Raw genomic sequence first — 273,104 nt, 5'->3', positions numbered from 1 at the left:
ATACTATGAGTAATCTTTTGGTGGACATCATAATATTTTGAAATGGTGAACAACTAGTTTCAAATAAAACAAAGGATGGGGGGTGCCTGGATGGCTTAGTTGGTTAAGTGTCTGACTCTTGGTTTTGGCTCAGGTCATGGTCTCTGAGTCGTGGGATCAAGCCCACTGTTGGGCTCCAAGCTCAGAGGGGAATTTGCTTGTGATTCTCTCTCTCCCTCTCCATTTGCCCATCCCAGTCCCCCATATGCTCTCTTTCTCTCTCTCTCTCAAATAAGTAAATAAATCTTTAAAAAGGGGTAATCTTCTTTGATATACACAGGATTGTACAAACTCCATTATATAAAAATTGTATAAACAAACATTGTATTTATAAGTAATATAGGTTTTAATTCTGGGCTTAGAAAATTATAAGTGTATTTGTAATCTACATGAATGGCATTCAAAATTTGTAAGGCATTCAAAATTTGTACAAGGTACAGGGAAATTCTTCACAATTGGAACTATGATTTGTAGGACATCTAGTATTTCTGTACCCTGGCATTAAATGCCAGTGTCACTTGCAGAATTTTCTAAAATGTCCCTGATAGGGTGTTGTCACTTTTGGGGATTATGGTTCTATAATTTTCTCTCCTGTTTCTCCACCAGTCTTATCCCATTTTATTTGTATAGTCCAGGCATTCTTTATTTCCTGTACAGTTATGCATATATAATATTTAACATGAGTACATTTTCTGAAATTTCAATGACATCTTGGGAGGAAAGGGAGGCAGAAGTGTCCTTCATCCTACTGTCTTGAATTGAAAGTCTTCATCTGTTTTCTGTTCTCCCCTTGATCTTCCCTCTCTCCACCATCTGCCCAAGCCTCAAACGTGCTCGAGTCTTTTCCATGTTAAAAAAACTGGCATGGATTTTGTACTCGCCTCTGCCTACATTTCTATTTTTATACTTTCTTAAAAGGAACAAACTTCTTGAAAAGGTAGATTATGTTTACCATCTCTGTCTTTTCTATTTTCTCTTCAAAACTTCTCTTTTTTACTATCAGTTTTGCCCTCCATACAGCTATCCTGCAAAGAACAGCCAAAGTCATCTTTTGAGGATGTAAATCAGATCATTACTTCCCCTTTTCATTGTACACTGAACTCTGATTATGCTTAGAATGAAATTCCTACTCCATGTTTTGTCCTGATGAGTCAGCCCTGGCCTAACTCTCCAACTTCAGCTCATGTCATTCTACTTGTTTCCCTCGGCACCAGTCACAGCCGACTTCTGTCACTTCCTAGAGCTTACCAAGCCTTTTCCCTACCTAGGTGCTGTTTTGACTTTCTTCCTGAAATGCTCTGTCCTTGGTCCTTTGCGTGGCTGTTCCATTCTACAGGTCTCATCTGAAATGTCATTTCCTTGGAGGTATCTTTCCTAATAATCCCATCTAATTCTTTTTTTTTTTTTAAGATTTTATTTATTTATTTGAGAGAGAGTGAGAGGGAGAGAGCATGAGCAGTGAGAGGGAGAACCAGACTCCCCTGCTATCAAGGGCTCTTAGGTCTCTGCTGGTGTTAGGTTTGATACTCAGCAATGGAAGTAACCAAATCACTGTAGTGGAAGGGTCTCCATTCTTTTGGGCACCTGCATAGCCTCCATCATTGCTACTGTAACTACTCTGTTCATGGCCCATTGTGGAAGCTCTGGAAGGCAGAAGACAGAGATTGGCTGCTATCTACTGGATGTATCATCCTATCTACTTAGTTGTTTAGACTCCTGACTAAGGAATGATCTTTTATGGGTGTGGACTTGAGACACAAAGAACTGCACAGTTTGTATGCACTCTCATAGTTTGTGCCACAAACTTCTCCCTCAGATCATTTTGTCTCCAATTTTTCAACCTTGCTTCCTCCGGGCCCTGACCAACCGGCTAAATTATTTGCTGCTGCTTAGGGGGTGTGTATATCTTTATATCCAACCACTTTTCCTTACATACTCAATTAATGACCAGAAATACTGCCAGAGCTTTGCCCACCAGGAGGATTTCTCCTCACCACTCTCTGTCATGGTTACTCCTATTTGAGCTTGTCATGCAGCAACAGTTCATTTTGGTTTACAACAACATATTGAGCTGACAAACCAAGAAGCACGCTCAGGCTTTTTTCCTTCTCCTCTGTCCACTAGGAGTAGGGGACCCCATATTAGGCCAGAGGTGTGAGCTGAGAGAGAGGCATCAGAACAAAGGTGACATGTGTTATCTGTATGTGTAACCCACTTATGCCTATAGGTATGTTAGGCCATGATTTTTAATGTTTCATTTCCACCATTCGGTGGATACTGTAGTGCCTGCCTGTGAGTTGGAACTTCTGATGACATTCAGCCTTTGATAGGTGTCTCTCATTGCATAGTCGCTTGATATGCCATGGTAAAAAAAACTCAGTGGTAATTAGGCCAAGAAAATACCAACAACTTCCTCCTTAATGGTATTCCCTAACTTCCCAATACTTCCCTGAAGCTCTCCCTCATCGTTGCAACCTTCCCTTTAAAAATTAGCATCCCCAACCTGCCCCTTCCTGCCCCCAATGCTTCTAGTGTGATGATGACACCTCTGCTCAACACTCCTGTGCCTTTTTGTGCTAATTCTGTCAGAGTGTTCCATGTATTATACTATAGTGGTTGATTTGCTTCTCTGTAAAGCTCATGCATTTTGAATACCTTATATTTTTATTATTGGGAATTGTAGGAGTTCTTAATATATTCTGGATGCAGTTGCTTTTCATGTATATTGTTGCACGTATAGCCCGGTCTGTGGCTTGCCATTTCATTTTCTTAATGTGGTCTTAGATGACCAGACATGTTTATTTTGATGAAATCTAATTTGTCATTCTTTAATGGTTATTGCTCCTATATCCTGCTTAAGAAATCACTAACTATTTCTTAATCATAAAGATATTCTCCTATATTTGGTTCTAGCAATATATAGTTTTAGCTTTGCATTTGAGTCTGTGATATATTTTGAATTAATTTTTTTTTGAATGTGGTTTGAGTTAGAGATTGAGGTTGAGTTATTCCAGCATCAACTGTTGAGAAAATTTTTCTCCCTTCAGTGGATTTCTTTGGTTTCTTTATCAAAAATCAAATAGCTACATGCGTGAGTCCATTTCTGGCCTCCCTACTCCGTTTCAACAAAAGAGTTGATATTATTTTTTTTTACTAGTACTACAATGTCCTAATCAATATAACTTTATACTAAATCTTGAGATCAGTTTTATACTTCTTTGTTAAGGTGTGGCTATTTTAGGTTCTGTGTACTTTTACATGAAAACTTTAGGATCAAATTGCCAATTTCTATTTTTAAAAAAGGTTAATGAGATTATAATTGATATTTGTCAAATCTTAGATCAGTATAGTCTCTCAATTCATGAACATGTTATATATCTCCATTTATTAGATCTTCTCTAATTTTTCTCATTGTTTTGCAGTTTTTATTATGGAGGTCTTGCACATCTTTGGTTAAATGTATTTATAAATATTTAATGTTCTTGATGTTATTATCTATCAAATTTCTAAAAATAATTTTCCTTTTTTTGCTGTTAATAGAAATATAATTGATTTTTGTTTATTGACCTCATAATCTGCAATTTTATTAACCTAGTTTATTAATTTTAGTCACTGATTTGTACATTCTTTAGGATTTTCTGCATGTCTTCAGGGAACAAATATATTCTTATTTTTTCTTTTTTGATTTTGTTTTTATTCCTTTTTCTTGCCTTATTCCACTGGCTGCCACCTCCAGAAGGCTGAAGTAGAATGAATAGGCATCTTTACTTCATTCTTGATATTAAAGAGAAAGCATTCATTATTTCCCCGTTAGGTATTGTGTTACCTGTAGTTATTTTATAGATATCATTTATCAGATCGAGGAAGTCCTTTTCTATTGCTAGGTTTCTGAGAGTTTTTTCATAAATAAATGTTAGATTTTTTTCAAATGATTTTTCTACATGTACTGAAATTATTGTTTTTCTTCCTTTATTTTTTTTAATTTGGTGAATTGCATTGACTGATTTTTTTTTTTTTAAGATTTTATTTATTCGACAGAGATAGAGACAGCCAGTGAGAGAGGGAACACAAGCAGGGGGAGTGGGAGAGGAAGAAGCAGGCTCATAGCGGAAGAGCCTGATGTGGGGCTCGATCCCACAACGCCGGGATCACGCCCTGAGCTGAAGGCAGACGCTTAACCGCTGTGCCACCCAGGCGCCCCATGCATTGACTGATTTTTTAGTATTTATTTAACCTTTTATTCCTGAGAAAATCCTACTTGGTTAAGATATTCATTTTTTTTTCCTTAAATACATGGCTGGATTTGATTTCCTAATATTTTGTTAATTTTAGGATTCCTAATATTTTGTTAATATTAATATGTATATATGTTCATGAATGTTTTATAATGGCTAGATTTGATTTCCTAATTTGTTAATATTAGGGTTCCTAATATTTTATTAATATTTCTGTATATTTTAGAGTGGAACGAGGGGCAGAGGGAGAGAGAATCTTAAGCAGGCTCCATGCCTATTTGATGTGGGGCTTGATCTCACAACCCTGAGATCATGACCGAGCCAAAATCAAGAGTTGGTCACTTAACCAACTGAGCCACCCAGGTGCCCCCTAATACTTTATTAATGTATATATTCATGAGGAACATTGATCTGTAATTTTCTTTTTTTTTAATAGTGTGTCTGGTTTTGGTAGCAGCATCATGCTGAGCTAGTGATATATATTGGGAAGTCATTCCTCCTTTTCTGTTTTCTTAAAGAGTCTTTGTAACATTGATACTATTTTTTCCTTAGATAAATTTGATAAAATTTCCTGTGAATCCATCTGGGCTTGGAATTTTCTTTGTGTGAAGATTTTTGATAACAAATACAATTTCTTTAATAGATTCAGGGCCATTTAAACTTTCTTTTTGTGTCCATTTTGCTAATTATATATGTCAAGAAATTTGTTCATCTTATCTAAATTGTTTATTATAATTTTGGCACAAAATTGGTTTACAGTATTCTTGGATTTTCCTTTTAGTGTCTGAAGATTTTAGTGATGTTCCCATTTTCGTTTTTTGTTTTTGTTTTTTGTTTAAGATTTTATTTATTTATTAGAGAAAGAGACAGAGGGGGAGAGAGAGCATGAGCCAAGGGGCAGAGGGAGAGGGAGAAGCAGGCTCCCCACTGAGCAGGGAGCCTGATGCAGGGCTCAATCCCAGGACCCTGGGATCATGACCTGAGCTGAAGGCAGATGCTTAACCTGACTGAGCCACCTGGGTGCCCCATCCTTCTTTGTATTACTAATTTGTGACTTCTCTCTTGTTGATTTATTTACTGAGAGGTTTGTTAATTTTGTTGATGTTTTCAAAGACCCAGCTTTCCTTTGTTATTTTCTCTATTGTTTGTCTGGTTTTTGAAAAGTTTTATTGATTTCCTCTCTTTATTATTTCTTTCTGTTGGAGTTTCTTTACTCTTTTTTCCCCACTACCTTATTAGATTGGAAACTTACATCAAGACCTTTCTTCTTTTCTGTTACAAATATTTAAAATTTCTTTCTAAGCACTGCTTTAGCTGCACACCACAAGTTTGCATCTATTGTTTTTTTCTTTACTACTTAATTAGAAATATATTGTAATATCTCTTGTGATTTTTCTTTGACAATGAATTATTTAGAAGTGTGTTGTTTTAATTTATACTTTTTTTCTAGGTATGTTATTGTTATTGTATCTAATGTAATTCCATTGTGGGCAGAAAAAATATTTCTGTATAATTTCAGTTATTTAAAAATACTAGGACTTACGGGGTGCCTGGGTGGCTTAGTCAGTTAAATGTCTTGGTTTCAGCTTAGATCATGATCTCAGGATAATGGGATCAAGCCCCACATTGGGCAGTGTGCTCAACAGAGTCTGCTTGAGATTCTTTCCCCTCTCCTTCCTCTCTGTCCCCCACCCCACTTCTGTGCATACACACTCTCTTTCTCTAAAATAAATAAATAAATATAATCTTTGAAAAAATATTAGGATTTTTTTTTGTGGCCCAGTATAACATGTTTTGGTGAATGTACCATCTTTTTTTTTTTTTTTTTTAAAGTATGCTCCATTCCAAGTGTGGTGCCCAATGTGGGGCTTGAACTCGTGACCCTGAGGTTAAGACTTGAGCTGAGATCAAGAGTCTGACTGAGCCATCCAGGTGCCCCACGTACCATGTATTCTTGAAAAGAGTATATATATTCTCCAGTTCTTGGATTATGTGTTCTGGAAGTGTCATTAAGTCAAATGGTTGATAGCTAACATTTTTTTTAAAGAATATGCTAATATTTGGTTTCATCATAAAGATTTAGAATGTAATATTTTGGGGCACCTAGTTAGCTCAGTCAGTAGAGCATGTGACTCTTGATCTCGTGGTTGTAAGTTCAAGCCTCATGTTGGGTATAAAGATTACTTAAAAAAAATAAAAATCTTAAAAAAAAGAATGTAGTATTTTAGTTTTGTTATTTTAGAAATAATAGGTATGCATCAGCGTTTTTATATATATTGTATATAACACATGTATGTTATATACATTAACATATACAATTTTATTTGTTATGATGGATGTTTAAGGGCTCCCAGGAATAAGAGAAGGGAGGGGAAGTTTTATCAATAGCCTTTTTGCTCTCTAGCCACCTATCCTTAAATTCTAGGAAGCAGTTTAGACTTTAAAACTCAATAGGAGTTTCATTTACAGCTCAGCAGAACAGCCAGTTCAACTGAGGTACTAGGCTTCTTGTTATTTGTTTTATGTTAAATATCCCCAATCAGGTAATATATATAGCTTTTTAAAATTACAAATTAAATGGATTCCAGTTTTAGCAAATCTCAATCAAAATACAGAATTTCTCCTATCCTACTCCCCAGAAGCAACTGTTATTTTATTCTTAAGAATTCTGGTGTAGGGGCACTTGGCTGGCTCAGTTGGGAAAGCATGCAAATCTTGATCTCAGGGTTGTGAGTTCAAGCCCCACATTGGGCATAGAGCTTACCTAAAAAAAAAAAAAAAAGAAAAAAAAAGAAAAGAAATTCTGGGGTATATTTGTTCAATTTTTTTTTTTTTTTAAGATTTTATTTATTTATTTGACAGGGATAGAGACAGCCAGTGAGAGAGGGAACACAAGCAGGGGGAGTAGGAGAGGAAGAAGCAGGCTCATAGCGGAGGAGCCTGATGTGGGGCTTGATCCCACAACGCCGGGATCACGCCCTGAGCTGAAGGCAGACGCTTAACCGCTGTGCCACCCAGGCGCCCCTATTTGTTCAATTTTTATTTATAGGGTTTTTTTCAGTTGGTTTGTTTTAACAGTGTTTAAAGGTGTAAGCAATGTTCTCATTGATGCAGAAAAGTAAGGCTTCTGTAATTGACAATCTAGATTACTTCACTTAAAAATGGCAATTTTGATCTGCTGATTAAAGACTTATATTCTTTAAGGATGAGACACATTACCTGCAACATTACGTTTTATTTATTTATTGATAGTAATCCACATTAGCTTCCCAATTGTGATAAAATATATTCATCCCCTTGCTACTTTTATCCTCTTTTGAATTTGGACAGTGAATGAATTGGAAGGTAAGAAGTGAAATTGATGAGTACTCTAAGTAGTATGTCCCTGCTTAAATATAGAAGACACTTGATTTAAGTCCAAGTTTTGACCTCTGACATATACTTGTGAACTGATATTTAAGGATTGAAGCCTAGACCTTATCTAGAATTCAGAGCAAAACAGTTGGGCCTCATTTGGTTTGATCCTATATCCCTTTGTTCTTCAACTAACAAAATTAACAACCACTAAATGATGATTTCAAAATAAAATACTTATTTTCCGCACCATAGGAGACTCTGCATATTTTGATTTTCCTGAACTTTCAGTGAGAACTGCTTTAATTCTCCATCTTCAACACAATACTAACATTGGCGTTCAGAGTTTTTTAGATGCTTACCACTAGATTGGAAATTATTCTTGGGAAAGCATTATCCATGTTTTCTGGTAGTTTCAGGAGAAGGCCTGAATGATCAACAGTCCTTTTCTAACTTCTTAATCATACATTCCTGGGGAATGGGAGTCTAGGTTGTGCTTTCATTGGGGCAAGAATCTGATATTCTCAGACTTTATGCGTATATTATACAAAGCATGGACAGAAACAAAACATTTTTTAAGGAGTTAATTAACATTAATGATTCCTATTGTTTTGTCTTCGTATTTAATTTTAATTCTCAAAATGACTTAATTCAATAATTTTCCATCTTTTTTATGGAACCTATTATAGGTAGGCTTAGAAAAGGAAATAAATTTAATAGTAGTAAATGGATTTTCACTCTTCTGCTTTGATATACTGCAACTTAAATACTGTGATACAAATAATTATTAATATAGCATATGTAAACCAATAAGAAAATAAAAATATGTATTTGCTTAATATATATACATATTCATACCAAAATATGGAAGAACTACTCATAACTATACTTTCTCACTTCTGTAACTGGTTACATGATGATAGCTGGTATTTATGACTACCTTCTTCCACTACCTAATCCATGTTCCCTTTGCCCACAACAGGTGCTTCAGCTGGTCAAGAAATTTTGCCAGGTGGGAAGTATTAGTTTCCTAGGGCTACTATAACAAAATATCACAGACTTAGTGACTTAAATCAAGAGGAGTTTATTCTCTACAGTTCTGGAGGAAAAAGTCTGAAACCAAAGCACCTGCAGGTTTGGTTCCTTCTGAAGGCCCTGCAGTGAAAACCATTCTGTACCTTTCTCTTAGCTTCTAGTATTGCTAGCATTCTTGGCTTTCCTTGGTTTATAGATGCATCACTCCAGTCTTTGCCTCCATATTCACATGGTAGTTTTCCTCTCTCTGTGTGTTTCCTCTGTGTCTGTTTCCAAATTTCTCTCTCCTTAAAAGGACAATACTCATTGGATTAGGGCCCACTCTAATCCAGATTGACCTCATCTTAACTTGATTATATGTGCAAAGACCCTATTTCAAAATAACATCATGTTCACAGGTACTGGGAGTTAGGGCTTAGCGTGTCTTTTTGAAGAACACAAGTCAGTGTACAACATGGGGTAACCCAAACCTTTATCCGTGAAGGGCTTGGATTATTAGAAACCTGTCTTGAGTTATTACAGTTTTCCACTGACTTTAATCACATGACATGGTAGCATTAAGAGATACTCTTAAGGGATCTCCTATATTCCAGACATGCTCTTTATTACTTCTGTTGTGTAGTAGCAGTCCAGTTTTTCCTTTGTAATCAGGATCAGTTGCAGCACCCAGCACAATAAATTTCTTCTTTGTCATTTGATTCAGAGGCATTAGGAACCCAAAGTGGAAGAATAGCAGTCTTAATTTCTAGGTCAATGGAATAATTGTGTCTTTCCTGGTAGAAGTATTCGTCCCTTTGGATCTAAGACCTCTAGACAAACAGAACACAAGGCTGCCACAATAGGAAGCAGAAGTTTTGCTAGGGGATCACTAGGGGTAATAGTTATTGGAGCTATTCTCTTTCCACTGCTTCAATTCTGAATTTGTAAATCTTCTTTATGGGAGATATGGGAGAATAGTACCATATATTGGACGCTGATTCAGAGCACATACAGCTTCCTGCAGAACCTTGCCCTAGACTTGCAAGGTATTGTTACCTAGTTGGTGCTGTAGCTGAAGTTTCAAAAGACCATGTAATCATTTTATTGAACCAACTGCCTCAGAATGATGGAGAACAGAGTAAGCCAATGAATTCCATGAGTATGGGTTTATTGCTACACTTCATTTGCTTCAGAGTGATTTCCTTGATCAGAAGCAATGCTGTGTCAAATACCAGAATGGTGGATGAGGAATTCTGTAGGTCCAAGGTTGGTAATTTTGGGAAAAGCCTTATATGCAGGGAATGTAAATCTATATCCAGAGTGTCTATTCCAGTGAGTGCAGAGAATTTGCACTTCCATGATGGAAGCAGTGTAATCAGGGAACAGTGCCATATCAGAGACACAGTGTTGGTCTCTCCTCTTGGAAGATAGGGCATTTAGCAGTGTATATAGCCAAGTGGCTGTGGTTAGTAGAAGTCCATGTTGCTGAGTTTATATATAACCTCCATCTCTGTCAGCATGGCTGCTTTGTTAATGACCTCATTGGGCCATGACAGAAGTAGCAAAAGAAAGAGGCTGACTGAGATCCACAAAATAGGTCATTCTATCTACTTGATTTTTAAAATCCTCCTCTGCTGAGATCACCTATTGGTGAACATTCACATGAAACACAAATATCTTCATGTTTTTTCATTTGCAGAGGCCTGGCCAGACGCCTTTTCCACAGACCTCCAATTTTCTAATCATAGTCCTTTTAATTCCCTGGCTATCCAGCCAAAACCTTATTATAGATTTGTACCTCTGGCCGTTTTTCTTTCTAAGCATAATGAACAACCAGGTGCACTGCTCAGAATTTTGCCAAATGGGAGAATTTCCCTTCACCACTATCCTTCAAGAATGTTTCAGAAAGGGGCTACAGCTGTTCACTTTCAGGTGGTGCCTGCTTATTGTGCAGGACCATTTCTAAACCAAACCTGATTTCTGTCTTCCTCGGCCAACTGGTTGTAGGGAATGTCCCATGTGGTCATTGTTGCAGGCCGGCAGGCAGAAGTAATTGTTACAGGAGTAGGGGCTTTTGTAGTGGCTATTTCAGCCACTTTTTAATGCATTTTACTTGTACCTTCAGGTTCTTTTGTAGCTTAATCTAGTATATACCACTTCAATTTGATGGAGTGCTGCTGTGCATGCTCAAGTTTGTGGCTTTATGGGTCAGCTAGTTCATGATGGGAAACTCAAGTTGTATGGTAACTTGGTGGCTCATAGTTAAGTACTTAATCTTTAGTAAGATGTAGCAAACCTTTCTTCCAAAATATTAAGGTTCTGTGCTGTGATTTACCGATAGGGGCCCGCCGAAGGCTTTAAATGGTGTCTGTATCTCCCGCTGACATTTCAAGTGCCATCAGATCTACTGGACCGTATGGTCTCAGTGTTAGAGCAGCTTGCATAGCAGCTTGGACATGTTTCAGAGCCTTTTCTTATTCTGGACCCCAGTCAGCAGCTTTTCAGATCACCTGATAAATGAGCCAGTGTAGCACACATAAATGAAGAGTATGTGACCTCCCAAATCCAAAGAGGCTCAGTAGGCATTGTGCCTCTTTTTGGGTTGTAGCAGGGGCTAGATGCTACAACTTACCTTTCGTCTTAGAAAGGACCACTTAATAGTCCCTGCATCTCTGGACACACAGAAATTTCACTGAGATGGAAAGTCCCTAGATTTTTGTTGGATTTGTCTTCCACTCTTGACATGCAAATGGCTTATCAATATGTCAAATAGTTTCTGCTTCTTACTCATTAGGTCCAATCTGCGTAATAGCATCAACATAATGGGCCAGTATGAAGTCTTGTAGAAGAGAAAGGTGATCAAATTGCCTAGGGAGTAAATTATGGCATAGACCTGGAGGGTTGATATACCTCGGAGGTAGGACAGTGAAGGAGTATTGCTGGCTTTGCCAGCTGAAAACAAACCGCTTTTGGTGGTCTTTATTAACAGGATTGAGAAAAAAAAAATCAGTTGCCAGATCAATAGGCTCATATAAGTTTCCAAAGGATGTATTAGTTTGTTTAAGTAGTGAAGCCCCATCTGGAACAGCAGCTACATTCAAAGTCACCATGCAGATAAACTTATAAGGCAATATCAGTCTTCAAAATCCATCTCTTTTCTCTATAGGCAAAAGAGTCAAGCTGAATGGGAATGTGATGAAAATCACCACCCTGTGCCTTTCAAGTCTTTGATGTTGGCACTCATCTCTGCAGTCTCTGTAGGAATGTGGTATTGTTTTTGGTTTACTATTTTTCTAAGTGTGGGCATGTTTAGTGACTTCATAATAGCCTTCATTCCACAGGTCAGGGAACCAGTGAAGGTTATTCTGCCAGTTGCTGAGTCTGTTCCAAGTTGCATCCTGAAACTGGTGAAACTTACGTAGATCAATTTAGAATGTAGTAGACTGCCCATCTTTTTTAGGAACACCATGATCAGCTAACTATGTCATAGGTTTCTGTGAGTAAGACTATTCAGATTACTGCTTTGATCCACTGTCTTATTTCGGTACCCGTGACTACCTTGTCTGTGGTGATTAGATGCTGCCAGTAAGTCCCTGCCACCCAGGGTACAATTCTCCTCATTCCATTTAAGGATTCTAGTTCCAGAAAGCATTTTCCATTGTAATTTCTGACCTACAGAGAAGAATAACAGCAGCTATTCAAAATAGCTGGGGCTCCCCTCATAATTCTGTTTCTCTGGTGGGGTGAAAGTTGTGTCCTCTGCATCCTCATGGGAGGGTGAGCAGATCTTATGTGATAAATCAGCTCTAACATTCTAATATCTCGAAGTCTTTGGATACCTAGAGTCAGTCATATGTGTGATTGGAGTTTCAGAAGCAGAAGATAGAGGCAGTATTAGGGTAAGCAATATTTAAAAAGATAATGACTGAAAGTTTTTTTGAATTAATGGAAGACATGAATATTTGAATTCAAGATGCTTAGTCAATCTCACATTAAATACACACACACACACACACACACACACACACAGTAAGGCACATGACTGTGCAACTGCAGCAAAATATAAAGTTTTTCAAAGAATCAGAAAACAGTTACCTATAAAGGAATAAAAGTTAGACTGTTAGTTGACCCAACAGCAGCAATAGAAGCAAAAGATAATGAAGTAATGTCTTTTAAGTAATGAAACAAAGTAAAAGTCAGTTATTGGCAGATAGTGTACTCAGAAAAAGTCCAATTTGAGAAGATGAGATAATATAGATATTTTCACACACACAGTAACTGAGTTAATGAGCATCACCCCCTCATTAAAGGTATTTGTATAGGTTGTAATTCAGAGGGAAGTAAATGGTCCCAAAGGAATGTCAGAGATGTAGAAGAAAAGCAAATGGAAATTTTAGATGTGTTGATAGAAGGGTATTGTCCTGAATTTTAGGAATGAGGGAGGAGAAAGATTACAATTTTTCTTTATAATTTTGATAAGTATAAAAAATCATTAGTCCATTATCATATTCAGCATGTAAGCCATATATAGGATACATGAAACTAAAAATTCAAGGAGGCCCTGAATATTATTCTGTGATGGATGAAACAATTTGATTATTAATCTTTCCTATTTTGTCATTTTACTTTCTTGGAGGCCTGTGTATGGGTCAGTTTTGAGCAACTCTTTTGAAGTGTTGTTATTTCTTTACTGTGACATAGCAAATAATAAAAACAATAAGCATTTGGAAATGAAAAACCTACGTGTTTTTCTGTCTGTTGATCCATCTGCAACCATCTGCATACCTACCTATCTGTATGGCTTTATTCTATTTCTTTATATTCTGCCTTGCTCCAAAATTTTTGGTGTAAGGAATACATCATTGGGAAGAGCTAATTTGGTGAACATGAGTCAAATTCATGTAAAATATTGTGTTTCTGAGATTTGAAAATAACATAAAAAATTCTTTTAGGATAGTTGTGTATTTCCTCCCAATTTAATTTTATATTTGTTTTCAGAAATCTTCTTTGGAAAGATGCCTGATTTGGGTTTTATTCCAGTGATGTCTGCTATAGTTACGTTTATCAGAGACATGATGATTTGCCTTTTCTTAAGAGAGAGAGTTAACAAAGTGCCGAATTCAGTGCTGTAAACTCTAAACTTGTGGGATGAATGTATCATCAGAATGTGTATTATATCATATCTGGATATAGCAAATTAGATACAATAATGTGACTATAATATATAATATATTGAAGTGAATATAATATCTAATCAATATGACTTGAACAGTATCAGGTAAAAGTCTGTATAGTTTTAAACTTATAATAAAAATTTATATAAAAATATATTAAAAAACATAATAAAAAATAAAATAAAACTATATATAGTTTCATAAATAATACTGATGGAACTGTTAGAGAAATGGGTTAGAATTAATAGAGTTAATAATATATATATGTATTATGTACATACATACATCTTTTGTGATGATCCAATTTTTACTTCACTGGTTATACAAAAGGAATGTGGTGGACTTTGAACTGGCTTGCTCTCAGACCCCTTAGTGATGACTATGATAATGACTATGACTGTGTTGTTTTCATGGTGAGTTGTGTGACCATATTAAAATTGAGCTTTAATGAATTGCCTTTTCAGCTCTTCAATGGACAGTGAAAAAGTAGTATATTACAAATAAAAATTATATTTTGAATGAGATTAGTATATATATATATATATATATAATAGAAGTACTTCAGAAAGTATACAATCTGAAAAAAATCACACTGTATTGCCTAATGTGTATGTGCAAGTATGTATGCATGAAGATCTATCTATTATTTCAAATAGAGAGGTATTCATCTTATTAGGAAGTACACATACATGGTATTTCTACTAAAAATAACAGATGTTGTTATAAGCAGGAAAGATAATTTATGCTTTTAGGAGTCTGTCTATTCCCAGAAGTAAGTATGTTGATACAACCATAGCTTTCCTAGAGATTTCAGCTCTTTTCATGCTACACAGTTATCTAGTTGATTGGGTGCTGATAAATATCAGCATAGTTCTGCCCACAGAAACTCAGTAATGAGGAGGGACTTACACTGCAAAAAGAGAAGCCCATGAAGCCTTTAAAAATGGGCCTTTAGAAAATAGATTAGGGAATATTTTCTTTTTTGTTTATTCTTTATCTCCAACCCCATATTTATTCCCAACTTTCTCAGGACTGATACAACCTCTTTTCAGAAAAATCTAGAAATATATACAGTAAGTATGCCGATTAAATATATAAATACCTACTTATATAACTAGCTATCAAGATTTTGTAGGATGTGTTTCCAAAATGGTTTGATTTGTGGTCATATAGATATAGGTACAGAAAAAAACACAACAACTCTAGTTCATTTGTTATCTTTTGTTTGTAAAATGTGTTCATTAGGTCTAGAGGGAGTTTAATCTTGCTTGCTGGGATTTTCTGTGCCATTTGAATTTCTACATGGTGAAAGATAATTGCTAGTAGCTTCTCTTAGCTGTAAGCTCCTAAACCTTTGGCTGTGTCCGGGGTAGTGGTTTTTCTTTTTGGGAATACTGGTAGTCAGAATATTCTAGATCAGGGGTTGACAAACTTTTTCTAAGGGCAAGGTAGTTTTAGTATTTTGGCTTTGGAAGCCAAGAGACAAAATTGAGACCATGATATAGGTACTTACAGAACCATTTAAGATGTAACCATTTAAAAATGTATAAAACATGCTTAGCTGGGAAGCCAAAGAGGGGGAAAAAACTCCCCAAAATAAGTGTTTTTGAAATCTGACCTGTGGGTCTTCGTTTATTGATCTCTGTTCTAAATGGATAAATTATTTTGATTCTGCCCCTACCTGCCTCTTCTCCTGCCAAATGATAGAGGCAATGTCCATATATTATTTTTTTTCCCTCATTAAATTTTGTTTTAATGGATCTCAAAATTCTGTGACAGATTTTTGGTCAAGTTGTTGCCATTAAAAAGTGCTGATTTTAAAAACTAATAAAACGGCCACAAACACACACACAAAAACCAAATGGTCCACAAAACATTCTCCTTTCCTTCTGAAAGATTTCACCATGCAGTGTTAACCGCTAACCAGTCTTTTACTATTAAACTTAAATGGCCAATTGACACAAATTGTTCTGAGACTGTTCTTCCACCACTCGTAAGCCTGGGGTGGCAGGTATTGGGGATAATATTTAGCCTTCTGAGCTTTCTGGGCAGACTCGGTGACCTTGCCAGTTCTAGCTGCCTTCTTGTCCACTGCTTTGATGACACCCACAGCAACCGTCTGTCTCATATCATGAACAGCGAAACAGCCCAGAGGAAGATTGTCAGAGAAGCTGTCAACACACATAAGCTTGCCAGGAACCATATCAATGATGGCAGCATCACCAGATTTCAAGAACATGGGACCATCTTCCAGCTTTTTTTCAGAATGATGATCTGTCTTTTCCTTCAGCTCAGCAAACTTGCATGTCCTGGTATTCTTGGAGTGGGACTTTAGCAGAGCAGACCTCTCCCTTCCTTAGATTAAGAATTATTTTATAGCATGTTATAATCTGACTTCATTAGCAAAGGTAGACTAGGTTACTATTCTGGAGTTATAATAATAATGATATAATAATAATAAAAATAATAAAAATGCATGGGTGATTTGGTGTGGGGTAGTAAAGACATTATATCCATATATAGTAATGATTTTAAGTACTTTTTATATTTGAAGTCTTCCTAGTTCAGAAAAATCTAGAGACTCGCACATTCATGATTTTGTGAAAAAAATCAGACTTGTGAACAATTTTATAGGAAATTATTAGAATCAGTCTCTTCAAAAATTATTTTAACTCAAACTACCCAGTGAGAAGAGGATTCCAGTAGAGCTAACTGAAATATTACAGGTAGTTTCTATGTATTTTACCTAATTTTTTTACGTTGTTTTGCTTTCCTTAACCTAATGTATGTTTGTCTCCTTGGAGCTTTTTTCCTTGCTTTTCTTTCTTATGTTACTTAGAAATGAATTTTTATTTCACTTATTTGACATTAGAAATTCTAAGAAAATTATATGGAATTTAGTATTTTATCCTCTTTCTGATAATAAAAGATATATTTATCTGATGAAGAATCTAAGGCATGAGAGCATTAGGAGCATGGATTTAGAAATGTTGAAGGACACCTGGGTGGTCAGTCTGCTAAGCGTCTGCCTTTGGCTCCGGTCATGATCCCAGGGTCCTGGGATACAGTCCCACATTGGGCTCCTTGCTCAGTGGGGAGCCTGCTTCTCCCTCTGCCTGCTGCTCCCCCTGCTTATTCTCTCTCTCTCCCTCTCTCTTTCTCTGACAAATAAATAAATAAAGATCTTTAAATTAAAAAAAAATTGAAATGCAGAATTTTGGGGCACCTGGGTGGCTCAGTCGGTTAAGTGCCTGCCTTTGGCTCAGGTCATGATCTCAGGGTACTGGGATTGAGCCCCACATCAGGCTCCCTGCTCAGCAGAGAGTCTGCTTTCCCCTCTCCCTCTGCCTGCCACTTCCCTGCTTCTGCTCTGTCTCTTCCTCTGTCAAATAAATAAACAAAAAATCTAAAAAAGTTGATAAGAAATGTTGAATTTAAGTTAAAAGAAACATTTATTAGTTTATTTCAATGAAAGTTTTTTTACATATAGTTGGTAAAAATTGGTCTAATAAACTCATCAGCTTTGTTATTTTGCATGAATTTTGAAAAGTGTCTAAACATTTATAAATTATGCCATTAATCTATTGGGGATTTGTTTGGATTGAAGATAAGAGCAGTTTCCTTTCTGTAAGGATGGATCTCCTCTATACCAATTTTCTTCCTTTTTAAGGGAATATTTTTTCTATCCTCTACCCAGGGCTATACTTGTGAACATACATAAATCCCTGTAATTAAAAAAATTTTGAAAAATATCATGTAAAAAAGGATCAGGTAATGTAACTATGTTTATAACTGAACAAATCGTTAATTTTGTGACATTGCTTGTGAGGATACCACTTGGCGATCATTCATTGACAGGATTTCATTAGGCTTCAGTACATCTTTCCTGGCCTCATGGTTGGGAATTAAAGAAAGATGTTTGTTTCATTAAAACTCCCTTTTGAGGTCGGCAATGCTAAATATTTTAGAGAGCACATACCAAACTGATGACTAAAAGCATTCATCACAGCTGCCTTACCAAATTTGAGTGGGTATAGAAATATTTTGGGGAATGAAAAATAAAGTCTTCAGAGAAAAATCCCCCAAATATGAAAATATTTTCCCTTCCTACCAATTTCAGGAAATTCTTAATGGAGAATTAGACTTTTCTTTTTCCTTACCAGACCTGAAACTAACAGATTAGACTGAGAGCAAAAAGACTCCAAGGAAATGCATGTCATTCAGAGGATTTTTGCAAAAGGTTTTCCAGATAACATAGGAAAGCCATCCACCAATTACCCTAAAAGGTTCTTGGCACTGCTATGAGGTCTGTCTCCTAGAACTGTTTCAGAGGTCCATCAGCCGTCTCCCCAGAACACCTGATTTTTTGGCTATAGAGGCTCTACCTCATCCCACAGGTCTCACCTCTTCCTGGCTGAGGGTGGCCAGATGGGACACTCTGGGGCAGAGTTCAGGCTTTTCTTTAAGCCCAAGGACCAGAGGGGAAACAATGTCAGAAGTCACCCCCATCTGCAGCCATCTGTAGAGGCCTTGCTTAGCTTTCCCCTACCCCCAAGGCTGGCTCCTGACACATGGTTTGAGGGCCCAGGCCACCACGCGTCCACTCCTTCTCATGTGAGGCACAGTGTGCACTGTGATTCAGGCAAAATGGGAATTAAATGTTAGATCCAACTTTTGGGGAGATGGGTTAAATTAAAACTCCGAGTATGTGGGTCCTCCATTGCCTATTGGGATCTTCTTTCTTTCATTCTTTCTTTCTCTCTCTCTCTCTTTCTTTCTTTCTTTCTCCCCCCCCCCCCCGTCTCCTTCTCTTTTTCTTTTGGAATGTTGCGTGAAACCATTTTTTTTTTAAGTATTTAAATTCCAGTTAGTTAACCTACAATGCATTATCAGTTCCAGGTGTACAGTATAGTGATTCAGCATTCCATACATCACTTGGTGCTCATCACAAGTGCACTCCGTAATCCCCATCACCTATTTAATCCATCCCCACCACCCACCTCCCTTCTAGTAACCATCAGTTTGTTCTCTGTAGTTAAGAGTCTGTTTCTTGTTTTTCCTCTTTCTCTTTTTTCCCCCTTTGCTTGTTTGTTTTGTTTCTTAAATTTCACATCTAGTGAGGGATTTCTGTTTCTTAAATAAGAAATTTTATCCCCCCTCTTTGTCTGGTTTCTGATTAGAGCCGTTGGTATTCAGTCTCCATCACCGGGAGATGAAGGGCTCAAAAAGCTTTCTTGGGGTGGGGGGAAGAGTGAATAAATTAATTAATAAATCCATAAGAAGTTTCCCTATGGTCAAGCTCATTGACATTTCTCTTCTTCATTTTATTATATTTAGTCCTTTGTCAATAATCTATACCACTCAGAAATCTAGAAAAATTTCTGTGAGAGACACTATTTACTTTAATAGTGAAGTTTAAGTAGGTCTGCATAGCACAAAGACTTCAGTTTTAAGAAAAGTGCATTGGAAATATACCAATTCAAGAATAGGGTGTTAGTCAAAATCATCAGTAAATACTTGAGAACTACTATTATCATTAATGAAATATCATCTTGGAATAATTCTACTTCTTTCATGTTATGTTCCTTTTCTTACTGAGCAGGATGCTGAACCTGACAAAATCATCAGAAAGGAAAAGAAAAAGGTCAATTTTCAAAGATCAGAAAGAATAACAATGGTATGATCTGCTATTTTCTGTTGAGAAGGAGTTAAAAGAAAATTTAAACTCTGGAATAAAGAACCTGGAAGATTTTTAAAAAATCATGTAAAAGTAACTCATTAAAATTCCAAGTTGAAATGGTAGGGTTCATTGCCTCCTTTAAAGCATCGGAGGGACATTGCTGAGGTAAAGATGTGATTCTATATTCTATGGGTAAAGAATAATGATAAAAAACATTAATGACTCAGTATAGCTTAGAGAATACAGTCAATACATAATTTTGTATGGTGACAGATGGTAAGTGCACTTTCTGTGGTGAGCATTTTATAATGTATATAAATGTCAAATCACTATATTATACACCTGTAAACCAATATAATATTATAGGTCAACTATGCTTCAGTTAAAAATTAAAAGACTTCTGGGGAAGATGGCGGAGTAGGAGGACCCTAAGCTCATTTTGCTTCATGGATACAACTAGAACACACCCACACCAATGTAAATAACCCAGAAAATGACCTGGAGAACAGCCTTTCCACAGCTAAATTTAGAAAACAGTCCACATCGAAGAGGATAGGGGATGATGGAGGTGTGGTCAGGAGACAAACTGATGTGCAGGACTTTTGGCAGAAGGGAAGGATACTGTGGGCACAGAGAGAAGAGAGGAGCAGATCCCATACCAGGCATCCCAGACGTGGGGAACTCACACTGGGAAGACAGATCTCTATTAACATTTGGGTTTAGAACCAAAAGGCCTTGATTTTGTAAGTTCTTACAATCAGCAAGGCTTAACAGCTGAAATTTTAAAATTCAGAGGGCTCAACTATGGGAGAGCTGGAGGGAGAGAGGAAACAGTCTCTATCCTTGAAGAGATAGCACAACAAACAGCCCCACTGAGATACAGCATAGAAGCAGCAGTTTGAAAAACACCTAGGGTGTATGGATAGAGATTTGTTTACTAATCTGAGAGCTGTGCTGGAGAGGCAGGGATCTTTGGGAGACTTTCCTAATAACAAAAGAGCTGGAAGGCACCATTTCCTTTACCTGCCTACCAGCCTACATACATGGACACCTGCGGGAACCAGTGTAGCAGGAACACTCTCCACCTAGCTTGTCCACAGCATGCTCCACCTCTGCACACTTCTGTGGATCTGCGACCTCCACCCCAGCTGGCCTTGGCAGTTTTCCTGGGCAGCTGCAGCTCCTCTTCTGTAGTGGACCTTGTTGGCTTTTGTGCTTAGCCCCCATATTCTCCTCCAGACTCACCCCATCCATTGGCAGGAGTTTTCTAAAGCTGTTGCAGGTCCCCTCCTGCAGCAGACCAATGCAAACCTTGCTAACAATGCGTGCCTGCCCCTGTGTTCTCTTGCAGACCTGCCTTCGGTGGAAGTCAATCCAAAGTGGCAACATGAGCCTAGCAGTGTATTAGCAGTTCAGCAGGCCAGTACCAGTCCACAGTAACTCCTGTCCTGGGGAGAGGGTAAGATAACCACACATACCAGTCAGCTCCAGCAGTGGGCTGGGGGCAGACATCTGGTCTGACTGCAGGCCCTGTCCACCAATGAAAGCTTCTACGAGGACAACACAGGGAGAGCACCCTGCAGTTCACTGCTCCTGCAGCCCTGCAGCTCTTGCAAATGCCTGGTTTGACTCAACTCAAGCCCAAGGCAGCCCCAGATTGGCCCACTAACAGCACAGGGACCAAACCCTGCCACAGCAGGCAAAGAGAGCCATTGCAGATAACTGGGCTGAAGGCAAATGTGGCAAATATGGTTTAGTCACAACAATCGGGTGCACGCAATACTCATAGGAGATGCTCATGAAGTACCATGTTCTGATGAACAGGGAACATTGCACTACAAGACCTCTTCTTCATAAGGCCACTTCTTTTAAGAGCAGGAGGTGAGCTAACTTTCCTAACATGGAAACAGACACAGAGAGCTAATCAAAATGAAAAGACAGAAGACTATGTCTCAAATGAAAGACAGGACAAATCACAGCAAGAGAGCTAAATGAAATGGAGATAAATACTATGCCTGGTAGAGAATTTACAGTAATGGTCATAAAGATACTGGACTTGAGAAAAGAGTGGAAGACTTCAGTGAGATACTCAACAAAGAGAACTCATGAAAAAGAACCAGTTAGAGATGAAGAACTGAATAACTAAAATTAAAAATACTCTAGAGGGAATAAATAGTAGACTAGAGGAAGAAGAAGAAGAATGGGTCAGTGAGGACAGGGTATTAGAAAACATCAATCTGAAAGGGGAGAGAAAAACAGAATAATTAAAAATGGAAGTAGATAAGGGAACTCAACAACACCATCAAGTGTAATAACATTCACATTATAGGGATCCCAGAAGGAGGAGAGAAGGGGAGGGGGCAGAAAACGTATTTGAAGATATAATAGCTGAAAATTTCCTGAATCTGAGGAAGAAAACAGAAATCCAGATCCAGGAGGCACAGAGAGTACCCACCAAAAACCCCAAGGAGGTCTACACCAAGACACATAGTAATTAAAATGGCAAAAGGTAATATTAAGGGAGAATTTTAAATGCAGAAAGAGAAAAGAAAACAGTTACATATAAGGGGGAACTCCAGAAGGTGATCAGTGGATTTTTCAGCAGAAACTTTGTAGGCCAGAAGAGAGTGGCATGATATATTTGAAGTGCTGAAAGGAAAAAAAAAAACCTGCACCCAAGAATATTCTATTTAGCAAGGCTATCATTCAGAATAGAAGGGATAAAGCTAAAGGAGTTCGTGATCAGCCTTACAAGAAATGTTGAAGGGGCTGTTTGAGTGGAAAGGAAATACCATAAGAAGGAGTAAGAAAAGTAGGAAGCACAGAAGCAGTAAGTATGTCTATAAAAATCAGTCAAGGAATTCATAAAATAAAAGATTGTAAATTGTGACACCATGTACCTAAAACATGGTGGGAGGAGAATAGTAAAAATTTAATGCTTTTAGAGTGGGTTCAAGCATAAGTGACCATCAACTTAATATAGACCTCTATATGCATAAAATGTCAAATATAAACATAATAGTAACCACAATTCAAAAACCAGTAATAGATATGCCAAAAAAAAAAAAAAAATCCAAGTATATCATTTAAAGAAAGCCAGCAAAGTGAGAGAAGAGAGCAAGAGAAGAAAGGAACAGATAAGAACCACAGAAACAACCATAAAACAAGTAAAAAAGGCAAGAAGTACATATCAGTAATTACTTTGAATGTAAATGGACTAAACAATCAGGACCACAGGGTGATGGAATAGAAAAAAGCAAGACTCATCTATGTGCTGCCTACAAGAGACTCATTTTAGACTCAAAGACACATACAGATTGAAAGTGAAAGGATGGGAAAGCATTTATTATGCAAATGAAAGTGCATAGAAAGTGGGGGTAGCAATACTTGTATCAGACAAAATAGACTTTAAAACAAAGCGACAAGGGCATTATACAATCATAAAGGGAATGATCTAACAAGAAGATAATAATGATTGTAAATATTTATGCACCCACCATGGGAGCACCCAAATACACAAAGCAGCTAATAACAAACAGAGGATTAATTGAAAGAATTACAAGAACAGTAGGGGACTTTTAACATCCCATTTACATCAATGGACAGATCATCTGAACAGGTAATCAAGAAGGAAACAGTGGCTTTGAATGACACATTGGACCACGTGGATCTAACAGGTATGTTTGGAACATTCCATCCTAAAACAGCAGAAAACACATTCTTTTCAAGTACACATGGAACATTCTCCAAAAGAGATCACATTTTAGGCTACAAAGCAAGTCTCAAGAAATTCAAAAAGATCTACCTCATACCATGTTTTTTTTCTGATCACAATGCTATGAAACTAGAAATCAATCACAAGAAAAAATCTGGGAAGAACACAAACACATGGAGGTTACATAACGTGCTACTAAACAATTAATGGGCTAGCCAAGAAATCAAAGAGGAAATTAAAAAATACGTGGAGACAAATGAAAATGAGAACACAATGGACCAAAATCTTTGGGATGCAGCAAAAGTGGTTCTTAAGAGGGAAATTTATAGCAATACAGGCCTACCTTAAGAAGCAAGAAAAATCTCTAATAAACAACCTAACCTTACACATACAGGAGCTAGAAAAAGAAGAACAAAGAACAAAACTAGTAGAAGGAAGGGAATAATGAAGATTAGAGCAGAAATAAAGAGAAACTAAAAAAACACAACAAATCAAGGAAACAGGAACTTTCTCTGAAAAGATCAACAAAATTGATAAACATTTAGCCAGATTCATGAGAGAGAGAGATAGAGAGGACTCAAATACAAAATCAGAAATGAAAGAGGAGAAATAACAATTGACACCACAGAAATACAAAGGATATGAGAGAATATTATGACAAATTGTATGCCAACAAATTGGATAACCTAGAAGAAATGGAAAAATTCCTAGAAACATGTAACTTCCCAAAACCGATCAGGAAGAAATAGAAAATTTGAACAGACCAATTACCATCAATGAATTTGAATTAGTAATCAAAAAATTCAGAACAAGTAGAAGTCCAGGACCAGACAGCTTCACAGGTGAATTCTATCAAATACTTGGAAAAAAGTTAATGTCTATTTTTCTCAAACTATTCCAGAAACTAGAAGGGGAAGGAAAGTTTCCAAATTCATTCCATGAAGCCAGCATTACCCTGAAACCAAAAGCAGATAAAGACACTACAGAAAAAGGGATGCACAGGCCAGTATCTCTGATGAATATAGATGCAAAGATCTTCAACAGAATATTAGCAAACTGAATCCAACGATAGATTAAAAAAATAATTCACTGTGAATAGGTGGGCTTTATTCTTGGGATGCAAGGGTATTCAGTATTCACAAACCAATTAACATGATCCATCACATCAACAAGAGAAAGGATAAACACCATATGATCATTTCAATAGATGGAGAAAAAGCATTTGACAAAGTGCAACATCAAATCATGATAAAAACCCTCACCAAAGTAGGTTTAGAGGGAATATACCTCAACATAATAAAGACCAAATATGAAAAACCCATAGCTAACATCATACTCAGTGGTGAAAAACTGAGAACTTTTCCCCTAAGATAGGAATAAGACAAGGATGTCCACTTTCACCTCTTTTATTCAACATAGTACTGGAAATCTTAGCCACAGCAATCAGACAAGAAAAAGAAATAAAATGCAGGGTGCCTGGGTGGCTCAGTTGGTTAAGTGTCTGCCTTCAGCTCAGGTCATGATCCCAGGGTCCTGGAATTGAGCCCTTCATTGAGCTGCTTGCTCAGCAGGGAGCCTGCTTCTCCCTCTCTCTCTGCCTGCCACACCCCTGCTTGTGCTCTCTCTCTTTCTCAAATAAATAAATAAATAAATAAATAAATAAATAAATAAAAATCTTTTAAAAAATGCATCCAAATTGGTAAGGAAGAAGTGAAATTTTGACTATTTGCAGATTACCTGATCTATATATAGAAAACCCTAAGGACTCTGCCAAAAAAATAGTGGAACTGATGAATGAATTCAGTAAGGTCACAGGATTCAAAATCAATGTACAGAAATGTGTTGCATTTCTATACACTAATAATGAAGTAGCAGAAAGAGAAATTAACAGTTCCATTTACAGTTGCACCAAAAATAATAAAATAAGTAGGAATAAACTTAAGGAGATGAAGGAACATATCATGTGAAAACTATAAAACAGTGATGAAAGAAATTGAAGATTCCATAAGCAAATGGAAAGGTATTCCATGCTTCTCGATTGGGAATACAAATGTTAAAATATCCATACTACCCAAAGCACTCTACAGATTTAATGCAATCGATATCAAAATACCAACAGCATTTTTCACAGAACTAGAACAGAGTTGCATGGAACCACAAAAGACCCCAAATAGTCAAAGCAATCTTGAAAACGAACAAAACTGGAGGTATCCCAGTCTCCTATTTCAAATTGGCACAAAAATAGCACAGAATAATGGAACAGAATAGAGAGCCCAGAAATAATGCCATGATTATATGGCCAATTGATCTTTGACAAAGTAAAAATGACTATGCAATGGGAAGAAGACAGTGTCTTCAACAAATGGTTTTGGGAAAACTGGACAGCTATATGCAAAAGAATGAAATTGGACCACTTTTTTACACCATATACAAAAATAAACTGAAAATAATTAAAGACATAAATGGAAGATTTGAATCTATAAAAATCCTAGGAGAGAGCATAGGCAGTATTTTCTCTGACTTTGGCTGTAGCAGTTTTTTTCTAGATACATCTCCTGAGGCAAGGGAAACAAAAGCAAAAATAAACTGAGACTACATCAAAATAAAAAGCTTCTGCATAACAAAGGAAATAAACTAAAAGACAAGCTACTGAATGGGAGAAGGTATTTGCAAATGGCATATCCGATAAAAGGTTAGTATCCAAAATATGTAAGGAACTTATAAAAGTCAACACCCCTAAATCCCAAATAATCCAATTGAGAAATGGGCAGAAGACATGACTGGGCATTTTTCCAAAGAAGACACAAAAGACCAACAGACACATGAAAAGATGCTCAACATCACTCATTGTCAGGGAAATGCAAATCAAAACTATAATGGGATATCACCTCATACCTGTTAGAATGGCTAAAATCAAAAACACAAGAAAAGTGTTGGTGAGGATGTGAAGAAAAGGGAACACTCATGCACTGTTGGTGGGAGTGTGAATTGGTGCAGTCACTGTGGAAAACAGTACGGACGTTTCTCAAAAAATTAGAATTACCATATGATTCAGGTATCCCATTAGTGGGTTTTTACTCAAGGAAAACAAAAACATTAATCTGAAAAGATCTGTGCACCCTATGTTTACTGCAGCATTATTTATAATAGCCAAATTATGGGAGCAACCCAAGTGTCCATAGATGAATGGATAAAGAAGATGTAGTATATACACAATGGAATATTACTCAGCCATAAAAAGAATGAGATCTTACCATTTGCAACAACATGGTTGGATGTAGAGGGTATAACGCTAAGTAAAATAGAGAAAGACAAATACCGTATGATTTCAATCATGTAGAATTTAAGTAACAAAGGAACAAAGAAAAAACAGACAAAATGAAAAACAGACTCTTAAATAGAGAGAACACATTGATGGTTACCAGAGGAGAGGTACATAGGTGGAAGGGTGAAATAGGTGAAGGAGATTAAGAGTACATTTACTGTGATGAGTACTGACCAATGCAGAGAATTGTTGAATCACTATATCGTGCACCTGAAAATAATATAACACCATAAGTTAATTATATTGAAATTAAAATTTAAATAAGATAAAATCACAAAACAAAATGCAAAGTCTGACTCCCAAAGGGAAAAGTTTTTAAAAATGACAAGTATATTTACTGAATGCAAGGTTATGTTAAAACCTTCACATTATCTGATTTTATTCTTGGTACTAACCTCTAAGATATTATTATCCCTGTTTTGCAGATGAGAAGTAGAATTCACAGAGGTTAAGGGGGGGGGTCTCAACAGGAAAAAAATGGCACATTCAAAAAGAAATTGAAGAAAGTGTGAGAAAAGGAGTCTTTCAAAGTCATGGACAGAATTCAGGGGATCATCAAAGCAGGTGAGGTGCAGCAATGGCAACAGGGTGCATTAATGAATGGAAGTCATGACCACCGGGGAGATGTGAAATTTGCTGTTGAGAGGTGATTCTCCATGTATTTCTTATTGTTCTGCATGCCTTGAGAGCAAAAGCACCGACAGCTTTTGTTCTAAATTATGATTTTAAAAATGCTGTACAGTGAACAGCCTTGGGGAATAGAAGCTTTGTCTTCTAGAGTAAAGACCAGGTTTGTTTACTCTCCAGTGTAATAAAGATAATGTCTTCCTTCAGGGCAAAGGGGCAGGTTTTCCTGCAGCCCATTATAAAAGACTTGAGTTTTTTTTTTTTTTAAAGATTTTATTTATTTATTCGACAGGATAGAGACAGCCAGCTAGAGAGGGAACACAAGCAGGGGGAGTGGGAGAGGAAGAAGCAGGCTCATAGTGGAGGAGCCTGATGTGGGGCTCGATCCCATAATGCCAGGATCACGCCCTGAGCTGAAGGCAGACGCTTAACCACTGTGCCACCCAGGCGCCCCGAGACTTGTTTTTTAAGTTGAAGTTTCCTTAGTTGTGACATAAACCCACTCTGTGTACAGCGTGTACCTGGATCCTGTATCTCCCTTGTGGAGCATGGTCCCAGGGAATTAACACACATGGTGTTTATGCTATTCTAGTTATAGTGTGAATAATAAAGTCCTTTGTTTCTCACCTGAGCATCTCATGTTTTTTTCCAGCATCCATGAAGCTAAGTCAGAGTAAATGGTTAGCTTGCAGATAGGATGAGATCTCAGCCCTTTTATGGTTCTTGACAGGAATAAAGAAAGGGAGTGGTTTTCAGAATACTTTGAGAGCTATCGCTGCTGGGCAGTAGATGTCCAATAGCAACCATTTACAAACTATGGTCTAGCAGAGAAAGAATTAGGTAGAAATGGGTCCTGCCTGCTTAGCCTTCTAAGTGCTCCTTAAAGTTTCTGTGGCTCCCCATGATTACTTTGTCAATGTCTCCAATGAGTAGTAGAGTCATTTTGTGAAATATGTATGAGAAGTGTTATGTGCATACTATTTTCAGGTATTATTTACTCATGTGACTCAGATAGTCTGTGCTTTTATTCTTTATTTTCCTGAAGATTGAACATGAAAGTGACAGCTAAGGGAAAAATTAGAGAAAAGTGGGACTGAATAGAGATGTAATTTTTTTTTAAACATTTTTTTAAAGATTTTTTATTTATTTATTTGACAGAGATAGAGACAGCCAGCGAGAGAGGGAACACAAGCAGGGGGAGTGGGAGAGGAAGAAGCAGGCCCATAGCGGAGGAGCCTGACGTGGGGCTCGATCCCACAACGCCGGGATCACGCCCTGAGCCGAAGGCAGACGCTTAACCGCTGTGCCACCCAGGCGCCCCTAGAGATGTAATTTTGATACTAGATGAAATTACCACATGTCATTACATTTCCAAACTGACAATTCTACTTAATCATCCTGTCTTGAGTAGTTCCTACTCAGATTCCTTTTGCAAGGATGCATGTAGGGCCACATGACTCTTCTTGGTATTCACCCTCCTATCTCATTATTTTGTTACCCAACAAAGCCAGTCCCTCAGCCCATATGTACCATGCTCATTTCCATCTTTAAGCCTTAACTTATGTATTTTTACTTATCCATAATGTTATATCAGGAATTGCCATTGACTGCTACTAACAAAGAGATGACAATGGCTTTAAAAAGAGATTTTTTTTCTCTGTTAAGGAAGTCCGGAGATAGGGAGTTTATTGCTGCTGTGGCTACTCTTTTGTACCATGAGGGACATAGCTCCTCTATCATGCTCCACTGTATGTGGTGTGTGGCTTATATTCTTAAGGTTATTTCATTGGCTGCTGATGCTCCAGCCATCATGGTCATATTAAGAAGAGGAAAAAAAGGTAAATATATACCATTTCAGTTGTATTTCCTCCCTTTAAGGAGGATTCTTAGAAATTCCACCAACTTCTGCTTATGTCTCAATGGCCAAACTTGTTACAAAGCCATGCATACCCACAGGGTTGTTAGTAAATACAGGCTCTTAGTTGGGCACATTGCACTGTCCTTTAATACAGGCAGTGATAAGGAAGAATGGGCTAATGGATATGGAGGTGGCAATTATCAATCTCCTCTACATATACCTTCTTCCTTGTCTTAATTTAAATTCTCTTTATCCTCCAAATTCAGTTTATGGTCCATCTTTTCATGAAGGCTTCTCAACTCCAGTTGTGTAACCCTAATGCATCTATCTCCTGTTGGACTCTTAATTATAAATTTATTTCGTAATTGTCCAGGTCAAGAGCATTCTTTGTTTCACCCACCAGACTGAAAGTCCCTGGACGTAGGAACTGTTTTAAATGCCTTTGTACCTTCTTAAAGCATACATCTACCTTCTGCATAAGCAGATGTTCAGGAATATTTGTTGAATAAAGAGGGCATTATAACAGCCCTGACCTTATATTAAATGCTTAGTAGTTGGATAGAAATAAAGAGGATGGGAACATGAAAGTTCGTATAGAATGATTGGGATGTGGTGAGTTTCTATCTTAGCCCTCCATGATTCAGAATTTCTGCTGATTGTTTCATAAATGCAAATACCATATATGGCCAAGAATAGACCTTGGAAAATGTTGCTTCTGTTTTGATCAGATAACTAAAGTCATAGGATTTTTTCTATGCGTGTAGAAAAGAAGATAGGCATATTATGTTATCTTCTTGTAGAAACTTGTTCAGAGCTGAGTGTAAGTGATTCTTATTTCTGCTATGAATTACAGAGTTTGTTCCTTTTTTTTTTTGCCTACATTTACAAAGCTATTTCAGAGTTATTTAAGATGATGGGGAAGTGTAGATAGATGGAATATTAATTTTACTTAATCATTAGCTTTTTTTTTTTTAAGTAGGCTTCCTGCTAGGCCTGAACTCACCACCCTGAGATCAAGACCTGAGCTGAGATCAAGATTTGGATGCTTAATGGGCTGACCCACCTGCACCCCAAGTTCGTTTGTTTGTTTTTTAATGCTCTATAACCTCTGATAAAGGCAAGCAAAATTGAATTTAATTAGATTAAGTTAATTGGTTGACTAGATTATTGACATGTGATAAAGCAATTATTTCTGATGCTCTTTATAACAATTTATTGTTTCTTTAACAAGGCAAAATTTCAAAAGGTTAACTGTAGCTGTTCAAATGGCAAAAAGGATCTATTAGCTCCTGGAGAAATACCCAGAGATTTTAGAAGAGGAAGATAATCAATTTATAGCCAAAGCCTTAAGAATTTAGGTTTTAATGGTTTGGCAGACCTTTAGTTCCAACCCTGAGGGTAAATGTAATGTCTCATTACTTTAAAATTTTTTTTTTTAAAGATTTTATTTATTTACTTGACAGAGAGAGACAGCCAGCGAGAGAGGGAACACAAGCAGGGGGAGTGGGAGAGGAAGAAGCAGGCTCCTAGCAGAGAAGCCTGATGTGGGGCTCGATCCCAGAATGCCGGGATCACGCACTGAGCTGAAGGCAGATGCTTAGTGACTGCACCACCCAGGCGCCCCTCATTACTTTTAATTTTTAATCAATTTTAATGTAGTAGAAAAATTAATTGGTGTTAATGAAGTGTCTCAGGTAGAGTTATCAACTGAACATATTTACTGATTCTAATAATATAACAGATTTGAGACTATTTATTGGTAACCTAGTTACCAAAATTTGAAGTATATTAGAATTAGAAAATTGCTATGGACACTTTCTGGAAGCACAGATTAAATATCAAATGATTTCCAGATGACACTTTGAAGCTTCTTAGTAACAATATCTGGCACCATATCTATAAATTGTAGTGAGAGCTAAGAATAGTCTTTAATAGGCTACTAGCCTCCAAATCCAGGATGTACTTTGTTTTCAACATTAATATCTGCCTTTTTATTTATCCCAAAATGATGTTTTAGGTGATAAAACTCATCTTGCTTAAATATTACACTGTTTAACAGCATGGCAAAAATGCCTTATGCTTGGATGTGCTCAGTAAATATTTATTAAATGTTTTTTCAATTTTATGTTTAAGATGATTTCAGATAAAACTCTATATTAAAATCATAGCATATAACAAGAGATGATAAGAAAAAGAATAAATGTTGAAGTGAAAATGGACCAGCTTAGTTTCCACTATGATACATGGGCCATTACTTGATATGAGATGAGAGAAAAGACCCAGATTCTAAGATCCAGGATTTTATTTCTGACTTGTGACAAGTAATGGCAACAATCATTATATTTTTCAAATTAATTTGGTTTTGCAGCTTCTTTTTGCTGAATCTTTACATGTTGTATTTACATAAAATTTTTAATTTTGCATAATGTCATTTGAAACTGTTTCATCAAAAAGGTCAACTACAAGCTTGTGGAATGTGACCTTTCTTTTTCTTTTCTTTTTTTTTTCTAAAGATTTTATTTATTTATTTGAGAGAAAGTGAGTGAGAGAGAGCATGAGCTGGGGAGGGATGGGCAGTGGGAGAGGGAGAAGCAGACTCCCCACTGAGCAGGGAGTCTGATGTGGGGTTCAATCCCAAGACCCTGGGATCATGACTGAGCCGAAGGCAGACGCTTAACTGACTGAGCTACCCAGATGCCTCGTTGACTTTTCATCTGATATATAAATCATCACTGCCTCCCTCAGATTTGATGGAGCCCTGATACAATTCCAGATCAAGCTGGTGTCCTATCCCCACATTCACTTCCCCCTGCTCACATGTGCCTGTCATCTCTGCTGAAAAAGCCTACCATGAAAGCTGTTTGTAACCGAGATCACTAATGCATGCTTTGAGCCAGTCAACCAGGTGGTGAAATGTGACTCTCGCCATGGTAAATACATGGCTTGCTGCCTGTTGTACTGTCGCGATGTGGTTCCCAAAGATGTCATTGCTGCCATTGCTACCATCAAAACCAAGTACAGCATTCAGTTTATGGACTGGTACCCCACTAGCTTCAAAGTTGGCATTAATTACCAGCCTCCCACTGTGGTATCTGGTGGAGACCTGGCCAAAGTACAGCAAGCTGAGTGCATGCTGAACACCACCTCAGCCATTGCTGAGGCCTGGGCTCACCTGGACCATAAGTTTGACCTGTATATCCCAGGTGTGCCTTTTTTCACTTGTATGTGGGTAAGGGAATGGAGGAAGAGTTTTCTGAGACCTGGGAGGACATGGCTATCCTTGAGAAGGACTATGAGGAGGTTGGTGTGGATTCTGTTGAAGAGCACAAAGAAGGAGAGGAGTAGTAATTACTATTTCTTTCAGCCTTGCAGCATGTCACACTCAGAACTTGAGTTTTAACACTAGCTAACAGACATTAAAGCTTTCTGGTTAGATTGTCTTCATCACACATGAGTGGGGAGAGGGGCAAAGGGAGAAGGTTAGAGAGAGAGAATCCTCAAGCAGACTCCCAGCTGAGTGTGGAGCTTGACGTGGGGCTTGATCCCAGGACCCTGAGATCATGACCGAGGCATGAGCCAAATCAAGAGTTGGCCACTTAAATCACTGAGCCACCCAGTCACCCCTAGATTGTCTTCACTTTTAACTGTGATCATGTCTTACTTTTCCATGTGTACGTGTAAGATTTTTCCATAATTTTCTCAAAGTAAAGGCTTTAAGGAAAAAAAAAAAACCAACTGTGGGTACTTTGATTGAGTCACATAGACATCTTTGAGTTGCATTAGCCTGGAGGAGCTTCCAAATATTGCCTATGATAACAGAAAAACTTGTATGTCAGTGTATATATGTACAGGGAAATTTGGTGGTCTAAACTAGGAGTTCATATCTAGGTTCCAAAAACACTGTCTATCACTGGATAAGAAAGACAATTCTGATTGTGCATTCTTTGCTCTTTGATTGCTAGTAATACAAACAATCACCATCCAATTTAGGCATTTTTTTGAAAGTTAACTTTTTCTAAAGTGATCAGTAAATTTTGTCTGGGATTTTTGTAGAAGAGTTGTGGGAAAATGGGCCAAAACATTTAAACTGAAGAGAAAGGTGTATAGAATCCATAGACAGTTGTATTCTGGACTCCCACTATCTTAGTTGTTCTTAAACAAATCTATTTAAAATTGAAAAATATTAACAGGTGAGAATAAAATATATCTATGTAGGAAGTCAGAACCTGATTTGCTGTTTTTCCAAAAGCAGGAGAGTAATAATATTCTTCATTATTCCTACATAAATTATAATTCTTCTAATCAGTTCACTGTAGCATGTCTCTGGAAGGGGACCTGAGCAAAGAGTGTGGATAGGTAGGTATGTTTTCCCATCTCCTGCCTATTGTACAGCAGGCACATAGTATTAAGATTCTTTGACTAGTCATCATCATTTTGATGTGATACAAGCATGGGTCCTAGTGGTGAATGTCTGTGAGACATTCTCGCATGTCCTGAAAGGTAGTAGATGGTTTTCACCTGTGTCCAAAGAATGTAACTAGAGAATGATGAATCATTGACTTTTTTCCTTCTTGGCCTTTTTATTTTCATCATCAGGAGAAGATATATTGATATCTAGCTAAATGTGAAGCTAGTCTGATGAGGCATTACTAACTTCTTAGAATTCAATTTTATAAAACTTTTTCTGTACTTATGAAATACCAAATAATTAGAAAACTAAAAAGGATGTTTCACTCAGCCTTACTTTCCATTTTGCAGAAAGAAAATCTTCCCTCCAGGCCAAAATGTAAAACAAAATTTCTTTTCTGAAGTAATGACTTCAGTCAGTAATCAGGCATTCTCGTGAATCATTCCTCTGAATGTTTACCATACCTAATCTTGAGAGATTCAAAGTTCTGGATGTAGCATAATGCTCTTCACTCTCTTGACAAAAGATGGTGCTCTGAATCCTGCAGTGAGCTCCCTGATGTTGTGGGTAGTAATGAGTCAGCAGTGATTGCTGCCCAAGGTCTTTAGGCAAAACCTATGCTTCCTACTACTGCATGGAGAAAGTGCTGAAAGAGAGCAATGAAGGGATGGTTGTGTTTGTTGCATCAGAAAAGGTAGTGCTCAAATGACTTGAATTTTCTTTCATTCTTGAATCCTTTAAAAATAATTCACATGGCCATGTGGTAGATTTAGTTCACTTTACTTTTTAAGTTGCATTTTCTCCTTTCAGTTTCAAAGGCTATAATATCACTTTCCTTAGAACTAGGAATAAGAAAAAGTCCTTCAGATTTTGATGTCTGCTCTCAGATTAGGTTTTATGCTTAGATTCAAAGAAGCATCTGCCTTTACTGACTCACACCTTCTCTTTATGCTTGATCGTGTGGGAAGTTTTTTCTGATGTGTGGGGACCTTTTCCTGGATTTTCCTTTGGATGAAGCTGTGTTTATGTCGGCTGTTCACTAAATGTTATCACTTAAGCCTGTTTATTTAGTCAAGTAACTCAAATATAGCTATTTAATACTGAGGGATAGAAAGGGGTTAAACTTTCTAGGCTCATTGAACAATACACTGGCAGACCAAGTCTATTGTCCTTTGAGGTTTTTATGTCTGTTCTCTCTTAAGTGACTAATGGGTCTTTTTTCTTGTCAGTCAGACCCTTGGTTAAGTGGCAGCACTGTTGAGAATCATTTTACCAAAATGTTAACCATGTGGCAGAGCTCTATGTGGTATTTTCACAATAGATTGCCATTATAACACCCTAAACTGTCAGGTGTGACATATTAATGAATTTATAATTAAATTATATAATAGTACTTATATATATCTCTTTTACTGGGAATCTACAGAGTCACAAATCCTTCTGGAAATAATTTCATTAAATTTATAAGAAATGTAATTGTTAAAGGGAAAAGTTAAGGTTGTTCTACTCTAAGGAGTGAGAACTAGGATCAATATTCCCTAAGGACACTTACATTATGACTTGAAATTTCAAGTGATAGGTTATTATATTGCATCCTAATTTGTAAAGGGATTCAAGTAGATTTAACAAACCCAAAACATTATAAAATAACTACCCAAGTTCTTTTTTCCATTCAAAATTCTTGTTCTTATAAATAATATTTAAGAATATTCATAGTGTTGCATGGTGCACTGGGTGTTATACGCAACTAATGAATCATCGGACTTTACATCAAAAACCAGGGATGTACTGTATGGTGACTAACATAATATAATAAAAAAATATTATAAAAAAAGAATACTCATAATAAACTTGTCTTAAAAATATCTGTGTTTCTGTTGTTAGGTAAATCATAGAGTTTTTTTTCCCCTTACTGAACTTACAGGTAAACAATTAAGACTAAGCAAAATGTAAAGCAACCATTATAGAGCATAAGCTTTTCCAGTTTCATTAATCTAAATGCTCATCAATAGAAGGACTTAAATTACAAATATCGAAGATATACTGTGATCTGAATGAAACTTCCCTCAACAGCAATATTCTATCTTAATTATCAGTAAGTACATATAGTGGGACATAAACTTGTAGTTTTTAGTTTCTTATTACTGTGCCTGACAAAATAAATGCCCAGTAAAGTTAGCTACATTAATTGTTCATATTTTTAGGTACTTATTATGGTGCCTGCACGCTTTGAAATTCTGCTTCTTACTCTTCATTGCTAAAAATGGGTGAAAACAATTAGATATGATGAGATAGGTTCAGGGTTATGTCTCTGTGTTGATGTCCTAGTGTTCATATGGCCAGTAATTTCTAATTTGAAAAATGTGGGGCTCTATGATTTTGACTATCTAGTAACTATCTGGTATAACACTAACTGTCGTGTGGTGTCATCCAGTGTACCAACAGAAAACAGATTGCATATTCAAATTGCATACTATTTAGAGAAGTGTTTTTATAGAGGCTGTTTACAAAGGTTTATGTGAGGAAAACCATGAGGGAAATGTGGTAATCTAGAAATAGTACCAGCCCCTCACTGTTACTATTATCTGTAGGAATAAAGAGAGGAGGAAGCAGTATGGAACTCAGAAAGAGAGAGGGTTTGTAAATAAATATGGCCTCTTTGGGAAGAGCTATGACCTTTATGGGGGAACATAACAGCCAAGGTTGACTTCCTAGGGAGGGAGACAATAGAATAAAGACCTTGACCTATTTTATGTCCTTCCCATTTCTTGCCTGGGCTTTCCAGTGGCCAAACCCAATAGAAGCCAAAGAGTGAGTGAGGTCAGTTGAGCCAATGCCCAAAATTAGACTCCTTGGTCAGAGAGCAAAATGGAGAGTGGTGTAGATCTGGTGGGACATAGCAATATTATTACCAACATGAATTGAAGGAGATGAAATAGAATGCAAGAATTTCTTTGTTCAAACAATTTCAACTTTAAAGAGAACAAGATGACAAACCTATAGTTAGTCTACCTTTTCTTTGTGTGAAATTAGGAGCAGGCTAACATGCTGTTGTTCTGCTTTTTTGACCCGTAAATCCTCTATTTATTTTTTATTCACTGGGCTGTGTTATGTCTTGGTGACCTTGAACATTCCCATTCTAAATGGAAACAAAACAAGACAAAACCCTTGATCTTCACAATCTGGAAGCTTGAATTGTGGTCTCGTTTTAAAATGCATAAGCACAATTATGTTAAAACTTGGGCAACTCTGCAAGTTTCATTTTTTAATTGGATTGTTTTTTCATTTTTGGTATTGAGCTATTTAAAGTCTTCATGTATTTTGGGTATTAACCCCTTACTGGATATATCATTTGAAAATATCTTCTTCCATTCAGTAGGTTACCTTTTTGTTTTGTTGATGATTTCCTTTGCTAAAGCTTTTTATTTTGGTAGAGTCCCAGGAGTTTATTTTTGCTTTTGTTTTCCTTGCCTTAGGAGACATATCCAGACAAATGTTGCTATGACTGATGTTCAAGAGGCACTAGTCAAGATATGGAAACAATCTAAATGTCCATCATTAGATGAATGGATAAAGATGTGGTATAGATATCTATAGATATCAATATCAAGATATAGATATTGATATAGATATCTATATCAATATATAGATATCTATATCTATCCAATAAAATGTTACTCAGCCATAAAAAAAAAAATGAGATCTTGCCATTTGCGACAACATGGATGGACCTAGAGGGTATTATGCTAAGTGAAATAAGTCAGACAGAGAAAGATAAATACCTTATGATTTTACTTATATGTGGAATCTAAAAAACAAGCAAAACAAATAAAACAAAACAAAACAGAAACAGATTCATAAATACAGAGAACAAACTGGTGGTTGCCAGAGGGGAGAGGGGGTAGGAAGATGGGTGAAATAATGGAGTGGGATTAAGAGATACAAACTTCCACTTATAAAATTAGGTCATGGGGATGAAAAGTACAGCATAGAGAATATAGTCAGTAATATTTTAATAATGTCATATGGTGACAGATGAAAACTGTACTTATTGTGGTGAACATTGTGTGTACTGTATAGAATTATCAAACCATGTACACAGGAAACTAATATTGTATGTCAACTATACTTCAATAATAAACATTTTTTAAAAAGAAAAAAACTTGGGTAACTCATTTTTTATGATTTATACATGTGTAAACTTGCCTACAGGAAGGCTTTGCAAATTAATGTCTATTTTAGAAAGTTCAGAGAAATTGCTACCTGATAAAAAAAAATAAAAGGTTAACATTTGGTAAAGTGGTGTATTACCTAACCAGATCAAAGTCAGAAAGGATAAAAAAATATACTGGCCTATTTATTTATTTATTTATTTATTTATTTATTTATTTGTCTCTGGTAGTAAATACTTCCAATTGAGAGTCCCAAGTGTCTTAATTTATTTTGTGTCAAATTTTGAGCCTCTTCTCTAAGTCTTAATTTGTATTATTTGGTGAAAAGTAATTGATCCACTCAACAAATATGAATTGGGTGCCTGCTGTTTGTTAGGCATTCTGCTTTTTCCTTGGTATACCAGTAATGACCTTCTGATTTAGGGAAAGAGTAAACCAGGAAACACACCAATGAAAATGTAAGTAGACATTGTGATGAGAACTATGAAGAAGATTAGTCTGTGTGACCATAATAACGGCAGAATGAGAGGTAAGGACGGTGTGGTGTGGGTGCTCAGGAAAGGTGTTTCTGAGGGAGTGACCATCATCTGAGCTTTGTAGGATAAGTAGGAATGGTCAGGAAGAGAGATGGGTGAGGATTTAAGTGGAGGGAGAGTAGTATATGGGAAGGCCCTGAGGTGGGACAGGTATATTCAAGGAATGGAAACAAGGTCAGTATGTCCAGAGCAGAATGAACAAGAGAACAGAGTAGGCTGAAGTGAACTTGGAGACGTGGGCAGGGGCCAGATCATGCAGGGTGATACACTTCGAGATAAGTGGTTTACAGTTTGCTCTAAGTGCTTAAACAGACATTGCAGAACTTTAATTAGTGACATGGCCTGATTTGACTTAGGGTAAAAATCCTCTATGACTACAATATGAAGTGTATAGAGAAAGAGTGGAACCAAAGAAAACAATCGGGAGGCTATTGTAGAAATCCAGGTGGTGGTAGATTGAATGCCAATAGGAATGGAGAGGAAGACATGGCTTCAAAATTGGCTTCAGAATTGGAATTTATATGAATTAATGGCATATTAGTTGTGGAGATTGAAGAAGAGTTAAGTATCAGTGGTCTGTATTGCCTGAATCACCATTCACTTTATTTAGGCTTGATCAACTATATGAAACTGCATGACTATTTTATGCTTCTGTGTTTTTTCCATTTACTATTTGCAAATCAGCTTTTCAACTGATAGATTTTTTTTTTCTTTACTAGGTTCATAATTCTTGCCAGAGAGATTGGAGGAAAATTTGGGGAGCATTTCTTTATCATGATCCAGTGTTCCTTTGTTTTTTTCAGCTACCATAAGAAACACTAAGCTTCTCACTAAGTAAGTGTAGGTTTCATTTTGGACAGAATAGTTATTATATATTGAATGAATTGTATACTACCTACATGGTCTGAAGTGTTTAAGGTTATTTCTATAACATTTATATCTTTCAGGTAAATTTGCCTTATCTTTGAAACTTCAGAGACTATAACTTCTCTAAATTTTTTTTTGAACATATATTTCTTGGAAGACAGAAGAAAGACCTCTTCCCCAAAAGAAAATCAAGGTCTCCCACAGCCAGGTAGGAAACCGTGTAGGAAAATATCCAAAAATTCTCAAGTGTCATCTGAAGTGATACTGTTTTCATTTTTCTTTGTCCTTATCCAAGAAGTAAAGCCACAGGAAATAACTGGATACAGCCATTGACCTTGAGGTTTCTTAACATTGTTCCACCCCCTAGATGGTCATCATAAGAACAACAAAGCCATATTATTTGGATATCGAGTATTGTTTTGTACCAGACTTGGCTTTTCAACAACCACGATAATAGCAACAATGACAACAAACACTTACATAGTGTTTCCTATATGGCAGATATATTAATTCCCTTAATTCTTAACAACCTTATGAAGAAGGTACTGTTATTGTCCTCCATTTTAAAATGAAGAAATGAGGCATAGAGAGGTTAAGGGACTTGCCCAGAATCCATGGCTATGAAGTGATGGTGCTAGGATTCAAACTCCTACAGTTTAAATCCTAAACCCATGTGCTTAAGGATAAATTTTTAGACCTGAGGAATTATTTTTGCTTAAAATATCTAAATTATTGGTAACTGGCTCCAATTTTTGCTTACATAATCTGCATATTTATTATTTAAGGTGGCTATAATCAGTATAACAGTATTGGAAACAGGCAGATAAAATTATGAAAAAAAATTCATTTCTGAAATAAAGTCTGACCTATGTCTCAGATTTCTTAGACTACTTGCACATAAATCAGTCATGAAGTTAGACTTGGTAAGCTTAATATAGAAGAAGTATAGAGGTTTTTATATTTTCCTTTAAAGTTATCTATATTCCAATCATCATGTATCCATTAATTTGGATATTCTTTCTCTTCAGTACTCTATAAAGAGAGAGACAATGATTTAGAGAAGCACCTGTGTTCTGTAAAACATGATGTTTATTTTGATCGTTTTCACTTAATGTGCTGCACTAAATATTTTAAGGATAAAGCCATATTTGCCTATTAGAGGAATTTAATTAATGTATATCACAACTGAAAAGTGGTTCAATTAATCTTCATAGAATTCAGCGTATTTTTTTTTCTGCAAGTACACAAAATTTCCATTTTATTGTAGTTTTCTAGCACACTAGCTCAAATACATTTCTCTACAACTACTCCAGCATAACTCCTCTGGAATTATTTCAGTCATCCTTAACATGTGACTCTGCCAAATACTTTGAATCTAAAATAAACATATAAAATTTTAATTATTAATTTTTAGATGAATGGGGTAAGAAAGGCATCAGGTGATGGTTGGGACTGTTAATTTCCAACAAGCAACTCTGTTGAAGTGTTTCTTCTGATACAGTAGTTATAAATTAGAATTTTCAAAAAACAAGGGCAGAACAAAAAGTACAATAAAACTTCTGCAGCTTAAGCCTCCCATAGCCCTAAACCTCTGAGAGAAGCAAGGCAAAGCACCTTTCCTGCAATTTAAGTGGGTTTCCAGTATTTTCATGTAGTTGAGCGTTCAGAGATAGACACTCACGACATATCATTAAATATCATCTTGGCTCTGGTTGTATTAATTATGCCGGAATTGATACCCATCCAAGTCCAAAGGTGGAAGAACACATAAACTGGTATGGTAATGGGCAGGAGCAGACTGTAAAAGCACAGGCTGGTTGTGCTAGTGCAGTCCTGTGGAAGAAATTTTTCTTCCACAGTCCTGCTAGAGAGACCAACGGAATAAGGACAGTCAACGTAGGAAGAGACAGAAACATTGTTCTCCCCCACTTATTACCTGCCACTCTGACTTTTAAAAAGGTACGTGGTATTAAGAAAATTTAGTTGTGTTGCTGTTTTTAATTATGATCTAGTGCTGCTCCATTTCTTCTTCTTATTTTGATGTGTCATCCTAGCTGCCTGCGGTAGCATATTAGGAATCCCATCAATAATTGGATAGGCTATTCCCAGCTCTTCATTAATCAATTCATTTGTCGATGCTTCATATCTGAGCGGCATCTTGGAGAGCGGGCACACCAGGAACTCGAGCAGCGCCAGGTCGAAGGCGCGGGGCGGGTCCCCGGTCCTCTCGCTCTTGTCCGCGGGCCGCCGTGACCCCGACGCGTGCAGGCACCTCCGGGCGACCGCGAAAGGCGGTACGCGTGGACCCCGCAGCGCTGAGGCGAGCCAGCAGCATGCTCCAGTCGGCAAGGTCCGGCAGGCCGCAACCGCACCGCACGGAGCCTTCGGCCCGCCTGGGCGGCTTCAGCGGATCCCCGCGCAGCCAGCGCCGCCGCCTGCCAGACCCCGCCCCCGGTGCTGCGGAAACGCCTTTTTTTTTTTTTTTTTTTTTTTACAACAGATAATCTTAACCTTGGGTCAATGGACATGAAGATGGCAATCATTCATGCTAAGCATGGATGCTAAACATTCATGCGAGATTGTAATTCTCCCTAACAATCTTAAGTGTATACTTTTTTGTAGATTGCATTAGAATCTCAATGTTATCTGTGACGTTCAAAGTTTAGTAACTACCACTAGAGAGAAAGTAATGGAGAATTCTAATTTGGGTTCTTTGATTAGCTAATTATTATGTTTTTCCTAGACATTTGTCTTTACCTATCTTGCTTGTTCCTTGCACCTGTTTCTGTCTTCAGCTTCTCTGTGACTAACAGTGCAGCTACAACTGTATGGGCACCCCTTGTTCATGTCAGAAACTGATCACTATCAAATGGTCTAAATAAGGAAGAGACACCTCTTACTAACATGAAAATCTTGACATAACTTTTTTTCATGCTTGATTGATAAGCTGGAAGCTTTAAGACATCCTAGTTGGGACACCTCTCAAAGGTACAAAGACGATAGCCAATGGCTGGTCTTTTCATTATGCTATGTTCAAGATTCTACTGTTCCATTCATCTTCCTAAAATATAGTTCTCATCCTCTCCCTCTTCTATTCAAAAGCTTTCAATGTGTTTTTATTGGAAACAAGTACATTTCATACTTCTTAGCTTGGCATTCAAGGTCTTCTCTAGTCTAGGTTCACTTTCCTCACCTGGAAGACCTCATGGTATATATTGTACTTAGAATGCTTCACCCCAGATTCTAAACTATAGATTTACTGATCTTATTCATCTTTCATGTCTCTGCTAATGAGGGAACTTATTCAGAAGTCTTTCTATGATCTCTCTTTCTGGAAGTAATCCTTTCTCTTGATATATAACTCACCTGTATTTTAAAAAACAACACCAAGGATGGTCAGCCTGCTGTTACAATTTTTTGTTTTTTCCATATCTTTTTTTAAAAAAATTAGATTCCAGACTTTCTGATGAAGAATTTTGTGCTTTTTCACCTCTGGATTATCTTACAGCTAGCTCATAGTGCCTTAGATCTAGAAGCTGCTCAGCATGTATTTGTGGAATAACAATGACCAATATATGTTGAGCATTTAACTCTGTGGACAGTACTTGCTAAGAATTTATATTGCTCTTTTTATTTTCATAACATCTTGGTAATAAATGTACTATGATTATCCTCAATTTATAGACGAGGAAAGAGAGGGAGAGAGAGGTTACATAGCCTAAGAACTCATGGTTAGTAATTGTCTGGCTCAGATATAAATTCAGATGGTTTGATTTCAAGGCTTAAAGATTTTAGCAGTAGCGTTTCACTGAAACATTTGTAGATTGAATGCCTGAGTGAGTGGCTGAATGGAAATGACTTCATAGACTCAAGCTGTGATAATCAAGGGAATGTAAAACCTAGCTGAAGTGATTCTATCTCATGGAAGTTTTCAAGTAGAATTTTATTATGTAACTTTTCATGTGCTTACACTGACTCAAACTAAATGCTATAATACACATTCTTGCCCTTCATGCCTCTCTCCATACCTGACTCCAAACCTAGAGAATAGATACAGGATGAAGAGACATAGTTTTTAAAACTTTCTAATCATTTTCTGACATTTTCAACATAGAATTCCCAGTCACTTTCTAACTGCATAGTATTTTATAATTTTTTTTTTTTATGGTTTACTATGCTTAGGGAGGTTCCAGACAGGTTATATTTTTGTTGTTGATGCTGTTGTTGTAAACCAGGATTCTTGCCCAACATGGGGCTTGAACTCACAACTTTGAGATCAAGAGTCATAAGCTCTACTAATTGAGCCAGCCAGCTGCCCCCTAGAGAGGTTATCTTTAACCAGCTGTGAGTACAGTGGCTAGGAGTACTTGGCAAGAATATCATTTTGGGTTACATGCCTTCTTGTATTCTCAGTAGCTATTAATGGAGTAACTGGAAAGCAACATAACCCCTACAGTGTCCTCTGACCCTGTATGACTTCTGCAAGGCTGTACTTCTTTTTTTTTATAATAATTTTTTATTATGTCAGTCACCATACAGTACATCCATAGTTTTTTATGTAAAGTTCCATGATTCATTACTTGCGTATAACACCCAGTGCACCATGCAGTACGTGCCCTCCTTAATACCCATCACCGGCCTATCCCACCTATCCCATTCCCCCACCCCCCTCCCCTCTGAAGCCCTCAGTTTGTTTCCCAGAGTCCATAGTCTCTGATGGTTCATTCCCCCTTCTGTTTACCCCCCCTTTCTTCTTCCCTTTCTTCTCCTACCGATCTTCTTACTTCTTATGTTCCATAAATGAGTGAAACCATATGATAATTGTCTTTCTCTGCTTGACTTATTTCGCTTAGCATTACCTCCTCCAGTCCCGTGCAAGGCTGTACTTCTTAAATCTTCTTAAATCTTCATGCATATCTGGGGATAGATATAAAGACTTAGGCCTTTTAAAGTTTTTAGACAACTATGGTTAAGTTTCTGAGCTGTGCATTTACATTAGACTTTTTTTGTGCTCCAAGGGTAGCAATAATAACAGCAAGCTGATCTATCCAATAGAGCAATTTCTTTCTGTTCTAGTATAGCATACATCAGATGAAATTGAAATGGCTCAATCATGACAGGAAGGAGATTAGGTTGAGGCAACAAGAGAAGAATTAAAGGGAGCTCTCTAACCTTGGTCCTCTGTTACTCTTCCGTGGAGATGATTTCTCGTGGAGATGACTTGAATAGGATCAGTGAGCTATCTTCATCTGGCTGTGGTGAGGGATGGCATTAAGTCCATACATTGCTCGTTCCTGGGCAAAAAGAAGAGCTGAATGGTCTTCACTGTGATGCTTCTTGGCTCCCTGAAAGTTGTTAGCACCAGGTGGTCCTAGAAAGAACTCCTGTCAGTCTCTTTCCACTGAGATCAGGGAATTGTTTACCAGCGCCTATAGCTTTTGACTCATTATCTTATTTTTGGAAAGTAAAACGAGAGCACTGTGTATAAAGCAATTGTGTTTATGAATGAAGATGTAGTAGAAATTAGTGATCTTTTATATATCATTGTTCTGTATCACCTTATATATCATCTAGTTTGGTTTAAAGTAGAACAGCTAATAAACAGAGAACAACTGTGTTGGATACTCTTTTAGTGATAGTGTTGATAAACTGAAAAAGAGGATCCATGAGTTGATAACCAGTCACCTTTACAAATGGGATACCAAAAGCATTAAAGAGATTTGGGAAGGGGGGAGTTTTTATTTTTTAAAACTGACTTAATGTTATTTAATGCTCTATGTATGTGTCATGTTAAATCCTCTCATGTACTTCTATGTTACATGTGCCACAGTTTGGGAATAACTTTTATATCTGTCAGTTAGCAAAGATTTATTGAGTAATAACTATGTGAAAACTGTGTGGGAAAATCAGAGTTAGAAGACATGATTGCTGCCTTCAAAGAGCTTACCCTCTAGCTCGGAATATGTGGCACGCACATGGGAGAAGATGTCTCACAGCCTAAGGTTGTCCGTGATAAGTAGCACACGCACCCCTAGCACAGTGCTCAACCCTGGCACAGAAACAGGAAATGGAAGGCATAATAACAGTAATATTTGTGCAATACTGAGTGAGGACACATCAACACATTACTTTGGCCCTACTACAGAATTGAATTTAGTGCCCTTTTCTTTGGCTTTTGTTCATGCATGGATAGAGAGAAACAGATGAAAAAGAGCCCTAGGAAAATCGTCACACTGTCCATGTAAGGATTTGGCCAGAGGCTTTATTCGTCATATTCACATAGTGCTTTTTTGAGTCCACCGAGAGGTTCTTATGTGGTTTTAGTACTGAAATAACTGTTTATCTCATAGACCTTGTGAAATGTGTGTGTTAACTGATGAGGTTTTCTTTCCGCATGTGGCTGCTAGGAATCTTTGAGTACAATTTGTGGCCTGTTTTATGTTCTTTTTCTTGTTTTTATTTTCCTTTTACCATATTTTGATTTATTTTATCTTGTGTTATCTTCACCCATATAAAGTACCTTAATTCTTGGAGTAGTGCAGGGTGTGAATAAATTAAAGAAAATACCAAGTGAAAAAAACAGAAGTTGTAGCAAAAGTAAACAATATTTCTAATGTCATAGTTTTCTGTTTATGCTATTTCAATTAAATAAAGAAACTTCTCGTTTTGATTCTGAAAAAATTTGTGCTTAGGTATGAAATTTGGAAGCTAATCTGGATTACAGTACAAGCTACAGCTATTTCTTTACCCACTCCCTGCGCAACTTAAAGCAAGTTTACCTCTGAGGTTTCATTCTCTCATCTATAAAATGTAGATGAAAATGCCAACTTCACAGGTTGTTCTAAATATTAACTGCGGTAAAATACAAGTGCTTAACAAAGTGCAGCACAGCATTGGCACATAATCAGAACTAAATAATGAGTTGATACTCGTATTGCTATAATAAATTGTTACTTGCTCTCCAAATATGCCCCTCAAGTTTTTACAATAGATATAAGTTAAAAATGAGTTCAGGGCATGCATCTAGTTAAATGGTGATTTTGATTGGATAAGGTCAAGGTAGATTTTTAAGAGGAAAGATATTTGCATTTATAGATGTTGGTTGAAACCAAATGGAATTTTACCTTAATTTCACAAATGAATAAAGTAAATGCGGATTTCTGTGAATGAATATTAACCTACAAAACTATGATGCAGTCATTTTACCAAGCAGTTTAATTGTTTAAATAAAAAAAGATGTTTCTGGGGTGGCTGGGTGCCTCAGTGGGTTGAGCGTCTGCCTTTGGCTCAGGTCATGATCCTGAAGTCCTGGGATTGAGCCCACATCGGGCTCTCTGCTCAACGGGGAATCTGTTTCTCCCTCTCCTTCTGACTCTTTCCCCTGCTTGTGCTCTCTCTGTCTCTCTCCCTCAAATGAATTTAAAAAAAAGAGAGAGATCTTTCTGACAAATATTTTGCCTGTAGGTGACCCTTGATGAGCTCCTGGAGGATTTTAAGGCTTCTCTACATGTGTATAACTGAAAAGTGTTAGAGGACTTTCCTTCCTTCCTACTAATTGCTTCCAAGTTGGCGAACGTGAGAAATGAATATCGACTTCCTTTGTCAAGAATCAGTAAGCAAAATTTAGTTCCAATTTGGAATAATTTAAAAAATAAATATCCTTGCTTTAGAGAGTCTCTGAATTTTGGATGCTTCAAAACTGGTAGAAGGAGCTCATTACAGAATAGTTCTATTACCTTGACCCATTCCTCAGACCCATTGCAGAGTGTGACAATGCCTTCTGTTTTCCAAAGAAAAGAACTTTATGATTACCAAACATTAACTCTGCAGTGGAAGAGGAAAATAAGTCATTCATGAACCATTTTGATTGAATGTTGCTTATATATTAAGGCTTGAAAATTAGATCAGAAAATGTGGCAGATGAAGGAGAAAATGGACGCTATTAAAATAGATATTATTCCTGTCACTTTTTAAATTTTTTCCTGATAAGGTAGCTTATGGATACAAATATAGACTCTGGAAGCAGAGTACAAGGTCCAAATCCTATCTCTGCTACTCGTTGGCTGTGATATCTTCTGCTAGTTACTGAACCTTTCATGTTTCAATTTCGTTTTCAGTGAGATGAAAGGGAATAATATTACTTACCTTACAGGGTCATTGGAAGATTGAGTGTATTAGTGTTTGTAAAGTTCTTAAAACAGCGCATGGCGCATGGTAAACACTATATAAGTCTAAGGTGTAACACTGTAGAACCCTATAAAAGTCTATTTTATCCAGTAGAGTAGCCACTCTTATAGTAGTCACTATTTAAATTTCATTACAAGTAAAAAAAAGAAATTCTTCCGTGGCACTGGCCACACTTTAAGTGCTCAAAAGCTGTATGTGGCTAGTGATTTCTACTTTGGACATAGCACAGTAGAACATTTTTGCAGGAAGTTCTATTAGTGTAGATATCACTGCCTGCTTCTATTATTGTTTTTCTTTTCTAGAAATTTTAGATCAGGAACCTTCTAGGGGAAAATAAATGTAGAGAAGAAGCTAGAATAGTGTAAATAGTTGAGTCATGGAAATGATTCATGGATTCCCCTATGTCTTAATACATTCTTAATTGGAGTAAAGGACAAAGGTGAGCCTTGTACCTCCCTAAGAGTTACGGTATAAGAAACAGCATAACAAAAGCAAGCAATAATGTGGAGCAAAGAGAACATGACAGAGAAAAAATGATGACTGTCATCCACTGTGGCATGCCCTAGATTAAATTTAACAGGGTTAACATTTTGATTCTAAGATCAAGTGTGACTCAACCCAATATGGAGAGACTTAATAGGTTAAAGATGTGAAGACTCCCAATTGTGCCTCATTTAATGAACTGCAAAGAAGGAAGACTGGTCCTTTCACTGTTCATCTCTCAGTGATTTGCCTCAGCCTGACACTGTCAACCATGTAAGTAGAGAATGCATCTTATGGATAAAACATGTTTATGAGAGAATGGAGTTCCTCTGCTGTTTAGCCTCCGTAAGACCTCAACCCCCAAACATGGCACATGTCCAGGCATATCAGTAGCAGTGTCCATGAGAATGATGCCCTGGAAGCCAGTATGATTTCATTCTCTTTTCATTCATGTTGGCTTGAGGGACCCTGCTCCTTTGTAGAAAATTTCCAGTCACCTCCTTTTCTCTCATTTTTGAACATTCCAGGTTTGCTGTGGGAAGAGCAAAAGGAATTAGTTTACATTTCTTGTATATTGATCATAGACCTCATAGTGCTGCCACCACTCAAGTCCCCATGAGTCCTCTGAACAGCAGTCTGTAAGGTAGAGTACAAATCATTAGAACCTCTGAGAGGTTCTGGATAAAATGTTAGGGTGTCAGAAGGGTTTGGGATTAGTTTGACCTGTGAGCAATAAATTCCATTTTGATAATATCTAATAATATAGATTGACACTTGTGCTCTCATTTTATTCCTAGGGCACATAGTCGTACCTCATATGTAAAATAGTGCTGCTCAAGTGTTTTTGCTTATGTAACATCTAAAACAATATTTGTTTATTTTTGAAGTGGCTTAAAACAACAAATTTATTGTCTGACAGTTCTGGAAACTAGAAGTCCAAAATCAAGATGTGAGTATGGCGATACTCTCTCTGACAGCTTCCTCTTCTAGCGTCTAGTGTTTTCTGGCGGTCCTTGGTATTCCTTGGCTTGTAGAAACATCACTCCAGGTACATGGTTCTCTGTTACTGTGTGTTTTCACATTGTTTTTTCTCTGTGCATGTCTGTGTTTGCAAGATGTTCTCGCTCTTACAAATGTGCCAGTCATAGTGGATTAAAGGCTCACCCTACTAGAGTATGACATCATTTTAACTAATCTTCAATGACCCTATTTCCAGATAGGGTCACTTTCTGACATACTGGGGATTAGGACTTCAATGTATTTTGGAGAGGGGGGAACACAACCCGTAACAACAATAAGCATCTTCTTAAAACTATTTTTACAGCTTTTGCACACAGTTGTTTAATTTGATAATATAACTTATTCATCACACTTGAATCCAAAATTGAAATTGTCTATTTCTTTTTTTAAATTGAAGTATAGTTGACACACAATGTTACATTAGTTTCAGGAGTATAATATAGTGATTTGACAAGTCTATATGTTATGCTATGCTGACCCCAAGTATAGCTATCATGTGTCACCATATGCTATTATACCATTGACTATATTCCCTATGCTGTACCTTTTATCCCTGTTACTTATTCATTACATAATTGTAAGCCTGTATCTCCCCCTCCCCTTCACCAGTTTTGCCCATCCGTAAAACTTTCCTCCCTCAGGCAACCATTGGTTTATTCCCTGTATTTATGGGTCCATTTCTGCTTTTTGTTTGTTTGTTGTTTTGTTTTTTAGATTTCACATATAATTGAAATCATATGGTATTTGTCTTTCTCTGTCTGACTTATTTCTTTTTTTTATTAATAATTTTTATTTTGTTAATATTAGTCACCATACAGTACATCCCCAGTTTTTGATGCAATGTTCCATGATTCATTATTTGCATATAACACCCAGTGCACCACGCAATATGTGCCCTCCTTACTACCCATCACCGGCCTATCCCAATCCCCCACCCCCCACCCCTCTGAAGTCCTCTGTTTGTTTCCCAGAGTCCATAGTCTCTCATGGTTCATTCCCCCTTCTGTTTACCCCCCCTCATTGTTCCCTTCCTTCTCCTACCGATCTTCCTATTATTTCACTTAGCATAATACTCTCTAGGTTTATCCATGTTGCACAAAGAGCAAGATCTCAACCTTTTTTTATGGCTGACTAATATTCTTATATGTATATAGATATATACCACATCTTTATTCTTATGGACACTTGTATTGCTTCCATATTTTGGTAATTTTAAATAATGCTACAATAAATATAGGGTTACATATATCTTTTCAAAGTAGTGTTTCTGTTTTCTTTGGGCAGATATGCGGTAATGGAATTACTAGATCTTATGGTATTTCTGTTTTTAATTCTTTGAAGAACCTCCATAGTATTTTCCACAGTGGCTGCACCAGTTTGCGTTCTTATCAACAGTGCATGGGGATACCTTTTTCTCTGCATCATTGCCAACACTTGTTATTTCTTGTCTTTTTTATTCTAGCCATTTTGACAGGTGTAAGGTGATAGCACGTTGTTATTTCAGTTTGCGTTTTCTTGATCTTTAGTGATGTTGAACATCTTTTCATGTGTTTTTTGTCCATTTGTATGTCTTCTTTGGAAAAATGTTTATTCAGTTTCTTTGCCCGTTTTTTAATCAGTTGGCTTCTTTGGTGTTGAGTTGTATGAGTTCTTTATATATTTTGGATATTAACACCTTATCAGATAATGTCATTTGTAAATATATTGTATTCAGTATGTTACTTTATTGTTTTGTTGATGATTTCCTTCACTGTGCAAAAGTTTTTATTTTGGTGTATTTTTGCTTTTGTTTCGCTTGCTTGAGGAGATATATTTAGAAAAAATATTGCTAAGGCTAATGTCAAAGAAGCTACTACATATGTTTTCTTCTAGGAATTTCATGGTTTCAGGTCTTACATTTAGATATTCTGGTTTTAGTTCATTTTTATGTATGGTGTTAAAAGGTGGTCCAGTTTCATTCTTCTGTATAGCTTTCCACTTTTCCCAGCACCATTTATTGAAGAGACTATCTTTTCCCCATCCTGTATTTTTGCCTCCTTTACTGTCATAGATTAATTGACTGTATAAATGTGGGTTTGTTTCTGGGCCATTTTGTTCCATTGATCTGTGTGTCTGTTTCTGTGCCAGTACCATACTCTTTTGATTATTACAGCTTTGTAGTATAGTTTGAAATCTGAGATTGTTATAACTCCAACTGTGTTCTTTCTCAAGACTGCTAGTGCTGTTTGGGGTCTTTTGTGGTTCCATAGAAATTTTTGTATTATTTGTTTCATTGCTGTGAAAAATGTTGTTGGTATTTTGATAGGGATTGCATTGAATCTGTAGATCGCTTTGTGTAGTGTGGCTATTTTAATAATACTAATTCTTCCAGTCCATGAGCCTGGTGTATTTTTCCATTTGTTTGTGTCATCTTCAATCTCTTTCATCGGTGCTTTATAGTTTTCAGAATATGAGTCTTTGACTTCCTTGGTTAAGTTTATTCCTAGGTATTTCATTCTTTTTGGTGTAATTATAGATGGAATTGTTTTCTTAATTTCTCTTTCTGCTACTTAGTGATTAGGGCATAGAAACAAAACCAATTTCTCTATATTAATTTTGTATCCTGCAACTGCAACTTCAGTAGAATTCATTTATTACATCTAATAGAGTTTTTAAAAAGATTTTACTTATTTATTTGAGAAAGAGAGAGAGAATGAGCACAAGCAGGGGAGAGGAAGAGGGAGAAGCAGACTCCCCCCTAAGCAGGGAGCCTGACGCAGGGCTCGATTCCAGGACCTTGGGATCATGACCTGAGCCAAAGGCAGACACTTAACTGACTGAGCCACCCAGGCACCAAGAGTGATGATTTTAACTTTTCCTTTCCAATTTGGATGTCTTTTTCTCATTTTCTTGTTCGATTGCTGTGGCTAGGACTTCAGTACTACGTTGACTAAAATGGTGAGAGTGGACATTCTTGTCTTGTTCCTGATCTTAGAGAAAGATCAGGAACAGTTTTTCACCATTGGGTATGATGTTACCTGTGAGTTTTCCATAGATGGCCTTTATTATATTGAGGTATGTTCCTTCTAAACCCACTTTTTTTTTTTTATCATGGATTGATATTGAATTTTGTCAAATGCTTTTTCTGTATCTATTGAGATGACCATATGATTTTTACCCTTCGTTTTATTAATATGGTTTATCATGTTGATTGATTTGTGAGTAATGAACAGTCCTTGTATCCCTGGAAAAAATTCCGTCTGACTGGTGAATGATCCTTTTAATGTATTGTTGAATGCAGTTTGGTGATATTTTGTTGAGGAATTTACACCTATGTTCAACAGGGATATTAGTCTGTAGTTTTCTTTTTTAGTAGTGTCTTTGGCTTTGGTAACAGGGTAATGCTGGCCTCATGGACTATGTTTGGAAGCTTTCCTTTCTCTTCTAGTTTTTGAAATACTTTGAGGAGAATAGGTCTTAACTCTTCTTTAAGTGTTTAATAGAATTCACTGTGAATCTATCTAGTTTTGGATTTTCATTTGTTGGGATTTTTTGATTACTGATTCAGTTTCATTACTAGTAATTTGTTCAGATTTTCTGTTCAGTTTTGGAAGATTGTATGTTTCTAGGAATTTATGCATTTCTTATAGGTTGTCCAATTTCTTGGCATATAACTTTTCATAGTATTCTCTTATAATTCTTTATATTTCTGTGATTAGTTGTTGCTTTTCCTCTTTCATTTCAGATTTGATTTATTTCTTTAAGAGTCTGACTAAAGGTTTATCAATTTTGTTTATCTTTTCAAAGAAACATTTCTTGGTTTCATTGATCTTTTCTATTTTGTTTTAGACTCTATTTCATTTACATCTACTCTGATCCTTATTATTTCCTTTCTTCTAGTAACCTTGGGTTTTGTTCTTCTTTTTCTAGTTCATTTAGGTGTAAGGTTAGATTGTTTATTTGAGATTTTTGTTTCTTGAGGTAGACCTGTATTGCTACACATTTCCCTCTTAGAACTGCATTCATTGTGTCCCAAAGATTTTGGACTGTTGTGTTTTCATTTGTGTTTGTCTCTATGAATTTTTTGATTTACTCTTTGATTTCTTCATTGACCCATTGGCTGTTTAGTAGTATGTTGTTTAGCCTCCATGTGTTTGTGACTTATCCAGCTTTTTTCTTGTGATTCATTTCTAATTTCAAACTATTGTGGTCAGAAAAGATGTGTGATATGATTTCCATAATCTTAAATATTGAGACTTGTTTTGTGGGCCGACATGTGATCTATCCTAGAGAATGTTCCAGGTACGCCTGAAGAGGATGTGTATCTGTTTTTTTTTTTTTAATGTTCTGTATATATCTATTATGTCCATGTAGTCTAATATTTCATTCAAAGACAGTTTTTTAATTGATTTTATGCCTGGATGATCTATGCATTGAAGTAAGTTGGATGTTAAAGTACCCTACTATTGTTGTATTACCATCAATTTCTCTCTTTATGTCTGTTAATATTTGCTTTATGTAATTAGGTGTGTAATATTTATAATTGGTTTATCCTTTTGTTGGGTTGTTATTATATAATGCCCTTCTTTGTTTCTTATTAGTTTTTGTTTTAGTTGATTTTTGTCTGATATAGGTATTGCTACCCTAGCTTTTTTTAATTTCTTCCCTTTCCATGGAATATCTTTCCATTTTTTAACTTTTAGTCTGATTGTGTCTTTAGGTCTGAAGTGAGTTTCTTGTAGGCAAGATACAGATGGTCTTGCTTTTTATCCATTTGTCCATCCTGTATCTTTTGATTAGAGCTTTGGACTATTTACATTTAAAATAATTATGGATAGGTATGTACTTACTGCCATTTTGTTCTTGTTTTTTGGCTGTTTTGGTAATTCTCTATTCCTTTCTTCTTCCCTTTCTCTCTTTCCTTGTGATGGAAGATTTTCTGTAGTGTTATGCTTGCTTTCTATTTTTTGTGTATCTATATAGGTTTTGGTTTTGTGATTACTGTGAGGTTCATCCTGAATATATATCAGTCTGTATTGAGTTGATGGTGACTTAAGTCTGAACACATTCTAAAAGAACTTCCTTTTACTCCTCTCTGTTTTTTTATGTATATGTTGTCATATTTTACATCTTTTTGTTTATAATTTTCTTACATCTAATTATGCTCTTTTCCACTTAAAGGCCATGTAAAATTTCTTGTGAGTCTGGTTTAGTGGTGATGAACTTTTTTAACTTTGTCTGGGAAACTCTTTATCTCTTCTTCAATTCTAAATGATAACCTTGCTGTGTAGAATATTTGTGGTTTTAGATTTTTTTCTTTTCAGCTCTTTAGCTATATCATGCTACTTGCTTCTGTCCTATAGGTTCTGCTGACAAATCAGCTGACAGCTTATGGGGTTTCTCCTACACTTAACTTTTAGCTTCTCTGTTGCTGCTTTAGAAATTTGTCTCTTTATCTTTAACCTTTGACATTTTAATTATTGTGTGTCCTGACATGGATCTCCTTGGGTTTATCTTGGTTGGAGCTCTTTGTACGTCCTGAACCTGGATATCTGTTTCCTTCCCCAGGTTAGGGAAGTTTTCAGCTATTATTTCTTCAAATAAGTTTTCTGCTCCTTTCTCTCTTTTCTTTCTGGGACCCCTATAATGTGAATGTTTGCTTGATGTTGTCCAAGACATCTCTTAACTTATCCTCAATTCTTAAAATTCCCCCTTTTTTTTTTCCCCTGTTCAGCTTGGGTGCTTTCCATTACCCTGTCTTCCGGATCACTGATTTGTTCTGCATCAACTGGTGTTTAGTCCCTCTAGTGTATTTTTCATTGCAATTGTATTCTTCTACTCTGAATGGTTTGTTTTTATTTTATTTTTTTAATATTTCTGTTGAAGTTCTCATTTAACTTTTCCACTCTTCTCTCCTTTCCAGTGAGTATCTTTATGATCATTACTTTAAACTCTTTATTAGGCATATTGCTTATCTCTGTTTTGTTTTGTTCTTTTTCTGAGGTTTTGTCTTGTTCTTTGTTCTTTCATTTGTAGCGTATTCCTCTGTCTTTGCAGTTTGCTTGACTTTTTGTGTTGTTTGTATGAATTACGTGGAAGAGCTACTTTTTCTAAACTGAAAGGAATGGTCTTGTGTATGGTTGTTCCCTGTGTAGACTGTGTGTGCCTGGTGACCTAGGCTGGCTGGCTAGAGCTGTGGCTGGCATGTGTTGGATGTTCCAGGACACTTCCTGCTGGGGTTGCCCTTGTAGGATGGCTATAGCTGAAGTTGTCTTGGGCTGGTGTGGTCCCAGGGCTCTCTGTGCAGAAAGCACCCTAGCAGGACCTGTGAAGCCGAAATGGGTGTGGAATGGGACATTCTTGGTTGCTTACACAGGGTGCCTTGGTGGAGCATCCAAAACTGAGGTGGCCATGGGTCAGGGGTTCCCAGGGTGCTCCGTGCAGGGAGCATCCTTGTGGGCTGGCTGTAGCTGAATCAGGCATGAGCCAGGAGGTCCCAGAGCTCTGTGTGCTAGGGGTATCCTAGCAAGTTACCTGATGCTGATGTGGTTTAGGCCTGAAATATTCCAAGGCACTTTGTGCCTATGTCACCTTGGTATGACGGCTAGAGCTATAATGAATGCTAACCAAGGATGTCCTGGTATGTGCTGTGCCGGAGCTGTCTTGATGTGACATCTGGGGTTAATATGGGACATGGGACTTGCTGAGGTGCTAGGCTGGCTGCAGCACCCAGATACTTCTCTTGTTCATGCTATCAAGGTGGAGGGGAAATGAACTGTGGTGTTCGCCAGCCCCTCTGACCTAGAGAGAGTTCCAACAGCTCTACTGCTGTTGGGTGGAGTTCTAGGGTTGGCTGTCTTATATGCTCATTGCTTTTTTTAACTTCAGCTTTTTTTTTTTTTTCCTGTGTCCCAGAGCAGACAGATCTGCTCATGGTCCTTCGGTATTAATCCTCCCACTGAAGTTCACAACAATAGGAGTGGGGGTTCCCTTCATTATCATGTCTCCATCTCTCTTGCCATACTCCATATGGTCACTCTATCTTTTGTTGATCAGCCCTCAGTTCTTTAGGAGAAATTCCTTTATAAGTAGGTGTAGATTTGGTATGTTCATGGAGGACATGAGTTCAGGATCTTCCTTTAGCACCATCTTAGACTAGAACTCTAAGTAAATTCAACTTTTTTGAGAACCTTTATTTTGAGGTCCTTGCTTGTGAAAATATGTTTGTGGCTTTCTTTGGCCTGAGTTGAGTCAGAGCCTTTGGAAAACTCTCTACAGAGAGTGAGAGTCTTAGGATGGCCCTGCTTTGCCCATCAGGGGTATTTCTCCTTAGTAGATTCCTGAGTGGCTCATAGTTTACAAAGCTACCACCACCTCTTTGAGCAGCCTGAGAAGCTCCAAAGGCTTTAAACATATTTCAGGAGTTGGAATAGGGAGAATAACTTATTTTAGTCAGTCTTCTTTTTATCAGCCATTAAATTATTAAGGTATGTCTATGTCTGTGTAAGGCACTCTTCCAAACACTTCAGTATCATGGGAGAAACTATCTTATAGGCAATCATGTGGTACGTGCTATAATTGAGTACCACACAAAGTACTATGTTAACACAAATAACTTTATGGCTAATACTTAGAATCAGAGAAAGTATTATAGAAGAAGTAATTTTCCGACCAGGTCTTAAAGAATAAGTAAGAATGTATTAAAGAGATTAAAAATGGGGTGGTAGGAGAGCATTACAAGCACAATATGATAACAAAAAGGATAACAAAACCAAATCACAATTGCTTTCAGTGCTTGAATAATGTCAGGTGGCCAAGAGAGCCATTTTTCTCTGTCTCCATTCTTGTTCACTTCAGCTTCCTAGTCCTAAGATATATGGATAGGGACCCAAATTTCTTGCATTTAATTGGTGACTGTGTTTCAAACAATGGGCACAGTGCTAGGAAATCCAAACGATGACTCCAGGGATATGTATGCAGAGAAAAAAAAGGAGTTGAATAATTTCTGCTACAGCCTAGAATTCTGTGGTGCGCCAAATGTATAGTGCAAGTTTAGAGGAAGTAAACTTGGGAACTGCATGAAGGGGAATCGCTATATTTTCTTAACAGATATGATGTATTCTGTAATGGTTTTACAAGGTAAATGTACATCTTATTATGATTTCATGTGTTTTCTTTACATATTTACATTGGATGGCTTTCTGGGTAATCGATTCTGCTGATCTCCTTATAATGAATGTCAATCAAAATGCAGGGTTTTTATTATTATTTTTTATTGTATAGTGATTACTTGAGTGAACTATGTGAAGATTAACACGACACTGTGCTCTTAACATTTAAATAGTCAAAATTTTCTGTGAAAAACTTCAACATACCTAAACTGAAATGTGTCAAATCACTTGGAATAACATTGTGGGTATTTTCAAGTCCAATTATGTGGTTTTCATCCCTTTGCTATAAAGATATATTTGAATGTATGCAATGAAATGGAAAAATGCTTCATTTTGGAGTTGAACAGAATTGAATTCAAATATTATCTCGGCCATCTAGCTGAAAGATGTTGGCTAAGTTATGTAATATAACTTAGTTTCCTTTTTGGCAAAATAGGAGTAAAAATGCAAACCTTTAGTTGTTTTGAGGATTAAATGATATAATGTATGAAAAATGATTGGGATAGAGTAGTGACTCAGTAAATGGTAATGTTACATTTAGCAGAGTTTTATTTTTAATGTCCAGAAGAATTTAGTTTCACAATGTTAAGTTTTGAGTATGTTTCTAACCTATTAAATTTTTTCATTAATGATCCATAAATCACAAAAGACCCATGTCAATTCTGAATAATAATTTAGTTATGTAAGAAGACTTCTGAGATTATAAGAAAGCCACTGCTATGGACAAAGTGTGTTCACTTAAATTTTATATGTTTAAATCTTAACTTCCAGTATGAGGTTATTAGGAGGTAGGGTCTTGGGAGGCAATTAGATAATGAGAGTGATGTCCTCAGAATGGGACTAGTACCCTTAGAATAAGAGACACAGAAGCTCACTCTCTTCTCTCTGTTCTTTATCATGTGAAATTACAATAAGAAGAGAGACGCCTGTAAATCAGGAAGCAGGCCTTCACCAGAACCTAACCAGCTAATCTTGGACTTCACCAGAACCTAATCACCCTGATCTTGGACTTCCTAGCCTTCCAAATCATGAGAAATAAGTATTTGTTGTTTAAGTCACCCAGTCTGTGGTATTCAGTTATAGTAGCCTGAACTGAACAGCTGCTTAGCGTAGTTATAAACTCCTTTCCTACTGAAAGCAGAACATGTGGATTCAACTGTTTCTCTAGTAGCTACGACAGATTTTTTTGGGGGGTCTCTACGTTTATTTGTTCTGATAATAAACAAAAGTGTACTTTTCTACATCCTGGCAGTGAAAGATTTGTATGTGACGGAGAAAAGATTTTCACCTTGTGAGGCAGTGTCATAATTAAAAAATAAACCAAAAGAAGAAGAAGGAAGAGGAGGAGGAGGAAGAGGAGGAGAAATAGGGGGAGGGGGAGGAGAAGGAGGAAGAGCAAGAGGAAGAAATTATAACCATAGCAAAAACAGATGAACATTTAAATACTACTAAGGCTGTGACAAGTGAATACAGGACCCCAAAGGAGAAGAAATCTCTCCAATGAGCCCAATAAGCAGTTGATTTATAAATTAGGAAATATGATTCTTAAAGCTATAAAAAACAGTTTTAAGATACTTTTTTTAAAAAAGATTTTATTAATTTATTTGACAGAGGGAGACAGCCAGAGAGGGAGGGAACACAAGCAGGGGGAGCGGGAAAGGAAGAAGCAGGCTCCCAGCAGAGGAGCCCGATGCGGGGCTCGATCCCAGAACGCCAGGATCACGCCCTGAGCTGAAGGTAGACACTTAAAGACTGAGCCACCCAGGCGCCCCAGTTTTAAGTTACTTTTAACTAGCAAACCTCAAATGAATTTTTTATGTAAATGAGGTTATTGGTATAAGTTCTGTGATGCTTTAAGAAAATAATTAACTTATAACTTGATATTGTACATTGTGTAATAAGTGTCTGGATACTCATAAATAGATAAAGAATGCTTAATTTATTTACTTTTGGGCTCTTTGTGTTAAATTTGTCAGCTAATTTGTACACATCTAGGTATTTGGCTTTCATTATGATCTGTCTGTACCTTAGCCTTAAGCCACAGACTACAAAATACGTTTTAGACCCAGACCTTCAACACAGAACATTTCTTTCTCTGGGAGAAAGACATAACCTCTCCTATGATCCAGTATGTCTTACCAAGAAAACACCTATAGTATGAGATTACTTACAGATATATTACATAGGCTTAGAGAAACACCAATGTTTCCCTCTGTTTAGAGATGGAAAAACTGATATTTCTAAACCTTACTTGTAATTGGTTTATATTAGGCGTGTGCCAAAATTTGGTGTGATTATTCTTTGGGCTAATCTTATTTCCTTCTGAGATTTGATTTCTCTAAAGAGTTAGAGCCCAAAGATGTGTTAAAATGAATGACATGGTATATTCAGTAAAGTTCTAAAATATCTATAAATTGTTTTTCTACAAAGATGCTACATAAATTTTAAAAAGAAATAAGTAGAATGAAGTAAAGGGAGCTTTGCTAAAGCTAATGATCAGATAAATAATTCCACCAACTTAAGTCTGACCTAATATATTGCCTAAAATATTTTTGGCATTTACAAATTCTGAAATTAAGAGTTTAAATGACAATAATCCATATTGGTTTTTTTTCTTCTGTTGCTTATAGTATTATAATCAGTATTTATAGACAGCCTTTAAATGAAACATCCAGTGCAATTTTAATGATGATTTGTTTCGTCAAAATAAAAATCTTTAAAGAAAAGGGTGCCTGGATGGCTCTGTCAATTGAGCACCCAACTCTAGGTTTTGGCTCAGGTCATGATCAGGGTCATGGGCTGGAGCCCCTCTTTGGGCTCTGCACTCAGCTTGGAGTCTACTTGAGGATTCTCTGCCTCTCCATCCCCCTCTGTCCCTCCCCCATGCATGCTCTCTCTTTCTCTCTCTCAGATAAATAAGTCTTTAAAAAATAAATTAAGAGGAGACCTGAACAGACAACACAGAAAAGAAAAGATATCCAAATGACAAGAAAGCATATGAAAAGATGCTCAGCATCATAGGACATGAAAAAATTGAAAGTTAAAACAATAATGAGATATGACTAAACACATTGGAATGGCTCAAATCCTGAGCACTAAGAATGTCAAATGCTGGCAGATATGTGGAGCAAAAGGAACTCTCATTCTTTTCTAGTGGAAATGCAAAATGGTATATCCACTTTGGAAGACAGTCTGCAGTTTCCTTTTTTTCCCCCTAGATTTTATTTATATTTATTTATTATTTATTTTTGGAGATTGAACATGAGCGGGGGCGGGGAGGTGAAGGGAGAGGGAGAGTGAGAATCTCAAGCAGACTCCATGTTGAGTGTGGAGCTCAACCTGAGGCTCAATCTCATGATCCCGATATCATGACCTGAGCCAAAATCAAGAGTCTGATGCTTAGCCAACTGAGCCACCCAGTTTGGCAGTTTCTTATAAAACTAAAAATACTCTTAGCAAAAGATTCCACCATCACACTCCTTCATATTTGCCCAAAGAAGTTGAAAACTTATATACACATAAAAACCTGCACATGGATATTTATAGCAGCTTGTTCATTGTTGTCAAAACTTGGAAACAACCAAAATGTCCTTCCTTCAGTAGATGAATGGATAAATAAACTGTGGTATATCTAGACAATTGAATATTCTTAGCACTAAAATGAAATGAGCTATGTAGCCATGACAAGACAAGGAGGTAACTTAAATGCATATTACTGAGTGAAAGAAGATAATCAGAGTAGGAGCAAACTGTTTGATCCCAACTACATGACATTCTGGAAAAGGCAAAACTGTGGAGACAATAGAAGAATCATTTATTGCCAGAGGTTAGAGGGGAGGAAAGGAGGAATGAGCAGAGCACAGGGGATTTTTAGTGCAATGAAATACTCTATGATACTATAGGGGTAGGTAAGTATCATTATACATTTGTTTAAGTTAATAAAACATGTTAATACTAAGAGTGAACCATAATGTAAATTATGGACTTTGGGTGATAATGATGTGTCAGTGTAAGCTTATTGATTGTAACAAATATACTCTGGTGTGGAAATTTTGAAAGTAGGAGAGGGTGTGTGTATATGGTGACCAGACTATATGTGAAATCTCTGTCCCTTCTGCTCAATTTTTCTGTGAATCTAAAACTGCTCTAAAAATTAAAGCAAAAAAAAAAACAAAACCAAAACAAAACAGGGACAGTAGTTTTAGAAAAACAGACACATGGAAACTATAGGGATTTCTGTTTTTGTTTTTGTTTTTGTTTTAATCCTGTACCCAAAATGGACTTAATATTTTACCATTTTAGTTTTTAACTTCTTAGTTCCGGCCTTTGGTTGAGAGACAAAGCCTTTTTTTCAGAAGCCTGAGCCAATGTTGACTTTTTTTGGAAGAATAATAGAGGGTACAGGATCTGTTTCAAAGAGGGGGACTCTTCTTAACCTTTTTCCAGGCCTCTCCTTGGGAGGATATAATTGGCAGTAATTGTGTCCGATCATAATTACATTTCTTCATTTGAGGTAAGTTCAATGGCAGGCCCCTTTCTGTTTTGTTTCGTTTTTATTTTGCTTTCATTTTTTAAGTAGGAACCTTAAAGAGCAATCTAACACAGGGAAATTTCACAGGGAACTCACAGCATTGTATATTCCATTTATTTTAATAATGTAAAAGTTCTCTCTTAAGTTCCTTCTCTGGGATTTTTTGGACACAGAAATACCAAACTGGATAATATTTCTTTGATGGAAGAAGCTGTGAAATGAAAGGCTCTCAGCTCTGGATCAGAAAAGTAGAGTTGGTTGGTTGGCACAAAGAAGAAAAATAGTAAAACAAATCCTTCATAGAGAGAGTATTGACAGCATTTGAGTCTAGTTCTTTCCTTAATTCACGAGTATATATTGAGCACCTCCTATGCAACAGACATTGATCTAGAATCTGGGCATAAATAAGTAACATATAGGAAAAAACTCCTTACTTTTAAGGAGTTTGTATTCTAATGGGGTAAGCAGATAATAAACAAGCAAACACACGGGAGAAGAGAAAAGTCATGCAATCATTTGGGGAAAAAAAATTCCAGGCATAAGTAGCAGGAGTTCAGTAGCCCTGAGGAAAATATGAACTTGCATTCAAGATACAGAAAGAAGGCCAGCATAGCTGCAGCATAGCAAACAAAGAATATAGTAAGAATAAATGTGGAGGGGTAGGAAGACCATAGAATGTAGGACTTGTAAGTTGTAGAATCTAAATATTAAAGAAAACCATTGGAATATTTTGGCCAGTATATAGAAATAATCTGATTTGCATTGATAAAAGATGGTTCTGGTGACTATGGAAATAGGCAAAAAGTGGGGATAAGAAGGAAGGCATACTCCTGCGATAGTCATGGGGCTTAGATTAGGTTGGATGCAATTGGAAGGGTTCAGTATTTAGTCATCAGTATTTAGCTTAAATATGGATGCCTTTTCAGATAATTGGCCAAATTTAAGTAAAACTGAAAGAATTTGCTGATAGGTCATACAAGGGGTATGAGTTTAAGAGGGGAAACAAAGATGACCTGTAGGATTTTGCCTCATGATGAGGTAGGTACTATTTAGTAAAATAGAGAAGAGCAGATATGGGGATATGGAAGGATGAAGAGTTCTGTTTTGGAACTATTTAGTTTGAGAAGTCTATTAAGTGTTCAAATGAACATATCTTGAACTCAGAGATTGGAGCTTGAGGCAAAAATATGGGAGTAATTAAATAATATGTAAAGCCACAGGAATGGGTTAGACCACCATGAGTGAGTATAAATAGAAGAGAGATGAGACTTGGTTCGGTCCAACACTGTAAAGTCAGAAATCAGTGGAGGAGCTGGAAATAGTGGCTAAGGAATGGCCAGTGAGGTAGGAGAAAAATGAGGAGAGGGTGATGTCTAAGTTAAGTGAAGAAAGTGTTTCAAAAGGAGGGAATAATCAACCATGTACACCTTCTAGTAGGATGAGGATGGATTTAACAAGTGGAGGTTTTTTCCCTTGATAAGCAGTTTAATAAGAATGATCAAGATAGAAGTGTGATGAAGTTAAGGAGAGACTGGAAGCAAGGGAGTAGAGAAGGCAAATAAAGACAACTTTCAGCTTCTACATAAAAGGAAACAGAGAACTAACATAACATAATAAAAAAATTTAAAAAAAGAATTAAAAAAAGCAATTAGAGATATGGAGTGATAGAGTCTGTCTTAGTTGTTTGGACTACTGTAACAAAGTACGATAGATTGGGTGGCTTATAAACAACAGAAATTTATTTCTCACAGTTCTGGAGGCTTAAAGTCCTAGATCTGGTTGTCAGCATGCTTGGGTTCTGGTGAGAGCTCTCTTCTGGGTTACAGACTGACAACATCTTACATCCTCAAATAGCGGAGAGCAGAGTGGAGAAGCAAGCTCTCTCTTTACTCTTATAAGGACACTAATCCTATTCATGAGAGCTCCCCCTTCATGACCTCATTTGATTCTAATTAGATCCCAAGGGCCCTACCTCCTAATACCAGTCACAACATATGAATTTGGGGGGGACACATTTGATCCATAACAGGGTCATTTATGAGATTAAGTGAATATTTTTTTAATGGCAGAATTAATAGCATGCTTGAATGCTGTTAATTTATTAGTTACCTATTAGATTAGAGGGAGAAATCAATGAAGCACAGGGTGTTAATTTGCTATGGCTGCTATAACAACTCACCCCAAGTTTGGTGGCTTAAAACAGCAGAATGTTTTCTATAGTTCTGGAGGCCAGTTGTCTGAAATGAGTAACGCTGAGCCCAAATCAGAGTGCCAGCAAGCTCTGCTGTCTCTGAACTCTAGGGGCAAGTGTTTCCTTGCATGTTCCAGCTTTTTAGTTGCTTTCCTTGCATTCCTTGGCTCATAGCCCCTGTTTCCATCTTCAGAGCCAGCAGTGTAACATCTTCAAATCTTTCTCTGTTTCTGTGGTCACATCACCTTCTTCTGACGTCAAATCTTTCTTTCCTTCCCTCTTATAAGGATACTCTGATTGTATTTAGGGTTCATCTAGATAATCCAGGATAATTTCTTTGTATCAAGAGTTTAATGCAATTACATCTGGGAGGTCACTTTTGCATATAAGACAGCATCACAGGGGTGCCTGGGTGGCTCAGCTGTTAAGCATCTACCTTCGGCTCTGGTTGTGATCCCAGGGTCCTGGGATCGAGCCCCACATCAGGCTCCCTGCTCAGTGGGAAGCCAGCTTCTCTCTCTCACACCCCCTTGCTTGTGTTCCCTCTCTTGCTGTCTCTCTCTGTCAAATAAATAAATAAAATCTTAAAAAAAAAAAAGACAGCATCACAGTTTCTAGGGATTAAGACATGGACACATTTAGGGCTCATTATTCAATCTGTCACAACAGGAGAGAGGGGATGATTCCAGGAACAATGTCCCTGGCCATTGAGAGAGTTTATGTATGGATAGGAATGAGAATATTTTACTCTTTGTAACAGTGGCTTAGGTACTGGTGCTGATAGTCCAATATATTTGCAAGTGGGAAGATGGTACTGTTTGCTCTTGAACCCCAGATAAATTCCAGACCCTGGATTCTGTGAGACACTGCAGAATCTTAATAACAGATTTTCCTTTTATGTCTAACTTACTTTGAGCAGGGCTTCTGTCATTTGCAATCAAGAGATCCCTGTTTAATTTATAAGGTAGTTATTTAAATTTGTATTTGATATCAACATTTTTAAGTAAAATTTTCTACAGAGATCTTTTTCAGATTTTCCAAAAAACAATTGATTGTTTTGATTTCCTAGGAAATGTGGATAATATATTAGCTGGTTGGCCAAATAACTCCCTCAGTTCTTGTCTATAATTGCCAATAATTTGATGAGTAGTCCTTAATTTTATCATTCTGGATAAGTCAGCTGAACAGTAGAACTCTTCCTTTAATTTCTTGGGCTATTTTCTCAAACTCTTGGTCATAGCCACAAAGATAAAATTATGGGAAGGGATATTATCATATAATTGGTTTTGATTTCTTTGCAAAAATGATTGAATGGATTTTTAATGGTTTTATGTTGGTGGAAATTTGTCTTTTATAAGTAATTTATAAAATTATACTAGTAGGCAATTAGCCAATTTTAGCAAATGTCAAAAAATAATATGAGCCTGGAATCATTCCTATTGGCCTCATATACCTCATAACCTCATAGCTGTTAAGTCACCAGCTTCTAAACTTCTAAACTGTTCTTAAACAATTAAAAGTACAATGGGTAATTTCAAATAGAAAAAGTGACACAAGAAATGCTCTTATAATTTACTGTTGTATGCATATAAATTTTACTCAAGTGGCAGATTATCTTAAAATGGTAATTCAGTAGCTACTTAAAAATAGCTACCCATTTTACCCACATCTACATAAAAATGATCATACAATGATGATGAATATTATGGACATAGTCTATAACAAGGAGATGAAATAGGAATCCTAGAGGCATGGGGCTTAAACCATTTTGCTACATTGAGTTCAGTGCCTGCACATCAAGAGCACTCAAATAATGTTTGTTGAAAGAAACAATGATTGGATGAGTAGGTAAACCCAACTTGCATATTTTTTACAGGAAACTATTTACTCTTTATTTATTTCCATTTTTTTAAAGATTTTATTTATTTATTTGACAGAGAGAGACAATGAGAGAGGGAATACAAGTAAGGGGAATGTGAGAGGGAGAAGCAGGCCCCCCGCCAAGCAGAGAGTTCTATGCGGGGCTCGATCCCAGGACTCTGGGATCATGACCTGAGCCGAAGGCAGACGCCTAATGGCTGAGCCACCCAGGCGCCCCACTATTTACTCTTTAAATTTGGGCTTCCTAAGATTCTATCTTGAATAAAAAGGGTCAAGATAAAAAAGCTGAAAGAATTCTCTAATTGAGGTAGTTCAGTTTATAAGAACTCATCTTTCCATTTTATTTCATCTATTAACAGTATCTTGAATGGGATTATAAATACTTATAAATAACATAAATTTAAGATTACTGTGGTCAATGATTTCTTTATATTGCTAATAAATCTGAGGCCATAAGCCAGCAGAGGGTGTCAGAATAAAATATATTCTGCCAGGTAAGACCTGTTCATGATAATGACAGGCCTTCCTGTAGTTGTAAAAATGTTCCACAACCAATATATCATCCATTCTGTAGCATCTCCTTGTAATGTAGTCTAATATTTTAATGTCTCAAGTAGCAAATATAGGCAATAAAAACAAAAAGCACTTCTGTCCTGACATCTCGTAGCAGAAGCATATCTAAGAGGCAGAAATATACAGGCATACCTCATTTTATTGCATTTCACTTTATTGTACTTCCAAGACACTGCATCTTTTACAAGTTGAAGGGTTATGGCAACCTTGGATTATGCCAGTCTATTGGTGCCATTTTTCCAATAGCACCCTGTGTCACATTTTGGTAATTCTTTGCAATATTTCAAGCTTTTTCATTATTATTATTATATTTGTCATGGTGATCTGTGCCCAGTTATCTTTGGTGTTACTATTATAATTGTTTTGGGGCACAATGCAACCTTCTTATATAAGATGGCAAACTTGGGAAGTGTGCATTCTGTCCCACTGATCAGCCATTCCCCTGTCTCTCTCTTTCTCTCTCTCTCTGGTTTTCCCTTCTCTGTGACACAACAATATCACAATTAGGCCAATTAATAACCTTACAATGGTCTTTAGGTGTTTAAATGAAAGGAAAAGTCATGTCTCTCACATTAAAACAAAAGCTAGAAACAATTAAGCTTAGTGAGAAAGGCATGTTCAAAGCCAAGATAGGCTCAAAGCTAGGTTTCTTCAACAATCCAAATTGTGAATGCAAAGAAAAAAATTCTTGAAGGAAATTAAAAGTGCTACTTCAGTGAACACACAAATGATAAAGTGAAACAGCTTTATTGTTGACATGGAGGAAATTTTAGTGGTCTGGATAGAAGATCAAATCAGCCACTTTATTTATTTATATTATTTTTTAAAAAAAGATTTATTTATTTGTCAGAGGGAGAGAGAGTGAGAGCGAGCAAACACAGGCAGGGAGAGCAGCAGGCAGAGGGAGAAGCAGGCTCCAGGCTGAGCAAGGAGCCCGATGCAGGACTTCATCCCAGGACCCTAGGATCATGACCTGAGCCAAAGGCAGACACAACCAACTGAGCCACCCAGGAGTCCTACAATATTTATTTACTAAAGCCAAAGCCTAATCCTGAACAAGATCCTGACTCTCTTCAATTCCATGAAGGCTGGGAGAGGTGAGGAGGCTGCAGAAGAAAAGCTGGAAGCTAGCAGAGGTTGGTTCATGAGGTTTAAAGAAAGAAGCCATCTCCATAACATAAAAGCACAAGGTGAAGCAGCAAATGCTGATGTAGAAGATGGAGCTAGTTATTCAGAAAATCTAGCTCAGATAAATAACGAAGGTGGCTACCCTGAAAAACAGATTTTCAATGTAGATGAAATAGCCTTTTGTTGGAAGAAGATGCCGTCTAGGACTTTCCTAGCTAGAGAGGAGAAATCAACACTGACTTCAAAGCTTCAAAGGCTAGGCTCATTCTGTTGTTAGGGGCTAATGTAGCTGATGACTTTAAGTTGAAGCCAATACTCATTGACCATTTCAAAATGGCCCTTAAGGATTATACTAAATTATACTAGAACTACTCTACTTATGCTCTATAAATGGAATAACAAGGACTGGATGATAGTACATCTGTTGCCAGCATGGTTCACTGAATATTTTAATCCCACTGTTGAGACCTAATATTCAGAAAAAAGATTGCTTTCAAAATATGACTGCTCATTGATAATGTACCTGGTCACCCAAGAGCTCTGATGGAGATGGACAGTGAGATTAATGTTGTTTTAATGCCTGCTCACACAACATTCATTCTACAGTTATGGATCAATGAGTCCTTTCGACTTTCAAGTCTTATTACTTAAGAATTACATTTGGTAAGGTGATAGCTGCCATAGACAGTGATTCCTTTGATGGATCTGGGCAAAGTAAATTGAAAACCTTCTGAAAAGGATTCACCATTTTAGATGCCATTAAGAATATTTATGATTAATGGAAAAGAGGTCAAAATGTCAACATTCACAGGAATTTGGAAGAAGTTGATTCCAACTCGTATGGATGATTTTGAGGGTTTAAAGACTTCAATGGAGGAAGTAACTGCAGATGTGATGGAAAAAGCAAGAGAACTAGAATTAGAAGTGGAGCCTAAAGATGTGGCTAAATTGCAGCAGTCTCATGATAAAACTTGAACAGATGAGGAGTTGCTTATTATGGATGAACAAAGAAAGTAGTTTCGTGAGAAGGAATCTACTCCTGGTGCAGATGCTGTGAAGATTGTTGAAATGACAACAAAGAATTTATAATATTTCATAAACTTAGTTCATAAAGCAGCAGCAAGGTTTGAGAGGGCTGACCCAAATTTTGGAAGAAATCATTTGTGAAAGGAAGAATCAATTGATGCAGGAAACTTCATTGTTGTTGTTGTTGTTGTTTTTTAAAGAAATTGCCATAGCTACCTCAGCCTTCAGTAGCCACCACTCCGATTAGTCAGCAGCCATCAACACTAGGCAAGACCCTCCACCGGCAAAAATATTACAACTCACTGAAAGCTGAGAGGATGGTTAGCGGTTTTGTTTTTTTCTTTTAACAATAAGGTATTTTAAAAATAAAGCATATACTTTTTTTTAGACATTATGCTCTCGCATACTTAATAGACTACAGCATAGTGTAAACATAACTTTTTTATGTACTAGGAAAACAAAAAAACTATTTGACTCACTTTATTGCAATATTCACTTTATTGTAGTGGTCTGGAACTGAACCTGCAGTGGCTCCAAGGTATTCGTGTGTTAAAAAACTCTGTGTTATGTTAACTTAGAATTGAATTACAGAGGCTTTCTTTATTTAAATGATACTTCATACTCACATTTGATTGAATTTCTTATGTAAAGGAGTTTCTTTGTTAGCTCGGCTGGTTGAACACATGATTTTCCCTCCTAAACCCCCCACATATAGTAATACTAACCTATAAGGATAAAGTTGGGAGTAGGAGATGGTAGAAGATTCCAGAAACCATCAAAATTGTTGGAAATGATAAACAGGTGAAGCAATGGTCTAATTAAATTAGAGAGCAGAAAATCAATCAACTGATCAATGAATCAATCAGAGAGCAGAGAAGGAAAAAACTTAAAGCGCTGTGGAAAGAGATGCTGATGAGAAGCAAATGAATTGTCTACAGAGCCCCAGAGAAATCCAGAAATTGAAGGCACCAGGCACTTTGTAAGTACTTTTAATTGGCAAACTATGGATATATGTGGGAATGAGATAGGAACTGAAAACAGGATTGAAAGAATGCCTGGGGACAGGTAGAGTCTACCTTCCCATCCCCACTTTTGTCCAGAAAAACTAAACCAGAAAGGCTTCCACCTGCCAATACAAACCCAGAAGACAGCAGACGAATCACTAGAGTATGTCTGGGGGAATTGGATTGCAGAGGGGGAAATAAGAGCTTCAACCGTACCTGTAGTTTTATTTCTTCAAACAAAATATGATGTATATATATATAAATGTTAACATTTGAAAAATCATGGTGATGTTGTGTTGGGGAATGGACCATCAGGATTAACTAGGTAAATGGTGAATAATACCATGTGTACAATATATTATTTTCAAATAAAATTAATTGCTAATTTTTTCTTAGCAGAATTATAACAAAATAAATCCATATCATGTCATAATAAATCATATCAATGTTTTTAAATGTTTTGTTGAATTAATAGTACTTGTTCAGTGTCCCGCCACTTTTCCCCCCCAGACTAAACTGCATCAGGAAATAACTTTAGGATATCCCATGTAAACTTTACAATCCCATCCCAGTGTGTGCTGAGGAAATGTGTGCCCATTTTAATATTTTCTTCAATAAAATAATACTCTTTTCTTTTTGTTGCTGTGGACTATTTGCAAATGAATGTAAAAGTTCCCCATCCTCTAAAATGTATAAAAAAGTATAAGTTCCCCCTTCTGTCTCCCAGGAAGTCTAGTCAAGTCTTTTAAGTTTAGAATCCTTTTATCCCAGAGAGAAATTCACATCTTTTTATACTTCTCAATCATAAGAATAAAAAAGTTGCAAATGCAGGTATAACCCTTACCTCCCCAAAGTGACATTGATTTGAAACAAACATGTTGGATTGTAGGGAGATGGGGGGGCGGGGGCTCGTGTTTCTAGGGTAAGATGCTGGTTCCAGCCTGGGAGAGAGTTGGGTTCTCAGAACCTAGAAGGACAGAGTGATGGTAGGCTTTGTGATTGGCCATGATACTCATGCAGGGTAGGAAAAGCACCCATTCATAGCAGGGTCTGAGTGAAGACACTTGGGCACTGAGCATTAAGCATCATGGCCTCAGGGGCTGCAGTGACAGGTTGGATGCCTTTACGTTTTAACAGCCATGGGGGCTGGAGCAATAAATCTCACAATGAGTCTCAGTGGTGAGGACGCTGGACTAACCAGAGGGAGGCCTATCCCACATTTCCTTGGAATACCAAATTCCTAAATCCTGGTGTAATGCCATGGAAGGGAGAAATCCAGAAGAAGGAGGAGAAGGGGAGGAAGGAAGAGGAGAAGGAGGAGAGGAGAAAAAGAAGAAAAAGCTTATGCTTCTGAGAGAGCTCTTAGAGCTGGACATTCTTTCATTCAAAAAGATAAGGAAAATGTGACATGTCTTTCATCTATCCGTAATGGAGAAAAACATACTTGTTATAAAAATATTATAAGAATATGAAATGCAAAAGTTCTAATTGGAAAATTTACACAGAGTAGTTCGGCTAAAACTCTTAAGGTGAAATAGTGCATGGAAAGTAATAAGGTTTTGTAATAGAATGTTTTTAGAATGTTTTCTTGACCCAGTTTTGAGGTCCTGTCTAGAGGCTAGTTTGTTACCCATCTTGAGCAGTCCTTTAAGTCTACATCCCCAACCGCCTCTGTTATAGGGCTCCCACACTCCAGACTCCTATATACCCACCCTAATCACCCTAGAACCAGGTACCAGACAACCAGGAACTGTCTTTGTGCCTCAGAGCCCACTAATTTGAAATTATTCAAATCAGCCAATCCTAAGGCTGCTTACCCTGCCTCACCAATTCCTTCCCATGGAAAGCACAGTAAAGATGTCACATCTTTTTTATCCATTCATCTATTTATGTACACTTGGGTTGCTTCCATATCTTCCATATCTTGGCTATTGTAAAAAATGCTTCAGTCAATATAGGAATGCATATATCTCTCTGAATTGGCGTTTTGTCTCCTTTGGATAAATACGCAGAAGTGGAATTGCTGGATTGTATGGTATTTCTATTTTTTATTTTTTGAGGAACCTCCATAGTGTTTTCCATAGTGGCTGTGCCAATGTACATTCCACAGTAGTGTATGGGGGTTCCCTTTTCTCCACATCCTTGCCAACACTTGTTATTTTTTGTCTTTTTGATAATAGCTAATCTGACAGGTGTGAAATGATATCTCATGGTGGTTTTGATATACATTTCCCTGATTAGTAATGTTGAGCATCTTTTTATCTGTCTGTTGGCCGTCTCTGTATCTTCTTCGGAAAACTGTCTATTCAAGTCCTTCGCTCATTTTTAAATCAGATTTTTTTTTAAAGATTTTATTTATTTATTTGACAGAGAGAGACAGCCAGCGAGAGAGGGAACACAAGCAGCCAGCGAGAGAGGAACACAAGGGAACAAGAGACAGCCAGCGAGAGAGGGAGTGGGAGAGGAAGAAGCAGGTTCCTAGCGGAGAAGCCTGATGTGGGGCTTGATCCCAGAATTCTGGGATCATGCCCTGAGCCTAAGGCAGACGCTTAACGACTGCGCCACCCAGGTGCCCCTAAATCAGATTTTTTTTTTGATATTAAGTTGTGTAAGTCAGTTATACCTCAGTAAAAAATAAATTAAAAAAATTCTTGTCCACAGTTCTCCCTCCTCTTCTACCTCTTAACTGGTGCTTCCTTTGAGTGGCCCTGCACAGTATGCTTTACCCAGGGATGTGTGAATAGCAAAACTGTCAAGCTCTTTCTGGTCTCTCTTTCTTGATCTGAATTTGGTCTCACCACATCTCACTGAAGGTGGTATGGTTGAAGCACGTTTCCCATGCACTTTCACATTACCACCAGAACCCACTTCCATGTGCATCGGAGGTTGGGAAATGGGATCAGTGGCCTTTTTGGTGGGCCCCAGTACAGTTTCCAAATGATTACTTCTTATAAAAAGGCCTGCTTTGGGGTGCCTGGGTGGCTCAGTTGGTTAAGCGGCTGCCTTTGGCTTAGGTCATTATCTTGGGGTCCTGGACCAAGCCCCTTATTGGGCTCCCTGCCCAGTGGGGTGTTGCTTCTCCCTCTCCCCACCCCCCAACCCTATGCTCTCTCTCTCAAATAAATAAATAAAATCTTAAAAAAAACACAACCTTGCTCTTTTGAAGCTCTTGTCTTTTGAGTTGATCATCATCCAGCTCTATCTTACTTAATTAAGGTTTCGGATCCAGTTGGGCTCTTGATTCTTTTCCTCACACTAAGACCAACATTATCTTGGGTGACATCAGTACCCATTTGTCTGTTTATTCCACACCCTTGGCATATTGCCTCATATTTATTGTTTGGCCTGCTTATATCTGCTGATATTTACCTCTATTCACCTTCAGCCCCTTGGTTCTGTAGCCACACTTGGTTGTGCTTCGTTTCTAAAATCCTAAATCAAAATGTGTATTTGTGTCTTGCTGGATAACAAATTACTCTAAAACTTAGAAGCTTAAAGCAATTCACATGAACTTAGTATGTTTTTCTAGAGCATTAAAAATGACCTTCATTGATTTTAAACCCCGGAAAGAAAGTGTTCTCTACTCTATGCCAGTTTTTTTTTTTCTGTAGAATTGCAAATCTTTAGATCCTTTTATGAATAGATTAGCTTCTGCACACTTCAGGTGTGCCCACTTTAAAAAGTTCATCTCCTTTGATTCATCCCATCCTACTCTATTTTGAGGAACTATATGATATCATGTTTATCCCAACATTATTTATAATAGCAAAAATGGGTAACAACCTAAATCTCTAATTTAATGGAATAGTTAAATAAACTCATGGAATTTTAGTCATAGAAGGTGGTATTTATGAAATGTTTACATTAGCATAGAAAAAACTCATAGAATATTAATGGAAAGAAGAAGAAAATCATTTGTACTTACAATATGAACACATTATTAAAAAATGGAGACTTTTTATGGCTGGAGATTTTAATGTTTTAAATGAGTTGATACAAAGAGAAACAAAGGCTTGACTGGATGAGGCATTTTGATTTTTTTTCTTCACGAGAGGAGAAAGGCAAATCTACCAGAATAATTGGCTATTTAAAAATGGCTTTCAAACTTATCTGATCTAAATAAAAACTGATAGCCTTCATTTTCTCTTAAAATTTGCATTGTACATGCCTCATAGATACTTAGAAAGGAAATAGCAAACTTGCAAGTGGAATCGTCACTGACAGACAACTAGGGGCAGCTGTATAACAATTTCTGGAGCTGTTTACCAAAGAAAGTCTACTGAGGAAGGGTGTGGCTGTCAATCCTTGGGAAAACAGAAAGGAAGGAAAAATATGGTAAAGGAGGAAATCAGCTGTTGGACCAAAGATGGAATTAAATATTTAAAAAATTACAATCATTGAAGACAGTTGCTCTGCCACACAAAATCCTCAGGTCTGCTCATTGTCTACTTCTGTTGAACTAACAATTTGCTCAGCACTATTTTGGGAAAGAATTTCTACAGAGCTGGCATATCTTTAGCCGCCAATGTTTCCTCTGAGAATCAACTTATCAACAGGTGTTGAAAAAGCCTATGGCAGAAATATTACAGACCCAGTAAGCTCATTTTAATTTCATACCTGCATCTCTGATTTTGTTGGAATGTTTTGTTTCTGCAGGGTAAAGAGGCAAATAAATTATTGTTGACATGGTTACATTCCATAGGTATACATATGAATTTATTAATACCATATGTTTATTTATGATTTTTAAATTTAATATTGACAGTATGATCACACAATTCAAACCTAAACAAATTTAGTAGAGCATGAATTCTCTTTGTAATGAAAGATGCTGGCATTATGATTTTAAGAAAGCATGCAAAAATCTTGACTTAAAAAATCTATTATATCTGGAAAAATAATATTGAAATTCCTTACAAAGCCACATGTCAGGTAAGCTTCAGAAAGAACAATAACATCATTATCAGAGAAAAAATTAAAAGCAAAACAATATAGTATTAAACTGCTATACTCTTGACAAATAATTTTCAGGAATTTAAGCATAAGACATAATTATATGTGACATAATGAATGAAGGAATGATCGTCCTCACTGCTTCTCCATTTAACAGCCTAGTTTGTCATGTTCCTAAACTTGAAAAGAAGGAATGGCTCCTAACAATGGATTACCACAGCGTTAGTGAGGTCCACAGCATTAAGGTCCACCTCATTAAGGCCCTCATACCCAATACTTAGTATTGTTAAAATTACTGCCTCCATCCAATCAGCAGCCACTAAATAATTTGGCATTATAGAAATAGTTAATTATGGTCTGTTCAGTGCCTATTTCAAAAGCATCTCAGTCACAATACACCTCTACCAGGGTACCCATGGGGTATTTCAGCAGCCTGGCTGTTGCACACAGTCTTTGAAGGCAAAATCTTAACTATGTCCAGCTATGAGGAGATTAATTTATTCATTTGAAATACTTATTCAGGACATACAAGTACTAACAATGTGGCTTACAAAAAAGGGGATGAGCCATTGCTCCACACATAGTGCAAGGTCCTGCCTCCCAGATGAAATTCTTGAAAATTATTTTGTGAATTTTGAGGGCTGCTCTATCTCAGGCAATGTCATGACCCAGCTATTGTCCCACGTAGCACCCACAATATCAATACAAGTCTAACAACTTTTAGTTTTTTGGGGGTCTGGAGGCAGCATATTCTGCATTTATTTATTTTTTAAATTTCACCAATAGTTTAACTTGCAAGTCAGTCAACCTTAAATGGGGTCCCCTCCAACAAAATGTTATGAAATCTGTCTAAATTGAAATCATGAGGCACCCTCATAAGTGTCAGAGACACCCTACTGTAGATGCTTTAATAACCTCCTCTCATGACTCCCAGAGTTTTTGGACCACCTATGATGTACATAAGTTGCCCACGGACCTCTGATACAAAATACTGCCCCTCCTCAGCTCTGTACTATGCACTATTAGAGTGGCATTTACTGAGCACACACCGGGATCTCCTGGAAGTAGAGAATTTTATAGACCCTGAGCATATGACCTTATGTACTCAATTGCCCATTGTGCTTTGGGTCATGGAAGCAATACCTCACAAACTTGGAATTGCAACCAAGGCTTCCTTGCAATAGGATGGAGCCAAACATGGGCTCTCTGGCACATTTCACTTGTACAAGTCCTCCTTATCTCTTTTCCTCAGTCTCTTGCCAGATGCCATTGTGTTGGAGGAGGTCACCCCTCTCCCAGACACTCTGACTACCTGGAGAACAAAATTGAGTGAACAGAATTGGGAATTTGCAGGTCTTATAGATGGACTCCACTACTGTATGTGATGGAGCTCAGTGGAATGCTGCCGCTTTCCCATCTTTTAACCAAGTTGTCCCTGCTAAAGGAGAAGACCCGAGAGTCAACATAATTGGCCAAACTTTAGATAGTTATCTCATCATGGATGCCTAGAGCAATAATTGGCCCCATCTATATATTTTTGCATGCTCTCAGGTGGTCTTAGAGTTTCTCCCTTTGATAGAGAACTCTGGAAATCTCTTGCTTCACAGATACACAAAATATAAATTAATGTAACAGGTATCTCTGAATATACTAAAGCCACAATACAACACCTCAATAGAACATTCATTATACATTTGGAGTTCCAGACATTACTGACAGTGACTGAAGACTCATTTCACTTCTTAGAAAGCACAGTGCTGGGCTCTTTAAAAAAAACATTCAGTGGAACTTCTACCTTCCTTTTATGCCCTTTCCAGTCGATTTAATTCATTTAATTCAGAAGTCCAATGAACTCTTCAAAGAGCTCTTATTTAATTACACAGTAGCAAATGGATTTCCCAGTGGGGTCCATTGCCATAGGCATTTATTAAACTAAATTCTTACCTCCTGGGGGCATGCACTTCCTCCATTAGTGCCACACAGATTCCTCAGCTGCGTTTGTTGGCCATCAAGAGGGGCACCTCTAAAATTTATGTTTTCAATGATCACCTGTCCATTTGGTTTTCTCCCTCATGGTCAGGTACCTACTTTGCTTCCTATGGAGGTATTTCTCCTCTTCCTTAAAGTCTCAGTCATCGACCACAGCATAAATTGATGTCAAGGCATTTTATTGTAAGACCTAAATTTTCATGTGCTGTTGTAAGGAAGCAAAAATTCTCCTCTACCCTCTTTGGGTCTCTGGCTGGGCCTAAGAATTAAACTGACGTAAGGCAGATTAACAGGAGAAAGGCATACAAATCTTACTGAATTTTTCCATGTACATGGAAACCTTCACAAGAGAGTAGAGACCCAAAGAAGTGACTAGAGCAGGAAGCTTTTATACCTTTTAGACAAACAAACAATAAATATGTCAAGAATTGACAAGTCAAGGTGTTTGGGCTATGGGTAATAAATGGTGAAAAAGTAACAAGGTTAATTTATACAGCCTTTCTGGCCCTAAATTTCTTTTGTCTGGTGATAAGGATATCTTCTTTCTTCCTGGTACTAGGAGATGGGGCAAGTACCTTTCACAGGGGATTTATCTCCTGCTTTCAGGGAAGAAGGGTGTGGGGGGAGGTCAGAGTGATCTTGCTTCTACTGTGCTCTCAACTCTTTCAGCTAACATATTCAGTATGCCAAAGCGCCGTATCTTTGGGTGTCATGTCCTGAACCTCATCACTATATTGACTTCTTTGTACCTCCAAGGGCTCCATGAGTTCCTCTACCGGGGCATATCTCCTCTCTTGCGGCCATATCTGGTGAGAAGGGCTCCCTACTTGGCTAGTTCCTCTATCAGCCAGAATAGCTGCATTTACCTAACAGTTTCACTTCCTTGTCAGCCACAAAATTATTTTATTTTATTTGTTCTTTTTTTAAGATTTATTTATTAGAGAGAGAGAGTGAGCATGGAGGGGCAGAGGGAGAGGAAGAGAGAGAGTCTCAAGCAGACTCTACACTCAGCATAGAACCTGATGCGGGGCTTGATTTCAAGACCCTCAGATCATGACCTGAGCCAAAATCAAGAGTCAGATGCTTAACCGACCGAGCCACTCAGAGGCCCCAGCCACCAAATTATTTAACAGAGGGACAGACTAGGGTCAGGAAGGAAATAGGCTGTTATAGTTACCCAGATGAGAAATGGTGTTGCTTACTCTAGCCTATGGAAAATGAGAGAAAGAAGAGCTCTCAGATTCTTTAAGTGTTAGCAGAGTTCCAGTTCACTAAGATTTGAGGAAGGTAAAGATGCGGCAATGATGCCCAGGCTTCTCACTTGAACAGTTGTTGGGTGATAATTTCACCAATTCTGATAGAGAAGGTAGGAAGAGAAATAGATTTGAAGAAGAATGCTGTAAACTAAAAGAAAAGAGGCTCTTTGGAAACGAGAGATTGGTTAAAAATCTTCCAAGTATTTCAGAGAGAGAGAGAAGTAATGGATCATGGACTAAACAAGCATTGTTATGTTTAGATTTGTCAATGACTGGATCATCATTGGTGATCTTTGACAGAGCAATTTCAGGGCACATCTGGACTAAAATGGCCTGAGGATTTGGAAGAGGGTGAAGAAGTATAGACCACTAAAGTGTAGATCACTACAGGGTACTGTGCCAAAAAGAGAAGGTGTGAAATACAGCAGGAGATGATTTTTGTTAGTATTTTAAATAGACCTGAGTCTATTAGTGGAATGAACAGTACATTTTAGTTGACTGGGTGAAGTTGTGGGTACATCGGTCTGAAGAAAACTGGACTGAGATGCTTAAGGAGGGAACTGAATCCAGATCGTAGAGGGTTAGTTACATTGGGTATGAGTGGTGCCTGGTGTGTTGGTCTCAGACTCCAAGCTGGGATGGTATATGGAGTTATCCTAAGGTTGAGAGGGAATTGAAAAAAGAGATATGTCATCAGAAAGAACTTGAGGGGCGCCTGGGTAGCACAGCGGTTAAGCGTCTGCCTTCGGCTCAGGGCGTGATCCCGGCATTCTGGGATCGAGCCCCACATCAGGTTCCTCTGCTATGAGCCTGGTTCTTCCTCTCCCACTCCCCCTGCTTGTGTTCCCTCTCTCACTGGCTGTCTCTATCTCTGTCAAATAAATAAATAAAATCTTTAAAAAAAAAAAAAGAAAGAACTTGAGAATATAAAGTGCTGTAGGATTGTAACCATCATTATAAAATATGCACAAGGCTTGGGAGTAAAAGTTAAATGCATCAGCTGTGTTTGTGAACAGTTTGATGGGGTACAAACTTGGTCATTTTCCTCAATATCCAGAAACAAACAAGCAAATATTTGAATTGTCCCAGATTATTCAATTGCAGGCACAATTGTAGAGGAAACTCAATAAGCTCAAGTGGTTGTACATGTTAATTAGGGGAAGGTTGAAGTGTTTATGTACAGGGTCATCCTGATAAGACAAAAATTCAGGAGTCCCAAGAAGCTTAAATGCAGGAAGTAAAAGGGAGGAGGTCTGAAAAGTAGAAATGTAGTTTGTGATTCTGTTTGTGATGATTAAGATTCTGGACAAAGTCCAGGGTGTGCCTGGGAGTAGATGGCAGTAGGTTGATGAAGTGGAAAAGAAAAACTGGAGTTTTTGTATGTTGCTTCAAAACACAGGGGTGGAAAATTGCAAATGATTGGGTCATGATTTATTGAGTTCTCACTTGATAAATTTAAAGACAATAAAAATCAAAGCAATGATAAAATATGTATGCTAAAAAACTTATCTCAATAATTTAACCAAAACAGAAAGCAAAGTGAAATCATTTGTCTATTAGTGAATGGCTTTCAGCTGTAGAATATGAAGAATTTGTCTGCGATCAATAGAGAAGACTGTAGGTAGACCTTTGGGTTAGACTAGATTTTGAATCTTGGCACCACTTATTAGTTGTGTTATCCCTCTAAGTCTTATTTATTTCATCTATAAAATGACAAAAATAATAGTGCACAGCTCATGAAATTGTTGTGAGAATTAATGTAAGAATAAATATAAAGATATTAGCATATTGCTTAGCACACAGTACCCTCCCCAGTTAATGTTGCCTCTTAAAACAAAGTCCATTATTTCTGCTCCTAGCAAATATGTTATTGCTTCCTTCCTTCCTTCCTTCCTTCCTTCCTTCCTTCCTTCCTTCCTTCCTTCCTTCCTTTCTTTCTTTTGCTATTAGTTTCTTATTATATAAGTTTACAGTAGTGGATCAGTTTTCTCTTGGTGCTGTAACAAATTACGACAAACTCAGTGTCTTGACACAACACAGTTCTTAATGTTCTGAAGGTCAGAAGTCCAAAATCAGTCTCAGGAGGTTAAAGTCAAGGTGTCAACAGGACTGTTTCCTTCTGGAGGCTCAATAAGAGAATCTATTCCTTGCCTTTACCCAGCTTCTAGAGATCACCTGACTTCTTAAACTGTGGGCCCTTCCTCCATCTTCAAAGCCAGCCGTATAGAGCTATCAGTTTGCCTTCTCTGACACTTTGCTCCTGCCTCCCTCTTTTAAGGACATTTGAACCCACCAGGGTTATTCTGCGTAATTCCTCAACTGAAAACCCTTCATTTAGTTCATTCTGCAAAGTATCTTTTGCTAGAGAATTTAACATGTTCACAGGTTGCAGGAATTAGAACACTGACTTCTTGGCAGGAGAAAGGAGGAGTATTACTATTATTAGAGATGTTAGTGAAGGACAGATATGAATATAGTATAATTTTAGACCAGTCATGTGTCAAGTTCCAAGCTTTTCAATTTTCTTTCTCCATTTCATCATCAACAAACACATCACAAATTTGTAAATAAGTGAATGAATGAATGGAAGCCTGATGGAAGTGAGAAATGTTCACCCTCTCCATCCCTACCTTTTTCTTTAACAACTTGACACTCCAATTTATGACCAGCAAATGTCATTCACTGCTCTGTTCTCTGTTTTCTTTTTTTTTTTTTTTTTTTTTTTTAAAGATTTTATTTATTTATTTGACAGAGATAGAGACAGCCAGCGAGAGAGGGAACACAAGCAGGGGGAGTGGGAGAGGAAGAAGCAGGCTCATAGAGGAGGAGCCTGATGTGGGGCTCGATCCCAGAACGCTGGGATCACGCCCTGAGCCGAAGGCAGACGCTTTAACCGCTGTGCCACCCAGGCGCCCCTGTTCTCTGTTTTCTTTGTGGAACACTGCCTGCACATCCGTTCTTTATTTTCTTTGCAGACAAAGCAGCCGTGGCTTCCTATTGTTGCTAAGAGTGCCCCAATCTACTGCCACTTCCGTTTGCCTCCTCCTAGAATTCCAATATATTTGCACATGAAATTAAGCACACTAAGAGACTAAAAAGAAAGAGAGGCTAGTGTCAAAACCCAAACTGCAGATATCAACAGGCAGAAATTTAGTGAAAATCACATTAAGGCAGAATTAAAAGTGAGCATGTTGCATTTTCAATTTGATTTTTGATGGTGTTCTTTGGCCCAGGAAAGCTCCACATATAGTTCACAAAGAACAGTAATCATCAGCTTCTCCTAATGGAAACTCCGAGTTCGTGTATTCTTCCATACTGTCTGTTTTTGTTTTTGCGTAAAGATGGAACTGCAAGACTCCACCTCTCAGGGTAGAACTTCAGATTCCACACTGTTACATTTCATCTGTTTCTAAACAGCTGCTTCTTGATTTTATGTTTAGAAGTCCCAGATTTCTCTGCCTCACTTTTGTCTACCTTATGTCCAAATTCAATTAAAAAAAAAATTTTTATTATGTTATGTTAGTCATCATACAGCCATCCTTAGTTTTTGACGTAGTGTTCCATGATTCATTATTTGCATATAACACCCAGTGCACCATGCAATACGTGCCCTCCTTACTCTACCCATCACCTGCCTATCCCAGTCCCCCACCCCCCTCCCCTCTGAAACCTTTCTCAGTTTGTTTCCCAGAGACCATAGTCTCCCCAGGTTCGTTCCCCCTTCTGTTTACCCCCCCTTCATTCTTCCCTTCCTTCTCCTACCAAATTCTAAAGCTTATGTGTTTTTTTTTTGCTATCTCTTAAGGCTCGGATTGAAGAGAAAGGTGCTAAAACTCGCTTTTCTGAAAACTGTTTTACCTATTTCCTGGAGGAAAATGAAACTTAGACGTCCTGAGAGGAGAAATGAAACCGAAACTCCCTTCCCGGGTATAAAAGGCTGGCTGAGGCGGCTCCGCTAGTCAGAAGCCCAGGTTCATCACCTCTCGGTCACTTCTTCCTGGCGGGCGGCAGGGACCTGTCAGCGGCTCTTCAGATGCAGCAGGTGGGGGCCGGACTTCGGGGTCTCAGGTGGGGAGTGCTCCGACGCAGGACGGGAGCTGGGGGGAGGAGGGAGGGGTCGGGGGTGGGGCCTGCGGACAGGGCTCCGAGAGGACAGGTATAACTAAGGGAGAGCCTCGGGGTGGAGATGTCCCGCGCGCGTTCAAGCTCTCTGGTTGCCGCGCGAGGCTGCCCGGGAACCGCTCTGGGCGCGCGGGGCTAGTGGTGCGGGCGCCACTACGCCCCCCTAAAACGGTGGTGGACGGGTCTCTTTGTTGGCCCCAGAAGGCAAGGCTTGGGAAGAGGCAGAGGAAAGGGACGCTGGTGAGAAGCGCCTGGGTCTGAAGTCTGAAGCAGAGGGTCGAGTGTTCAGGCAATTAAGGGGTCCTCTTGAAAGAAAGAGTGCTGGGGATCTGGGGCCTTGAGGAGAAACTAAGGAAGGTCGGATCTGAGCACAAACAATAAAATCTAGAAGTTGATAGCAGCAAGCAGCTTCCTCTTCCACGCAGAATCCTATGTCTAACTACAAACTTGCAGAATCAGAATCTGCAATATTCTGATTCTCACAGGTGATTTAATATCTCACAGGTGATTCCTACGTACCCCTACATTTCAGTGGCTTCATACAATAACTATTTCTTAAAAACAGTTAAAAGAATGTATTCATGGTCAAGGGGCACACATTAATTTTCTACTGCTGCTTGACCAATTATCATAAGCTTAGTGGCATAAGTCAATAAAAATTTATTATTTTATAAGTTTCCATGCATCGGAAGTCCAGGCACCGATTAACTGAATCCTTTTACTCAGCATCTCACCAGACTGAAATGAAGGTTGTTGCTGAGGCTGCCATCTTGTCCAGGCTCTGGATGCTCATTCAGGCTGTGGGAAGAATTCAATTCCTTGCAGCTACGGGATTGAGGTTCCTTGTTTTCTTGTTGGCTGTTGGCTGTGGGTTATGCTCAACCTTTAGATTCTACCCTCAGGTCCTAGCGGGGTGGCTCTCTCAAAACATGGTGGCTTTATGTCTCCAACGCTAGCAGGAGAATCTGTCTCTTGTTATGTTAGAGTCTTACATAATGTGACCTAATCAGGGAGAGACTATCTCATTCAATTCACCAATCTTGCCCACACTCAAGGGGAGGATATTATACAGGGCAGTGCACCAGGGTGGCTGGAGTCTTGGAGGCCATCTAGAATTCTGTCCATTGCTGGTCAGCTCTTCTCCAGACAGTGTTTCAGGAACTTGAGTTTTTCCATCAAGTGGTTCCATCATTCCCTGGGCCCTGTTCTCTGTACTGGGCTGTCTCTGCTCCAATAATCTATGATTTCTTTTTTACCCTTCTGTTCTTCCTTTTAAAGATTGTTTAAGCAGAATTCAAATAGGGTTCTGGCACTACTATGATTGGATGATATGTCTTTAAGATTTGTTATAACCTCTTTCATCCTCTTGTAATTTATTTATTAATAAATTAGGGTTTCCTCCTTTCCCTTTTCCATTTTTTGGTCTTGTAGAGATTCTCCTTTTCTTCCTGGTATCATTTAACAGTTTCCTCTAGCTTATAAATGTCTTGTCAATGAATTGTTCCTGCTAGAGTTTTGACCAAATTCAGGTTAAAAAAATTTTTTTTAGAATGAAGTATTTCAACAATGGTGTAGTTCTACATGGAAGTAGGTATTTGCCTGTATTTTTGTTGTGCTATCACCTAAAAATAGCAAGATCTATTAATTCATTAGAATTTGTAATATAAATATAAATGAAATTTCCCCATTTATATTATTTGGTACCCCATTTGTTCACAGTACCTATATAAGAAAGGCAGTTTAACTTCTTGATTCCAGAAACCCTTAATTTTTTTATATATCATCTTTAGATGCTGTCTCTGGACTTTCTGCTATGAAAAGGAAGGAACTTAATATACACTCTTCTTTTTCTACTATTCATCCCTTTCTGAACCTCCCAATTTGGTTATTATATTATTTTTATATTGTCAGGGTTTATCATAGTTTACAGTATTTTAAGACTTTATTCTTGTGATTTGTTTCTAGTTGAATCAAAAATGGAAAGCCAAGTAAACAAGCTACAAAATTATTTATTATGCTATTCATTGTAGATGCAATCTGTATGTTTGTCTTGGAAACGTAGTTATCGTTAAGACTGCCGTTTGAAGTTGATACTTTTCTAAATTCAAAGTATCATGGATCCTCCTGTTTTTCTTTATAGCTTCCTTTAATTTTTCTGGATCATATGTAGTTTCACTGTTTCTTGATTCCCCCATCCCCCTAATTTTTTGTACTGTCTCTTTAAATAAAATTATCATTTAAGATAGGTGGTTGGTGAAATTTCTGACTTCTTGAATGTCTGGTGATATTGTCTTTCTGCTCTCTTAGTGGATTGAAGGACTAGATATGGAATTCTAAGTTCAAAATATTTTCCCCTGGGAACTTTGCAAATTTTTTTTTTTTAATCAAAACATCCAATGACGCTCCTCTTTTTTTTTTTTCCAGTTCTATGTCCCAGGTACTATTTTCATCAATTTGTATACATCAGCTCATACATTTAAATAGCTAGAAAAGACAGCCGGAGGAAAGTAACATTATGGTCTGTCCCAATTTTATAGATGAATAGACTGAGATACAGAGAAAGTAAATAACTTGCGTAAGGTTATAAAAACTATAGTGTGTTTCAGAACTAGGATTAAAACCTAGGCATTCTGCCAATAGCGCCATGCCTTTAACCACTATATATATGGCCTCTCTGACTTATATTTCTTTGTAGCGTATCTCCATCTTTCTCTTTGCTCTTGGAGCTCTGCAATTTGAAGGTGCTATTTCCAAGTGTGTGTTTCTTTTTTGTCATTATTTCTTCTTAGTACTTGGAAAAACTTCAGTCTAAAAATGTGTACTTTTCTTTAACTGTGGTCTAATATTATTGTATGACTTTAAATATTATATCTTTGGTTATTTTTATCTCCACTCATTTTGAAATCTTAGTTTTCTCCTCCTAGAATTACTGTGGGATGAATGTAAACTTTTAAATCCATCCTCTGTATTTCTTAGTATTTTTTTTTTCTATTTTCTATCTCTTTGTTTTTTTCTTCTGTCTTCTAAATTCCCTGGAGGTGCCTAGGTGACTTCAGCTTAGGTCATGATCTCAGGGTCCTGGGGGAGTCTGCTTGTCCCTCTCCCTCTGCTCCTCCCCCCACTCATGCTCTGTCTGTCTCTCAAATACTAACTAACTAACTAACTAACTAACTAACTAACTAACTAACTCTTTAAAAAAAAAAAAAGAACTTTCCTGGGTTTTAGCTCTCCAATTTAAGATTTCAGCATGTCCATTTTATTTTTCTGCACATGATTTTTTTCTGAAATTATACTTTAAATTTTTATGAGCATTTACATTTTTTCCCTGTAGCAGTCTGTTATTGTTGTATTAGATAATATTGTAATTATTGGAATGCTAATTTGAACTTTCTAAAGGACTATTCTGTCCTTGAATCTTGTTTATTCATCTGGCTTCTTCTTAATACCCCCAAATGTCTATTGATTCTAATTTTTTAATTTATATTTATTCAGTGGTTATTATGATGGGTAGTTGGTTTTATTTTCCCTTGTGTGCCTCTCTCCCTTAAATGAGAAAGAACTGGGCGTAGTGATGTAAATTCTGTGTAAATGTTAAGTGGGGCATGAGTTCAGCGTGACGTCTTACAGGGAGTTTCCTACAGGATATGTGAGAGGAGAGTAGGCATGCAGGCTGTGGAACCTCTTAATTGTCAAATTGAGAAGGGTTTTATTCTGCTACCATGGCTCTTGTTAAAAAGTTGTAGTGTCCAATAATAGGCACACATGTCTAATTGGTAATTGTTATTTAATTTAAAAATGATGTTATTTCTTTCAATGTATGTGTATTCTATTTTCAGATGATTTTGTTAGGACTTACTAATTTTTTTTAAAGACTTTATTCATTTATTTGACAGAGAGACAGCCAGCGAGAGAGGGAACACAAGCAAGGGCAGTGGGAGAGGACGAAGCAGGCTCCCAGTGGAGGAGTCTGATGCAAGGCTAGATCCCAGAACGCCGGGATCATGCTCTGAGCCCAAGGCAGACGCTTAACGACTGCACTACCCAGGCACCCCAAGGACTTATTAATTTGTTTGGCACTAACTACTTAATAAATAAACTATTAGGTATTTATTTTGTCCTAGGAGTACCATAAAAAAATTCCTGAGACATTCAGGACACTGTGAACATCTGGGAATCTATGAATTACCTTGTTTCTTCATATTTCATTAAGTCTGACCCTACCTTTTCTGGAGCTCTCCCTTCTGTAAGATACTCGGGGTTAATTTTCTCCTTTTACTCAGTTCTCACTGACTCATCTTTTCTGTTTGAGCTTGGTACAGTTTGGAGAACTGAAAGAAGAAAATATGGCTAATGTGCCATTAGTGAGGTTGAGGATTGCATGAATTGGATGGCAGAGGGTTTTCAGAAAATTTTCTAAACTTCTTCCTTGGGCAAAAGCCCCTTATAATCTGGGCTACACCTACTTTTCCTGTCGCATTTCCAATCAAGTCATTCTGTTTTATGCCATGTGAAACAGTCTGGAATCAAACTTGTCATGTGGTTTCATATCTCTGTGCATTAAACCAGTGCTATGTTGCTGTCTGAAATGTGATCTTCTATGTCCCTTACTTTCTCCAAAATGTTTCCATAATTTTTCCACATCTTTTCAATGTGTCCTTTAAACCTCAGAACACAGGACAGTCCAGTTGATTGAAGAACTCTTTCAATTCTCCAATAGCTTCCTGTACCATTTCTGCTGGATCCCTCAGCACATTATACTTTTTGATGTAATTCTCTTTAAACCATTATCAGATTGTAAGGGCCATGTTTTATGCATATTTGCATATGTTGCAGCAAGTTACAATGCTTGGTGAGGAGTAGATGCTCTATATGTCTGAAAGAAAGGTAGAATAGCTAGGAAAAGTTAGGCTTTTGCCCATCTTCATTAAGTGTTTCCTAAACATTCTGTTCTAGCCCACAGTAGTTTCTTCTTTCTTCAAGCTTACTCATGTTTATAGTCCTAAACTTCCTTGCATTGTTATTTTAATATTTAGTATCAAAATGTTCCTCACCGTTATATGTTCCTTAATGTCATATAATATGGATATCTATCAGTCTATCTCTCCATCCATCCATCCATCCATCCATCCATCCATCCATCTATCAAGTTGCACTGCCCTAACACACTGTATGGCATATTTGAGGAATGTCTCAATATTTGTTTTTTCTGACAGAATGCTCAAGTGCATTTTCTTCTGCCTCTTTGACAGTTCTTTCTCAGTTACCTTTGCAGATGCTTCCTCTTCTGTGTTGGCATTTATTATATATTAGTGATCTTCAAAACTGGATTTTCAGTCCTTTTTTCTTCTTCCATGATATTGTGTCTCTCTGTCCAAACAAGCTCATCTATATCAATGGCCTTGTTTGCAATAATATTAAAATTATTCACATATTCAAGTCTAGCCCAGACCTTGTGCTTGACCTCTAGACCTGTATATATTTTTTAAAAGATTTTATTTATTATGTCAGAGAGAGGGAGGGAGCACACAAGTAGGGGGAACAGTAGGCAGAGGGAGAAGCAGGTTCCCCACTGAGCAAGGAGCCCGATGTGTGACTTGATCCCAGGACCCTGGGATCATGACCTGAGCCAAAGGCAGATGCTTAACCGACTGAGCCACCCAGGTGTCCCATAGACCTGTATATTTAATTACTCAGGTGACATATCCTATAATAGGTCTTGAAATCAAGTCAAACTCAGACTGACCACAAATTTGAATTCATGATCTTTCCCTGAAATGTGGTCTTGTTCCAAGGTTTCCTGCCCAGGGAATGTCCTAGTCCTCCATCCTGTTGCATCAGGTAGAATCCTAAGAATCATCCTTGACAACCCTTAATCTCCCCTCTTCTCCATCCATATCAGATCCATTACCAAATTATGTCAAACTTATCTTCTAAATATTTAATATCCATAAGTGCCCCAAACTACCAACAAACTATATTACATCACACTATGATCTTTAACCTTCCGAACAATGGTTTTTCTCTCTACTCTAGTAACAGGAACTTTGCTCCCATCTGATCCCTTCTCTCTCCTATAGCCAGAGTAATCTTTCAGAATGTAATGCCACTCATGACACTACCTGCTTAAAATCCATCAATGGATTTTAGGATAAAAACATGCCCTCAAAGGCTCTGCATACTCTGATATTTCTGGAACCCTCTAGCACAGCTAGCTCGTCCCTCACTGATTCCATTCTAGCCTTTCTGGCTTCTATTTTGACTCTAGTACTACCCACAGTCCTTCACGCCACAAGACTTTTGTACATGGTATTTTGATATTCCCTCTGCCTGGAATGCTACTGTCCCCTACTCTTTTGTTTAGTTAATTCTTGTTTCATTCTTCAGAAATCAGCTCAAGCATTACTTTGTTAGGGACGCTTCCTCTATTCTCTTTGACTTTGTCACATTTGTAATTTTCCATTATTTATATAATTATCTGATTAATATTTATTTTTCCTGATGGAGTTTAAGCTCTGTGAGAACTGACAGCATGTTGCCTTTTGTTCATTCTTGTATTCTCACTGCCTGATGTTTTGCTTAATATACAGTAATTATTCAATACTATTTGTTGATGGAATAAATGAATTTCTAATTTTTCTTCTTTCTTTGTAGGTCTGTCATTTTCATTAATAACTGCTGCTTTGAGGTACCAAAGTGAAGGATATTTGCTATATTTGATATTTTCCAGTTCAGGTTCGAAGCCCAGGTAGCAGCAAGAATGGGTAATTTTCAATTTAAAATTTTTATAAATTATAAGATAATCTTTAAGCTACGCAGATTTAATAGAATTAAAATAACTTTATTGTTATTTCTTTTTAAATAATAAATAATCTTTTTTCTTCATGTTTAGAAGAACACATGATGATTTTAGAGAGAATGTCACAGCTAATTTTGAGTGCAGTGCCAAAAGCTGAGTGAGTATTGTCATAAGAAATAAAGAGATGTATAATTCAATATCATATTTCCTGTATATCTATTTGACCTTAAAGTAATGACTGCCTAAAAAAAGTAATGTCTATCTATCTCAGTATATATTATAATACATTATATGTGTAATTATATATATATATACACACACACATATATATGATTGTTTAACACAGAACTTTTAGATCTGTTTGATGGTGAATGGACAGTTTTCTCTTGCTTTATTTGTACACAGCTGTCAATGAACCCATTGTTTTTTTTAATAATAATTTTTTATTATGTTATGTTGGTCACCATACAGTATATCCTTAGTTTTTGATGTAGTGTTCCATGATTCATTATTTGCATGTAACACCCAGTGCTCCATGCAATATGTGCCCTCGTTAATACCCATCACCAGCCTATCCCAATTGAACCTATTGTATTATAAAGAAATAAGATTGATTAAGCGGGAAGCATTTAATACAGGTCTGTATCCAGAATAGAGGTGCTAAATTCCTGATTCCAATCCAGATCCTGACATGTGGTCTTACGTAATTTGCTCTATCTCTTTGAGCCTCAGTTTCTGTATCTATAGAATGGGAATGATCCTGCCTTCTTCCTATGAAGGACAGTCATGCATATGGATGTCTTGAAAAGTCTTAGCATAGAGCCTGACATAAAATAATTACTCAGCAAATCGCTTGCTGGTGATAGTGATAATGGATAATAACAACAATGCTACTGCCTTTTTATGGGACTTATTTAGTCAATATGTAATTTTTGTTTTTACTGTTTTCATTTTAGATATTCCAGTTTATTCAATGATTTTGTTGAATCTGAATTTTTTCTGATTGATGGAGATTCATTACTTGCTACATGTATATGTGAGAAATCATTAAAATCGGGGCAGGAGCTCCACTTCTTTTATCTGGTTGAATGCTATCTTATGGATCTTATCAATAAAGGAGGACAATTTGCCATAGTTTTCTTCCAGGTAACATGAGACAGTAGAGTTCTTTACTATGATTTACGAACTAAAACCAAAATTCCTTACTATTTTATAATTTTTTTCCTTATTACAAAGTTAAGTACATTAAGAATTCAGAAAATTTTAAGGGAAGAACAGAAAAAAATACTCATAATCCCAGTATTCAGAAATTACCATATTTAAGATTATATTTTAGGGATGCCTGGGTGGCTCAGTCAGTGAAGCATCTGCCTTTGGCTCTGATCATGATCCCAGGGTCCTGGGCTTGAGTGCCACGTTGGGATCCTTGCTCGTTGGGGAGCCTGCTTCTCCCTCTCCCTCTGCTCCCCCTGCTTGTGCTCTCTCGCTCTCTCTCTGTCAAATAAATAAATAAAATCTTTAAAAAAAAAGTATATTTTATTTTCAATAATTAAACTTCATTTAAGGACATACAGGATCAAGAAGGAGGATGAGAAATCCTCTCAATGGAAGCTCAGTTGATCTCTGGATTCTACTTCTCCAACTCTGAGAACTGCTTCTGTCTTCAGAACTCAGCAATTTATTTGACCCCAGAAAAATATCAAACTCATTAATACTGCTTTGTTTATTATTTGCTCTATAGTAAATACTTCTAAGGAAATATGTTTGGTCTTCCTTTTCCAATTATGAGTATAATTAGTAAAATATGAACAGTTTCAAATACAGATAGGTATAACCACTACCACCCCTTCCTTATCCTGTCCCTAAAGGTAACCAGTGTGTTACTCTCAAGGATCTTGGCGTGTATTTGTTCAGTCACTTTGCAGTCTACATTATTGCTAGATTTTTTAATATTGCTGACTTCTTGCAAGCCATGTTTTGAATAAAGAGCCAGGATTCTAGTCTAATGTTTACAGTCTAGTTGGCTGCACTAATTCTGATCTGTTGAGAAAGACCTCTGCTGCTTCAGGAGGATCGTACTAAATTGGGACAGTCCCCTCAAAGTGATTCACCTTGGCTTCCTGTTGTGGATTATTTATATCCACCATTTGCTTTTGCATATTTTCCTGTCCTTTTTCTTTTGGAAGTGATATTGGAGAGGAAAAGAATTAGAATAAGAAGGGAAAGTATGATAAACCACTATTATGCCTGCTTAAATGGGATGTATGTATTTAAATCCAAATTATAATTTATGGTTTGTATTTGTTAAATGACAGGCAAGGTTTAAGGGTCTATTCCCTGACTATAAAGCAGAACAAAACTGTGTTGGAATATATTTCTTTAATGATTTTAATGATATATGTAAACAAATTAAATGATAATTTCAAAAGAATATACTTTATCTCATCCCTATAGGATGCTGAGTATGCATATTTCAACTTCCCTGAACTTCTTCCTTTGAGAACTGCTTTAATTCTTCATCTTCAGCATAATACCACCATTGATGTTCGAACAAAATTTTCTGGATGCCTGTCACAGGAGTGGGAAATTTTCTTGGAAGACAGTTACCCATATTACCTGATAGTTGCAGATGAAGGACTGACCCATCTGCAAACATACCTTTTCAACTTTTTAATTACTCAGTCTTGGGCAATGAAAGTCAACATCGTGCTTTCCTCAGGGCAAACATCTGACATTCTTCGACTTTATGCGTACCTTATGCCAAGCATGTATAAAAACCAAAAATTTTTCAAAGAGGTAATTGATATCTAAAGACAAATTTCTTCTAGAATTTTACAAAATTTTCCATGTTACTTGACTTAGTTTTATTTCCGCCACTTCTATGGAAATTATCATAGGTTTAACACAGAAGTCTAGAAAATTAATAATAAGGATAATACAAATGCAGCCATAGGTTCAGAACTTGTAATAACAACAGTGATTGGTACTTCTCATGAGTAATTTTTTAAAACCTTTACAATAGCCCTTTAAGTTAGATGTTAATATCATCTGTGTTTTGCCAATGAGGAAATAGATACTTGAATAAGTAATTTGCTCATCATCAACACTAAATGAATAATAGAGCATGAATTTGAAAAGAAGCAGTCTGACTCCAGCCCTTATGTGCCTAAGTACTATGTGATATACTGCCTCTAAGTTAATGAAGGCCAGAAATGCATTAAATTGGAGGGAAAAACTTAGGCCTCTTTTGCTGAGACATACTAGTGAAATGATCGTTAATATAGTAGTTTTAATAAGAAAACAATGGAGAAGGGTGATGAGGAAGGAAGTAAGTGAAATGTTTATTTCCTAATATTAAATCAGTAATACAACTTTCAAAGTATTTAGAACTTAATTCCTTGCTTGATCTTATTCTTTTACTGTATTGGTATACTTGACAATTACTGTATTGAACTTTTCGGAATTAAAAATGCATACTGATATTATAAATAAATCTAGTTTCTATTCAATTTTCACTACTTATAGTGAATTACAAATATGAAGATAATGCTGTATTTCATCAAAATGATTTTGAGTCAGTTAACATTCTTTACTCTGAGAATAGTGTCATACCCCTCGTGATATTTGGAGACATCCAGATGGTTGTCATGAAATCTGATAAGATAATTTATTTTGCTTTAGTTAGAACTCCAGTCATTAAACTCTTTCCAACTCTAGTTGCCTGCTGTGAGTAGGAACAGCCCTGGGATTTTTATTTTGGGAAGAGGTACTATAATCACTTTATCTCATTTTATTCTGTTAGAGCAATTTCTGAACTGAGTTTGAAGGATACCTTACAAACATCCTTCCCAATCTCTCCTTAAGGTTTTTTTTTTAAGTGTTAGATTTTATTTCTAGTATAATAATATATTTCCTACTTTATTGAACACTCATTTTAAAGAAGTTATTTTATCTCTTTGAGGAATATGTGAGATGAAAATAAAAATGCAGTGTATGTTGATAATGGTTGTTGCCGGATGATAGGTACCTGGGGGGAGATTATGCTATTGCTTATTTATGTGTGTGTTTGAAATTTTTCATGATAAAATATAATGTATTAACTGGGCACACTCTTCTTTTTGAGATGTTGGAAATATTCTAAAATTAAATTATAGTGGTGGCTGCACAACTCTGTAACTTTACCAAAAGCCATTGAATTGTCCCCTTAAAAAGTGAGTGAATTTTATGTTATGTTAATTATACTTTTCATGAAGTTGTTAAAAAAATGCACTAAATTCCCAGACAAAAATTAATTCAGCGAAAACATGATAGTGCTGCTTGGCAGGCTTTAAAAGCATTGTTGATGACCTGTAGTTATATTAGTGTATTTTTTTAACTAGGAAATATATTTTAATAATTATATCTTCAATATATGATTTTCTGTAGTTGGAAAGTGATTAGATATTTAACTATGACAATTTATGTGACTTGCCTTCCTTTTACAGAATAAAGAGAAGATTGAGAGTGCTTATAAAACCCTGATTAAACAATTGGAAGAATGTAGAACTTTGGCACTAGAATTTCTTTTTGGAAATTTAAATTGGAAAAATATGATGGAAGAGGTACTGAAACTTTAAAACACCTTTTTATTTGAATTGATTTTTTGATTATAAAAATGTTGCAAAAATAATACTGACTTCCTATAGACTTCTCATCCACATTCCCCTAATATTAGCATCTGATGTAACCATGGTACATTTTTCAAAACCAGGAAATGGACCTCAGTATAATACTATTAACCAAGCTTTGGACATTATTTGAGTTTCACTTACTTTTCCACAAATGTCCTTTTTCTGTTCCAGGATTCTGTCCAGGGTCCCACATCCATTAGTTATTTCTCTCTAGTCTCCTCCAATCTGTAGTAGTTTCTCAGTATTTCTTTGTCTTTTGTGAACTTGACGTTTTGGAAAGGTATTGATTATTTATTTATTTATTTATTTATTTTTAATATCCCTCAAATTGAGCTTATCTCATGTTTTCTCATGATTGGAATGAGGTTATGTATTTTTGGCAAGAATGCCAATTAGTTGGTGTTGTGTACAGTATATCAAAGGGTTCATGATGTTAATATGTCTTAACACTGGTTAAGCTGGTGCCTTCCAGCCTTCTCCACCATAAAGTTACTATCTTTCCTGACTATGCAAATCCTGTTTTTTTTCTCAGACTTTTGCCAATTAATTTTAGAAGCCATCAATGAATCTTGTCTGCAACAGTTATTGCTAGATCTGTTTGCCTAATGGTTATTTTCTATTTCACTTTTTCCTCTGCTTTTCTTAACTTGGAGTTCTGCTGTAAGGGAGAGCTCCTGTATCTCTGACCTTTACTTGTTTATTTATTTATATCAGCATGGATTAGTGGATATTTTATATTATAGATTAAAGTCCAATATTCCAATTGTTTTGGTACTCAGATTGTTCTCGTTTGAACATTAGAGACTCCTTCAGGTTTGCAGCTGTGTTCTTTTGCAAGCCCCACCCCTCTGCCCATCCTTTTTCTCTTCTAAAACCAGTTTGTTGAGATTTGATGACATACCTTGTGGTGATGGTTACACAGATGTATATTTATCTTCAAAAACATCAGGCCCTTTCTTTTTGAGCACTGTTTTACTTTTTGAAACCACAAGGTGTTCCATACTCATCTTGTATTTTCTCTACCTCAATCTTGAAATCTACCGCTTCTCCAAGGAGTTGTGGTTGCTTTTTTTTGGAAAACAGCATTTATTTATTTATTTATTTATTTATTTATTTATTTATTTATTTTTTACTTAATATAAGCCAATCAATAAGTCAATGATTTTAATTTTTTTTGTCTTTTTAAATGTTTCACATAAACTGTTGAACAACTAAAATTATTTATATACAACTGTGACACAGAAGTAATGAGATGATTAAAATATTCTTAATGAGTTTGCATTTTCCAATTGTTTGACTTGATGTAGCAATACATATTTATGATTTTAATTATTGTTTAGGCCTCAGAAAATGTCTGTTTTTTAAAGATCAGCAGGGTTCATGAGAGAGTTGATAATGTTGACTTGTTGACTTCTTGATTCTTTTCTTTTTATTATAATATTTTTTTATTATGTTAGTCACCATACAGTACATCCCTGGTTTTTGATGTAAAGTTCCAAAACAGCATTTAAAGCCAAGATCTGGGAACTAAGTTTGTTCATTTCTACTGGGGCGTCATTGCTATGAAGACTTTTCGGCAGACACAGCTAGGAAATATATGTATGTATGCTAAGCCATGCATATACATCTGTCTATTTTTTAATCTATCATCTATCTTAAATATCATACATTCATACTGATAACTTACACTCGAATCCAACTTCATATCCTTCATTTTACCCCTCCCTTTTCCTTATTTGTGATTTCTTTCTCCAATTATGAGAAATTCAGCTCTCATTACGTACAATATATTCACTATTTTTTCATTTCTAGTATATACACAAAGTAGTTTTAGAATTGCTAACGATATCTTGTAAGAAATACATTTACTAAATGGATTACAGGATTTATGTGCAGTTCTTTTTATCTTTAGTCATAGAATATGTAAAATACTGCTTTCCAAACTTATTCAGGTTAGTTCTTTTCTTGCACACCCCCTTCAGTTTGGTTGCTATTCATTACTAATACAGTTGGGTTCATTGGTTAGTGTTTGTTTTTCACTTTGGGTCCCTGCCACCCATTTCCAGATTGTTTTTAATTATCTGTTTATTTTGAAGGGTATATGAAAGGTATAGGAAACGTACTTATGATTCTAAGAATCAGAGATATACAAAAAGATGCTCAAAGAAGTGACACTTTGTTCTTACCCTGCTACTCTGATTCCATTCTCCTCTATGGTTACCCCTTTCCCAAATACTTTCTGTAGGTAATTTGTCTCTTTAGTTTCAGGTTTATCCTTCTTGCATTATTATTGTTATTATTTTTTTGCACAAAAAGGCAGACATGTGTATTTTCTTATCATCTTTCTTAAATAAAGGAACACATATTGTAGATATTTTTCAGTACTTTCTTTTTATACTTAACAGCATGTTTAGAACTCATTTTAAAGCAATTTGTAGATATCTTCCTCATTATATTATATAGCTACATAGCACTCCATCATGCGGATGTACTATAATTTGTTTAACCAATTTCCTACTATGGAATTTATATTTGTTTTCAACATTTTGCAATTATAATCAATGATGTAATAAATAATGATTTGTAGTATGTGCAATTTTGTATTATTGGAGGTATAGCCTCAGAGTAGATTTTAAAAATAGAAACAGTGAGTCAAAAGATAAGTGCATATGTTGCTTACTTAGGTTTTGTCAGTTTTCTTTCTAGAAGAATTATATCATTTCTTTTGTCTTTCAATTTTAAGTGTTCTCTCTATATCACAGATATTAGAACTTTGTGATATATTTTACGAATATTTTCTTCCAACTTGTCAGTTGTCTTTTGACTTTATGATTTTTTGTTGTGTACATTTTTAAAATTTTAATGTCAAATTTATTAATCTTTTTTGTTTCGTTGTTGCCTCTAGATTTTGAGACCCAGTTAGAAAGCCTTTCCCTACATACATTAAGGTTAAGAAGAGGATTTGCCTTTGGTTTCTTCTTGTACTTACAATTTTTTAAAATTTAGATTCCTCATCTATTTGCAATTCATTCTTGTAGACAGTGTGAGATATGGATATAATTTTTATTTTTTTCAAAGGGATGCTCAGTGGCATTTATTAAAAAGTCCATTTTTTATCCCAGTGATTTCAGGTGCCACATTATCTTTAAATTTCTATATGTATTTGGAAATAAATCTGGACTTTCTACTCTGTTCCTCTGATTTATTTGCAAATTTTACAGTCTTTTGATTATAAAGACTTAATAGGTTTTTTAATGTATTATTTAGCTAGGTTTTCCATGTATAGTTTTTCTCTTACAGCCATCTTGCATTTTTATTTTTCCATATGAACTTTTGTTATCAAAATGTCTAAGTTAAAAAAAATCTTGTTATTTTTGTTGGAGAATATTGACTTTATAAATTAAACTGGAGAGAAGTGGCATCTTTATAATGTTGAATTATTCCATGCAAGAAGAGGGGGGTGTATTTACATTTTTTTCTAGTTTATTTTTGTGAATTAAAAAAAATTCCTTATATATGTTTTGTATATTTCTTGTTAATTTTCTTCCTAAGTTTTAATGTTTTGTTGTTATTAAGTAAATTTTGCTATTATTCCAAGATTTTATCTACCATTGTGTTCTTTGACTCTTTGTTGTTTATACATATGAAACCTATTGATTTTTTTTGTCAATTCTATGTGCTGATGTCTCATTGACATTTTAATTTTTGAATTAGTTTAATTATTCTTTGGGGTTATCCATATATACTATCACATCATCTGTGAACAGTGATAGTTTTGTATCTTTACCCATTGTTATGCCTGAAATTACCTTTTCTTATCTAGATGCATTAGGTAACAAACCTGATACAATGGAGGATAGTACCAGCTATAGTGGGCATCTTTGCCTTGTTCCTAATCTTAGTAGAAATGTCTCTAGTATTTCCCCATTATACACACACACACACACACACACACACACACACACACACACATTCATTCTGATTTTAAGACTGTATCCCTCAACTTATCTCTTTTTGAGTGTTTTTATCATGAATGTGTATTGAAATTGTGGATACAATTATGATTTTTAAATATTAGCTTTATTAATATGGTATTTTGATATAAGTGGATTTTTAAATATTGAAGTAACTCTATTTCTGGAATAAATCCCATTTGATCATGGTATTATTTTCTTAATTGGTGTTGGGTTCCACTTGCTAATATTTTGTTTAGAATTTTTGCCTCAGTATGCGTGAGTGATACTTTTCTGTAGTTTTCTTTCTGTGCACTGTAATTATTTGGTTGGGTATCAGTGTCATGCATGCTTCATAAAGAAAGATTAGAATATTTTCTTTTTCTTTTCAGTATTCCAAAATAATTTATGCATCACGGGGATTATCTGGTTTTTGAAGATTAAAATAGTTTCCCTATAAAGTCATATGGGACTGGGGCTTTTTTGTGGGATAGTTTCTTAATTTTCTCTGTTTGTCCAATGGAAATTGATTTATTTAAGCTTAGTTACTCCAATGGGGTCAATTTTTATAATTAATCCTTATGAGGAAATTATCTATTCATTTACATTTCAAATTTATTTGCATAGAAGTTAAAGTAGGCTTTTTTTTTACTCTTTAAAAATTTCTTCTGTTTCAGTAGTTATTTTACCTTTACATTTTTATTCTGTACATTTTTTTATTTGTCACATTTATTAATGGTCAAATTTGCTAGTGGCTTGTCTGCTTTTTAAGGTTTTCAGAAATCCCTGAAATTTTGATTTATTAATTAAATCTATCTACCAATTTTCTTTTCTTAATTTTTGCTTACTTTTATCTTTATTTTTTGCCTCCTTTTGCTTTCCTTTAGCTCAGTTTGTTGTTTCTTTTTAGATTTTCTTTTTGGAGCTGAGAATTTAATCCATTTTTTTATTATTTCATTTTTATTGTTAAATATGTTTAATGCAACAAATTTTCCTTTGGTCACTGCTTTAAATTTATCCCATAAATTATGATATGTAGTGTTTTTGTTATCAGTTTTATAAATTCTGTAATTTCAGTTTGTATTTCCCTTTCACCTAGGAGTAGCTTAATAGAAAATGTTTTTAAGCTTTAGATTGAAGGGTCTTTGTGCCTTTTTTTTTTTAAAGTAAACCCTACCTTTATTGTATTTTGATCAGAGCGCCATTTATAGTGTTTCTACACTATGGAAGTTACTGATGTTTTCTTTGTGACTTAACATATGACCAATTTTTATGGGTATGCTGGGGGCACTTAAGAGGAATACATATTCTCTATCACCAGAGTTTAATTCATAGGACCTACACTATTGATTATGCTGTTTAAGTCATCTATCTTCTTACTTATTTTTTGTCCATTTGATTTCTCTTGTACCAAAAGTAGTATATTAAATTCTGTTATTATTAGTGTGTTTCTGAATATAGTTCCTTTAATCTCCTGTAATTTTTGCATCATAAAGTTGGTTGTGACATTATATGTTGCATATTTATTCATAATTATTCTTAAGAGATGAATCATTCATAAAGGTTACATCTCCATTATAGATTGTGGCTTTTAGAATAAAAGAGTGCTTTTCCTTTTCATATTTAATGCTCTTGAGCTTGAATTCCCCCTAGTGTGCTGTAAAAATTGCTAGCCTATCTTCTCTCCTTTTCTTTCCCCCCATTTCCCTGGTATACTTTTATCCATCCCTTTATTTTTAGTCCTTCTGAGTCACTTTGTTTAAGTTGTGCTTCTTGCATACCACATGTATTTGAGTTATTAAAAACTCTTCACGTATTTTATTTTTACTGGATGTATAATATTTCCCATATGCTAAACACCTAAATTATTTGAGAATTGGTTTCTAAAAATAATTCTGTATGAACACCTTGGTGCATAAATCTTGGTACACATTTTGTGTTATTTACCTAGCCTGGATACCTAGAACTTGAATAGCCAGTAACAAAGTATCAATATAATTAATGGTAATCATACATATTGCTAAATAGCTTTGCAGTAATTATGTACCTATCTCTACTCTCATTAGCAAAGCATAAGAGAAATGACATATCACATGATTTCCAGTGCTGTCTATTATCATTAGAATATTCTAATATTTGTTAATTTGTAAGTAAAAATATGCTATTTAATTATTCATTTATTACTAGAGAGGTTGAACATTTTTTCTATTTTGTTAATATTTGTATTTCTTTTGTGAATTATCTGCTCATGTCTTATTAAAGGCTGAGATGTTTTATTATTGATTTATAGGAGCTCTTTACATAGTTAAATTTTAATGATTTTACTAAAATATGTATTTTCTCATCTTAAAATTTTATCACTTTTAACAGAAATATTTATAGTTTTATGTAGCCATATCTATCTTTGTATGATTTCTTCTAGTAAGATTACTTATGAATAAAAATATTTTTTAAATATCATGACATTTACAGTTTTCTTCTGTGACAGGCATGTGAAACTATTTCTCAGCTTAAGCAGCTCTGGCCAGAAGGCTCTGACATTCGGCGTGTTCTTTGTGTTACTTCATGCTCCTTGTCTTTGAGAATGTACCATCACTTTTTAGAAAACAGAAAAAAGACTACCTCTGATGAGAAAACTAACATCCAAGAGGTGTGATTGTTATAACTTTACTATGAAACACCATTGCTTTCCACTTTTGAAATTTTACTGATTTTCATCTACCTTTTTTTCCATTTCTTGCTGTATTTATTCCCCAATTTACTTATATAAATTTCTCCCAAAAGAGGGAAAAACTGGAATTTGTTTATCAGAAATATCTATGGTGTTGTTATATGATTTAGTGTTTTACTATACAGATGTTTCCCCTTAGTACACAGTCAAATTTATCCAATCATCCAGAAGAAGGGGTAATAAGAAAGGAAATTAGCACTTGGTGAGAGCTTATATTATAATGTTCTGGGTTCTTTAAATGCCTTGTGCCTTTATATCCTCACAAGAGCATTTTCAGGGAGGTATTTATTCCCATTTCACATATGGAAACCCCTGAGGTTCAGATAGTCCAGGTAACATTCCTTAATTCAATAGCGGAGTGGAATGATGATTGAACCTGTATCTTTCTTGTTTAAATTCCATACCAAACTGTCTTTAGAAAGAATCTTCTTGCTGTAGTGTCTTGGTGCCATCTTAGCTGCAGAAATACTAAAGCTCTTAACCTTCTTTATGGTTGACACAGTTTGTTAAGAATCTGTTGGCCAGTGTGTGTTTGCTCTCCAGTTAAATAGTCATCCCTATATATATGTGTACATATGCACACATACACACACTCACACACACATGTGTACACATACTGTTTTGTATATAATCTGACTGCTGGGGGATTCTTGCCTAAATTTTTATTAAAGTAAAATGAAGCTTTTGGTAACTTTTTGTACACTCTCAGAAATGAGCAGGACTTACACCTTTTACTTAGCATCCTTTATATTTGGTTTTCCAATATCTACTTGAATATATTCTTACTCAAATATCTTTTATGTCATTAGGCATGACAATTTTAAATTAGTATCACAAGAATGATACCAAACCAAGTGTATCTCTTTGGAACCTCTAGTCATTAGACCCTATTTGGCCCTGTGGAGGCACTCTGAAATAAGTCTTACTTTTATTTCACTGACAACCCTGCAAACTTTTGAAGATGGCTAGGAGGGCCTTGTCCCATCATGTTAAATGTGCCCATTTCTTTACCTTTTTTCTAATTGGGTACGTTTTTTTAGATGTGTCCTGGTTTCTTCACTCTAATAGTATTCAGTGAAACTTTTAAAATATGATGCTTTGGACAGAATAGGGCATTTAAAATATGGCTCCGTTCTTGCAAAGTCCTGTGGGATCATGACTTCATTAGCTGCTGGGTCAGCTCATTTAAAGTTAAGCTTAACTAAAAGTACTACAAAACAGCTTTACATAAACTGCTGTGGAGCTAGCAGTTCCCTGTCCCCTTACCTGACATCTGTATTTTATATGCAGTCAAATTTATGTATGAAGAAAAAACCCTCAAAAACCTATGGAATGAAGAATGTAACAAAGCAAAATGTGGCTGCTGACCTTTGTGGTGCTGCATGCGTATCATGAAATTTCATAGCCTGCTGATCTCTATTTTACTTTCTTTGTTATTCAGGAGGAAAGTAATTGCTTAGCCCTGCAAGAGATGGAGGATTTGTGTAAACTGCATTGTCTCAGTGTGGTTTTCCTACTCCACTTACCTCTTTCTCAAAGAGCCTGCGCTAGAGTCATCACTTCCCATTGGACTAAGAACATTCACACTTTCTTAGAAATGGTAAATATGCTCTTTATTAGTTTATTTACTTATTTTTTTGTTTCCATTGCTTGACATAAGGAAACTGCAGTCACCTTCAAAAATAGATTTATAAAGGGTCCCTGAGTGGCTCAGTTGGTTAAGCCTCTGACTCTTGGTTTCAGCTCAGGTCATGATCTCAGGTTGTGGGTTCAAGCCCCATGTTGGGTTCTACGCTGGGCACAAAGACTACTTAAAAAAAAAAAATTATAAGGGGATATTGTCAGCCCTTTGGGGAGCTTAAATATTTAATGGCCTAAGTAAATTTCTTCCTAATTTCAACAACTCTGGTAGTAATAACAAACAGCATGATATGTACCCAATCTAAGGATAAACATAATCTCTCTATTTTCCTTCTAATTTCTGTCAAGATCAGGTTTTTGTGTCATTAATTATAAGAGATTGGTGTCCATTGTGTTCTGCTCTTGAAAGGAATTGAAGACATATATGTAATGGTTAATTTTGTCCATTATAGATGTTAGTTAGAGAAAATTTGTAGACTTTAGGAAAATAGCAAAAACAAAAGAAACACCCAGTGACCCACTATTCAAATCAATTCATATATTACATTGCAATGTATTATATTATATATGTATGTGTATATATATATATATATATATATATATATATACACATACACATATATATATATATATATTTTCTTTTCACAGATTTTAAAATTTTCTTTCATACTCTTGGTTAACTTCATTTTTTAATGGCTGTTATTTTTTATGGATGTACCATGGTTTACTCACCCATTTTTCTATTATAGGATATTAAGAGGTTTTAATTGTTGTATTATAAATGCTACTATTTCCAGGTTCTTTGAGTGTAAGCCTTTTCCTTTAATTTGGGGATATTGACTTAGACTTTGTGCCCAGAAGTGGGATTAGTGGATCAATTTAAATGGAAAATTTTTAAAAATCTTGATACTTGCAGTCAAAATGTTCAAGGAAAGTATTTTAGAACCAATCAATTAGTAAGCTAGTCCACAAATATTTATCTAATGTATATACATTGTGTGAGTCACTGGGGATACAGTGAGAAAAATAAGAATATATTTACCAATCTCAGCCCACCACTTTCATAGAGCTACATTTTACATAATGTTATCAGGGAAGAATCAGAATTTGCATCCAAGTCTCTATCTGCTCACTTTCCCATTCTCAGCAAACAAGTGTGTCAGAACGACCAGAGAAGAATCATTTAGGGTTTCTTGCCCTTTTTCCCCCTAGGGTCCCCTATGGCTGTCTGATGAATTCTATGAAGGGAATTTTCCCTTCCTCAGGATAATATAAATGAATAAAGTAAGATACTTAGGATTACAAGGGTATCAGTTATATTGAAATAGTTATTAAAATATTAAAACATACATTTGTGATGTAGTAATACATGTGTTTCCTTGTTACTACATTAGACAATCAAATAACTACCATACTTTCAATATATGATAAGTATAAACAGTATCTCTAGATGTTTGTAGCACTTGCAATGTAATGTGAAAATATGTTATTTCTACTGGTGCCAAATTCCAACTATGGCATAACTGTATGGCATGTCATCTGGGTTTATTATTGAAAATGAACATTTTTGCTACAACTTAGCAAAAATAAAAATTTTCTTTTTTTTTTTAAATGTATTTACAACTTTTTTTTTTTAAGATTTTATTTATTTATTTGACAGAGATAGAGACAGTCAGCGAGAGAGGGAACACAAGCAGGGGGAGTGGGAGAGGAAGAAGCAGGCTCATAGTGGAGGAGCCTGATGTGGGGCTCGATCCCGTAACGCCGGGATCACGCCCTGAGCCGAAGGCAGACGCTTAACCGCTGTGCCACCCAGGCGCCCCAAAAATAAAAATTTTCTGATCTAAGTTCACGAACTCCCTAAATTCTTATCACTCCTGTGATAAGATCTTTTCTGCACGACCTCCCTCCTTTCAACCCCACCTTCCAGCTGGACCGGCATGTGCCCTTACTTTAGGGATTGGGGGAAAAAAGTCAAATTTCCCACCCTTTGAAAGAATAATATTGATCTACATAAAACAAATATTATTGAAAAAGACAATTACCTTCTTCTGCCCACACTGCACCTTCCTCATAGAGTGTCTATGATTTGAGGAGGGGAGAGAGTTGGAGAATAAATGAAGTCACCATGAGTGGGTGGGAAGGGCATGATAGAATCCCTCTAAAGTTTCAGGGGTCTGTGCATAGAAAGAACCTGTGATTTAGTTTTCAGGGCACAGACTGGGAGATAGCTAGTCTCACCCAGGATACCTGCGGCTGTATGTGCCAGGGAACTGGACCGGAAAATGCAGTATGATGTCTACCCATGAAAGTGTGGGAGATGGTCCCTGAACTTCCTGAGGGAGGGTCTGAAAGTTCTTGCAGGCTCTAAATGAGTCATGCTAGTTGATTGAGAGGGAAGGGGAACCTGCTAGTCTTTACAGAATTCTCAGAAGCCAGATGAGGGGATAAGTGGGAAATAACATGGAAAAGACCCCTTTAAATCTGAGGACTGTATTTCAGTAGACTGTGAACTCCATGGAACAAATGGAAGCCCCTCCATAACCACTGACCATTTAATCTCTATTCAAGGGACCTGGGTCTATTGCCCGTGTAGAATACTGAAGAGTGAGGTATAACTGAAGGCAGCCAAACTGAGTGGTGGGCACCGTTTTTAACCAAAATGTATAAATTTTTTTATACATACTTTTTTTTTTTTAACAACAAATGTATAAACACTCCTGTCAAAGCCTGGCATGGGGACTCATGAAGAGCATTGATCTGAGTGTGACTGGGAAGTAATTGAATTGGACTGATTTTACTTTGTAATGCTTACATTATATTTACTGAAATACCATAATGCATATGTAGGATCAACAATTAAAGTTCGGAAACAGAAGAATACATTGATTGTGTATCTAGGTCTATATCTGTGAGCATTTACAACTGCTCTAACAGAAGTGTTAAAGGTTTTATGATGTGGTGTACACAATACCATGTGGCTCTGCTGATGCTTGGGGGAGAAAATATTTCCCTATATCCCAAAGCCCGCTGGGGAACTTTCCTCTAGGCATTTTGATAGTCTGTTGAGAAGAAGCTGACTGTGGTTAATTAAAGGGATAGGAAGACTGTATTTCCAGCTCTTTTTAGTTTATTTATTTAATTTTAAAGATTTTATTTATTTGAGAGAGAAAGAAAGAGAGAGAGTGCACACATGAGCAGGGAGAGGGACAGAGAGAGGAGAGAAGGAGACACAGACTCCCCACTAAGCAGGGTAGCTGGAGACAAGGCTTCATCCCACGATGCTGGGATCATGACCTGAGCCGAAGGCAGACACTTAACTGACTAAGCCACCCATACACCCCTAATTTACTTTAGACATTTCAGTAAAATCATGTCAGGTTAATACATTAAACCTATTGATACGACATATTAGATACTCAAATAATGCATTCTAGCATCAATATTACTGTGCTGCGAGTTTTGTTGTAGTTATTTCTCAGATAATATTTGATTTTTTTGGTCAACTTTTTGTAGGTTGAATTACATATACTCAGTCACCGAATGGTATGAATGTCATAATTGTGGTATTGATTTACAGATTTAGATGAATGCTCTGTATGTATAGTTTTCATTTATAAAGAGTATTATAAACAATTTTTTATGGACAGTGCTAATTAGGTGAAAGGATATTACAAAGTCTTTCTAAATTATGTAATATTCTAAGATGGTTCTGCAGGACATACTTTGTGGTTTTAGCTGATAGAAAACATCACTCTTCAATTAGGATGGCATGGATTGAGGACAGGATAGGAATAGGTGCTAGTTATTTTGCACCAGCTTTATGTGTATACTTTACCTATGTTACCTCATTAAGACATAATAATACCCTCGTATGTCCTCATTTTACAGACGAAAAACTTGGGCTCAGAAAGGCTAAATGGCCCTAAGCTTAGCACAACTAATAAATGATCAAGGTGGGAGATAAGTTCATCTCTGTCCGGCTTCCAAATCTGTGCCCTTCCCACCATCCTCTGCTCCCTTGTTAAGGGGAAACAGCTGATTATCCCATAGTCAAGCACCCCTCTGTTCTTTTCTATCCTCCATGCTTCATTTTGGTAGCACCCAGTAGCTGGAAGTGTAAATTCAGGTAGACTCTGAAATTTCCACAATAAAAAGCGTATTCTGAGGGCTGTGGAAAAATCAACAAGCAAACTCTGAAGGGAGAATTTCATGTTTACTCAAATCCTGACACTTGGAGACCATTCGGAGGCACTTCTTATATGAAGTGAATAAAATGAGGAATGTTTGCTGTACTGTATTCACATATTACCATTTGTTTACTCAGTGGTATTATGGGAAAGGATTGGGTGGGGAGAACCTTACATGGCAGTGGTTCTCCAAGTATGGTTACCTTGAACAACATCATCAGCATCACCCGGAAACTTGTTAGAAATGCAAATTCTTAGGCTCCATCTCAGAGCTACTGAATCAATCTTGGGATGATGCCTAGCAATCTGTGTTTTATTTGACAATCTTTCCATGTGGGGCTCCTGCTGAAGTTGGAGAACCACTGTTTTATGGCTCTGTGGCAATCTCTTTAGTATTTTATTGTAGCTAAAACTACACTGTAGGTAGGAGTCTCCTACCTTGATATTTATGACTTCTCTTGAAACTTGGGCAGTCTCCCTAACATCTGTTTAGAGCTAGGTCGTCCAAAGCACTAGCCCATAGCTACAAGTGGATATTAAACTTGGAATTAAATGTGGAATGTGGGTAGTCTGAAGTGAGATCTGCTCTAAACTTAAAAGAAACACCAGGTTTCAAAAAAACTTAGTATGAAAAACATGTAAACTACTCTGTTAAAATTTTTATATTGATTACACATTGAAATGATAATACTTTGGATATGTCGAGTTAAATAAAATAAAATTTTGCTTTTTCTTTTTAATGTGACTTCTGGAAACTTAGGATAAAATATGCAGCTTGACCATGTTATATTTCTGTTGGATAATTCTGGGTTCTGTTTCCACATCAGTATAGATAAATAAATTATTCACATTTGGAAAGCATTTGGTTTTATCATTGAGGGAGGGTGGAGCAGAGAAGCCTCAATTTTCCCCCATTGAACGTTAACTCCCCAAACACTATCATTGACTGAAAAGATGACTAGGCTCTTGCTTGCTAAGGTTGTTTACTCATGTCTACTCAACTCTGAACTAACTGTGGCCAGGAAGACATTCTGTCTGTGAGGCATGAACATAGCCTCACTGTCATAAACTCAGCAGCTGCACACCAATGTAGGTGGAAGGGAATCTTTGAGTTTGAAGGATTCAGCATCTTCTAGACCCCTAAACAATCAAATGCTATTTCTTGAATCCTCTTTGGACCTGCAAGTAGAATTGGAAAACATTAAAACCTTAGTGAAGAACAGAGGTAGATTTGAAAGCAGAAGTATTTCTGTAGCATTGGGATTGTATCTGTGGTTTAGTGTGAAAAAAAAAATTGTATTGCGTCAAACACAGATTTCTATGATTCAGAATAAAGAACTACGCTGAATGAATTTTTTGGTCAGTTTGGTTTTACTTTATGATCTAACCTTTTAAGATATAAAACATTCATCATTATCCAGCCTTAAAGGACTTACATTAATAAGAACTGAAAGAACCTTGCCAACTTGCCTTTCATTGGATTAGTGATGCATTTGAAGTTGTATTATAGTTTATTGCTAATATAATAATTATCAATGACTTGGTTTTATTTTTAATTTTCAGAAAAAGTGGTGTGAGTATTTCATCCTAAATAATATAAACATTTGTGAATTTTGGAATCTGAATTTAATTCACCTTTCGGACTTAAGTGATGAGCTTCTGTTGAAGAATATTGCTTTTTACTATGAAAATGAAAATGCTGAAGGTACCACCTTAGTATATTATAGTAATTGTACTTTCATCCAGAGATAAACATTATAAGGGATTTAAAACTTCAAAATCGTTTTCCTATATGTCCAACATATAACATAGCAATTATTTTCCTTTCAATCTTTGTTTATACATGTATATAAGTTTTATTTAGTTGTAATCAGTGTGAGTGTTATATTTTAAAACATTTTTAACTTAATATACTCAAGTTTTCTTGAAAAAATAGTGTTTAGGTATTTGGCATTTCTAGATAATTTTGACAGTTGTATTTTTCATTTAAATATATGCAATACATTTTAAAAATATTTATTCTAATTAAAGTAATCATCCTACTACATGAGATATTTACAGAATTTTAATTTTTTTCCAGAGACAAAGCTGATTTATATGTTATATGTAATTTGTTTTTCTTTCTTTGAATTCTTTTGTTAGAATAAATTTTCTGCTGTTTCTTAATAATAGTAAAAGAAAAAGAAAACATGTTTTAAGAGAGCTAGAACTCATTGAGCATTCTTGAAGCTGCTTTGACCTCTAGAATTTGGTTCCTCCACTTTATAAACATTGGAATGGGTTAGCTACATATAAATTTAGCAACTCTCTACAAATTTTCTTATCTTTGAAAAATAAGTTCTATTCAGTTTTATCGGTTGTAAAGTTATATGTGGCATAACATTTTAACATTATAAAATAGATATTCATAATCTCTTATTGTTATGATAGTTGTAATTTATTCATTTAGGTGCAGTGTGGAAGTCACTGAAAATTTCACTGTTTAACAAATATTTCAGAACTCTATGAATTTAGTTGAAGTGCATGCTTCTGTATATATAGGAATGACTTTTAATATTTAGTACTTTTAACTATTATATAGGCCTACATTCAAATTTAGGAGATGCCATTATGAAAGATTATGAACATCTCTGGAATACTGTGTCAAAGTTGATCAGAAAGTTTGCTGTTGGAAAGCCATTTCCTCTGAGAACAACAAAACTTTCTTTTCTTGAAAAGAATCCATCACCAATCAAAGGTAATAGATCTCTAAATTAATTTGAAATAACAGTTCAAATCTCTGAAAATTTTTTGAAAACACTACTAACTAAATGCTGTAGATCCAAATAATTTTCTTGCACTATGCATTTAAATAATAAATAAATAATAATAAATAAAAATAAAGTTACCTCTCCCTATATCATTGAGAAATGATATATGCTAGGACTATAATTTTGAAGTTATATATTTTGCTTGTAGCTAATGTTGTTGCCAATTTAAAAAAGCCAGATATATGTGACTTTCATTTTTTTTAAAAAGATTTTATTTATTTATTCAACAGAGATAGAAACAGCCAGCGAGAGAGGGAACACAAGCAGGGGGAGTGGAAGAGGAAAAAGCAGGCTCATAGCGGAAGAGCCTGATGTGGGGCTCGATCCCATAACGCTGGGATCACGCCCTGAGCCAAAGGCAGACGCTTAACCACTGCACCACCCAGGCGCCCCTGTGACTTTCATTTCTATCAATATGGCAGTATAGGTTAAGGGAAAAATCTTTTTTGGGAAACAATTGAAATGCTGGTAAGACACACCAAACATCCTTGTGTATTATCGTAGCTAAGCTCAAAACAGGGAGGGAAAAGCTCAAAAAAAAAAAAAAAAAAAAAAGGGAGAGACTGATCTTCGGCTAATACAAAATAAATTACTCTGATGATTTCTAATTATAGGTCCATCTTCCCAAGAATCGGGGGTTTCAGTTATTCTGTTAGTAGTGTCAAGACAACTCTAAGCCAGAAAATTGACTTAAAGTGATCAGAAGAATCTAGTACATTCTTTGTAGAGGAAAAACATCATAAACCCTGGGAACACCTGGGTGGCTCGGTTGGTTAAGCATCTGCTTTCAGCTCAGGTCATGATCCCAGGGTCCTGGGATCGAGCCCCTCATGGGGCTCCCTGCTCAGCAAGGAACCTGCTTCACCCACTGCCTGCCACTCCCCCTGCTTGTGCTCTCTCTCTGACAAATAAATAAATAAAAATTAAAAACTTCATAAACCCTGGTTTTACAGGATACAGGGTTTTACTCATATTCTGTCAAATATGAGTACAAATATGAATTTATAAAACGACAGGAAATAAGCTGCTAAGAGAAAATGTAAGCTATAGAACTAGAACTTCATATTTTGTAATTATCAAAAGTAGAATATACTATATGTGTATTTAAAATCTCAAAGAAACAAAATATGAAATTTGAAACATGAGAAAATTACAAAGTTCTATAAAACACCATTCACATTTTAAAGTAACCAAAATTGTAGAAATGAAAATAGTGTCAATGGATAGGCTAAAAAGGTGATTGGATATTGCTAAAGAGAATGTGTAAACTAGAAATAGATCAAAAGAATTAGACTCTTGAGGAATATCAAATAAGGGGTTTATTGATCCCAGGAAGATCAAGTAAGGGAGTGGTTAGGTAAGATCAGGAAGAGAACAAACCCAGTGTGAGTCATGTTAATGAGTAGATTTCCACTGTGGGCAAATACAGGTAGATTTTACTGGGAATCTTAGAGTAGTGTACAAACCACCTCAGAGATGTCTTACCTGAAGAGCAAGATAGCTGGGGCATTTACCTTGCAACTCCTGTCACATTTTTGGCTGAGGGCTATCTCTGGGGCATTGAATCCTTAGCAGTTCTGGCCTTCCTCACATGGCAGTAAAAAGAAAAGTGCTCAGGCAGAGAGCTGCAGAGACTTGCAGTAAGAAGGTGTTAGGCAAACACAGAAACAGTGAACACCAAGGGGATAATCGGCAGAGCAATGGCAGCTTACCTAGAATTATGAACCAGATATAAATAAAAAGGCATTCATTAGCCAACTAGTATATATAGGATATATGTGTGATATGACATCTATCACATGTATATGTATATGTGCAGATACATATATATAATATCAAAGAGGATGTAAGAAAATACTGTAATGATATCAAATTATTTCATTATTATTTATATATTTCCCCCTACTTTTTAAAAATTTCATTTCCATAAAAGTATTTATGTAGGAGATCTCTGAGTGAGAGTTCCATATTCCAATTCCTTGTAATAGGTGATAATGAAAGAAATAAATATTAAAAAAATAGGAAACAGTTATTTTCTACCTACCTAGCTACCTACCTACATGCCTAAATGCTGCCTATTTCTTCATAATCTGTTATGTTTCAAAATGTTTTAATGTGGGCAATAGCTTTATGGGAAGGTCTGGAATTGATAAATGTAAATAAAATCAATGAAAAATATTTTTTAATGTAAGGTTTTAGAAAATGATGTGTAATGTTCCTGTGTGAAAGTTTCCCATTTAACACTGTCTTAATTTTTTTTTTTTTTACTTGTTTACAGATACCTCCAAGGAAAAGATTCCTAATTTGGGATTTATTTCAATGTCATGTGAAGTGGTTGATAAGTTTGTTGGCAACCTTTTGAAAGATTTGCCTTTCTTAAAAAGGTATAAGACCAAAAATGTCTCAGTAAGTGGGTGGAATGGATGACTTACTCATTAAAGATTCTATGAAATGAAACAAATTAAATGGACTATATTAGATGCAATATGTGTTTGTAACATATAATGAGTTTAAAGCAAATTTATCAATGTCTTTGATCTTAACTAGGTTAAAATCAACGTGGTTTTAATCTTAGAGTAAAATTACTCCAGCTGGATGTTTTTAATTAGTGGATTAATTAATGAATATTTGTTGATTTGATGAGACTGTTAGAAAAGTGGGGTAGATTCTGGGTTCTTAAGCACCTAATAAACTGCTTTTTGGGTTCTAACACCCACATCATATTATAGAAAGAGGAAAGGTGGCTATGATTTTTAATAAAATATTAAAAAATGAAATCCGTGTTGTATTCTATTTAGAGGCATGAAATTTAAAATATGCATATATTTCTGTTTGTCTTGTAGTGATGATCCTATTGTAACTTCACTAGTTAAACAAAAGGAATTCAATGAACTTTTGCATTGGCATTCTCACAGACCCCTTAGTGATGATTATGACAGGACAAAGTGTCAATTTGATGGTGAGTTATATGACTCTGATGAAATAAATTAAAATCAATTTCACTCTCTTTTTATTTTGTAATAAAAAATTATCATATCATGAGCCACAAGTTATACTTCTTGAATAATGATAGTCAACAAGATATTTCGATGTATGTCAGTAAAGATGATAATGAAAAAGTCCCACTCTGTTTACTGATAGTCATAGGAACACAGGAATGCAGATGTCCTAAACAAAAATTTAAAGCTTTTTAAAATAAATATGGTTTGTAGTTTAAGGTATTTGTACATTCCTTGAAATTTATAATACTGAGGCCATAGTCTTTCAAGCAGTTTCAACTACTTTCACACCACCCCGTTGATTACATGTAACAAGTGCCAGTATTTTGTGTGCCTTCATTCTCAGGATGGTTGGAACTGCAAAAGGAGGCCCATGAAACCACTAAAAGTAGATCAACAGAGATTGACTTAGGGATCTTGTCTCCTTGGTTAATCCCTTGTCTTCACCTCATCTTTGTCTACCCCTATGCTTACCTCCACCCTTCTTCAAGTTGACAAAACTTACTTTCAGAAGAATCTAGGAGTGTGCATAGTAAGCTTGCTCATATTTATCAGCCTGCTTACATAAACAGCTACTGAGATCCTGCAAGATGTGAGGGGATCTTTTAGATTAACTATTAATATACTTCAAAGTGGTTTAATTTGCTATATGTAGATACAGACATAGAAAATTCAACCAGCTTAATTATCCCCTTAATTGAGGTTTTTTAGGTATGAGAGTAAGTCATACCTTGATTGTTGGGATTTCCTTTGTCTTTGGATTTTTCCATAGCGAAAGTGTTTTTCAGCTGCCAAGCTCTTGGCTCTGTGGCTCTGGTTTAGCGTAAGGATTTTTCTGTCAGGCAGTACCAGAAGCCAAAATATCCAAGGTGGATATCTTCTTGATTTTGCCTCTACCACCTTCTTCTTTTTTTTTTTTTCTTTAAAGATTTTATTTATTTATTTGACAGAGAGAGACAGCGAGAGAGGGAACACAAGCAAGGGGAGTGTTAGAGGGAGAAGCAGGCTTCCCATGGAGCAGGGAGCCCGATGTGGGGCTCGATCCCAGGACCCTGGGATCATGACCTGAGCCGAAGGCAGACGCTTAACGGCTGAGCCACCCAGACGCCCCTCTACCTTCTTCTTCTTAAACTCATTCATAGGGCAAATAACAGGAATTACGCAGAATCTGTCATTCTCTGTAGCATCCTGCTATTTGCTTTAGGAGGTAGACCGTGGAAGAATGTTTTGTCACTTCCATCCTTTAAATTAGGTAAAGAATTACTCCATAGAAAAGAATTGCCTGACTTGATTCTGTCTTTAACAAAAGTAAATCAGACTAAATTCCTATTCCAAACTAAAAAGTACATTCATTGTGTGGGTGGGATGGTATGAAGAATTAGTGAGAATGCTGTCGAAAAAATATAGTAGTTTTACATTTTAAATCTTTTCTTTTTCAGAAAAATCTAGAGATCCTCATTATCTTAAGTCTGTACAGAAGTATCATGTTTTTCAACGATTTTATGGGAATTCATTAGAATCGGTCTCTTCAAAAGTCGTCGTAACTCAAGCTGTCAAGCCAAAGAATAATTTTAGTGCACCCAAGAACAAAAAGGCACATGTAGGTTCTATTAATTCCATCAAATTTTAAAACTGTTTTTTTTCTGGTCTTTTCTTAAGTTTATATTTGTTCAGTTCCTCTGATAGTTTCTTTCCATGCTATGCTTTTTCTTTTTAGGTATGATCATTTAGATTATTTTATTTACTTGGTAAGAAAGTCTAACCTCCATATACAGGGTTATATATGATCCTCTAAACATAATAAAATGTATATGTATTTGAAAAAGAATATAAGACAATAGGTTACTAAAGGCTTGGATTTAGAAATGTTGAAATAAAATTAATAATATAGTTCTTTTGAGTTCTGGTCTACAATGGCAATATAGGAGGTTCCCGAACTCATCTCCTCCCATAGACACACAGAATTTACAGATAAATACAGAAAAGTTCTCTCTGAAAGCAATCCAGAAACTAGAGAAATAACTACTATACATTGGATAAATGAGAAAAATTCCACAATAAAACAGGTAGAAGAGGCTGAGACATACTCTTGCTATAAACCCCATCCCTGGTGCAGAGACATACACTTGGGAGAAAACTCATAAGTCCCTGTTTTTCCCTCAGGAGGAAAGGGTTGGGACCAAATTTTTGGTCTGGCTCCCCAACTTTTAGTTCCACCTGAAGAAAGGGCCCCTCAAAATATCTAGCTTTAAATGCCAATAAAACCTGCATCCACAGGACCCAAAAGATTATAGCCTGACTATCCCCACCAGGGCACAGAGGCAGCAGACTGAAATGCTTATTCCCAGTCTTTCCCTGAAAGAGACTGATTTGCATACTGTAAAAAGTCCAAGCAGAAATGGGGACTTTTGCTTTAATAGTTAAAAAGCAGCCTTTCCAAGCCCAGGTAGGTGGTCATTGTTTTTCTCCTTGTGGTGACAACCTCCTTTTTATTTTCATAGTCATTTGTTGGTGAAATCATCCAATTACAACTTTTCCTTTTTCATTTAGAGCTACCAAGAAGTTTCTATTTTTTTAAAGAGAGATGTTATAGAATAGAAAGTTTGCAGCAAAAATTCTCATTACATAGTATAAGTTATGAAGACCGAAAAAAATCCCATTTTTCTTTTACATTATTAAAAATTAAATAAATTATCTCATTGGAGTTAAACACCCTCAGCACTATATAAATGTGCTCTTCTGGGGCGCCTGGGTGGCTCAGTCACTGGGCGGCTGCCTTTGGCTCAGGTCGTGATCCCAGCGTTCTGGGATGGAGCCCCGCATCAGGCTCCCTGCTCAGCTGGAAGCCTGCTTCTCCCTTTCCCACTCCCCCTGCTTGTGTTCCCTCTCTCGCTGCCTCTCTCTCTGTCAAATAAATAAATAAAATCTTCAAAGAAAAACTGCTCTTCTAGCAACTGGTTAATAAATCTGCATATTTGGTATATAATAAGCATTGTGCATGGCAAAGCACCAGGGATCACCCTTGTCTTATTGAGAAAGAACCATGCTGAGTTAACCTAGAACCAGTACATTTGGCAGATTAGAACATTGGGAAACCTCAAATAATGTTGATTAGAATTAAATATTGAGGGGGCGCCTGGGTGGCACAGCGGTTAAGCGTCTGCCTTCAGCTCAGGGCGTGATCCCGGCGTTCCGGGATCAAGCCCCACATCAGGCTCTTCCGCTATGAGCCTGCTTCTTCCTCTCCCACTCCCCCTGCTTGTGTTCCTTCTCTCGCTGTCTCTCTCTCTGTCAAATAAATAAATAAAAAATCTTAAAAAAAAAAGAATTAAATATTGAGAAGGGGATGACAACTAATATCGACTTCATTGTAAGCAAAATTTATATATTAATTTCATGACTAACCAGAATAGTAGAAGGTTTATAGAATTCTCTTTTTTTTAATAATTTTTATTTTGTTATATTAGTCACCATACAGTACATCCCCAGTTTTTGATGCGATTGTTCCATGATTCATTATTTGCGTATAACACCCAGTGCACCATGCAATATGTGCCCTACTTAATACCCATCATCAGCCTATCCCAATCCTCCGCCCCCCTCCCCTCTGAAGCCCTCAGTTTGTTTCCCAGAGTCCCCAGTGAATACAATTCTTTAATTTGTTTTTGCAGATTAATAAATCAGATGGGTAAAACCATAGTAAAGTGGGTCCATATTGAGTTTAAGTCAGTTGGAAAATCTTTTTTTTTTTTTAAAGATTTTATTTATTTATTTGACAGAGATAGAGACAGCCAGCGAGAGAGGGAACACAAGCAGGAGGAGTGGGAGAGGAAGAAGCAGGCTGATAGCAGAGGAGCCTGATGTGAGGCTCGATCCCACAACGCTGGGATCACGCCCTGAGCCAAAGGCAGACGCTCAACCACTGTGCCACCCAGGCGCCCCTCAATTGGAAAATCTTATCTAGATAGAGCAAATCAGTTGTATTTATGTTGTTCCTTTCCATCCACTCCTTTCCTTCATCTGGTTTCGCTTTTCCTCATTTACTTATCAAATATTATGAGCTAAATGATTTGTGCTTGAGATATACAGACAACTATGGCATATTTCTGTTTCAAGGAAGTTAATCTAGATAGGAGGTATGACAAGTAAAATCATAACTACAGTATGTGTAATGAGTACTTTGATAGAGAGATGCCCTGGCAGAGAAGGAATATATGAGTTAGGCTTAGGAGTTAGGAAAGGCTTCATGGAAGAAATATCTTGAAGGACAAGTAGGCGACAGGGAGATGACCATGGAAGAGGAAAATCCATTCCAGAGAGAGCAGCAGGAACCAATGCAAGAGACATCAGAAAGCAGTGGCTTGATGTTTCCAATTTTATTAATTTACTTTCTGATTTATAATCTGTACCACTCAGAAATCTACAAAATTATCTGCAGAGAGGCTTTATAGTGATTAAATTTAATTGTCATAAGTTTTCAATTAACAGAGGCTTTGTTTTTAAGAAATAAATACTGAATTTAAAATTTTTCCTATTCAAGAATGGGAAGATGGTCAAAATAACCAATATACACTTAAAATTATTGTCTCATATATGAAATTTATTCTTGGGATATTTCCAATTTGTTTCATGATATGCTTTTCCTTTTTCTTTTTCTTTTTTTTTTTTCCTTTTTGGGCAGGAGACTAAGGCTGAAATAATTACTAGAGAGAATAAAAAGAGGTTATTTGCTAAGGAGGAACAAAAAGAGGAGAAAAAGTGGAGTGTTCTGTCATTTTCTATTGAGGAGGAAATGAAAGAGAACTTAAACTCTGGAATAAAGAACCTGGAAGAGTTTTTGAAATCGTGTAAAAGTAACTCAGTGAAATTTCGAGTTGAAATGGTAGCATTAACTGCCTGCTTGAAAGCATGGAAAGAACATTGCCGAGGTAAAGTTACGTATTTCTGGATTTTTTGTTTTGATGAATTGGAGAATTAATAAAAGGATGTAATGATGATAGCTGTCATTTATTAATTGGAAGCCTTAGATTCATTATGTGATTTTATCCTTACAAAATTCCTCTAAGGATTACTTCTTTTATTAGTGAGCAATGAAATCCCAAAGTAGCAAATATACAGCACATTCCTAAGCAAATTCAAATCAGATCAAAGACAGGCTTAAGATTACCCCCCTTCTTTATCCTTTTCTTCCCCTACCGATCTTCCTAGTTCTTACGTTCCATAGATGAGAGAAATCATATGATAATTGTCTTTCTCTGCTTGACTTATTTCACTTAGCATTATCTCCTCCAGTGCCGTCCATGTTGCAGCAAATGTTGAGAACTCGTTCTTTTTGATAGCTGAGTAATTTGGCAGTTGTAATTGACTAATTGAATTAGCAACCTCCCCAATGATTACACCAAACAGTTATCTATAGTCAACAGTAGGACTCAATAAATGTTGCAAAGTTTTAAACCAGATATTTAAAGTCATCTAAATTTTTTTTGACAACAGTAAAGAAGTCATGAAGATAATAGGTGAGAAAAGATTTGTTGCTCCCCAGAACACTTACACAACCTTGAGCTTTAACAATCTTATTTCTATCATGAACTATAAGACTTTTCTTTGTCTCTATTATTTGCACAGCTACTTCCTAGTTATCCATGGAAATAATGAAGTAGGTATAGCTGCACTTTAATTATATTTTACCTAGTCCTCTGTATTTGAAAACCTTTATTAATGTTAAATAAGATAGTGAGTTTAATTAGGTCAGATTGATAGCCTAGATGACTAATCTTGGATAATCAAACATTTTTTTGATGGTCTTTATAAAAATTATGTTGTTTATTATTTGTTAAGGTGAAACCACAAAAGATTTAAATATAGCTGTTCAAATGATGAGAAGGATCCATTCCTTGATGGAGAAATACCCAGAACTTTTGCGGGAGGCAGATCAGCAACTCATAGCCAAATGCCTGAAGTATTTAGGATTTGATGAATTGGCAAGTTCTTTATATCCAACCCAGGTAATTTTCAAAATAGCTCCATTTTTATAGAATAATTATTGGGCATACATAAAGTGTCTTGCAAATAGAGTCACCTCTTCTAAATTTTTACTTTTTTTAACTGACAATGTTTACTCCTATGTTCAAAGTCTGTACTAGTAATTCAGCTGTCCAAACTTGAAATAAAGTAGAATTAGAAAACTGATACAAATGCTTGTCTGAACAAACAGGTTAAATGCCAGATAATTTCTGCAGAACCTTAAAACTTATACTGTGTTAAATTCCAGCAAACAATTTAAAAAACTATATTGTGATTGTTCAGTTGTCTTTAAATGTATTAGATGTAGCTACAAATACCATAATGGATATTTGAAAATCTTGATGTCAATCAATATACTCACAGTTAAGATAATGATTTAGACGGTAAAGAACTTCTTCAATAAATATTACAAAATTGAAAAGGTGGTATAAGTCAAGCAGAGAAAGACAATTATCATATGGTTTCTCTCATCTATGGAACATAAGAACTAGGAAGATTGGTAGGAGAAGAAAGGGATAAAGAAAAGGGGGTAATCAGAAGGGGGAATGAAGCATGAGAGACTATGGACTATGAGAAACAAACTGAGGGCCTCAGAGGGAAGGGGGTGGGGGAATGGGATAGACTGGTGATAGGTAGTAAGGAGGGCACGTATTGCATGGTGCACTGTGTGTTATATGCAACTAATAAATCATCGAACTTTACATCAGAAACCAGGGATGTACTGTATGGTGACTAACATAATAAAAAAACATTAAAAAAAAAGAAAAGGTGGTAAAATGCTTTTCTCATAAAAAGTACTCAGTAATATATATTTTAATTATTTAAATAATGTTGTAGTTTAAAATCACTTTCCAAATGGACTTTTTAAATAATGTAGGTCGCAAGAGATGACGTAAAGAAAACAGATAAATACTCAATTGGCATTGGGCCAGTTCGGTTTCAACTACAATACATGGGCCATTATTTGATACGAGATGAGAGAAAAGATCCAGATCCCAGAGTTCAGGATTTTATTCCTGACACATGGCAGGTAATAATTGAATGAAACAAAAATTTTATTTGTATTTTATTAAATGTGATCTCAGGAACTTATTATTGTGGTTTTACACATTATATTTGGCATGAACTTAATATTGAGTCATGTCATTTAAAATTATTTTATCATTGGAAATGATGAAATGGAAATTCTTTTCCCCTTAAGGAAAGGGAAATTTTCATTTTGTTCATTTTTTATAAATAGACCATTTCCTTGGAGGTAGTTTGATGAATTCAAATATATATTATCAAAGTTCAGTCTGTGTCATCCAGTTGTATCATTGTGGAGCAACCTCCATGTTTTCCATGTGGCAATAGGATTTCATATGTAAATGTGCACAGAGCAATTTTGGTAGTTTAAACAATATAGCAATTGTTTACAGATTTACATGCTATACCTGTCACGATCATAGCCATTCTTCTATAAATAAATGTAAAATTGATGGATATAAAATTTGGAATAAAATGGTGTGTTTCTGTGGAGATTGAACCATATAAAATTGCTGATAAATTGAACATGTTTACCTACAAAAGTGCAATTTCATAGGTTCAGTCTACTAGACTTCCAGTTCAGAATATGGTCTTTATCTTTCTTATGTTAATGATAGTGGAGTATCTTTAAAAATTCCTTCCTCCTTTTCAGGAATGCGAGGACCAGTTCCTTACTTTAGTGCAGGACATGAAGCAGCCAAGTGCTCTCTATTAATTACACACACATTTCAATTCTTCTGATGTCCACTTAATTTTGAGATGTGGCCCAAAGTGTACATAGATTAAAGAGTGTGCAGACTGAGGTTTGGGGATGTTTTTCCATTTTCTGCCCATCATAGAAATTTGTGATTCTTTGATTAGTCATCATTTTGATGATTAAAAGCATAAACTGAGGGGATGAAGTTTTGCATGCCCTCCAAAGTAGGTACCTGACATTCTTCTGTATATAAAATGAAAGATAAGTAGTAAAATTACGAATGATTGATTTTTTTTCTCCTCAACTACCATTTCTCCATTACAAAAATAAACATTTGCTACTTCTTAGAACTTAATTTCTCAAAACCTTTAGAGAAGCACTGTACTTCATCAATGACAAATACTTAAAAAAAAGAAATTTTCCCAATGACAGGATATTTTATTCAGACTCATTTTCTGTTTTAGAGGAGAGCTGTACTTAATCAATGACAAATACTTAGAAAAAAGTAAATCTTCCCAATGATAAGATATTTTATTCAGGCTCATTTTCCATTTTTCACACACAAACTCACCTCCAGATGTTCAAAAGCATAGCGATTCTGTCTTCTGAGGGAATGCCATGAGGTCTTCAGATTTTCCTACGTGTTTCTACATGTGTTTTCAACTCCCCATCATTACATTTGAAGTTCAGAAAATTATAATAGAAGTGTATTCATAGATTTGTTTTGGTAACATGCTGTTCATATTATTGACAAAAATGGTGCTCTGAACCCTACAGCGAGAGCTCCTTGATGTTGTGGATAATAATGAGTCAGCAGTGATTGTCGCCCCAACGTCCTCAGGCAAAACCTATGCTTCCTACTATTGCATGGAGAAGGTGCTGAAGGAGAGCAATGAAGGGGTGGTTGTGTATGTTGCACCAACAAAGGTAGCCCTCAAGTGACTCGAATTTTCTCTTTCATTCCAAAACCTCTTCTTTTAAAATAATACATGTAGTCATGGGGTGAATCTATTTCAGTTTTTATTATTTATTTGTTGTCCAGTTTTATTGATCTATAATTGGCATATAGCATTGTATTATTTAAGGTGTACCACATGTAATTTGATATATGTATATATTGTGAAGTGATTGCCACAATAAGTTTAGTTAACATCTGTCACCTCATATAGCTACAAACTTTTTTCTTATGAGAATTTTTAAGATCTATACTCTTAGCAACTTTCAAATATGCAGTGCAGTATTGTTAACTATAGTTGCCATGCTGTACATTTCATATCTACTACTTATTTATATTATGACTGGAAGTTTGTACCTTTTGTTCAGCTTCATCCGTTTCACTCACTGCCTCCAACTCCTACCTCTGGCACCCATCAATCTCTTCTCTGTTTCCATAATTTTCACTTTATTTTGTGACCTGTATTTTCTCCTTCCAGTTTCAGAGGACGACATAACACTTTTCTTAGAACCACTGTGAGGAAAAGGTCTGGTCTTGTGGATTTTGTCATTCAGCATTATGCTTGCATTGAGAGAAGTACTCACACTTTGCTGGGCAATGTTGAGTCACTTAGGAATCTAATATTGCCTTTGCAGAGTTTATGGAATTTATCTGATCTGCCGTTGGGCATTCGTGATTGGTCTATCTCTCAATGCAGGTTGTTTTGCCATATTTCTTTTATGTCTGTTACTGCTTAATGTTGAACTTAAAAACAGGAAGTATGATCTTTGTCATTTAGGAGAAAGATTGACTTAACGGAAAATATAAGTTTGCATATCCTCATTCATAACCCTTTGCTTGTAATGTGATTACTCTTAGGAAAGGCAAATTTAGTTGAGATAACTTTAATTCTATAGATTAAAATGAATTCAGACTCCATTTTACCTTCTAGGAAAAGTTTAGTGACTTGTGGTCAGCCTCAGAACCAGATTGATCAATATGATTAATGAAATGAGCATTTTTTTTTATTGTAGCTTTTTTGTTTTTCATGGCTCTTAACAAATACTCATTAAAGGAAATTATATTATATATGTTATATATATGTTATATAAATATATATTATATATGTTATATATATATTATATGTATGTTTTATATATATATATGTTATATAAATATATATAAATTAACCTAGCCAGAAGTGGAATTTTAGTAACAACACAGTACGTTTTGCCAAATTACTCTTTTAGAAGTTTAAATCCATTTTTATTCCTACTGGCAGATATGGCAGTGTGTATTCTCTTATCTTGTCTAACATTTCTGTTATTACTTAAAATGTTTTTGCCATACCGACAGGTGAAAACGTCTATCTCATATTTAAATTTGCTTTTCTGTGATCACTAGTCATTTGGGTATCTTTGTGTGATTTTTGGGCCCTGACATTTCTTTATTCATGAACTACTTCTGGATGCATTTGTCCATTTGTCTTTTACTTGGGGGAAGTGGATTGTCTTTTCATTGATTTGTCAGAGTTTTGTACACTAAGTACATTACTCTTTACATATCATAACAAATATATCTTTATTTGTCATTTAGTCTTTTTGCTCTATTGGGTCATATTAATGATCATATTTTGTTCATATCTTTGTGTACTCAGGTCTATTAGTATTTTCATTTAGTGTTTCCATGTGTGTGCTCAGATATGTGAAAATGTTCACTTTTTAGTGTCTTTATGCTTATGTTTTAAAATTTATTTTTTAATCTATGTGTATCTTTTGGGGGGGCATAAAGTGTGAAATAGATGTTCATAGATTTCTGCTTACTCAGATCCCACTAGCCAGGCTACCCACCTGATCCAAAGTATTCATGTATATATTCAAACTTCAGATGTCTGGAGGAAGTCCCCAAATATAAGAACCACAAATCTAACGGACTATCCTTCACTTGATCTTTCTTCCATGGTAGACTCACAGCTTCTTTCTAAGCCTTGGTCATCCAGGTTTTCAGCTATTTTTTCTGATGTGTGAGCAACATTTCCTGTTTTTTCCTTCTGATTAAGCCATATTTTCCCCATTTTACTTTAAGTTAAGGTTTATCAATGAGGTTCACATGCTTAGTCAAATATCTCAAAGAGAGCATGTTAGTGTATTTAGAGTAGATGTGTGTAAGAAAGGGGCTGTTATTACACTTTCTGCACTTATAACCTTACATATTTTTAGGCAATTCCTGTCAGTCCCTGAGGTTTCATCTGTGCTTTATTATGTAATTATCAAATTACTTCCCTTGTCAACCCAGGCCCTTGTTAATCAAGTAGCAGCAACTGTTCAGAATCGTTTTACCAAAAATCTGCCAAATGGTGAAGCTCTATGTGGTGTTTTTACAAGGGACTATCGTCATGATGCCCTAAACTGTCAGGTAGGATATATTAATTAATGCATTTGTTATCAAATTATATAATAGTACTAATATATGTCTCTTTCACCAGAAATTCTACTAACCCTAACCCTTTGTGAAGACAAAGCTTTATGGAAATAATTTTTTGAATTTATAGAAGATGAAATGGCTTTACAGAAAATTTAATATTGTCACATTCCAAAGAGATGAGAAATAGCACTCATCTTTCTCTAAGGACACTTATATTTTGACTTCAGATTTCAGTTATAGTTTATTGCATCATTTGGTTTATAAATGGATTCAACATGATCTGAAGAATCCAATGCTATAAAAAATTAACAAACACCAATTTCTAATCAGAATGACTTTTTCTTGATAGTTAGGAGACTCTCAATTTTCTTATTGAGTAGGATGCTCATCATAATTTTTAAAAATGTATTATTGATAGAATCCCTGATGCTAAGTAAGCCATAGATAGTTTTCCTCCTTAACAAATTCATAAATAATTAAGACTGAACAAAAAGTGAAAAGATGACTCTAGAACATTGCAGAGCAGACATGAAGATGTGTTACCCAGATTGCCTTTCAAGGATGGCATTGCTGCCCAGATGTGGAGAGAGTAGTCAAGACAAATGCCAGCTGTTGGTTCCTCCAGTTCTGCCTCCACAGTCCATGTCCTGTGGCTGAGCTAGGCAGGGGTATAAGTGCTGGGACATTTCAGCCTGATGTGGAATAGCTCTCACAGCCAGTATTCACTCCAGAATTCTGAGCCAGGATGGCCGAGGTTTCATCAGGCCTGCTTTAAAGTATAGCTTCTCCCTCAGCCCAATTCTGCTTCTCCCCACATCCATAGTTGTTGATCCTAAATAGACATTTTTCAAACAAAACTATCTCAGGGTCAGATTGAAGAAATAAACCTGTGATGATTAACTCTATTTATATTACTTTGAATGCTTATAAATAAGAATTTAAACTTCAAATCTGATATTTTACAACTTTGACTCATAAGAATTACAGTTTCATAAGGCTTAACCTAATATATCACAATTACAATGAAATATCCTCAGAAGTGATATTATATCATAATTATTAGCAGGTACATTCATGAGTTATAACTCTATATTTCATATTCTTATAACAAAGTCTGCACATAGTAAAGTACTCAGAATTTTTGTTTATACAATGTTATTTTTAGGTGCTTATTACAGTGCCTGCCTGCTTTGAAATTCTGCTATTAGCTCCTCATCGCCAAACATGGGTGAAAAGGATCAGATATGTTATATTTGATGAGGTAGGTTTGGTATTATTTCTCTAGGTTGATTTCCTAGTGTACATAAGTGCTATAATGAAGATATTTGGTGCTTCAAGACATTTGTCCCTTTGCATAGAGTTCAGGTTGTGGGGGGGTACTTCCTTCTAAATGGTTTCCTCAGTAACTCATACGTCTTTTGTCTCCATTTTCCTGTTGTGACTCAATAGGGGATGTCGGTATATGCTGCAAAAGTCTGTAACAAGGTAGAATTAACCACCATGGCGTAAGTTTTCCTGGTAGAGATTTCAAAATCCAATCTTTGCCCTCGAAATCAAAGCATTTTGGTCTCTAACAATGATAGCAGTTATGTGAGTTATTTTATCAGTCATCGACACAACAGAAAACAAATGGCACAGTCAAAACACAACAATTCAAGAAGAGAGTTTTCCAAGTGTGTGTGAGGGAAACTAAAGGTTAGTACAGTAATTCAGGGCTAGTAACTTACCCCTATGCTTAAAGGGACAAGTCAAAGAAGAAGTTACTGAGATGCAAAAAGAGACTCTGAAGTAGCCACATTGTGAGTACTTACTTAGTTGAGGGACATAGCTAGTTCAAGGTAAACTTTCAGGAAGGGATCCAGTGAAATAAAGACCTCATTCTCCTCACATCTCCTGATCCCTTGCCAAGGCTCTCCATTGGCCAAGTCCAGGGGAACCAGAGAGCTCTGGAGTCACTTTAAAGTAATCTCTACAGGTCCGTTTCCCTGGCCAAAGAGAGCAGGATAGAAAATAATGGAGAATTATAGGGACGAATGGAAGATATTTGTAACATTTCTATAGTATTTATAAATGTTATGAAATTTTATAATATTTATAAATGATATTTATAACATTTTATCCTTATATTTTATTTTATATTTTTATAATTATATTTAATAATACACTTAAAATATATTTATATAATATAAAATATATGTTAATATGTTATATATAAATATATATTAAATATTTATATATTTGATTTATATATTATATATTTTATTTATATAATATAGATTTATATAATATGTAATTTATATATGACATATATTTATAGAATTATATATTATATTTATATATTCATGCAAAGCATATAAAGCATATTATATTTATTAAATACTATATTATATATCCATTTTATATAATATATGTTATATATTTATTTATATATATACAGAGCAAGTGGGCTGGCATGACTGATAATGGCAGTAAGGCTGTAGGAGGGCAACCCTGGAGTGGGCAGTCAGTGAAGTCCTTCTAATGGAGTGACATTCGCCTGAACTCTGTAAGCTGAAAAGAGAGGGTTAAGCAGAGGGAATGATACATGTGAAAGCTCTGGGGTAGGAAAGGTGTGTTCAAGGAACACAGAAAAGTCCAGTATGTTCTAAGCAGAGGGGGAGCACTATGGGGCAGAATGACTTGATACGAAGCTAGAGAGGCAAGAGGGGGCCAAGTTATGTGAGGTATAATGTACACCCTGTTAAGGAGTTAACATTCTGTTCCATATGCAAAGGAAGATATTGAAGAAATTTAATTAAGGACATGGACTGATCTAATTTGTCTTTTAGACATATCATTTTGGCTGTGATTAGAAGAATGTAGGGGGCACTGAGGGAAGCTAGGTGGTGGGTGATATTGTAGTAGTGCAGCTGAGACGTGATGGTGGCTCGGGTGGCAGTAGACATGGAGAGAAGCGCATAGATTTGAAAGAAATTTTTGAAGTAAGAGAAAGAGGAATTATTGATGGATTGGTTATGGCGATTGAAGAAAATTTGTGTCACGATTTGCCATCACCTAATTTGTGGATATTTATATAAACTTGGCCTGGTAACATGAAACTATGTATGATGATTTGAGCTTCTGTGTCTTATTTTCATTTGCTATTTTAAAATAAGCTTTTTAAAGGAGAACTTTTTTTCTTTAATAGGTCCATTGTCTTGGCGGAGAAATTGGAGCAGAAGTCTGGGAGCATCTCCTTGTCATGATCCGATGTCCCTTTCTGGCTCTTTCAGCTACCATAAGTAACCCGGAGCATCTCACTGAGTAGGCATTATGTTCCAATTTGGATAAATGCTTTTCTATTTTAAATTTTATACTTTCTATATAGGTTCTGAAGAGTTTCATAACTTTCTGGTGAGTTTATTAACTTATCTCTGGCTATTCAAGCAACAGAGCATCTACAGTGCCTCCTGGCAGGTGCTGAGAAAGGCCACACTCAATAAAGGAAAATCAAGGACTATCCCAGCCAGATCTGCCATTGAGTAGAAAATTTCTTCCGTTCGTCCAAAAAAGTTCACCAGCAGTGATAGATCTATGTTCCTTTTTTTTTTTTGTCCTTGAGCAAGAAATAAAAAATGAAATAGTATAATGACATCCCCTGCCACAGACCTTGAGATTTCTTCTATTGTCCCACTTTGTAGATGTTTAGAAAGATAGCAAAGCCTTATTAATTGAAAATCCCATAACATTTTGTCATTGGGATAGATTTTGCCTTGTTGCTATAACAATTATAGCAAAGGCTACTATGTGCCAGGCACTATGCTAAGTGTTTTGCAAATAGTAATTTATCTTAAATACCCAACAGCCCTTATGATTTACTATTTCCATTACTACTATTAAATCGTATTTCTATTACTACTATTATTATTTCCATTTTTATGGAATGCAGAATGTGGGAAATGAGGCACAAAGAATGTAAATGTAAATGTGACTCTCAACCGAGAGCCACGGACAGCGGTAAGGAGGCTGGGATTCAGTCTCAGGTAGTCTGCCTCCAGGGCCTATTCCTTTAAGTACAATTTTTAAATGTCACAGGAATAGTACTATATTACTGCCTACATAATATGTAAATTTATTTTTTAAGGTGGCTACAATCAGTAAAACACTACTGGAAACAAGAAGACAATACAATGGGAAAAAATACTGCTTTTAAAAGAAATGCTGGCCGTTATGCCAATTCTCCCAAAGATTACTTCCAAATAAAGCAATCATATAAAGTTAGACTTGGTATGTTTGGAATTTTTCTTTTACTTGAAAATCATTGCAGTCCTTATGCGTCCACTGATTTGGAAATTCTTGCTCTTCATTGTTAGTGCTCTATGGAGAGAGATACAATGATTTAGAGAAGCATATATGTTCAATAAAACATCATGACATTTATTTTGATCATTTCCACCCATGTGCCGCACTAACAACGGATCATGTAAGTAATATTTTAGCCATATTTGTTCTGTGTAATATAAATTACTTGTATATATATTATAATTGAAAAGCTGCCTAGTTGATTCTTAAGAGAATTGTAGTATAGATACTTTATAACAGATATTTAACTTTATTCTTTATTTTGTATATTGAATGTATTTGACCTATAGCATAATATAAATTTAAGGTGTATAACATGCTAATTTGCTGTATTTATATATTATAAAATAATTGTAATAGCAATAGTTAGCACCTCACATTATATAATTATACTACAATATTACTGTCCATATTTATTATGCCATGCACTAAGTCTCTCTGTTGTAGTTACTCATTGCAAGTTTATGCCTTCAAACAACACTGATCTTAACCTTCCCACCTCACATTCCCTGAAAACCATCATTTTACTGTGTTTTTTATGAGTTTGACTTTTAGATTCCACGTATAAGTGATAGTATGCTGTTATTTGTCTTTCTCTGCCTGACTTATCTCTGTATAACTTTGCATAATGTGCTCAGGGTACATTCATGTTGTTTCAAATGGCAGGATATCCTCCTTTCTCAGGGTTGAAGAGTATTTATTAACATTGGTTTTTAAAAAATAACAAAAATAACTTTGTAGTCTTCAATGAACCCTCAGTGGTGTCTGGATCCGCAAAGCTTGAAAATGACTAAAATTTCAACCTGAAGTTTTTTGGTTAATTTTATTTATTCTTGGACATTATCTTGCCCATTTTCCTTCTTCTCAGTACCCATGTCTCTCTGTCCACCTTTGTGACACTATCTCAGTGCACAACTCTATGTGGGGAGCTCCTAGTACATGTGAAAATCTGATCACTGCCAGTTAGGTTAAATAAGGAAAAGACATTTCACTAACGTAACAATCATAACATGATTTTTTGGTAGTGAATCAATAAAGTGGAGGTCTTAGGATATCATTTGGGGCATTGGGGTGTCTGTGGAGAAAGATTTCTTAAATTTCCTTGCATATTTCTCTTCCTTTCTCATCCTATTCTTAGGAATGACCCATTCAAGCTCTTATTACCTCTCAAAGTGATAATCAGTAGTTTGCCTTCCTTTCAAAACCTAGCAAGTAGAATATATTCCAAATTCTGTTGTCAGGTAAAACTCCTAAAACATAATTATGATCTTGCCAAGCCTTAATGGCTTTCCTTTGGAAGTGACTAAATCCACAGTTCCTTGGCTTGGCTTCCTAGGTCTTCTCTGACCTGGCCCCAAAATCTGATGTATTTTACCTGGAGGCCTTCATGATTCGTATTGTTCCTGGAGTATTTCACCACAGATGCCAAATGCCAGTTGTTCAGACCCTGTTTATCTTTTGTGACTCTTCTAATGTGAAACATCTTCAGAGTCCTTCTGTGACTTCCTTAGGTGGGTGTCATGCTCTCTCCATAGCACCTTGTCTGTATTTCTTGTATGACACCAATTATGATCAGCTTACTGCTAAAGTTGCTTATATGCATGTCTTCTTTATCTTACTAGAATAACTCCTTGAAGACAAATTCTGTGTCCTCATGAGTTCCTAAAAAACTTGTATATAAACGGTGCTTAATAACTATATGTTAAGTAAAGATAGCCAACTTAAATCGAGCATTTACTTTGTGTTCTAGGAATTTTACGTATTTTGTCTCTTTTAACCATCACAACAGTTTTAGGATGGATGTCTTGTTAATATTCCCATTTTACAAATGAGGAAGTTGAGGCATAGAGCATTTAACTAACTCATTATTGCACCACAAGTAAGTGGTGGGGCCAGGATGCAATCAAGATAGACTCCAGAGCTTGCCCTATCATCACAGTATTCTGAATGATCTATTGGACAAATACCTGAATGAGTGCATGGATGAGAATCATTTTATAGCCTTTGGGCTATGATGCAATGGCTTCTAAAAGCAACTGAATGAATCCTAATCATGGTAATTTTCTAATAAGATTTTATTACAGAAGTTTCTTTTTTGTGTGGCAATGGCCCAATCTGAACCCTAAATAAAAGTTAAGTATGGACAAAATTCCTGTGACCTCACACCCCACACTTAGAATACAGATGATAACCCACACATAAATAATAGACTTCTTTTTCTGTCCCTTTCTCTCTGTCTCCTTTTTTCTTTCCCTATTGTCACCTGGCATTTTTAAAACAGCATAGTATTTAAAAATTATTTATTTTGTGGAGGATGTTTCCAGGCAAGTTATCTTTAAGTAGCAATGAGTGCAGTGATTTGGAGTACCTAGCAAGATTGGTATTTTGGTCCAACTGCCTTTTGTCTGTTTTCAGTAGCTATTAATGGAGTAACTGGAAAGCAGCAGAACTGCTACAGTGTGCTCTGGCCCTGTATGACTTCTGCAAAGGTCATGCTGTTGTATGAGTCTTCTTAAGAATTCTGGACTTTTTTTTTTTTTAAGATTTTATTTATTTATTTGACAGAGTGAGAGGCAGCGAGAGAGGGAACACAAGCAGGGGGAGTGTGAGGGGGAGAAGCAGGCTTCCCGCTGAGCAGGGAGCCCGACACGGGGCTCAATCCCAGAATGCTGGGATCACGACCTGAGCCGAAGGCAGATGCTTAATGACTGAGCCACCCAGGAGCCCCAGGAATTCTGGACTTTTGCAGCAGGAATGGAGGATAAACTCAAAGGCTTGGGCATTACTAGCTGTGTGTGAAGCATGTGTTTATATAGTGTGTTTCGTATAGTAGCAGCAATACAAAGCAAGCAGACCTTTCTTGATGTTGTGTAGTACACTTCAGATTAATATGAAAGAACTCAGTGGCAAGAAAAAGCATAATAAATTATGGCAACCGAAAGAGAAGAACCATCCACCCTGATCATTGCCCCTACAGCTTCATCATAAAAATAGTTTGAGAAGGGAAGGGGTGGGACAGGATAAGTAAACTGGCCTTAATCCAACTGAGGTGAAGGATTGCCCTTCAATCCATATGAGGCTTATTTTTGGCAAAAAAGCAGAGCTTGGCTTTTGCAGCCAATTACCATGCCACAGAGGAGCAGCTGCTCACTCCTGGAGAGCTGTCAGCCCCAGGAAGTCCTTGAAAGAACTGGTGACTCTTTCTGCTCATACAGATCAATTCTTACCATTACTTGGGACATTAGAGATGATATGGTTTGCAAAATAGGATCATACTGTAATACTACTGTGTTTACAAATGAAGGATGGTACAAATTTATGACCTTTTATTTCTTTTCCTTTTCTACGTAGGCTGGCTTAGGTTTTGCCAGTTCATTAGTTACTATGTAGTGGAGAACAACTGAATTGAATTCCCAGCTTTTAGCCACAGAGTTATTAAACCGATTTTAAAAATTTAGACTTATAAGTTGATCATTGACAGTTGAGGCATCAACCACATGCCAGGTATTTCACTAGACTTATTACATACATTATCTAACTTAATTCTTGCAACAAATCTATGGCACAAGCAGAATTCTTGTCCACTTTAGAAATGAAGAAACTCAGGCTTCTATAAAAGGCTAAGAGACTTAAGAAATCACAAGCATTCTAGTGACAGAAATAAGATTTATATCTTTTTGGGTTTTTTTAGATTTTATTTTATTTATTTGACAGACAGAGAGACAGCCAGCGAGAGAGGGAACACAAGCAGGAGGAGTGGGAGAGGAAGAAGCAGGCTCCCAGCAGAAGAGCCTGACGTGGGGTTCGATCCCAGAACTCCAGGATCACGCTCTGAGCCAAAGGCAGACGCTTAACGACTGAGCCACCCAGGCGCCCCCAAAATAAGATTTATATCTTAAAAATTATGCTGGTTTTTGGATTTATCTTACAGATAGGTTTTTTAGTTAGGCAAAATAATTTCCCACTTTCAAGTAGTATTAATAAGAGAACATAATGTTTACATTCCAAAATAACATATTCAGTTACTATATTGACATGGAGTATGTTGATATAATGCAGTCTCAAGTTCAGAGAGTTTACCCAGGTTCACAGGGCAAAGGACAGAATAGAAGATAGAATGGAAGAATATTAAAATTTTTAATTTTGTTTTAAATGTAGATTGAAAAGTACGGATTCCCTTCTGATCTTACCCTTTCCCCTCGAGAAACCATCCAGCTTTATGATACCATGTTTCAAATCTGGGAAAGCTGGCCCAGGGCCCAGGTAAGTAATAATTACACATTTAATTTGAATTAATTGTATTATAGTGGATGGTAACATTGCTGTTCAGAAAGACAAAGTCTCACCCTTTCTGGTCATATGCATCTAATCTTTTAAAATTATAGATAGTTTCCAAAATAAAATCACCCCTTCTCAGATCTTCTTGCTAACATATTGTGTTTTATTTTAATGGGGTGTAATGCCATTGAATTCCTGAAGATATTACTTCTTTCAATTTCTGGGATGCTAGGATATTTTAGTCTTCTTTTACATCTTGGATTCATATTCCTTCATTTTCTCATTGTACTCTCCTTTTCTCTTTATGCCCTAGTTGCTGTCTGTTCTCATCTTCTATTTGGTAAAAAGACATTCGATAGTCTGTACTCTCCAGAAGCTTGTAATTCTGTTAAATGAAATGCATAATTGAGAAACATCTTTGGATTTTCTTGCGTGATTTTATTTAATTTTGTGGGATTTCTTTTCAAGGAGCTCGATCCAGAGAAATTCATTCATTTTAAGAATAAAATAGTTGTTAAAAAGTTGGATGCTAGAAAATATGAAGAGAGCTTAAAGGCAGAATTCACAAGTTGGATTAAAAATGGCCATACTGAGGAGGTAATTTCCGCATGTTTTTGGCAAAACCCTATGTTCCTTGTTTTCTTAGTTGCATTGTTGCCATCATCATCATCATCATTATTATTACTATTATTATTTTAGTCTTCAACTTAAAGTTTAGGACTTTAGGCCGCACTGAAAGTCTAGTATTCTGAGATAGAACAGAAAGAGGAAAAGGAAATTGCTCTTTGTTTAATCCTCTGTGCTTTCTCAGTGTTACAACAGACAAGAACAGAGGTGTCACTATCCACAGTTAGTGTTCTTGATGCAGTAAGAGATTGAAATCATAGTAACAGTAGCTCAGAAGAATTTTTTACTCCTTTATCATTTTTGGCTTGGGATTTTTTTCTTTTGTGATTTTTAATTCAATTTGTGGGAACTATTTGTGTATTAAAACCTTCACCTGGGGTCATGTAAGTTTTGCATATTTATATTAAATAAGTTGAGGATGGTCTTTATATTTCAAAGTTTGTTTTATTGTCACACATTGAGGTTTCTCATTTTGGGTGAGTGACATATATTAGACTTTCTCATTTGAGTTTTTTCCATTACATTTTAACTTAAGTAATCTCCTCCCATTCAGAAACATAATTAATTTACATTTTCTTCCATTTATTTTGTCATTTAAAAACATTCAGTTTGAAAGTGGTTTTTTTATACATGCCATGGAGAAAAACTGATTTACCCCAACTTCTGCTGTAGTGGTACCAGCAATCATTTACTGAACAACCTCTTTCTGACTGATTTGTGGTGCCTTACATAAATGCATGTTAAATTGCATATATGTGTGCATGTATATATAGTAATCTTTTTGTTTTTGTTGTTCCATGGTGTATTGATTTGTATATTTCTTTGATGGTTCTTTAAAAAATGTTATATTTTCATAATTATTTTATTATATTTTATTTTAAGGAAGCACAGAAATATAGATTAGACAACTATGAAAATACTTTAGCCAAAAGTAGTAATTCTTTTCTTTATTATGCAGAATTTAAAACTAATAATTTTTTTATTCATTGCTACAGGCCAAAATGGTTCTGAGGAATCTTAGTCCTGAGTCAGTTTCTAGTTCAGAAAACATGATAAGAATGTTTCCACTTCTCGTTGAAAAGCTAAGGCAAATGGAAAAGTTACCGGCATTATTTTTTTTGTAAGTCATTTAATTTAATTAGTTTTTGTTTGTAATTTGTATCAGGCTTATTCTTTTAAGTTGAGGAAAATGACACAAACTTCACTGTTGTAATAAAGTATTCATAACTATTTTTGGTGCTCATTTGTTATCAGAATGCATATTTAAAAAATGCACCTTTCTAGTTCAAAAAATATTTAGTTCTTAAAAAATATCAGTTCTTAAAAAATATTTTTACTTGTGCTATTACAAATTACTACCTTTGAATAGTTTCCTACTCCATTTTTTATCTTTTTACTGTAAACTATTATATTTTTATTTAGGTCTTGTAAATTTCCAGTAACTATTGAGGTTCTTGGCAAAAATAAATTGAATGTTTACACATACAAGTATCCCACATAAAATTAAAGTATCCTTACAACATGCTAGCATATTTATTGGTGGGGTATTTTATTGTTTTTAATTCACAGTTATGAGAACTGTAACTTAGAGACACTGCTATCTTGCTAAAGTTTATATGCTATAGCATAAAAATAGCTTAAAATTGAATGTAATCATCCAGTTTTGGTGAGGCATAAGTTATACCAAAATATATTCATTAAATGGATAGTACTCTGTATCCTGGATTAACTTTGATCACATAGTCTGGGATCAGAATAAAATGCTTTCTTTATTTTAGAAGATTTTAAACTACTTTCGGTCATGGAAGTTTAAGTAGGCCACGGATATAAACAAACAAACAAACAAATAAATAAAGGTTCATTATCTTGTTCATCTGGCAAAGTTTAATGAAATTTTTTTACACATAAATAGACATATAGTACTGAATCATTATTGGTGATATACATTTAAAATAATGATGATAATTAAACATATGGTTGTGTTTGGAACTTTTGGAGATTGCAATACAATTGTTCCTTTTATCTGTGTTGTTGGGACAAGGAAAATAAATTTCTGAACTACCAAGAAGTTACACAACTCACCTACTTAACTTTAGAGCATGGCTACAGATTTTAGAAACAAACACAATTTTGTGTATCTGAGATATTCCTGAAAGCCTAACTGCAAAATAGAAATCCAAAAATAACTATTTATTGTTCATGCACACGTAAATACTTAAAACATTTAAGAAGTAAAATATTTTCACCCAATGTGTGAAGGAAGTCAAGAGTTACAAACTTCCAGGTAAAAAATAAATAAGTCATGGAGATGTAATGTATAGCATAGCGACTATAGTTAATAATACTGCATTGCATATTTGAAGGTTGCTAAGAGATTAGTTCTTAAAAGTTCTTATCACAAGAAAACAAATTCTGTAGCTATGTGTGGTAACAGATGTTAATTAGGCTGATTGTCGTGATCATGTCACAACATATGCAAATATTGAATCATTCTGGTGTATACCTGAAATTAATATAATGTTGTATGTTAATTGTACTGCAATAAAAAAAAAAGGGCAGGGTACAATAGAATGCATAGTGTTTTGTGCACCTGTAAAAGCTTCTTTGGAAACTATACCTAGGAGCACGATCACTGTATTTTGTAGTACGGGAAAACTAATGCGATAAATGGAACATGACTTTTTTTTCTAATGTGGCTTCTTAACGTATGTCCCATCAGTAGTTCATGAGGTTCCCATTTAGACCTATCATCACAAGCTTGTGGGATTGTCATTCTGTTTCTGTAAAATCATGTCTTGCTACTGTTGTAATTTGCATTACTCTGATCAGTACTGAAGTTGAGCATTTCTTTCAAGTAATGGTCTTTTAACTTTAATTAAAAATTAATGTTTAATTTTGATGCATTAAAATTCATCAACACTTAAAAAAAGGAGAAAATGTTTCACAAAAGCATCATAGATTTAATTTTGCTTGAGGAATTGACTCTTGGCATGTCTTGGAATTTTGGGCTCTCTGCAGAACATACTGTGAAAATCCTTGGTCTTATGCAGTTTGATTTAATCCTAAGTAGCCCCAGATCATCAATAAATCAGGATTTTTTTAGGGCTCAATCTGTACATCTGAGAGCTTATCGAATAATGATTGTCCCTGTCAGCCTTCTCCAGTTTGGTCTCTAGAAAAAAATGTGTGGAGCACGTTTAATGTTTAGTGACACTATCAGTGTGTGCTTAAGAACACACATTTCACGATCGGGCCCAATTGGGATCCTACCTCTGCTCTCAATTAGTATGGCACTTCTAGACAGCTCCTTAATGGCTTTGAACCTTAGTTTCTTTATTTGCAAAACGAGGTGATAAAAATTGTAACGCATAGGGTTGGGGTGAGAATTAAATACAAATAAATTACGAAAGCCCTTAATGCAGTATTACAAAATGATATTGACAGAAGTCCAATCTTGATCACATTCATTCTAAATAGGTTATCAGAGAGACTTAAGAGGAAGAATTATTTCCAAGTGATCTAGATTTTAAACACGAAGTACTATGATGAAAATTATGCCGTTTCATACAGAATGTACACCTAGATGAAGTAAATTGCATTAAAATAAAAAAAGAAGCAACATGATTTCATGACTAAGAACATGGGCTTGGAGGCCAGATTCTGCCACATACAAGCTGTGGAATCGTGGGCAGATCACTTAATCTGTTTATATATATATATCCATTTTCTCATCTACAAAATAGGGATAATAATAGTGTTTTCCTCATAGGGTGATTCTGAGTACAAAATGGTTTAATATATTTATGATTTGGATACTTATATTTATGGTACTTAGAGTAGCGTCTGAAAATAGCATGTTTAAGTGTTAAGTGTTTACTAACTTTATTATTTTATTGTCTACCATATAAAATTTCTTGCCATGTGGCATAGACTGCCATTTATTTAATCCTTACTTTACTAGTATACCAATTTGTTTACTTTTCATCTGGTCTCTGGAAAGAAGTAGTCACAATCCAAAAAGTTAGGGTGAGAACCCAACATTGTCTCCATTCCTGCCTAAGAGCAATATTTTACTGTTTGATCTCATTTATATATAGAATCTTAAAAAGCTGAACTCATAGAAACAGAGAGTAGATTGGTGGTTACCAGGGTCTCAGAGGGTTAGGGATGAGAGAAACGGAGAGATGTTGGTCAGAGGGTACAAACTTCCAGTTATAAGATGAATAAGTTCTGGGGATATAATGCATAGCATGGTGACTATAGCTAACAATACTGTATTTTATCCTTCAAAGTTGCTAAAAGGGTAGATCTTAAATCTTCCCAGAATAACACACAAAAGGCAACCACAGGAGGTGACGGATGTGTTAACTAACCTTATTATGGTAATTTGTGATATGCAGAGGTATCAAATCATCATGTTGTACACCTTAAACTTATGCAATGTTACATGTCAATTATATTTCAATAAAACTGGAAAAAAGCAAAGGAGTCTCTAAAATTCACAAAAGATTTGTGAAATCCAAACTTACGCATAAATAGATAATGCTAAGGGCCTTTGATTCCATCGGGGGGAGACCTAAATATGAGTGGAATTTAATACAAGAGCAACTACAACAACAATTCAAATAAATAAAAGAGCATAATTCTTTTTTGTTTTTAAACTTCTTTTTCTCATCTTGGTTTTGGGGGGGGCAATCCATTTTCTGTATATAAATAGAGAAAATCCATTGTTCTCTGTCCCTTACCTGTGGAGTGTCTTACCTACTCTTATAGGAGAAATTTCCATGGGCTGTAATTGCTGTTGCCTCACGGGTAAGGTCTATACAAGGAGGGCAACTTACAGTTTACTGTTAAGGTAGTTAATAAGGAGTCTGCTGACCCAGAATACCTTGTGTGCGTATTCAGGATAAAACTCATGAAGTTAGATATTAAAAGCTCAACAGGTATATGTCAGGATGTTAAAAGTAGAAGGAAATATGATTTGAATTTTATTTATGATACTGTTTTCAAGGCAAGTGGTCTTTTCATTTGCTTGTAGATTCAGCTTAAGTGATGTAGAACAAACAGCTCAATGGGTGAGACGTTTCCTGAAGCAAAAGCAGGAGAGACAAAGGCCTCCCGAAGCTGATAAAGAAGCCCATGACATGATTAATAAACTTCGAAAAGTTCAAAAATCCATTGAGAAACAAAAGACAATGTAAGTATTTAATGAAACAGATTAGTGGTTAAAGGGTTAAAATACTCCACAGGTCGAATCAGAAACATACGTTGAATGTGCTACAAAGAAGTTCTAGTTATTGCTTGAACTTATTTGCAAATTGTCTTAATTTGGGTCGGAAAATGGGATAAAGATAAGTGGTCATAATATTTATATACATATTCTTTAGTTGCATAGATGAGTCTCATTTAAGACTTCAAAGAGGCAGGACCACAGCCTATGAGCTTTGGCGGATTATGTTCCTGACATATTTATCCCTCAAAATAAGCATATGTGGGGGCGCCTGGGTGGCACAGTGGTTAGGCATCTGCCTTCGGCTCAGGGCGTGATCCCGGCATTATGGGATCGAGCCCCACATCAGGCTCCTCCACTATGAGCCTGCTTCTTCCTCTCCCACTCCCCCTGCTTGTGTTCCCTCTTTCGCTGGCTGTCTCTATCTCTGTCAAATAAATAAATAAAATCTTAAAAAAAAATAAGCATATGTGACTCCAACTCTCAGTCAGCCCGCAGAACAAAGTCAAAACTCGTTGTCTTGGGTCACAACATGGAGGTGTCATTGATTTATCATGATGTCACATAAGTGAACATCGAATGAATTTGAAAATTGAAATGCCGGTGATGGGTATTAAGCAGGGCACGTATTGCATGGTGCACTGGGTGTTATATGCAAGTAATGAATCATGGAACTTTACATCAAAAACTAGGGATGTACTGTATGGTGACTAACATAACATAATAAAAAATTACTATAAAAAAATAAAATGAACATAAATGGATTACACAAATTAAAAAAAAAAAAGAAATGTCAGTTCTATGCTTGCCAGAACTTTGCTTTTGACTCCTCTTCCTTGTTCTCATGTCTAATCCTGGCAACTCTAGTCCAAGATGTTTATTGTCTCCCTATTGTTCTCTCCATCTTATTTGCTGCCTGGTGTAGATGCTCATTATGTCTTCCTTGAATGATTGCAAAGGTCTTCTTTTTAGACTCCAGAGCCTTAGGGTTCACTACTCTCCAGTGTAGCTAACAATTACTCTTGCTAACATTCAAATTGATTAAATTATTCAATGTTCACTATTCTTTCTTCCTTCTTCTTTGCTTCAACGATAAAGTCTAAATTTTTTGGATGTTGTTGGTATGCCAGCAGGTTTTGGGCTTTGCCCTACTTTTCCAGTTTTACTTCCTACCATTCCCCTCTAATAATACTCAGCATTTATGGTTCTTCTTACATGACCTGTTCTTCTACCTCTATGTTTTTCCATGATCTGACCCATCTGCTTTAAGTACACTCCTTTCTGATTGCCCTCAAAGCTTACACTCATAATTTTGCTATCTCTTCTCTGAATCTTGCTGTAATTCCCCAGTTAAATTTAGTAATCTTTTTTTCTGTGTTCCTGTTACATATTCAGTATTTAGTAGATCAGCTATTACAATACACTACTGTTATTTTTCACTTGTCTTTCCTTTTCCTACATTATTAGTATTTTCCTCTTTTCATCTGCAGTGGTCAGCACATTGCTTGGCAGGGAATAGTCATTTCATAAATATTTTTAAATGAATCTGAGCATTCAAACTCAGATATTTCTTCAAAGTAGACATAACTTTTACAGCTCCTCTGATTCAGATTTCTCAAATTCTAGAGCAAGCTGTAATTTGCTGCTGACCTTTCTGCTTATCTTCCCTCTGCCTCTTGTGCTGTTTCCTTGGAAGTAGTGGGAGGTGAAGAGCCCAGACAGGGACAGCGTAGGAAGTATACCAGCCCCCCTTTTTTTAAAGATTTTATTTACGTGTTGGACAGAGAGAGACAGAGAGAGGTAACACCAGCAGGGGGAGTGGGAGAGGGAGAAGCAGACTTCCCGCTGAGCAGGGAGCCCAGTACAGGACTCTATCCCAGGACCCTGGGATCATAATCTGAGCCGAAGGCAGACGCTTAACAACTGAGCCACCCGGGCGCCCCTATAAACCGATCTTTAGACAACTTTTCTTCGGGGCACTAGGAGCCATCATTTCAAATTGGATTAGTGACCAATAATTCAAACTATAAAAATATAAAGGGTGTTTTAATACCTTGTTCAGTACCATCATTATATGGAGGGTAAGAGGGGAGCGTGTGTTTTGGAGAGTACCACTCTGGCCCTCTTCTATCTGCGTCTATTTCTATAATGTTAGGAGTCAATGAATCTTAGGAGGCATGGCCACCTGGAGCTCATTCTCACCCTTTTAAATTCCACATTATTATGGGGCTATATTTGTCAAGGTGAAGGGGAGAACATATTTTATTTGGCAGTTTGTTACCTTGATTTAAAACTTATAGTTAAACAACAATATGTGGGCCTCCATTAGTACTCTGCCCCATGCTCTGCAAACATTAGGGCCAGGCCTTTCCATAGTCATATTATTCTTCCTTGAGTTAAGTGTAATGTTAGTTGGAGGTGGGATACAAGTGAGCTCATCTTCTCATATTTGGAGTTGTCTTATATTCACAGCTAAGAGAAAAGTGAAAAAAATTAAAGAAAGTGTAAGTGATCTGGGTATCTGTAAAAGGCCATTACACTGAGAGGTAATGGATAATATGGTCTGATGACATAGCCAGGTTTTATGCAACCATGTCTGAGGTAAGATTCCTTAGTAGCACACTCTGAGATGGGGTTACCTCTGTAAGCGATTTACTGAAACGTTGCACTCATGAGGGACCTGCCAGAAAGTGAAGGAAGCAAAAATAAAAGGGGAGGGAGAGAAAGTAAAGAAAATATGCACGGATGTGGGTTTTGCTGGAATATTGCCTGAGCCTCGTCCAATAGGGAGATCTGGGAGCATCACAGAATTGTCCCAGCTTGGATCCAGGTGGCTGATTTTTGTACCTCATATTAGTTAATTATTGGCCTTAGGCTTCTTCCTCTCTCCCAAGAGAGGTTGTAATCTCACAGGCATTTCTAGGAAGCTCTTGTCAATTGAGGACAATTCTGCAGGGAACAGTATAGCTGAGAGCCCTTCCTTAGCAACCAAACTCAGAGCTGTTGTAGCCTCTATTACAAGGAGTGAAGGACAATGGCCTGAAATTGGCAATATGGAGCAAGGGGGACTACTTATCTCCAAGACTGGTGTCATGAAGGCTGAAAAAGGAAAAACTATTACCACTTTAGTAAGGGGACATGAGGTCATCTGGGGAGAAATGGATTTGGTAAGAAGGCTACTTACAGGAGGGAGGGAGGAGAATAGGGAAAATATGGGTACATAGGGAAATGTTTACTGAACGACCCCAAGTCCCAGAGGCTAATGAGGAAGTATATTAGGGGAGGAAGTCTGGGTCAAAATAGTACAGATGTATATAGGAGTGAATGTCTGGGTGATGAGGGGATCTGGGAAGTCTTGGGCTCACTATGGTAGCCAAATCTGACTATTCATTACTTAAAATTTATTTTTATGAACAGGTATGAAAAAAAGCAGAAAATTCCAAGAAAAATGGATCAAAGGCTAATAATACATGAAGCTGAACATAATAATCTACTCAAGATTTTAAAGAAGAACCTGGAAATCCCTCAGGAGTGCACATATGCTAATCAAAAAGCAATAGACACTGAGGTCGGTGGAATGAAATACTCCTCCAGGAAATGACTTCACTCATCAGCCATTATTTCTCAGTTATAGACACTGTTGAGTGTAATAACTAAATGCAATCTCTAATAGAATAGAATTCTCTCTGTGTGACCTTCTAGTGACACATAACTCTTGAGGGCTCTGCAGAGCATGTCTAAAAAGGACAGGAGAAGTTTTTTAGGTTATTTCTTGCTTGTTAAAAATTAACACCTGAGAGGGTCTGTCCTTTGATTATTTTTTCTTTCACAGAAAGGCTTTTTCACAACCTGAATTCTAGACTTAATCCCTCATACCTCATTTGAATATTTGGGTACATGTAGTTCAATACTCTTTAAATAATGTACACAGAATTTGTCAAAATCAGAAGCTGTCTATATTATAGTTAAAACATTCTACCAAAAGACATTGAAATATCTAAAAGTGGTATGCCATTTTTTCCTTAAAACTTTTTTTTTTAATGCAAACAATTCCTGCTTATGGTAGATGAATTTGAAAATACAAATTAGTAACAATAAAAACAATGACATCAATCAGAAGTAATCACTACCCTTCTGGATGAAGCTTTTATATCTTTTTCATTTGTGACTCACACAAACAGTTCTGTTGTATACTTTTTTGGGGGAGTAAACTTCATAGTTTCTTCCTTTTTAATAACCATGAATTTACATCATCATTTGAATAGCTCCTCAATATTCCATTGTATGGATGACTATACAACTGTCTTCTGCTTTTGGATACTTAGGGTTTGTTGGGGTTTTTTTTCTCTTTCTTCCTTTCTTTCTTTCTTTTTCTTTCCTTCCTCCCTTCCTTCCTCCCTTCCTTCCTTCCTTCCTTCTTCTTTTCTCCTTCTCATAAGCAATGTTTATCTTTGTACATAGAACTCTCTACACAAGTGGATTTCCCCCTTGTGAGAGAATGGTTATTTTTTAGGCCATTCGTGACTGATTTACAGTGAGAAGTAAGTACTCTCAGACCATATGGGGTAAGGAGCCCTCTCTGCCTTCCTGGAGAAGTCTGTCTGTCTGTCTGTCTGTCTCTCTTTCTCCTATCCCTGGGGAGAACTTGTAAGGCTCCAGTAGAGAACTGACTTCCCTCAGGCAAGAGCAGATCATACACTCACACTTCCTCTGGGTGTTTATCTACTGTTTTGTCAGTACTATTTATCCCTGAAGTGGGGTGAAACAGTGAGAGACAGCTGTTCAAAGATTTGGGAATATTTCCTATAGTTACTGTTGCTGCCGTAAAATGTTCTTCGTACTCATGTAGAATCAATTTCAAGCAGTTGCTCCATTTAGTCAAACTATTATATAGTATGTTACTTTCTTTAAATATTTTATTCTGATTTAAGTTAAACTTAGATAAATGATCAAAATCCCTAATACTCTTATTTCTTTCAGACTTTGCAGATGGTGTTCGATCGAGTAAAATTCTCAAGAAAAGGTGCAGTGCTGAAGGCTTTGGCAGGAAGGGGTATTGGATATCATCACAGCTCTTTAAGCTTCAAAGAAAAACAGTTAGTTGAGATACTTTTTCGGAAAGGATTTATTAGGGTAGGTAAATTTTTTCATTCTAAAATTGAAGCTGTGTCAGTATGAAAGTGAATGTCCATGAGAGGGGAAAATAGTAACTTTTTTTCCTCATCTAATTATATCTTTTACTTATTTATTTTTTTTACAACTCATGATGTCACTGCATATTCTTCCATCTCATTTAATTGAGGGGGGGTTTGAAATTTATCATTTAGTTTATCTCTTTTTCTAGAATTAAAATATTCCCTAAACAGATACTTTTCCAAATATTTCTGTAATGCAGTATACCTATTATGATCTTGGAACAACAATTCCTTGCTTTTTCATTTATAATATCTAGGGAATTTTATCAGCTGTTCATGTAATTTTTCTTACAGACATCCTTTTGCGGGCTTACAGGACACTTATAATAGGTTTTGGTCAAATCTTTTCTCAATGTAATAGCTGAAGTAAGAGCAACAATGTATCACTTCCTCAGGGCCCCCTGCGTATTTTGGCAGTTTTTATTTGAGTCACTCCTAAAAGCTCTCTCCCCATCACTGACAGTGCACAAGAGGAAGATTACCTTAAACAACTTGAAAACCAACCCCTATTATGCTTTATTTAGTATGTTACATGACGATGCATGGGGATAGATTGGATAAATCTACAATGAGGATTAATATAATTTCTTATTTTAGATCTTGAGTAATATTTAAGAATAGCCTCTGAGTTTTTAAAATTACCTGTATCAGATTTTTTGTATAATGTATATTAAATTCGTATATGCGAGAGAGAGCACAAAAGCAGGGGGTTGGAGAGAGAAGAGAGAAGATACTACTGTAGGTAGTATTTTTTTTTAAGATTTTTATTTATTTTAGAGAGAGAGAGAGCACAGAGGGAGAGGGAGTGGGTGAAGCAGACTTCCCACTGAGCAGAGAGCCTGATGTGGGGCTCAGTGTGGATCATGACCTGAGCTGAAGGCAGACGCTTAACTGACTGAGCCACCCAGGTGCCCCTCTAGTTATTGACTTTTAAAGTAAATAAGTAACTTGTTATTAGTTAAGAGAAAAGCTAAGCAAAGTTGTTAATAATATATTTTGGTTTTTATCCAGATTAAAAATTACCTTTTAACTTTCTTCCACATTTTGCCTTCAGCTCGGGTCTTGATCCTGGGGTCCTGGAATTGAGCCCTGAGTCTGGCTCCCTGCTTGGCAGGGAGTATGCTTCTCCCTTCTGCCCCTCCTCTCTCCTCAAGCTATCTCTCTCTCAAATAAATATAATCTTTTTTAAAAAAAGGTCAATAACTAGAGACAAAATTTTCTACATGCTTATAAATTGAGGAAAAGACACACACCTATTTTGACGGGCTTATCTTTTGTCTAAAATAGTATATGTTAAATACTAGTGCTTAATTACTGTTAGTTTAATGAATGAATAATTAGGTCACTCTAGAAAAGGCATTATGGAAATAATAATAGCTTTGTTATAGAGAACACATTTTGAAGAAAGGTATTTATTCTACTTAAGGTATAAATTTAATGTTCTTTTCCCATTTTTGTTTTTATTAAAGAACTTAAGAAAAATAGATAATAAAGGATGTGTTTCATTTTCACAGATGTATAGATCTCAGTTACAGAATAATTAGAGAAAATGATTAAACATTAACACTAAGCCATGGCATATATGACAATCAATGTAAAGAGAAAGAGAGGGCCATTAGAAATACCCAACATTATATGAGAAAATGAGCAAATATGGATCATTTAAGAAACTTAAAATTTGCCCTACTCCCTTTTTGGTCATTCAGGAGGGGCGGAATGAAACTGTGGTTTTCCCTTATTACAAGATATGTTATCTCCATAGAAATAACCTTCACAAATACATTGTAGGGGAGGGAGTAGGCAATTGCCAAGAAGAGGGTTTGTAAAAGTATTATTACCCTGCCACGAGGAAATTCCCTTTTTTAGTCATTCATTAAGAAATAGTTACTGAATACCTGTCACATGCCAGGTACTCTTGTCAGTGTGGGGATACAATAGCGAATAGGGCATCTCTGTCTTTCTCACCGGGGTTCGATTGAAGTGCAGAGAGTTTCAGTAACTATATGGCATTCTACTGAAATGCTATTTCATGAAGAATTGTTTTATTCTCTTTCTAGGTGGTGACAGCTACTGGGACACTTGCTTTAGGAGTCAACATGCCTTGTAAATCTGTGGTGTTTGCTCAAAACTCAATCTATCTGGATGCTTTAAATTACAGACAGGTATTGCAATATGCATACACTCACTATTGCATTATGAAAATATGGCCATAAAATGGTAAAAAACGTGAGCTGTTAGTTTATGAACATATTGCAGTTCATGTACTAGCACACCTTGACATTCATTCATGCCTGACTGTCTTGTTTAGCTGTGGTACAGGGGTAGGCACATGAGCACAGAATTATGTGGCCATCACCAACCAGATATGTGACTTTGGGTGAGATATTTGAACTGCCTGATGCTTTTTTCCCTATTTCCAGAGTAGTGGTGACAATTACTATCCCACAGCATTTGCAAGAAAAATGAAGTTATTTGTAAGAAAGATACATATCAAAGGTGCTAGATAAACATTGATGCGTTCGTTTCCTGTGCACATTATCTATTTTTCTAAAGTTCTTTGCAGTCTGGAGTTAATACTTCTGTCTTCTTTGCTCCCAGTACACAATCTATTATCAAGCCCACTTCATTATTCTTCTACATGTGCTGGTATTTGATTTTTGCCTTACAATTTCTTTATTTTTTTATAATAATTTTTTGTTATGTTATGTTAGTCACCATAATGTATACCCTTAGTTTTTGATGTAGTGTTCCATGATTCATTATTTGTGTATATCACCCAGTGCACCATGCAATATATGCCCTCCTTAATACCCATCACAGGCCTATCCCAGTCCCCCAGCTCCCTCCCCTCTGAAGCCCTCAGTTTGTTTCCCAGAGTCCTAGTCTCTCATGGTTCATTCCCCCTTCTGTTTACACCCCTTCATTCTTCCCTTCCTTCTCCTACCGATCTCCCTGCTATTTCTTATGTTCCATGAGTGAGTGAAACCATATGATAATTGTCTTTCTCTGCTTGACTTATTTCACTTTGCATAGTCTCCTCCAGTCCTGTCCATGTTGCTGCAAATGTTGAGTAATCGTTCTTTCTGATGGCTGAGTAATATTCCATTGTATATATGGACCACATCTTCTTAATCCAGTCATCTGTTGAAGGGCATCTCGGCTCCTTCCACAATTTAGCTACTGTGGACGATGCTGCTATGAACATTGGGGTGCATATGGCCCTTCTCTTCACTACGTCTGTATCTTTGGGGTAAACACCCAGTAGCGCAATTGCTGGATCATAGGGTAGCTCTATTTTTAACTTTTTAAGAGACCTCCACACTGTTTTCCAAAGTGGCTGTACCGACTTGCATTCCCACCAACAGTGTAAGAGGGCTTCCCTTTCTCCACATCCTCTCCAACAATTGTTGTTTCTTGCCTTGTCAATTTTTGCCATTTTAACTGGCGTAAGGCGGTATCTCAGTCTGCTTTTGATTTGAATTTCCGTGATGGCTAATGCTTTTGAACATTTTTTCATGTGTCTGTTAGCCATTTGTATGTCTTCATTGGAAAAGTGTCTGTTCATATCTTCTGCCCATTTTTTGATTTGATTATTTGTTTCTCATGTATTGGGTTTGAGAAGTTCTTTGTAGATCTTTGATACCAGTCCTTTATCTGTAGTGTCATTTGCAAATATATTCTCCCATTCCGTGGGCTGCCTCTTAGTTTTTTTGACTGTTTCCTTGGCTGTGCAGCAGCTTTTTGTCTTGATGAAGTCCCACAAGTTCATTTTTTCTTTTGTTTCTCTTGCCTTTGGAGATGTGTCATGAACAAAGTTGCTGTGTCCAATGTCAAAGAGGTTGCATCCTATGTTCTCCTCTAGGATTTCGATGGATTCCTGACTCACATCGAGGTCTTTCATCCATTTGGAGTTTATCTTTGTGTATGGTGTGAGAGAGTGGTCAAGTTTCATTCTTTTGCATGTAGCTGTCCAATTTTCCCAGCACCATTTATTGAAGAGACTGTCTTTTGTCCACTGGATGTTTTTTCCTGCTTTGTCAAAGATTAGTTGCCCAGAGAGCCGAGGGTCCATTTCTGAGTTCTCTCTTCTGTTCCATTGGTCTATGTGTCTGTTTTTGTGCCAGTACCATGCTGTCTTTGTGATCACAGCTTTGTAGTATAGCTTGAAATCCAGCAACGTGATGCCCCCAGCTTAGTTTCACCTTTTCAACAATCCCTTGGTGATTCGGGGCCTTTTCTGGTTCCACACAAATTTAAGGGCTGTTTGTTCCAGTTCTTTGAAAACTGTCATTGGTATTTTGATTGGGGTGGCATTGAAAGTGTAGATTGCTCTGGGTAGCATAGACATTTTAACTATGTTTATTCTTCCGATCCATGAGCATGGAATATTTTTCCATCTTTTTCTGTCTTCTTCAATGTCTTTCAAGAGTGATTTGTAGATCTATATTCTATAGATCCTTTACCTGTCTGGTTAAGTTAATTCTGAGATAACATATGATTTTTGGTGCTATTGTAAATGGAATGGGTTCCCTAATTTCTCTTTCTTCAGTCTCATTGTTCGTGTCTAAAAATGCAACTGATTTCTGAGCATTGATTTTGTATCCTGCCACATTACTGAATTGCTCTATAAGTTCTAGTAATTTGGGGGTGGATTCTTTTGGGTTTTCCATATAGAGTATCATGTCATCTGTGAAGAGAGACAGTTTGAGTTCTTCTTTGCCGATTTGGATACATTTTATCCCTTTTTGTTGTCTGATTGCTGTTGCAAGGACTTCTAGTACTATGATGAATAATAATGGCGAGAGTGGGCATCCTTGTCATGTTCCTGATCTTAAGGGAAAGGCTTTCAGCTTTTCCCCATTGAGAATTATGTTCGCTATAGGGTTTTCATAGATGGTTTTTACGAAATTGAGGAATGTACCCTCTATCCCTACACTCTGAAGGGTTTTAATCAGGAAAAGATGCTGTATTTTTTCAAATGCTTTTTCTGCATCAATTGAGAGGATCATATGGTTCTTGACTCTTTTCTTGTTGATATGATCTATCACACTGATCGATTTGCGAATGTTGAACCACCCTTGCATCCCAGGGATGAATCCTACTTGGTCATGATGGATAATCCTTTTAATGTACTGTTGGATCCTATAAGCTAGGATCTTGTTGAGGATTTTGGTGTCCATATTCATCAGGGATATCAGCCTGTAATTCTCCTTTTTGATGGGGTCTTTGCCGTTTGAGGATCAAGGTAATACTGGCCTCATAGAATGGGTTTGGTAGTTTTCCTTCTGTTTCTATTTTTTGAAACAGCTTCAGGAGAATAAGTATTATTTCTTCTTTGAATGTTTGGTAGAATTCCCCAGGGAATCATCAGGCCCCAAACTCTTGTTTTTGGGGAAGTGTTTTTTTTTTTTTTTTTTTTTTTACGATTTTATTTATTTATGTGACAGAGAGACAGCCAGCAAGAGAGGGAACACAGCAGGGGGAGTGGGAGAGGAAGAAGCAGTCCCCCAGCAGAGGAGCCCGATGTGGGACTCAATCCCATAACGCCGGGATCACGCCCTGAGCCAAAGGCAGACGCTTAACGACTGCACCACCCAGGCGCCCCTTTGGGGAAGTTTTTGATCACTGCTTCAATCTCTTCATAATTAATCGGTCTGTTTAAATAATCAATATCTTCCTGTTTCAGTCTTGGTAGTTTATAGGTTTCCAGGAGGGCATCCATTTCTTCCAGGTTGTTTAATTTAGTGGCATAAAGCTGTTGATAAAAGTTTCTAATGATCCTTTCTATTTCATTGGTGTTGGTCGTGATCTCTCCCCTTTCATTCATAATTTTATTAATGGGTCCTTTCTCTATTCTTTTGAATAAGTCTGGGCAGTGGCTTATCGATCTTCTTTATTCTTTCATAGGACCAGCTTCTAGTTCTGTTCATCTGCTCTACTGTGCTCCTGGTTTCTAATTCATTGATCTCTGCTCTAATATTCATCACCTGCCTTCTTGTGTGTGGGTTAGGCCTGTTCTTCTATTCCAGCTCCAGTTTCTTGAGGTGATAATATAAAAACTACATTTTTAATTTTTCTCTTCTTTTGAGTGAGGCTTGGATGGCTATGTATTTTCCTCTTAGGACCGCCTTTGCAGTATCCCATAGGTTTTGGATTGATGTGTTTTCATTTTCATTGGTCTCCAAAAATTGCTTAATCTCCTTCTTAATTCCCTGGTTTACCAATCATTCTTGAGCAGGATGGTTCTTAGTTTCCAAGTGTTTGAGTTTCTTCGAAATTTTTCCTTGTGATTGAGTTCCAGTTTCAAAGCATGGTGGTCTGAGAATATGCAGGGAATAATCTCAGTCTTTTGGTATCGGTTGAGACCTGTTTTGTGACCCATTATATGGTCTATTCTGGACAAAGTTCTATGTGCATTTGAAAAGAATGGGTATTCTGTTGTTCTGGGGTGTAGTGTTCTGTATATATCTATGAGGTCCATCTGGTCCAGTATGGCATTCAAAGCTGTTGTTTCTATCTTGATTTTCTGCTTAGGTGATCTGTCTATTGCTGAGAGCAGAGTGTTGAAGTCCCCTACTATTAACATATTATTATCTATATGTCTCTTTTTTCTGGTTAAGAGTTGGTTTGTATATCTAGCTGCTCCCCTGTTGGGGGCATAGATATTTATAATTGTCATATCCACTTGTTGGATACATCCTTTAAGAATAATATAGTGTCCTTCTGTATCTCTAACTACAGTCTTTAGTTTAAAATCTAATCTGTCTGATATGAGAATTGCTACCCCAGCTTTCTTTTGAGGTCCATTGGCACAAAAAATGGTTTTCCATCCTTTCACTTTCAGTCTGGATGTACGTTTAGGTTCAAAATGAGTCTCTTGTAGACAGCAAATTGATGAGTCATGTCTTTTTATCCAATCTGCAACCCTGTGGCGTTTATGGGAGCATTTGGCCATTCACATTGAGAGTGATTTTTGAGAGATATGATTTTAATGATGTCATGTTGCCTGTGAAGTCTTTGTTTCTATAGATTGTAAATTTCTGTTCTGTATCACTCTTGGGGCCTTTTTACTTTTATAGAACCCCCTTAATATCTCATGTAGGGTTGGTTTGGAGGTTATGAATTCTTTCAATTTCTGCCGATGCTGGAAGGTCCTTATCTCTCCATCAATTCTGAATGATAGCCTTGCTGGATAAAGTGTCCTTGGTTGCATGTTCTTCTCAGTTAGAGCTTTGAAAATACCTTGCCAACCCTTCCTGGCCTGCCAGGTCTCTGTAGACAGGTCTGACGTTATTCTGATATTCTTCCCTCTGTACGTAAGGATTTTCTTCCTCCTGGGCGCTTTCAATACTGTATCCTTGGATCTAGTATTTGCAAATTGCACTATGATGTGACATGGTGTAGGTCTGTTCTCATTGATCTTGGGAGGGGTCCTCTCTGCCTCTTGGACATGAATGCTTGTTTCCTTTGCCAGATTAGAGAAGTTCTCAGCTACAATTTGTTCAAATATCTCTTCTAGACCTCTCTCTTTCTCCACCCCCTTGGGGATGCTGATGATTCTGACATTGGAACGTTTCATTGAGTCAATAATCTCCCGTAACCTACATTCTTGAGATTGAATTTTTTTGAGCCAAGTTTCCATTTTTACTTTCTCTTCTACCATCCCATCCTCTAATTCACGAATTCGTTCTTCTGCCTCATTTACGCTGGCTGTCAGAGCGTCTAGTTTAGACTGCATTTGATTCATAGCATTTTTAATTTCTTCCAGATTCTTTCCCATTTCCGCCCTTAGAGATTCTATATTCTCGTTAATATTTTCGTTAATATTTTTTTCAAGCCTACACATCATCTTGACCATTGTTACTCTGAACTCCATTTCTAATAATTTGGTTATATCCATATCCATCAGTTCTGTGGCAGAGGCCACAGACTCATTGTGTTTTCTTTGCTGGGGGAGATTTCTCCTTCTCGTCATTCTGATGAGGAGAGGTTGCAGGGATGCCCAGAGCCCAAATTATTGACCAGGAATGGGGCAGTGTGCACTTGTTTTATAGGGACCTTAGGGATGTGGGCTTCTTGATTTTTCAGCCTGCCTTCTGGGGGAGGGGCCTGCCTCGTTGGTACTCAGGCAACCCTGTTTGGGTAGAGTCACCCTGTCCCCTGTGAAGGGGGTGGGGATGGGCACAATGTGAGCTGGTATTTCCAGGCTTTTGTTCTCTGGCAGCTTTCCCTGGAGGTTTTCTGTGCCTCTTCTGAGAATCAGAGCAGCAGTGGCCGTATCCTAGCCTCTGTCTCAGAACAGAGAGATCGCAGTCTGCTCTCCACTGAGCCCTCCTGGCCACTTTAACTCTGTTTCTGTCGGTGCTGCTAAAAACCCTGCAGTGTCCTGGGTCGTGCGCCCCACAGCCACTCTCCCAGGCCTCATTTCCAGGGCCGGCAGGTTTCTGTCCTTTGTGCTTCTAACACTGCCAGCTGCCCCCAGTTCCTGCTCACGTTCCTGAGCTCCCTGATTCAGTGTGGTTCGCACACGCTCCAGAGCGCCAGTTTTCAGTCTGGTTGCGCACGTGCTCACGAGCTCCCGGTCAGTCTGGTTCCAGTGAATGCTCTGGAGCTCCGGTTTTCAGTCTGGTTGTGCGCGCGTTCCCGGGCTCACGGTCTCAGTCTGCTTTCTTGTGGATGCCGGTCCGCGAGTCCGGCCCGCTCCCCATTGCAGGTGGCTAGTGCTCCCGGTGCTCGAATGCCACAGCTCCCTCCCCCTTCTGTTTATCTTCTGATATCTGTGCATGGATTCACGGCTCCCCATTTCGTACCTCAATACTCAGCGCTGGAGATGTTCGTTAGTAGAGAACCAGATGTATCTTCCTACGTCTCGGGCTGATTTCATGGGTGTTAAGGATTGTCCAGCCCCATTCAGGGGACCAGCTGAAAAAAGGGTCCCCTACTCCTCTGCCATCTTTTCCCCCCCTCCTGCCTTGCAATTTCTGTCTTCACTATCTCTCATCAGACATTCCTGGCCTTGTATTATTAAAACGGTTCTTTTGATTTTCAATTCTTCTTACTTTGCTATGTCCTATATACAATACAGTTTGTCTTCATATAGCTTCCCTGCTAGGGAGTATTTGATGAATATTTCTGCTAGCAGCATCAAACTTAGGTATCAGCCAACATTCAAGTTTTTATCAAAATGCCCCCCTCTCTTTCTCTCTAAACACTCACTTCTTATTCTTGTAGGACTTGTTCCTATCCAATGCAACACCCCTCTTATTTCCCACAACTTTACCAATGCCTGTCCTTCTGATCTCCCCTCCTGGGGCTGTGTTCTGCATGAGCGCTCCTCTCCAATATCGTCTCTGGGAATCATATAGTTAGGGTTCTCCAGGACCCTATGTGTTATGACGTTTCAGATGATGAACTTGGGAGTCAAAATGCCAGGGTGTGAGTTGGATCTTCCACTTTCTGGTGTTTGACTATAGACAAGTTTCTTCTATCTGTCATGTCCCTATTTCTACATTGTAAAATGGAGATAATGATTACGTTTATGTCATACAGTTGGTGTGAGGTCTGTATAAAAACAGTTCAAAGGATTTAGCACATTCTAAGCACTTAATATATGAGAACTAGTACAACTTCTATAAAGAAAGAGTTTGTTTTCTACAAGTAGAATTTCTGAATTTTATTTTACTCATGTATTCCTCAATTTGTGCACAATTTTTTTGGTGATCTGTAATGCAACACACTGGTGTGTGAGAACAGAATGAGGGAAAGGAAGTGGGAAAGGAGAGAATTGGTGTAATTAGTTCAGCTATAAGTGAATTTGAAATTGGGGTCTAGTCTTTTTCATCTATATATCATGATATAAATATATAGCACAATTTTTGGCATGAAATAAGTACATAATAATGATGAATGTCTCATTCTTAGCTCTGTCTTAGCCATGGTAAATTTCCTAAGTGCTACACCGTTGGATTTTAGTTTCAGGTTATTTAATGCTTGAACATATGCACGATTTACTTGCTCCAACCCTATGGAAAAGGCTCAATTGTGTGATGGAGAAAGTACTTAGGGAAATATTACTTTGTGATTCTCTTCTGTTTCCAGATGTCCGGACGTGCTGGAAGACGAGGTCAAGACCTGCTGGGAGATGTATATTTCTTTGATATTCCATTGCCCAAAATAGAAAAACTCATTAAATCCAATGTTCCTGAACTGAAAGGACAGTTTCCTCTCGGCATTACCCTGGTCCTGCGACTCATGCTGCTGGCCTCCAAGGGAGATGACCCAGAGGATGCCAAAGCAAAGGTACTATGCTTGACATTTTCTGACGTAGAGTCTTCACTACTAGCTTGGCTGTGGTTAGGTTTGCTCTTCTTTAGAAGTCTATAGCAATAACTTTTCAGTTTCATCAGTTTTGTATGCTTTGCAATGTCTTGCATAGTATAGGGTTGGTGCAGAGTGGGAGAATAATAATTCGTTTTGTTTGTCTCTTCTATCAGTCATAGAATTTGTGCTGGATGGGCATTTGGAATTAAAGATTACTTTTTTCATGTGTGATCGATGTTGCCCTATAGTAGTTAAAGGTGCTGGCTATCGATTTTATTTTATTTTATTTTATTTTATTTTATTTTATTTTATTTTATTTTTAAAAGATTTTACTTATTTACTCAGAGAGACAGAGAGCATAAGCGAGGGAAGGGGCAGAGGGAGAGGGAGAGAGAGTCTTAAGCAGTCTCTTCAGAGCACAGAGCCTGACACGGGGCTTGATCTCATGACCCTGAGATCATGACCCAGCTGAAATCAAGAATCAGATTTTCAACCCACTGAGCCACCTAGGCACCACTGGCTGTAGATTTTAGAAGATCTGGGTTAGATTCCATTTTCAAAAGGAACAAGATTTGTTGTGATCATTTGGTAATAAAAGAGTTTATTTTTTGTAAAAAACAAAGTAACCCAAATTCACCAAAGAGTATTTAGATAATGCAAAAGGCTGAAAGAAAGCAAAAACCGTACCAGGTTTCATTGTCCAAAGACAGTCATATTATCATTTTGGTAATTTGACCTAGGTGTACATTTGGTTTTCAAACACTGATATATTTGATTAGACATTGATTGATACAATTGTAAACTTTTCCTGAAGTTTTTGCTGAGATAAATATTTTGTGTCTAATGTCATGATGAAAAATTTAAAAATCATAATGAAACAATTTGGTTTTCATCCTTACGAAGATGCATTGTTTTTTTATATTGATTAGTATACCAGATTAAATCAGAAACGGTTTGTCGATGTGAGGAATCTTTCAGGCCTTTCCTGATGAGTTGGCCTGGTGTTGCTGATGGTCTTACAGAGCAGGCACGTATCCTTTAAGACCAAACTTCCCCATTTCTGTACTAATTTTTACTTCTGTGTAAGAGAGAAGACTACATCTTTTAGCAAGCTTTTAAAGATTTTTAAAGAAAGGTTATTGGAGTGGTTTATTTTCTTTGCCGTGGCATATTTGAGAAGATCTGTCTGTAATCTTTCGACATAAAAGGCTCGAATACAGAATAAATTCTTAGAATATTCTCTTTACTCATCACATCAAACTAAGTTTCATTTCCTCTTGCATGTACTGTTACAGTGGAGTAGAGTCTTTTACTCTTCCCTAGTGGAGCCATGTAATTCCTGTTTTCTTGTAGTTAATTTGATTTTTTTCTGCCTATGTATTTATATGACTCTTTTAAAAAACTCCTTATATTTCAAATTCTTTTCCCCAGGATTTTCTGTTTTGTGGGTCATTTTTTTTTTTTTAAGATTTTTTTAATTTATTTGACAGAGAGAGAGACAGCCAGCGAGAGAGGGAACACAAGCAGGGGGAGTGGGAGAGGAAGAAGCAGGCTCCCAGCAGAGGAGCCTGATGTGGGGCTCGATCCCACAACGCCGGGATCACGCCCTGAGCCGAAGGCAGACGCTCAACGACTGAGCCACCCAGGCGCCCCTGTGGGTCATTTTTTAAGTTGATGTTTTAGTTATATGCTGAGAACTTTGAATCTTCATGCTTACATGAAGCATGCTCATAGGAAGATTCATGCTCAGTTTTTAAAATTGTGGTGAAATAAAAATAATATAAAATTTACCATCTTAACCATTTTTTAAGTGTACAATTCAGTAATGTTAAATACATTGCATTGTACAGTGCTCAAGTAGTTTTGGAACTAAGAAGAAATTTCTTGAATTAGATCTTTCATATTTGCTTCTGTTTTCATTCAATTTCTTTTTAGGAAGGGTCATAATTTTTAAATAAAAAATTCTTTATCTGTACTCCATTGCTATGTTTTTCTTCATTATGAGAGAACAGGTGAAGTTTATCTTTCACATTGATGATGCTGCTCTCCAGAGTTTCAGTTCTGCTCTTTAGTAATACACATTGTGGATTTTATTTTTTTATTTTTTTATTTTTTTTAAAGATTTTATTTATTTATTTGACAGAGACAGCCAGCGAGAGAGGGAACACAAGCAGGGGGAGTGGGAGAGGAAGAAGCAGGCTCATAGCGGAGGAGCCTGATGTGGGGCTCGATCCCATCACACCGGGATCACGCCCTGAGCTGAAGGCAGACGCTTAACCACTGTGCCACCCAGGAGCCCCACACATTGTGGATTTTAAATCTACTACTGGAATTTTAATTTTCCTGAAATTCTTCACTATTTTTAATATCACTGTTTCACATATTAATAAAGTATTTTTTAATGTCAGTTTATAATTGTCCATTTACTTTATGCTATTTTGCCTTGTCTTGTAGAGACAAGTCTCATATCTTAAGGCATCCATTGCAGATGCCAAATAATTTTCCAAAAATTTTTTTGCTGCACAAAGAAAATAATTTTTATAGGTCATCTCCCCCCCCCTTTTTTTTTTGTTTAAGGAGTAAAAGCCAATGTCCTTATGATGGTTCTGCAGAGCCTGATCCCTGATTATCTTGTTGAACTAACCTCTTCCTGCTCTCCCACATGAGCCTACTACTGGCTCTGTGGATATTTCAGGTACATTACAGTCTGAGGACCATGGCTTTGCTGTTTCTTTCTCTTGTGAAATCTTCTCTCAGATATGTGCGTAGCGTCACTCCTTCACCTCATTCAAGTTTTTGCTCTAACATTACTCTTAGTGAAGCATTCTTTCACTGCCCTTTCTAAATTGGAAATGTATCTCCTGTCTGCTGCACTATGATCCTTATTCATTTATATATAGTATGTATCAGTCCTAACATAGCATCAAATATCTATCTATCTATCTATCTATCAATCATCTATCATGTTTTTATTTATTTTCTCTATGTTTTCCACTGGAATGTAAGCACTCTGTGGCCAAAGATGTTTGTCTTAGTTCCTGGTATAGACATTTAATAAATATTTTTAGCATGACTGAAAAATTTTAGGAAGGTGATCAATTTTCTTATAAAGAGTTGCTCTATTGTGGGTTTTTCTATTTTCTCACTTTTGAATATAGGTACATTTGTCTAAATCTGATCGACTGCCAAAGAGTGAGATGTATGATTTCACTCTGGCTTCTCTCTGGCCACCTAAGTGCTGTTCAAATACTGTATTAAATGTGAGGCTAGAAGAATAGCTTTTGACCCAAGTGTTAGTGTTTAGTAGCTTCTCTGGACTGAAAGTTTATTGATCTACTTTTGCCAGTCTCACTGCCACATTGATCACGTATGTGGATGTCATTCATCACTACAAACTACAGTATGCATTGCTGTCAGGGTCCTTATCTTAGTACGACTTTAGTTATGGGTCTACATCTCTAAGATTACAGTGAACCACCATGAGTTGCTCACCCTCTTACTACTCAGCCATTTTCTTGCTGTTGCCATCTGTGACCAAAGTAGAGCAACAGAGAAAGAGAGGTAATAGGAAAGGGCATTTTTGGCACTCTCAGAAAGAATCATCCTAAAGTAAAGGTGATGTGCACTATGTCCCCCTTCCTTTCTCCTTTCGCTCATCTGTATCCTCCCACCTTCCTTGCACATAGTCCACTGGCCTTACAATGAGTACAGACACTCTAGGTTCTGTAAACTCTCAGTCCTAGTGGTAGCCAGGCTTAAATTTGGTGATGTTAGGAAATTTTCCTTTTATTGGAACCTCATAGATGTTTTAGTGGGCAGCTCAAAGGTATCTTAACTGCTACCTCAGTGCTGTTTTATACCAGAAACCAAGCAATATTTTTATTACTTTTGTTTTAATCAACCTAATTGCATTATTTTTGCCACAATACTGCAGGGCATACAATAGCATATCTTGTTTTCTTCCAGAATAAATCAAGAGCTGTAAGCTCTTAAACTGGGCTCACATTTATTATCAGATTTTTTGGCAATAGTTTTCATTTCTGATGATTCTGTTTTATATGTTCTGTTTATTAAAGGAAAGATGTGCCATGTAAGAAGATGGTAAAGCAAATAATGTGAAATTTAACTGAATCTTATATATTGCTGGAATCTCTGTGGTATGATAGATATGGGTAATATCTATCCTATTGTTTTATATTCTTTTATGTGCTAGTAAGGTGGAGCGACAAGAGGAGACTGAGGTAGAGCTCAGGAGAATAAAGTATTATATTTATAAGCCTCAGAGATAGGAGTCAGGGCAAACTCTGCAGGACTATGTTTGAAGGACACCAGGCTGGTCAGGAGGCAAAAGATAGGAGCAGCAGAAAGGTTTAGGTGACTGCTTTTATTATAGTTTCTATGGAAAAGGCAAAACAGGGCAGAGTAAGCAGTTTAGGACTGGCTGGTTTGAATAATTCTGCTGGGTTTTGGGCTGTGCAGGTGGCCTCTTGTCGTCTGGTACCTGGCTCTGGGATGACTTAGGACACAAGAAATATTGGCTAGTTGTGTGAGAATTAGGGAAGGAAGAAGTTGGGGGGTATAAACTTGGGATTGGTTGGTTTGTATATGATAGGCATGCTTTTAGGCAAGTTGTTGTTATCTTTAGGAGTTAGCTAGCCCAGGAAGGGACAGTTTTCCCCCATCCAGAAAGGTTTTATGTTTGTTTGTTTGTTTCAGAAAGGTTTTTTAAGATGTCAAAACATCATAAGAAAAAACTTAAAATTACAATATACCTATATTATTATTTACAAATATATTTCATAAAACTAACATGGTGTGAATGAAAGTATTCTTCTTTGAAGGTGCTGTCAGTGCTAAAGCATTCATTGCTGTCCTTCAAGAAACCCAGAGTCATGGAGACGTTAAAACTTTACTTCTTGTTTTCTTTGCAATTCCTTGTGAAACAGGTATGATTGTCCTTTGTCTTTTTGTGAAATAGGAATGGTACTATATTTTTTATCATGCTGAATTAATTGTGGTCCTTAGAAGGTTATATCCGATGACTAATATTTCTTTACTTGATATAATTATCACAACTGGACCAGGTAATGATTACCAATCTCTCTTATATTGGCATTAAATACTGTTTTAAACTAGCACTTAATAAGTTAGTTATTAATTAATGGATGTGGTGAGTTGAGTCAAACTAATAATTTTTTTTTTCTTTAGGGCTATTTAGATCAAGAAGGTAAACCAGTGGGGTTTGCTGGACTTGTATCTCATTTGCATTATCACGAGCCTTCTAATCTTGTTTTTGTCAGTTTTCTTGTAAAAGGCCTTTTCCATAATCTCTGTCAGCCAACTAGGAAAGGTAAGCTTGATGTTTGTGTGTGTAATCTTAAAATAGTAACAGAGACTATAGTGAAGCTAGCACTTCTAACACAAGTTAATATTTAGATAATTTAGAGATACCAAATTAGGTAAAATAAAGTTTTGTATACCTACTAATATAGATCATATGGGAGACAGCCATATTTTGTGACACCTATTTTAAAATGTCAGTTTCTTATGAACTTTAGTGATTTCTGTACTCCAGGACTCAGAACATATTAAAAAATATGATTTTTTAATAAATATTTTTCCTAATTAAATGTAATATGTGCTCATCATATAAAAGGGATATAGGAAGGCATTATATTAAATATAATATTCACCATTAGTATTTGTGAATATTTTCTTCCAATCATATTTTCTTAGAATATAACTATATAGTTTATTTAAATAACTGATATGTTAATTGCATAATCTGGAATCTTGTTTTCCCTGAAATATAGTTTTGCCAATATCACGTAAACTTTTTGTGAATTCTGTTTTAATGCCCACTTAATATTCTGTTTAATACATTTTTTAAATTAAAAAGTTTTGAATTTTATAATTAAACCATACACCCTGAAACAGTGTCCCTAAAAGAAATGTTTTCCTTTTGGTGCGTAAATTTGTTGTATTTCCTAATGCCCGGCAAATGCAGTGCCTTTCACAGCATTTCTTTATCTTCTATCATGAACTGATAGCAACACTTTACTTCGTGCAGTAGGTCTAGTCACTATCTGAACATGCATTGTTCTGTGAAACAAGAATACTCAGAAAATTTTGTCCCCCTAAAAACCCTGTAAGAGGAGAAATAATTTCCTGTAACAGGAAGTACAGTTATGTTCATTGCTGTACGGGCGGGGGTGGGAGGGGAGGGTGTATGCTATTATAAACATGAAGGTAGAAAATTTGATAACTTTATGAGGCACATAATATGGCTATCACTCTTTTGTCTGTAAGGAAACTCAGATACAGAGAAGTTAAATAAATTGCCATGGTCACATAATTTTAGTAAGTGTCAGAGCAAAGATTCAAATATAAGTAGTTTGACTCTAGAGCCCAAGTTATTAAAGGTGTGACCGTTTTAATTACTGCGGCATAATGCTCTTGTGAAGGACAGAAAGTAAGTCAAATTGATGGTATCTTAATATGAGTGGCAAGAAGGGAAGGCAGGGAGATAAGGCTGGGAGGTTATTTATGGGCTGAGTTTTGGAAAGCCTTAAATGCTAGGCTGAGGAGATTGGATTTTGTTTATGAGGCATTGAGATGCAACCAGAGATTTTTGAATAGGTGAGAGACATGATCATAAAATGCTGTAGGAAAACTGATCATAGCCTGAAGTTGGGGGGCGGGAGGTGGGGTAGAATCCAGGTAAGGAGATGAGGCAATTTGTGGTTGAAATGATTTTGGGATGAACTAGCGTGAGCGTAGCAAGGATGAAAAAGAAGGCACAGATGTAAACTGGCAGCAGATATAGTCATTCCTTGGTTGCTGTATTTGTTACATATTTTCAATTTCCATGAAATGAAATGCAGTGTAACATTCAATTTAAATGTTAAAAATGGGATTGACACACTTTTTTACATTTATAACAAGACACTTTATTTTGTATAGGCTCAAAACATTTTTCTCAAGATGTTATGGAAAAGCTAGTGTTAGTATTGGCAAATCTGTTTGGAAGAAGGCTTCTTCCAGCAAAGTTCCGGGATAGTACTGTCACGTTTTATCAATCAAAGGTAAAATTTATGCTTCTGATAACATTAAATAATTAATGTAATTAAGTAGATCCTACCATAAATGATTCAGCAGCCCTAGGATTTTATCAATACATGGTTCATTTGTTTTATAGAATAGTGGTTTGTTCATTCTGTAATCGCTATTATATTTAAACTCTAATTCATAAGCCTCTCCATATAAATATATCAAAAGATTGTATTTCTTGAGGAAAAATAAGATAAGGAATTTTGCCCATGTTTTCCATTTGATTGTATGACTGTATCAAATTATAGCATTCAGTGGCTAAAGAAAAAAAAGTAGATAGTTATACAGTAAATGAACTAATAGTTCCTATCATTGAATCTGTAGTTCCGTTAGGATCTACTTTGAGGTAGGGCTACAGGCAAGAAGTATATGTTGTGATAATGTCCTCACTGAAAAATGTATTAGAATAGTCTTTGAAAAAATCATTCCTTGACTCACATAGAGTAAAGGCAGGAAAACTCTTTTCCAGTTTTATTTGCAACATATTCTTTGATCAGGATTTGCTATTATTAAATCAACATCAAATAGTTACTAATCTACCCCACTAGAATCTGAGAAAGTGGAATAGGCTGGCTATACTAAATAACCTTAGTAAAAGGTGACAAGGAACAAAAAGAGATGAGTTAATCTGTATTGTCTAACTCCACAATGTCTCATTATGAATCTTAGGCCTTACAGAATGTTCTCTTGACCAGTGAACACAACTTTAGTCATTGACCTATCATCTTCACATTTTTTCATCACATGTACCCTCTTGAAGTATTATTTGTTTTACTTAAATAATTTATATTTAACTTAGAAAAGTCAGTATCTAAATTCTCACACGGAAAGACATCATAAAAATAAAAAATAAAAGAAGGTTTTGTGTGGAGACCTCCTGTCTTTCTCGCTTTCTGTCAGTCTCTTTCTCTCTCTCTTTTTTAAAGGTTATTGGAAATTTGTGCACTTCCAGGTAGGATATAGTAAGTGGTTATCATTCATATTGCAACAGAGAGCTGTGGAAACAATGAAGATGTGGCTGTCTAACATTGTAAAATGGCAAGAACTTACTAAGGTGTGATGGGACTCTTTAGTCATGGTTTCCTCCCAAAGAATTTGTTGATTCTGGACATGGTTTGAAAATTGTACTTAGCATATACAGAGAGCCTCTTCTGTGAGATTAAAAAAATTATTAAAGCATTTAGTGACCACATGGGGGTGGAGTGACAGAAACTTGGGAGACATAATGTTTCTATGAGTTTACTGAGGATGTTTACTGAGTACCAGATCTGCATGAAATGTTGGGGTACTACCACCAAATTTTTTGTAGTCTTGTGACACTTATTAAGTAAAAACCCACTAGAAGGAAGGTTCTGCATTTATTCACAGGCTTATATGCCCCTCAAGACGTTTTTGAAGGTTTTTAGAACTAGAAGATGTAGAATATTAGGAAGCTCTGGAGGAAAGAGGTAGATCTTTGTCAGTCTTTTAGGACTGAGAAAACGAGACCTACCAACCTCATACTCTAAGTCCCAAGAATGTCATGACCCAGCAACAGAGTTAAATCAGGTATAGACTGAAACTTAATAAAACTGGAAAACAATACCAGCAATACCAACAATACCACTTTAATCTCTACTTGGACTGAAGTGATCACATCTTCAATCATGTAACCAAACACAAAAATGGGAGAACTCACTCTGGTGGAAGATAACATCATATGAACCCTATCTGGTCCTTTTATAAACATTTTATGGTGAAAAAAAAAAAAAGGCCCAGAACTAAAAAAGTGAAAAGCAAGAATATATGACCAGTTGGCAGGAAGAAAAGCAGGCAATAGTAATAGACACACAGATGATTCAGATATTGGAGCTAAGGGACAAGAAATTTACATATGATTAGTATGTTCAAGAAAATAGGAGAAAAGATAGGCAAAAATTCACGGAAGGATGGAAAATTTCACCAGATAATTAGAATTTTACCATATAATTAAATGGAAACTTCAGAATTGAAAAATATAATATCTGATCAGAATATACATATCAGAAGTCAGAGTCAGTGAGCTGACAGCTCAATAGGAAGTACCCAAACTCTAGCACAGAGAGAAAAAATTAAAGGTAAATAGCATAAGAGAAACATGCATCACATTCAAAAAGTTTGATGTTACGTAACGGGAGTCCATTAAGAAGAGGAAAGAGGAAAATGGCAGAAGAGTATTCAAAACTAATAGTTGGGAATTTTCCAAAGTTGATGAAAGGTAACACTCCATAGTTTAAAAGCTTATTAGTCAACTTCAAGAAGGATAAATATAAACATTAAACTAAAGCTACTGAAAGTCAAAAACAAAGAGAAAATCATAAACCAGCTATAGCTGAAACAGGCATTTCCTTGAAAAAAGCAATAAGATTGATAGCTGACTTTTTAACCAAAATAATTGAAGCTAGAAGAAAAAATTTCATCCTACTCTATTTTCACACATAAATATGTACGTATATTTTGCTATGTTTTAAACATAATTTAAAATAGGGTAAATATATTGTGATTGATTTAATAACATAACAGGAGGGTATGCATATATCTACCTTATTTTTTCAGCTTTATTGTTATTGAGGTATAATTGATATACAAAGAATTGCACACATTTAATGTATATGTCTTAATGAGTTTGGACATACGCATATACCCATGATATCATCACTACAACCAAGGTGCTAAACATATTCATCACATTCCACATTCCTTATGTATGAGGTGTTTTTTTTTTTCTCCTTTTTTTGGTAGGAACACTTAACTGAAATTTATCCACTTCAAGTATTTTAAAGTTTACAATATTGTATTGTTAACTATAGGTACTTTGTTGTACAGTAGATCTTTAGAATTTATTTATCTTGCATAACAGAAACTTTATATCCCATGAAAAACAATTGCCCATTTCTTCCTCCACCCAGTCCCTGGCAGTCACCATTCTATCCTCTGCTTCTATGAGTTTGACTATTTAAGATGTAAGTGGAATATAAGTAGAATTTATAAGATATAAATTCCATTACATGAAATCATGAATTATTTGTCATTCTGTAACTGGCTTATTTTACTTAGCATAACATCCTCTAGGTTCATCCATGTTGTTGCAAGTGGGAAGATTTCCTTCCTTTTAAAGATGGAATAATATTCCATTGTGTGTATATACCGCATTACCTTATCCGTTCATCTGTTGATGGACATTTGGGTTGTTTCCATATCTTGCTTATTGTGAATAATGTTGCAGTGAACATGGGGGTACAGATATCTCTTCAAGATCCTTATTTCAATTCTTTTGGGTATATACATCAAACTGGGATTGCTGGATCATATGGTAGTTCTATTTTTAACTTTTTGAAGAAAACCCTGAATGTTTTCCATAGTGGCCACAGCAGCATACATTTCCACCGAGAGTGTATAGGGATTCTAATTTTTCTGTATTCTCCTCAACACTTACCTTTTTGATTTTTTGATAATACCCATAGTAACAGGTAGGAGACAATATCTCATGTGGCCTTCATCTGCATTTCCCTAATGATTAGTGCAGTTGAGCAACTTTTAATATACATGGTGGCCATTTGCGTGACTTCTTTGGAGGAATGTCTAATCAAGTCCTTTGCCCATTTTGTTTTAATTTTTTGCTATTGAGTTGTAGAAGATTCTTAGATATATTTGGATATTACCCCTTCCCAGATAGATGGCTTAGAAATATTTTCTCCCATTCTGGAAATGCCTTTTCACTTTATTATTTCCTTTGCTATGTGGAAGCTTTTGGTTTGATTTAGTCTTACTTGTTTATTTTCATTTTTGTTGCCTGTGCTTCTGGTGTCATATAAATAAAAATCATTTCCAAGACCAATGTCCTTAAATTTTCTTCTTTGAATTTTACAGTTTCAGGTCTTATGTTTAAGTCTTTAATGCATTTGAGTTTATTTTTTGTACAGTATGTGATAAGGGTTGATTTCATTTTATTTCATGTGTATATCAAATTTTGCCAACACCGTTTGTTGAAGAGATGATCCTTTCCCCATTGTGTGTTCTTGGCACCTTTGTCAAAGATCTTTTGACCATATGTACATGGATTTATTTCTGGACTCTATTTTGTTCCATTAGTCTATATGTCTTTCATGATGTTGGTACAATACTGTTTTAACTACTGGAGCTTTGTAATATATTCTAAAATTAGGAAATGTGATGCCTCTGGCTTTGTTTTTTTTTTCCCCTCGAGATAATTTTGACTATTCAGAGTCTTTTGTGATTCCATATGAATTTTGGAATTGTTTTTTATATTTCTGTAAAAAATGCCATGAGATTTTGATAGGACTTGCAATGAATCTGTAGATCCCTTTGGATAGTTTTGACATCTTAATAGTAATTATTCTTTCAGTCTATGAACATGGCATGTCTTTGCATTATTTGTGTCTGCTGTAATTTTGTTCATGAGTGTTTTATACTTTTTAGTATAGAGATCTTCACCTCCTTGGTTAAATTTATACCTAAATATTTTATTCTTTTTAGTACTATTACAAATGAGATTGTCCTAATTTTCTTTTCAGATACTAAGTGTATAGAAACACAACTTTTTTTGAAACACAACTGTTTTGATTTTGTACCCTCCAACTTTGCTGATATTGTTTATTAGTTCTAACAGTTTCTTGTGTATGTGCTAAAAGAAATATGTATTTTACGCAGATAAAGAAATCTAAACTTGGGAGACTTGAAAATGTAACAGGGCATGAAGTATACTAGAAGGATAATGTGCGGGTAGATATAAATAAATAAATAAATAATATAAATAAATAATATAAATAAAAAATAAATATATAAGTAATTTAAAAAACACTAAAATGCGTGACAATCATAATACAAGTGTTGGGAAGGGTAAATATATTTGAATATTTTAAGGTTCTTGCAGTACTGAGTTGTAAAAAAGATGTATTTTGTAATCTCTGGGATAAAGACTAGCAAAATAGTGCACATATAAGTGTTAATAGAAGAAAAACTGATTAAAAAAAAAGACAAGAACAGAGAAAATAATATGGAATATATGGTCCCGATAGACACTGAATGCTAAAATAGTATACATAAACTCAACTGTATAAGTAACTACATTGACTATATATGTACTAAATACTTCAGGTAAAATAATAACATTTTTGGATTTTATTAAGAAAAATACCCACAATTATTTGCTGTTTATTAAAATCACATCTTACCTATGACGTCCCAGAAAGATTGAAAGTAAAATGATAGAAAAAGAGATATGCCAGGTAAATCTTACCAGAAGAATCAGAAACACCTTAATTGCCTGAAAATTAGATAGATTCATTTCTAAATACATATAGGTCACTAGAACAAATAGCAAAAGAGTTTAACATGGTTCTGGGACTAGAGGGCATGGGTGGTAAGACAGAGCCCTGATTAGTTGTTGTAAGCTTTTAACACTGATTAAAAAAAAAAAAATTGTAGTGCTTACTATGATAAAATACCTTTTGAATATTAATAGAATTCTTAAAAAAGAAAATTAAAATAGGAAAAATGCATATGGGACAAAAATAAAACGTAATTATAGAATATTTTATTTAAACAATAAACACACAAATACAAGATATAGTTCATACAAAGATTAGAGCAAAATTTATAGCCTTATAATTATATCTTAGAAAAGAATAAAGGCCGAAAAATATCAATGACTTAATTTTTCAGCTTAAGAAGCTAGGAAAACAAAACAAATAGAAAATCTAACAGAGTAGATGTTACAAATATCAGGAAAGAAAATGCGACATTACTACAGATCTACTTTGGACATTGAAAAGAACAAAAGAGGATATTATAACTGATTTATGCCAATACATTTCGTTGTTTGGACAAAATGGGCATATTCCTAGAAAATGCAACCTTCCAAAATGAACCAAGGAAGAAATAAAAAGTCCTGTGTCTGGTATCTATTATAGAAATGCGGTCAATTATTTTAAAAACTTTCCCACAAAAAAAGAGAAAAGTTGCACTTATGATGAGCCCTCGGTGTTGCATGGCAGTGTTGAATCAAAATACTGTACCTGAGACTAATAATACACTGGATGTTAACTATATTGGAACTTAAATGAAAACTTTAAAAAAAGAAAAAAAGATGGTGTTGATTAAGTAGTGTGAACAAATTTTTAAGTGAAGATACTAGTTTTTATAAATGCACATAGAAACAAAAAATGAATTTTACTTCAATTTCACAATGAAGGAATGAAGCGATTACATTATTGAATAAATAGGTAACTACAGAATTATATTGCAGTGTTCTTTGCCATTCTTCCAAAGTTTCAGTTTTCAAGGAAGGTGTATAGATCTCTCTAAAAGAATATTTGGCTTTCCAGTGTTCTTAATGATCTCCCTGATGATTTAGGTGTTCCTTGACGATCTCCCTGAGGATTTTAATGATGCTTTACATGAGTATAATATGGACATTACAAAGGATTTTGCCTCCTTCCTACTAAATGTTGCCAGATTGGCTGATATGAAACAAGAATATGAACTCCCATTGTCAAAAACAAGTAAGTATATCTTAGCTCCACTGTGGAATGGTTTAAAGAAAAAATAATCTTTCTAAGAATATTTTTTCCAGAGGAAGAGTAGACCCTGGAAAAGATCAGTCTGCCTTAAGAAAGGGGGATTCCTTCTGCTTTCTAAAGAAAGAAACTCTTGATTTTTAGAAGCCAAAAGGGCAATGGAGAGTAAAACTAAATAGAGTCATTTATAAACCATCTTGATTAAAGGTTGCTTTCGGGGCAAGCTTGGCAAGTGCAGTAAAGACATCTATGAAATGAAGAGAAATGAAAGACCATTCTATCACTCATTTTCTTGAGAGGAAATATGCATAGACTCTTGGAAGATTACCTGGGCCCAAACTCTTGTTCTGCTATTCTTAGAAGTGAGACCCTGGGCAATATTCCATATTATTTCAATATTTCATATTCGTGCCTCAATTTTCTCAAAAGATGTATAAAAAAGAGAATAGCATTACATACCTAGTTTGGGTGAGCTTTAAATAATCAGTTAATACATGTGAATATCGTAAAACATACCTAGCACATAGTAAACACATTAATCTTTGCTCTTATTTTTTATAAACTATTGGATAGAAATCTTCTAGGGAAAAGTAAACAGGAAAAGCTGACTGGGATAAAAGGAAAGGGTTGAGCCATGGGCAGTAATTTCCTAGTTTCATCATACCTTTAACATCCTCAGTTGGAAAAAGTTAAGGAAGCCGAGCCTGTTACTTCCCGGGCCCTATTAGAGTGGGAAGCAGCATGAACGAAAGCAACAGTAACAGTGGAACATTGTGAGCATCCCAGAGGAGGCAAAATAGTAGTGCCTTCATTACAAATTAGGGCCCCCTTTGAATGCACAATCTGGTGCTTTTTAAGAGTAGGAATGGAGGGGGCACCTGGGTGGCTCAGGTGGTTAAGCGGCTGCCTTTGGCTCAGGTCATGATCCCACAATACAGGGATGGAGCTCCATGTTGGGCTCCCTGCTCAGTGGGGAGTCTGCTTCTCCCTCTGCCCCTCCTCCTGCTTGTGCTCTCTCTCTCTCTCTCTCAAATAAATAAATAAAACCTTTAAAAAAAAGAGCAGGAATGGAAAAAGTACTTCTTCTCATATGCCATTTCCAAACCTACTGGTAGTGGCTTCTTGAAATACCCTGTCTGGAGGATTGTGAGGCCAGATCTGAGTTCAGTGGGAAAAAGCACCAAGGAATAAAAATAGTTCTATGTTAAAAGAGCATGCAATTTAAATGTAGCCTTTTATTACCTGTTGATCAAGGAACTAAAACATAATACAAACTTTATAATATTGATAATAATATTAATAGCTAACATTTATTGAATGTATTATGTGCCAAGATGTGCTACTCACTTTTTTAAAAAAGGATTTTATTTATTTATTTGTCAGAGAGAGAGCACAAGCAGGGGGAGCTGCAGGCAGAGGGAGGAGCAGGCTCCCTGCTGAACAAGGAGCCCAATGTGGGACTCGATCCCAGGACCCTGGGATCATGACCTGAGCCAAAGGCAGGCACTTAATCGACTGAGTCACCCAGGCGCCCCATGCTACTCACTTTATGTGATATATCTCATCCAGTCTGATACAGGTCCTGGAAAGTCGAATGACTCCATTTGTAGCATGGTCTAGAGTATGTGCATAAAGCTTAACAATTTGACTGATTTTTAAAAACGAATCTCCCAACCCATTATGGCCAGATTTCACAGGAAAAGAATGTGAGGACTCTGAACTTGTGTCTCACTTGATGAACTGCAAAGAAGGAAGAGTAGCTATTTCTCCGTTTGTTTGTCTCTCTGGAAACTCTGATGGTGATTTGCTTCAACCAAATACTCCAAACCATGTAAGTGGAAATGGGGTTTATAAATAAAAGATCTTTAAGAAAGAATTGGATTTATACTTCTAGGCTGTTTAGAAAGGATTTCAAATTTCTCAAATTGAAAAAAAAAATTCCAGGTGTGTGAACAGAAATATCCAGGAAATGGTACTCTTGGGGCCAGTATGATTTCAATTTTTCAGTGTTGACCTGAGGAACCCTGCTCCATTATACAGAATTCCCAAGTACCACCACTGTTCTTCCATCTTTGTAGGTTGATGCAAGTTTGCTATGGAAAGAGCACGTAAAACTATCTTCAGGCTTCCCGGTATTGCTATAGATGCCATAAATCCTATATATATTCTGGATCACTGATGTCCAAAATGGAGTACAAAGAACTAGACACATTGGGAATATGTTGGAAAGTCACTGAATGTTGGAATAAACTTATAGAAATTTAACTTATATTTTAATACAGTTTGAGAAAGAAAACAGGTTTTTTTAATATTTGATATTATGGTTTGACACTAGTGTTTCAACTCTATTCTAGTCCAAAATCAGACAGTCCTCTATTATGTAAAATAGTTCAGTATCACTTAAAAGAATTTTGAAAAACTAAATAGATCTTTGTGCATTTTAAATGGACACATACATTTTTATCACAAATTCAAGTAATTTCTGATGATATAATTTCCATAAATAAATAAATAAAACCATCATATCATTTTAATGTATAAAATGGAATATGAATACCAAAACATTTGAATACCCATAATTATGAAGTTAAAAACAGTCGAGAATAAAATTTCATTCTTTTCTCTTGTATTTAGATTATACATTCACCCACATAATTTTACCTTAATGTAATAGATTTTTAAACATGAAGCCACCCTATCACATTTCTTAGATTAAATAGTATGCAATTTCAATTTAAATAGTATGTAATTTCAATAGTATGCAATAGGTTATTTCCTGTTAATTACAGAAACTTAAATATAAATTTTGAGAAGTAATTACTAAATATAAAATTAATATTGTATTAGAAATGTATTAATGGGATGGATGAAGCTATGTCTTTTTAAATTAGTCCATGTAACTAAGAATGAATATTTACTTATTTTTAGAATGAGACAGAGTTCCAGCTTCAAATTTTAATTTGAATGTTGAGCAACCTTATTCAAATAGATAAATAGCTCAGAATGGAACAACTTTTATAACAGTGATACACAAGTCTTCTAATTTTTTCTGAGCTGTTGGCCCCAAATCACCTACCAATCTATTATCACAAATATATTTTTAATGTTCTCTTAATTAGCAACTTAATTAGACCCACTTTAATTTTGTTGAATTTAAGTAATTGGAAACAACCTAATTTAAAAGAAAAAAATTTTTTTTTTACTTAGTCTTTAAAGTCATCTACTTTCTTAATAGGAAAGCAATATGGCTCTTTGTTGCTACTCTGTACATTTTCTTTTTTTTTTTCTTCCTTTTTTTTTATAATAATTTTTTATTATATGTTAGTCATCATGCAGTCCATCCCTAGCTTTTGATGTAAAGTTCCATGATTCATTACTTGTGTATAACACCCAGTGCACCATGCAATATGTGCCCTCCTTAATACCCATCACCAGCCTATCCCATTCCCCTACCCCCCCTTCCTCTCTGAAGCCCTCAGTTTGTTTCCCAGAGTCCATAGTCTCTCATGGTTCTGTACATTTTCAAACACCAAGTAAGTTTGAGGAAGCTTTTTTTATAAAACAAAAAAGATGAAAGAAAAGCATTCATGAAAAAAGAGATGAGGAGTTTTTTTTTTTTTTACTGATAATGTACATGGTTTAAAAATTACTTAGAGACACTGCTCCAGGTCTTATGTGAAGCTCTGTAAGGCTAGTTTTTTTACCCTCATGTGAGTGGTGTCTTACAGAATGTGGAAGCATGTGGAAATCTGGCATATAAATAATAGAGGACTGAACTTTAGCTTTTAAGATCAATAATTTTATGAAGCTTTTCCCCCCTGTATTTATTTCTATAATTACAATTAATTACTTATATAAGAAGTTTGTAGCTAATCACATTGAAAACAAGACATATTAATTGTTAAGTATTATAATTTCCCTTTTTCTCTATTTTACAATTAATTCAACTTATGATTAGTAGGTGCCATTATCTTTTGTTTCCTTTCCATATGCAAATTTTCCCATGGTTTTTTTTTTTTTTTTTTTTTTTTTTTTGGAGGGACACTGATACATTTATAATAGGATATAATATCTGTGTCTTACTGCCACACAGTCACCATCAATTAGAAGAGATCTTTAAGGTACAGGGCATGAACTAACACAGACTTTTCATTGTTCCTGCTGGTGTGCTAGAGAGAAGAGGCTGGTTCTATTTCATTTATTTTGAAGCATCCTGCACTAATGAATATTTCTAGAGTATGCCATGATGGCAATGTGCCCTTTGCTCTACCCAACTCACTTTATACAATTTTACTTTACTAGTGTAAGTTATAACCTCTCAAAACTTATTTTGTTTTTATTGTTTGTTACATTTTAAGGTAATGCTAAATAGGCATTCATATTATCTTTAACATATAGATAAGCTATAGAGCATAAAACTAAAATGAACACCCATGGGCTCAGGACCCATGTGCTCCTCCTCTGTTTTATTCCCCGGTCTTTCCTCTTTCCCCAGGATATCAATTATCCTGAATTTTGTGTTTTTAATTCTCCTTTTAAAAACATCATATTCCAGAGTCATTTTTGATTTTTATCAAAAGTAAAAGAATCCGTACTGTAGTCTCTTGGATGTCGTTTTTTGCTTTTGTTTTGTTTTGCTTTTTGCACTCAACACTATGCTCTCAAGATTCATTCATGTTGTCACATGAAGCTCTATTTTATTTTTACTTCTTCGTAATATTTCAGAGTGTGGATATAAAACAAGCCATTGATCTATTTTCCTCTTAAAAACTGCATTTGTTTTTAGTCTTTACTGTTACAAACAGGGCTGCTACAAATGTCTAGTGCACATGTGCAACAGCTTTCCGTGAATGTAAATCTTCTGGATTTTTGAGGTCAAAGCAGTTTTCTGGATCATAATGGAATAAGAATATTCCAAGAACTTTTAGTAATAAAAGAACTTTCCATGCCTACTACCAAATCATTTGAGAAAGTAGTTGTACCAATTAGTGTATTAGAGTAGTTCCTATTGACCCTTTGTAGTTTTCATAAAATGAGCAGACATCAAAAGCTATTGACTTGTTTACTTCCTAGTCTTACTTTTCTTCTCTTTCCTCATATATCTTGCTCCCCTTCCTTTTCATTCTGGTGATTGGGTTCTTGAAATTATTAGTTGCTTAGTTGAATTCTTCTCTTGAGACATACAAGGCACCGGCTCTCTGATTCTCTATTTATAAGGTATCTCCTATACCAATTAGGATAATGAAAAAAAATTAAAATTAACTTTTCTTTTCTAGTGACTCTTGTTATTATTCTCATGGCTGCGTGGTTGAAATTGCCAAGAGTATGCTATGAGGCAATAATGTTCATAGGTGGTACCAAGTAATTCTCTAGGCTTGTTTAGGATAGCACTAACCCAGTATGTATGAAAGACGCCATATTCCTTTATCTTGAAGAGTGTGCTTCAAACAGTTTGAATAAAGAAAGGAACTACAAAGCACAATGTAAGAAATCATAAACTTTCTTTACACATAAATAACAAAAGAGTTGTGTTTTTCCAGGCCATTCTACGCACAATTGGTATCAATCACGCTCAGGCTCCTGTGCTGTGGTCACAGATATTTGATAACCAAGGAAGAAGAATGCCACTTAATGCTTATGCACTTGATTTCTATAAACATGGTTCCTTGACAGGACTAGTCCAAGACAACGGGTATGTTTTCTCCATCTTCACCTATCCCCCCCAGTCTCTACTTCTACCTTTCTATCTCCATGTCTGCATTCATGTCTGTGTCTCCATCTTTCTCTTTCATTTCTACCTCTAGTTCTATTTCTGTATCCATCTGTACATTGATATCTAACAGATGAACCTAATGAATTCTAGGCAAAGCTTTTTACAATTTTAAGTGTAGGTGAATCATGCTAAATATACTGGAATTTTGTCCTGCAGATTAATGGTGAGAGAGAATAACAGACTTTGTGTTGTTTTGTTTGTGGTTTACCGGCAAAATCTTGGGACTTAGGCTGACTCACTTGATGTGAAGATGTACCCTACAGACATATTTGCATACATTCACAGATGTGTTTTTATGTATTACCATCCTATTTATTCATTATAAGATATTTTAAAACTGAAAAACAATAACAATGCCATGCTCACCATTATCTGAGAGAAGTATATAAAAAAAGTATATAAATCACACATCTGAGGACTGAGCATAGGACAATTGTTTTAGCTCTCTGGCAGGCAAATTATTTTCAAAAACAGTAAGGAAGGGTAAACCCTCTTGGATTTACCTGAGAATAGAGAATAGAGCCCAGGCACTGAGCACATAGATGGGGAGGGGCATTCTGTCACACCAAGCAGTAGTTCAGTAGACAATTTGAACAATCTTTATTGAATTAAAGAATTTAAAACTTGAGACACTAGAGAAATGTTGATATTTTTTTTTTGTATTTCATAGCTCACTCATGTAGATGTATTATATTCTTTTTTTGAAGTTTTTACTTGAATCACCTTGTGTTCATTATAACAAGTGCACTCCTTAATCCCCAACACATATTTCACCCATTCCCCAACCTCCCCCTTTGGTAAACATCTGCTTGTTCTCTATAGTTAAGAGTCCATTTCTTAGTTTGCCTCTCTCTCTCTTTTTTTTCTTTGTTTGTTTTGTTCTTAAATTATACAGATGAGTGAAATCCTTTAGTATTTGCCTTTCTCTGGCTGACTTATTTCATTTGGCATTATATTCTCTTGCTCCATCCATGTCATTGCAAATGGCAAGATTTCATTCTTTTTTATGGCTGAATAATATTTCATTATATATATATGAGCACACACACACCTCTTCTTTATCCATTCATCAATTGATGGACACTTGATAATGGGCTGCTTCCATATCTTGGTTATTGTAAATGATACTCCTATAAACCTAAGGGTGCATATATCCCTTTGAATTAGTGTTTTTGTATTCTTTGGATAAATACCCAGTAGTGTGATTGCTGGATAGTAGGATAGTTCTAATTTTAACTTTTTGAGGAAACTCCATACAGTTTTTCGTGCAGGCTATACCAGTCTGCACTCCACCAACAGTGCAGGTCCTCACCAATACCTATTGGTTCTTTTGTTTTTTTGTGGGGTTTTTTGTTTTTTTAAATTTTAGCCATTCTGACAGGTGTGAGGTGATATCTCATTGTAGTTTTGATTTGCATTTCCCTGATGACAAGTAATAATGAGCATCTCCTCATGTAGACGTCTGGGGGCCATCTGTATGTCCTCCTTGGAGAAATGTCCATTCAGATCATTTTTTAATTGGACTATCTGTTTTTTGGGTGTTGAGTTTTATAAATTCTTTATATATTGTGGATACAATCCTTTATCAGATAGGTCATTTGCAAATATCTTCTTCCGTTCTCTAGGTTGTCTTAGTTTTGTTAATTGTTTCCTTCCCTGCAGAAGCTACTTTTTTTTTTTTTTAAGTAGGCTCCACACCCAACATGAGGCTTGAACTCCCAACTGTGAGATTAAGAGTCCCACATTCTACCATCTGAGCCAGCCAGGTACCCCTGAAGCTACTTATATTGTAGTTCTAATAGTTTATGTTTGCTTTTGCTTCCCTTGCCTTAGGGGACCTATCTAGAAAAAAGTTGCTATATTCAACGTCAAAGAAATTATTGCTTGTGTTTTCTTCTAGCATTTTTATGGTTTCAGGTCTCACATTTAGGTCTTTAATCCATTTTTAATTTACTTTTGTATATGGTATAAGAAAGTTTTTCAGTTTCATTCTTTTTTAAAAAATATTTATTTTGAGAGAGAGAGAAGGAGGAGGGGGAGGGGCACAGAGAGAAGGAGAAGCAGACTCCCCACTGAGCAGGGAGCCCAACTTGGGCCTCAATCCCAGGACTCTGGGATCATGACCTGAGCCTAAGGCAACAGCTTATCTGATCGAGCCACCCAGGCACTCCTTCCAGTTTCATTCTTTTTCATGTTCCTGTCCAGTTTTCCCAACATCATTTGTTGAAAAGACTGTCTTTTTTCTATTGGATATTCTTTCCTGCTTTGTCAAAGATTAATCGATCATATAATTGTGGGCTTATTGCTGGGTTTTATATTCTGTTCTATTGATCTGTAGGTCTATTTTATGCCAGTACTTCACTGTCTTAATCATTACAGCTTTGTAATATAACTTGAAGTCTGGAATTGTGATGCCTCCAGGTTTGCTTTGCTTTTCCAAGGTTGCTTTGGCTATTCAGGGTCCTTTGTGGTTCCATGCAAATTTTAAGATTGTTGTAGCTCTGTGAAAAATGCTGGTGGTATTTTGATAGGGATTGCATTGAGTCTGTAGATTGCTTTGTGTAGTATAAATATTTTAACAATATTTGTTCTACTAATCTATGAGCATGGAATGTCTTTCCATTTCTTTGTGTCATCTTTCATTTCTTTCATCAGCATTTTATAGTTTTCAGGGTATAGATCTTTCACCCTTTCAGTTAGGTTTATTCCTAGGTATCTTTTGGTTTTGGTGCAATTGTAAATGGGATTGATTCCTTAATTTCTCTTTCTGCTGCTTCATTATTGGTGTGTAGAAATGCAATGGATTTCTGTATATTGATTTTGTATCCTGTGACTTTACTGAACTCATTTATCAGTTCTAGCAGATTTTTAGTGATGTCTTTCTGGTTTTCTATATATGGTATCATATCATCTGCAAATAGTGAGTTTTACTTCTTTCTTACCAATTTAGATGCCTTTTGTTTTTGTTGTCTGATTGCTGTGGGTAGGACTTCCAGTACTATGTTGAAGAAGAGTGGTGAGAATGGACATCCTTTTCTTTTTCCTGACCTTAGGGGGAAAGCTCTCAGTTTGTGCTCACTGAGGATATTAGCTGTGGGTTTTTCATATACAGCCTTTATTATTTTGAGGTGTGTTCCCTCTGAACCTGCTTTGTTGAGGGTTTTTGTCATGAATGGATGTTGTACTTTATCAAATGTTTTTTTCTGAATCTATTGAAATGATCATATGGTTCTTCTCCTTTCTTTTATTTATGTGACGTATCATATTGGTTGCTTTGTGAATATTGAACCACCCTTGCAACCCAGGAATAAATCCCACTTGATTATGGTAAATGATTTTTTAATGTATTGTTGAATTTGGTTTGCTAGTATTTTGTTGAAGATATTTGCATCTATGTTCATCAGAGATATTGGCCTGTAGGTCTCTTTTTTTTTTGTGGTGTCTTTATCTGGTTTTGGTGTCAGGATAATGCTGGCCTCGTAGAATGAATTTGGAAGTTTTCCTTCCTCTTCTGTTCTGGAATAGTTTGAGAAGAATAGGTATTAACTCTTCTTTAAGTGTTTGGTACAGTTTGCCTGTGAAGCCATCTGGTCTTGGACTTTTGTTTCTTGGGAGTTTTTTGATTACTCAATTTCTTTACTGGTATTCAGTCTGTCCAAATTTTCTATTTCTTCCTGTTTCAGTTTTGGTAGGTTTTATGTTTCTAGGAATTTAATCATTTCTTCCAGGTTGTCTAATTTGTTGACATATATTTTTTCATAATATTCTCTTAAAATTGTTTGTATTTCTATTGGTGTTGGTAGTTATTTCTCCCCTTTCATTTATGATTAGAGGTTTATCAGTTTTATTGATTTTTTCAAAGAGCCACCTTCTGGTTACATTGATCTGTTCTATTGTTTTTGTTTGCTTGTTTGTTTCTAGTTTCTGTAACATTTATTTCTGCTCTAATCTTCATTATTTCCTTTCCTTCTGCTGGTTTTAGCTTTTGTTTGTTCTTTTTCTAACTCTTTTGGGTGTAAGGTTAGGTTTTTATTTGAGAGTTTTCTTACATATTGAGTTGGAAGTGTATTGCTATAAACTTCCCTCTTAGAACCACTTTTGCTGCATCCCAAAGGTTTTAGACCATTGTGATTTCATTTTCATTTGTTTCCATGTATTTTTTAATTTATTCTTTGATTTCCTAACTTCCATCCATGTATTTGTGGTTCTTCCAGAATTTTTCTTGTGATTGACTTCTATTTTCTTAGGGTTGTGGTCAGAAAAGATGTATGGTATGATTTTGATCTTTTTGAATTTTTGAGGCTTGTTTTGTGGGCTAATATGTGATCTATTCTGGAGAATGTTCCATGTGTACTTGAAAAGAATATGTATTCTGCTGTTTTAAGGTGGGATGTTCTGAATATATCTGTTTAGTTCGTCTGGTCCAGTGTGTCATTCAAAGCCACTGTTTCTTTTGTTGATTTTCTGTTTAGATCATCTGCCCATTGATGTAAGGGGGATGTTAAAGTCCCCTAATATTATTGTGTTATTATCAATTAGTTCCTTTATGTTTGTTATTAACTGTTTTATGTATTTAGGTGCTCCCATGTTGGGTGCATAAATATTCACAATTGTTACATCTTCTTGTTAGATTTTCCTCTTTATGACTATATAGTGCCCTTCTTTGTCTCTTGTTACAGTCCTTGATTTAAAGTCTAGTTTGTCCAATGTAAGTATTGCTAGTCTGGCTTTCTTTTGACAACCATTTGCATGATAAATGTTTATCCCCTCACTTTAAATTTGTAGACGCCTTCAGGGCTAAAATGCTCTTATAGGCAGCATACAGATGAGTCTTTTTAAAAATCCATTCTGTCACCCTGTATCTTTTGATTCAAGTGTTTAGTCCATTTACATACAATGTAATTATTGATGGATATGCATATATTGCTATTTTATTACTTGTTTTGTGGTTGTTTCTGAAGATTTTCTCTGATCCTTTCTTGTCTTTCTCTCTTTCATGGTTTGCTGGTTTTCTTTAGTGACATGTTTGGATTTCTTTCTCTTTATTCCTTGCATATTTATTAGTGGTTTTTGATTTTTGGTTACCGTTAGGTTACACCTTCTGCATACCGCAGTCTCTATTAAGCTGATGGTCATTTAGATTTGAACCCATTCTTTACTCCTCTCCTCCCCATGTTCTAGACATATGGTGTCTTATTTTACATACTATTATTTTGTGAGTTCCTTGGCTGGTATTTTACCAAAAAAAAAAAAAAAAAGATTTTTACTGCTTTTGTGTTTCCCACCTTCATGCTGTCACTTTTGGTCTCTCATTTCCACTCGAAGAGTCCCCCTCTTGGGGACTATATTTCTTGGAGGGCTGGTGTAGTGGTCATGAACTGCTTGAATTTTTGTTTGTCCGGGAAACTCTTTATTTCTTCTTCTATTCTGAATGATAGACTTGCTGGATAGACTATTCTTGGCTGCAGATTTTTCCCATTCAGCACTTTGAATATGTCACGCCACTTTCTTTTTGCTTGGATAATTTCTGCCGAAAAAGCCCCTGATAGCCTTATGGAGTTTCCCTCGTAGGTCACTGCCTTATTTTGTCCTGCTGCTTTTAATTTTTTTTCTTTATCACTATAGCTTGCCGTTTTAATTATATCTTGGTGTGGATCTGCTTTCATTGATTTTGTTGGGAGTTCTCTGTGCCTCCTGGATCTGGGTATCTTTTTCCTTCCCCTATTAGGGAAGTTTTCAGCTATTACTTCTTTAAATAAATTTTCTGTCCCCTTTTCTTTCTCTTCTTCTTCTGGGACTTTTATAATATGAATTTTTTGTTTCGTTTTGTTTTGGTTTTTTGTTTTTTTAACGATTTTATTTAGAGAGAGAGCACAAGTAGGGGAGGGGGCAGAGGGAGAGGGAGAAGCAGACTCTCCACTGAGTAGGGAGCCTGACATGGGGCTTGATCCCAGGACCCTGAGATCATGAGCTGAGCCTAAGGCAGACACTTAACTGACTGAGCCACCTAGGCGCCCCTATAATGTAAATGTTATTACATTTGATAGTCACTGAGTTCTCTAAGTCTGTTCTTACTTTGTATAATTCTTTTTTTCTCTGTTGCTCAGCTTGATTACTTTCTATTACTATGTTTTCTAGGTCATTAATTTGTTCCTCTGCTTTTCCATCCTGCTGTTCATTCCATGAAGTGTGTTTGTCATTTCATTTATTGAGCCCTTTATCTCTGCTATGTTATTCCTTATCTCTGTGTTAAGGTTCTCACTCATGTCTTCCATTCTTAAGTCCAGTGAGTATCTTTATGATCGTTGCTTTAAATTCTCTGTTTCACTTAGATTTCTGGCCATGGCCTTATCCTGTTTTTTCATTTGGGACAAATCCTCTGTCTTCTCATTTTGTCTGTCTCCTGTTTTTGAGGGTAATAGCCTTATGTAGAACTCCTGTGTTGGGAGATGCAGTGTGGGTGGGGTTTGGGCTGGTCTTCTCAGGAAAGGGGCCCACAGTGCTGGGATTGAAGCAAGCATGACCCAGAAGGGTGGTTCCCCCAGAGTATGGCAGGTACCAAGCTTGGCATAAGCAAGATAGGCAGTGAGTGTTGGTGTGGTACTGGTTCCTGCAGGTAGCCCTGTGCTTATGCTGAGGGGTGAGGGAGGGAAGTGGTACTGGACAGTTTTTTTTGTTCACAGAGGGGTTTCTTGTGAACACTGGCTATCTGGGAAATGCTCTGAGAAGAGCAAATAACCTCCCCACCATAATGCCACAGGCACTCTTCAAATTGCTGTTTCCACACCATACATCTGTGGGTTGTTTGCCTTGCCTTTTCTCCAAAAGCAGCCCCAATGCCCCTGGGCTGTATCTGAGCCAAAACCACTGAGCTTTAAAATTACAGACTTTAAGCCTCATTGGTTGCAAGAATTCATGAAATTTCGCCCCTCTCATTTTCCAAGCCAGTTGCTATGGGGAATCATCTTCCCTTTATGCTCCACTGTGTGCTAGACTGTCTCTTGCCCTGCTCCACCTCCCTGGCTCCCACCTGACTGCAATGGTCATGATCCAGTTCTCTCCCAAACCACATCTCTGCACTTCCTATCTTCTTCAATGTGGTTTCTTGTCTATCTTCAGTTCCATCAGTCTTCAGGTTGATTTCTGGGGTATTTAGGATGTTTTGATAGTTATCTAGTTGTGTTCATGGGATGAGGCAAGCCTTGGGTCTTTCTACTCCACCATCATCTTCTCTTTTGGATGTATTTCTGATCATTTTTAAAAATATGACTCATTATTGTGAATTAAGCTATGACATTAATAAATAATTCATTTGATTCTTTCCTTTTGATTTCCAGCTCCCGTTCACTCTCCTGAGCTTAACTTTCCTATTTTAGTTTTCTCCTGAGATGGTCAGTCTCCTGTGTGTATTGATTATGTGTGGTTGTGATGCTTGTGACTTTTGAATTAATAATCATCATTTCTGATGATTGAATCATCATCTAGGATTTGTGGCGAAATGTTTCTGGTAAATATGTCTTGACAGACAAAAGTAATTTGTTATTGACAAATCCAGTATTTCAGTATGAAATAAGTTCTTTAATGTTTTTATACTATTAATTTTCAAAATGATATTTTGTATAGGATAAATGAAGGAGCTGCTTATCAGTTGTTGAAAGATTTTGCACTCACCATTAAATCTATCAGGTATGTTATATATTTTAGATATTGATTGCAGATTTTCTTAAAATGTAATGGTAATTTGAAAAATATTGACCTCATAGTTAAAAATGCCATTGAGCTTCTTAGGCGTCACACATTTCAACTCTCCAAACACTTTGCAGAGCTTCTTTTCAACACCCTGTTGCATTGGTTCCATAACAGAATTAATTCCAAAGCCCGTTTGACATAAGGTTTTATTCAGACCAGAGCCTCAGCCTCAGGCACTGAATAACAACAGGATAATATTCTAAAGCCTCAAGAATTCCTAGATCCTAGTATTCTCAGTTTCACAACCAGTGTTTGTCAGATACATGATACTTGAGAAGGCCCCTTAGGGCTCCATCAGGTCCCTGGTTTATATCAACTTGCATAATCTGGACTCTCTTGCTTTATATAGTGCTTTTTTCCCAGGCTTTATCTAACTCTGGTCTCTCATATTGGCTTCCTGTTTTCATCTTTAGCAGAGCTCAGTGGGGACCCAAACAACAAACTTTATATGGATGCACCCATCCTAAGACTTTATTAGAAGGTCCATCTTTAGGCCCATCTAGTGTTGCCTGGTTAAACATACATCTTCGTAAAGCCTCCAGTCTGCACACACTTCAATACTTTATGGGATTTCCCTTTTCTATCACTTACTTTAAAAGTTATATATCTTCACATACATGCATACATGCAATTTGCCACGAATCTCTTCATGACGTTCTTGCTAATCAGGTCATTGACTTTTAATTTTTTGATTTGAGATTAATCAGACCTATTTGGATGTTTTATACAGGCAATGAAACTATGGGGACGCTAGAGCAGAGGGAACTGCTCTAGATAGTTTCTTGAGTATCTCTAGATAGTGTATTTCTTGAGGGGCTCATAGTTATTCAAGAGTGTCCCAAGAAACCCCAGAGACTTTGGAGCCATCTCAAAATCTGGTCCTAGAAATATCGTTCATTCATCTGAAAAGTATTGAAATATTATTGGTTTGAGACATACTTCTAAGCATTTGAGATATAGAGAATCAGTATATCTATCCCTGCTTTAAACATAATCTTACAGTGCAGTGTGAGGAAACGGATTTGTAGCTATTACAAAGTCAATAAGTGCTAGGATGACAATAATGTGGCAACCTTGGATTCAGAGAAGAATTTTCAAATGAAGTAAATGTTTCACTAAGTCTTAAAGGATCTTAAGGGGTGGGGTAGAGGAAATAGTGTTTTCAAAGTAGAGAAATGAGAAAGGGTCTGATATGTCAGGGATAGGCTTCAATCTCACTCTGGTGGTATGGGGAATATGGGAGTTGTGATAGGGATGGGGGAAGATACTGAGTTGCTTAAAGCAGCTTTAAAGGCAATTTGGGTATGTATTGGAAAGGGTCTTAATTCTCATATGATGGAGTTGGGCTTAATATTCTGGATAATGTGTAGACCGTGTATAGGCATGAGTATGATATGGGGCTATGGTTTATTTGTGTGACGAAAATGTGTACGGTTTATATATGTGATGGAGACTCAAAGGCTGTAAGAGCCATGCAGGTTAAGAGTGAGTGTGGGTCTAAATTAGGGAAATAGAAGTAATTATGGAAAAGAGTGGTTAGAGAAATATTTACGGGATAGAATTTATAGAAATCTGTCAATAAAGTTCATGTAGTTGGTGATGATAATGAGGTTTCTATTTTAGTTAACTATACATAAGAAACATAGAAGTGAGGATGAATTTTGAGGAGGACTAAGAACCAAAAATAGTGAGTTAGAATTTATATGTGTCACAAAATATCTGTGGGAAATAATTCAAGAGGAAACGGTCAGTGTCATAATTATAGGTCCGTGACTAGGAGTATATTCAGTGTTATAGATACAGATCTGGTCATTCTTTGTGGTAGGTCAGTGAAGACACTAGGAAAAATTCTGGAACTCTAATGCAACCAAGGTAGATAAGGAATTAGGAAAGGCTGATAAAATGTCAGATCCTGATCGTGGTCAATACTTATCAGCCCAGCTGCACTGCTCTGTTCTTAGATTTCCTCTTTCCTTTCTTTTCACTTGCATATTCATTTCTTGTTGCTGCTATAGCAATTTACCACAAACTTAGTGGTTTAAACCAACACAAATTTATTATCTTACGGTTCTGGAAGCCTGAAGTCCAAAACGGGTCTAACTGGGTTAAAATCAGATGTTGGCAAAGCTCATTTCGTTCTGGAGACTTTAGGACAATCTGCTCATTGTCTTTTCCAGCTTCTAGATGCTGCTGGCATTATTTTGCTTATGGTCCTCTTCCAACTTCAAGGCCAGCAACGGTGGGGAAGGTCTTACATTGCATTTCTCTGAGATGAAACGTCTCCTGCCTCCTCTCGCAAAAATCTTTGAGACTGTACCAGGCCCACCCAGATAATCCAGGATAATTTTCTATCACAAAGTCAGTTGATCAGCAGGTTCAGTTCCGTCTGCAACCTTAATTCTCTTTGCTATGTAAACTAACATAGTCCTAGATTTCTTTGGATTAGAACACAAATAAAAGCCACTATTCTGTTTATTAGACCCTGTTTTTAAAAATTCTCTACGGATCTAGGTAAAGGAAGTAATATTTTGCTCTTCATAGAGGTAGTTGCTTGTGGATTTCAGTATATACTGGACACAGTAACCAAAAAAAACCACAAAATAGCCTCCAAGGAGATGCATGGTGAGAAGAAGGGAGAAGGGATAAGGTTACGTGGAATTTGGTGGCCTTTAAAATCCTTTTGGTAATTGACATGAAGAGGAGCTGCATGGAAATTGATTTGTTATCTTTATTTTGTTTTGTTTTTTATATATTTTTTCCGATAAATATATTTCTTATCAGTATTCTTAATATTTTGCTAACATTTCATCATCTAGTGGGAATTACTTAATTCTTTCTGCCTGGGGAAGTCCTTCTTACAATGCTGACTCTCACTAACATATGTGCTCTGTGTGTGTGTATTTCCATTTATAGTGTTTCCTTGCGTGAACTATGTGAAAATGAAGACGACAACGTGGTCTTAGCATTTGAACAGTTAAGTGACACCTTTTTTGAAAAACTTAAGGCAGTTTAAAAGTAAAAGACTATCCAGACCACTTAAAATATTGCCACAGGCATTTTTCAAGTCATATTTTGTGATCCTCATACTTTTTGTCAGAAATACATATATGGTGAAGTGGAAAGAGCAAACACTTTGGAGTCAGAATTGTGATCAAACCTGCCATGTTCTCTCATGTGTACCCTTGGACAAGTTATTTAATATCTTTGGAATCTTGGCTTCTGTATATAGTTGAATAATAATGCCTATGTTTCAGCTAGTTTGTGGACTGATTGAGAAAATGCAAAGATTTTGTATGTGGCTGAAGAACAATTTTTACTCTGTGAGGCCTAAACAAATACTACATTCTCAGCACTTTTCTCCTTGATGTTATAAATTTTAAAGGTCTATCAAGGCTAGAAAAAACTATTACAGTATCAAGTTGAAATATATTTTCTCTAACTTAAATGTGATTATATGACTTAGATATATGGTTTTTAAAAATGGCACCTTCTAGTAAACTTGAATTACTTTTTAAAAAAATATAAATGAGAGTTTTGGCATAAATTCTGTGATGCTTTAAGGTAAAATATAGCTGGTGATTTGGCTTGATTTTAATTGTGACTGAAAAACCACAAAGAAATAAAATGGGTGTAACCAATTTTCCATTAGTCTCTTTGTGAAAAGTCTACATATCTTTCAATCCATTTGCATATACATATGCATTTTACATATATACTAAATAGTTTATGTCTAGTCACTTTCCCTCCGTAGTCTAAGCCTCAGATCACAGTTTTGGAATTTATTTTAGAACCTAAACTTGAACAGAACATTTTAATCTCAGAGCAAAAGGACTGCTCTCTCCTTCTATCCAGGTGTCTTACTGAAGATGATATTTTGTATGACATTATTTATACATATATTACATTGGCTTAGAAAAACACCTGTGGTTCATTTTGTCTGGAGATAAAAGAATATTCGGTTACCTGGAACTGACCCATTATTGTGTGTGCCATGTTAGGGGACTCTATAGTTTCTTCAGACTAACTCATTTACATTATTTTAAAACATGCACTGCAACAATTTCCAGACCCCAAAATACTTTGAAACCAAAATGGTTTCTACTGACCTCTTAAACTCTACTCAAAACACTGAAACACAGTATTAACAGATTGTCATGTTGGTTTCCACGTCTTACTTGTGGTTTTATAAGTCTCATGGAGACATGAAGATTTTTTTTTCATGTGACTGAGCCAACCTGATTTCCTAATTTTTAGAGGTAGAATAAGGTTATTTCCCATAATCTGGTATTCTATTAAAGGAGAATAAGAGAAGCCCACTCTTTGAGGTGGGTCTAATGGGCAGCTTCTTTTGCTTCCTTTTTGACTTTTAGCAACAACTTTAAAAAGTAGCTTGGAACAACTTATGCACAGAGTTTATATAGGAACTCTGAAAGCATTTTGTGTTCCATTTGTTGTAATAATGTGAAATTTTTCTTTCTGAGAAGCATGTACAGAGACCCTGGTGAGATTTACTGGAGAATCATTATTACCAGCATAATTTATTCCTATCTTTTTCTTATGAGAGGAAAAAATCATATTGGCATTAGGCCTATAAAGGGTCTTCTGGAAGAGCCATTTATTAAAAATTTGTATTTTGAGAAAATTATAGATACAGATGCTGGCATAAGAAATAATATACTGTGATTGCTTTAACACTGCATATACTAAAATTGGAATGATACAGAAAAGATTAGCATGGCCCCAATATAAGGAGGACACGCAAATTTGTGAAGCATCCCATATTTTTAAAAAAGAGAAATAATATACCCATGCATATCTGGTTAATTAATATATGACAAAGGAGCCAAGAATATACAATGGTGAAGGGATCATCTCTTCAATAAATGGTGTTGGGAAAAATGGACAGCCATATGAAAAAGAATGAAACTGGATCACTATCTTATACCATACACAAAAATTAATTCAAAATGGATTAAAGACATGAACATAAGACCTGAATCCATAAAAATCCTTGAAGAAAACTAGGTAAGTTCCTTGACACCAATGTTGACAATGTTATTTTGGATTTGACACCAAAAGCAAAGGCAATAAAAGCAAAATAAATAGGTGGGACTATGTCAAACTAAAAAGCTTCTGCACGGCAAAGGAAACCATCGACAAATAATCATCATCATCATCATCATCATCATCATCATCCAACTAAAATGGACAGAGGACCTGAATAGACATTTATTCAAAGAACACATACAAATGGTCAACAGACACATGAAAAAGTGCTCACTAAACATCAGGGAAATGAAAACACCACCACAATGAGGTATCACTTCACACCTGTTAGAATGACTATTCATTCAAGTGTTGGCAGAGATGTGGAGAAAAAAAGAATCCTTGTGCATTATTTTGGGAAGGATGCAGCCACTATGGAAAATAGTATGGGAGTCCCTCAGAAAATAAAAAATAGAAGTACCATATGATCCAGCAGTCCCACTTCAGAATATCTATTTGAAGGAAATGAAAACACTACTCAAAAAGATATATGCACCCCCATATTCACTGAAGCATTGTTTACAGTAAGCAAGACATGGAAGAAACCTGTGTCCATTGATGGCTGAATGATAAATTTAAAATATATATATATATATATATATATATATATATATATATATATATATATATATATATATATGATTTAGCTACAAAAAGGAATGAGACCTTATCATTGGCCACAATGTGAATGGAAATTGAGGGCATTCTGCTAAGTCAAATAAGTCAGACAGGGAAAGACAAAGATCATATGATCTCACTTATATGTGGAATCTATAAAATAAAACAAAACAAAAATTGAACTCATAGCAGAGAAGAGATTTGTGGTTGCCAGAGGCGGGAGGTGGGGGTGGACAAAATGGGTAAAGGGGGTAAAAAGGTACAAACTTTCACTTGTAGAATAAGTAAGTCCTAGGATGCAATGTAAAACATGGTGATTATAGTTAATGATGCTGTATTGTATATTTGAAAGTTGCTAAGAGAATAAATCTTAAAAGTTTTTATCACAAGAAAAAAAATTGTAATTATGTGTGGTGATGGATGTTAACTAGACTGATCGTGGTGATCATTTCACAAAATAAACAAATATCAAAACATGTTATATACCTAAAAGTAATATATCAATTATTCTCAACAAAAAAAGAAATAATACAGAGAGATCCTATACAGTCTTTACACAGTTTCCCAAATGGTAACATTTTGCATAATTATTGTATAGCACAATATCAGAATCAGGAAATTGATATAAACATGACCCATTATTCAGATTGCATCAATTTTACATGCTCATTTGTGTGTATTTCATTGCATGTGTAGTTTTGTTTCTACCATTATAGTCAAGATACAGAACAGTTCCGTTACCACAAAGAACCTTCTCCTTTTCTTTTACTATTGCAACCATTTCCCTCTCACCCCCTCCTGCGTCTCCCTTGCTGAGTCCCATTTGATTGACACCCCTGCCCCCAATTTGAACCTCCACCAACCTCTAGCTGTTTCCTGTTTTTGCAATTTTGTTGTTTCAAGACCTATATAAATGCAGTCTGTAACCTTCTGAGTATGTCTTTTTTCAGTCAGCATAATTCCCTTGAGATTAATCCAGGTTGTTACATGTATCAGTAGTGCGTCCCTTTTTATTGCTGAATAGTATTCCACAGTATGGTTGTACCACAGTTTGTTTAGCCGTTCAGCCCACTAAAGGACATTTGGGTTGTTTCCAGTTATTGGCTATTACAAGTAAAGCTGCTATTAATATTTACGTTTCTTCTGTTTCTTATTCTGTTTCTCTTTTCTTGCCTTCCTGTGAATTACCTAAAACTTTTTGGATTCCATCTTGATTTATTTGTAATGTTTCTGAGTATATCACTTTGTATAGTTTTCGTAGTGGTTGCAATATACCTGTATGACTCATCACAGTCTACTGGTATCAAATTTTACTGCCTTACTTTTACTTGGATCCCTTTACTCTCCCTCCTTTTTGAATATAATTATCTTAAGTATTTCTTTACATACATTGAACACCACATCAGAACTTCACAATTTTTATTTTAATCATCAAATATGATTTAAGAAGTTCATGAGAAGAATATTATATTTAACCCTATTTTTACCCATTCTCATTTTCTTTTTCCTTCTTGAAGGTGCAAGATTTCTTTTGTAATTCTCACCCTGTGTTTAAAGAACTTCCTTTACCTATTCTTGGAGGATAGGTTTGTTAGTAAAAATTACCTTCATTTTCTTTCAGTGGACAGTTTTTATTTTCTCTTCATTTCTTTTTTTTTTTTTAAAGATTTTATTTATTTATTTGACAGAGAGAGACAGCCAGCGAGAGAGGGAACACAAGCAGGGGGAGTGGGAGAGGAAGAAGGCTCTTAGCGGAGGAGCCTGATGTGGGGCTCGATCCCAGAATGCCGGGATCAAGCCCTGAGCCAAAGGCAGGCGCTTAATGACTGCACCACCCAGGCGCCCCTATTTTCTTTTCATTTCTAAAAAAATATTTTCAATGGATATAGAATTTATGATTGGCAAGTTTCTAAAAGTTTCAATTCTTTAAAAGTGTGTCACTTCTGGCCTTCATGCTTTCAGATGAGAAACCCAATGTCAATTGAATTAGTATTCCACTATTGGTTATGTGTTGTTTTTCTCTGTCTGCTGTCAAGATTTTTTCTTTGTCTTTGGTTTCCAGAAATTTAATTATGATGTTTGCTTGCATGTTTGTTTGTTTGTTTGTTTTTAATTTGGGTCTACTTACCTTTTTCATTCTAAAAGTGTAGTTTTTTTCTAAATTTGGGAAGTTTTTAGCCATTATTTCTTTGAGTTTATTTTCAGCCCCACCCAGTTTTCCTCTCCTCTGAGACTCCAATTATATGAATGTTAGCTTTTTTGTATTGCCTCACAGGTCTCTAGAACTCTGTTATTTCTTTTTCAGTCTACTTTCTGTTATTCAGATTGGCAGATTCTATTGATTTGTTGTAAAGTTCACTGATTCCATCATATGTTATCTCCACTCTACCACTGAACTCATCCAGAAATTTAAAAAATTTCTGTCATTGTATTTTTCCTTTCTATAACTCCAAATTTCATATTTTTGTAACTTCTATGTCTCTGCTGGGATTTTCTATTTTTTATTTATTTTAAAAGAATGTGCATTTGCGGGGCACCTGGGTGGTGTAGTTGCTTAAGCATTCGATTCTTGGTTTTGGCTTAGGTCGTGATCTCAGGGTTCTGAGATCAGCCCCTTGTCAGGCTCCCCACTCAGTGCAGAGTCTGCTTGAGATTCTCTCTCCCTCTCCCTCTACCCCTCCCACTCATGCTCTCTCTCTCTCTAAAATAAATAAATCTTAAAAAAAAAAGAGTACTTGCATTTGCTTGTTGAAATATTTTAATGACAGATGCTTTAAAATCCTTATAATTTAATTTTGACATCAGCTTTATCTTGGTATCGGCATCAGTGTCTTCTCATTCAAGTTTTGATTTCCCTAATTATTGATATGATGAATGACTTTTTATTGTACCCTTTGGACATTTGGACGTTTTGGATATTATACTATGAGACTTTTAATCCTATTTAATACGTTTTTTTAGGAGGTAAGATGTAGCATGAGGAATGGGGTGGATGGGAGTTCAGCTTTCTTCTAGACCTGCTGGCATCACTCTGGCAAAAGGAGCACAAGCTTACATTGCCTCCATGCAGATAGTGACATTATTGAAGTTCAGCTTCCCTGGAAGTCTTTTTGACATCTTCCTGGTGAAAGTGTAACCATGCTTTCACTGTCTTATTTCTTACCTCTGAGTGGGGTATATAATGAGCTTCTCTTTGGGCCTTGCTGACACCAGGGAAAGGGGAAACAGGGCTGATTCACACTGCTCTGTTGTTTTAGGGTGAGGATGGAGGCTCAGCTGTCACAGGGTCTATATGTGGGACAGTGTTGATTAGTCCTGTCTTGCACCAACTCATTCTTTCTTACTCATGTTGGTTGAGGGTGGAGGTTCAGTACCTACCCTCCCCAATACACACATACCGGGGAAGGGAGTAAAAGCAGGTTTCTGATTAGCTCCACCTCACACTGTCTTGTTTAATCTCACTGATGCTAGGTCAGGGAGTGGTTAGATAGCCCCAATGACACCTGGACAGGGTGAAGTGTAGTGGTGATTAACCCCTCCTCATACTGCTTTGGATATACAAGAGACAGTAACAAACTCAGAACTCATTATCATGTCATTTCTCAAGTCTCAAGGTTCCTATTGTTATTCTGTTATGTCTAGGTATTTTGCTGCAAAAACGAAGACCTAGGAGGAATGGGGTTGCTCTGTCTTAGATTTTTATTAAAAGAAAGGAAGATGTGGACATGTTGTGAAAAGTTTGAGTCTATATTGTTTACATGAATCAGTAACTGGGTCAAGGGAAAGCTTCTCCTCTTCATAACTTCGTGTTATGATTTCAGCAGTAATTTGTGTGTGGTTCAGGAAATCTCATGGTAGGAGGGCAAAACTGCCATGGCCTGAGAATTTTCTGAAAGCCAATTTTTGCTTTTCTCAATATCCCTTTTGATCCTGTTTTATATCTTCCCTTTGAATGAAGGCCCACTCCATCATCTTTATGATAGTGCAGAGGGTCAAATTCCCTACGAGCTTGAGTACTTATTAGGGGAAGTGATATCTTACCAATGTATTTGATATAAAGGCAAATTAGCTCTTATTGCTTATGTGGATACGCCAATATAAACCAAAACTAACTTCCTACTTAATAAATAGGTCGATATTGCTTGTATTACACATCCTTGTGATCCTGGATTTCATAACAAGACTTTAGTGAAGCTACTGCTGCTGAACAATGTCCTAGAAATCAAAGAGGGCAGACTCTTTCATTGCAATGACTTACTCCCTTGACACAATTCTACATATTTAGTCCCCTCTGAAAGAATGTATGATCATACCCTGACCTTAGCTGATTTTATGCTGGTTGGTTACACAGTTAGTTAACACTGAAACTAAAATAAAACTCAGTTTAACAAATGTTATATTTAGTCAGTATTTTTTTATGCTGGGTTCTTATAACAAGTATTTCAGATTTTTATGATTTTTCTTATAGCCCCTGAACCACAAGTTGCTACAATCATCAACTCTGGCTTCTTTTCTGCTTAGCCTCCATAGCTTCCAATATTTTTCCATGAAAGAAATTGCCACACTGCTTTTAGGGTTTGTTATGAAGTAAAATAAAGAATATAAAGTTTCAGGAAAAAAAAAGATATGTGGGAGTATTTCCTTGGTACATTGCAAAGAGAGAGAATATGTGTGTGTGTGTGTGTGTGTGTGTGTGTGTGTGCGCGCACACACACACATGTGGTGAATTCTTGGCTCTGCACCGTAGAACAATTCTTCCTTCACTGGAAAATATGAGTTTTATAAGTAAACTGCCACTAGTGTTTCTAGAGCATAGTACTGAAAGGGCTGAGCTGTTCCACTTTTTAAAGATGATTCATGTATGATATAATAGAAGGAAACGAAAGCATGAGATTTTCTGTAAAATTTTATGTATCTCTTTGTTATAAAAAAGTTGTTATCTGTGAGTGAATTTTCCACATCTCGATACAATTAGTGTATTATTGATGTAGCCTTCATAGGGCCTCCCAAATTTATTTTCTATTTCTATTTATCACGCCTGCACAGGTCTATGCTATTGAATTATTAGAATACATTTATTAATTTAGATTTCAAGTTCTTGTCTAATAAACAAACATATATAACGCTGTCCAATTGAGCTTCCTAAATACTTTCTTCCTTTCTTCCTTCCTATATATTCTTTCATATATTCATACTTGAATTCAGTACATCTTGGTTATATGCTCCCTATATGCCATGCACAGAAGGAGACACTGATCAAGTAGGAAGATTGACGTAAATAGATATTTACATTAAAGGAAGGGTGCAATAAAACCTAGTCATCATTTTATCTTTGGTATGAGCTAAGTAATTTACAGAAATTATTTCCTTTAATCCTTAAAATAAGCCTCTGAGATAGACGTAATTGTTATTTGCATTGGATAGATATAGAAATTAGACTCAGGGCAATTAGATAACTTGCCCAAGATTATGCAACTAGGAAATATAAAACTCACTTCTTTTGGGGAATTTGAACTGAAGCAGTCTGGCTTGAAAAGTTACTCTCTTCCCTGCCATACTATACTTCCAGCTGATAATAATGGTAACAATTTTTATTGAGAACTGACAGTATTCTAGGTACTGTGCTAAATGTCTTACAGGTAATATACCATTTAATTCCTAAAGCACCCTTGGGTGATAAATATATATAATACAATACTTTTTGTGAACGCAGAGGAGGCAGCAGTTATATGTACTTGCAATTATTGAGGAAGACATCACATAGGAAGTTAGACTTTATTTAACCCTTAGTGGAGATCCATTGGAGGCAGTAAAGCAAGTGGATAAAAAGTCCAGATTTTTCTTTTGGAATGAAACTCCAGCAGTTAGGTAGTGGTTGAAATAAAAAGTAATACTGGAGGCAAAGACCAGTTGGGAGCCCCTTAAAATAGTCAAGTGAGAAGTGATAATACAAGATCCTTACCTTAGCAAAGGCAGTGATGCTAGGCAGAGAGAGAAGGGATGGATATAAAAGATATTTTGGGGATACAATTGACAAGATCTGATGATGAATTCAGTATGGGTCTTGTAGGAGAGGAGATAGGCTTCTCATCTGAATGAAAAAGTGGAATATAAGGAATAGCACAGAGGACCACAAGGGAAGGGAGGGAAAACTGAACGGGAAGAAATCAGAGAGGGAGACAAACCATGAGAGACTCTGGACACTGGGAAACAAACTGAGGGTTGCTTGAGGATGGGGGTGGGGGGATGGGGTAATTAGGTGATGGGTATTAAGGGGGGCCCGTGTTGGGTTGAGCACTGGGTGTTATATGTAACTAATGAATCATTGAACACTACATCAAAAACTAATGATGTACTATATGCTGGCTAACTGACCATAATAATAAAAAAAAAAGAGAGATGGATTAGGATGCCATTAAACTATGTCAGATATATAGGGCAAACATTTGAGGAACTAAAGATAATGATTCTAGTTTGGAGCATATTGAGACTGAATTGCCTCATTAATGTTTCTGGTAGGGATCTGGGGTTCAGGAGAGAGATTCAAGCTGAAGGTCAAAGTTAGGAAGATCATAGTCATCAGTGAATATTTGGAGTCTTAGAGGGATATCTTCTGCTCAAAACCCCATGTTTTATCATAAAATCATAAGTTGATTTTATGAAAGATAAAATCCAAACTCCTTGGGATGCTATTTAAGACCTTTTTAATCTGGCATTAACCCGTCCTTCAAGTCATATTGTGTACTCTTTGCCAACATGTTATATCTTTAATGATCTCACCAAAATACCGTTTGCATTTTTCTCTTTCTAAGACCAATTCTTTGGCTCTGAATTTCTTCCCTCTTTATCTAAGTCTTCACCATACTTTACAACTGTCCTCAAATATCACCTTCTCTGTGCAGCTTCCCTACCAGATGATTTTTTCTCCTTTTCAGATCTATTAGAAAGGTGAACGCATAAGAGCACCTCTTCCAATATTCAACTCTGAGTCTTTACCAGTTAACTCAAAATCTAATCTCTGTAATTAGATACATTCAAAGTTATATTAAGAATAAAAAACTGGGGATGTGCTGTATGGTAACTAATATAACAAAATAAAAATTATTAAAAAAAGTGTATTGATGACAATAAATGGTGGGTAATATGCTTTCTGATAAAAAGAGAATCAAAATCTTTTCTGTAGAACGAGCAAGCAAAACTCTTCACTGAGATACTGTCTAAAGCTGCTGTGAAGCAAATGCTAAAAGCCTGATTAAAAAGAGCATATGAGGGACGCCTGGGTGGCTAGGTTAGTTGAGCTTCTGGCTCTTGATTTTGGCTCAGATCATGATCTCAGGGTGGTGGGATTGAGCCCTGTGTCAGGCTGCACATTCAGCAGGGAGTCTGCTGGAGATTCTCTCTCTCTCCCTCTGCCCCCTCCCCTCCCCCCTCTAAAATAAATACATAAATCTTAAAAAAAAAAAAAGAGCACATGAAAGATAATATGCAGGCCATTTGTGAAAAAAGAGGACATTAGAAAGGGTAACTGGATTGCAGTTCTGATGGTTGCCAAAAGGAAAGAGGTAAGGGGATGGGTAAAATAGGAGAAGGGGATTAAGTGGTACAAACTTCCAGTTATAAAATAAGGTAAGTCACAGGATTGAAAAGTACAGCATAGAGAACATAGTTAATAATATTGCAATATTTTAAGAATATTGTAATAATTGTATAATGACAGATGGTAACTACACTTTATCATTGTGAGCATTTTGAAATGTATATAAATTTCAAGTCACTATTGTTATACACCTGGAACTAATATATTCTATGTCAACTCTATTTAAATTTAAAAAAAACATACAAGCATGGAGGGAGATTCATTGTGCTAGCTCTCTACATAGCACTGTTGCAGAAACACAGTTCTCCACTGTGTGGTTTTATCTTTCATTGGACATTAAATTCCATTCAGCAGATCATTTTTGATTCTGGCTTTTGAGGTGATAAAGAATAATTTTTAGTGAGTCTCAAGACCCCAGTTAATCATCTCATGATTTCCTTTCTCACTGCTTCAATTTTTGTAGAATTTAAGAACAAATAAAAGAAGAAGGAGAATGTAAGTGTGAGTTGAGCTAATTTCTTTGAATAGCTGTTGGTCGCTGGGGCTTGTGCTAGGGCAGTGAGGAGGTGGGGCAAGTGTGTATAAACTTTCAATATTTGCCTTTAGTGTTCTTTATATATATTTTTTCTAGAGGATGTGGCCTGAAGAAGTGGCATATAACACTGAGAATCTGTAATAAGTTGTTATGCCTTCCTCTTTTCTCAACCCTCTGTAGGAAGTGAAAATGAAAGCAGAGGCACTTAGATGGTGCTGAGGGTGCTGCCAGGGTTCAGTCGGAGGAGTAGGGTAGCTCTGTCTGCCTTTCTAGGTCTTCTCATGAAACCCCTGAGGACTCACTCTACCATCTTGTGCCTGCTGCTGGTGGTTGGACTGTAAAAAGGAAATTACAGACCACAGGTAGAAGAGGGTTTGATGCCTTGTGTACAGATGAAGTGGTGAGAAAAAAAAAATGAGTGCATATGTTTAGTGACTATTTAAGAAAAAAGAACTGACTACAAAGAGCGAGGTTAAACTTGAAGGTTCTACCTAGGGCAGAATAGTGGTTGTGGTTTGTGTACCAAAACAAAATTACTACTTGTGCTCTCTTCTAGGATTTTTGTAGTTTCAGATCTCACATTTTGGTCTTTAATCCATTTTGAATTTATTTTTGTGTATAGTGTTAAGTTCAGTTTCATTCTTCTGCATGTAGCTGTCCAGTTTTCCCAGCACCATTTCGAGACTGTCTTCTCCCCATTGTATCTTCCTGCCTGTTATGTCATAGATTAATTGACCATATAAGTGTGGGTTTATTTGTGGACTTTCTTTTCTGTTCCATTGATCTATGTATCTGTTTTTTGTGCCAGTACCCTATTGTTTTGATTACTACAGCTTTGTAGCAAATCTTGACATCTGGAATTGTGATATTTCCAGCTTTGTTTCTCTATCTCAAGATTTCTTTGGCTATTTGGGTTTTTGTTTTGTTTTGTTTTGTTTGTGATTCCATACAAATTTTAGTATTATTTATTGTAGTTCTGTGGAAAATGTTATTGGTATTTTGATAGGGATTGCATTAAATCTGTGGATTGCTTTGGGTAATATGGATATTTTAGCAATATTAATTCTTCTAATCCATGAGCATGGAATATCTTTCCATTTGTTTGTGTTACCCTCAATTTCTTTCATCGGTGTTTTACAGTTTTCAGAGTACAGGTCTTTGACCTCTTTAGTTAAGTTCATTCCTAAGTATTGTATTCTTTTTGGTGCAATTGTAAATGCACTTTCTACTATTTCATTATTAGTGTATAAAAACACTATCGGTTTGTGGGTGTTAATTTTGTATTTTGCAGCTTCACTGAATTCATTTGTTACTTCTAATTTTTGATGGAGTCTTTAGGGTTTTTCTATGTACAGTATCATTTCATCTGCAAATAGTGACAGTTTAACTTCTTCTTCCCCAGTATGGATGCCTCATGTTTCTTTCTCTTGTCTGATTGCTGTGGCTAGGACTTCCAGTACTATGTTGAATAAATGCTGCAATGGTGGACATCCTTGTCTTGTTCCTGATCTAGGGGAAAAGTTCCCAGTTTTTCCCCATTAAGATGATGTTAGCTTTAAGTTTTTCATATATGGCCTTTATTATGTTGAGGTTTGTTCTCTCTAAACCTACTTTGTTGAGGCTTTTTATCATGAATAGATGATGCGCTTTGTCAAACGCTTTTCCTTCATCTATTGAGATGATCGTATGATTTTTATTCTTTGTTTTGTTGATGTGTGTATCACACTGATTGATTTGTGAATATTGAACCACCCTTGCCTCCCAGGAATAAATACCACTTGATTATAATGAATTTTTCTCTTAGTGTATTGTTGAATGTAATTTTCTAATATTTTGTTGAGGATTTTTGCATCTATGTTTATCATGCATATTGGCCTAAATTTTCTTTTTTTTGTGGTATCTTTGTTAGGTTTTGGTGTCAGGATAATGCTATCCTCAAAGAATGCATTTTGAAGCTTTTTTTCCTCTTCTATTTTTTTGAAATAGTTTGAGTAGCATAGGTATTAACTCTTCTTTAAATGTTTAATAAAATTCACTTGTGAATCCTTCTGTTCCTAGACTTATTTTTTGGTAGTTTTTTGATTCTGAATACAATTTCATTACTAATAATTTGTCTGTTCAGATTTTCTGTTTCTTCCTTTATACTTTTATGCTTTTTGAAGGAAGTATTTTTCACTCCTATTTTAAATAAAAGGGAACTGAGGTCAAATTATTATACAATTATAATTATACAATTATTGCATTTTGCTGATGATAGTAGTGATAGGTGATAAATCATAAAGACGTAAGATACTCTTCTTAGAAGCTTGATCATAGGGGTGCCTGGGTAGCGCAGTCATTAAAGCGTCTGCCTTCGGCTCAGGGCGTGATCCTGGCGTTCTGGGATCGAGTCCCACATCGGGCTCCTCCACTGGGAGCCTGCTTCTTCCTCTCCCACTCCCCCTGCTGTGTTCCCTCTCTCGCTGGCTGTCTCTCTATCACATAAATAAATAAAATCTTAAAAAAAAAAGAAGCTTGATCATACATGATTATGTATAGAAAAATGAAGAGTTGTTTAGATATTTGGAGGAGTGTGATAATGGATCAAAATAGTCACAGAAGAGAGTTTAAAAAAAAAAAACCCTGAAATTGAATGAAGAGTATAACAGAGATAGCAGTATGATTATTTTAGGATGCAAAAGACATGGCTATGTTTATACACTGATGGGGAAAAGCCTAGAGAGAAAGGTGAGGAAGGAGAAAATGGGATAAAGGGAGGTAACTTTAAGAGAAACGTCCACGAGAGAATGGGAGTGGATTGGAGCACAGATAAAATAATTTATACACAACAGGAGACACTATAATTCAGTTTTAGATATAGGGGGAAGAAGATGTGGCTGGAACACAAATAGTTATATATGAGGGTAGGGGCAGGAAATTGAGCCTAAAGACATGCATCTTAACAGCATAGAAAACCAGCGTGATAATCTCTGGAATGTCATGCTGATTAGAGTACAGACTATATTATGATAGACGGCAGGAAATCTAACAGAACTCTGAGACAAAATGGTGGTGTTCTTGGCAAATATGAACTGCACTGATCTTCTTTATTGATAGAAGTTGAAAACAAATACGTTTATCAGTTCATTAGCACCATGCTAAGTGCCAGGGACTATAATCATCGTCTATCTCAGTAAAGACACTACAGTTGGGAAAATAGGTATGATTAAATGGGAGCCCACTTGGTTACGTTTTTTGGTAGGTCATCCTTACCCTCTGTCATGTCAATAAATTCTACTCTTCAGCCTTATATTTGGCTCCTCAGAGACCTGTTTTAATAATTTCAAAATCCACTTTCATACATATTCCCTCCATTCCTGAATATACATTTTAGGTAACTCTTCCGTTCTTTTGTCATAAAGATATTCCTCCCTGAGCATAGACTAGATTTGTCCACATGGGCTCTGTTACACATGGACTCTGGTTAACTGCCTCAAGTCAATGAAGGGGTAGGGACAGATCTTGAAGAAAATAAACATTTTGTGACATATGTACTTCAGGTGAAGTTTTTGCTTAGTATCCAAAAAAGCAGAGGCTGTTATCCTCTAGCAAGGGGAAAAGCACTGCTCTCCCTGCCTAAAGAATTTAGGGGAGTTGGGGATTTAAGATTCTTAAGCTTATCCACCCAAATATCCTATCCTAGGGTTTTTTCCTTTTAGGGTTTTTGACATGAAGACCTGTCAAGATGGTGCAGTCTCCTTTCAGTGCTGCTGTTTTTATAATGAGATTTAAGTACGATCTTCAGCATAGTTTGCCCTGAGGCAAGAGGAGATGAGCATCTCTTCAAAAACGATCACTGAGACATTCTGAATTCTATAGCGTGCCTTAAATTCACTGATGGCTCAATCTATCATTTTCTATATGAAAGTGCTTTCAGTGTTTAAGAGAATATAATTCACCCCATACTTAAAATTATCATTGCTCCCATATTTTCAAGTGCCACAACTAATAAGTATTCTCAATGCCTTACCTTCCACCACTTAATTAGAATGAAATGCAGAGGAAAGCCTTAGTAATTATCATTCTCCTATTTGCCAACGTTATTAGTGCCTCTCTTTGCACCAGCAATGGAATCACTGTTGACATCACACTAGGGAATAATCCAACTGCAAAATCCTATCCTGAGGATATTCTTTCAGGCACCACTCTGTTATCAATTCTTTTTGGGCTATAACAAAGCAGAGTCTAAGGCAAAAAAAGTAAAAAGTATGTGCTAATAATTTGTTAAGGCATGCAATCCCAGGAAGTCAAAGGTAGAAGAAAGGAGGAATGAAGCAGAGAAAGAGGAAGAGCCAATATAAGAGTATGTTGGTGAGTTGTCCACTGCTTAGTATCATACAACTAATAATTCATTCCCTTGGCACAATCTTCCAAGAGACCATTTAAAGTAATGCATTCCAGGACAATCCTTGCAGGGAAGGATGGGAGGATTTATGCTCTGATTGCTACAACCGTTTGTTGAATGTTTGCCACATAAGGCAACGTACTGTGGGATATATAGTGCTCATATGGACGTAGTGTTCATGCCTCAATGGCAGCAGGGAAATCCCCAAACAAGGAGCTAGAGACATATGATGTATGTAACCCAGAGGCAAAATGCTATTGAATTTTGCCTTCCTGATACTCATGCAGAAATGCTTGCCACAGTGGTGGCTGGGACAAAACAAGAGCCAAGGGCCCTGGAGACGGGTGAGGCTAAAAAGATCTGAAGTGCTGTGTAAGAATTTTCTGACACAATTAGAGTAAGTAATTTATAAATCAATATAAAATAGGTAAGAACTAAAAAGTACACATTTTAATATTTTTAGCAATTTTATTATTCTAGGCACTCAACAGATGTTACAGCCCAATTTCTCTCAATTGCTCTTTTTTACAAAAATAAAACATTCAATTTTGTGACATCTGTATAGTTTCTTTTCATATAATTTGATACAATGTGATTTGTCCTGAAGAGACATTATTAAAATATCTTGATGACACTACTAATGCTAGTGTTGGTTAGAGTTTATTTACAGAGATTTATTCTGTCTGCATGTAACTGTGCTATGAATCTAAGTACCTATAGTACTTACAGTTGTATCTGCTTGCCTTAGTGTACAGTGGCCATTTTAAGTTGGATTTCTGAGGAGCCACAGTGACCTTTTCCTCCACAAGCTGAAGAATAAACATTTTGATGTCATATGAAGTTAAGCTCTCTGCCAACCAACAAGGCACTGTCCTCGCTGTTGATACATTTCTTGGTGCACCACTGAAATATTTTACTATTGGAAAAAGAACAACTAAAGAGTACGTGTATTGATACATCGAGAGAACGTACAGTATGTAAAGTCACTTAAGGAAACGAGGAAAGTTATTGGGCACACGGAAACCAGCAGATTTTTAGCTTTAACTGGATGCTAATTCAGGGTGATCTGATTGACTATGTGTGCTCAACTAGGAAAGAAAAGCATAAAATTGAAGTACTATTTGAAATGCGGGAAAGTTCTCCATGAAGACTTCCAAAGTTAAGGTGTACATAAAAATTTTTATTATTTTATTACTTTCCTTGGATCAACTCCTCCTTTATTTATTTTTTTTATAATTTTTATTTTGTTATATTAGTCACCATACAGTACATCCCCAGTTTTTGATGTAAAGTTCCATGATTCATTATTTGCGTATAACACCCAGTGCACCATGCAATATGTGCCCTTCTTTAAACATATACGTGACTTCTTGTCTTTGGCAATGTTACTTTCAGATTTATTTTTTTCAGGAATATGTTTTGTACTACTGTGGTACCCTATCTTCCCTTTTGAGTGACCTCATTGCAGAAGTGTTTGGGGAAGGGATTATGAAATGTCCTCATTAGGAAACTAGGGATTGAAGAGATTTAGAGAGAGAGGGAATCAAACACATTTTACCTTTGAAAGGAGTAAACTACGTAGTGATATGTTATTTTAAACAAAGCGATGATTAATTGCTTTGTTTTCATAGATCATGGCTTCTACACCTACTGTGTCAGATGAGAAATCAAGTTCTAGTGACAGCAGCAGTGATACTGAAGTGACAGCTGTAATGTCAGTGAGACCATGGAGAGCTTGTCATCATTTGATCTGTCTGAAGAAGACAACCATCTAATCTTAGAAGACATACTATGGGAGCCAGCTCCTGGGCAACTGACACATGAGTTTGAAATCAATGAAGAGAAACCTTCAAAAGCTGAAGCTGCAGATGTTAACAACTGTGATTTAGAAAGATCAAGTGAGGCATTACCCATAGATACATTTTTCTCCCTCCTTCCTCCCCCTTCTTCTCCTCCTCCTCCTCCTCCTCCTCTCCTTCTCCCTCTTCTTCCACCTGGTTGAATAGTTTGCTTTTACTGGAAACTATATTGTAAAAAAAAAAAAAAAGTGGATTTAGAAATTTTATGAGAGTAGGCAGTCGATTTTATTTAAGCCAAATATGAATCTGTTATATTCCATTCTAGCATAGATTTTTAGACTTTTCATCAGTCCTATTGAATCAATAATTCATTCAGGATAGGGACTATGAATCAAAAATTTAACAAGGTTCACACATGATTCTGATTATAGGACTATAAATTTGAAAGCAGGTCCAAATGATTCTGCTTGACTCAAGAGGTTGAAGAGTTGTCTGTTAATCATAAATTCCTAAATTCAATATTGCACATAAAATACAATTATACTGAAAGTAAAAAAAAAACCAAACAAACCACTTTTTAATAAAAAGTATTACTTATTTGAGAAAGAGAGCGAGCACAGCGGGTGTGGGAGGAGGGACAGAGGGAGAAGGATAAGCAGTCTCCCGGCTGAGCATGGAGCCCAAGAGGGGACTCAGTCCCAGGACACTGAGATCATTGCCTGAGCCCAAGGCAGATGCTTAACCAACTGAGCCACCCAGGTGCCCCCAAAAGACAAGACCTTGTTAAGTTTTAATATAAGTCTCAATGTAAAAATTTTAAAAATAAAGTTCTGTGTATTAACAGATAAAAGGAAAATACTATTATTTCAACAGATGCAAGGAAACATTTAATAAAGTTCAGTACTCACTAATGATTAGACATTTCACCAACCAGGAAAGAAATATAATTTACTAAACTTATTAAAATAGCCTGCTAAAAATCTACATCAAACATCAAAGTAATGATAAAACCTTATCATCTTTGCCACTAAAATGAGGAACAAGGAAAAGTATTTGCTATCATCACAACTACTCAGTAGTATATTGAAAGTTCTAGTATATGAAATAACACCAGAAAAGTAAGTAAAAGATGTGAGGATAGGGAAAGAAGAGAGAGAAAATAATTGTTATTTTACTCTACCCCAAACAACCAAGAAAATCTACCTAAAATGTTCAAGAGAATCTACACACAACAAATAAGAGAAATCTCTTCTGGGATAGAATATTGATATTTTTAAAAATATTGATTCTAATCACCATCAGTATGGAAATGTCCAGAAGGAAGAAATCTAATACTGATTCTAAGTAACAAAATTGACTAATTGGAAAATGTATCAAAAGAAAGGAAAGTATCAAAACAGCAGTACAAACTAATATACTCAGGAATAAATCTAGCAAAGCATGCTAAGAAGAAAATAATTATGAGACATTACAGAGAACTTAATTATACTGAATAAATGTAGAACTATACCAGGTTTTTGCTTGTTGTCACTTAATATCATAAATACATAAATTCTCCCCAAACTGATCTTTAAATTCAATGTGTATTTACTCTTAATCTATTCTTTCATCTTGCCTCTACAAAAAAAAAAAAAAATGCAGTGGACTATCTGAAGAATCCTGGGGTAGGGCTGAATTTCTTAAATAAGATAAAAGAAAAATTCAAATAAATATGAAGTTTGGTAAATTTTACCATAATAACAATAAAAAAAGAAATTTCCGTGTTTCAAAAGTTTCCAACCAAAGTTAAAGTATAAGGGACAGATTGGAACAAGACAATAAATCCATATATAAGAATTACTTATCTAGGAAAACTCGAGTCTGTACGAATTAACAAGAAAAAGAATCCAAGAGAAAAATGGGCAAAAGTTGCCAATAAGTAAATCACAAAAGGGAAATCTGAATGTTAGAAAAAAACAGAGATATATATTCTACAAGATAACTTACCTTTGGTAGTAATATAAATTAGAACTATGAGACACCATTTCACACTTCTCAAATTAAAATATTTCAAAATATCAGTTCTTTGAAGATGAATTAAATACTATCTATTAAAGTTGCTTACTGTTCTAACCCAATTCTCTACTTAGAGAATTTCTCTTGCATATGCTCAGTGAGACATGTTAAAAATAATGTACAATATGCCATTATTTGTGAGACAAAGACAAGAAAACAACTTAAATGTCTATCAGTATGGAATTTGGTTATAAAAGGTGATATACTCATATGGTGGAGAATTATCAGTTGCTAAAAGAATGTGCTATCTATGTGTGTCAACACGGATAGATCTCAAATATCCTGTCATGGGTGATGGATTGAGTCTAATCTTATGGTGTTTATCTCCATATTCCAATTTTCTAAATTAATTTAGAATAAGTATACTATAAAACCAACTGTATACAATTACAAAATAAAATACCCAAAACATCATTTGTAATCATATTTTAAGCACATATTATGACCTAAGCATAGTTTGCTTCTAATCATTTTATAGATATTTATCTTACTAATCCTCACCACAATCACATGAAGGATTAGCTGCTTTTAATTTCCACAAGTCAAGAAACTGTAGCACAGAATAGGGAAGCAACTAATATAAAGTCTCAGAGCTTATAAGTGAAATATCCAGAATTCTAACCTAGGCAGTCTGGCTCAGAATCTGATCCACTATATTATGTGTTAAAATATGCAAAGGGTAAATTTTAAAAGAATGTGCAGCAAAATTAACATGTTTCTGCAGCGTTTTAATTTTTTAAAAAGTAGCATGGGGTAGTTTCTCACATCCTAGACAAAAAACAAAAAATTAAAAACCAAAAAATATAAAAACAAAAAAATTTAAAACTTAAGAGAAAGTACATAGTTCATGTTTAAATAATACCAGGTATTAGAAATAATGTAGATGAATTGAATTTCTAACATCTGTTAATGCAGGTAATGTAAAATTGCTTTGGAAAACAATTTGTTATTACCTTATAATGTACAGATTGGTAATTGTCTATGAATATATTTTGGTGTTTTATCTGTGCATTAGGAAATATCCACAAGAATGATCATTGCAGCATAGTTTATACTAGCAAAAAACAAAACAGAACAAAATAAAAAAAAGGAAACTATTTGAATGGCCTTTGAAAGACGAGGATGTAGAATGAATTGTGATGTAGATATATAATTGAATATTATGTGGTATTAAAGTTATTTAAGTATAGCGTCCTGTAACCTTATGCCAAATTTTTAATAGTAATTAGTAATTAAGTCTACCAAATTCCAGAAAACACATATAAGATGTCCTTTTAATAAAGATTCAAAATTAGGTATAAATAGTATCATAAAAAGTTTTAAAAATTAAGAGGATGATAAAAACTAAATTCAAGGCAGCGGTTGCCTCGGAGGGGCAGGGTGGGGAGATGAGTTTTGGAAACAGCGCCTAGGGCAAATACAAGCTATACAGAATCTTCTATTTCTTGGGTTGTGTGAAGAGTTCACAGATGTTCATTATATATTAATTTATGAATCAAAATGAGATAGTTCCATACATATAATTGCTCCAGGATAATGCCTGCCTTAATTTTTTGTACTTCAGTTGCAAAAACCACAAAGTATCTAAATTTAAACTGTGGAGATGTGCTTTTGCATAAGTTTATACTTACACGATGAATTTCAGTGTCGCTGTGGAATCACTCAGATCTTTAAGGGCGTTTTCTATTACAGAATAATGAGAAAATGGTTACTTAAATATAATAGAAATCTGTGGTTAGTTTAAATTTTTTTCTTAAGTTAGAAGAAAATTTGTGTAACCAATTGAACTGTGGAACTTTCTCTCAAGTTGCTATTATTTTTTATAATCTTTGTGTTATGTGTTTTGTATTTTATTCAGCATAGGAGGCTTAACGTAAAGACTGTTGAGTCTGAATTTTTTTTGATTGATGAAGGTTCATTATTCATCATTTGTTCTTTCAATGTGAACTTCAGGAGAGGACAAACTCTTCACTTCTATGCTGTGGAACAGTTTTGGCATGATTGCATTCAAATGGAAGCCAAATTTGTAATAGTTTTTTTTTTTTTGTAATAGTTTTTTTTAAGGCATCAAATTTGTTTTATAGAGCCTATGAAATTCTCATCTCATAGAGCCTGAGAAAAAATATTCAATAATTTTAAAATTTGGTCATTTTTTTTAGATATTTTGCTTCTTTAGATTGTATTTAAAATCTCTACTAATAGGAATAATACAAAATATTATCAATAGGAAAATAGCTAATAAGTATTTATTTAACATTTTTTAAAAAGATTTTATTTATATATTTGGCAAAGAGGGAGTGTGCGTGTGCGCACAAGCAGGGGGAGCAAAGGGAGAGGGAGAAGCAGGCTCTCCGCTGAGCAGGGAGCCTGATGTGGGACTGGATCCCAGGATCCTGGGATCGTGACCTGAGCCAAAGGTAGATGCTTAACTGACTGAGCCACCCAGGTGCTCCTTTGTTTAACATTTCTATAGAAAAATAAATTACAGAAAAATATATTTTAATCATCTTTAAATTCTTAGTAATTTGGAGGTGCCCGGGTGGCTCAGATGGTTAAGCGTCTGCCTTTGGCTCAGGTCATGATCTCAGGGGACTGGAATGGAGCCCTGCGTTGGCCTCCCTGCTCAGCTGGGAGTCTGCTTCTCTCTCCCATTCCTGCTCATGTTCTCCCTCTCTCTCTCAAGTAAATAAATAAAATCTTTAAAAAAATTCTTAACACTTTGTATTGTCTTAATATGACAATTTGTACACAATTGTAATCTTTAGAAAAATCGCTACTCTATTTTTATCTCTAATAACACTAGTTTCCTTTCTCTACAGGATGCAGAAAATATGTATATTAATTATAATTATATTAATTACCTTGAACTTCTGGAACTTTGTACTACATGATTTGATTCAACATTTAGGACATAATGCTGATGTCACTATTCATACAGAATTTTCCAGTTGTCTGTCACCAGAATGGGAGATATTTCTTACAGAATGTTAACCATATTTCCTAATTGTCTTAGAAAGGGGAATATACCTCATCAAACAGACTTTTTAAACATTTTTATCATTCATGCTTTTTAGAAGAAAACCAATATTGGGCTGCCTTTGGGAATAGTCAGATGTTGTTAGAATTTGTGGACACTGTGCCTCAAGTTGCTATGTTCACAAATGGTTTTTTGAAATAGTAAGTTAGGTTAAATAGCTCAGAAGAAATGAGTGCTATAATATGGGAAAAATTAACTAGAGAACCAAGAGCATAAGTTTTCATTTGAAAATTCTGAGTATAAGAAGACTCTGAAGAAGCATTCTAACATAGACAAGGAGGGCAAGATATTTTTATATGGTTTTAGCAACAGAGGTTAGTTGAAGTGCTTGTGGATTAAGCTTTTGTATGAGCAATTTTTGCGAGATGGGGAGGAAACCTATGCACAAAGTTCAGGCAATGAGAAGAAACAACTCAGAGAGGCCAAGAACATGTGAAGATCACCGTGGGAAATTCTCAATCAGTGTCTTGTAAATAAATGTGTATATACACATACACACACTCAAATACTCACGTATGTACTCCTAAGTATTATATAGGTATATTTTTACGCATATATTTTTTGTGTGTGTAATACAAAGCAATTATGCTACTACTAAGACCAGTAATTTCTTAATGGCTGTCTTATTAGAAATAAATGCATTAAAATTTTTTTTTCTATTCGAATAACCTCAACAATGAACAGTACAAGCCAAAGGAGTGAAAGTCTGTTTCACTTGAACTGATTTTTTCTGTAGTTGAATGATCATGCACATTATTTTCCACCTCGTATTTAATTTCATTAGAGGTTTGTAATGTATTTTTATTTGAACCAGAATATTTACTTGTGTGTTTTGTTTTTTAGAATGAGAAACATGCCTTGACTGCCTACATATAATAGATTATTTCCAGAAGTCACAGGAATTAGAAATATTTCTGTATGGTTATTGGAAACTAAACTTGGGGGACATGCGGAAAAGTAATAACATGTTTATTTGGAAACTAAAGTTCAGCATCTAGGAAATACACTCTTAATGATTTGTTCCTTCTGGAAGATAAACATTTCCTTTCACAACATCCGTATTCTTACTGATTATATAGACTTACATCTTTGGGATATGTTCTCCATCAAGATGCAAGGAAGAGCCTTGCTAAATTTATTGATTACGAAACCCTAGTCATTTTCTAAAACAAAACAAAACAAAACAAAACAGAAAAAAAACCCCAAACCCCAACTTTGTATAAAATATACTGTAAAATTGAAGACAACTACTGTGATAATTTTAAGATCTCAAACTTTAAGTTTTAAAATATATGAAGGACCACTGAGAAATTTTATTCTGAGAAGAAAAGAATTTTTCAGTATTTTGGAGAGGAAAGATATCTATAAAAAGATATCTAAGATATCTATAGATATCTATACCTATAAAGATACCTATAAAGGAAAGATATCTATAAAGCTAATAAATGGAAGCTAAGCAATTGATTCTTTGGTAATCTCTCATGAAGAATATGACCTAAGTCAATGGTTATTTTACCCTTTCGGTTTCTTGAAATACACCATCTGACATTGTTTTCCCTTCAACAGATCATTCTTTTTGGAAGAGTAGATATGACGTGATGATGTAATCAGGGTCAGATGACTCTGGAGTCAATATGCTTACAAGCAAGATATTTTATTTCTCCTGTATCTAGCAACTTATTAGACATCTCCATATTAATTTCTAATAGGCACTGCAAACTTAACATGGCTTAGACAGATCCTTAACCCAATTCCACTCCATTGGAGTGTTTCCCCCTGTCAGTTAATGACATCTCTATTCTTACAGTTGGTTAGGACAAAAACTTGGGATGTGTCCTTGACTTCACTCTTTTCCTCATACCCCATGACATCCACCAGTCACCCTGTCAGTATGTGCCAACTTCTCACCACCTCCATCACTACGACATTAATTTAAGACTATCATCTCTTCCATGGACAAATGCAGTAGGCTAGCATACATTAACCTACTTATATTTCTCCTTCTGTTCTTGATCTCATAAGATTTGCTTTCTACACAGAAATCAGAGTGATCTTTTAGAAATATAAATATGATGTCATGTTACCACGCTACTCAAAACTCTGTGGAAGTGTGTTAATCAATCTTAGAATAAAATTCCTATAAACCCTACATAATACGTGGACACTAAACAAATGTTTTTAAATGAATGAATGACGTTAAGTGACTTGTCTAATTAACATTGTAAGTTTTAGGAGAGGCTAAGTTTTTTGAGACTGTGATACCCTACCGAAGACAGAGCAAGATGCCTTAGGTCTGTATAGGCACCTCCGGCTCTTATTTATCTTGCTGAACTTTTCTATTTCTTGCTCTTTTCCAACTTTCCCCAAATACAGACATTGTAGTGATAATATTTTTTAGTAGTGGTAGTAGTTCATAATTACCAGCCTGTGAGAAGATAGCAATTGAACATCAGATAAATACACAGTATTTGTCTCATTTGTGGCCACTGAAAAATGTCTGACCTGACAGCACTATAGATTTTACAGACTAATTATTCAGAGACTTGCAAATTAGGCATGGCCTACGCAGACTTGTTAGTAAGTATACAGATCAGGAGGAGAAACAGTTGTTAATATTAAAATGGCACTTAGAACCTAGTGAGATACAGTGCATTCTCATTTTCCATTAGACATATTCCAACTGTTCCTTCACTTCCTAGGCATTTCTTTGATATTTTTTTCTTTAATTTTTTGAAAGATTAAAATTTTTAAATTAATATTATTAATGGGGAAAAAAGAAACTCCTTTTTCTAGGGTTAAATATCACCTAGGTTTTGAATATTGTCTCTTGTAATCACTAGGCTTTTTAAAAAAATTTTATTGTAGGTACATCAAACCTTGTCTGTGGCCAGAAGGAGCTGACAGCAGAAGTGTCCATTGCTCTGTTTCACGCTCTGTGATACTAAAACTCTATAAAAATAGTTACATGATGCACAAGACTGTAAAAGCCTCAATATATGCACGAAAAATCATAACACACAGGTGAGATTCCTTCAAAAATTAATATTTAATTTTACTTTTCAAGATTGTGATAGTGCTTATGAGTAGTAGCGAAGGTGTAACCTCATCATCAAACAGAAAATAAGTGTTTGTTACATGTTTGCTTAATAAACATTGAGATATGTATATTGATCATATTTTTATGAAAGCATGTAGGGTCTTTTCAAAACAAGTTAAGATGTTTTTTTTTCACTCTTGTGGTGATCTTGTCACCTCTTTCTTCCCTGACCAAAGAGTAAATATGTATTTTATTCTGGACTCAGCTGATCATCACTGCTGTGGAAATTTCATAGGCCAATTTCAAGGCATAGGTGGGAATATCACACAGGAGATTTAGCTTTTATAAAAGCTCTTAGGAAAAGGGTTACTGGTGGCGATGATTATAGTGGTGATCAAGATATCTAGCAATCTACTCTGTTGCTTAGAATCCATGTTTTCTGTTAAGAAGACAAATAATAATGGTGATATTACTATCAATAGCAGTTAACTTTTATTGATTCTTTATTATGTGCTAATACCAGGTACAGTATTCACATTATCATTAATCTTTACAGCCATTTGGCACATTAGATATTCTTGTTATCCTACTTTACAGATGCCTAAGAGTGAAACAGCTAATTGATGGGCAGAGTTGGGATACAAACCCAAGGTTTTGTTTGTTTCTGCTGGTATACAGATCATATCTCCACTCAGCCCTAGTCTTCCACAAAGAAACAGGTATGACAATATGAAGCGCTATCACCTTCCTTGTATTGCTGCTTTGAGATTGTAAATAAATACATAGTAGACATACCTCCAAAGGGTGACCATCCTTCACCATTTAAAAAAATGAAAGTAATAGATACGGTGAATGCTGAGGCTCTATTTATTTTGAAAAATCTTCACTCAGGCAAAATGACTAGTTATACTGCTTAGAAAAATAAATTATATGCTTATTAAATTTTTTCTTAAAGTGACTGAAAAAAACAAATCTATCATATAGGGAAACTATGGATAAGATACTTTAAGATACTATTATTGCATATCTGAATTTTTACTTTGTCTATCTGTAGGTTGATATTTTTTAAATTCATGTTTTTCTAGGACTTGAGGAATCACCAACACTAAATGCAGCCGCAGATCTTTGCAGAATGTACTGCCCTTAGTGTGATTTTCCTTCAATACTTACCTCTGTTTCAAAGAGCTTGGAGTAAAATTATTACTTCTATTTGGGACAGAACACTTACACCATTTCTAAAAATGGTAGGTCAACCATATGGAAATTCACAAACATTTTGAATTCAATAAGGCAAAAGTTTAAAGGCATAATACTTTGTTTTTCCAGATACTGCTTTTTTAAAATATGCATCTTAAAAATTGCTACCAGCAAACAATGCATGTTTCTAGGAAAAAACAGTTCCATCATATATAAAAGCACTCAATAAGAGGAAGTACTTCAACCACATATAAAATGATACATATTCCTAATAATTCCAGATTATTTCTATAATTTCTTTGAAGAAACAGTTATACTATTGATATATATTTACATTAAAGTAATAATTTACATAAATTGTGTGTTTATACTTTATTAGTTAAAACGGAGAAAAAGGAATGTAAAAGTCATTTGTCTCTATTGTGAAACTTAACAATCTTAGCTTCCGTGTTTGGCATAGTGCTTCCCAGTTTAATATTACTTTCCTATAGTTTATTGAAATCTCATTTTGGATTGACACCTTAGCTCGAGAAAAAGGATATATTTTGGAGCAGACTTTAAGAGAACATGAAATGGGAGAGCGAGGTGGTTGTCTCATGGAGTCGAGGAACGAATCTCGCGGACAAAGGAGAGTGAGTAAAGCGATAGAGTTTTATTAAGTGAAGGTAATAGAGAAAGTTCTCAGAAGTGAGAGGGTTGCCACTGAGGGCTTTTAGGGTTGGCCTTTTATAGAAGGCTAACCAGGGAACTTAAATCCTTTTAACATCTGTATTGATAGCACCATTGAATAAGGACTAGTGATAACACCTTCAATGGCTTACTTCCATTTTAAGGCCCAGTAATTCTTTGTTGGTCACAAGTAGCCGTTATAACAAGACCCCACCTCTGACACCTAGGACAGGATGGTCTGGTTTGGTCCCTTATCTCTGGTTTCAGTACACCTCCACATTTTTGGGACTTTTGGGAGCCTGATCCCAAAGCCCCCTACCTATCCCTCCCTATCTAGCCCCACCTGTCCCTTACTCACAGATGATATAATATGTTTTATAATAACTTAAGTCTGCTAAGAGAATTATTCCCGTTGCCTTAGTACAGTATAAGATAAAAGGATACTAAGTTTAACATGAAGCAAAAGCAATGCCTTTGTGAAATATTGAGAAACCCACATAATATAATAAATTAAAGCACAGTTGTGTAGTTGTAAAACTACGTTGTTGATTTTATTATCTAGTTGCTGTCAGCACAACGTCACTGTGCATACAGATGACATTCCATTGTATACTAAAGAAATCCCATCTGATACATACTTGTGTTTTTGACTGTTCCTTTTTCTCTTTATCCTCACCAACACTTGTTGTTTCTTGTCTTTCTGATGCTAGTCATGCTGACTGGTATGAGGTGATATCTTATTGTGGTTTTGATCTGCATTTCCTTGATGATTAGTGATGCTGAGCATCTTTTCATGTGTCTGTTGGCCTGTATATCTTCTGTATATCTGTATATCTTCTTTGGATAAATGTCCCTTCAGTTTCACTTCCCATTTTTAAAGCAGATTTGTTTCTTTGGTGTTGAGTAGACTAAGTTCTTTATATATTTTGGGTATTAACCGCTTATCTGATATATCATTTCCAAACATCTTCTCCCATTTATCAGGTTGCCTTTTTGTTTTATTTTTAACAGTTAAAGAAATGTGAATTTTTCATCTGAAAACAATTAGAGGCTAGACATAATTGGAATGTGAATTTCACTGGCCTGTCTGACTTAACTGATAATATTTTATGGAAAAATATTGCTTATTATTATGAAATTTAATGTAGTAGAGGAATGTTTTAAATAACTGTATAATTAAGTCTTTTATTCATTTTTTGGTGAGTGGGTCAGAATTGTATTTGACAAATAATTACAATGGGCTATTCATCACTTAACTACAATTGGATAGGAAGCTTTCTTCACAGGTATTTCTGTGGAAAATCTGTATTTTCACAAGGGATAAATGGTTCTATTGAAGGTCTAGTAACTATTAGATGATGTCAGCTATTTGAGAAAAAGGAAAAAGGAGGTTAAATTGAAGGAAACTATTGGAGCTACCCCTAGAATACTAGACAGATGTTACCATTCATTGTGTTACCTTTCCTAAATCAGATGTTTTGCATACATAATTTGCTGTTGATCATTTTAGAAAAGGTGTTGTTTCTATGAAAACTGAAGAGGAGTGTCAGGTTGGAGTATTATCTGAAGGAAGAGGATGGACAGTTCAAGAGTTCTGCTCCGCTTCACCCAGCATGACCTTCAGCATTATATTGATTCCGGACTCCTTCACCTACCATATTGGAGCCATGGGCTGCCTTCTTACTGACCCATCAGGTTTTGTTTTCTGAGTGAGAGAAAAATACAGCAACACCAGTAACTAAGTTCAAAGATACTTTACTGTCTTATAACATTAGTTCCAACATGAAAAATATGCCAGGACCTATTCTATTTTAAGCATCCAAATGAGATATAGACATAACTTATGAAATAATTTATATACTCATAAAACATCAAACATGGTGACTATCACTCAAAATTTAATTATAATTTGAATATATTTTCTTCTTCCACGCAGGGCTAAATTTAGGATTGAATGACAATTTGATGCAGGAATATCAGAAGCTGTGGAATGCAGTCTTAACCTTTTCAGGGGATGATAACTTTGGAAGACCCATGCCCTTGAGGACAACATCCAGACCATTTCTTACACAGGAAGACCCATGTCACCCAGAAGTGCTGACAACATTTTCAAGTTGATCTCATTCAGGACAGAAAAAGATTAGCAGTATAACCCTTGTACAGAAAATAGATCTTGCCCTTCAAAGTTTTGTCTTTTTGCAGCATTGGTCCTGCTGCTTAGCTGCCATACCTAGTGCACCTTCTTTGCCTTTCTCTTATTTTATTTGTTTGTTTATTTAAGTGAGAACATGAGAAAGGGAGCTAACATTTATTAAGCACTTATTCTGTTAGGTATTGTGCTTTGCCCTTCACATGATATTTGAATTTGTTTTTCAAAACAGCCCTACTCATATTAGTGTCATTCTCATTTTACAGATAAGATCTTGGGAAGTTGTTTTAATCACATAGCAAATTCATGGTAGAGAGAAGATTTGGATTCATTTCTGTTTGTCTCCATAGCCAAGCAGAGAAGATACCTTGTGGTGATATCTTTAGTGTATTTTCTACAAAAAGTAAAAGTTTTGCTCAAGTATATTTGCAGAAACGAGCTTGTATTTAAGTAGATCTCGGGAAATTGTGATTGACAGATTAGACCAGTCTGTTTATATAGAAAAACTTTATTTGGGATTTAATGAAATATATGAAGGTTCTTTAAGTTTCAACTATTCAGAGATACAGAATCAACTTTATTACTATTTCATTTTATTAATACTGATGATTAAATTTATAATTTTTATAAACTTTACAACTTGCTTCTTTTGGTCTATGGAAAAAATAGGTATATTTCTTACTGTGGTTCAGAATAAATACTTGTTTTTTCCAGATTGCATAGTGATCTTTTCACATTTCTCAAATGTGTTCAACTGCAGTTGAAAGGAAAATTCTACATTACTTCACTCAATATATTTTTACATTGTGATTTAATAGGTGGAGTATAAATTTTATTTAAACATTAAACATTTAAACATTGATTTGCCAGAATTCTATCAAAATATTATTTATTTTGCAATAAATACTGAAAATGTTTAGCTTTGTTCGTTTAGAAACACTTGCATCACAATGGTAAATTCTTTAGAATTCTGTGTTCAAATATTAAGTGTATTCCTAAATACTACCAGAATCAAATCAAGAAAATCATAAATCAGGACTCATTCCCCTGAAAACTGAGATTATAGAAGATTATTCTGGAGATATTTTGTCAGAACTACTTTTTCTTTTTTCTTTTTTAAAGATTTTATTTATTTATTTGATAGAGAGAGAGACAGCCAGAGAGAGAGAGGGAACACAAGCAGGGGGAGTGGGAGAGGAAGAAGCAGGCTCCCAGTGGAGCAGGGAGCCCGATGCAGAACTCGATCCCAGGACCCTGGGATCACGCCCTGGGCCAAAGGCAGACACTTAATGACTTTGCCACATAGGTGCCCCAGAACTACTTTTTCTAAGAAAGCACTTATAGAAAAACTTCGCCTTGTTTGTGGTATTTATTATCTGTGTCTTTGGGTATAATTAGCTGGATTTATTGTTGTATATATTGTACATGTATGATTAAAATTCATACTGGGAGATAAATTTTAATGAGAATTTCAGTGAATTTTACTTTGTACATAATTGATTATTATGATTTTTAAAACATTAAAAAATTTCTTCAGACAACGCTCCTTCATCCCTCACATGTTGAGATATCTCTTTTACCTTTATTTTCTATAATGGGCATGATTTGTTAAGGGTATAATCAAAGGGGGTGAGTGGCTGAGGTGCCGTGGTAGCCAAGGCATAGAATTTAAAGGCCAGCTGTGAAATGAATCATCAGTGTGGATCTTGAAATCATCAGGAACAATGAGAGAAAAAAATAATTAAGGGACAGACATTTTTATGTCTTCGGTGAGAGAAAGGGAATAGCAAGGAGGATAACTCAGCAAGGAAGGGTAGTTGGAATTGACACTGAAGTAAGGCTGCATGAGGGATATTAATGCTGAAGTGCATCCACATTTTATCTGAAATTCAAATGTGTCCTACATTTTTATTTGCCAAATCTATTGGTCTTATGTCAGAAGCATGTATTTCCATGGAGTGGAAAGGGAAAAAGAGGTCGTGAAAGAGCAAAGAGGACCAAGGAGTGTATTCAGTTGCCTCTGGAAACAATAGTAAGGGATGAAGAAAATGAAGAAAAATTAGGCAGACTTGAAGAAGAAGCAAAGGAAGCAGAAACATCCTCAGGAGAGTCAGGTTTTAGTCAGGAACAGTTGGGGAAAAGGAATATTCAGAGTTTATAGATATAGGGAATTACTGATGAGAGTCCCTAAGGTCTAGAAGATACAGGGAAAGGGTTTAGTGAGGTTACAGAAGTAGATTCATAGGAACATTAGAGTCTGGTAATAATGGATAGTGACCTTGTAAATATAGATGTTGGGTGAAGAATGAGATAAACAGAGGAGTCTGGCTTGATGAAACCAGGTGGTTTAGGTAGTCCAAATATTAACCATCATTCTAGGGATGGGTCTTTAAGGCAGTTAATGGTGATGAGACAAGGAATGCTAAAATGTGTATGGTGGGGAAAGTGTGAACATTAGTGGTCTCAGAAGAAGATTGGTGCCTTTGGAAGCAAAGGCAATTCTACCAATTGCATAAATGGCAGATATGACAAATCACTGTAAAAATAACAAATTATTCTGCAAACATTATATGTTTAAAAAAAAATGAAAGTCAATCCCTAGATGACACTTGCAACAAAATAAGTTTTAAGTTAGTAGAAATCTAAATGTAAAAGACAACAGTTGCACTTGTGGAAGAAAATATAGGAAAATATTTTAATGATCTCAGGGTAGAGGTATTTAGAGCATTCAGATGCTATATAAAACTTACATCATTAAGAAACATGTGATACACTTCACAATATTAAAATTAAATACTGTAAGACAAAAATTGTGGAGATGTTTAAAATGTATGTAACCAGCACAGAATTTGTATAAAGGATTTAGTAAAGAATTCCTAAAATTCTTAAGAAAATGATGAATGAGACAGAAGAAAAAGAGCAAAGAATAGAGGCAGTTAACTAATAGAAGAGTAAGTGTGGTAATAGCCAATAAAACTGTGAAAAGATGTTTAACTTCACTGTAAATCAAGGAAATGAAGATTTAATTAGGATTAAAGCCACAATTGACCGTTACTCAACACCCTACATTTTGGTAAAATTTATAAGACTGAGCGATGCCAAAGATGTGTGGCAATGGAAACAACCTAGGGAAGCAATGGAAACATTGTTTAAACATTGACCTGGAAATAGAAATTGGTAAAACCTAGTGAAATTCAAGATGTGCATTCTCTACAAACTGCAGTTTAACTAGAGAAGCTCTTGCACATTTGCATAAGGAAACATTGCATTTATGATCATTGTAGCATTGCAGTAAGCTAAATATCCAGCAGTAAGATGATGAGAAGTCAATTTTGGGAAATTAATATAATGCAACACTTCACAGTAAAAAGAAATAACTGCACACAAACACACACATATCAACACGTATGAATCTCAAAGCATATTGTTAATGCAACACAGAAAGTTAGAGAATGATATACCTGTCATGACGTCATTTATGTGCAGTCTGTTTAGGGATGGTATGTAAATATGCCGGGGAATGATGGATACAAGGTAGCAGTTACTTTTGGGAGAGAGAAGAAAGGGCTTCTTAGAGGTAACTAGGAGGCTTAAAATGTATCCTCAATGCTTTATTTTTTTAAAATGAAGATCTGAAGCAAACCTAGAAAACCATTAACATTTGACTAAGTAAGTGGTCATTCTTTTGGTCACATAGTGTCATGGTTTTAAATTTTTATTTTTATTTTTTTGCTATAGTATCAGCAAGCCTTGAATTCATATTGTTGTGGAAAAATAAGAATCAGACCGAGAGAGACCAAGTGACACTCGGAGATGTAGGAGAACTCTGATTTATTTTACACAGACCTGGATGAGCTCGTGCTCCAAATTCTGGGCCCCGGGCAACGGGGTTACAGGGCTTTTATAGGGGACTTCAGGAGTCAGGCTCCAAGGGCTCTGCTGACTGCTGGTAGGTGGGTTTGAACTGGGGAAGTGGGGGCTGCTTCAGGCGGGAACAGTAGTGCAGGGAGCCTGTGGCGGGAAGCCTGTTTACAGAAGCAGAAACGGCTGGTTATCTCTTGCTCCCAGTAGGGCTTCTGGTTATCTCTAGCTTATTGTTAGTAACTTTCCATCTTCTGGGGCCTCCTGGCCTGGGCCTGCTCTGCTCAATTTTCCTCTTCAATATCTCCAAAATTTTTGCTATAAATTCCCCAAATTGTACCTTGACTCTGGTCTCTAAACTCTTGATTCTAATTGGATGTCTCAGACATCCCAAACTCTGTGGACATGCCAACTCCTGATCTCAGGGGACCTGGTCTTCCCTCAGTGTTTTCTACCTCCACCTTCTCTTTTCTTCCAGTTTCTCCAGCCAGAATTCTTGGAATCATCCTTGACTTTTTACAATCTACCATCGTCTCTTGATTATCACAGTAGCCCCTTACTGGTCTCTTACTTCTGCCTTTGCCTCCTTCACTATGCTCTCAACACAGCAGCCAGAGTGGTGTTATGAGGGGAAAATCAGATTATTTCTCTCCTTTGCTCAAAGCCTTCCAAGGAGTTTCAACTCGCTCGGATTAAAAGGACTGTTGGGATCTACTGCTCTCTATCCTCTAAAAACTACTCCCTCACTTTTTTTTTTTTTAAGATTTTATTTATTTGTCAGAGAGAGCGCGCACAAGTAGGGGAAGCAGCAGGCAGAGGGAGAAGCAGGCTCCCTGCTGAGCAAGGAGCCTTATGCGGTACTCCATCCCTCTCTCTTACGTCTTTGACCTCATTTCCTACTGATCTCTCCCAAGGTCTCTGGCTCTGTCCATGCTGGCCTCCTTTCTGTTTTTACCCACAATCCCCCCCCCCCCCCCCGCCCTGCCAGCTTCTTAAGATATAATTGACATAAAACATTGTGTAAGTTTTAGGTATAAAACATGATGTAGTGATACATGTATATATCTCAAAATGATCACTATAATAAGGTTAGTTAACACATCCATCACCTTACATAATTGCCTTTTGTGGTAAGAACATTTAAGACCTATTCTTTTGGGTGCCTGGGTGGCTCAGTTGGTTGAGTGGCTGCCTTCGGCTTAGGTCATGATCCTGGTAGTCCTGGGATCGAGTCCCACATTGGGGTCCCTGCTCAATGGGGAGTCTGCTTCTCCCTCTGACCTTCCCCCCTCTCGTGCTCTCTCTCTCTCCCCCCTACATTCTCTCTTTCTCAAATAAAGAAAATCTTAAAAAAAAAGACCTACTCTTTTAGCAACTTTCAAGTATATAATTCAGTATTGTTAACTGTAGTTAGCATGACAGATATTAGATCTCCAGAACTTACTTATATTAAAACTGGAAGTTTGTATCTTTTGACCAACATCGTTCCATTTTCTCCATCCCTTAGCCCCTGGCAACCACCAAACTACTCTGTTTCTATAAGCTTGCTTTTTATTTGTTCGTTTTGGGTTTTTGTTTTTTGTTTTGTTTTGTTTTTTGGTCTATCCTTGTCTGGCTTATTTCACTCAGCATAATACCCTCAAGGTCTAACCATGTTGTCACAAATGGCAGGATTTCCTTCTTTCCTTATGACTGAGCAATATTTTACTGTGTATGTTCACCATATTTTCTTTATTCATTCATCTATTGATGGACACCTAAGTTGTTTCCATGTCTTGGCCATTGTGTTTCTTGAAAACAACAGTTGTTCTCCTACCTCTCAACCTTTCTTCTTGCTGTTCCATTTGTTCAAAATGTTGACTCAAACAACCTTTAACCTAGTGCTCAAATACTTTTTCAGCAAGGCTCTTCCTGACTATCTTGCTTGGAATCACACCATCTCTGCCTCCCAGAATTCACTATCCTGTCTCCCTGCTTTATTTTTCTCCTTCATGCTTTTCTAATCATCTGGCATAGTATATATTTGTCTTTATATTTCTTTGTTTTCTGTAAACTTCTGTTAGTATATAAATTCATAGAGATGGTTTTTTGAATATTTTAAGTCTGTGTTATTCACTGACATAGTCTTGGAATCTGGAAGAGTACCTGGCACATAGCAGGCATTCAATGAATAGCTTGGAATGAATGAATAGTATGTTCATAGGTATCATTTATTCTCTAATCTTTTCTTCATGTTTGAAATATTTTACAATCTACACATACCCCACAAATAAACAAGCTAAAACAATCCAGAAGGGTCTTTCAATTTCAGAAATACCATGTTTTATCAGTGAGGCTATATATTCTTTGACATTATTTGGTATTTAGTTCAATCTCACGTACAAATAAATTCTTAATATGTAGTTTTTATCACCATAGAGACAATTTTCAGATATTCCTGCCCCCTTCTTGACTATTTCTTCAATAAATATATTATTTTTTAAAACCTGTTTTGTTTATTCATAGTTAAAAAATTGAGGATGGAGGCCCATTAAATAAGTTCATGGCTAGAATTTTTAAAGTAGAACCTAAAAAAAAAAAAATATGCAGGCATATGTATGCCTTTTTTTTCCCCCCAGTAATGACCCAGCTATTTTATCTCTTTTTAAGAAGAAAGAATGTGATGAACTCACACACTGGCATTCTTTTAGACCCCTCAGTGATGATTTTGAAAGGACTAGGTGCAACAGTGATGGTAAATATAACTAATATCTAGCAAACATTTTCGACATTCTTATTTAATAAAGAATTGTATCATATGTATAAGAAAAAAAAGACTCATCTGAGATGAATGAAGTTTAATTTATACTCTCTTTTTCTCTCTCTGACACCATACAAATCCCCAACCTTTTGCAGCAGAACTGGGAAGAAGCTGGTTTCTATAGTATGAAAAATGAGATTTTAGTTGATCTATTGGGCTAAAAAGCTGTTTTGTCTAGACAGGATCTTTAACTTTTTATTTTTCTTAGGTTGCTACAACAAACTTACATGTTATTATTAAAGTTTCTTTAGTTCTTTGTTCTTCTTGGTTAAGAATTCTTGTTGTGTTATCTTGTAAGACCCAATGCCTTCATTAATCATGTTATATTGTTATTGTTTCCCAAATAACTAACTATATTAGCTATTTGCTCTAAAATATTGTTTAGTAATTGTATTTATTAAGTGAAATAAGGTTTAAATGTTCAAATAACCTAATAATTATTTTGGCAGTATGCTATCATGGGCAAGTATGGTTTTGTAATCTTGTTCTCTTCTTGGATTTCAAACTGTTACAGGAAAATCAGTGTAGGAAAAATTAAAAATCAGTTGCTATTGGGTTTCTTATAGCTTGGGAAGTGGCAGCCAGATTGGTATTGCAGATCTCTGACACACTCATTCAACATCTATCCTATGAATTGAGACCTACTATGTGCACAGCTTTGTGTCAGGTTCTGGGAATGCAACAGGGAACATGAAAGATATTTATGCTCTTGTAGTGTTCACAGTCTAGCAAAGCAGATATTAGACAAACCGTTACAGAGATACTTCTTTAAAATTATGAATACTACAATTAGGTGCAAAGGGTAGGTGAAGGATTGGGGAATTTTCAAGCCAAATCTGAAAGATGATGGTAATTAGCTGGGTATGTCGTACTGGGGGCAAGGAGGGGAATGCAATCAGTAGAGGGACGCCATGACAGGAAGTGGCCAATGAGCTCAGGGTACAGAGAGTGATGTGAGATGAGTCTGGATCATGCAAACTTCTGTAGGCCTTAATGAAGATTTTGAATAATCAAAGAGCAACAGGAAGACATTGAAATGTTCAGGCCACATGAGACACATGATCAGGTTAACATTTTAAAAGATTTGCTTTGGCATCAGTATAGAAAAAGGATACATCCCTTTTAGTTGTATGTACTCCAAAGTCTACTCTATGATATCACCTGGAATTTGATTAAATTGCTTTAGCCAGTTATTTCTGACTTAATTCTGGGGTAGTTTTCAGAAACTCCATTTCCAAATCCAATGCTCTTACAGAGTATTCATGTGTTTTGTTCCTGAGCTTGTGCTATTGCCATCAACAATGCCAAAGAGCTGGTGTTTTTTCTAGTGGTTCTGATGGCCTGGAAGAAAAGAAGGGCATAAGCTCACCATCAACTTATTCTATAAGATATACCCATACGGCCTAGTAGATTGTAAGAAAGTGAAAATGCAAATACGAGATGCTGATTTAGATCTCTCCAAGATATTTAAATATGGCTCAAATAATTTGAGTTTCTATATCTCCATCTCTAACATGTTTATAATTAGATTAATGTGAGTTGTAAGGGTATCTGTCAACGTCTTTTTCATTAATGAGATTCATAAATAGCATTGTCAGGCATATTTCAATAATTTATTTCCTACATCTAAATCCAAAGATGCCAAAGAAAGAGGAGAAATACAGAAATTACATCATTTTTAACACATCTTTGGAAACTCTTTGGTAGGAGGTAACAGATCAGTTAGGATTTTAAGAGAAATATCTCTGCCACCTCTAGAAAATTCTTCTGTGTAGAAGGAAAGAAAATACCAGGTACATTCTTGACTAGCAGGACTTAGGCATGTGGGGGTCCTAATGTTGTGGAAGAATAAGAATCAGACCGAGAGACACCAAGTGACACTCAGACAAGTAGGAGAACTCGGATTTATTTCACGCCAGCGGACCCAGATGAGCTCCTGCTCCAAATTCTTGGCCCTGGGCAACAGGGTTACAGAGCTTTTATAGGGGACTTCAGGAGTCAGGCTCCAAGGGCTATGCTGACTGCTGGTAGGTGGGTTTCAACTGGGGGAGTGGGGGCTGCTTTAGGTGGGAACAGTGACGCAGGGAGCCTATGGCGGGAAGCCTGTTTACAGAAGCAGAAATGGCTGGTTATCTCTTGCTCGGAGTAGGGCTTCTGGTTATCTCTAGCTTATTGTTAGTAACTTTCCATCTTTTGGGGCCTCTTGGCCTGGGCCTGCTCTGGGCAGTTGCCCACTTCACTAAGGCTCTACTCTTTCCATGTGAGATCCTCATTAACAATATCCAGCATTGTACATATTGATAATCTTGTGTTGTTAGAGAAGAAAAGACTCATTTTTCTTGTGGGAATTCACAGCGCCTGGATAGGCAAAATCTGATTCGTAGGTGCCTCCCTGGAGGAGACTAATTGAAAAGCAAAGGAGGAGTGCCTACAACACTGGGCCTCCTTTGAAGCTTCTTGGCTGAAAACGGCGGGATTCTTACCGCGGCTCAAGGTTCTCATCTAGGGAGTAAATGTTTAAATCTCGAAGAAAAACAGGCACCTGTGGTGGTCACGTACGTCACGGACTCCTTGCCTCCTCGGCCTTCTCTCACGCCGCCCCATATATTATCCTGACCATTACGGTTACGCCCTCCTCCTTGCTTTGCGCTTGCGCATGATAATGTTGCTAAGACCCTAATAAAAGTGGAGACAAAGCTGGCTCAGGGCCTTTCGCCACCAGAGCTTCTGGTCCCCAGGCCTCTCCTTTCTCCTACGAAGGTGTCCGGAGCCATCTTTTCATTCGCGGTCTCGGGCTTTGCTCGCCAAACGCGACGGGTGGTGCCCCACGTGAGGAACTTGTGGCTGTTGGCGGCGGCTGAGCTCTCGGAAAGGAAAGCACTGCGCGCAGTCAGTCAGTCGTCGGAGGCCTGCTTGGGCTTGCCGAGTTTCGGGGGAACTTTCGGGCTCGGGTTTCCTATCTCTATCATGCGTCAGCATTTCTCTGCTGAACAAAAGCAACACATTAAGGTTCTTAAGCAGCTGCTTAAAAGGAGCGGGGCCTCTGTATCGGAAGCCCAACTCCGGGGTTTGTGAAAGACTGTTATTGAACATAACCCCCGGTTCCCTGATGGAGGAACTTGAGGTTTAGAAGTATGGGAAAGAGTTGGACAACATTTAAAACGGAGCCATGAACAAGGAAAGAGGGTGCCCCTCGCCTCCCTTACGTTGTAGGTGCTAGTAAGGTCAGCTTTGACTTCTTTGCATATTGAGGATACATCTAGCGTTTCTAAGGAAGCAGAAAGAGAACTCCCTGTGCCTATGCTCCCTGCTCCCTCAGCTCCACCCTACCCCAGCAAGACCAGATAGTCCAGTTAGTCGCCAAAAGGGAAGACCCCCTCCCATGGCCACACCCTGCTGAGAAAATTCCTCAGTCACCACCTAGGACCCCCGCCCAGGTGACAACCATTACTGAAAAATTGCCTTTCAGAGGCTTTGCTCACAGGAGAGCTCTCAGCTTTTCCCATTATAGTGGGACAACAACAACAATGCATTTACGAACCACTTGCCTTCAATGCCTTTAAGGAAATTAGAAACAGCATAGGAGAAAATGGTGCCGTGAGCCCATTTTCAAAAGGCCTTATTGCCTCTCTCGCAGACCATTATGACATGTCACCGTGGGATTAGCAAACTCTGCAAAACGGCCCTTGAAGCTCCTCAATACCTTATTTCGCGATTAGAATTTGACGATTTGTGTGAGCAACAGGCCACCCAAAATCAGACGCCTGGAATCCCTATAACAGCCCTATGTTACAGGGCCGAGGACAATATTCTGCAGTGGACCAGCAGCTCAATTTTGATCCTCGAGTGTATGACCAAGCTTCTGTGCAAAGAGAGCCTGCGAACGCATCCCTGAAAATAATGCGACACAGGATTGCTTTGCTAGTATCGAGCAGGGACCGCAAGAGCCCTTTGTAGGATTCATTGACAGACTACAACAGGCAATAAGGAGACAGGTCAATCATAATCAGGCTGCTGAAATCTTACTGCTTCACCTGGGTTTTGAAAATGCCAATACAGACTGCCAAGATGCTATGAAAGGGGTAAAAGCTAAAGCCACTGCAGTTGGAGACTTTATCAAGGCCTGCCAATATGTAGGGACAGAAACCCATAAAACCAGGGTTTCACAGCGGCTCTCAGACCCCCAAAATTCCAACAAGAAAAAAGAAAGGAGGATTCCAAAACCTGTTTCCAGTGTGTCAAGCCTGGTCACTTTAAAAAAGATTGTCCTTCCAATGCTTCCTCCTCTAAAGGAGAACTATCTTTTAATCCTCCTAAGGGTGTAATGCCCCCATTGTAAAAAGGGCTTTCATTGGGCTAAACAATGGAGATCAAAATTTGATTGTGATGGAAATCCCCTTTCTTTGGGAAGCTTCCAAAGGGGCCCTGCCCAGGCCCCTCAAACAATGGGGCCAATGGCCGCCTTTCTTGGACAGATGGGAAAACAACAGTCCTCTCCCACTTGCTCAGGATTTTCATCAACACAGCATACTGAAATAGGAACTTTAATCCTTGCCCTAGAAACTTTTCCTGATGAGCCTATCAACATTGTTAGTGATTCAGCTTATTCCATGTTTGTTCTCAAGCAGCTGGAAATAGCACATATTAAACCCACCATAGACCCAGAAGTCCTTTTAGTTTTCTATTCACTCCAGCAACTCCTCCATATGCGCTCTCATCCTATTTTTATTTCTCACATTAGATCTCATAGCGGCTTACCAGGGCCACTCACTCATGGAAACTCACAAGCAGATAAGCTAGTAATGATGTCTCTCCTACAACAAGCTCGCTTATCACATGATTTTTTCCACCAAAACTGGCGTTCTGTACACAAACAATTTCATCTAACACAACAACAAGCTAAATCTATTATACTCCAATGCCCTGATTACCAAGCCACTTCTTATCCACAGGGTACCAACCCTTGAGGTTTCACAGCCAACGATCTCTGGCAAACTGACATCACACGTGTCCCTTCCTTTGGAAAACTTCGTTATGTACATGTCTCAATTGATACATTTTCCAGCTACATGTTCACCTCAGCTCACAAAGGCGAATCCACAAAACAAGTAACCAAACACCTTCTCATGGCTTTTTCTTCTATGGGCATCCCTAAAGCCATCAAAACAGACTATGGGCCAGCTTTCAGTAGTGTATCCTTTAAAGAGTTCTGTACTCTGGGGAATGACACATCACACCATCACACTGGCATCCCCTACAATCCACAAGGACAAGCCATCATTGAACGAGCACACTCCACCCTTAAAAACATGTTAGATAAACAAAAAAGGGGGAATATGAGCCTAAGCAGTCCAGACCCCGCTGCACGATTACACAAAGCACTCCTAACTTTAAATCTTTTCAACTTGAATGATCAATTTTTAACTCCTGCCCTAAACACTTTACAAAAAAATCCTCAGGACCTTGCTCCTTGGTCCTTTGGAGGGACCCCAACTCTAATCTGTGGCAAGGTCCCCATGAACTCATAACTTGGGGCAGAGGCTATGCTTGTGTCTCCTCACTGGAAGGACCGCTTTGGCTCCCAGTGCGCAATGTCAAGCCATATCATGGCCTGGCATGGACCACACCCGATCCCTCAGATGAATCAGCTGAAAAGCTGTGCAAGACTCGACCCCAAAACCACTTATTGATGCCATGACATGATGCCACCGAAATAACTTGGGGGAAGCCTGAAGAAAATGACTTAAGAGATTGAAGAAATCCTGCAGATGACAGCACAAGCCCACACACCTGAAAACACGTTCTTGGCCGTGCTCTCAGTGGTAAGTACAACTTCTGTCGTGATGGGTACATTTTACTGTCTTATTCCAGGAGCTACGGCTACTGATTACTGGGCATACATGCTCAACCCTCCTCTCTGGAAGCCCTTAACTTAGGCTGATGCACCCTTTCCTATGTTTAATAATAACTCTACCTGGATAGGAGGGACTTCTTTTCCTTTTACACAACCCCAACTCAATGGATCCTTCTGGGCCCCAGCACCCAATGATATGGAGTTATATGCCTCCAGCCTTCCAATATGTGGCACCTTGTTTGACCCTCTTTGCATGACTCCTCAACTCTGGTTACATATGGTGCCAAAAGATCCTATTAAGAGAGCCCAACTGACTTTTATTTCTGTTGGAAGCATCCAACATGGCAATCAGACCACCTGTAAGAGCCATACTTCTCTCCCCTCCTGTGAGAGAAGCACTAAAAGGACTCCCTCTTCAGAGAGGATTTCCTGGGAAACATGTAGAGGCGTCTATCCTCACCTTCTTAAATTAGATAATCATGTCATTTTAGGACGTTTCATAGCCAATAATATGGAAATTAAAGTCCACCTGGTGGTAATGGAAGTTGGACTGGTAGAGCTACCTCTCCCATAATCTGGCGTGAAGGGGGCCTCAGGTATCCCCTTCCCCAAATAGAACCTCTTCCCATTCAATCATCTCTCTGGAGATTGGGACATTTATTCTTTCCTCTTTCCGTATGGCATGGAAGGTTTAGCAGTTATTCTGGCAGCTACTCCATAGCCTTTTATGGATTTCATCCAGTTATGTATTCCTCACTTTTTGTTTTTCTGTTTGGAGCCAATATATCTCTATTTAAAAAAGGACTGACTATATTCTAGCAAACCCTCTGGTAGCCAGAGGGCATATTATGCAGCTTGCCTAAATAATTACAGTATTACTCACCACAAGGCTACCCATGTCTTTGTTTTAAAAAGGCAGCCTTATGCTTTTATCCCTGTCAACCTCACTCGATCTTAGGAGGAGTCCAAATCACTCAGTATTCTTAATCAGGCCTTTAGTGAATTAAGAAGGCCACGTAGGTTTCTAGGATTGCTTATAGCCAGCATTATAACTGCTGTCTCTATTTTAACGGCTACTAGTGTTGCCATTGCTGCCCTTACTCACACTATTCAAACTGCTCAATATGTCAATCAGATAGCCTGTAACTTGACCCAGGAATTCCAACTACAACAAACTGTTGACCAAAAACTATTAGGGAGGCTCCAACTTATGGAAGCCGCAATAGAGTATCTGGGAGAAAGGCAGGAACCACTTACCTTCCACCAAAGCCTTGACTGTGATTGGGCCCATAAGGCCGTTTGTGCAACCCCCCCTACTTTGGAACAATTCATTACATAATTGGGAGAAAATTAAAAAACACCTTCAAGGTTCTCTTCATGATAATTTAACCCTGGATATTCACAATCTCAAGGAGTAAATTTTGGCCCTCCCTTACTGCTATTAATAAACATGAACATGATCAAAATACATAGAATATCCTCTTGGATAATTTACAATAGTTAAACCCAAAAAATTGGTTTTCTTTCACTAAATGGGGACTTACTGGCCTATCTGTTGTATTACTCACTTCTTTGATAATCTTTTCATAGTCTGCAAAATTGAAATAGAGGTGCTTTCCCGAGCTGGAAAAACCCAGGAATTATATCTGGCACAAATGCAACGAGACCTTCGCTCTATTAATAAGAAAAAAGGGGGAAATGTGGGAATTCATAGTGCCTGGATAGACAAAATCTGATTTGTATGTGCCTCCCTGGATGAGACTAATTGAAAAGGAAAGGAGGAGTGCCTGCAACACTGGGCCTCCTTTGAAGCTTCTTGGCTGAAAATGGCGGGATTCTTACTGTGGCTCAAGGTTCTCATCTAGGGAGTAAATGTGTAAATTTTGAAGAAAAACAGGCACCTGTGGTGGTCACGTACGTCACGGACTCCTTGCCTCCTCGCCCCATCACATGCTGCTCCATATATTATTATCCTGACCATTAAGGTTATGCCCTCCTCCTTGCTTCGCGCTTGCACCTGGTAATGTTGCTAAGACCCTAATAACAGTGGAGACAAAGCTTGGCTCAGGGCCTTTCGCCACTAGAGCTTCTGGTCCCCAGGCCTCTCCTTTCTCCTACTAAGGTGTCTGGAGTCATCTTTTCATTCGCGGTCTTGGGGTTTGCTCACGAAATCCAACATTTTCCAAAAAAGAGAAATAACTGCAAATCAAGTATACTAACCACGAATTATAAAAGATAAAATAATTTGTTCTCCTTTTAGGATAATTGTAAAATGCAGAAACATCTAATGAAGCAAAGCATCTTAAAGGATTTCACACAGTTAAGCGCTGTTAACATTTCGTGCATTTCTTTGTAGTCATTTTCTCTTTCTTCTTATTAAAAACACAATTGAAACACAATTTTGTAGCTGTATAATTTGTAATATGGTCATGCTATTATTTGCTTATTTCCTTTTGAAATATGGAAAAATAGATAAGAAAAAAAATTTATACTCTCATCTCACAGATAACTACTAACATTTTGACATACAACCTTTCAGTCATTTTTATTCATATAGTGTATTTTTTTTTTTTACAAAAAAACCCCCTTTCTATATTTTTAATATATTTCCCCACCTATCAACATATAATGGACATTTTTCTGTGTTATTAAATATACTTCTGTAATAGCACAGTTTCCCAAATTTTAAATAGCTTTAAAAAAAAAAAAATTATACAGGCCAAACAATAGGTTATCTGGAAAAGTATCAAAAAAATGAGAAATCACTAAAATTTTACCCCCCTCCAGAGTTACGTCTATCAACTTTCTGGTGACTGTCCTTCCAAATATTTCAATCTGTACATATTTATAAATACACACAAAATTTTAAAATGTACATGTGGTTTTATTATTTTTCCCATTATACAATGTATTTTATAGAACCTTCTGTTTCAATGAGCTAGAAATAACATTTTCCTTTTAGTATTTGTATTATATTCCATAATGTATTTGTTTATATTATTGTTTATTATGTTTTCATTACTGTGATAGCCTGTGCTATGAGTCTTTCTATCCTTTTCTAATTACTTAAAGAAGTAATTGCTGGATCAAAGACTATGGAACATATTAAGATTTTTCATATATACTGATACATTCTTATTTAAAAGACTATAACAGTTTTTATCCTTATTTTAATACTAATACATGTAATAATAGTAATATATTATCAATTTATCGAACTCTTATGTGAAGAACACTGTGCTAAGTTACATAGTGAGTCAATGACCCAGGCTGGACGGGAGAACCTGTCCTTTTGACCATTCAGCTATAATTACCATCATGAGTGGAAGAGATTTTCTGCTTTTTCCTCCTGGAATTCCTCTCAACAAGGGTTTTTAATCCCAATTCTTTGAACACCAGTGACACGAGTATCTTTTCAAAATTTAGAGTTCATTTGTGTCTCTTCCTTATTAGCTTCTCTTTCATGTGCTTTATCTGCTCTTGCTGTAGGTTCACCTTATTCATTGTTTGGAGCTATACATATTTGAAACACAATATTCCTTGTCATCAAGGATGAAAATATTTTCTTAGTCTCCGTTCTCGTGCTTAAGGAAGCCATGTTTCTGGGTGCTACCACACTCTCAAAGGATGTCCTTTGACCCCTGGTTAGGTATGTGCTCCTCCTCAGGAGCTAAAATTACTTCGCTGGTACTCAGGAGTCCTTGAGTCCATTGTTTCCATTTTGAGGAGGTAGAGGGGGAAGGGGAGCTGAAGAAGGACATGCCTGAGTTCTGGAAAGGAAAGTTTGTCACAGAGATTGGCTATGGCAGCATCTCTATTGCATATGGTAGTCTAGATAGTAAAATATTAGAACATAAGAATGCTTCTATCCTACCCCATTCAGACTGATTAGATTTCTTCTGGGAATCGCTGGGCAAAAGTTCTATTCCTTCTATGAAGTGCAGAATGCAACATGCCTGGGCAGTTTTTGTGATTATACCACAATTTGTCTAGTCTTATAAATGATATTGATCTCAACTGAATATTAGTTTGAAATAGACTTTTTTCTTAAACTCAACCCCACAGACTTGGAACGCCAGAACACTGATTTTCAGCATAACGGATTAAGGAAATAATACCTGAGGAGACAGAAGGGAATGGAAATTATCATGCTTGTATAAAGCATAGATGTTTGCCCTTTATTTGGGAACCCCAATAGCCAATTTGATGTGCTACTTGAATGTCCTAAATGGTAAACTAATGGTCTGAGATATTAAAGATTTGTCTCAAAAATAGCAAATGTATTATCCTAAAAACATTTGTTTTATTGTTAATTTTTGTTCTATTTCTTTGTCTTTTAGAAGGCAAATGCAGTAGGACTTATTGAAGAAAATCAAAAGAGACTAGAGAAAAGAAGAAAGATGGAATAATTTGTCCCTATATATCAAAAAGGAAATTAAAATCATAGTTCTGGAATAAAAAGACTAGAAGGTTTTCTCCAAACATGTTCTGTTAAATCTACAAAATTTACTGCAGAAGTGGTAGAATTGGATGCCTGCTTCATACTATGATAGAATACTGTTCAAAACCAGGTATGTAAGTATGTTAATTTTAGACATGTTTTTGAATTAAGAGGTCAAAAGAATTGGTATTGGCCACATAATTCTTATTCTTCTGTCCTGTATGACTTTGGGAAACTTTTTGATGTCTAAAGAATAAGATTTTCTCTTGTTTAATCCAGTAATAACATCATAGCTATTTGTTTACATGATAGGTGTTGGTGGGTGGATTCAGTTTGAAATTCAATTCAGAAAGCAGTTCTTCAAGATGAATCATGAGTGAGTACCTTGTTAAGTGCCCATGGGGCTTCTGAAGAGAAGAGCACTTGCTTTGTTCTGAAGGTGGTTAATAATCGGTCTCTCAAGGGACTCAGGCACATGCCGAACTAACTGCAACATAATGCAGTGAACACAACCATATATATAATTATATATATTTAATTTTATACATTTATAGAATAATAATAATAATTTATATATAAATTAGAAAGAATTTTATGTATGATTTATTTATATAAATTATTATAGCATAAAATAATATATAATATTTTATTAATATATATGTATGCATTCTTATTTATTTCTCACAATTCTTTGGGCTAGGTTCTGTTACCCTGATATTACATGTAAGAAATCAAGTTTCCAGGAGAACAAATAATGTCAAAATGTCAGTGGAAGAGCAAGGATTTTAGTATAATACTCTTTCTCCAAAGAATATGCACAAATCAAATAATTGGCAAATTGGGGCAAAACCATGTTATGAATTAGGACCAGAGAATGAACATTTTTGATTGGAGGGAAGATAAAGGATAGTCACCTCTTAATTATGGTCATGGGAAAGTAAATATTAAAAGAGTAAAATATGGAAAGACCATCTTCTTTAAAAAAATGTCAGTTCAGCCCATACTCTTATGGGTTCTTCTATACTCTTATAATTAGTAGTAACTCTGCCATTATGTATCATTTTATATGGATTAATTTGCTTAAATCGTATAATAGCCACATGAGGTGAGACCTATTATTAGTATCCTCATTATATGTATAAAGAAAATAGGGCTTGGAGATGTAGCTTTCCAGCTTCCTAAATCAAGCACCAGCAAGTTAAATTTGAATTTCAGATAAACAATGAATTTTTTAAATATAAGTTTGTGTCATCCAATAATATATATCCCAAACTGGGTCTTTTATATTTTTATTTGCAAAAGCTGGCATTACTCCTCTAACTCAAGAGCTTACCCTCCTAACTGCTACTGTTGTTCTAAGCATTAAGTGAAATGATGTATGTAAAGCATCTAATATATTGTCTGGATGTAAACAATGATCAATAATTGGTACCATTCACACTTGATTTTTATTCATTTTATTGCTTAAAACTCTTAGGTCCAGCAGTTATTAAAAGATAGGATTTGACACTTCTGAGAATTTTACTAAAGGAAACCATTGGATGTATGTGCCAGGATTACGTGACTTAAGAGAGCATGGACAGCAGCGCGTGGGTGGCTCAGTCGGTTAAGTGTCTGCCTTCAGCTCAGGTGATCTCATGATCCTGGGATGGAGCCTGCTCAATGGGGAGCCTGCTTCTCCCTCTTCCCTGTCCTTGCTCATGCTCTCTCTCTCTCTCTCTCTCTCTCTCTCTCTCAAATAAATAAATAAATCTTAAATAAAAAAAAGAGAGAGAGAACATATTCAAGTTCACGAGAGGGAGAGAGAGGGAGGGAGAGGCAGCTATTCTCAGTTTGGCCCCTGCTGTGGTTGGATAAATGCTCCGTGGAATAGCCACTGATGACTGTAGGCTTCTTCCTTCCCGGCAACTGTATAAAGCAGTCAAGAAGCTCGTGGCTAAATTAGAACTTTTCTCTTCACCCAGAAGGGACTCGATGTGTTCCTTCCTCTTCTCTTTCCCTAGGAGAATCCTTAACTGCAGGCCTTAAAGATGCACTGAGGGAAGAGATTCAGAATGCTGATGTGGGAAGGACCATCTCTCACTTTATAGGTGAGGAAACTGAGGCTTAGTGAAATTAAGTAATGCATCTATCATTGGGTAGCTGATTCAATTTTTTAATAAAGAATCATCTGCTTAACATGGATGGAACTGGAGCAGATGATTCCTCACTAAAAAATTGAATCAGCTATCCAATGATAGATTTATTACTTAATTTCACTAAGCCTCAGTTTCCTCATCTGCATCAACATGGGTGGAACTGGAGGAAATTACGCTAAGTGAAATAAGTCAAGCAGAGAAAGACTTATATGGTTTCACTTATTTGTGGAACATAAGGAATAGCATGGAGGACATTAGGAGAAGGAAGGGAAAAATGAAGGGCGGGAAATCAGAGAGGGAGACAAACCATGAGAGACTATGGACTCTGGGAAACACACTGAGAGTTTGAGGGGAGGGTGGGGGGGGTGGATTAGTGTGGTGATGGGTAGTAAGGAGGGCATGTATTGCATGGAGCACTGGGTGTTATATGCAAACAATGAATCATGGAACACTACACCAAAAACTAATGATGTACTGTGTGGTGACTAACATAATATAATTTAAAAAAAATCATCTGATTTCACTACAGATATATATCACATTTATGTGGCATAGATTGTTGTTTATAGGTTCTAGCTGTCACATCAATAAACATTGTGTGATATATTATACATCAGGAAGAACTTTAAAATGCAACCAGCAGGAGCCATTTAGGGACAAAGTACAGTTGACCCTTGAACCCAGAGGTTAGGGGCACTGTCACAGTCAAAAATCTGAATATAAGTTTTGACTCCCCCAAACCTTAACTGCTAATAGCCTACCGTTGACTGGAAGCCTTACTAATAACATAAACAATTGATTAACACATATTTTGTATGTTAAATTTACTAAAAAAGGTATTCTCATAATAAAGTAAGCTGGAGAAAAAATGTTATTAAGAAATTCATAAGGAAAAGATAATACATTTACAGTACTGTACTGTATTTATCCCCCAAAAAATCTGCATAGACGTGAACCTACACAGTTCAAACCTATGTTGGTTCAAAGGTCAGCTGTAATTCTTTTACTAAGAAAGAGTTGTATAAAATTAGTACTGCACTTTTCTGCATGTAAATTGTTCCAGACATTGGTTTACTTTAAACAATTTTTTGCAGTCTAGTCAATAATTACTGAATAGCAGATTATGTCTTTTATGATTTAAGGTTCTTCTTAGTCAACTGGTAGGAACTGTCTGCAATTTATTTACCAAAGCACTGCCAAAAGGGCTAGTGGTGTGTGGTTTTTACAGGAGATTACTGTCATGACATCTTGAATGGTCAGGTCCTTTGAAGACATACACACATAATGTGTATTAACATATATGATGGCACTCCATTATGCACTTGAAGGTTTTAATGTGAGGATAAATTCAATTCACAATTACCCTGACAAATACATTTGAATGGATTATTTATATAATTTTTCTTATTTAATAGTTTGGTCAACTTTCAGATAATTAGATTTTCTATACAAAGTAGAATGCTTTCCTTATCTGCCATTTTAACATGAGTAAGTAACTTCCTTCAGTGGTGATAGTTTCAAACTGTAATGATTTCATATTCCCAATGTTTTATGTGAGAGAATATTTTTTAATGAAATAAGCTTAACTCCTTTTGAATGTATGAACCACAGTATACACCTGTTACACAAATTCATTTCATTTTTCCACAAATGAGATTGTCGTTTTAATGGAAATGTCAATATGCTCATACTGTGCCGTCTAGAATATTTTATTAATGTTTAAAAGTCAAAGCTTGATCTTTTTTTCAAAATCAAGTCAGTGTTTCTCTATTTTTTAAATTTAATTTTAAAAAAATTTTCTTCAACGCTTTATTTAAATTCTAGTTAGTTAACTTACAGTGCAGTATTGGTTTCAGGAGTAGAATTCAGTGATTCATCACCTATGTATAACACCCAGTGGTCAGCACAACAAGTGTCTTCCTTAATACCCATCAGCCATCTAGCTGAAGGAGAAAATTCTAGATTAAGAATGACAGGAGCAGAGGGGTGCCTGGGTGGCACAGTCCGTTAGGTGTCTTACTAGTGATTTTGGCTCAAGTCTTTACCTTAGAGTCATGACATAAGCCCTGCATCCAGCTCCATGCTGAGTGTGGAGTTTGTTTGGGATTTTCTCTCCCTCTCCTCCTACCCCTTCCACTGTGCGCTCTCTCTCTCTCTCTCTCTCTCTCTCACATAAAGCAATGAATCTTAAAACAAAAAAGATTGACAAGAGCAGAAAAAAGGGATCCCAGAGATCACTGGACACACCAATGACTATTAAGCAAATAGATTTTTTTTTCTTTCAGCTAAAGAACTTTTATCCTACTGAACTATCTTTTTTTAAATTAACATATAATGTATTATTTGTTTTGGGGGTACATGTCTGTGATTCATCAGTCTTACACAATACACAGTGCTCACCACAACACATACCCTCCCCAAGATTCCTGTCTCACATTTAGGTCTTTCATCCATTTTGAATTTATTTTTTTGTGTATAGTGTAAGAAAGTAACCCAGTTTATTTCTTTTGCATGTTGCTGTCCATTTTCCCCAGTACCATTTGTTGAAGAGACTGTCTTTTTTCCATTGGGTATTCTTTCTTGCATTGTTGAGGATTAGTTGTCACATAGTCGTGGGTCTATTTCTGGTTTTTCTATTCTGTTCCATTGATCTATGTGTCTGTTTTTGTGCCAATACCATACTGTCTTGATGATTGCAGCTTTGTAATAGACCATGAAGTCCAGAATTGTGATGCCACCAGCTTTGCTTTTCTTTTTCAACATTACTCTGGCTATTCCAGGTCTTTTCTGGTTCCATACAAATTTTAGGATTATTTGTTCCAGTTCTGTGAAAAAGGTTGATGGTATTTTGATAGGGATTGCATTGAATGTGTAGATTGCTCTGGGTAGCATAGACATTTTCACAATATTTGTTCTTCCAATCCATGAGCATGGAACGTTTTTCCATTTCTTTATGTCTTCATCAGTTTCTTTCATGAGTATTCTATTTCATGAGTATTCATTTGCCTCTTTGGTTAGATTTATTCCTAAGTATCTTATGATTTTGGGTGCAATTGTAAATTGTAAAATTTACAATTTTTTTAAATTTAAAATTTAAATTTTACAATTTTAAATTTTAAATTTTTTGTAAAAAAGAATCGGTTCCTTAATTTCTCTTTCTTCTGTCTCATTGGTGTATAGAAATGCAACTGATTTCTGTGCATTGATTTTATATTCTGCCACTTCACTGAATTCCTGTATGAATTCTAGCCGTTTTGGGGTGGAGTCTCTTGGGTTTTCCACATAAAGTATCATATCATCTGCAAAGAGTGAGAGTTTGACTTTTTCCTTGTCAATTCAGATGCCTTTTATTTCTTTGTGTTGTGATTGCTGAGGCTAGGACTTCTAGTACTATGTTGAACAGCAGTGGTGATAGTGGGTATCTGTGCCATGTTCCTGACTTTAGGGGAAAAGCTCTCAGTTTTTCCCCATTGAGAATGATATTCACTGTGGGTTTTTCATAGATGGCTTTTATGACATTGAGGTATGTGCCCTATATCCCTACACTGTGGAGAGTTTTAATCAAGAAAGGATGCTATACTAATGTAGTGTGTCACATTGATGGATTTGCAGATGTTAAACCAACCTTGCCTCCAGGAATCAATCCCACTTGGTTGTGGTGAATAATCCTTTTAATTTACTGTTAGATTCTATTGGCTAGTATTTTGGTGAGAATTTTTGCATCCATGTTTATCAGGGATATTGGTCTGTAATTCTTTTGGTGGGTCTTTTTCTGGTTTTGGGATCAAGGTAATGCCAGCGTCCTAAAATGAGTTTGGAAGTTTTCCTTCCATTTCTATTTTTTGGAACAGTTTCAGAAAGAATAGATATTTTCTTTAAGAATAGATAATTCTTCTTTAAATGTTTGATAGAATTCCCCTGGGAAGCCATCTGGCCCTGGGCTCTTTGTTGGGAGATTTTTTATTGCTGCTTCAATTTCCTTTGCTGGTTATGGGTCTGTTCAGGTTTCTATTTCTTCCTGGTTCAGTTTTGGTAGTTTATACGAGTCTCTAGGAATGCATCCATTTCTTCCAGGTTGTCTGATTTGTTGCCATATAGTTGCTCATAATATGTTCTTATAATTGTTTGTATTTCTTCGGTGTTGGTTGTGATTTCTCCTCTTTCATTCATGATTTTACTTATTTAGGCCCTTTCTCTTTTCTTTTTTCATAAGTCTGGCCAGGGGTTTATCGATCTTATTCATTCTTTCAAAGAACCAGCTCCTAGTTTTGTTGATCTGTTCTACTGTTCTTCTGGTTTCTACTTCATTGATTTCTGCTCTAATCTTTAATAGTTCTCTTCTTCTGGTGGGTTTAGGCTTTATTTGCTGTTTTTTCTCCAGCTCCTTTAGGTGTAGGGTTAGGTTGTATATTAGAGACCTTTCTTGTTTCTTGAGAAAGGCTTGTAGTGCTATATACCTCCCTCTTAGGACCACCTTTGCTGCATCCCAAAGATTTTGAACAGTCGTGTTTTCATTTTCATTTGTTTCCATGAATTTTTAGAATTCTTCTTTAATTTCCTGGTTGACTCATTCATTCTTTAGTAGGATGTTCTTTAGCCTCCATGTATTTGAATTCTTTCCAAATTTCCTCTTGCAGTTGAGTTCCAGTTTGAAATCATTGTGGTCTGAAAATATGCAGGGAATGATCCCAGTCTTTTGGTGCCGGTTGAGACCTGATTTCTGATACTGCTGGTAGGTGCTACTTTGGAAATTGTTTTGACAAAATCTAATGAAAATGACAGCAGTTTATGGGCAAGGAATTATAGTTCTAATTATATACCTTAGCAGTAGAAAAACAAGATTTAAGATCTTCAAAAATAACACAGTAAAGTAAGACAAATTAATACAACACAGAATAATTGTAATATAAAATTGAACAAAGGAAACTAGACACAGAAGAAGACATGCTATGTAATTCTAATTCCACTTATAAAAACCTACTGAACTGGCAAAATCAACTTGTACTGTTTATGAATACACACATACATGTATATAGAGAGAAGTATAATGAAAAAGGAATCATAATTTTTTTTTAGAAGCAACATAACTTTCAAAGAAGGGGGCTATTATAATGTGGATTTCTGAGGTATTGGGAACATTTATCTTGATTTATGGGAATGTTTACTGTGATAATCTGAATGTTGCTTTGTTAATATGAGAGTGTATATTTTATACAGTTTGTTGAATGTTATATTTGGCTGTAAAAAAAAGATAAAAAGAGTATGAGATTGATATCAATCTTAGATGTGAATAATTATAGTGCAGATATTACTATACATAAAATAATATCTATTATTATTTTAATGTTTACTATGCGCAGTTTTTCTAAACAATTTCCAGCTATAAAGCCATTTACTCTTCAGAAAAACCCTGTGAGGTAAGTACTATTATTATAGCTACTGAATTGAGCCAAAGAGAAATTAACTTCCCCAGATTCACACAATGTTAAGTGGCAGAGGCAGGGTTAGAATGCAGACAGCCTTCTTCCATTTTTGTACTTGCTATGTCACATTGCAGCACAGAAATATAGAGTTGTCTCTGCATGTAAAAAGAGGAGATTAAGTGTACTCAAACATAACACTGAATTTGAAAGCTACAAAATGTTTATGTTATTTTAAATCTTACCATTTACATCTTTGATTAAAATACTAGCGAGTGATTCTTACCCAGTTCTCACTTCATCATTATAACTTCTATATTCATCTCTGATTATCACTCTTTGGCACAGCAAATGCACACTCATAATTGCCGAATTCTATTAAAATGATCTTGTTATCAAGATATTTTTATGTCTTTTACACACTTTTCTTTTCCTTTTTTCTTCCTGTTTTGAAGAAAAGTCCTTTGAAACCTTCTCTTTACTTCTTCACGGTGCCTGTTTCACAGTGACTTTTAAAGGATAAATGTTATGGTAAAAATCAGAAATAAAGCATGCACATAGGACTTTTGAAACTGAATTATTTGGGTTTTTTTTTCTTTCTCTTTTTCTTATTCTATTAGATACAAGACATAATATATACAAGGATCTAATTTTACTAAATAAAATTTCTTTATTAGTTGAGAATTATATAGAACTTTTTTAAGGGGTGCCAGGGTGGCTCAATCAGTTTAGTGTCTGCTGTTGGCTCAGGTCATCATCCCAGGGTGCTGGGATCGAGCCCTACATTGGGCTCCTTGCTCAATGGGGAGCCTGCTTCTCCCTCTCCCTCTGCCTACTGTTTTCCCTGCTTGTGCACTCACTCTGTCAAATAAATAAATAACTAGAAAAAAATTTTAAAATATCAAGTGTCATAAAGTTGTTCCTGCTCTCATATGTTATTATTAATCGCTTGTTTGTTTATTTATCTATTATTTATTTATTTTAAATTCAGTTAGCCAGCATATAGTACATCATTAGTTTCAAACATAGTGTTCAATGATTCATTAGTTGGGTATAACACCCAGTGCTCATCACATCACATGCCTTCCTTAATGCCCATCACCCATTTACCCTATCCCCCCAAACCACCTGCCTTTCTTCAACCCTCAGTTTATTTTCCAGAGTCAAGAGTCTCTCATGGTTTGTCTCCTTCTCTAATTGCACACATCACTATGGCAAAGTTATAACGAATCATTGCATTTATCTTGCCTCCATTTACAGTCACAGGACTCAAACTTTCTCTAGATTTCTAACTGGTATAGAATAAATGCTCTATGTACATTTACAGACTAAGGCCTGGAGTAGCTAATTGATTTCAGATTGATTTTATACACATTTTGGTCTGTATTTCAGTGGTGGGATTGTGGCACATGAGTAAATATTTTATTATGTAGAGTTTTTCATGTATTTTCTTTTCATGAAAGTCTATAATTTAACCAAAATTTCATTTGTAAATAAAAGTTACAAAATGTGTGTTTTGTGAGGGGAGGGGTTGTTCATTTGTTCTTATTTATGTGTTATTACCATGGCATGTAGTGATCTTTATTATTGTTAAGCTGTTGTAATGCATGGTAAAGCAAGTCATTTTTCAGGATATATTGGTAAAGTCTCAAATCCACTTTTATTCTTCTCAAAATCATGTTGTAGTCTTTGACCAACTTTGTCAGTGGATGAGTGAATTACTGAATGTGGAGAGAGAAAGGAATAATAAGTTCTGGTAGTATAATGAATTAGGATTTTTGGAAAAAATTGTAACTGATTTTATATTGAGTCTATTTAACCACATTGCCAGGTTCACTGTCTGGGGGCAGAAATTGGAGTAGAAGTTTGGGAACATCTTCTTGTTATGATTTGGTGTCCCTTCCTGACACCTACTGCTAGTGTCAGTAATCCTGAACATCTGACTAAGCCTGAGTTTTACATTCATTATTGTCACAGTTAGTAGATAGCTAATTCTATCCGGTCATGGATTATTTAAAATAACCTCTAAAACAAAACAAAAGCAAACCTCTCTTCAAGACTTGTTTTCTTTGAATTTAGTTGCATTTAACTAGAAAGCATTTTCTCTCATCCTTTGATTAGATGTGATTTAGATACTTACCTGATCCCTTAAGAACTTTGTATGAGAGTGTCTAATTTTCCTGTTTACAGCTTGATGTTTAGATTCTCAGAGAGCAGCAGAAGGGACTTAGTTTAGAACTACCCTTCCAATACACTTTGCATACTATTTTCCTATGCAAAACACCACAAAATATTTTCAAAATGGGACATGTATAGTGGAAATGGATATGGCCAATATATTTAGTCAATGCATATCTTGAGGAAATTCAAAGCATTAGTTCTTGGTATAAAAAGTAACAACTGACTAAACTTTGTGAACATAAATATAGGTTTTATTGTTTTTGTTTTTATTTTTTTGACAGAGGGAGCGACAGCCAACGAGAGAGGGAACACAAGCAGGGGGAGTGGGAGAGGAAGAAGCAGGCTCCCAGTGGAGCAGGGAGCCTGATGCGGGGCTCGATCCCAGGACTTTGGGATCATGCCCTGAGCCGAAGGCAGATGCTTAACGACTGAGCCACCCAGGCACCCCATAAATATAGTTTTTAATGTGTTCAAAATTAAAGAAGATTTTTATTGTTTTAAAAGTCACTTTCTAGGGGTGCCTCAGTCATTAAGCGTCTGCCTTTGGCTCAGGGCGTGATCCCAGAGTCTTGGGATTGAGCCCTGCATCAGGCTTCTCTGCTAGGAGCCTGCTTCTTCCTTTCCCACTCCCCCTGCTGGTACTCCCTCTCTTGCTGGCTGTCTCTCTCTCTGTCAAATAAATAAATAAAAATCTTAAAATAAATAAATAAATAAATAAATAAATAAATAAATAAATAAATGTCACTTTCTAGGGGCTGGCTCAGTAGAGTGTGGTATTCTTGATCTTGGGTTCATGAGTTCAAGCCCCATATTGGGTGTGAAGCCTACTTGAAAAAAAACTATTTTACTATCACTTTTTAATGATTTTTATTAGAAAACAAATGATACTATAGAATTGTTTTTCTGTGACAATAATACCTTTCTTTTTTTGTTAAAACTAGATGGTTGGTATGAACTAAAAGGTCCTGGCAACATCTTGAGAGTACATTGGAAAATTCTGGTTCATGACAAAAAGGCTCAAAGAAACAATGAAGAAAAAGAATAGAAAAGCCATTGTACAGAGTTAGCCTGGGCGTGACTATCTTAACCGAGGACAAGGGGAGCTCAGAATTACTGAGCACACTCTTATGTGCTTGTGACAGATTAGGGTCTCTTATACATTTAAAATAATTTGGTCCTTAATTCTGAAAAGAAATAAATTTTATTTTAATTTACAGAGGGAATAAAAAAAGAAACTTAGCTCTAAGAGATTAAGTAACATGGTGAAGTCCACACAGTTAATGGTAAACCTGTTAAACTTGAAGATGAAACTCTTTCCCAAAGATTACCTATTTAAAAATAATGTGATTTCCTGCAAAATTTAGTGTGACTAAGGATAATGTAGCAAGGGTGTTTTACACCTTATTTTATAAGAACAAAACCAAAGTAGAAAACATATCTGGAGGGCAGTTTGGGCTTGCAGAAAAATAATTGCTTTGAAATACCTTACTTCACTTGTGGTCTGGTGCTATGCTGTCATTTCTGTTTCATACCACAGGAATCTTTTTCATGAATTTTCTTGATACCTGGATTATTCATTGTTCCTCTAAATCTTGCCTTGCTTTTCAATTCCTTTATCTGGAACGACTTTTCCTCCACACTTGAGCAAATCCTATCTATTCATTATTTAAAAAATATTGTCTAGAGGCACAGCTCAAATACTACCTTGATTCTTTCAGTTCAAGTGCCATAGTATGCCCTGCATTATGACATTTTCTACTGCCTGTTGTATTTTCATATGCTTTATTTTCTTTGAAAAATGCTAGACATTTAAAAAATATGTATTAAATAGACAATATTATTTATATAATATATTAAGTATATATATTTGTTTTTATCTATATCATGGTATCCTATATTTTATATGTACTCCAAATATTTTACTACTGAATTAATGAATACGGCTATATTTCATACACTTATGACTATTTATTTTCATGAGGGTTCTCTAAAGTAGTATAAAAGCATACTTTTCTGGCTATTTTCCAACCAAAAGCTGCAGATCCCTGTAACATTCGTGCTTTTACTTAACAAATATTAAAGTGCCTAACATGTGCAAGCCCCATTCTAGTCCTTAGAGATAGAATAGGAAACAAACTCTTTGTTTTCATGGAGCTTAAATTTTAAGAACATAGAGATTAAGCAAGATAAATAATAAGTAAAAAACAAACAAAAACCACGTAAATTAAAAAAAATAGCATGTTAGGTAGTGATAAGTGCTTGAAAAAAGTCAAGTGTTATATTAATAGAGACATAAGGAATATCACCGTCTTAGATTTTAAAAAATGGACAAGGGATGAAAGAAGACACATATTCTTTCTGTGACCTAGTAATAGTATTCTCAAAGATGGGGAGATGATATAACATTAATAGTAATAGTAACACCTACTGTTCTTAATTAAATGATTGTATGACTATATATGAATTACATTACACAAAGGCATGCTTTACAAGAATACATAGAGAAATAAATTAGAAACTCATAATTAAATACCAGGAACTGAAAAAAAAAAAAAAAGATAGATTGTAAGTGAAGATTAAGACCAGGAGGAAAAGTTAAGTAGAGGTCATTGAACCCTCTTTCTTTTTTTAAAGTAATTAATTAATTAATTTATTTATTTATCTATCTATCTATTTATTTATTTATTTATTATTTCAGAGAGAGAGCAAGAGCGCATAAGTATGAATGGGGGGGGGAAGGGAGAGGGAGAAGCAGACTCCCTGGTGAGCAGAGAGCCAGATGCAGGGCTGGAGCCCAGCACCCTGGGATCCTCACCTGAGCTGAAGGCTGACCCTCAACCTACTGACCCACCTCTGTGCTCTCTTTAGAATCCTCTACCGAGTTTTTCCCACTGCACAAAAAACGGTTCTAGGGTTTTACTAACAATGGGCTCATTGTAATTGTAATGTAATTACATCATTGTTTTGAAAGCAAATAGGTCTAAGCGATCATTTCAATCCTGTATTTACAGTATGTTACAAAGAGTGATGCAACAATCTAGAAAAGTACCCGTGTTCCCTAAAAGATAGCAACCTTTTCATTGAACGCTATCACCCATGTGCGCACTTACAGTCAATCATGTAAGTATAAGCCACTTTGGAGTAAGTATCAAGATTGTTAAAAATCTGCATATGGGATATAAAATTAATGATTTTGCATTTTATGGTTTTTAGGTAGAGAAACGTGGAATGCTTTTAGACCTTGGATTTCCTCCTTGGGAAAGCATACTGATTGATGGTGCTGTGGTACACATTTGACCAGAATGGCCAAGAATGCAGGTGTGTGTATATATATATTCTGTGGCTGACGTTTCTAGTTCTTTGCCTATGATAGTCCATCAGAAACGAGCATATTTACAAATGGTATTTATTCTGGATTAGATAAGAGCAGCATATTTCATTGTTAAGAGTATAAACTCTAGAACTGGGCAAATTAGTTATATTTCCTTAAATGCATTTTTCCCTGCCAAAAAAGGGTAATATCTCCTTTATAGAGTTATTATGAAGATGAACTGAGTTGTTATTTGTTAAGTGATTACAATGGTGCCCTGCCATATTTAGTTTTAAAATGAGAATTTTAGGAATTTTAATTTCTTTTATCTCTAAAGCTAACTGCAATATTAAAAAAGATTTTTGTGTTGGTAGGTTCTTCTGAAAAGAGAATAACATGTAACCATTACATAGAGAACAGACCTGTTAGCCTACATGCAGTTAACTCTAACTGAATATGGGTGGGTATTGACTGCTTGAGAGATTTACTTCATAGTGGTATAAATGGAAAACTTTAGAAAGAATGATGACTTCATTTTCCTTGGCATTTGTGGTTCTTTATTTTCAACGAGTTGGAACCCGAAGAATTCAGCTGCTTCAAAAATAAAGTAGCCATCAAGGGGGCAGATGTGAGGAAATATGAAGAGGAACTGAAAAAGGGAATGATTCATTGGATACCGCTGGACCCAAACAGTGTAGTTAAAACCATTTAGAATTTATTTAAATGGAAGATTAATATGAGTCTGACTTCTTCATTTAGGTTCAGGAGAATCACTCATAAAGCTCCTGTGGATTTGAAGGTGGATATCTCATTACCATGCTTTGTTTTTCTACCTTAAATTTAGTTAGCTGGCGGTGGAAAAATGCAAAAGATTATTACTTATGCCCTACCTTGGCCGACCCATACATGCTGGTACCGTATCCTTTTTGAATCTGAGTTTCAGACAATAAAACTCAAGTTGGGCTATTGCTTTTCATAGAAGGTAGGACTTCTCTGATTTCTGATACCAGTAAGTCATTACCCTGATTTTTTCTCCAATATTTCCCCAACGAAGACCTTTTGTGTACTTATTTGGAAAGGTGAATGCCCAGTTTCTCTCTGTAATCAACAAACTGGATGGATAGGAGGAGTTTTTAAGACGTATGCTATTTATCTTACTTCGGGTTCTATTCTTTGACTTTACTATATTCTGATAATAAAAAATCCCAGTGATACTTTACTTTTTGAAAATGGGTACTGCAATATTTTAATGGCATGAGCAGTGGCACATGTCTGAAGTTACCCAGGGCTAACTGACTGGACTACTAGAAGGAGAAGAATATGGATAAACTCATTCATATATGTCAGCAAGTAATAAAAATCAAATAATTCTGACCACTTGAGACCTTATATCATGGTTAAGATGTAATCATTTTTTGATCAGCATGATCTCAGGTAATGAAAGAAGTATTTCAATCCATTTCTAGTCCCCATCTCCTCATTCCATGTGGGAAGCAACCCTTTTTTTCTTTTTAAATTTTAATTGCACACTGACTTTGGCAGAGTACCTGATCTGCCACCTAAAGTCAAGAATTATTATATTAAATAGACATTTGCAACACTAGCTGCTTATTAAAATCACCTGGGAGCTTGGTCTTATTTTTAAAAATTCTGGTTTGTTTGGCCTTGCATGGGCCCGGGGTACTGGAATTTTAAAACAATGTTCTATGAAATTTTAGTGTACAGTTAGGGTTGAGAATCTTTGCTTCAATATTGCCATTATCTGACATTTAATACATTGGGATATATAGATGTCAGCCTAGATCAAACCTAATTTTGCTTACTTCTCCTGACTTGCTATCTCTTAGGAGGTGACAAACTTCTAGGCTCCAATTGGTGCCATTCAGTACCCTCTCCAGCAGACACTAACCTGAAATTTCCTTCCTTTTGAGCTTATGACATGTCTCATGGCAATAAACTGCCATTCATAACTTGAAAATCCTCTTCTTATCTATTGTATCTTGTCTAATAATTTTTGTCTGGTCATTTTACATTCTTTTCACCTAAAATTTTGGTTTTAAGTCTTCATTTTTTAATTTTTTTAATTTTAGACATTCTGTTAAGAATATGATTTGTGGACCAATAGGATATGTATAGGGCATTGGTTGAATGAATAAATGAATAAAATTGTCTCTTATTTTTATTTTTTACGAGGTATCCTCTGATATCACGAGTCATGGTATAGTAAACTAAATTGTGTTTTCATTGGGGCACCTGAGTGGTGCAGTTGGTTGAGTGTCTGACTCTTGGTTTCAGCTCAGGTCGTGATCTCAGGGTCATGAGTTTGAGTCCCAAGTCAGGCTCTGGACTCAGTGCGAAGTCTGCTTGAGATTCCCTCTCCTCCTCTCTTTGCCCCTCCCCTGTCCCTCCTCCCCCCCCCCAATAAATAAATAAATCTAAAAAAATTGTGTTTTCAATCAAGATTTATGTGGACAACTTTTTCTTTCACTATATAATTTTCATTCAAAATTCATTTTTTCCAAATTTTTATTTAGATTCCAGTTAGTTAGCCTAACAGTGCAATATTGATTTCAGGAGTAGAATTTAGTGATTCATTACTTACACGTAACACCCAGTGCTCATCATCACAAGTGCCCTCCTTAATACCCATCACACATTTAGTCCATCCCGCACTCACCACCCTCCATCAACCCTCAGTTTGTTTTCTATCATTAAGGGTCTCTTATGGTTTGCTTGCCTCTCTCTCTTGTTCCTGCTCCCATACGTTCATCTGTTTTGTTTCTTAAATTCTACATGAGTGAAATCATATGGTATTTGTCTTTTGAATTCATTAATTTTAATTGGAAGTTTGTTATAAATGTTATCTTTTTCTAGTCATTTTACTAGTTAATCCTTTAATCATTTGCTTTTTTAGTTATATCATTACTTTGTGGTTTGATATGGCTTTGACTAATATTACAATTTTACATGATGGGGATGTCAATACGCTTTCCAATTATGAATTAGGTATCAACAAATATTTAACAAGTCCAAGTTGACATACTTTCGTATTAGCCTTACTAACCTTTTTTCTTGCATCGGCATCTATAATGATCCTTTGTTATTCTGTGGTTCGTGGAAGGCAATTCCTTCAGAAAGTGTAGTTTTACTATGTTCAAGAAGAACTTTCATTGTAGGCCCCATTCTTCAATTTTTCTTTTCTTTTTCTTTTTTCCTTTTCTGCATCCCCCCCCCCCCCACTTTTCTAGTTCATTTTCTTACCCATGTCCCTCCTCATTCTGTTCTTTTGGCCCTGAATCTACTTATTTATATTTTTCAGGGCTTCTTATTCTGGGATTATTGTTCTGTTTCTAAATCCTCATCAGATTCTTGCAATCATTGTACTGGAACTGTGTTTATTTTCTTTCCTCTTGAGAAGGGGTAATATTTCCCTTCTTACAGGTTAGTTATTTTGGGGTTGTCTTCTGAGCATTGTGAATGTTATGTTGTGGGAATTCTGTATTCTGTAATCGTCCTCTGAAGAGTACTTTTATTTTATTATTTTATTTTACTTTATTTTTTTATGAGGCAGTTAAACTCAAATTACAAACCCTCTTTTCTGAGGAACAGCTAAAATCTTCATCCTTTCATCCTTAGTCGATATGCTTAGACTTTCCCTTGCAGGTGTGTGGGTCAGTAATTAGATAAATTTGAGCCTACATTATTCACAGATATTAGGGATTTCCTTTTTTAGTTCTTTCCTTTCTGGGGTTCTCCCCTCACTTCTTAATGGCTATTGTTCTGAGCTCTGTTTTCTCTTTCTTCAGACAAAAAGATTGTGGGATGTACGTGTGGGAGAGTTTATCAACATTTTGGCTTCTCTACATGTTCCCAGGCTAAAAGCCGTGGAACTGGGGTTTTCTGCTTCTGCTGTCTTCTTTTCCTGTAAGCTCTCCTCCAGAACCTGTCTGCTTTGTTCACTCTTCAGTGACTTCGGGTTACCGTTTTGTATTTTTCTCAGAGGTTACCGTTGTACCTGCAGGACGGTGGGAACTCATTCAGCTGTAACAGAAGCAGAACTGCTTTTCTTTTTGTTTTTAGAGAATTTCTCTCACACCCCTGAAGGGTGAGATACATATTCTAAAGGATTGCTGTAAATTTCAGGAAATTCTGCTGGTATTTTTCACACGTACTGGCAGTTTTCACATAAATCTCTTTCTGCTCTGTTTTACCTGTAGAATAAACTGACCGCTGATAAATGCACATCTATTTTTTTCCTCAAGATATTGAGCAGTAGTATCATTAAAAAAAAAAAAAAGACTTCCAGTACTGTGTTGAACAACAGTGGTGAGAGTGGGCATCACTGTCATGTTCCTGACCTTAGGGGAAAAGCTCTCGGTTTTTCCCTGTTGAGGAGGATATTTGCTGTGAGTCTTTTGTATACGGCCTTTATGATGTTGAAGTATGTTCCTTCTATCCCTACACTGTGGAGGGTTTATAACAAGAAAGGTTGCTGTATTTTGTCAAATGCGTTTTCTGCATCTATTGAGAGGATAGTATGGTTCTTATCCTTTCTTTTATTAATGTGGTGCATCATGATGGTTAATTGGTGGATATTGAGCCACCCCTGAAGTCCAGGAATAAATCCCACTTGGTTGTGGTGAGAGATCTTTTTAATGTGCTCTTGGATCCTATTAGCTAGTATCTTGGTGAGCTTTTTTGCATTCATGGTCACAAGGATATTGGTCTGTAATTCTTCTTTTTAGTCACGTCTTTGGTTTCGAGATCAAGGTAATGCTGGCCTCATAGAATAAGTTTGCAAGTCGTCCTTCCATTTCCTTTTTTGGAACAGTTTCAGAAGAAAAGGTATCACTTCTTTAAATGTTTGGTAGAATTGCCCTAGGAAGCCTTCTGGCCCTGGACTCTTGTTTGTTGAGAGATTTTTGATTACTGATTCAATTTCTTTGCTGGTTATGGGTCTGTTTAGGTTTTCTATTTCTTCCCGTTTCAGTTTTGGTAGTTTACATGTTTCTAGGAATTTATCCATTTCTTCCAGATTGCCTAATTTGTTGGCATAGAGTTGCTCCTAATATTCTCTTATAATTATTTGTATTTCTTTGATATTGGTTGTGATGCTTCCTCTTTCATTCATGATTTTATTTATTTGGGTCCTTTCTCTTTTCTTTTTGATAAGTCTGGCTAGGGGTTTATCAAAATTTTTATTCCTTCAGAGAACCAGCTCCTAGTTTCATTGATCTGTTCTACTGTGTGTTTTTTAAATTTCTGTATCATTTATTTCTCTCATCTTTTTAAAAAATATTTTGTTTATTTGCCAGAGAGAGAGAGAGAGAAAGGGAGAGAGGGAGACAGCAGAGGGAGAAGCAGGCTCCCCAATGAGCAAGGAGCCTGATGTGGGATTCGATCCCAGGACCCTGAGATCATGACCTGAGCCGAAAGCAGATGCTGAGCCACCCAGGCATCCCTTTGCTCTCATCTTTATTATTTCCTTTCTTCTGCTGGGTTTAGGCTTTATTTGCTGTTATTTTTCCCCCTCCTTTAGGTGTAAGGTTAGGTTGTGTATTTGAGACTTCTTGTTTCTTGAGGAAGGCTTGTATTGTTATATACTTCCCTCTTAGTACTGCCGTGGTTGTACCCCAAAGGTTTTGAACTGTCATGTTTTCATTTACATTTGTTTCCATGTATTTTTTAAATTCTTCTTTAATTTCCTATTTGACCCATTCATTCTTTAGTCGGATGTTCTTTAACCTCTGTGTATTTTTGGTCCTTCCAAATTTTTTCTTGTGATTAACTTCAAATTTCATAGCATCATGGTCTGAAAATATGCATGGTATGATCTCAATCTTTTTATACTTGTTGAGGGCTGATTTGTGACCAAGTATGTGATCTATTCTGGAGAATGTACCATGTGCACTTGAAAAGAATGTGTATTCTGCTGCTTTAGGATGAAATGCTCTGAATATATCTGTTAAGTCCATCTGGTCCAGTGTGTCATTCAAAGCCCTTGTTTTCTTGTTTATCTTCTGTTTAGATGATCTGACCATTGCTGTGAGTGGGGTATTAAAGTCCCCTACTATTACTTTATTATTATCAATGAGTTTCTTTAAGTTTGTTTTTAATTGATTTATATATTTGGCTGTTCCCAAGTTAGGGGTATAAGTACTTACCATAGTTAGATCTTCTTTTGGATAGACCCCTTTATTATGATAAAATGTCCTTCTCCATCTTTTATTACAGTCTTTAGTTTAAAATCTGGTTTGTCTAATATAAAGACGGCTATTCCAGCTTTGTTTTGATGCCCAATAGTGTGATAAAATGGTTCTTGACTCCCTCAGTTTCAATCTGGAGGTGTCTTTGGGTCTAGAATGAGTTTCTTATAAGCAGCATATCAATGGGCCTAGTTTTTTGTTTGTTTTAATCCATTCTGATACCCTCTGTTTTTGATAGCATTTAGTCCATTTACATTCAGAGTAATTATTGAAAGATATGAATTTAGTGCCATTGTATTACCTGTAAAGTCGTTGTTCCTGTAGATTGTCTCCATTCCTTTCTGGTCTTTGTTACTTTTGGTCTCTAGTTACTCTCAAAGGGTCCCCTTTAATATCTCTTGCAGGGTTGGTTTAGTGTTCATGAATTCCTTTAGTTTTTGTTTTTCTTGGAAACTCTTTATCTCGTCTTCTACTCTGAATGACAGCCTTTCTGGAGAATGTATTCTTGGCTGCATATTTTTCCCATTTAGCACATTGAACATATCATACCTGTCTTTCTGGCCTGCCAGGTCTCTGTAGACAGATCTGCTGCCAGCCTTATATGTCCACCCTTGTAAGTTAAGGAACTCTTGTCCCTAGTTGCTTTCAGGATTTTATTTTATCTTTGTAATTTGCACGTTTCACTATAATATGTCATGGTGTTGACTTATTTTTGTTGATTTTGGGGGGAGTTCTTTGTGCATTTTGGACTTGAATGCCTGTTTTCTTTTCCAGATGAGGGACTTTCTCAGCTGTAATTGGTTCAAATAAACCTTCTGTCCCTTCCCCCCCCCCCCTTCTTCTTCTAGGACTCCTATAATACACATATTATTTCACTTCATGAAATCGCTGAGATCCTTAAGTCTACCTTCATGATATAATATTTTTCTTTTCCTCTTCTTTTCAAATTCATTACTTTCCATAATTTTATCTTCCATATCACTGATTTTGCTCTTCTGCTTCATTCATCCTCATTTTTATGGTCTCCACTTGGGACTACATTGCAGTTATAGCATTTTTAATTTTGTCCTGACTAGATTTTATTTCTTTTGTCTTTACAGTCTCTAGTGTCTTTTCAAGCCCAGTAATATCTGTATAGCACTGTTTTAAATTCTAGTTCAGACATCTTGCTTATACCTATATTGATTAAATTCCTGACTGTGAGTACTATCTCCTGTTCTTTCTTTTGGGGTGATTTCTCTGTCTTGTCATTTTGTCCAAAAAAGAAAAGAAGAAAGAACACAACAACAACAGCAACAACAAAACCTAGATCCTGGGTGTGTTTTGGTCTGCTTGTTACAAGAAACTAGATCCCAAAATAAGAAAAGGAAGGAAGGAAGGAAGGAAGGAAAGAAAGAAAGAAAGAAAGAAAGAAAGAAAGAAAGGAAGACATATATGTATATATATATATAAAATAAAATGAAAATGAAAGGAAATAAATATACATATATAAAGGATATATAAAAATTTAAAAAGAATAAAATAATTGGAAAAATAAAATAACTGAAAAAAAAATAAAAGACTAAAGAATGAAAATACAAAGAATTCTATATACTGTTTTCCCTGAGAGCTGAAGCTTTGTAGCCCTCTATGGTCAGTAAACTCAGTGTGAGTGAGTTGTTGTGCTGTTCTTCTGGGGGAGAGGCCTGTTGCATTTATTCTCAGGTGGACTTGCACTGGTGGAAAGGCACCTCCAGGGCACAGGGAGGCAGGGCTCAGTTTAAGCAGCTCTGGGCTCCATGAGATGGTGCGCTTTTGCTCCCTGAAGGCTTTCAGCACCGATGGGTGAAATGAATATGGCGGCACCCTCTCTCTAGCCCTAACTTCAGTGAGCCCTCACAGAGAGCAATCAATCACTCTTATCTCCCCAATTTCTGCCAGAACTCTGTGTTCACCTGGCCTGTGTCTACGTGTTTTTACCTCAGGTACATGGCTGAGTTTCAAAACTTCAAATTTTAGCGACTCCCGTAGCACAGACCCACTTTGTTTCTCCTGGGGAGGCTCTCACCACACTTCTGGCTTTTGTTGGACCTGTCCCAGGAATGTGGTCTCACAACCACACAGTGGTGTGCAGTTTATGGCAACACAGAGCAGAAAGCCAACACCTAGACTTGCTGTTCTCTGCCAGCTTCCATGCTCCTATGTCTGGGAACTGTGCCCCACTTAGGTGCCACCCATTCTTCTTGCGACCCCAGGGAGCCTCAGACCATGTTGTCACACCTGGGATTCCACCCTGCTTCGCCACCTGAGCACTTGCAAGACAGGCACATCCCCACTGTAGCAGACTTCTAAAAGTTCCAATTTTGCACTCCGCTGCCTATAATACTTTGTGGTAGCCTCCTTAAGCAGGCTCCCTCCCCACAGCCATATCCTCAGCCATATTACACTGGATTCAAGTCTCCACACCTCCTACCTTCCAAACAGCAGTTGCATTACTACTGGCAGACTTGGCAGCATTTGTTTTCTCAGACCTCTGGTTGATTTCCCGGTGTTCAGAATGATTTGATAACTACCTAGTTGTATTCGAGGGATAAGACAAACTTAGGGTCCCCCTCCCCCTTCACCATCGTAACTTTTCCCTTTTAGCTCCTTTACTAATTCAAACTTGTTTATATGATATGATGACGTGGCTTTTCTCCTTTCATGACAAATCAGGTGAGTTTAATTCTACTTCACTTGTGGGGGACATGCAAGAAAGGATTATTGGTTATTTTAATAATTATAAAATGTTTTACAATAATTTTCTTCATTATATTAGCTTCCTTCCTTTTTTTTCTTAGAAGTGCCAACTACAAATTTGCTTTTTGACAAATTTCAAGTTTGCAACTTTGTGTAAAATAATGTACGAATGTTTATACCCACTTATAAAAAGGATCGCCATTAAAATATCAAACATCTAGTTACAGCAAGTTATCTAACATATTTGCCTTTTAGTATAACTTTCAAGAAATATATTTTTAGTTTTTTATTGTAATGTCTTAATGTAAAATATGCAAATGTGTAAAGAAATTATTTAATGTAAAATACGCAAATGTGTAAAGAAATTCTGCTTTCATTCTAATGTATAAATTTATCTGGGACATAAAATTATTTATGGTAATAGATGTAAATACCCACCCTCATTCATGATTCTTTCCTGGTATTTGTCCTTACCTACTGTTGAAAGAAATGACCATAAATAAATTATTCTCTTCTGACTGTTTTGGGTGTATTTCTGAGATGGGGATGTTCATACAGAATAGACTTGAGTCTGGAAAGAGTGAGATTGCACACATCTGTGCACCGAGGTTTCAGTGGCCCAAAGGCCAGTTGATCTCTTACAGGATGGCTGATACAGTCCTGTTCTAATGACCCAGGAGGCTCTTCTCCCTTCCTCTCTACATCATTCCACCCAAACAATGAATTATTGATTGAGGAATACCCCAACATATTTCAAGGCTAATTTTGGCACCTACAGAAAATCAGTTCCAGTGTATGTTAGAAGACATTCTGGAAGAAAAAATTTTTCTATACTTTTCCAGCTATAAAGCACTTGAACTTGTATGTAATTGTTAGGAAAATAAAAAATTTTCATCAAATTTAATGTTAAAAATTAGATTCCACTGGATATAGGAAATAAATAAAAATTTGGTAGGTATGAGAAGTGAGAGCGGTGCAGAGGTTTTAAAATTTCTTGTTAAATATATATTAATGCAAATTAATGCAAATTAATTAAATGGTAAGCTGATAAACAGACAACATAGATAACGCCTGATGAATATTCTTTAATAGGGGCAGTTATGTTTTGGGCTTGAATTGCCTGGCATTCTTTTGACCTGGGGTACATAGGCATAACCTTAAAGTTAAAAAATAAAGGAACATGTTATAATCCATATATTTACTAATTTTTCTGAACATAATTTTATATTCAGTTCTTAAAATCAGTTTCAACTGCTTGAATTCAAAGAATAATTTCAGGATGGATGAAATAAAGGAAATGAAGAAAATCTTAAGCATTATGAAATTTCTCTAGACTGTACTTAAACTGTGCAGTGTGGATAATCAGGTAAGAGAAAAGAAATGGGTATACATTTGGTTTGCCAACACTTGTAACAAAGACTGAGGGCTTCAACAACAGAAATTTATCTTCTCATAGTTCTGGAAGGTAGAATTCTGAGATGAAGGTGTCAGCAGGGTCGGTGGTTTCTGAGAGTCGTGAAAGAAGAATCTATTCAAAGTCTCTTTTCCTGGCTTGTAGATGGCTGTCCTTTTTTCTCTATCTTCATATCATCTTCCCTTCTTGTATCTGTGTCCATTCATCGGCATCAGGTTTCAAGCTTGAACGTTGGGTACTGTGGAACTGTTCTACTTAAATACCATGTACCAGATATTTTACAGGTTAAATAAGCTTTGGATTCTAGCCTAAAACACAATTACTCTTTTTAGAAGTGTGTCTAACTCTGCACTGATTTCTAAACATTATTTAAAATTTTTTTTAATTTAAATTCAATTTAATTAACATATACTGTATTATTAGTTTCAGAGATAGAATTTAGTGATTCATCAGTTGTATCCAACACCCATGCCCATTACTTCAAGTGACCTCTTTAATGCCCATCACCCAATTACCCCATCCCTAACATATGACACAATTGTTAAGTTGAAGAATAAATGCTTTAATCTGATATTGTGAACTCTGGGTATTTCAGACTTTAAGGAAGATCTCACACAAACTGAGAGGAATAAGACAATGCTATAAAGTGCCTTGTCTGTTACAGTGGGACATTGGATAGCATCATAGATCAATGGAATATAAACAAAAACAAATCATAGAGATGCTTTTCAGACTGAGGCACATCAAGGTTGGTAAAGTTTGTTGATCATTTTCCTAAAAGCACTGCCTTCATTCCTTTGGACTAAGTAGAGGGAAGAAATGTACCCTGATGGCTTAGAGGAAAGCCACCCCATGTACCTTCTTCACAATCCTTCCACTCTGCTCTGCTAGCATATTTTTAGCATATTTTAGCATATTTTATTCAAATCTTTTAAATGCATTTGTACATGGTTAATATATAATGTGTATGCACTTTGGTATCCTGTCTAGTTGCCTAATAGTAAATATTTAAGAATATTATTAATTGGCATGACATAATTAACATTTTAGGACTGCATCAAAATATACACATATATAATTTACTTAAACATTCTGCTAATGTTGAAACTTTTTGCCTATAAACATATATCAGCACTTCTGATTTTTGACTTGGAAATCAATTGATTCTGCAAAGTAAAGTAACAGTTCCAGAGGCCAAAAGTAATTGTAAGTCTCTGAGAATATTTTGCCAAATGTCTTTCCAGAATGACTCTGTTTACTTCACCTTGACAAATTTCGAGTATTATGGTTAAAATGTGGAGTTGTATATATAGTACAGAGAGTACCCCATATATCACACACCCAATTTCCCATATTATAAATATCTTACATTAGTGTGGATACATTAATTACAATTACTGAATTAATACAGGTAAATTATGATTAACTAAAATCCATTCTGTATTCAGCTTTCCTCAGTTCTTCCCCCTAATGTCTTTTGTCCGAAAGTTCCAAGATCCTGTCCAGGATACCACATTACATTTGGTTGTTGGATCCCTTTAGTGCCTCTTGGTTGCAATACTTTCTCAGATTTGCCTTATTCTTGATAATTTTGGTGGTTTTAAGGATTACTGGCTAGGTGTTCTGTAGAACATGCCTCAACTGGAATTTCTCTGGTATTTTTCTCATGATTAGCCTAGGGCTATGTATTTATTGAAGGAAGAGCACAGAGGTAGTGTCCCACTCTTACCATATCAAATCAAGGATCAGACTACTGACATGACTTACCACTATTGATGTTAATTTTGGGCACCTGGCAAAGATAGTATTTGTTATATTTTTCCACTATATTTTTCCACTATAAAGTTACCTTTTATTCCTGCTTTCATTACTGTCTTCTTTGAAAGGAAGCCATTCTGTGTAGCCCACACTTAAGGAGTAGGTAGTGTCACCTCTTTATAGTTGGAGTATCTATATAGATTATTTGAAATTCTTTTGTACAGATGATATCTTTTCTCCTCCATTTATGTATCCAACATTTATTTATATCAGTATGGACACATGGGTATTTATTTTAAGTTTTGGATTATAGTTCAGTGCTACTTTACTTTTATTTATTGCTCAAATTCTTCCAGTTTTGACCATTTCACTTGCTTCCTGCATTCCTTTGGCATGCTTCCATTGTTGTGTGTTGTTGTTGTCATTGTTGTTGAACACTTTCTTACTTTCCAGCAAAATAAGATGTTGCAGGCTCACCTTGTATATTTCTTGTCCCAGACTTTTTTCCAAAGGGACCTGATTTTTTCTTTTTTTTTTAAGGCAAGTCTGAGAAACTTACAGTTGAGAAGAGCCTAGTGACACATGTCTACTAATGTAAAGTGATACCCTGGATGGATCCAGGAAAAGAACATTAGGTAAAAACTAAGAAAATCTGAAAAAAGTATGACCTTTAGTTAATAATCCAATTTTTTTTTCATTAATTGTAACAAATGTAAGTACAAATTTAAAATGTTAGTAATAGGGGAAACTGGATGCAGAGTATTTAGGAACTCTATGCTATCTTTGTACATCTAAAAAGGTTCTAAAAATAGAGTTTATTTAGAAATGTGTTCCACACACAAATTAAAAGATGTTTTCTACAGGGACTGGATGTAGTGTCCTGTCAGGGCTCTTAATTTAAATCTGTATTAGTTATGATTGTCTTTTGGTCTTCTATCAATTACTGAGAGTGGGATTATTGAGAATAGAAAGTGTTAAAATCTCTCAATCTTAATGTAAATTTTCCTATTTCTTTTTGTAGTTCTGCCAGTTTTAGTTTATATGTTTTAACATAAACTATATTGTATAAGAATATAGCCTTAAGGACAAAACACACTGAAAGCTCCCCCAAGAAAAATGGAGAGATTACTGTAACAGAGTGCTATCTGACTTCCTGAAAAGAAAAATTAAATCCAGATATAAGTAAAAATTTACCTGTAATAACTGGAAGAAAATAATTGTCCAGTTAGATTTTTATACATAGTAAAGTCATCCTTCAAGAATGAGGGCAAGTGGAAAATTTTAGACTAATAAAAACTGAGAGAGTTCAGCATCTCACCTGATCACCAAAATGAAACTCTAAACAATTCAGGCAAAATAAAGATGATTTCAGGAAAATAAAAGGTGGTCAAACATAGACAAAAGAAAGATTCTAGAAAATGGTAAATGGGGGTAAATTAAAACTATTATTATCTAAATAAAAAAGTTTTAAATAGTATCTTAAAATAGATAAAGAGATAAAATATGTTACTATAGTGTATGTTTCAGAAATGGGAGTTGTTTGAGGTAATGTTCCAAAGGGAGGATAAAATTATTGATCAGTTTTGGACTTTTTTCTTTTAAAAATTTATTTCTTTCTTTCAGAGAGAGAGAGAGTGGGGAGGGGGGAAGGAACAGAGGGAAAGGGAGAGGGAGAGAGAAACTCAAGCAGACTCCAGGCTGAGCGCAGAGCCTGACTCGGGGCTCAGTGCCATGACCTATGAGATCACGACCTGAGCTGAAACCAAGACTGGGGTGCTTAACTGACTGAGCCACCAAGGCATCCCAGGTTTGGACTTTTATGAGATAAATTCAGATTATGTAAATTTGTCAGTACCCACCGAGAGAATAGAATTTGAGTGTATAATATCCAAACTGAAGAGGAAAAATAAATAGCATGAGAAACAATCAATCAACAAGCAGTCAAGAAAGCAGACAAAACGATTTACAACACAAATAGCACAATATAAAATGGTAGCTACATCATCAAATAGATCAATTATATTAAACAGATTGTATTGGGGTTCTTGCTTTGCCACTGATTTTATTCTCTACTCTTTTCTCTTAGAAATCTTTTAATATAAAAGTAATACTCCTTTTATAACCTATTGTTTTTATTAAAAAAAAAGAATGCTTACTGAATGGCTTTGATTTCACATTATTTTGTAATCTGGAAATGGTAGATAATTGTAATATTAAGGAAAAACATTAAAGTGAAGGCAGATTTCTTGGAGACTCACAATTATTTATTCCAAATGAAAATGTGGTTTGCATTTTTGGTGACACTGGCTTCCCATTGGATTTTACTCATAATTTTGAGGGGTCTAATTAAGTCAATATTTAGTGCCTATGTATACATCTATGTATTTGTATATTAAATTTGTTTTTCTGATTTTTTCTCCCTTCCACCTGTAGGTGATAACAGCTACCTCAACCCTTGCTTTGGGAGTTAATATGCCATGTAAATCTGTTGTTTTTACAGAAGATTCTGTTTATCTGGATGCCTTGAAATTTGACAGGTATTAATGCTACATGCCTTTTGTTACATTTGTATACACAGGGATCTGGAACATCCATGTTCCAGATAAACCACATTTATTGTGAAGCATTTGGAGACTACATATGACATGAATATGATTATATTTAAAGATGTTTTAAGCAATCATTGACTGGCTAAACAGATTAGTTTTCTGGAGAATATTCTTGCTTTGGTAAATATTATTGAACTTGAACAAAAATACTGTGAAGGAGAGGTAACCACATCTTTGGAGTACCCGATTGGTTCCAGGCATCAGTGATTATAAATGGACTGTCTACAAAGTTCTCAGTTCAGACTGGTTTCTAGAAATACATTGGTAAAAAGATGAAAATTGCCTTGCTTAAAAGTTATGATCTTTGAACAGGTATTGCTATATTAAATATATTTAATAATATATTTGTAAAATAAAATATTTTAAAATTCTCTAAAATTAACATACCAACCAGCAAAGAACTCTTTCAAGATTTTTGAAAGTTTAGGATTCCACATGATATAGTTAAGTTAGACATTAACCAATTACAGAGACAAGACATGAAATTATTTAAAAGTTACGTGATCATCTCTTTAGACGTCCGGTCATACAGGAAGATGTGGAGAAGATCTTATAGGAAATGTGTTCTTCTATGATATTCCGTTACCTAAAATAGACTCTTGAAGTCTAATATGCCCAAACAGAAGGGTCATTTCCTCTAAGCATATCTTTGGTTCTGACTTAAGCTGTTAGTTACTAAAGCAAATGGCAAAGAGGATGCCAAAGCAAAGGTAAACTGTTTCATATTATTTAAATTACTTTAATGAATATAATTATTTCAGCTCAACTTTATAATAAGTTGCATAACATGAAGGGAATAAAATGACAATGTGCTGTAAATAAATTCACTATAACATTTGATTCTATTTTACAGTACCCTTATTTAACACAAAAGCATGCTTTTAACTTTCATGCTTTCAAACATATGGAAAATTAAGCCCATGATTTTTCTGTTATAATTATCCCTGGGCTCTACATATATTAAAAAAGGAACTTTTTTCTGTAAATATATTTGGTCTAAAACATTTTAAAAATCAAATTTCAAAGAAATAATTAATGGTTCAAAAAATGTACAAAATACCAAAATGTTCTTAATTCTTGGTTCTAAATTTTTATACCTTATGCTTCTCACCTGTCATGCAATTGTAATTATTCCTCTCTCCCTTTGAATTTTTTTACCATTTTTCTCTTTATACACACATGTATTTAATAGAAAACATGAAATACCTAATTATAATTATTATTATAATAATAAGTAATATAAGAAAGCAATATGCAATGCCTAATTTAAAATGTAAAAATATACCTTACATTGTACGTAGTACATAAGTGTATATAGTAACATGTTCTATGATAGAAACGTTTAATTGTCCTTTTGGATATTACATTTGGAAGCCCCACTACAAAATTTGCTTAATATCTAACTTGGTATTTTGATATATATCTGTATAGACATTATCAGTTCTCTAACATTCACATTTTGTAATCTGTAATCTCCAAGCAACTAAAGATCAAGTGCGTGTTAAAATTTTATTTTATATATTCTTGGCAATTCTTGGTCACAGAGGTAAGATTTAAACCTTTTTTTCACTAAATTAAGGTGTTAGTACATGTATGTACCTCTACTATACTAAATCCCCTTATTAGTTTATTTCTTTGATATTTCTTATCTGTTTGATATTTCTGAGATCAAGAGACTGAGGTTAACATGTTAAAATTGCTTTCTAGGAGTATGAGCATCAGGAATGTATTCCCATTGGATATTCTAGACTTGTGTCCCATTTGTACTACCGTGAACCTGTGAATTTTGTTTTAGTAAGCTTGCTAGTAAAAGGCTTATTTCACAGGTTGTGTATTCTGAAACATAGATGGTAAACAAGTTTTCCTTTCTCAAACTTCCACTTACTAGATAGTGTGCTTACACTGATAGAATTATAGCAAATTATTTTCAGTTTTTTATTCCTTTAATGTTGTAATACAATAAACACAGTATTTATGAAATAAGTATAATTCAATGATTACTTTCTATGATCCTTTTATGGAAAAATATAGACTCATATAAAGTTTTATGGTGTGATCTAGTAGTTACTAACGAATGTGATATAATATTATTTTAATGATTTTTATATAATGGAATATTACTCAACCATCAAAAAGAATGAAATCTTGCCATTTGCAATGACATGGATAACTAGAACTAGATTGTATTATGCTAAGGGAACTAAATCAGAGAAACAAATACCATATGATTTCACTCATATGTGGAATTCAGGAAACAAAACTGATGAGCGTAAGGGAAGGGAAGGGAAAATAACAACAAAAACAGAGAGGGGCAAACCATAAAAGACTCTTAACTAGAAACAAACTAAGGGTTGCTGGAGGGGAGGGGGATCAGGGATGGGGTAACTGGGTGATGGGCATTAAGGAGGGCATGTGATGTAATGAGTACTAAGTGTTATATGCAACTGATGAATCACTAAATTGTACCCCTGGAACCAATAATATACTATATAACTTGAATTTATTATTTATTTATTTTTCTTTACAGTTTTACTATAGATTTATTTATATACCCCTAAAATAGTTTTGTGCATTTCAAAAATGCATACAGATGGTATACCCTATGTAGTATTCTTCTCTATCTTGCTTTTTCTTTTACTTAATATAATTATTTTGACAAGTCTTCACAGTGAGGAGTCTGTCTTTAGTTCATTCATTCTCACTACTGTATAATATTTCATTATATAAATACATCACAATTTATCCATTTTCCTCCAATGTACATTTGGATCATATGCTATGGCAAACATCGCTGCTGTAAGTATTATTGTAGTGAACGTGTGAGGGGGTTTTTCTAAGATATATATATATGCCTTAGAATTAAAATATCACACCAGCAGTGCATTAGAATTCCAGTGACCTATATCCTCACCCACATTGGGTATCATAAGCCATTTTAGTTTTTGCTAATATGATAGGTGTGAAATCACGTATTTTTCATTTTCCTGAATTACTGATGAGGTTGACATATCTTCATATACATGTTCTTCATAGGTTTCTTCTTTTGCGGAGCCGGTTCATGGCTTTTGCTTATGTTTCTGCTGAGTGGTTGCAGTTTTCTTATTGATTTGTGTGAATTCTTTTTTTTTTTTTTTTAAAGATTTTATTTATTTATGTGACAGAGAGACAGCCAGTGAGAGAGGGAACACAGCAGGGGAGTGAGAGAGGAAGAAGCAGGCTCCCAGCGGAGGAGCCCGATGTGGGACTCGATCCCGGAATGCCGGGATCACGCCCTGAGCTGAAGGCAGACGCTTTAACGACTGCGCTACCCAGGCGCCCCTGATTTGTGTGAATTCTTTATGCAGTCTCAATTTTAAACCTTTGTGCATTTGTTGCTCATACTTTCTCCCAGTTCACAACTATTCTTTTCACTTTTTCAATGCACATATTGCATGGTGCACTGGGTGTTATACGCAAATAATGAATCATGGAACATTACATCAAAAACTAAGGATATACTGTATGGTGACTAACATAACAAAATAAAAATTATTTAAAAAAAAACATGGAATAGAAAAACGTTGCCACTCTGGACAGAATAGCCAGTAAAATGAGATTAAATAAATATTGAAATTAAAGCTTATTTTTAAAATTCACTAACTTGAATTTAAATTAAAAAAAAAAGGAGAAGCTGAAAGAAAGGAAAGGTAAAAAAAAAAAAAAACAAAAAAAAAAAAAACCAGATTCCTGGACTCCAGTTCTGCCACTTAGCATGTAGTATCCGGAGCTGTTTCTTTTCTGAAAATTGGGAATCATAATACTATCTGCTTCAAAGGATTGCTGTGAAGATTAAATGAATTATATACATAATTGGCACTGTTAGCTCTTATTTTCATAACTAGTGTTATTTTCAGATGAAATAACTGGCCACTGAAAAGCCAAAAGAATCAACAGAAAAAATGGTTACAATTAATGACAGTTTAGTAAGTCTTCAAATGCAAAATAGGTATAATAAAATGTATAGTTTTCTCATATTCTAAAGTTACAGAGAAAATAAAATGTAAAATAATCTAACAGTAAAAAATGGATATTCACAAGATACTATAGTTCATTTGTTAATTTGGCAAATATTGCAATTACCATTTATACTGATAGGACTGTAAATAGATATATCCTTTAAAAATATTCTTTAATATAGTGATTCTACTGCTTAGAATATATAATAATTATGTAATTAAAGATACAAAAATGATGTAAAAATTTATTTAATAGTTTCCTAAGTCTGCTGTAACAAAGCACCACAGACTGGGTGGCTTAAACAACAAAAATTTGTAAGCTCTTAGTTCTGGGGGCCGAAAGTCCAGGTAGGATTGGTTTCCTCTGAAGACTGAGGGACAATATTCCCTGCCTCTCTCCTAGCTGCTGGTGGTTTGCTGGTAATTTGTGACATTCCTTGGCTTGTAGTCACATTAGCCCAATCTCTGCCTTTATGTTCCTGGTGCTCTCCCTGTGTGCATGTCTCTGTGTCCAAGTTTCTTTTTATATGGACACCAGTCATATCAGCTTAGGGGTCCATCCTATTCTAATATGACCTCATCTTGACTAATTACATCTGCAACGACCCTATTTCCTAATAAGGTTACATTCTCAGATACTGGGGTTTGGAATTTCAACATGATTTTTTGAGGAACACAGTTCAGTCCATAACCTATCATACTTATTTATATTTAAAAACTGGTGCTACCTATATATCCAACAGTGAAGGAAAGGTTAGATCAATTTTAGCATACCTATGTGTGGCTATATTGTACAGCCACTAACATTCATCTTCGCAAATAATAGTCTGTGACATGGCAAATGCTCCAGATATAATGTTAAGCGTAAATATTAGACCATAAAACTGAACGCTACATCATAAATTTGTATATACAAGACTGGAAGGGAATAGTATATACCAAAATCTCTATGACCCTATGTCCCTTTAATTTTTATATTTATACTTTCCTATGAATAAAATTCATACTTAGAAATATATTTCCATCCGGACTTAAAACAAATACATTTTGACTCTTGCCTCACAGACTTCGATAAGCCTCTGCTTTTGTTTTGAGTATTTACATTCATCCATATCATTGTTCCCAGGTGATTCCAGATGATCTTCTCAAGGACTTTGCTACAGTGATTGAGGAACACAATAGAGTTCAAAAGAATTTTGGTTCCTTTTTCCTAACAATTTCTAAGTTGGCTGACATGAAAAAAGCATACCAACTACCTCTGTCAAAAACTGGTAAGATTGTGGAATGTACGGGAACAGAAGGTGAAGTCAATAAAAAAAAAATAAAGGTAAATATTTTGAGATAAAGCTAAACTTTAGAAAATAAGGACAAAACTATTGCAAATAAAATACACAGGAAACAATCTTTCAGATCTATGCTCTAGAAATTTTATACCAGAAAGTTCTTATATTATTTGGAATTAGTTAAACCACCATGGGTTTGACTTGACACTAAATGTGTAAAATATGTCTATATTTTCTAATGTCATTATAAGCTAACAGATCATTGCATGGCCTAAATTTATTCTAGAACATCTCCTCTCCTATTGATGCTGTTTGCCTTTTAGTAGATATTGGCATTCTTAACTAGTAAAACTTTCAAATCTGGATAATGTTGAAAATATATGAAAAGGAATTTTGGCATATTTATTAAGGGTCATTAGTGTCTTATATTTCCCTGAGTACTATAGGGGGGCAACAAAGAAGGTATTTTCCATGTCTTTGAGGAAAAGATAGAATAAAAGAAAAAGAAAATAACAAAAATAAGGGGAAAATTCTGTAATGCATGCCAGGTAGAGTAAAGGCATTAGAAGTAGAGGATAAACTAAGCCCCCCAAGATGAAAAGGAGAGAAGGAGTGCTCAGAGAAAATGGAAAGGTGGCAGAATTTCCCTTCCCTCACTTCCAGAAGCAAGGAGAAAATAAATGGAGCAGTAAGGGCTGCTTTGGTTTATTCATATTTCTGAATTTGGTTTATTTATTTCTGAATTTATTTCTGAAATTTGGTTTATTCAGATTATGTTGGTATGTAGAGGCTTGTGAAGGACAAGAGAAAGTGCTCAGTTTATTCAACCGTGGAATAAGAAATTAACTAATAATGACTCAACTTCATGGAAAAGAACTTGAGCGTTCCAGGGCAGTTGCCTGCATTTGGGACTTAGAGGGGTGAGTATAATTATTTTTCCCTCTGTGTTTTCCTCTGGGATGATTTCTGTGGTAGGCAAAATAACCCCCCTCCCCTAAAAAAAAAAAATGTCTGGATCCTAATCTTGGGAATCTGTGAATATGTTATGTAGCAAAGGGGGAACTGACATTGCAGACTGGATTTTCTGGATTGATCCAGTGTGATCACAAGGGTCCTTATAAGGGAAAGAGAGGGGCAGGAAAGTCAGAGTCAGAGAGGTGTGATATGGTGAAGATTTAACTGATCCTTGCTGGCTTGGAAGTGGGAAGGTTCAAGGACTGTGCCGCAGCCTGCAGATGCTGGGAAAGGTAAGGCAATAAATTCTCCCCACTGGCCTCTGGGAGGAACCAACACAGGCCTGACTACACTCTGGTCCAGAACTTCCATAATGAATTTAGATTATGTTAAGCCAAAAGTTTGTGGTAATTTGTTACATCAGCATTAGGAAACTAATACAACTTCCAGAAAAATGGACAAGTAAATAAAAAAGAGTGACAAATAATAGGCAATATTTTTTCTTAAGTCTTTTAATTGAGGTAAAATTCATATAACATACAATTAATCATTTTAAAGTATATAATTCTGTGGGCATTTGATATGGTAAAAATGTTGTGTGACCACCACTTCTAATTAAAACAAAAACAATCAGACGATTAGTTCAGTTTTTTGGGGTTTTTTTTGAAGTTTTTCTTTTAATTCCAGCTGGTTAACAGGATCAGATGATTGTAACTGTTAAAAATTTAGGGTTTCTTATTAATAAATCCAAGTCATGCATTTAATTTTGGGGGCTTAAGGGTCAAACATTAAACCCTTGTGTTTCTCCTCTAAAGTTGGGATTGACAGAACAATTAACGTGGAAGTGATATGGATGAAGCTGAGTTAGCATTATTTTCTTTCTCAGTCAAATGTGGCTTATAAAGCATAGCCCTGAGTGAAACTGCAGTTATCTGTCTCCTAAATAAAATAGCAGTGGCCCCCTCCTTAGATTCTGTCTTTACTTTACTACATAATAGGGAGAATACAAGCGCGTATCTTCATAGTAGGAGGTGGGTCTGAAATAGAAAGACAGAGATAGGGACAGACAGAAAGACTGTTCACAGAGGAAGACACAAGGAACTGTGGTAGGAAAGGTAGAGCTACATATGGAGAGAGAAACAAAGACAGACACAGAGACAGACAATCAGAGAAGAGAAGTAGGGAGAGATAAAGAAATGAGACACAGTGGGGAGGGAGTTAAGATGGCGGAGGAGTAGGGGACCCCTTTTTCAGCCGGTCCCCTGAGTTGAGCTGGATAGGTACCAGACCAGCCTAAATAACCACGGAACCAGCCTGAGACGCAGGATGATGCATCTGGAACTCTACAAATGAACATCTCCAGCGCTGAGTATTGAGGTACGAAGAGGGGAGCTGTAAACCGTGCACAGATATCGGAAGATAAACGGAAGGGGGAGGGAGCAGCCGCATTTGGGCGCCGGGAAGCGGCAGCCACCTGCATGGGGGAGCGGGCGGACTCACGGACGGCACCCGCGAGAGAGCGGACTGAGACTGGTGAGCCGGGTGTGCGTGCCACCAGGCATCTTGCGGAACCCCGGAATCCCGGTGTGCTCACGGGATCCAGACTGAGACCAGGAGCTCCCGGAGCGCGCGCAGGGCGGCTGGCGGGCCACCTGCACGGGGGAGCGGGCGGACTCGCGGTCGGCACCCGCGAAACAGCAGACTGAGACCCTGAACCGGGTGCGCGCGCCACCAGGCTTCTCCCGAAACTCCGGAATCGAGGTGTGCTCACGGGGCATAGACTGAGACCAGGAGACCCGGGAGTGTGCGGGGTGGCCGGTGGCTGGCGGCATTAGAAACACAAAGGACAGAGACGCGCCAGCCCTGGAAGTGAGGGCAGGGACCCCGAGTTGGTGCGCACACCCCGGGACGCTGCAGGGTTGAGCAGCACCAACAGTAATAGAGTTAAAGTGGCCAGAACATCAGTGGAGAACGGGCCGCAATCCCTCTGTTCTGTGACAATGCAGCCTCTGCTGCTCTGACCCTCAGAAGAGGCATAGCCGGCCGCCAGGGAAAGCCGCCAGAGAACAAAAGCCTGGAAATACCGGCTCACAGCGTGCCCATGCCCATCCCCATCCCCCCTCGCAGGGGACACGGAGACTCTAACCAAACAGGGTTGCCTGAGTATCGGCGCGGCAGGCCCCTCCCCCAGAAGGCAGGCTGAAAAATCAAGAAGCCCACAACCCGAGGGGCCTGGGTGGCGCAGTCATTGAGCGCCTGTCTCCAGCTTAGGGCGTGATCCTAGCGTTCCGGAAAGGAGTCCCTCATCGGGCTCCTCCGCTGGGAGCCTGCTTCTTCCTCTCCCACTCCCCTGCTTCTGTTCCATTCTTGCTGTCTGTCTCCCTCTCTCAGATAAGTAAATAAATAAAATCTTTAAAGAAGCAGCCCACATCCCTAAGATCCCTATAAAACAAGGGGCACGGCCTGGGACCCAGTCAATAATTTGGGCTCTGGAAACCCCGCAACCTCTCCTCATCAGAATGACAAGAAGGAGAAGCCCCCCCCCAGCAAAGAAAAGACAGTGAGTCAGTGGCCTCTGCCACAGAAGTAACGGATATGGATGTAACCAAATTATCAGAAATGGAATTCAGAGTAACAATGGTCAAGATAATGAGTAGACTTGAAAAAAGTATTCAGGAAAATGTTACTGAGAATATAGAATCCCTAAGGGCGGAAGTGAGAGCGAATTTGACAGAAATTAAAAATTCTATGAGCCAAATGCAGGCAAAACTAGAGGCTCTGACGGCCAGGGTCACGGAAGCGGAGGAAAGGGTTAGTGAATTGGAGGATGGGTTAATAGAGGAAAAAATAAAAATAGAAGATGGTATTAAAAAAATCCACGCCCACGAATGTTGGCTACGGGAGATTACTGACTCAACGAAACGATCCAATGTTAGAATCATCGGCATCCCCGAGGGGGTGGAGAAAAACAGAGGTCTAGAAGAGATATTTGAACAAATTGTAGCTGAAAACTTCCCTAATCTAGCAAGGGAAACAAAAATTCGTGTCCAAGAGGCAGAGAGGACCCCTCCCAAGCTCAACCATGACAGACCTACACCACGTCACGTCATAGTGCAACTCGCAAATATGAGATCCAAGGATACAGTATTGAAAGCGGCCAGGGCAAAGAAATTTCTCACGTACCAAGGCAAAGGCATCAGAATTACGTCAGACCTGTCTACACAGACCTGGAATGAGAGAAAGGGTTGGGGGAGCATATTTAAAGCTCTTTCAGAGAAAAACATGCAGCCAAGGATCCTTTATCCAGCAAGGCTGTCACTCAGAATTGATGGAGAAATAAAGACATTTCAGAATCGCCAGTCACTAGCCAATTTCGTAACCACGAAACCAGCCCTACAGGAGGTATTACGGGGGGTTCTATAAAAGTAAAAAGGCCCCAAGAGTGATACAAAACAGAAAGTCACAGCCAATACAAACAAAGACTTTACTGACAACATGGCAGAATTAAAAGCATATCTCTCAGTACTCAGTCTTAACATTAATGGTTTAAATTCTTGCTTTAAACGCCACAGGGTTGCAGATTGGATAAAAAGAAATGACCCATCCATTTGCTGTCTATAAGAGACTCATTTCGAACCCAAAGATGCATTCAGACTGAGAGTAAGGGGATGGAGTACCATCTTTCACGCAAATGGACCTCAAAAGAAAGCTGGGGTAGCAATTCTCATATCAGATAAACTGGATTTTAAACTACAGACTATAGTTAGAGATGCAGAAGGGCACTATATTATTCTTAAAGGAAGTATTCAACAAATGGATATGACAATTATAAATATATATGCCCCCAACAGGGGAGCAGCAAGATACACAAGCCAACTCTTAACCAGAATAAAGAGACATATAGATAAAAATACATTAATAGAAGGGGACCTCAACACTCCACTCTCAGAAATAGACAGAACACCCTGGCAAAAACTAAGCAAAGAATCAAAGGCTTTGAATGCCATACTCGACGAGTTGGACCTCTTAGATATATATAGAACACTACACCCCAGAACCAAAGAATACTCATTCTATTCTAATGCCCATGGAACATTTTCAAGAATAGACCATGTTCTGGGACACAAAACAGGTCTCAGCCGATACCAAAAGATTGAAATTATCCCCTGCATATTCTCAGACCACAACGCTCTGAAATTGGAACTCAACCACAAGGAAAAATTTGGAAGAAACTCAAACACTTGGAGACTAAGAACCATCCTGCTCAGGAATGACTCGATAAACCAGGAAATCAAAAATCAAATTAAACAATTTATGGAGACCAATGAGAATGAAAATACAACAGTCCAAAACCTATTGGATACTGCAAAGGCAGTCCTAAGGGGGAAATACATAACCATCCAAGCCTCACTCAAAAGAATAGAAAAATCTAAAATGCAGTTTTTATATTCTCACCTCAAGAAGCTGGAACAGCAACAGAGGGACAGGCCTAATCCACGCACAAGGAAGCAGTTGACCAAAATTAAAGCTGAAATCAATCAAGCAGAAACTAGAAGTACAGTAGAGCAGATCAACAGGACTAGAAGCTGGTTCTTGGAGAGAATCAATAAAATTGACAGACCACTGGCAAGACTTATCCAAAAGAAAAGAGAAAGGACCCAGATTATTAAAATTATGAATGAAAAGGAGAGGTCACGACGAACACCATTGAAATTGGGATTATTAGAAAATTTTATCAACAGCTATATGCCAATAAACTAAGCAATCTGGAAGAGATGGAATCCTTCCTGGAAACCTATAAACTACCAAGATTGAAACCGGAAGAAACTGATTTCTTAAACAGGCCAATTAATTATGAAGAAATTGAGGCAGTGATAAACAACCTTCCAAATAACAAAACTCCAGGCCCGGACGGTTTTCCTGGGGAATTCTACCAAACATTCAAAGAAAAAATAATACCTATTCTCCTAAAGCTATTTCAAAAAATAGAAACAGAAGGAAAGCTACCAAACTCATTCTATGAGGCCAATATTACCTTGATCCCCAAACCAGGCAAAGACCCCCCTCAAAAAGGAGAATTACAGACCGATTTCCCTAATGAATATGGACGCCAAAATCCTCAACAAGATACTTGCTAATAGAATCCAACAGTTCATTAAAAGGATTATCCACCACGATCAAGTGGGATTCATACCTGGGATGCAAGCGTGGTTCAATATTCGCAAATCAATCAGCGTGATACATCATATCAACAAGAAAAGACTCAAGAACCATATGATCCTCTCAATCGATGCCGAAAAAGCATTTGACAAAATACAGCATCCTTTCCTGATTAAAACGCTTCAGAGTGTAGGAATAGAAGGTACATTTCTCAATCTCATAAAAGCCATCTATGAAAAGCCTACTGCAAATATTATTCTCAATGGGGAAAAGCTGGAAGCCTTTCCCTTAAGATCAGAAACACGACAAGGATGCCCACTCTCGCCACTATTATTCAACATAGTACTAGAAGTCCTTGCAACAGCAATCAGACGACAAAAAGGGATCAAAGGTATTCAAATCGGCAAAGAAGAAGTCAAAATGTCTCTCTTCGCAGATGACATGATACTCTATATGGAAAACCCAAAAGAAGCCACTCCCAAACTATTAGAAGTTATAGAGCAATTCAGTAACGTGGCGGGATACAAAATCAATGCTCAGAAATCAGTTGCATTTCTGTACACGAATAACGAGAACGAAGAAAGAGAAATTAGGGAATCCATCCCATTTACAATAGCACCAAAAACCATACATTACCTTGGAATTAACTTAACCAGAGACGTAAAGGACCTTTATTCTAGAAACTATAAATCACTCTTAAAAGACATTGAGGAAGACATAAAAAGATGGAAAGATATTCCATGCTCATGGATCGGAAGAATTAACATAGTTAAAATGTCCATGCTACCCAGAGCAATCTACACTTTCAATGCTATCCCGATCAAAATACCGAGAACGTTTTTCAAAGAACTGGAACAAATAGTCCTTAAATTTGTATGGAAACAGAAAAGACCCCGAATCTCCAAGGAACTGTTGAAAAGGAAAAACAAAGCTGGGGGCATCACAATGCCGGATTTCGAGCTGTACTACAAAGCTGTGATCACAAAGACAGCATGGTACTGGCACAAAAACAGACACATAGACCAATGGAACAGAATAGAGAGCCCAGAAATGGACCCTCAGCTCTTTGGGCAACTAATATTTGATAAAGCAGGAAAAAACATCCGATGGGAAAAAGACAGTCTCTTCAATAAATGGTGCTGGGAAAATTGGACAGCTACATGCAAAAGAATGAAACTTGACCACTATCTCACACCATACACAAAAATAAACTCCAAATGGATGAAAGACCTCGATGTGAGAAAGGAATCCATCAAAATTCTAGAGGAGAACATAGGCAGCAACCTCTATGACATCGGCCAAAGCAAACTTTTTCATGATACATCCCCAACGGCAAGAGAAACAAAAGATAAAATGAATTTATGGGACTGCATCAAGATTAAAAGTTTCTGCACAGCCAAGGAAACAGTCAGAAAAACTAAGAGGCAGCCCACGGAATGGGAGAAGATATTTGCAAATGACACTACAGATAAAGGACTGGTATCCAAGATCTACAAAGAACTTCTCAAACTCAATACACGAGAAACAAATAAACAAATCAAAAAATGGGCAGAAGATATGAACAGACACTTTTCCGATGAAGACATACAAATGGCTAACAGACACATGAAAAAATGTTCAAAATCATTAGCCATCAAGGAAATTCAAATCAAAACCACACTGAGATACCACTTTACGCCAGTTAGAATGGCAAAAATAGACAAGGCAAGAAACAACAATTGTTGGAGAGGATGTGGAGAAAGGGGATCCCTCCTACATTGTTGGTGGGAATGCAAGTTGGTACAGCCACTCTGGAAAACAGTGTGGAGGTCCCTTAAAAAGTTAAAAATTGAGCTACCCTATGATCCAGCCATTGCGCTACTGGGTGTTTACCCCAAAGATACAGACGTAGTGAAGAGAAGGGCCATATGCACCCCAATGTTCATAGCAGCAATGTCCACAATAGCTAAATCGTGGAAGGAGCCGAGATGCCCTGCAACAGATGACTGGATTAAGAAGTTGTGGTCCATATATACAATGGAATATTACTCAGCAATCAGAACGAGTTCTCAGCATTTGCTACAACATGGACGGCACTGGAGGAGATAATGCTTAGTGAAATAAGTCAAGCAGAGAAAGACAACTATCATATGATTTCTCTCATCTATGGAACATAAGAACTAGAGTGATCAGTAGGGGAAGAAAGGGATAAAGAAAGGGGGGGTAATCAGAAGGGGGAATGAAACATGAGAGACTATGGACTATGAGAAACAAACTGAGGGCTACAGAGGGGAGGGAGGTGGGGGAATGGGATAGACCGGTGATGGGTAGTAAGGAGGGCACATATTGCATGGTGCACTGGGTGTTATACACAACTAATGAATCATCGAGCCTTACATCGAAAACCGGGGATGTACTGTATGGTGACTAACATAATATAATAAAAAATCATTATTAAAAAAAAAATTAAGAAATGAGACACAGTAGGACGCCTTCTGCCTTAGGCTCAAGTCAACTCCTGCATCAGGCTCCCCGCTCAGTGGAGAGCCTGCTTCTCCCTCTGCCTGCTGCTCCCTCTGCTTGCACCCTCCCAACTCTGACAAATAAATAAATAAAATCTTTAAAAAAAAAGAAAAGAAAAGAAAGAAATGAGACACAAACACAGAAAGGCAAAGAGAGATGGACAGAAATAGAAATAGAGACGAATATATGGGCAAAAAGACAGAGTGAGCCAGACATAGAGATTAACAGAGAAATATAAAGAGAATGAGACAGAAAAAAGACACAGTACAAAGTAGATCAGTGAAGAGGAACAGCCATGACAAAGAGGTAGAGAGTGCAACAGAAGAGAGGCAGTGGGTCATTCAAAGAGAAGCGATGAAACACACAGAGCCAAGTGTGTTATTGTCAGAGAAAGAAGTCAGAGAAGAGCAAGGAAGGAGGAACTGGGGGAAGGAAGAGAGGGGGAAGACACAGAGAGAGGATGATTTGAATCAAATGACAATACGCTCCTTCTCCCAAACTCACCACTCAGGCCTGGGGTGACAGGAGTGAGTTTGACAAGAGCTAGAAATGTTCCTCTATTGCTTTTGCCTCCTGGTGACTAGCAGGAATTTCTTCCCTTCTGTTAGAATATGAGAGTGACCATAAGAAAGCAGGTAATTATGTCAGTTTTAACTCTATTATGAGAAAATTTGCAGTTTTTGTAGCTTCAAAGCATCTTGAAAAGAATTAGCTGACAATGAAACATATTTTAAAGGACAAGTGGATGGTGCTGGTTCTTGACCTGAGATCCTGAGATCCAGTAGTATCCAATGAAGCATGTTTCTTACATTGCAAATGGTGTCTATCTAATTTCTGAGTGGATAGATATGGAATTATCCAACTGCACCAACTGATGACTACAAATAATGCCACTAGCACATGCCAGAATGAGTTTAGTGGAGGAAAAAAGTTTCCCCAATGATGATCCAGCAATATAACTCTCAAAATTTCATCTTAAATATTTTCCATTTTTTAAAATAATTTGCCTAGTAATAGTAGGATAAAGAGTATAACTTGTTTTAAATAATTTGTGTTTAATAGAACTGTTTTCAATTCAATTATTTGCTTTTCTAATTAATTTCTCATTAGACTTCTTTGGTAAAGAATGTGAAGACTCTGAACTGGTTTTTCATTTGCTGCTTCCCGTTTGCTTGCCTGCCCAATATAAGTGATCAAGATTTATTTGATATGAATGTGGTAGGTGATGTATGCGAATTTTGGTGCGTAGCTTTATTTCATCCCGTTTATTCATTTAAGGGAAGTAATTTTTATGTCATTGTAATACTAGCAAAGTGTCTAGTATAACAAAGCCATCTTACTCTTATTCCAGAATAATAGTACTTTGTACTGAAGTGGAAAAAAATTTTTTTAAAACTATTTGAGTAGTTTTAGAGCAAAAAGAATTGATATAGATAAAGAAAAGAATGTTAGTTTCTCAATTAATCATCATGTATGAATTATATCTTGCTGTGTAAATTACTACACCATAAGCCCTTGCCACTCCAGGTGTGAACCAAAGACCAACAACATCAGTGTCACCTGCTAGAAATGATGAGTCTTGGGAGCCACCTCAAAACTAATGAGTCCAAAATGCACAAACATTTGAGAAGCCCTGCTGTAAGTCTTTGAGGGCAGTTTGTGCTTGTTTATGATCCTTTCACCTAAAAATGGTGTATGGTACAGAGTAGAAACTCAATAAACACATATAAAATACTTTAATTTTTTAAACTAACATAAGAAACACTTTGTTTATTGCCCCACATGATTGGGAGTAATGACACTGCCCCCCCCCCCCTCGCTGGACTCCTGACAGTGTATCCATAGCACATTGATAGGAAATAAATTGTAATGACTGTGCTCATATCATTTGCCATAATCAGACGATTATATCCTGAAAAAGAGTTTAAGAAAAAATAGGTGTGTATGGATAGGGGAAGAACAAGCACTATTACTGTTATATGTATCTGATACCAACATAAGTTTGTGGGCTCACAAATACTTTTTCAAGAAAAATGGATTAAGGGGCTCCTGGGTGGTTCAGCCGTTAAGCGTCTGCCTTTGGCTCAGGTTGTGATCCCAGGGTCCTGGGATGGAGCCCCGCATCGGGCTCCCTGCTCGGCGGGAAGCCTGCTTCTCCCTCTCCCACTCCCCTTGCTTGTGTTCCCTCTCTCATTGTCTCTCTCTGTCAAATAAATAAATAAAATCTTTTTCAAAAATGGATTAAAAATATAGTATATTTCTGAGGTTAGAAAAGTAACTATGTAGCTTCAAATTTTGAATGAATTAGAGACACATTTTCTGTGATTTCAAAAATAGTTTTAATATTTTAAGTATTGGCGTTTTTACTGATTTTATTTGGTCATTTAAAGTTTGGAGCATCTTAATACATGGTGTATTTGACAATCTTTCATTAAAATGTATTGGGTTATTGTTTTAGTTTTCTATATGTAATGAACCACAATAAGCTAATTTTATAGATTAAGGTATATCTCAAAAGAAAAATGCTAACCAACCTTAAATTTCTGCATATCCACAGGCCATATTACAGTTGATGAGCGTGTAAATAGTGTGTCCACTGAATGCTTACTTATTGGACTTCTAACATGGTTCCATGTTAGCTCTGACTGAGGATAATTGGTATGACCTTTTCTATTTTAATGTTCTTTATAGACATATTTGCATAATTTATGTTTAATGTGCTATGACATTATGACAGAATAATTTTAAGATGCAATAATTAAAGAGGTCATTAAGATCCAAATTATTTTGGACTATTTTTAAAA

At 36.2% G+C, this 273,104-nt stretch overlaps 2 protein-coding genes, 1 non-coding gene and 1 pseudogene across 4 annotated transcripts; 3 read left to right on the top strand and 1 right to left on the bottom strand.

Annotated features, from left to right (window-relative positions):
- Positions 1-31,746: 31,746 nt before the first annotated feature.
- Positions 31,747-32,366, top strand: LOC113245482 (tubulin alpha chain-like; annotated as a pseudogene).
- An 8,483-nt stretch (positions 32,367-40,849) lies between these two features.
- LOC113245481 (protein preY, mitochondrial-like) lies at positions 40,850-43,919 on the bottom strand. The gene is made up of 2 exons (XM_026485612.4): positions 43,864-43,919; positions 40,850-41,405 (listed from the first exon to the last, which is right to left on the bottom strand). The coding sequence occupies exons 1-2, from the start codon at positions 43,917-43,919 to the stop codon at positions 41,006-41,008; spliced, it is 456 nt and encodes a 151-aa protein (XP_026341397.2). The 3' UTR covers positions 40,850-41,005.
- Positions 43,920-80,984: 37,065 nt separating this feature from the next.
- On the top strand, positions 80,985-183,211 carry DDX60 (DExD/H-box helicase 60). 2 transcript variants are annotated; one of them, XM_026485638.4, is made up of 39 exons: positions 80,985-81,085; positions 81,182-81,418; positions 88,150-88,259; positions 88,388-88,451; positions 89,251-89,440; positions 90,749-91,090; positions 92,779-92,895; positions 99,406-99,567; positions 101,090-101,248; positions 107,043-107,184; positions 108,061-108,216; positions 110,568-110,673; positions 111,133-111,248; positions 112,728-112,888; positions 115,970-116,216; positions 117,127-117,293; positions 118,190-118,342; positions 119,813-119,962; positions 122,265-122,384; positions 123,559-123,654; positions 125,581-125,696; positions 126,517-126,659; positions 126,746-126,855; positions 130,893-130,997; positions 131,481-131,609; positions 132,635-132,759; positions 136,678-136,836; positions 140,287-140,437; positions 141,850-142,002; positions 144,122-144,226; positions 152,163-152,363; positions 157,226-157,330; positions 157,593-157,734; positions 159,348-159,469; positions 165,889-166,036; positions 167,740-167,882; positions 171,592-171,743; positions 179,448-179,510; positions 182,487-183,211. In XM_026485638.4, the coding sequence occupies exons 3-39, from the start codon at positions 88,256-88,258 to the stop codon at positions 182,584-182,586; spliced, it is 5,124 nt and encodes a 1,707-aa protein (XP_026341423.1). In that variant the 5' UTR covers positions 80,985-81,085; positions 81,182-81,418; positions 88,150-88,255; the 3' UTR covers positions 182,587-183,211. The 2 variants fall into 2 exon arrangements, with proteins under 2 accessions (XP_026341423.1, XP_026341424.1); XM_026485639.4 differs by having other exon boundaries at positions 81,182-81,444.
- A 1,041-nt stretch (positions 183,212-184,252) lies between these two features.
- LOC113245491 (U6 spliceosomal RNA) lies at positions 184,253-184,359 on the top strand. The gene has a single exon (XR_003312718.1). It is a non-coding gene; the product is annotated as a U6 spliceosomal RNA (small nuclear RNA).
- Positions 184,360-273,104: the final 88,745 nt, after the last annotated feature.

The sequence above is a fragment of the Ursus arctos genome, unplaced genomic scaffold, assembly GCF_023065955.2.
Source record: "Ursus arctos isolate Adak ecotype North America unplaced genomic scaffold, UrsArc2.0 scaffold_11, whole genome shotgun sequence".
Lineage (NCBI taxonomy): Eukaryota > Metazoa > Chordata > Mammalia > Carnivora > Ursidae > Ursus > Ursus arctos.
This window is presented reverse-complemented; position numbering and strand designations above follow the sequence as displayed.

What these genes read in the sequence shown, in the direction of transcription:
- DDX60 (XM_026485638.4), top strand. An exon ending in GTTCTTTATATCCAACCCAG is followed by an intron (nt 117,294 to 118,189) that starts GTAATTTTCAAA and finishes TAAATAATGTAG; the next exon opens with GTCGCAAGAGATGACGTAAA. An exon ending in ATGCTTTAAATTACAGACAG is followed by an intron (nt 144,227 to 152,162) that starts GTATTGCAATAT and finishes TTCTGTTTCCAG; the next exon opens with ATGTCCGGACGTGCTGGAAG.
- LOC113245481 (XM_026485612.4), bottom strand. Translation starts at nt 43,919, where the DNA reads ATGCATGAAGATTTAAGAAGATTTAAGAAGTACAGCCTTGCACGGGAC. An exon ending in CTTGCACGGGACTGGAGGAG is followed by an intron (nt 41,406 to 43,863) that starts GTAATGCTAAGC and finishes GATCCGCTGAAG; the next exon opens with CCGCCCAGGCGGGCCGAAGG.